The sequence below is a fragment of the Dromiciops gliroides genome, chromosome 3, assembly GCF_019393635.1.
Source record: "Dromiciops gliroides isolate mDroGli1 chromosome 3, mDroGli1.pri, whole genome shotgun sequence".
Taxonomy (NCBI): Eukaryota; Metazoa; Chordata; class Mammalia; order Microbiotheria; family Microbiotheriidae; genus Dromiciops; species Dromiciops gliroides.
Genome location: NC_057863.1, coordinates 333,721,873 through 333,954,816, shown reverse-complemented (window position 1 = coordinate 333,954,816; position 232,944 = coordinate 333,721,873). Strand labels below are relative to the sequence as shown.

The 232,944-nt window shown below is 38.1% G+C and overlaps 3 protein-coding genes across 4 annotated transcripts; 2 read left to right on the top strand and 1 right to left on the bottom strand.

Annotated features, from left to right (window-relative positions):
• The first annotated feature begins 29,023 nt into the window (after window positions 1-29,023).
• On the top strand, window positions 29,024-124,297 carry KPNA1 (karyopherin subunit alpha 1). The gene is made up of 14 exons (XM_043992833.1): window positions 29,024-29,227; window positions 68,706-68,839; window positions 78,003-78,110; window positions 89,377-89,476; window positions 91,186-91,280; window positions 99,016-99,147; window positions 102,398-102,486; window positions 103,019-103,118; window positions 103,767-103,930; window positions 107,303-107,381; window positions 110,238-110,363; window positions 112,674-112,801; window positions 114,781-114,959; window positions 117,012-124,297. Exons 2-14 carry the CDS (start codon window positions 68,711-68,713, stop codon window positions 117,197-117,199), a joined length of 1,617 nt encoding a protein of 538 aa, XP_043848768.1. The 5' UTR covers window positions 29,024-29,227; window positions 68,706-68,710; the 3' UTR covers window positions 117,200-124,297.
• A 20,016-nt stretch (window positions 124,298-144,313) lies between these two features.
• Window positions 144,314-185,920, bottom strand: FAM162A (family with sequence similarity 162 member A). Its single transcript, XM_043997192.1, has 5 exons — window positions 185,772-185,920; window positions 164,361-164,492; window positions 159,705-159,813; window positions 150,567-150,675; window positions 144,314-144,593 (listed from the first exon to the last, which is right to left on the bottom strand). Exons 1-5 carry the CDS (start codon window positions 185,821-185,823, stop codon window positions 144,495-144,497), a joined length of 501 nt encoding a protein of 166 aa, XP_043853127.1. The 5' UTR covers window positions 185,824-185,920; the 3' UTR covers window positions 144,314-144,494.
• Window positions 185,921-189,011: 3,091 nt separating this feature from the next.
• On the top strand, window positions 189,012-224,380 carry MIX23 (mitochondrial matrix import factor 23). Of its 2 annotated transcripts, none has more exons than XM_043996273.1 (5): window positions 189,012-189,151; window positions 204,621-204,746; window positions 209,550-209,696; window positions 218,604-218,663; window positions 224,087-224,380. In XM_043996273.1, exons 2-5 carry the CDS (start codon window positions 204,636-204,638, stop codon window positions 224,135-224,137), a joined length of 369 nt encoding a protein of 122 aa, XP_043852208.1. In that variant the 5' UTR covers window positions 189,012-189,151; window positions 204,621-204,635; the 3' UTR covers window positions 224,138-224,380. The 2 variants fall into 2 exon arrangements, with proteins under 2 accessions (XP_043852208.1, XP_043852207.1); XM_043996272.1 differs by lacking the exon at window positions 189,012-189,151 and adding an exon at window positions 189,158-189,308.
• Window positions 224,381-232,944: the final 8,564 nt, after the last annotated feature.

The following is a 232,944-nucleotide window of genomic DNA, read 5'->3' as shown; positions in this document are numbered from 1 at the left end:
TTGCGGGGCTCGCCCGAGGCCTTCTAATTTTTTTGTTTTTGTTTTTGGTGGCTTTTTGCAGGGCAATGAGGGTTAAGTGACTTGCCCAGGGTCACACAGCTAGTAAGTGTCAAGTGTCTGTGGCTGGCTTTGAACTCAGGTCCTCCTGAATCCAGGGCCAGTGTTTTATCCACTGTGCCACCTAGCTGCCCCGGCTTTCTAATTTTAGTCAAAGATGGGGTCCCAAATGGCAATTGATTCTTACAAGGGTTTTGAGATTTTAGAAAGAGAGGTTTGACAAAGGGTTTTTATCTCCTTCAGATAAGAAGAATATGAAAAACTTTATTTTGTCCCTTAAAGTATCTCATTCTTTCAAGGTTATATGGGGATAATATCCTCAAAAGGAGGAAATAAGAAAGATGTAAAAAGTTTTCTAATTAAATGTAGTAAATTTTGAGAAAGCAATGGGATAATACTGTTTTATTGAGGAATATTTTATATATATACACATACATATATATGTATGTATCCACACATGTCTCTCTCTCTGTGTGTATGATTAGTTTTCAAATGTTTCTAGTGGGATGTAAAGGCCTTGAGTATGCTCTAGGAACAAGTTCTCAAAATTGTATTAAGGATTTCACCTTGACAAATTGCATTGACAATAGTAAAGAGAGTGAAATTATTTTCCTATTTTGAAGTCCGTGATAATATTTCTTTTACATTTTATTATTTATTTTGATCTTTTTTCTCTTTAAATTTTGAGTTCCAAACTCTCTCCCTCCTTCCAACTCCTCCCCCCATCCACTGAGAAGGCAAGCAATATATTAACTATACATGTGAAATCATACAAAACATATTTCTACATTAGCCATATTTCCCCAAAAAAGCAAGAAAAATTAAAAAGTGAGAAAGTTGTACTTCAATTTGTACTCAGAATTTATCAGGTCTCTCTGGAAGTGAATAGCATTTCTTCATGAGTCCTTTAGAATTGGCTTGGATCATTGTGTTGATCTGAGTAGCCAAGTCTTTCACAGCTAATCATAATTACAACATTGCTATTACTATGCACAATCATCTCCCAGTTCTTCTTGTTTCACTTTGTATCAGTTCATAAAGGCTTTACCATGCTTTTCTGAAACTACTCCCTTGGTTGTTTCCTACAGCAGTAGTCATATGCCACAACCTGTTCAGCTGTTCCCCAATTGATGAACATTCCTTCTATTTCTAATTTTTTACCATCACAAAAAGAGCTACTATATTTTTGTACATACAGGTCCTTTCATTTTCCTTTGATCTCTTTGTGATATAGACAAAGTAGCTGTATTGCTGGGTCAAAGTTTATGTAATTTAATAGCCCTTTGGGTATAGTTCTAAATTATTCTCCAGGATAGTTGGACCAATTCACAACTGTACCAACAGTGCATTAGAGTACTTATTTCCCCCATCCTCTTCAGCATTTGTCATCTCTGATAGGTGGGAAGTGGCACTTCAGAGTTTTTAAATTTGCATTTCTCTAGCCAATAGCGATTTAGAGCATTTTTTAATATAACTACAGGAAGCTTTGATTTCTTCTCCTGAAAATTGCTTATTCATATCAATTTGGAAATGGCTCTTATTTTTATAAATTTGACTCAATTGTCTGTACATTTGTGAAATGTTACAAAATCTATGATAGAGATACTGAGTCACAATGTTCTGAGCACAATCAATTTATTAGCAAGACTAGCAATTGCCAATAAATGGGATCTAGGACTTCCAAGTCAAGGATGCATCTAAAAGTAAGGGCAGCCAGTTATACAGTTGGTTACATAAGGTACAGTCCTATGATGCGAACAAAACTAAGACTGACATTGGTTTAACATGAAGGGTGGGCTTACATTTGGTTTGACTAAGAAAGGGGATTTCCAGGGCCCATGGCAATGTGAAAATCATAGAGTTCACCTATGTCCTCTGGAAAGTGCCTCTGAAAGGCACTACCTAATATTAGAGGGGTCCAGTACTAGAAAAAACATGTTATGGCCAAATCAATTCATCTTCCATTTCCGCCCTCCTCCCTTCTGTGATGAGCAAAACATTTGCAGACTTTGAGCCTTTGTGTTCAGGCTGTACCCTTTGGAATAGTGAAGCTAAACTCTTACAAATGCTTCCACTTAGGCCTATACAGCAAGTTTAATTCTGATACATGAATATTGATTTTAGTGATTAACTATAACTATTAATCAATTAAATCAATTCTAGTCTATACTCTAAATTTCACAATTCCCTCCTTTGGTCCTTGAAAGGCATGTCTTTCATGTATCATAAATCAGTTGGAAATTTTTCCTTAACCAATACATTGACAGGATCCATTGGGGGCAGTTCTCACTAAAAAGCAGATTTCACAAATGTCATGGCACAGGGAAGAGAACAAGGAGGAAATGTGCACTATCTTCTAATATATATAATTTCATTATGATTTACTTATCACAGCTAAAAGAGAGTAATAATAAAGAGGGAAGAAGACAGCAATCCAGTAGGAATGTGGGCAAATCATCTTTCAGAAAGGACAGATTCTCTAGGTCACTGCTCATTTCATCAAATTCCTTCCAAGACCTGAATCAGTTTCCCAATTTCTAAAGAAAGATGATTAGCTGCTCACAATATAGCAGAGGATTCAGCTAGTGGCATATCACCTGGAGTACTTAGCAGTGGAAATCCAGAGTGTCTTTTAGCTTTTCTGTATCTCTTATCTCTAAGGGCCATACCTAAGAGATGTCATTTCTGTAATTGACATACTGAGCATCTTCTAGTGATTGTGTAACATTTTTACATTTACACAAAAGAAGAAGCTCAATTTCTGCAACCCTTTAAAAAAAAAAAACTTCACAAAGCTCTCCCAGGCAAGAACCTCATACTGATAACCTATAACCACATCCCTGAAGACTTGACGAGAATAGTCTACCAGTAGAAAAGAAGGGGTTGAAGGGGCAGGGACAGAAAATTTTTCTAGACACAAATGTCTCTGAGCATTTCTTGTAGCAGATGGGTTGGAAATAGGTACCAAAGATGAGAAGGTACAACTGCTTTTAGCATCACATTCACCCTTAGGGGAGAGGTATCAACTGGAAGGTAGGTGGTCTTAGGCAGAGGTCTAGATTCAAGGAATGGAAAATTCATGTCACTAAGGTGATTTAAAAGAATTTCATTAATACAACAATGATGAGGTCATAACTTTCATATAGGGAGGCTAACCACTAATGCAATACTTATGACACTTATCTAGATGAACTACCATTTTCTTGAAACCAAATTGAAACCTATATCAGAACATGTCAGAGCAATAATTAATAAAACAAGGGATATCAACCAAGAGAAATAAAATCAGATATCCCCATTTGATCAAAGTGGGAAAAATGCTTCCCCACTGAAAGCAAGTATAAATCCAAGAAAAGCAGCAAGAAGGGTCCCACAAGACACCATAATCTGGGATTATGTGGGTTTCATTAGCAATGAGTTGTGTATTTAATATGATATGCTAGATCTCAAGAATATCTATATTTCTACTGATTTGTTACTAAAGGAGCAGCAAATTTGATTGACACCAACACAAGCTCCTCCAGCAGCTGCAGTGAGAATATCTAAAATTAGTGCTGGACCCAAATTTAACATATGGAGCATTAATTGGGTGACTTGCCGAAATAATGGGGTCCTGGAAATAATGAGGGACCTCTAGGTTCAAAGCTCCCTCCCCTCCAAACTGCCCTTTTAGATATTTCTCCCAGGCCAATAAGAAAGGAGCCTTACAGCTTCTTTTCCACAAAATGATCAGATTTTATTACTTGGGAATTAATTAAACAACAAAGGTGAAATGAATAAAAATCAAAGATAAGGAAATAGGGAAAAATAATACAGATAAATTCTCCTAACTCTAAACTAAGTCTATACAATCCCCAGATATTTCCAATTAAGCTAATTCAAAGGAATGCAGGGTTTTTTAACTCACCACACCTGGGATATCTCCTAGTTTCTCCACATCACTAGGAAAACTGAGAGAGAGCCAGCTGGCGAGCTCGAGAGCATTTTGGAAGTGACTCTAGCCTCCCCTCAAGGAGCCTTCAATCTCCCTCCCCAAAAGGGGAGGTCCTTCAAAAACTGCCTATGTAGAGTTCTCCTTCTGACCTTAGTAGCATAGTAACTTCAGGGTGGGCCAGGTGTGGCCCCTCCCAAATGAATCACCTAAATTCCAATCATTTTTACCACACTAGACAGTTTTGTAATACAGCCAAGGAGTTAACCTCTACCTTCAAAGTATGGGGACCAATTCTTAATTGGGGAGTGCTAGCTAAGCAGCTCGCCACAATATTGGGGCAAGGAAGGAGACAGCCTCCCTCAAAACAAAGCAGGATTTATTTTAACAAGAATGAACTTTAAAAAAAAACAAACACAAACTGGATCAGTAGGATCAAGAGAAAGGAAATAAAATGGGGAAAGGGAAATTATAATACCTGAAAAAATACCACAGCCTAGGAATCAGCTGAAAATACATAGCAGAACACCTGTCACTTTCCAGCTTCCACCTAGAATGCCCAATTCTCCTCCCCCAAACTTAGAAACACCGCACACAACCCCAGCCAATGGGATGGCCGCTCTGACAGTCACATGACTGCTGTCACTAGGCTTCCAATCATTATAATTTTGCCAGGCCCATGTAGGCGTTGGCAAGTGGTGATGACGTGAGGTGCCAGAGCCCTGGCAACTGCTACAACCAGTGGATAGAGCACCGTGCAGTTTGCGGAGCCCCAGGCCAGTGCGCACCGAGGCATAAAAACCTCAAATAACAATTAATTATTTACAAAGAAAAAAAAGCATTAGACATTTGAGAGATAGCTTGAGCTATGTGTTGAGTTAATTTTCCAATTTCTGCAGAGAGATTTCTAATAATAGCTTTCATGTTGAAAGCAACCCCAATGAGTGAAAAGAGATTTAAAAAAAACACACTTCACCACATGAAAAGGATCTTTTATAGAATTTAGAAGTCTATTGTCATTTAACCTTTTGTTTCAGCCATGCCACCAGGCTCCCAAATAGCTATTGGGCTTTCTTTTTATAAATCCAGTGGAGTGATTATAAACAGAGAAAGTAGGTGTTAGGTTGGCAATACCATATATCCCATGCCATCTGGGAGGAAGAATAGAATAAGTAGATTAGTTACATATGAAAAACTTGCCTGGGGTGACCAGACCCCAAGGATATTCTGGGAACAGTCTTGAAGTATCATTAACATTCTCAAAAGAAAAGTTGTCAGTTGTATAATTAATTTTAGCACAAAGGAGAAAACGGAAAATGGAAGAATATGGTTATACTGTATATTATCACCCATATTAACTATTCTACTGATGGGGTCTTACTCTTGTTGACACACATATCAAAGGTTTGCAGAGATGCTATGAGTTGGAGTAGAAAAATCCTCTCATTAGAAGAGGCCTTGGGTAATGCCAACACCATCACCCAAGCATACTTGAGAAAATGGTACTTTATTTGAACTCTAACTGGAGGATTGGCTGAACCCCAAGTTAAATTCCAAGTACCCTATAGATGAAGCTGAAGAAGAAGATGATAGCTATCTTCCTGTCAAATGTCAGGTATGGGCAATGCTAACAATATGTCATCTACATACTACACCAAAGTGGAGCCCTTGAAGGTAATGGAAACTAAATTCTGTCATAACAATTGAAAAAACAAGATGGGGTTTTCTACACACCCTTGAGGCAGACAAGTCCAAGTCCATGGTGTATTACACCAGGTGAAGGCAAATAAATATTGGGAGTCTGGGTGAATTGGGATACTAAAGAAAGTGGAACACAAATCTATCACAGGAAAAAAGGTAAGGAAGAAAGTAATATCAGGGTTATGTACTACTATATGTCTAGGTATGAAATAAGCATTAATATAGCACATCAATATTGTACGAGATAAACAGGTCTGCCATCCAGGCCTGGCCTGGGTTTCTTAACAGGCAGAATAGGAGTATTACAAGGACATTTTCATGGCACATTAACACCTTGTTTCCTAAGAGAATCAATAATAGGCAAGATTTCCTTCAATAACTTCTTGAGACAAAGGGTACTGAGACATAGAAAGTAGAAGTTCCCTTTTGGTAGTAATTATAACTGGAACAGTGGATTTTGAAAGTTCCACACTGAAAGATGAATTAGCCACAAGGAGTATCATGAGGAAAAAGGTGGGGGTCCTTAGGTATTCCTCAATAAAGAATTACACTCTTGCACACAGTCCAATTTGAATCACAGTGATCTTTTATTTGGCACTAAAGAAAATGACCAAGTAGGAAGTCAAAGACTTCACCCCTGGGGAGAAGGTGGTTTAGAAATGTCATCCTCCCCGAACAGAAGGAAGGCAAAAGCTTTTGTAGAGGATAGATGGGGTGACCACCTGAAAAGGGAAAGTTCCTCTTGGGGGTGGAGTAGGGAAAGCTTGGATGCTTGTCATATCCCTGAAAGTCAGGGTTTTGGGGTGGTTTTTTTTTGGTTTGGTTTGGTTTGGTTTGGTTTGGGTTTTTTGCAATGATGATCCTGACCTCTGGGGTTGTCTCTGTCTCCTAGCTCCAGTCAGGTAGTAGCCACACCTAAGTGACTTTCCTGCTATGGAATTTCATCTCTCCTTACTTCTTGCCTGTGTCTGTCCTGATATCTAGTTGGTCAACCTAAACTTTAATAGTCCTTTGATTCTTCAATATGTTTGTCCTGTTATCCAATCATCTTTGGCTTTGCTTCTCACAGGAGAAAATTCTTCTGACTTATTCTAAGCCCCACATCAAGGAGTCAGGAATGTCTATGTCTATGGGGGAATTTCAGGATTCTTGTTTGTCTTTATCAGGGTAGTATAAGACAATACAGGAAATAATGGAACAATCTCGTCATCATCATCATTAGTGAGGTCTATCAATACAGATATCACAAAATGGGTATCATCTGGGAGATATAAAGACAAAAAAAATTACTAGGAAGACATGAGAAGGTAGCCCTTAGTTTGCACACAAGGTCTCTTTCCATCAGATTACTTGGTGCCTCCGGCATTCACAGGAAAGAATGTCAGGAAAATTTCTAAGTCTGACAGATGAACAGAAACAACAAAGTTTCCAAGCTGAAGCAAATAGGTTTATTGAGAGAATTTTAGTCCCACAATAAAGCCAATAGGTTTATTGAGAGAGGTTTGGTCCCACAATAAAGCCGGTCATCCAGGGGTTGGACCTGAAAGACCCAGAGTTACAAAATCCATGGGTTTATATACCCTTCCAAAAGTTACACTTATATTACATAGTATTAATCTTAATTAGTTGTACTTCTAAAATTAAAGCATATTCTTAGGAAATATGGGAAACTGCCTACTGACCATAATGTCAGCATTTTCCAATACTCTTATGAATCTTATGATGACAGCAGGGTGGGTCATAGTCATGCTGCATGAGCCCCTCCTATTATTCAAGCATGCCACTGGTGAGCTGTGTGAACTCCTTGAGTCAAGCATGTCACTCATGGTTTTTAAAATATAGTATTGCTGACTACTGTATTTTGTGATATTATTTAATGCTTGACATTGGAAAGTTAGTCAGAAGAGAGACTTAACCTATTGACCTTATATAATTGTAACAAAATAATATCTAAATATAATAAATCACAATTTTTAGTTAATATATTGATTATTATCTTAATTAAATCACTTATAACTATAGTAAATCTCTTATAACTAAAGGATGGGGAAAATCTCACTCACAAGAATGATGTACCAAAAAAGAGCCTGTAATAAGTTTGGGGTGACAAAATGAGCATGTCTTGGGGTTCTTCTACATTCTAACAATTGTTTGGAATATAGTGGAAATATGCTTAGGACTTGGTTTCTTTTAAATTAAAGGCACCAGTGCCTATCAAACAATTATAAGAAGCATCACCAATATTAACGATAAAATGAAGCTCACCAATCTAGGTCAAGGCAACAATGGGCATGACTGGAGCAAGGACATCTAGTTCAGGAACAATGAAATTTTCACCAGAGTCCATAATCCCTGTATCTCCCATGTATCTTCAAGCCAAAGGTTCTCTTAGAGGTTAAACAAATCCTTTGTTTTTTTGGAAACAGATCCTGGAAAGCCATCTCAATTCTTAAAATGTAGATCTCATTTGCCCTTCATACATTCCCTTCTTAAATTCCCCTTTTTATGACATTAAAAACATCCTGGTGGGCAGCTAGGTGGTGCAGTGGATAAAGCACTGGCCCTGGATTCAGGAGGACCAGAGTTCAAAGCCAGCCTCAGACACTTAATACTTACTAGCTGTGTGACCCTGGGCAAGTCACTTAATCCCCATTGCCTTTCAAAAGAAAACAAACAAACAAACAAAAAACCATCCTAGTGTCTCATAGCTTGAAGCCAGAACCACTTGGGTAGTGGCAAAATGGAAGGGGTTCCCTTCCTTCATTAACATACTGGACAATGCCTTTGAGTTCTCCTATAGTCTTCTCATGCCATCCTGGACAATGCTTTTGGAAGTATGAATTTCTGGCAATGACTGGTTGACAAAAGCAGAACTAAGAAATCTGGAATCTCTTGGGTCTAATGGGTCTAATTGGTCATAGTGCTTGATGCTATTACAAAACCTATTGTAAAAATGACAGGGGATTTCACCTTTTTCTTGCTGGGTCTCCTGAAATTTACTTCAGTTATTAGAGCATACTTCACACACTTCCATTCCCCTGTGTCATTTGAAATTAGATGGGGGTACCTATATTTGTCCCAAGTTTTGGGAATTTAGCTGGGGTTTCTAATATATTGTAACTTAGAAATTAGAGGCCATAGCACCAGTTTGGGGCATTAAGCATTTATTAAAGCATGTTAAATATTAGTAAAGAGAGAGCACATGGCTCCAAAAGTTCAGAAGTCCTACTTTACCTAGGATAGAGGGAAGAGAGAATGGGCTGCGTCCTTCCTCCTTCAGCGTGGCAAGCCAAGAGAGAGAATGAGAGATCATAAGCTCCCTACAGTTCGGAGGAGAGGCAACCCTTACACACTGCTCCAAGCTAATTGGCTAGCATCATTAAAATCCATTGGTTTACTGGACTTTAGGGTGGTCCATGAGCAGTACTTGCTGAGGTCAGAATCCAGAATAGAGACCCTCTGGGGGGAAAGGCTTTCAGGTAGGTGTGGTTTTAACCTCTATTGCTTCTATTCACAGTCCAAGGTCCAACTTGACTGCCTCTGTGCCAGTCTTAAAAGGTCAGGCAGTTAGGCCCTCTAGGGAGAGGATCTTTGAGATCCCCCAAACCCATTATTTTCTCATACCCCCAAGTAATGCTTATCTAGCTTGAAGTAGTCTAGTATAATCAAGTGGATTGCTAGGGTCTATTGAAGGTTTTGTAATAGTGACTTTGGGAGAGCCCCTTTACCAGGAAGGGCTACTGCCAGTCAAAGTCAGTTTGTTGCTTCTGTTATAGCAGTCTTTACTCCAAGGGAGAATAAGGTTTCCATTAAATCCATAACATCTCCCCAGATTAGATTATAACCTCTGAATATGGCCTTGTAAGGGGCTAATATTCTAGCTATACTATCTAAAATCTAATGAGTGGTCACCAATAAATTATAAGCTTTAGCAAGAGTTAGACTTTTAAGAATTTATTAAGGAGAATAAGAATTTGGTGAAGAGAAAGAGAAAAGCCTAGATTCATCTATCTATTAAAGGGAGAGCACATTTCTCCCTCCCTTCTCCACCGGAGTCCTGAGGAAAGAGACAGAGCATCAGCCTCAGCCCCTCTTCCTCCCACAAGCAAATGTCATTTCCTGAAGCCAAAGAAAAGCCTCATGGCCTTGCCCCCAGAGGTCTTCTCCTCATGGTGGAGCTTTCCTACAGTAAGTCTCCAGCAGATGGCATCATTCCAATTGTTACAGCCTGAAATTGGGTTATAATAGCAATTGGATTTTCATCAAATTTAAGGGTCTCCCTTTACTACACAGAAAGGTTGGAGGTACTAAAAGGCTGATAATACTTTACAGAAATTAATTTTTTTGTAGCATTATCATGGGTCAATTTTTTTCTTGAAAGGAAAAAGGCCAGTAGACCTTCCCCCAATTTCACAGGAGCCTGGATTCCCTGTAATAGAGAAAGAAGTCAGAGGAGCAGATAGAGGAGAAATAGAAGCAGAAGACATTATAGAATGAGTAGAGGATATACTAGGAGAGAGAGAGAGAGAGAGAGAGAGAGAGAGAGAGAGAGAGAGAGAGAGAGAGAGAAGGCTTTTTTGATGTCATAGACATGATTGATCACTGAGAGATGCCCAACGAAACCAGTAATTCAAATGATATAGGTGAAAATTTTCAATAGCCAATCTTAATTTGTCCCTAGTAATCAAAGGTACTAAACTTAGGCCAAAATAGTTCATCTGTTGAATTGCTAGCAGTCTTGGACTAACAGTCACTGTTTAATAGAGCATACTTCCTTTGTTTCTGGCTGATCTAGTAGTTTTCCTTGACTCCAAGATTTAATCAGTTTCCCCAAGAGTGTCCCCATAGGAATACTACTAGGTGTCCCCATTGTCATCCTTTAAAGGAATATTAAATGGAAAACCAGAAGCAGCAGAGTCAGTAACAACTACCTCAGGGAGGGTAATTAAATTAACACAAGTAGCCCTACAGTGGCACCCTCAAGGAAGAGAGCAGTAACTAGTGGGGCATTCCCTACTTATCCTAGTCAAAGTATGGAGTTCAGGGATTTCTCCTTTCATAGGTGGTTTATGCCAATTATATAGAACATGTCTTTAGGATTACCTTAGGAAGCAAAACTACCTGTTAAAGATTTATCCCTCAGAAGTCACCTTTGAGGGGTCATGTGATTCAGCTGAGTCCCTCAGCCCTTGCTCTCTATCAAGACGCATTTTACCTGGCCAAGTAGATGTGGCTTCCTCAGGAACTTAGTCATAGACCTGGTTCTTGGTTCATGGATCTAATAAATCTAATAAATTTCCCAGGAAATCTCACCAGGGGACTTCTCCCAGTGGCCCATGGTATTCCAAAAATTAGTAGCTCTTGCTTTCAAGACTGCTATCATAGCACCATGCTCAAGACAACCTTAGGGCAGCTACTTCTAACCATCGTTTTAGGGTGGGTAGCCAAGTGGTCAGTTATGAAAAATGGTTTTCAAAGGAGGTCCCAAAGACCTATTCTCAATTCTTAATTTGTCAGTTATAAAAGAGCCAAATAACCATTAAAAATTTAAGTGATGAAGATGGCAGAGTGAAACCAGGAAGCTGCTTGAGCACTCCCAAATTTCCCTCAGAAACAATGTTAAATTAAGCCTCTCAGATTCTAGAACTAAAAAACCTGCAAAAAAATGGAGCAAAACAATCTTCTGACTTAAGATAATCTAGAAGATCTTCAATAACAGTCTGTTTCATCTGGGTTAAAGGGGAGCACAGCTCAGAACATAGTGTGTCTGGGAAAGCCAACAAAAGTCTCTTAGCCACAGCACAGATCAGCAACTGAGGACCTAAGGTCCTACCTCAGCAAGCTAGTCACACAGTAGGCCAGTTGTGAGGCCTCCAGCCCCAGTGCAGAAGGTAATTTGCCAGCTGGGTATCTGCTACCCAACAGTCCCAACTAGGCTAGGCCACTCCAGTGCAGTGAGCAAGCTGAAAGCTACCAGCTCCTGAGGCCTCAGAGCAAAAAGCCACTGACTGGGCCCCTAGCTCCCAGCAAAAGAAGTCTGGAACAGTGCACACTGTATCTATCCCAGGAACAGAACTCAACTTTAAAAGGCACAGAAGGGGGCAGCTAGGTGGCACAGTGGATAAAGCACCAGCCGTGGATTCAGGAGTCCCTGAGTTCAAATCCGACTTAAGACACTTGACACTTATTAGCTGTGTGACCCTGGGCAAGTCACTTAACCCTCATTGCCATGCAAAAAAAAAAGCACAGAAGAGGATAAAATATGAATAAGAAACAGAAAAGAACCCTCACCATTGAAAATTACTGTGGTGACAGGGAGGATCAGAACATAAACTCAGAGGAGGACAACAATGATAAAACACCTCCATGTAAAGCCTTAAAGAAGAATTGGTCTCGAGACCAAAAAGTCCTCTTGGAAGAGCTCAAAAAGTATTTTATAATTAAAAAAAGAGAAGTAGAAGAAAAATTGGGAAGAGAAATGAGAGTTATACGTGAGAAAGTCAGTACCTTTGATGTGGGGGTGGGGGTGGATTTAATTGATCAAATTGATCATGAGGCATCCAAAAGAATTACAAGACTCAGTGACTCAGTTTCCCAAGTTTTGTTGAAATATGGTGCTGACCACACGGAGAATCATCCAGAGGTGTCTCGAATAGGGAGAAGAAAATGGTTATATTTATAATGAGAAAAAGTACGTTATCTCCTCATTATTTTTTTTTTTTTTTAGTGAGGCAATTGGGGTTAAGTGACTTGCCCAGGGTCACACAGCTAATAAGTATTGAGTGTCTGAGGCCGGATTTGAACTCAGGTACTCCTGACTCCAGGGCCAGTGCTCTATCTACTGCGCCACCTAGCTGCCCCTCCTCATTATCTTAATCTCCTCCTTAAGAAGGTACATGGGGAAAAACAAAGGTACATGGGAGGTCTTATCCTAATTTGAACTTCCTGAGGTCCTAAAACAACCCCCAAGGCAGGTACCTTTTTCCTTGGAGGCATGTTTTGGGGTCTACACGTCATAAGGTGAACCTAAGGACACATTTGGCCTTCTCTGGGCATGTTCCTAAAGACATGCTTAAACTCATCAGGACCAGAAGGTCTCTATGTTTTTAATATATCTTTACTTAAGATCTAGTTTCTAGGTATCCTGTCATCTAGGAACATTAATGGCTGTTAATGGTTAATGGTCCTGGGTTACTCTTTCTGTTGATGGTGAGGGTTGATAAGGACAAACCCTCTTGGTTACTATAAGAAGACAAACCTTAGTTTCTCTGTTAACCCTTTTAAGTACTATTAATAAGGACTCAAGCCAGTTTATCTTTTAACCACTTTTTGCCTCCTCCATCACCTTGGAAAAAGAAAATAAAGTCTTAAAAATATAATGGACCAATGGTAAAGGAGGTGTGAAAGCTGACTCGGGAAAATAATTCCTTAAGAATCAGAATTGGAAGCTAATGACTCGGGGCGGCTAGGTGGTGCAGTGGATAAAGCACTGACCCTGGATTCAGGAGTACTTGAGTTCAAATCTGGCCTCAGACACTTGACACTTACTAGCTGTGTGACCCTGGGCAAGTCACTTAACCCCCATTGCCCCGCAAAAAAAAAAAAAAAGGAAGGAAGGAAGGAAGCTAATGACTCAAAGAGAACAGGAAGAAGTAAAGCAGAAGCAAAAGAATATAAAAGTAGAATAAAATATAAACTACTTCAGAAAAACAACAGATCTGGAAAATAGATCCAGGAGGGGAAACCTAAGAATAATTGGACTAGCTGAGGACCATGATCCAAAAAAGAGCCTAACCAGCATATTTCATGAAATTATTAAGGGGAACTGCCCCAGTGTCTTAGAATCAGAGGAAAAAATAGCACTGAAAGAATCCACCAATCACCTCCTGAGAGACCCCAAAAGGAAAACTCCAAGGAATACCATAGCCAAATTCCAGAATTATCAAGTAAAGGAGAAAATACTGTAAGCAGCCAGAAAGAATTTAAATATCAAAGTACAACAATAAAAATTACACAGGACCTGGCAGCTTCCACATTAAAAGATCACAGGGCTTGGAATATGATGTTCTGGAGGGCAAAGGAACTGGGATTACAACCCAGAATGTACTACCCGCCAAAATTAATCATACTCTTTCACAGGGAAAATATGGGTATTCAATGAAATAAGGGACTTTAAAACCTTCCTAATGAAAAGACAAGAACTGAACAGAATATTCAATTTACAAATACAAGACTTGAGACAAAATGGGGAAAAAACAAAACATGTTACTCAATAAGATTAAAATATTTACATCCCTACATGAGAAGAAGATACTTGTAACTCTTGAGAACTGTATCTTTATTAAGGCAGATAGAAGTTCACACAGACAGAAGGTGTGGGTATAAGTTGATTCTGATGAGATAATATTTTTTAAAAAACCTTAAGGTATAACAAAAAGGATTATACTGGGAGAAAAGCAAAGGGAGGACAGAAGGGGATAAATCACATCATATGAAGAGGCACAAATGACTTATTGCAATAAAGGGAAAGAAGGAAGGGCTGAACATTGTTTTGACCTTACTCTAATATAATTTGGCTCAAAGAGAGAATAATATACACACTCGGTTATAGAATTTTATTTTACCTTATTGGGAAGTAAAAGAGGAAAGGGGAAAGAAAAGGGTGGGGTGCTGATAGAAGGGAGGGTAAAACTAGGAGGTGAAAGGGGAAAAGGACAAAAAGGAGGTGGGGCTGATAGAAGGGAGAATAGGCTGAGGGAGGGGAGGGCAGAAACAAAACATTAGTGGTTGGGGAAAAGGAAAAGGAAAGAGAAAAGTACAAAGGAGGGGGAAAATAGAATGCAGGGAAATAAACAGTTAGTAATCATAACTGTGAATGTGAATGGGATGAACTCTCCTTTAAAATGGAAGCAGATGGGGCAGCTAGATGGCGCAGTGGATAGAGCACCCACCCTGGATTCAGGAAGACCTAAGTTCAAATCTGGCCTTAGATGCTTAACAATTACTAGCTGTGTGATCCTGGGCAAGTGACTTAACCCCAATTGCCTTACCAAAAACAAAACAAAACAAAATGGAAGCAGATAGCAGAATGGATTTAAAACCAGAATATTATGTTGTTTACAAGAAACACATTTGAAGCAGAGAGATACACAGAGAGTAAAGATAAAAGGCTGGTATAGAATATACTATGCTTCAGCTGAAGTAAAAAAAAAAAAGCAGGGTTAGCAATTCTTATTTCAGATAAAGCAAAAGCAAAATTGACTTAATAAGGAAGGAAACTACATCTTGCTAAAAAGTACTACAGACATTGAAGTAATATAAATTCTAAACATGTATGCACCAAGTGGTACAGCATCTAGATACTTAGAGAAAAAGTTAAGTGAGTTACAGGAAGAAAAAGATAGCAAAACTATATTAGTGGGAGACCTCAACCTTCCCCACTCAAAACTAGATAAATATAATCACAAAATTAATAAGAGAAATTAAGGAGGTGAATAGAATTTTAGAAAAATTAAATATGATAAACCTCTGGAGAAAACTGAATGGGGATAGAAAAGAATATTCCTTTTTTCTCAATGGTACATGGCACATACACAAGAATTGACCATGTGTTATGGCATTAAAAACCTCACAGTCAAAAGCATAAAGGCAGAAATAGTAAATGCATCCTTTTCAGATCATGATGCAATAAAAATTATGAGTAATAAAGGGCCATGGAAAAATAGACCAAACATTAATTAAGAAACTAAATAATCTTATCCTAAAGAATTAGTGGGTCAAAAAACAAATCATAGAAACAATCAATAACTTCATCCAAGAGAATGACAATAATGAGACAACATATCAAAACTTATGGGATGCAACCAAAGCAATTCTTAGGGGAAATTTTACATTTCTAAATGCCTACATGAATAAAATAGAGAAGGAGGAGATCAATGAATTAGGCATACAACTGAAAAAGCTAGAAAATTAACAAATTAAAAATCCCCAATTAAATATCAAATTAGAAATTCTGGAAATTAAAGAAGAGATTAATAAAAGTAAAAGTAAGAAAACTATAGAATTAATAAACAAAATTAAGAGCTGGTTCTATGAAAAAAACAATAAAATAGATAAACCTCTGGTTAATTCAACTAAAAAAGGAAAGAATAAAAAACATATTACCAGCATCAAAAATGAAAAAGGTGGGGGCAGCTAGGTGGCGCAGTGGATAGAGCACCGGCCCTGGAGTCAGGAGTACCTGAGTTCAAATCCGGCATCAGACACTTAACACTTACTAGCTGTGTGACCCTGGGCAAGTCACTTAACCCCAATTGCCTCACTTAAAAAAAAATGAAAAAGGTGAACTCACCACCAACTAAGAGGAAATTAAAGGAGTAATTAGGAGCTATTTTTTAAATTATAAAAGTATTTTATTATTTTCCAGTTACATGTAGAAATAGTTTTCAACATTTGTTTTTACAAGATTTCTAGTTTCAATTTTTTCTCCCTCCCTCTCCTCCCTGCCCCCTCCTTAACACAGCAAGTAATCTGATATAGGTTATATATGTACAATCACAATAAACATATTTCTGCATTAGTCTTGCTGCGAAAGAAGAATCAGAGTAAAAAAGAAAAGCCTCAAAAAAGAAAAACAGCACCGAAACCAAAAGAAATAGTATGGTTCAATCTGCATCCATATTCCACAGTTCTTTTTTTTTCTGGATTTGGATAGCATTTTCCATCATGAGTCCTTTGGAACTATCTTAAACCATTGTATTGCTGAGAAGAATCAAGTCTATCACAGTTGATCAACACACAATGTTGATGATACTGTGTACAGTGTTTTTCTGGTTCTGCTCATCTCACTCATCATCAGTTCATGCAAGTCCTTCCAGGTTTCTCTGAAATCTGCCTGCTCATTGTTTTTTACAGCACAATAGTATTCTATTACATTCATGTAAAACAACTTGTTCAGCCATTCCCCAATTAATGGGCAACCCCTCAATTTCAAATTCTTTGCCACTACAAAAAAAAAGCAGCTATAAATATTTTTGTACATGTGGGTCCTTTTCCCTTTTTTATGATCTCTTTGGGAAAAAGACCTAATAGTAGTATTGCTGGGTCAAAGGGTATGCACAGCATTATAACCCTTTGGGCATAATTCCAAATTGCTCTTCAGAATGGTTGGATAAGTTCACAGCTCCACCAATAATGCATTAGTGTTCCAATTTTTCCACAGCTTCTCCAACATTTATTATTTTTGTTTTTTTTGTCATATTAGCCAATCTAATAGGTGTCAGGTGGTACCTCAGAGTTGTTTTAATTTGCATTTCTCTAATCAATAGTGATTTAGATCATTTTTTTCATATGGCAATAGATAGCTTTGATTTTTTTCATCAGAAAACTGCCTGTTCATATCCTTTGACCATTTCTCAATTGGGGAATGACTTGGATTCTTATAAATTTGATTTAGTTCCCAATATATTTTAGAAATGAGGCTTTTATCAGAAGTACTGGCTATAATAATTGCTTCCCAACTTTCTGCCTCCCTTCTAACTTTGGACGCATTGCTTCTGTTTGTACAAAACCTTTTTAATTTAAAGTAATCAAAATCATCCATTTTGCATTTCACAATATTCTCTATCTCTTGTTTGGTCATAAACTGTTCTCCTTTCCAAAGATCTGAGGGGTAAACTATTCCTTTCTCTTCTAATTTACCTATGGTATCACCTTTTATGTCTAAATAATGTACCCATTTTGACCTTATTTTAGTATAAGGCATAAGATGTTGGTCTATGCCTAGTTTCTGCCATACTATCTTCCAGTTTTCTCAGCAGCTTTTGTCAAATACTGAGTTCCTATCCCAGAAACTGGAGTCTTTGGGTTTATCAAACAGTACATTACTAAAGTCATTTACTACTGTGTCTCCTGTGCCTAACCTATTCCATTGATCCTCCTTTCTATTTCTTAGCCAGTACCAAATGTTTTTGATGACTGCTGCTTTATAGTAAAGCTTCTGATTTGGTATACCTAGCCCATCTTCCTGTGCATTTTTTTCATTAGTTCCCTTGATATTCTTGACCTTTTGTTTTTCCAGATGAATTTTGTTATTATCGTTTCTAGATCTATAAAATAATTTTTAGGTAGTCTGATTGGTATAGCACTGAATAAGTAAATTAATTTAGGTAGAATTATCATTTTTATTATATTAGCTTGGCCTATCCATGAGTTATATTGGATCATTGTCTTGCTGAAAATAACCATATGCTTCCCAAGCAGATCATCTTACACTAATGCTGTTATTTTGTATAAAGTACATTTCTCTCTGCTTCAGTTCATGTGAGTCTTTACAAGTTTTTCTGATAGCATTGTTCATCATTTTTATATAGTACCTTGAACTTGACAGAGAATTTTCTTCACAATAACCCAGCAGAGAAGGTACCATATGTTTTAACATTGTAGTCAATCATCATAACTATTTCTCTCCATCCCATTCCCTTCCAATGATATTTATTCTATTGTCTATCTTATTTTGACCTAATCCTCCCCATAAGTGTTTTGCTAGTGACTTCCCCCTCCCCCATTCTATCCTCCATTCACCCTTCCCTCCTTATCCTCTTCCCTTCCTCCTTTCCTGTACGATTAAATAGATTACTCTTTCCTATTGGATGTGTGGTTTATTCCCTCCTTGAGCCCACTCTGATGAGGTTATGGCCTTTGAGCTAATTCTGTTTTCTAAATTTTTCTTCCTCCCTCCCTCCTCAACTCTCCCTATGAAATCAAGCAATTCAATATATGTCATACATGTGGTGTTATGCCAAACATCTTCACCTTCCTCTAAAGTGTTTTGGTTTTTACAGCTCCCTCCCCCAAACTTCCCTTCCCTCCTTCCCCTCTTCTCCAGCCCCCTCCATATCTTATTCCTCCCACTTTTCCTCAGGGCAAAAATATATTACTATACCTGCTTAAGTATTTATGTTATCCCCTCTTTGAACCAATTCTGATGATAGCGAAGTTCACTGACTCCCCCTCTTCCCCTCCCCTCCATAGGCTTTTTTCTTGTTTCCTTCATGTAAGCTACCTCTCCCCATTCCACCTCTCTCCTCCCACCTCCCCCAGTCTATTCCTCCTACCCCTCACCCCTATTTTAAAGATGTCATCATGGATTAGCTAGGTTGCATAGTGGACAAAGCACCAGCCCTGGGCCCAGGAGGCCCAGAGCCTAAATCCAGCCCCAGACACTAGACAACCCACCTTGTTTGCTCCACAAAGAACAAGGATACACAAAAAATAAATACTTTACAAATACTATCCCTTCATATTCATTTCAGACCTGTGTCCTTTGTGTATATTCCTTGCTGAAAAAGTTCTTATGAATTGGAAGTATTATTTTCTCATGTATGACTGTAAACAGTTTAACTTTTTACTGTCCCTCGTGATTTTTTTTCCTATTTCCCTTTTTATGATTCTTTAGGGTCTTGTGTTTGAAAGTCAAATTTTCTATTCAGTTCAGGTCTTTTCATTACAAATGCCTGAAAGTCCTCTTTTTCATTAAAATCCCAATTTTTCCTCTGAAAGATTATAATCAGTTTTGCTGGGTACGTGATTTTGGGTGTAGTCCCAGTTCCTTTGCCCTCTGGAATATCATGTTCCATGCCCTACAGTCCTTTAATGTAGAAGCTGCTAGATCTTGCTTTATCCTTATTGGAGCTCCACAGTATTTGAATTCATTTTTTCTACCTGCATGCAATATTTTCTCCTTGACCTGGGAGTTCTGGAATTTGACTATAATATTCCTGGAGCTTTTCCTTTTGGGATCTCTTTAAGGAGGTGATCAGTGGATTCTTTCAATTTCTATTTTAGCTTCTGCTTCTAGAATATCAGGGCAATTTTCCCCAACAATCTCTTGGAGGATAGTGTCTAAGCTCTTGTTTTGGTCATGGTTTTCAGGTAGTCCAATGATTTTCAAAGTATCTCCCCTGGATTTATTTTCCAGGTCAGCTGTTTTTCCAAGGTGATATTTCATATTGCCCTCTATTTACTGTGTCTTGGTTTCTCATAAGGTCACTAGCTTCTATTTGTTCAACCCTAATTCTTAAGGCAATTATTTTAATCAGACAGTTTTTAAATCTCTTTTTCCATTTGGCTTTTTAAACTGTTGACTTTTTTCTCATGACTCTCCTGCATCACTCTCATTTTTCTTTCCATTCTTTCCTCCCTCTCTCTACATCTTCCTTCTATCTCTCCTACTTTCTCTTCAAAGTCCTTTTTGAGAGCTTCCATGGCCTGAGACCAGTTCATATTTTTCTTGGAAGTTTTGGATGTAGGGGCCCTGTGTTTTATTTCCTCATATGAGGCTGCACCTTGATCTTCCTTGTTGCTGAAAAAGCTTTCTATAATTCTGAACTTTCTTTGCTTGCTCATCTTTTACTTGATTTTAAATTCTCCACTGGGTGTGTATGTGGGGGGGGGGCTGCTTCTTGGCTCTACTCCTATTCCCAGCTTCAGAGGGTCCCAGGTATTTTGGTTTGAGGGAGGGCAGGTTTTGCTCTCACCTGGACTGTTCTCTGGTCCGGAGATAACCTCAAGCCTACTTACTAAACAACCAACCAGCAAAGCTTTCTGTGGTGTGGTTCTTAGCTTCGATGAGCCTGCGCCCCTCCCCGACCTGAGCCCCCCGCCATTCTGGATTTCTTCCTGGTTCCCTGCTGGGATGGGACAGCCGAATTCTTCCCTCGGTCCCATCTGGTACCCCTGCAGTCCCCCCCAACCCCCACGCCCCCGTCCAGCCAATCAACCCTCTCACCTGACTGCTTGCTCAGTTCTAGAAGATGCTGGTACTGTAGTTGATTCAGAGGCTCTGGGGTAAATTCCTCCAGCAGTGTGTCTGTCACTGTGATTGCAGGGTTAAACTTTACTTGTGGTCCAGCACAGCCCCCTGAAATCTATCTATAGCTGGAGAATAATCTCAGCCCATATTTTTGTGTGTTTTTCTGCTCCAGGGGTTCTTTTATTGCTGTTTTGGGGGTGATTGTATCAGGAGCTCTGTGTGTTTAATGTCTTTCCTCCGCCATCTCGGCTCTGTGCCATCTGCTTGTGTTTTATAGGTGAGCTTGTCCCATTCACATTCACAGTTATAATTTTCTAATGCATATTTCCCTCTATTCTATTCTTAAATACCTTTCCTTTTCTTTTAATTCTGTTCCCTCCTCAAGAGTGAATTTTGCTTCCAACCACTGATTCCTCTAATCTATCCTTCCTTTTATATGTCCTTCCTTTATCTTAACCCTTTCCTCTCCTATTTTCCTGTTGGATAACATTAATTTCTGTAACATTCTGTATATTCTTCCCTCTTTGAACCAATTCAGATGAGACTGAGGTTCAAGTGTTGCCTCCTCTTCACCTCTCTTCTCCAATCCATTGTACAAATTCCTCCTTGTGCACCTCAATTATGTGTGATAATTTTCCCTGTCCTTCCTCTCCTGTTCCCTCTTCCCAGTGTATCCCTCTTGATCATCCTCCCATTCTTTCTTGAAATTATTCCCACATAATAGAATCATATCCATGCCCTCTGTCTAAGTAGACTCCCTCTAAAAGCCCTACTGTTGAGACAATTCTGAGGGGTTACAGGTATCATCTTCCCATATGGGGATGTAGTTTAAACCTGTTTAGTCTCATGATTTTTCACTTACATCTACCTGTCAAATTTTCTATTTGGCTCTGGTCTTTTTTAAAAAATATCAGAAATACTTGAAAGTACTCTATTTCATTAAATATCCATTGTTTCACTATACTCAGTTTTGCTGTGTAGGTTATTCTTTGTTGTAATCCTAGTTCCTTTGCCTTCTAGGTCCTATGCCAGGCCTTATTTGGCCATTGTTTGGCTAATTTTTTTTCAATCTTTTGACTTTATTTTATTGTTTCTTGATGTCTTATGGAGTCATTAACTTCCACTTGGACAGTTATAATTTTTAAGGAATTATATTCTGCAGTGAGGTTCTGTATCTCATTTACCATTTGGCCAATTCTGCTTTTTAAGGAGGTTTTTTTTTTTTTCCCAAATTTTTTTGTATCTCATTTACCAAGCTGTTAATTCTCTTTTCAAAATTTTATTTCATAGCTCTCATTTCTTTTCCCAATTTATCCTCTACCACTCTTGTTTTATTTTTGAATAATTTTTTGCTCTTTTTTAAAAAAATCTCTTTACTCTTTCAGGAATTCTTACTGGTTTTGTTTCCATTGTGCATGTTTATTGAAGGCTTTGGCCATAGATATTTGAAGAAATTATCTTCTTCTGTGTTTATATTTTGAGATTCCCTGTTACCACAGTAGCTTTTTGTGATCAGGTTTTTTTGTTGTTTGTTCATGTTTCCAGACTACTTCTTGACTTTGGACTTTGTTAATGTTAGACTCTTCTTCTTCTAGGGGCATGCCTGGCCTGAACTTCTGTCTTTTATGTCTTGCCACATTCGTGGTTCAATCTGAGGGCTTGTTAGTTTTTAGTGCTACCAAAGTGTTGTACTCCAGAGAGAAGTCTGTTCATTGCCTTCCTAGTCTGCAAATTCCTGACCCAGTTTGGGTTTGTTTGGTTTGTGTATAGTTGAGTTTTCCTAGACTATTGCTAAACTCAGTCACATTTAGTGTGTTGTGTGGTTCTGCAGTTTTAGGGTGATTGAATTATTAGTTCCCCCTTGATTTGGGTCTCCTGATATGCTTTATTCTGCTTCAGGGTTAAGTGCAGGACTAAAGGATAGAAATGAATCCTCACTCTGACCTTAGACTCATAGACACACAGGTATGGTTTTGCAACTTGTTTCTTGCTTCTTACACAGGTAAGAGGATGCTTGCTTCCTCCTGACATAGACTATTCCTCTCTGGAACAGTCTTCTTCCTGTAACTGTGATCCAAAACCGAGTAATGGGCAACAGAGCTGCCAGATAGCCCCTGTTTCTGTTCCAAGTGCTAGCAAAGAGGTGTCCTAGGATCTCTTTTTGCCCATGTGTTTGATCCCCTTGCCATCTCTGGGTTCTGGATTTCTCCCCACCACTGCTGCCATTACCCCAGACCTCTGCTGTTTCAATCTGTTGCTTCACTGCTGTTGCTGCTGCTGCAGCTGTACTTCACTCCTGTCCATCCCTACCCCAGTGTCCAGAGTCCTTATTTTTTTCTTTTAAGATGCCCTGACCTAAAATGAATATGACATTTTCTTGGCTTTTCCTTTTTTTCCCCTTGGTTTTCCTAATGAGAATTCAGTCTGATGCTCTTTACTGGCCTTGTAGGCAAGGATGTACTGGAACTAAGTCAAAACTGTTGGCTCTTGGTCCACCATCTTGACTGACTCCTTGGTAAGACTTGTATGAACTGATGCAGAGTGAAGTAAGCAGAACCAGGAGAACAATGTATACAGTGACAACATTATTATAAAGACAAAACAACTTACAAAAACCTAGAACTCTGATTAACATAAGAACTAAACATAATTATAGAGTACTAATCATGAAATATGCAACCACTACTGATAGAGAAGTATGGACTCAAAGTACAGACTGAGACTTATCTTTTTGGGACGTGGCCAATGCAGAAATTTGTTTTGCTTGACTATACATATTTGGGTTTGTTTTGTTTTTTGGCATCTATACATATTTGTGACATGGGTTGTTTTTTTCTTCCTCATTTGAGGCAGGAGTAGGATGAAAGAAAGAAGGTAGATTTTTGCTGACTACAAAAAATAAAAATGTATTTCCTGGAAGATTTTTGTCTTAGAGGTAAGAGGAGGACCTCTAATAGCTAGTAGACTAGAAGGAATATGAAGACATGGGAACCAGTGTACAATCCCAAATTAATAGTGTTTTACTACCATTCTATTAGGTTATTGTCTCAATATTTAGAGAGCTATTCTGGAGGAAGAAGTGAAGTCTGAGCTCAAGGGATGACTGGCATATAATTAGTTCAGGAGTGAGCATGGTAAATCCAGTTGTTGGTTATGCTGTCGCAGCAAAGCAGAGTTGGGTATATAAGCAACTGCTACAAAATACACACATATACACACACACACACACACACACACACGCACAGAGACACTCCTAAGCTTTGGGGAGTTGAGTCAGATAAATGGTCAGTTTCCTCCATTATGTTCCATATGTCATGTCTCTTGATTCAGTATCCATTTTCAAGCTTCAATTTCCTCTTATCTCAGTCCTTTGGATTATAGAGACCTTGATATCAGCCCAGCTTCATTTTTTCCTTTTGTGGTTTCCATTTTGGCTCTTTCCCCTTTTCCAAAGATGATATTTCCCATTCCTTGCCCTAGGGTTTGCCTGTTCTCTGGTACCTTGAAAGTACTTCCCCAGGAAGGATGACAATGGTGTTAAGAATATAGCTGCTGGGGGCAGCTAGATGGCGCAGTGGATAGAGCACTGGCCCTGGATTCAGGAGTACCTGAGTTCAAATCCGGCCTCAGACACTTAACACTTACTAGCTGTGTGACCCTGGGCAAGTCACTTAACCCCAATTGCCTCACTAAAAAAAAACAAAAAACAAAAAACAAAACAAAAAAAAAGAATATAGCTGCTGGAAATATGTTTAATGTTATTGTGTGTGTGTGTGTGTGTGTGTGTGTGTGTGTGTGTGTATAAAACCTATATCAGATTACCTGCTGTCTAGGGGAGGGGGGAGGGAGGGAGAAAAATCTGAAATTGGAAAGCTTGTATAAACAAAAGTTGAGAACTATCTTTACATGTAACAGGAAAAAAATAAAATACTTTATTAATTTGAAAAAAAAGAACTGAGAAGACTAGGTGAGTAGGTGAATTCTAATATCCCTTCCAAGATCTAACATTCTATGATACCCCTAAGTTTGCTTGGATAGAAGGCTCTCCTCCTCTGTAAAGTCTTAACTGATCTTCCCAGCTAAAAATGACTTCTTTATTATTTTATCTCATAGAACTTTGTATTCTCGTGCATTTATCCAAGTCTGGCTTGTATTACAGGGTTTTGTATAATCCCACTCCCTTCCTCCAGTATATTGTCAGCTCTTTGAAGGCAGAGACCTGTTAACTTATCTTTGTACCTCACTCAGTGCCTAAGCCAGTGTCTATACAATAGAAGGCACTTAATAAATACTTGTGGAGTGAATTAAAAAAAAAAAAGAATATAGCTGCTGGGGGCAGCTAGGTAGCACAGTGGATAAAGCACCAGCCTTGGATTCAGGAGGACCTGAGTTCAAATCAGATCTCAGACACTTGATACTTATTAGCTGTGTGACCTTGGGCAAGTCACTTAACCCTCAGTGCCCCACAAAAACAAAAAACAAAAAAGCAAGCAAACAAAAAAAGAATAGAGCTGTTGTTGACCTTGTGACAAAGAGTTATTATCACCCAAACCTTCAAGTGTGCCTCTAACCTCAGGCAGATGGTAGCATGGTCCAATGCACAAAACTTCCTCAGAACACACACATTACACAGGAAACACAATCAGACACACAGGGAAAGAACTAGCCACCTCAGAGCCACCCTGCTTTGCTACAAAGAAGTCTCATCTACTTTCTTGTTTCAGCCTCAACACTAGCTCAATGGTCTAGCTTTTACATGCCTCTAATCAACTTACTACAGACAACCTTAGAATGGAAGGCTGGTGCTTCCATCATAGTCCCATAGCTGTTGGCAACAGCTGATACTCTCCTGTGAATAGCTGCTGCTATGATCCACTGCCCTGCCCTAATTGTGGTAGCACCACCTTGATACTACACCTCATCACCCTGTCCCTCTGACTTCAGGGTGGAATCATGAACTCCAGAACCTCCATTTAAGGATGGAGCTTAACTCAGAATCTCTCTCTCACTTGCTTGCTCTACTTGGGATTTTTGGTTTTCCCACCATGCTCCTAGCGTAGGTACCTTCCTCATCCCTCTCCCCACCCTCCTTTCCTCAACTTCCTTTTGTGTGTTGTCTTTCTCCATTACATTGTAAACCCTTTGAAGGTGAGGACTCTTTTTCTTATTCTTTTCTTCAGTGCTTAGCACAGTGCCAGGCATAAATGACTGACCCAGCATGCAGGTATTTTTCCCATTTTATAGATGAGGAAATTGAGACCTGGAGTAGTTAAGTATCTTGACCTCACCACATATGGCAAATAGTGAACTTCAGACTTTAAATACCAACTTACATTAGTTGTTTGGATATTAGGTGTGTCATTTTCTCTTTAGAGCAATTGTGTCAAACTCAAATAGAAACCTGGATGAAAGTCTTTTTTATGGAGTAAAGCATTTAAAATAGTATTTTATCCAATTCCATGTAAAGACAATATTTAACATTAATTTTTAAATAAAATTTTGCATTTCAAATTTTCTACTTTCTTCCCTCCTCCCTCCCTCCCTAAGATAGCAAGTAATTTGATAGAGGTTACATATGCGCAATCATGTAAAAACCTATTTCCATATTAGTCATGTTGTGAAGGAAGAAACAGTTTGCAAAAAAAAAAAATACAGTTTGCAAATGGAAAAACTACGAAAAAAAGTGAAGAAAGTAAAAATAGTATGCTTCGATCTGCATTCACATACCATCAGTTCTTTCTCTGGATTTGGAGAGCATTTTCCATCATGAGTCTTTTCAAATTGTCTTGGATCATTGTATTGCTGAGAAGAGCTAAGTCAATCATAGTTGATCATCACATAATGCTGCTGTTACTGTGTATAATGTTCTGGTTCTGATCATTTCACTTTTCATCAGTTCAAGTTTCTCCAGGTTGTTTTTTTTTTTAGTGAGGCAATTGGGGTTAAGTGACTTGCCCAGGGTCACACAGCCAGCAAGTGCCAAGTGTCTGAGGCCGGATTTGAACTCAGGTACTCCTGAATCCAGGGCCGGTGCTTTAACCACTGCGCCATCCAGCGCCCCTCTCCAGGTTTTATATGTCACTTTCCTTGGCAGTCCAGGGATCAATTTCCAACCTGACTGAACAAGGGAGAGAGATATGGACTGTGATATAACACAGTCCTTTTAATCTCCATCATCCCAGCCTTAGGACAAACCTCGTTCGACTCCTATTTGCCTTCTGAATATTTGTACTAGGTGATATTGTGGGAGAAAGAAGTATAGAACAAAGAATAGACATGACTTCCTCTGTTCTGCAGTCTTCTCTGGGCAGTGGGCTTGAGACTGCTTGAAAGTACCTGGCCTGGCATTCATCTCTGTATCCTAACTTACTATTTACTGTCCTGAACAGCAGGGGAAGGTAGTGCAGGTGGCAGAATCCATCTCTTTGACTGTGCAAGGCAAGCACAGCTTAAGAGGCCCCTTGTGATGCTGGATCTGGATTATGTGGGTTTGTACTCTGCCTTTAATACTTTAGAGATGGGACTGTAGCCAGATTACTTATTCTCTCTGAGCCACAATTTTCTTATCTGTAATGGGAATAATCATATTTATTATCACAGGGTTGTTGTGAGGAAAGTGCTTTACAAACCATCAAACACTACATTAAAGTAAAAGAGTATTTTAAATTAAAGCTTGTGATGAAATAATGAGATTTAGCAGATACTCAAAGACCCACCTGGAGATTAATCTAGACTGATTGAATCAAGTGAGAGTGATTAACTGTTCATTAGCCTACTTCAAGTTAACTGGATTGTAATCACACCTTGAGAACACCTTCAGAACCAATGGATTTGGATGATGCCAACCAATCAGCTTGAAGCAGTGTGTAAGGACCGCCTCTGTTCCAGACCTATAAAAAGCTTCCACAATCAGTTTGCTGGAGAGAGTTCCTGATTGAAGCAGGTTTGTGGCAGAGGACTTGAGGAAGAACCAGACCAGGCTGGAACTCTAGGCTAAATAGGCTTTTTTCTTAACTTTCTGAACTCCATGGGAATATCTGTATGCTTTAATAAATGTTTAATGCCCAAGGACTGGTGCTAAAGCTTCTAATTTAAGGTGACCACAATTTAGATTTTAAACATCACAAGCTTTAGTGTTGGCTTCCTCATTTTCTTATAGGAGATGCAGTCCTAACTTCTCACTTTAGCTACAGTAATTCTCAACAACTATATGCTAAGTCACAGAGGGGCTGAGAATCTGTGAGGTGGATGAAGTGGATTCCTGTTTAATATGAGTTGGACCAGAAGTTGCTCCACTGAAAGGTCTTTCTAACTTTCAGATTCTGTGATTCTAAGACTCCTTGAGAAACAGACAAAAGAGAAAAACCATGAGGTAGAAAGAGTTAAGTGTGTGACTGCTCAGAACAGGTCTCATAGGTTGGCTGTATTTTGGTGGAAATCAACATCTAGTCCCCAACTTTGAAAGGTTCACTCCAGGGTGCTCAGGCTCTGGGGGATTCATTCATCCTAATAAAACTCATAAGAAGCTAATTGATTAACCAGAATCGAAATTTGTTCGTTTACATAACTGCCAGAAATGTAACTGCCAAACTGCATTCGAATGATCTTGGCTGGTCAGCAGCACATTTGCAAAGTCAAATGTCTGGCAGCCTGCTATAGTGGCTTATAGAGCTGGCCTGAAGTCAGGAAGACTTGGATGCTAGGTCCATATCATTACTTAACTTCTCAGTGCCTCAGGCAACCATATAAGATTATAAACTAAATTACAGATCTGAATTGGAAGGAGTTTCCTCCCCGGGGAGCTTCTAGTACTAAAGGAAACAAAAGGGCAAAGTCTACTCAGGAAAACAAAAAAGGACTTTAGGTCTACAAATGTTTATCAAGCTCTTGCAGTATGCAGAACATTTGCTGTGGAAGAGAAGGGAGATCATGGTCCTCATGGACGCTTTAAGATAACACAGGTAGCAATAATGCAAAAGGCATTTTGATGGGTGTTGACAGAGCAAAGTGTGTCGCTTGATCTTAAAGGGATAGTCACCAAGCCATGCTCCAATGCACACTTTTCCACAGTAAGGAAAATTTGTTAAATGGACTAGAATGTCCAGGTAGCCGGTCGGAGCGGACCTTTCCTCTTCCCTGGAGTGACAGGGCCCAGGCTTCCGAACCTCTCTTTGCTTCTGGGAGGCCTGCTGCCTTCCCTTCCCTAGTACTTCGACACTAGTTGCTCCTCCCTCCCTATTATCACTCTCCTAGTCCCCAGGCTCTTCTTTCCCCCACATAAACCAACTACTGCAGACTTCATTCTCAACCCATCCCTGAGCTAGACCGAGCCCGGTTTTTCTTATTTTTAACATAAGCTGATGGAAGAGGGTCTCTTGGTCGGAGGCCGACTAGAGTGGGTGGTACTACAACTCCCAGCAACCTCTTCTAGGCCCTGGTCACGGAAAGCGAAGGCGCAGGCGTAAAAACCGAGGTTCGCCCTCCTCTTCCCTCCCCCCCACCGCCCCCTCCCAATCTCCGACGTCTGTAAGCTGCTATCACGCAGGCGCGCTCCGAACGCCGGCTTCTCTGGTCTCGCTGCTCCCTCGATACACGGCGGCGGCGGAAAGCGAGCGAGGCCTGGTGAGCGCCGCTCAAGCCGCAGGCCAGCTTGGAAGGGAAGCAGTGAAAGCTTGACGGCCTCACTTCACCCATCGTGCGCTCGAGATCGGCTGTCGCGGAACCAGGTGGGCGCGCGGGTGGCGGCGGTTGGGGAGGGGAAGGCACCCGCTGGGATCCTCCCTCTTTTTCTTCCTCCCTCCTCCTCCTCCCCGCTCCGGGCTGTCCTCCCGCGGGGAATGGGGAGAGGCCCCGGGGCGGAGGCGGAGGCGGGGGCGGGGAGGGCGCGAGCTCGGATCCCTGGGCCCTGTCAGCTCGCGCCTTCTCCCGTAGCCGCGCAGCTAACGGCAGCGCTGCGGAGGCCCGGCCGGCCTGGGGCTGGGCCCTGAGGTGCTGGGCACAGTCGGGAACGCCGGTTGCGGCGGATCCGCGGCGGCGGCGACGAGAGGAGGAGGAGGAAAAAGGAGGGGAGGTGTGTGGGGGGAGGGGAGTCAGAACTGGGCGCCCGCAGGGGCGTCGGCAGCGGGGAGGGCGAAGACCTACGCGGTGCCTGCGTGGTAGATTTGGGGAGGGGGGGCGCCTGAGGAGCCTGTCATGGGCAGGAGAGACCAGGGGCGGGGTGTGTATGTCTGTATGACCGTGTGTCATCGTGTTAATCCGGACAGGAAGGGACCCACCGTGTGGGAGTTCACAAGTTCAAGCGCCCCCCCCCCCCCCGAACCGGAGCGGATGGGTATTTTTTTGGGGGGGCGGGGGAGAAGGGAGGGACCTGCGCGGTGGGGGTGGGGCGCGGCTACGGCGACAGATGTCATAACAACACCGGCCTGAAAAGGCTGACGGGGGTGTGGTAATTATAGGCATGACAGAAGCACTTGTGACTAGAGCGCGGCTAAATGGCGATTCGTGCGCCGGCATGGCTGTGAACGTCAAGGTTGGGAGGTGTGACGTGCGAAGAGAACTGCAGGATGGATGCCCGGTGCCCCGGAGGTGGTAGAACGCGGCAGGAGGGGTTGGGGGGGGGGGGCCAGGGAAAGCCCCGAGTGCTGCTTCGGTGATAAAACTGGAGAGTTTAAAAAAAATATTAATCCTTTCAAAAATAATTTTAGGCTATTTAGGACAAACAATTGCAAAATACCTCCGTGCTGTCTTACAGTAAGACCGTCTAGGGACCCTTATACACAGCTCTTTCTTGTGTTTAATCTATACAGATGGGTAAATCTAGGGTTTTTGCTCTCCTCTCAACGGCCCTCCCCCCTTTATTTTTTTTTCTTGTTCTTGCTGATTTTTTTAATTTCGAAAATGATCAAGAGATTGTTTTCTAGATCCTTTGAGTAGTAGTTATTAATTACTTCATTTTCTCATTGGCAGACATCGTAAATTACCTCATATGTTTATTGAAATAAATTGTTATACCTGAAGCACATGGGTTTCATGATGTGCAGAGGAGGAGTGTTTGTGGGATAAGAGTGGGTGGAGGACTTGGAGAACTAGTAGGGCAATTGGGCAGACTGATCAGTGTTGGGGCTGAAGGAAGCCCTTAAAGACAGGCCAGAAGGATTTGGAACAGAAGCTTCTTAGATTAATTTCCACAAAGCTAGGTCACCCAGTCACACTTTCTGGAAGGGTTAGCGTGCTTGTGAAAATACTGATCTGGATGTATTACCTTTAAGGGTACACATCACAACCCTTCCATACCTGCCCAGTATATGTAACTCCTGCCCCATGGACTATGATAAATACACTACACAGAGCCTTTCCTTCATTTCCCTTGTTATCATGAAGATAGCAGTGGATAACATGGGCTATCACTTCATCTGCCCAGCCTATCTTTTAACCCATACATTGCTTTGGTAACATTCTTTAATCTATCTATGTTCATAATTCCATTATTTCTTTGTACTGTGGTCTGCTTGTGTTCATTCTGTGCCTGCTCCACTACCCTTTGACTTAGTCTAAATTTCAGTTATTTGGATACTGTGATGTTCCATGACACTATTCTCAATACAGCACTAGAAAAATATTGCTATTTTTAAAATGGTATTAAAAATATTGGTATTTTTTAAATCTTGGGGGTAATTAAAGACCTTTGCAACATCGAAAAAGCAGTCCAGATTTTTTCCCCATCCTATTCAGTTTTGGGCCCAACTCATTGTCCATTTGCTGTGTATGAACAAGATTTGTGTTAATAAACAAACTTATCTAGATTTTTCTATCCAATCATTGTGCAGACAATAGGCTTTTTTCCACTTGTTTTTTCTACTGTGAATGGTTAGTTCAGAATTTTGAGTGATTATATATGGCTCCAAAGTGAACTATTCTATATGAAACTTAATAAATCCAGTTTAGAGTAGGCAGCTCATCTGACTTGTCTTTTTCTGAAAAATTGCCTGTTTGGATGATCTTTTCTTCCCTTTTTATACTTGTTGCCACTACTGTTCCCTTTAAATAGTACAAGTGGCCAAGATAACCTAAATATTTGAACTGAAATAGTACTTTAGAATAATAAAATTTGTTTGTGGAAACAGTAATTGTTAACTGATCTAGTGCAGGACTTTTATCAGTTACATATTTGAGGACCAATTGTATAAGAATACCTGTACTAAGTACTCTGGGGAGTACTTAGGAAAGAATAAAAGATGAACCTTGAGTTTTATCATCTATAGAGGAAACAAGACAAACAAAATATACAAATCAAAGTGCAGAAATAAATATCATTTAAAACTCCATTATTTGTTCTGCTCTTGGAGTGGGCCACTGTACTGGTATTTAGCCTTAAGGTTACTGGGCCCTTGAGTTAAACTCTCTCCTGATCGCTGCCTGTTAAAATCAGGTGCCATTTTCTATAAGAACCTTTCTTGATCCCTATAGTTGTTAGTATTTATTGAAATAGTAAATTATCTTGTATTTATTTATCAGCTTAAGTGTTGTATCTCCTGTAGAATGTAATCTCGAGGACAGGGACATTTTCAGAAAAGTCTTTGTATTTCTAGTGCATAGTTCATTTACCTACATGTGTTTTGAGTGAGGAATTCAGCCAAGATAGTGGAGGTGAAAATTTTTAGGCATAATTGAAAAAACAATGTCCACTAATCCAATTGCAGTGGTTAATTGATAGGAAACAGGGAGATGGCCTTGATTCAGTTGGAGGCAGGTAGGACAGTTGTAAATAGGAAAAAGTTTTGCAGTTCTTTAATGGAGAATTGGAGCTGCTGGGTGAAAGGGGAAAGGCATCATTACAAATGCAACTGGTAGAAAAGGTAACTTCGCGGCAGCTAGGTGGTGCGATGGATAAAGCACCTGCCCTTGGATTCAGGAGGACCTGAGTTCAAATGCAGCATTGGACACTTGACGCTCACTAGCTGTGTGACCCTGGGCAAGTCACTTAACCCTCATTGCCCCACAAACAAACAAACAAAAACAAAACAAAACACAAACCCCCCCCCCCAAAAAACAAAACACAAAAGGTAACTGAAGTGAAGAATTTTATCTGAAGTAGCTGGATGAAGAATGGTTAGAGGATCTTCTTACAGCTTTAAACAATACAGAATGTGGATACTATACCTATGGATAATCTCTGTATTCCAAATAATATAATAATGATGTCCTTTGAATCTTAGAAATATGGAGTTACTGACTCTCTGTGAGTTGTTTTAAGAGAGATCAGAAAAAAGGGAACTTGAAGTTTCTTTGAGGTTGTTCATCCATAATTACCAAACTAGGAAAGGAGACTTGAAGTGAGAGCAGTTTGTGTCTTGGATTGTGCATTTGGTTAAGAGAGTCTGTGGGATCTCTGGAACCTAAGGCCTAGTAGATTGAGGTACAGGGGAAGGTGAGGAATACTAACAGTTGCACTGCAAGATTTAACTTAGTAGTAGCTAGAAAATTGTTGCAATTCACCATTCCATTTTTTAATTTTATATTTTCAATATATTTGAATATATGTACATTTCAATGTACAACCCCCCCCCCAAAAAAAGAGAATTGTGTCTGAAACTGTTAACTCTTGTTATGTACAATTTTTTTTAAAGGACCTTAAGTTTAATATGGTAATACAGTGGTGTATGAATTACTTGGCACTAGCAGCTATTTAGGTATGATTTCATTTTATGAGGCAGTATTTTGGAATTGATAAGAGAGCTGGCCTGGAAGCCAGAAAAACCTACATTCAAGTCACTTAACCTCTCATTACACTAGGCAGCTGTCTTAAGAGAAGGGGAGAATGGGTAGCTAGGTGGCGCAGTGGATAGAGCACTGGCCCTGAATTCAGGAGTACCTGAGTTCAAATCCAGCCTCAGACACTTGACACTTACTAGCTGTGTGACCCTGGGCAAGTCACTTAACCCCCATTGCCCCACAAAAACAAAAACAAACCAAAAAAAAAAAAAAAGAGAGAGAAGGGGAGAAGGTGGTAACCTAAATTGGTAGAGTGGTTATCTTCACTTTAGAGTTCCCTATACTAATAAAATCACAGGTTCAGTCCCTATCCCAGGCTTTTATTTTGTGACAGCAATGGTCTTTCATATGCGCTTTTGCTGACATTGTGATGACTCAGAATGTCTGATATTGACCAGATAAAACTAGATTGAGTTGGTTTTCTCTGACCAGCCTAACCTTTAGTGTTAGATTTTTGTGCCATACACAAATGTTGCATTGCTTTCTTTTTGTTGTGTTTTTAATTTTCTGGTTATTAAGAAGGAACATTATTCTAAGGAAATATGCAAAAGTTGTAGCTTTTAAAGAGCACACTTTGATAACTATTAGAGATATTGCAGTGGCTCTTTGACCTGGAGGTCTTAAGTGATTCAGCGGATCTGTCACACAGAAATGTGGTCCAAAATGAAAAACTGGTGCCAGGAATTGACAAATTTTTAGCTGCAAAAACAGTCCAATCTCAAAAAAGCACCTGGAAACCAAAGAAGTTGCTATTGATGCTTCCATTATGTGGCATAAGATTCTTGAAATTGAAAGAAGAGAGAAGACCTGTTTAAAAAATAAAAGTTTCTGATTTGCTATGAAGAAGAAAAAAATGCTTGACATAGGCAAGACAATACAGAGATTGAAGTGCTGGAGATTTGAAAAAGATAATTGTTACTGATGCTTTGCCAAAACTGTTAGTAGAAGTCTGAATACAACTGTAACAACTATAAAACAACTTCATCAGACTGCAAAATATTCACACACACACACACACACAAATTTGGAGATTTTTTTTTTAAACTTTCAGTGAGCCTCTAAGTCTTATTCCTTATTGAAGGCACAATGAACTCTGATAAATTTATTGATATCCTGAGAAGCAGAATTGTTCTAGAATTATAGAAATTCCAAGATGGAAATAGAAAACTGTAATATAAAATTAACAAATGTTAATCTTAAAGTGGTCTGGGAACTTGCTTGGTTTAAACCCCATTGAAAAAAACTTACAGGCTATGTACTTTTCTAAGGCTGAACTTTGAAAAACACTGTCAGATACACTTAATGTCCAATGTCATGATGAAGAATTAAAGAATGTGTCAAAATCTTCTGAACTCATACCAAATCATATAAAACAAGTGATTTTGACAAATGAAGAACTTATTATGTATGTGTATATGTGTGTGTGTGTGTGTGTATATATATATATACATACACACTTTTTTTTAATGTTTGTCAGTAAATTAGTTTACTTTGTTCCAGTTATTAGCATGCCGATTTAACAAAATTGACTCATTTGTGTCACCTTCTGAACTTTTAATTTTCTTCTGTTTATTTTAAAACTATTTTATTTTTGCTCTTTTTTGCATCTATCTTTTCCCTTTTTTGTGTATGTCTGTCACGATCAGTTCATCTTCTGTTCCCCATATCAAACCATCCTCCCTTCTAATAGGTATGGTTAAGAAAAACAAATTTGTACATTAACTCTTTTAGAAAATTTACATCTTGTTATGCCATTCAAATAGTGGTTTTCCAACAAACATCTTAAGTAAGTGCCTATTGTGTGTTTCAGCTCTTTCTTAGGTGCTGAAACAAAATAATGGGAAAATGTGATCCCTGCCATCACTCTTGTTACCTAATTGGGGAAGAAGACATGAAACATTGGAAACCTTGAGTAGTGAGTGGAAATAGCACTGGATTTTGAGCCAGAGTATGCCCAGCTCTGCTATTACCTGAGGCAATTGGTGGCTCAGTGGAAAGAGCACTGGCCTGGACCAGGAAGACACGTATTCCAGGATGACCTCAGACACATATTAACTATATGTGACCCTGGCAAGTTACTTACCCTATGTTTTCCTCGACTATAAAATGGGAAGAATAATAATAATGTTTATCTCACAGGGTTGTGAGGATCAGATTAGATATTTATTCAAAACAAAACAAAAAACATTTAGCATGGTGCCTGGCATGTAGAGTAGGCACTATATTAATGTTTATTCTCCTTCTTTCCCTTTCACTACCACCTGCATGACATTGGACAAATAGTTTAATTTCTCAGTTTCCTCATCAGCAAAATGAAGGACTTGGGCTAGATAATATCTAAGTTCCCACCCAACTGCAAATTTATGATTCTATGAATAATTCTAAGGGTGTTTCTAAGGTAAGGAAAAGTTCATTGTTGCATTTGTGAAGGAAGGTGGGCCTTTAACTAATGCTTCTAAGATACAGAAACTTCTATGGTAGTAACAATACTGCTTGGTTTATATAGTGCTTAATGGTTGTTGCTTTCATATTTATTATTTCATTTGATTTTCACAAAACAAGTTGGTAGTAAAATTACAAATGAGGAAACAGATTGTTATTTGCTTAAAATTATACAGCAGAGCATGGTAGATAACCAGTGTGTATTTGTTGAATGTTTCATTTGGCATTTTGTTGAATTAATTCAAAGCATTTGGAAGCCATTGATGTTTTCTTTACACTTCTCCTACTGATATCTTGGTGTTTTTCTCTGCATTCCTTTGGTTGTCATCTCCATTATTTTTCTCTGCTCCTCAGTAACTGCTGTCTTTCTGTTGCTATATTTCCTGCACCTTTTGGTCCACCTCTTAATTTCCCATCTTAGCCAATTCTTGGGCCATTTTCCCCTCCTATTTCCATACCTCTCCTAAGTACCTTGATGATTGGCTTAACCTATTTGACTGCTCCAGCATCCTTCCTATCTACCTTTTACTTTGACCAGGTCCTGCCACATTTCCTCCATTGTATGAAATAGTAGTGATGTACTGAGGCTTGAATTGAATATTCTGTTTTCATATCAGAATTCAATATTCTGATATGTCATTGGTGAGAAAAATTAAGAAAAGGGGGAGTATTTTTTTTTTTGAGAAATACTATTGGGTTTTTAAGTCTTTCTTTCATTTCACCCCCAGAATCTAGGTGGACATTCCACTTATGATAGTTTCTTAGTAAATGTTTAACAAGTAATTGCCAAGAACATAAATTATTTGCATAATGATTCCTGATGTGACCATACTATGAAAATAAGAAAGCGATTTGATAGAAATTAGGTTTAGCCCAACATCTTACATGATGTATTACATTAAGCTCCAAATAGATATGCAACCTTCATATAAAAGGTCACACTATAAAAATATTAGAAGAGAATCAGATCAGGTACCTTTTAAAGTTGTTTTAGGGGAGTTTTTTTTTAATTTAAGTTTTTATTTTTAATTTTTCTCAATTACATATAAAAATATTTTCAGTTCCAAATTTTTCTCCCACCCTCTCTCCTCCCAAGGCCAGCAAGCAATTTGATATAGGTTATACATTACTATCATGTTAAACATATTTCCATATTAATCAGAACAAAAGGGGAAAAAATGCAAGAAAGAATAAACAAGAACAATAAAAAAGCAACAACAAAAGTGAAAATAGTATGCTTCACTCTGCATTTAGACTCCATAGTTCTTTTTCTGAATGTGGAGAGCATTTTCCACCGTTGTATTGCTGAAAAGAGTTAAGTCTATCACAGTTGTAGGGGAGAAGTTCTTCTGAACTTTTTTTTTTTTTTGGAGAGAGGGTTTTGTTGTTGTTGTTGTTGTTGTTTTGTTTTTTGGTGAGGCGATTGGGGTTAAGTGACTTGTCCAGGGTCACACAGCTAGTAAGTGTCAAGTGTCTGAGGCTGGATTTGAACTCAGGTCCTCAGGAATCCGGGGCCAGTGCTCTATCCACTGCTCCACTTAACTGCCCCAGGGGAGAAGTTCTTAACCAAATAAGGGTTAGAGATAATCACAAAAGAGAAGTAATTTCAGCTACATAAAATTAAAAATCTTTTACAAGAACAAAATTAGTGCATATAGGATAAGAAGAACACGCATGGATTGGGGAAAAAAATCTTAACAGATACTGTCTGAAAAGGGATGAATAGTCAAGATATAGAGGTGCTTAATAAAGATAAATAAAACCAAGATTCCATTTAATCAACAAGCATTTGGGCAGGGAAGGGAACAAGCACCGAACCTCTACATATGCCAGGCACTGTCAAACACTAGACATAAAAAGACAAGTGAAACTATCCCTGTCTTTGAGCTAACAGCATATAGCAAGGGAAGACAAAATATATAAAAGGCAATTTGGGGGTAAAGCCCTAAAGTATGGAAAATTTTTCTTTAGAAGATGGCCCTAAGACTCACGAACTGATGTATAGTGAAGTGAGCAGAGCTGGAAGGACATTGTGCATAGTGACAGCAGAATTGTTCAATGAGCAATTGTGAATGACTTAACTACTCTCAGCAATGCAATGATCCAAGACAATCCCAAGGGACTAATGAGGAAGCTTACTATGCACCCCTATAGAAAGAACTGATAAAAAAGAGCACTTGTGGATTGTACATATATAACCTGGTTGTGATCTTGTGGAGGGGGGAGGAAAGGGAGGGAGGGAGGGAGAAAAATTTGGAACTCCAAAATAAAGTAGATGCTAAAGAAAAAAAAGAAAGAAAGAAAAAAAAAGAAGATGGTCCTAGATCTGAACCTAGAAGGTGACAGTGAGGAGTACATTTCAGGTGTGGTCTAAAGACCTCTCTGACACAAGAGATATAATTCTGTTATGTGAGGGTACAGTAAGAAGATCATTTTGGCTATACTCTAACAAGTATGAAGGGAAGTATTGCGTAAAAGCATGAAAAGTAAAATTTGTCCAAGTTGTGAACAGCCTTAAGTTCCGAACAGAAGAGTTCATGTGATTGTACAGGTAATAGGGAACCCCCTGGAGTTTAAGGGGTTGACGTGATCACAGTTGGGCTTTAGTAATAATCATTTTGGCAGGTATGTGGATGATGGATTGAAGTGGGGAAAACAATTTGGAAACTATTATGGTAGTCAAGGCAAGAGAGAATGAGGGTCTGAACTAGGCTAGTAGCCAGGTAAATATAAAGGGAGCAGAATTGACATGAGTGGAAGTAGAATCAACAAGACTATTTGGTGATTTGGGGCTTAGGTAAAGGGTTAAAAGCTGGGGGAGGGGGGCGTGACAGGGATAGAAAAATTCATGGGAAAATACCCCATTTCAGTTTTTTTGTGTGTCTACCAGAAAAAAAGAAAGAGAAATATTTATCATGTTACCAGAATTCTCCCTTTCTCTGTTTTTTGGTTTTTTTTTCCTTTGTCATTGTCTTTCATAGTGGAAGGAGTTGAAGAGAAAGGGAGAAATTCAAAAGAGCTGTGGCCTTCAGAAGCTAGTGTGATAGTGCTTGGGGCTTTCAAAGGAAGAAAATTAGAGAACTTCCCAGTTTAGTGTTATTTTTGTTGTTGTTCTTCTGCTGTCACTTTCAGGGTATCCAATTCTTCATGACCCCATTTGGGGTTTTCTTGACAAAGTTACTGGGGTAGTTTGCCATTTTCTTTAGCTCATTTTGTTTTGTTTTGTTTTTGCAGAGCAATGAGGGTTGTGACTTGACCAGATTCACATAGCTAGTAAGTGTTGAGTGTCTGAGGCTGGATTTGAACTCAGGTCTTCCTGAATCCAGGACCAGTGCTTTATCCACTGTACCACCTATCTGTCCCAGCTCATTTTGTAGAAAAGGAAACTGAGACAAACAGGGTTAAGTGACTTGCCATGGGCCAACACAGTTAGTGTCTGAGGCCATATTTGAATTGAGGTCTTCCTGATTCCAAGACCTGGTGCTCTAAACATTAGTTATTTTACCTTTTCTCTTTTCTCAGTTGATGACTGGCAAGGAAGACTGTGAGGCTGTGGGCTACTGGGACCATATGCACAATTGTAATGCACACTGCCTCTGCTTTTTCTAACAGTAATAGCCTTAGTTATATAGCTTTTTATGGTTACAGAGTTATGGTTAATTTTTGCATTACTTGATTTTCCCAACAATTCTGTGAAGTAGGCAGTAAAAGTATTACCCTACTCATTTTATAGCCAGGGCTACTAAGACTCAGAATTTAACTAACATGCAAGGTTTATATAGCTAGTTAAGTTGCAGATTGAGTCCTCAAACCTACTTCAGATTCTAAGTCCATTGCTTTTTTCCATAAACAATGTAGAAAAGCATAATGGTTTTGCTTCTCCTGCCAGTAAAAAAATTCTAGTGTCAACTTTTTGTTTCCATTTCTTAAAACAAAGGAAAGGAGATTGTAATACAGAGATAATTTACTTTAAAATCTTTAGTATGCATGGCTAAAAATTATTGTAGAATGGTGAGAGCTGATCAGAAACCTTCCTAATCAGTCTTTCCTCTGTGAGGGCCAAAATTGGATATACGGAGCATTAATCTCCCCCTTTGAACTTTCCCTTTTATATATACCTCCCAGGCCAGTAAGAAAAGGAGCCTCTGAGCTTTAGTTCATAAAGGATCAGGTTTTATTGCTTGGGAATTAATTAGACTACAAAGGTGAAACCAGTTAGGGAAATAAGGAAGTAGAAATACAGATGGATAGTCTTAGCTCTAAACTTAGTCTGTGCGATCCCAGAGATTAAGCTAGTTCAAAGGAATTTAGGCCCGCCAGGCCGAGAACCAGCACGCCCAAGACCAAGCACGAAACACGTGCTTCCGAACTGCCATCACGAGCCAATCGCCCCCAGAGACTGCTCTCTAGGCTGAAAGAGTGACTTTTTGAACGCCCCGCTTGCCGGAAGTTGCCTTATCTTCTGGTGGAGTTTTCCTCCCACAAAAGGGGAGGTCTGGCATTTATCCTCCCCAAAAGGGGAGGTCCTTCAAAAGCTGCTTAGTAGCATTCGGAGTCTCAGGGTGGGCCAGGTGTGGCCCCTCCCAAATGATTCAGCTAAAATTTTTTATATTAATCTTTACCACAAATATTTTTTACCACACCTCCCTAATCAATCTCCTTGTAGAACCTCCCTCCCCAAGAAGATGAGAAACTGGACAGTGAGGACACACTAAATTATCGCAATGTAACATGTAATCAGTAGTTCTTGATGGACTACACAGTAATTGTTGACATCTTGTTTCAGATCAGATTAGGGAACAGTCCACTCCTTTGAATTATACTTAGAGGGGGGTAGTTACTTACACCATTGGCTAATCAAATTTGCTTTATGTAGATTTTATTTCAGAGGATAAAGATTATGAGTGTTTATGTTTTCTTTGGAACGTAGAGACACCAATGTACTGGCGGAGCTGGGATTAAAACCCAGGTTTTTGGTCTTTCCTGTCTGTTACTGTTTCCATTATAACACCTCATACTAAGAAGTCAGAATTCATTTTTAAGCATGTTTAATTGGAAGTTGCTATGGGTCAAGTAAATAGATATTTTTAAACATAGTTGGAATTATGGAACTGTAAGTTTTTCAAGTTTCCCATAGTTCTCCCTCCCCCTCTCCCTATCTTACCTCTGAGAAGGCAACATCTCATCAGCCTTGGTACTCTACCTTACTAATAACTACCCTCTGCCCTGCTGATTGGAGTGGAGACATGAACTCTAAACTTCTGTTCTAGGAGAAAGTTCTACTTAGGCATCTCATTTCTCATCTGGCTGCACTACTTTGGGACTTCCAGACTTCTCCACCATGTCTCCTACTCCAATGTTGGGTACCTTCCCATCTCCTTTTTCAGTTTACTTTTGTGTGTTGTCTTCTCCCATTAGATTGTAAGCTCCTTGAAGGTAGAGATCATCTTTTCTTTTTTATATTTGTGTTTTCAGAGCTTACTATATTGCCTGGCATATAAGTGCTTAATAAATGTTTATCGATTATTAACTATTGAGAAAATTGAGGTAATTTCACTGTGAACTCACTTTTCTCTACATCTCAAAACCCCTTCACAAAATCCTCCACTCCTTCCTCCTTTTCTCCTCTCTTTGATAATAAGTATCTTTACTGAGGCTAAGTCCTTTCTCTAAGTGTGTTTTTAGTGCCATCCACTTTTGCCTTAGTCCTCCATCTCCACTCATCCTCAACTTCTCTCTACATTCTAGTGCCTTACTACCTTCAAATGTTCCCAGTTATCCTTCATCCTTAAAAAAAACCTTCACTTGACTCTTGGATCCCCACAAGTTATTGTCCTAAAGGTCTTCTTCCTTTCTTAGCTAAACTTCCCAAAAAATGCACTTTTGTCTTCTACTTACTTTCCTCTCAACCTTTTGTAGTCTAGCTTCTGACTTTTCCCCTCAACCTCTCTTTAAAGTTATCAGTGATCAAAGTTGCCAAAATCTTATGATCTTTTCTCAGGGCTCATCCTTCTTGACCTGCTTCATTTAACACTGATCGCACTCTCTTCATATTCCCTCAAGGTTTTCTTGTTGCTACTTTCTTCTTGATTCTCTTCCTACCTGTTGGACAAGTCCTTAGTTTCCTTTGCTCTGGCTTATTATTTATTTATTTTTTTTACATATAAGGTATTTTATTTTTTCCGTTACATGTAAAGATAGTTCTCAACTTTTGTTTATACAAGCTTTACAATTTCAGATTTTTCTCCCTCCCTCCCCTCTCCCCTAGACAGCAGGTAATCTGATATAGGTTATATCTATATACATATACATATATATATCTATACACACACATATATATCCATAATAACATTAATCCTATTTCTGCATTAATCCTGTTATAAGAGAAAAAAATCAGGGCAGTAATGCAAAACCTCAAAATAGAAAAAAAAAAACAACAGCACCCAAAACAAAAGAAATAGTATGGTTCAATCAGCATCTATACTCCACAGTTCTTTTTTTTTTTTTTCCCTTGGATTTGGAGATCCTCTTCTATCATGAGTTCCCTGGAACTCTTCTGTGCCATTGCATTGGTGAGAAGAATATAGTCCATCACAGTAGGTCAACACTCAATGTTGATGATACTGTGTACAATGTTCTTCTGGTTCTGCTCATCTCACTCATCATCAGCCCACACAAGACCCTCCAGGTTTCTCTGAACTCCTCCTGCTCATCGTTTCTTACAGCACAATAGTATTCCATTGTATTCATATACCACAACTTGTCCAGCCATTTCCCAATTGATGGGCACCCCCTCAACTTCCAATTCCTTGCCACCACGTAAAGAGCAGCTATAAATATTTTTGTACATGTGGGTCCCTTTCCCCTTTCCATGATTTCTTTGGGAAAAAGACCTAAAAGTGGAATTGCTGGGTCAAAGGGTATGCACAGCTTTATCGCCCTTTGGGCATAATTCCAAATTGCTCTCCAGAATGGTTGGATCAGTTCACAGCTCCACCAACAATGAATTAGTGTTCCAATTTTCCCACAGCTTCTCCAACATTTATTATCTTCTTTTTTTTGTCATTTTAGCCAATCTGATAGGTGTCAGGTGGTACCTCAGAGTTGTTTTAATTTGCATCTCTCTAATCATTAGAGATTTTGCTCTGGCTTATTATTCATAGCATATTCTTTCTGCATGTGCCCCAGGGTTCTAGCCTGGACTGCCTTCTTGCTATATATTCTCCCTTTTGGTTAGCTCTTCAGTGCTTGTGGATTTAATGATCACTGCTATGCAAATGACCAACAAATTAAAAAACCCAGCCCATGTCTCTCTTTGAGCTTTGGTCTCTCATCACCAGTTGCCTATTGGACGTTTCAAACTGAGTCCTGGAAACTTTTTAAACTCAACATGTCTAAAACAGAACTCATGGCCCTTCTAAATACATCTTTCTTCCAGACTTCTCTGTTTCTGTTAAAGGCACTACTAGTTTTTCCAATCTCCCAAGTTTATAACTTTGGCATTAATTATCCTCAACTCTACTTTCTCTCACCTCACATTTCCAGTCAGTTGCCAGATATGAAAATATATTTCTGCCTTTGAAAGTAGCAATCCATTTTTACCTCCATAACAACTCTTACAGCCTCTATTCCTAATTAAATTATATTTATTTTGGATTTGTTCTGTGCATGTATGTTTGTGTGCACTTGGCATGTGTGTGTATTATGGCTTATAAAGTCCTTCAAAGTAGGGATTGTCACATTCTCAATTTTTAAGTTCAGCAAAACAAAGTGTTTAGTACAGTGCCTGGCATATAGTAGTTGTTTAATAAATACTTGTTGCTTAATCTCCTGACTCAAATGTTGGTTGTTTGTATTTATATCAAAGACCAGTAAGCACAGTGGAATCTTGTTTTCCCTGAATTTTTAAATCACTTGTGTAATGACATATTCTGATAATGCAGGGTATCGTTTGCAAAAACCTGCCTATTTCTCTTTCCATATTTTTATCAAGCATTATCTGAATATGTATGTAAGTTATCCTCTTAAAAGTTTTGCAGTGATTGGAAAGGAGCCATGTGAGTTAGTGGTTGATAACTTCTAAATATCTTCTTTTCAGTAGTAATTAAAGTGTGTGATTTTTTTTCCCAACCACGTATTAATCTTCAAGAGGCAATATGGCTTAGTAGATAGAGAACCGGCCTTAGAGTCAAGAAATTATTAAGTTCAACATCTGACACAATAGATATGTTATCATGGACAAGTCACTTTATTTCTCAGTACTCCCAGTTAGTTCTCTTTTAAGTTACAGAGACTCTTAAGACTCTAAATTGTAGAGGACTTGCAAATCTGCAATAGTAAAAGGAACTGGTTTGGATATCTCTGTTCAGAATGCAGGTTGGTTTGTTGTTGTTGTTGCTGTGGGTTGTTTTGTTTTTTTTTTTGGTGAGAGTTCATGTTGGATCTCCTCCTCTCTCCACCTCTAATAGCTTCCAGCCTCAGCAGAGTTTGTGCTTATTTTCTCAGTTGAATTGTCTCTTGACCTCCATGGTTTCCATTTTTCCTGAGCTGATGTTGGCTATCCTAGTTTGTTCTTTTTACCAGCCCCCACCCTCTTCTGACTGTCTTTCTTCATCCTTTGCATAAAGTGTCTGAGTTGCATTTATCTTCTTGGTAGTCTTTTTTGCTGTGATAGACGGATCATAGATCTAAAACTGGAAGCCATCACAGAGACCAACCCCTCTCATTTTACAGATGAAGAAACCAAGGTGGTTTCGACTGACTTGTCCAAGATTACAGATGTAGTAATAATCAGAGGTAACTTTAATTCTTCTGACTCTTCAGCCTAGTGTTCTTTCCACTATACCATACTAAGAGTCTCATGTTTCTTTTTGCCTTAGGACCCATGCTAACACTGATTATACTGCTTTCTTTATCATCCCAAGAACAACCTGTGAGCCTCTTCTTAAAATACATTACTCCCCTTCATACACTTAATAATTAATGGTCTCTCCCAAACAATCTTCTCTTCCTCACATGTCACATTCCTTTATCTCCTGATTCTGTACATTTGCATTGACTGTCCCCCGTGCTAGGAATGCACTCCTTCTACCCTGTAACGATTGGAATGATGCCACCTGCTGGTGACTTACTGCAGGATGCTCCAACATGAGGAGAAGGCATCTGAGGGCAAGACATGCAGCTCTTTGGTGTCAGGAAGTGACGTTTGCTTGTGGGAGGAAGAGGGAGCTAGGCTGGCGCTCTCTTTCGTCAGGACTCTGGTTGAGAGTGGAGCTAGAAATGCTCTCTCCCTTTAACAGATAGATGAATCTAGGCCTTTCTCTCTGTCTTTACCAAATTCTTATTCCTCTTAATAAATGCTTAAAAGTCTAACTCTTGCTAAAGCTTATAATTTATTGGTGACCACTCATTAGATATTTTAGACAGACTAGCTAGAATTTTAGCCCCTTTCAACCCCTTAGAATGGCTAATTTCCTAGCTCAAGTCCCATCTTTTATATAACGTCTTTCCTGGATTCCCCCAACTACTCAAATTTTACTTTGTATTTATTTTTTATAAATTTTGTATATACTTATGAGTACCTATTGTTTCCCCTGATTAAATGTAAGCTTCTTGTCTTTGTATCTTCGACACCTAGCACAGTGTGAAACATAGTAATGTGCTTAACAAAAATTTATTAATTAATTGAACTTTTTAATTTATGCTTATCTCTATCTTCTGGTTTCATTTACAGTAAGAATGTAAATATTAAGGTAATTCAGTTCTTATACTAGTACATTGACTGGTTATTAGATGATCTTAAGCATATTCATATTTAGAGCACCAGTGATTAAGTTGGTGCTCATTGATAGTTTAAAAATTGGGGTTTTGGCATCTTCTTTTTTCTTCACTTTGCTGCTGCCACTTCAGAATAAGAGGAGGGTTATAACACGGCCAAAGTCAGTTTGCATTTTTCTTGCATAGTGTGTTTGGTATTGGCAATCAGGCACTGCCTTATTGTTGTTTTCAACATTATTTAAGTAATTTGTAATTGACTTTTCATCCTCTTTTGTCTTCTTTACTTCAATTAAGCTATTTCCAGGGTAGGGCCTGTTTTATACTTTTTTGTTTCATATAGCCATAGTGTTAATTTAAAAAGCATTTATTGTTATGTGCAAAGATATGCTAGAATTGGTGATATAGAGAGGCAAAAGAACAAACAGCTCCTGTCCTTAATGTTCTTAAATTCTTTTGGGGGGGGGAGGGGGGGAGAGGTCTGACAAATTGGAAGAAAACATGAACAACTTGGGAAATTAGGGGAAGACTTTAGGAAGTGGTACTTGTGCTTAATCCTAAGGAAACTAAGAATTCTGTCAGAGGAGATGAGACTATGAATTCTAGGAAGGAGGGAAAATGGTATGTGAAATACACAGAGGAAGTATTGGTAAAATATAGATTGGTAAAATATAGAATGCATGAAGGAGAGTAAAATGTTTGCAATGGTAGACTGGAGCCATATTATAAGGATTTTAAGCACTAGGCTGAGGAATTTGCATTTGCTAGAGGCAAGAGGGAGCTTGGGAGTGAGGAGGTTAGACAGCTACCTTTGTAAGATTATTTTGGCAACTGTGAGGGATGTATTGTAGAGAAGAGAGACCTGGAGACAGGCAAACGGATTAGGAAGCTATTAAAAAAATCTATGACAGGCGATGAGGGTTTGAACTAGGATTGTGACTCTGTAAGTGGAGAGAAAGGGATAGATCATGAAATCTTTTTCAACAGAAGAAGCAAAAGGACTTGGCAACTGATTAATTACGGGGAGAAGTGAGGGAGAGTGAAGAGTCAAGAATGACTCCAAAGTTAGAACATGAATGGAGGGGTGACGGTACCCTCAACAGAAATAGGGAAGTTTGGAGAAGCAGTGTTAGGTGAGGAATTCAGTTTTCAGTCATTGCCCAATTTGTGATTCCAGGAGAATGTCCAAGTAGAAGCCCAACAGCTAGTTGGTGATGGGGGATTGGAATTAGGAGAGAAATGAGTCCTGGATATATAGATTTAGGAATCATCTGCATAGACATGATAATCAAATTCATGGAAGCAAATAAAATCACCAAAAGAGAATAGAGAGAACAAGAGAATCAAAGACAACAATACTTAAGAGATGTGAACTGGATGATAATTCAGCAAAGGAGGAGCATTGGAACAGATAGAATCTCCAAGAGGAGAAAGTATCTAGGAGAAAGGAGGTGAAGAATAGTTGCAAAGTCTAGAGAAAATTTAAAGAAATTGAATCCAAGAAAAGGCCATTAGATTCAGCAGTTAAGTGAAACTTGGTAACATTTTAGAGACAAAGTTTCAGTTGAATGGTGGAGTGGGAAACCAAATTATTAGGGATTTGAGAAGTGATTCAGTGGTGAGGAAGTTGAATGGGAGTGGGGGAAGGGGAGAGGATAGAAAACTGTTCTTAGGAACTTGACAGAGAAGGAGGTGTGAGACATTGGATAATAGATTAAAGGAGTTTTTTGTTTTTTTTTAAAGGCTAGGGATATTTATAGGCAGAAAAGGAGCCAGTAGATAGGGAGAGATTGGGAAAAAAAGGAGGGGGGGAGGTGAGATCAACTACTAGGAGATAGAGTGGGGTGGCTTAGGGGTCTTGAGAAGAAAGAAGTCTGGGAGTATAGCTGTAGAGGTATTAATAGAAAATCAGGGAAGAATTGAAAAGGATTTCTCTTTAGCAGTGACTGACCAGTGGACTTTGCATATAAAGAGTTTGCTAAGGAACTGAGTTATAGTGGTTCTGTGACTTCCTTCAGGTACTAGGGGCAAAAAGGACACTTATAACAGGGTTGACTCAGAACTGAGGATTGGTAGAGCATGAATGATGAAAACACAAGGAAGCAAGAAATTCAAGGAAGGAGGACAGTGAGTATAGTTTATTTCTTAACTATAGAGTTAACACTGAAGGGAGGAAAGTGAAGCTAGAGCTGGGATGAATTGGAGAACAGGCCTCTATGTGCATAGCTACAGGACATACAGCAAGATGCCTGGGGTACATGCCTGATTGAGATATGAAGCATTGTCTGGAACTGATAGCTAAAGTGAATCAGATAACTTTGCTTTCAAATTACTTGACTCTGAGAACCAGGAACAACCCCTCAGGGTGGATTAACTAGGGGGAAGGGGAAGAGAGGGATTCTTGGAGAGTGGAGGATGAGGTAAGGTCCAAAGTGTGTTGTTCCAAGTGAAGTAGGTGTACCCTTAGCAAGCTGCCTAATGTAGATGTCTGGATGGGATATGAAGTATGTTCTGGGGCCAGCTTTAACTTCACAACTCATCTCCTATCTCTGTGCCTTTGGGGGACTGTCCCCCATGTCTGGAAATGCACTTCCTCCTCGTCTAGGAAGTGTGTTAGAACCAGATTGTAACATGCTAGAAAAGTTTGTATTTGATCTTAGAGGCAAGACGGAGTCACTGACTTTTTTGAGCCAAGGAATGACGTTGATCTGTTGCTGAGTAATATCAGTTTAGGAGCTATGTGGAAGATGTACTGGAAATAGGAGAGACTAGAGAAGCAGGGAGACCAGTTGGTCTCCTAATTAGAAAGCTATTGCAGTGGTCCAAGACAGAGATGATGAGGGTCTGAACTAAGGTAGTTATGCTATTCTTGTGTTGTGAATAGAGAGAAAGGGATGGATGCAAGAGGTGTTGGGGAAATAGAATTAAAAAGAGGTGACAACTGATTATATATTAGGAGTGAAAGGGAATAAAGAGTCAAGGATATTCTCATTAAGGTTGTGAAATCTGAGAGAAAAAAAGAAAGAAGGATAAATTCTGTTTTAAATGTTTGGTGTTTGAAATGCTTATGAGACATCTAGGTAGAGAAGTCCAGAAGGCAGTGGGAGATTTTGGCATGGAGCTTAGGAGAAGATGAGGGCTAAGTCTAGGTGTGTCATCTCTATGGAGCTGATAATAGAAATGGGAGCTGATGAGATCATTGAGAGAGTGTAGAGGTAGAAGAGGGGAGGACCCAGGACATGGAAGATGGTTTAGCAAAGTAGACTGAGAAGTAGAAGTCCGATAGGAAGAGAACCATGACATAACAGTGTCACAAAAATGCAACATCTCAGAAGAGGGAGAGGGGATAGTCAATAGTGTCAGATACTCTAGAGTGGTTAAGAAAAATGAGAAATGAGAGAAGATAATTGAATCCAGCAATTAAGAGATCATTGGTGACTTTGAAAAGGGAAGTGTCAGTTTAGTGGCTTGTTAAGAAGTTAGACTATTGGGGTTGCAAAGTGATTAGGAGGTGAAGACATAGTTACAATGAATGTAGACAACTTTTTCCTAGAAGTTGTGTTGTGTTCTGGAGGAACAATATAACATCATAGCTTGAGGGGGGTGGTAGGATCAAGTGAAGTTTTTTGGTTTTCTTTTTGTTTTTAAGATGAGGGAAAGATCATGTGTATAGGCAGCAGGGAAGTTACTTTTGGATAAGAAGTTGCAAATGATAGAGGGGAAGACAAAGGGAGATCAAAGGCAAAAATTAAAGGGGTTGGCACTGGCAAAGAGAAGGGCCACTTAATCCTCAGACTCTAGAGCAAAAGTGCAAAGAATGGGAATGATATTGTAGTGATTTGAAGTGTGGAATTATAGAAGAGAGGAAGCTCAGGATGGAGATCTTAATTTTTTCGTTGTTATATGATGTGGAATCTTTTGCTGAGGGAAAAGGATTGGTTACTTAACAAAAGAGAAGGCTCTCAGGGGAGTATAATCTTCAGGGAAGAATAAGCAGAACGATGTGCTGCAATGAAGACCCAGTTGAAATAAAGGGAAAAGAGGACAGAATCAAGATGGCACAGTGAAGGATCATTACTACCAAACTTCCCCAAAACCTCTCCTACAAAATGTCCACAGAAAACATCGAATAGAATTTGAAGCAGAATAGCCAACAAAAAGTCAAGAGCCGTTGCCCCAGCCCAGGACAGCTTAGATAGTCAAAGAGGTCTGCAGAGACTGGGGTGGGGGCTAGCCAAAGAGCTCAGCAGAAGCAGCACTGACTGTGGGTCTTGGAGGCAGCAACAGCAGGGAGAGCACTGGACACATCCAACACACAGGGATGGTAAGGTGACTGAACACACCTGATCAGAAAGAGATTCCAGGGTAAAACCACTGTGCTAGCATTGGGTACAGGTCCAGCTCCATTTGACATCTTTATAACCTATTACCCAATTCCATGTCACATTTCCAGGGTAGAGAGGAGTAATCACAGTCTCAAGAGACCAGGGGCCCTACCTGGGTAAGGATCAGAGTGCAGAACAGGAGAGAATGACCAGACCTTTTCTCAGATCACAGCACTTTGGAAGCACTGAAATCCTATAGGCCCCCAGATCAAGCCACAGAAGCTCAGACCAGCCATTCTCTTCCTATCCCCTAGCACCCCCACCAGAGGTGAGCAGAGCCTAATTCTAACATAAAGTCCAAAGTTAAAAAAAAAAAAGTTGGGAAAAACAATAACAAAGAACCTGAGCATAAAAAGTTCTCAGGTGATATAGAAGCTCAAGACACAAACTCAGAAGAAGACAAGAAATTGAAACTATCTACAAGTAGAGCCTCAGAGGAAAATGCAAATTAGACACAAGCCCAACAAGAATTCCCAGAAGAGTTAAAGGGAAAAAAATGTTAATAGCCAAAAAAGTTTTTTTTTAAAATAAAATAAGAGCAGTAAAGGAAAAATTGAGAAAAGAAATGCGAGTAATGCAAGAAAATTATGAAAAAGAATTGATAGCTTGGTAAAAGAAGCATAAAACTTCTTCACTGAAGAAAATAACCATAAAAGATAGAAGTGGCCAAGTGAAAGCCAATGACTTCATGAGACATCAAGAAATGATAATATAAGGTCAAAAGCTAAAATGAAAAAGGGGGGGGGAATCTCATTAGAAAAACAACAGACATGGAAAATAGATAAAGGAGAAATCATTTAAGAATTACTGAATTACTTGAAAACTATTCCCCAAAAAAGTCTACTCATTATATTTCAAGGAATTATAAAGGAAGACTACACACATAGTATAGAATCAGAGGGCAAAGTAAAAATTGAAGAATTCTATAGGTCACCTTCTGAAAGAGATCCCAAAATGAAAACTCCCAGTATATTATAGCCAAATTCTGGAGCACCCAGGTCATGGAGAAAATATTGCAAGCATCCAGAAAGAAATACTATGGAGCCACAAGATTTAGTACCTACCACTCCCAAGGAGGCTTGGAAATATGATTCCCTGAAGGCAAAAGGAAGTAAGAATAATCTACCCAGCAAAGCTGAGTATAATCCTAGAGAAGGAATAAAGGATATTTAATGAAATCTAGGACTTTCAAGTATTCCTGATGAAAGGACCAAAGCTGAATAGAAAAATTTGACATTTAAATACAAGACTCCAGAGAAGCATAAAAAGGTAAACATTAATGAGAGATCATAAAGGACTTAATAAAGTTAAACTGTTTCATTTTTATATGGAAAGATGATACAAACATGTAACTCTTTTTTTCCCTTCTCTTTTTTTTTTTTGGAGGCACACAGGGTTAAGTGATTTGCTCAGGGTCACACAGCTAGTCAGTGTTTGAGGCCGAATTTGAACTCAGGTCCTCCTGACTCCAGGGCTGGTGCTCAGTGTACTTCACCACCTAGCTGCCCCTGTGTAACTACTAAGAGCTTTATCATCAAGGCAGTTAGGAATTTGTCTACTTAGAGGGCATGAGTAAATATTATGTTAGGAGGATCTCAAAAAAAGAATGGAAGGGAGAGGAAGAATGGGGGAAATTGTCTCATATAAAAGCGTTAGACAAGGAAGAGTTTTTGCAGCGGAGGGAAAATGAGGGAGAGTGGGCAACACTTGAACCTCCCTCTCCTGCACTGGTTCAAAGAGGGAATAATATATACATACACAGAGTTAAATATAGAAATTCTTTTTATCCAACAAGGAAGTAGGAAGGAAAAGGACTAAGAGAAAAGGGGTACAGTGATATGAGGAAGGGTAGGTTAAAGGAGTCAATGATCAAAGACTAAAAAAGGACAGGGTAAAGAAAAAGAAAGATAAACAGAAGAGAATAGGATGGATGGAAATACATAGCAATCATAACTGAGTGTGAATGGGTCAAACTCATTAAATGGAAGAAGATAGCAGAATGGATTAGAAACCAGAATCCAACAATATATTGTTTACAAAATAAAGGGAGAGTTTTATCTTTTGGTACTTTTGGATATCCATTTGGGCAAATTTTCAGTGATTTTTAACCAATAGATTCAGGGTTTTTGGAGCCAAGATAAGTTTAGAGGTTGCTTTCTGTGGTGCAGAATATGACAGCATTTTCACAGGCAGGAAAAAAATCAGGTTTCTAGGATCCAGAGAAAATGATAGGATTCTGGCACAGACTTAGAGCTTTTCCATGACTTGCCAAGGACTCAGAAAACAAGCTAGGGCCTGGGCACAGAATCATTTAATCAGTCCATAAACATTCATTAAGCACCTACTCTGTGCTAAGTACTGGGTTAATCTCTGGGGATTCAAAAAAGGAGGCACAAGATAGACACTGACCTCAAGGAGTCTAAAATCAAATTGGGCTGGGTGGGGGAGGGAACAACATACAAACAAATATATAGTGAGTAAACTACAAGATAAGTAGGAAATAATTAAAGGGGAAGGCACTAGAAATTAAGAGGGATTGAAAAAGATAGGACTTTAGTTGGGATTTAAGGGAGGTCAGTAGTTGGAATAGAGGAGGGAGAACAATCCAGGCATGATGGACAGCCAAAGAAAATGTCTGGAACTGAGAAAATATCTTTTTTGTGAAATAGCCTGGAGTCTAAGTACATGGTCGGGGAGTAAGGTGGAAGAAGACTGGAAAAGTAGGAGACTAGGTTATGAAGGTCTTTGAAGACCAGATTGATTTGTATTTGCTCCTGGAAATGATAGGAAACCACTGAATTTGATGAAGACGGGAATGGGGGGAGGGGAGCACATGGCATGGTCTGACCTGTGCTTTAAGAAAGTCACTTTGATGGCAGAACTGAGGATGGATTGGAATGGGTAGAGGCTTGAGGCAAGTAGACCTTTCAGCTGGCTATTTTCAGTAGTCTAGGTGTGAAGTGATGAGTGCTTGTACCTGAATGGTAACAATGTCAAAGGATAAAAGGATACTAATTTAAAAGAAATTGCAAAGGTAAAATTGGAGAAGGGGAGAGGAGAGGTAGTGAGAAGTCCATGATGACTCCTGGGTTGTGAGCCTGAGGAACTGGGCATTGGGTTTTTGGAATCCCTTCATAAAAGGACTGGACAGCATGAATTGGAAGCTAAGATTGAATCTTCAGAATATCCTATATTCAAAGAAACTGCATAATTGAATACAAAGAAATATAGCAAAGAAGATCAGCATCTATAACCATTCAGAGACTGGGTATCTGGATAACAAGGGTCAGAAGCAAGACTCAGATCAGATAACTGATAGAGAGGGACACAGTGAACACCTTAGTTCAGGCCCTCGGTACTTCTTACCTGTATTATCGACATAGTCTTTTGTTCTCCCTGTGTCAAATCTCCTTTTACTCTAATCCATCACATCACTGTGGCTGCCAAAATGGTTTTCCATGCAATTCTTTTTTTGTTTGTTTTTTTTGGGGTTTTTTTGCGGGGCAATGGGGGTTAAGTGACTTGCCCAGGGTCACACAGCTAGTAACTGTCAAGTGTCTGAGGCCGGATTTGAACTCAGGTACTCCTGAATCCAGGGCCGGTGCTTAATCCACTGTGCCACCTAGCTGCCCCCTTTCCATGCAATTCTTAACCCTGTCACTCCCCTGTTGTCAACTCCACTGGGTCACTATTGCCTCTCAGATCAAATAAAACTTGTTTAACTTTTTAGAAAAATATATGGATAGCTTTTGTTTTTATATCATTTGGATTTCCTCCTGACATTTCTCCTCTTACTCCCAGAGTCATCCCTCTGACAAAGAATTTAAAAAAAAAAAAGGTCAGCAAACTTGATTGTTACATCAAAAAAGCTGATGTTATTTTCAATGTTCCACATGTGTGGGGGACACTTCTGCAAAGGTGTATGTTTGGGAGTGTCTTCTTACTTTTCTTTAGGGCCAAGTTTGTTCTTTGGAATTTTGCAAAATTCATTTTCAGTTGTTTTGTGGTTGTAACTTTTAAAGCCCTTTACAGCCTCACTCCAGCCTTTCTTTTCATCCTCACTGAATATTATTACTACTACAATCTGCCACCTAGCTAAACTAGCCTTTTCACTGTTCCTTATATAGGATAACATGATAAAATTATATTTCCTGTCTCAGTGCCCTTCTGTTGGCCACCCCATATGTAAAGTATGTACTCCTCACCTTATTAGTTGTTTAGTTATTTATTATTAATTATTATATTTATTATTATTATTATTAGTTAGTTATTAGTTGATTGATTGAAGGCTATCTTGATGCTAAGCCACAGTATATTTCCTCAGAATTAAAATTGAGGTCATTGTATGGCCCACAGAAAGGTAGAGTTAACTGAGTAAAGAGAATCTGGCACAACAGTAAAAAAAGACTTTTCTCAAATGAGATAATACTTGTAAAAAGTGCTTACTATAGTGGCTGGTACGTGTAAGGCCTTATATATATACTTATTTCCATTCTCTTTTCCTTTTTTACCTCAACAGACTTTTCATTTTTCTCTCTGGATTCAACTTGTTGCTGTTTCTTACTTTGGTATTCCCTGGACTCAAATCTTGAAATTTAATCTTGACCATTAGCTTCTGGGTTTTTGTTTGTTTGTTTTGTTTGTTTTTTGTTTTTTGGGTGAGGCAATTGGGGTTAAGTGACTTGCCCAGGGTCACACAGCCAGTAAGTGTTAAGTGTTGGAGGCTGGATTTGAACTCAGGTCCTCCTGAATCCAGGGACAGTACTCTATCCACTGCATCACCTAGCTGCCCCTAGCTTCTGGTTTTTATTCTAAGTCTAAGCCTACTCCCCTGTTTAACCCCCAACTTTTTCTTGGTTTTCCTTATCCTGACTTTTTGTCTTGCCTCTGAACTTCAAGGATCTCATGTTGATATTGTGTTATACTTTTGTCATGTACTTGAACTTAGCTTAAAATTTCAGAAAAAAAATATTCACAACATGACGTAATTTTACAGAACATGGGGCATGTAATGTCACCAGTGTGGGGAATTCTATCCACTAGATTACAATTATGACTTAGTAGCTGAGACTTAGGAAGTTGCCAGAGTCACATGGAAAATAATTGTGAAGGGCCAGTCATCAAATGTTATTTGCCTCAAACAGATTATCCTGTCTGTAAGCCAGTAGTCTTATCTACTCACTAGGCCATGTTTTTTAGAATATATTGAATTGAAAAGTAATTCCGTTACATCAAATTTTGGATTTATTGAAGTTCAGGATTTCAGAGATAGAAGGCCGCTGGCAATTGTCTGGTCATTTTACTTAGGGAAAGTTGTGTCCAAGGTTTAAAATATGAACAAAAATGGAATCTAAGGTCCCCTTTCCTAACTTTCAATATAAGGATGACATTCAGTTCTTCAGTTTCTGACCATAAAAATTATTTGGCATTTAAAATGAATATCTTGATCTAAGCTGAAAGTGGATGAGACAGGCATAGTAAAGGCATCAGTTATGCTCAGCATTTTAGTAGGAAATTTTTGACTTGACCGTTTTTCTCTTTTTTTTTCTTTTTGGTGAGGCAATTGGGATTAAGTGACTTGCCCAGGGTCACACAGCTAGTAAGTGTCAAGTGTCTGAGGTCATATTTGAACTCAGGTCCTCCTGAATCCAGGCCAGTGCTTTATCCACTGTGCCAGATAGCTGCCCCCGACTTGACTGTTTTTGCCTTTATTTCCACAATGCTTAGCCCATAGTAAGTGCTTAATTCTTGTTGATTTGACTTGATATGAACAAATAAGGAACCGTATTTCCCAAAACATAATGCTTAAGTGGATTTTATAATTGTCTTTATCATCAGATTTGTTCCCTCTTTGAGGAATTGCCCTGGTTGATTTTTAATATTTTTACTTATGAGAGATACATGTTTTTATTTTCCTGTACAAATGTTTAGCTAAATAAAAGTGTCTGGAGAAGAAATTGCTCCTAATTGTTTTGGGGGTTTTTTGTTTTGTTTATTTGGTGAGGCAATTGGGGTTAAGTGACTTGCCCAGGGTCACACAGTTTGTACATGTCAAGTGGCTGAGGCCGGATTTGAACTCAGGTCCTTCTGAATCCAGGACCAGTGCTCTATCCACTGTGCCACCTAGCTGCCCCACTGCCCCTCGTTCTTTTTTTTTTTTTAAGATTTTTTTTTTTTAGTGAGGCAATTGGGGTTAAGTGACTTGCCCAGGGTCACACAGCTAGTAAGTGTTAAGTGTCTGAGGCCTGATTTGAACTCGGAGTCCTGAATCCAGGACCAGTGCTCTATCCACTGCGCCACCTAGCTGCCCCTTTCTGCCCCTCATTCTTAATCATTTAATAAACATTTATTTAGTGACTGTAATGTGCCAAGCACTGTAAATGGGTGCTAGGGGTCCAAGTATTCCTGCCATCAAGGAATTTATATTCTCTTGTGGGAGACAAAACCACTTGTGGATGTATATAAAATAGTGATTTTGTTGTGGAGGGTGCTAGCAGTTGAGGGATTATGACTCAGTTCAATTCAGCAAACATTTATTAAGCTCCTGCTATGTGCCAGGTACTGTGCTAAGTGCTAGGAGTACTAAAAGAGGTAAAAGATAGCTCCTGCCTTCAAGGAACTTACAATCTAATAAGGAGGATAATACTCAAACACATATATACAAAGCAAGCTATATACACTATACATAGGAAATAATTAAAAGAGGGAAAGCACTGGAATTAAGAGGAGTTTGGGAAGACTTCATGGAGAAGGAAGAATTTTAGTTGGGACTTAAAAGAGATTAGGGAGGTTAGTAGTCAGAGTGGAGGAAGGAGATTGTTCCAAGCATTGTGGACAACCAAAGAAAATTCCTGGAGCCAAGAAATGGAATATCTTGCTCATGCAACAGCCAGGAGTCTAGAGTCACTAGATTGAACAGTATGTGTTAGGGAGTAAGGCAGGTTATGAAGAGCTTTGAATGCCCAAACAAAATATTTTGTATTTATTCCAGGAAGCAATAAGGAAGCTATTGGATTTTATTGAGAGAGGAATTTTTTAATATAGCCTTTTCAGATAATTGTGGCTATTCTTTGATCCTATACCAAAACTTGACAAGTGGTGGATTCTTAAAGGTTAATTGCAGTGTGAAATCCATAATATTTCCTACAGTATTCTCATGATCTCTAAGTCTAATAACTATCAACTAAGATGGTAAGCAATTTGATATGGGTTTTATATATACATATATATACACACACATATAGACACACATACACATACATGCTCACACATATATATCTATATATCCATATATCTACATATGCAATCATGTAAAACATATATGAAGAAAATGAAAATAATGTGCTTTGATCTACATTTAGATGCCATCAGTTCTTTCTTTGTATATGGATAGTATTTCCATCTTGAGCCCTTTGGAATTGTCTTGGATCATTGTATTGCTGAGAAGCTGAGTCATCATTGTTGATCATCGCACTACGTACAGTGTTTTCCTGCTACTGCTCATTTCACTTCATATCAGCTCATATAAGTCTTTCTAGGTTTTTCTGAAACCCACCTGCTCATCATTTCTTGCAGCACAATAGTATTCTATTACATTTATATACCACAACTTGTTCAGCCATTCCCCAATTGATGGGCGTCTCATCAATTTCCAATTTTTTGCCACAATAAAAAGCTGCTATAAATATTTTTGTACATGCGTGTCCTTTCCCCCTTGACATGTGTTCCTTGCGATAAAAACACACGGGCTTTATGGGGATAATAGGGTTAGGGGCACAATACTCAAAAACTTCATCATTGTGGGTAGAGCCAAGATGTTTGGAGGAAAGGCTGTGACTCCTCCAAGCTCCCTACAACCCATCCACACACTTCAAAAATAATGCAATAAGACAACTCCCAGAGCAGTCCAACCCACAAAAGAACAGAGTGAGACTATTTTTCAGCTAAAGACGGCTTAATTGTAATTGGACAACTGGGACTACCTGCTGTTAAGGCTGAGAGAAGAGCTTGGCATGTGGTGTGGATGCAGCCAAGAACAGACTGCACCTCCAGGATCTCAGAGTCTTCAGCGCCAGTGGCTTCTTCCGAGGCTCAGCTTGCAGACTGGTGAGGGGGTTTGGCGGTTAGTCGGGGTAAAGTAGTTGTGGTCTCTGCTGGAATTCAGACGAAGTACCCAGGTTCTAAAGCAGTGGGCTGACTTGAGTGGTGGGGGAGGGGCACAGGCATGCCAAGCTTCCGACCACAGAGAATCAGATTTCAATCAGACATCTGCTTCCTGGGCAAGATGAACAAGCAGAGAAAGCATCGGACGATAGAAATCTTCTTTGGGGGAAAAGTAGACCAGAATATACCCTCAGAAGAAGATAATAACAAAGTGAAAGCTCCAACATCCAAAGCTTCCAAGAGAAATATGAATTGGTCTAGGGGCACAGAATTGCTCAAAAGGGACTTTGAAGAGAAAGTAGGAAAGATAGTAGGAAGATTTAGAGAGGTGAAGGAAAGAATGGAAAGAGAAATGAGAGCGATGCAGGAAAAAATGGGAGAGGAGATACAAATACTCTCTGAAGAAAATAATTGTCTAAGAATTAGGATTGAACAAATGGAAGCTAGTGACTTTATGAGAAACCAAGACACAATAAAGCAAATTCAAATGAATAAAAAAATAGGGCAATATGAAATATCGCCTTGGAAAAACAGCTGACCTGGAAAATAGATCCAGGAGAAATGATTTGAAAATCATTGGACTACCTGAAAACCATGACCAAAATAAGAGCTCAGACATCATCTTCCAAGAAATTGTCAGGGAAAATTTCCCTCATATTCTAGAAGCAGAAGGTAAAATAGAAATTGAAAGAATCCACTGATCACTTCTTGAAAGAGATCCCAAAAGGAAAACCTCCAGGAATATTATAGCCAAATTCTAGAGCTCCCAGGTCAAGAAGAAAATATTGCAAGTAGCTAGAAAAAAGGAATTCAAATACTGTGGAGCTACAGTAAGAATAAAACGAGATCTAGCAGCATCTACATTAAAGGACCAGAGGGCATGGAATAGAAAATTTGACTTTCAAATATAAGACCCTAGAGAATCATAAAAAGGTAAACAGGAAAACGAAATCAGGAGGGATATTAAAAGGTTAAACTGTTTACATTCCTACATGGGAAGATAATACTTCTAAGTCTTAAGAATTTTCTCAATAATAGGGCAGCTGAAAGGAAGATACTTAGAGGGTGAATTGAATAGGAAGGGATGATATCTGTAAAGCATTTATTTTTTGTTTATCCTTTGTTTTTTTTGTAGGGCAGGCAGGGTGGGGCGTCTTATGTCTGGGGCCGGATTTGGGCTCGGGGCCTCCTGGGTCCAGGGCTGGTGCTTTGTCTGCTTTGTCTCCTAGCTGACTCATGATGACATCTTTAAAATAAAATTAAGGGGTAAGAGGAATACACTGGAAGAAAGGGAAAGGGAAAGGTGGACTGGGGAAAAGTAGCTCACATAAAAGAAACAAGAAAAAGTTTATGGAGTGAAGCGGAAGATGGTGAAGGAGCAGGGGAGTGAGTGAACCTTACTCTCATCAGAATTGGCTCAAAAAGGGAATAACAGGGGCAGCTAAGTGGCTCAGTGGATAAGCACTGGCCCTGGAGTCAGGAGTACCTGAGTTCAAATCCAGCCTCAGACACTTTACACTTACTAGCTGTGTGACCCTGGGCAAGTCACTTAACCCCAATTGCCTCACCAAAAAAAAAAAAGGGAATAACATACACACTCAAGTGGGTATATTAATATATTTTGCCCTGAGGGAAGGTGGGAGGGGAAGGGGATAAGGAGATGGGGAGAGGTGAAAGAAGGAAGGTCAGATTGGGGGAGGGGGCAGTAAAAAAACAAAAACAATTTTGAGGAGGGGTAGGGTGAAGGAAGATAGAAAATAGAGTAAATATCAAGGGGAGGGAATAGGATGGAGGGTAAACACAGTTAGCCATAGTAACTGTGAAAGAAATGTTGAGCAAGATGATATCGGAAGGACGTATGAAAAAAAGGTAAACCATCAGTGGAGGAAGAACTGATGGTATCTGAATACAGTCTGAAGTGTAATTTTATTTATTAACTCCTCTTTCTAAAGTTATTTTGTTTATTTTCTTTCATAACCTGACTAATATGAAGATGTTTTGCATAACTGTACATGTATGACTTATATTGAATTGCTTGATTTCACAGGGAGGGTCGAGATGGGAGGGTGGAGGAAATTTGCAACACAATGTTTTAAAAAATCAATGTGGGAAAAAAAACTTCATCATTGACACATAAAAAAGACGAACTTAATACAAAGAAATACATAAATATAAGAAACATGTAAATATCAAATATAAAGAAATACATAAATATAGTAAATTGTGGTAACCATGGCCACCAGCTACTGCTTGCCCAATGTTGTGATTTCCAGAGTCTTGGTTGACAAAGTAGAGTCTTTGTAGTGGAGAAAGATGTCCTTGCTGAAAGGGGTTGGGGGAGGCATTCGTTTATTGTGGAAAGTGGGAGTACTAGGCTAACCAGCCTTCCCCTCAGCCCCCTTCCCTCAGCCCATAGCTCTCACTGCATACTTTATCTTGAAAAAAGACATAAGTTTGCTTGTAAAAGTGGGTATAGGAAGAGTTGTGACTTGTGAGTTGTAAAATGGTGCTGTTTTCTGGATTCTCTCACCGTTTCTCCTGGATGTATGTATAAACACAAAATTTGAGTTATAATTTGAGATAAAATAATTTCCAAATATATCAAACTAATTGGAACAAATTCATGTTTGTTTGTTTTTGGTGAGGCAATTGGGGTTAAGTGACTTGCCCAGGGACACACAGCTAGTAAGTGTCAAGTGTCTGAAGCCAGATTTGAACTCAGGTACTCCTGACTCCAGGGCCGGTGCTCTATCCACTGCACCATCTAGCTGCCCCTGTTTGTTTTGTTTTTTTTTTTAAAGAACTGACTCTATTTGTAATTTCCTTGCTTGTCTCTTATTTTTTTTTCCCTTTGATGATTTCAACTTAGATTTCTTTGATACTTAGTAAATTTTGGTCCAGCTTCTCATTTTTATTTGGTATATGTCTATGATTTTTAACTGTATTCATTGTGAGCAGTAAATTGCAGGATTTTGTTTTCTTATCAAGTCTATCACTTTTTTATTGTTCATTTATTCATATTTAAAATTATAAGAATTGGATTTGTTTTTCTACATTTGTGTCTCTGGTATTTTTTTTTAATTTAGTATTTTTTGTTCTTTTTCAAGACTGTACTCTAAGGTAATCCTATTCTTATAGGCTCTCTTCCCCTCATTAGTATCACTCTTATATTTGTCAACCCTTATTCTAGTTTTGTAGCTTTACTTAATTTCTTTCTTCTTAGAATTAGTTGTTTTAATTTTTCTTCTTTTTTGAACCCTTCTCCCCTCAGTTAAGTGAGTTAAGTGATTAATTTAAAATCTTCCCTCCTTACCCACCTTCTTTGGTTTACTTTTTTTTTTTTTCATTTTCTGCACTTTTTCTAAAAAGAATTTCTTTAATTTGTTCTCGTCATTAAACCTTTCTATTGTCTATTCTCAGCTTTTATATATTGCTTCATGAACTTCATGTTTATTTATTCCTTCTTAGCCTCTTCTATTATCATCTCTTCTTTTGTTCCTCATGGAATTAAGACTTCTGAAAGACCAAGTTTGGGTTCCTTCTTTTGACCAGTTTCTGTAAAACTTGCTTCTTCACCGTGCTCCTACAGTCCCACCTTTTTCTGTTGTGTCTCACTCTTAGAAATATCAATTCATTAGTGGTGTAATAAGGATAGAAAGATTGTTCCAGAGTAGAAGTCTCCCTGTGTCCCAAGTCCTGTGGTCCAGTTCTGCCTCCTGCCCTTCCGATGATCATTTTCTTTCCCCTTTTTTCAGAGTCAGCTGGTGGTACAATGTATAGAATGCTGGTCTTGGATTCAGGAAGATCTGAGTTCAAATCCAGCCTTAGACACTTACTACCTATATGTACCTGGGCAAGTCATTTAATCTGTTTGCCTTGGTTTCCTCAACTATAAAATGGGAATATTACCACTATATAAATGTTTATTCCCTTCATTCCCTCCCATTTACCAAGCAATATTCTCTCCAGGTCCATGCCTTTCTACTTTTTGGGATGCCTATTGTTGTTTACTTCCCCCAACCCAACCCACCTCTCACTAGCAGTAGTGGCTCTAGTTTTACTTCTAAGATAGGATGTTGTCCATGGAGGTTAAAAACTTTTTCAGAGGAAGTGGCCTCCCTGTGCATCAACTCCCAGCAAATTAAACAATTATAAAGTTTCCCTCTTTTCCCCAATTTCCCCTTCCTCCATGGAAATGTTCTTCAGTAGGAACCCCTTTAACTGCATGAGTCAAAATATCTTCCATTCCTCCCTTTGTCATTCTTCTGTAGTTCCTTTCCTTGCCAAGAGACCACTTGGTAGATCACACATTCCCTCTGTCCTCCAACTTGTTTCTGCTTCTATGCACCTCAATATTTTTTCCTTTTAGTCCCATGAAATATTGATTTCCCTGTAGACAGTGGTTGTTGGAGTTTTATTCCATAGTGTTTTAGGCATGTGGTATCACTTCTCCTAGTTCCTTAAGCTATTCTTCCTTATCCTTGTGTTCTTTTTTCTTTTTCTTTTCTTTTTTTTTTTTTTTGATGAGGCATTTGGGGTTAAGTGACTTGCCCAGGGTCACACAGCTAGTAATTGTTAATTGTCTGAGGTTGGAGTTGAACTCAGGTCCTCCTGAATCCAGGGCTAGTGCACTATCCACTGAGCCACCTAGCTGCCCCCTTGTGTTCTTTTAGAAAGAAATCTCTTAAGGATCCCTGGGGCAGCTAGGTGACGCAGTGGATAGAGCACCGGCCCTGGAGTCAGGAGGACCTGAGTTCAAATCTGGCCTCAGACACTTAACACTTACTAGCTGTGTGACCCTGGGCAAGTCACTTAACCCCAATTGCCTCCCTAAAAAAAAAAAAATCAACAGGTGTCTTTATCTAGCTGTTTTATTTTTTTCCTTTTAATAGTCCCTAAAGATAGGGTAATTCTTTCTTTGGGCTTTTTTTTTTTGGTAGTTGCATTTGTTTATTTTTCTTGTGTGTCTTTTGTTTGTGATATTTGATCTGCTCCTGTCCCGGTCTTTTTTGTTTTTGTTTTGTTTTTACAGGAATGTTTCAAAGGCTATCTTTTTTTTTTTTTTAAGTGAGGCAATTGGGGCTAAGTGACTTGCCCAGGGTCACACAGCCTAGTAAGTGTTAAGTGTCTGAGGCCAGATTTGAACTCAGGTACTCTTGACTCCAGGGCCGGTGCTCTATCCACTGTGCCATCTAGCTGCCCCCAAATGCTATCTTTTTAAAGCAGATTTACATCAAGATTTACATCTTGAGTGCCTTTGCTTTAAATATATTATTCTATTCCTTTATGTGGTTTCTGGTCATTGGAAAATAGTTTTGTGTTATTTATACTTGAAGGTTGCGTATAGTCATTTGCAGAATGTGTTATTTTTTATTGGAATCATTAAATTTATGTGTCTTGGAATTGAAACAAGGGTTTTGTCTGTTCCCCATCCCCCTTGTTATCTCTAGATTCTTTTGTTTCGTGTTTTGTTTTCTTTATTCAGAGATTCTGGGAAGTTTTCTTATATTATTTCTTGCATTATGGAATTTGGGTTTTTTGGCTTGTCATGTTCTTCTAGCTGGCCTGTGATCCTAGGTATCCTGTCTTTGAGATTAATGTGTTTTACTTTGTGTTTACAAAGAGATCATGTGTTCTTTTAATGTTACTGAGTTTTTGAGAGACCTACTACAGTAGTTTCGAGTTTTTCTGTTATGCTAATTATTTCTGTTTCCCAGGCCATAAACCCTCCCATTTATTTGTGTCTAACTTTTTCTCTCAAGATTCTCATTTTCTCTCTTGAATCATTCTGGAACATCCTGCTGTGGTTCCACACTGTGTTGGAAATCCATAGGGTTCTGAGTTTCATCACGTGTTAGTTTATTTTCCTTTGTCTTATAGTACTTATTTAAAAGTCATTTGGAATCTTTTAAATGTCTTCTTTCTCATCTTTTTAATTTTTATATCTTCCCTGTTGATATATCTGTATTCTAGGTTTGCAGCAGAATTTTTTTCTCCTGAGATCTTTGATGTTTTAGTCTGTTTTTTCCCCTTTATATTCTTTATGGCTAACTTTCTGACTCCTGACTTGATGTTGGGTTTACACCCCCACACCCACTGGACCATAAAGCTTTTTTTGGCCTGTTTGAGTAACTTCCTTTTCACTGGCTTCAGTCCCTGACCCAACTTCTAGGTGAATGGGGCTGACCCAGCTGGATCCATTATAGCACTGCATGCTACTTTCCTCTCCCCCCAACCCAATTCTCTCCATATTTTATTCCATTGATGAACTGGTTCCATGTCTGCCCCTTTTTTCAGGCTTGGGGAAAAGTTGTGTGGTTGTAGACAAATAGATAGATCTTCTGCCACCTTATGATTCCCTAACCTGAGCACCACCCCAGGCAGACCAAGGACCCTCACCTCCTGTACCTTAAATATCTCCACATATGACTAGGAAGAATTGAGTTCTTTTGTTACAGCTGGATGCTCAAAGGAAGGGCAAGGGTGGAGTGTACCAGCAGAAACTTCAGCAGGAGGAAAACCAGAGCACAAATCTGTGGGTCATATTATATGCCCTGCCTACAACCTGAAGATTGGTGGGAAAGGGAGGGTGCTGAATTAGAGTTCTCCATTGTTAATTCATAAGGCCATAATCATTCTATCTCCAACATATAATTTATCTTTTGTGGGATTTTTAAGAGTAAGGACTGGAGAAAAATATCTAGTTCTCCATCTTGTTGGTTGTATTACCCTGTGTGTTTGATTATATTAATAAAACATAATTTGTTTCACCATTCCCCAGTTGATGGGCACTGCCTTAGTTTGCTATATTTTTGTACATATAGACCCAATCTGATAGGTGTAAGGTAGAACTTCAGGGTTGCTTTAATTTCTTTAATATTGATTTAGAACTTTTTTTTCATATGACTATTGATAGCTTAGGTTTTTTTCCTTTAAAAATTGTCTTTTTGGGGGCAGCTATGTGGCGCAGTGGATAGAGCACCGGCCCTGGAATCAGGAGGACCTAAGTTCGAACCTGACCTCAGACACTTTACACTTACTAGCTGTGTGACCCTGGGCAAGTCACTTAACCCCAATTGCCTCACTAAAACAAACAAACAAACAAAAATTGTCTTTTCATATCCTTTGACCATTTGTCCTGATGCTTTTTTTTTTTTTAAGTAGGCTGGCACTTTTTTTCTTTTGGTCAATGGATAATCTGTACAACCTCATTGTCCTTGTTAGAACTTTAAAAAAAAAAATCAGTGGGATAGTTTATATCATTACAATTTGGTTCTTAAGAGGTTCTATCCCTCCTCGGCTGAGTTCCCTAGTAGAATGGCTGTTATAGTTAGGTGACCTATCCTCTCTCTGAGCTTGTTGGAATCTTTTTTCCCCACATCCAGGGTGTATATCAGATTATGCCCTACCTTTTCTTAGTTATTTCAGTACTTTGAGACTGTTGCCAAACAGTTATCAGCCTGAAGCCAATCTAGTGGTAATCCTCTTTGAATTTAACAAAGTTATTCCTAACAATGTACATATAGTTTGTCATCGTTCATTTCTTTGAAGCCTTTATGGTTATTTTAACTTATTTTTTGGGGGGTGAGGCAATTGGGGTTAAGTGACTTGCCCAGGGTCACACAGCTAGTAAGTGTTAAGTGTCTAAGGCCAGATTTGAACTCAGGTACTCCTGACTCCAGAGCCGGTGCTCTATCCACTGTGCCACCTAGCTGCCCCTTGAAGCCTTTATGGATGGTATGGGACCTATCGGAACCTAAGCTCTGTTAACATTTTGACAGATCATTCATTTATATACCATGTTAAATTGTTCAGAGTGGTTCTAAGGTTCCTTTTTTTTTTTTTTTAACCTTTTGTTTGGGCTAGGATCTAAAGCCTTTTTCTTTTCTTAGTTGATATCACCTAATCTATTGATAATTAGTTCTAGTATTGTGTATATGCAGATAATTAGCTTAAGTATACTAAATAAATATTTTAATATCAGATAACCAAAGTTGAATTAAATCTAGAAGTTGGAGGTAACCATGGTTACCTGCTTCTACATTTATTAGAATGGGTTTAAAGAAAACTGCTTTAAGGTGTTTGGAAAAGAGAATAGGAAACCTGAGGAAACGTCATGCAACTAAACTTCTGCCAAGCTCTGTTTAGTAGAGATTCACCTTTTTATTTACCATAGGCTCTTAAAACTTTCAAGTTTCCCATGGTTTACATTTTGACCATCAGTTTCTTTTTTTTAAAGTTATGGAATAAAATAAACATTTCCATAATGTAATATAATAAAAAGATTATTGTACATGAAACTGCAAATCTGTTATGTATAACTTGCTATTCCTTTAAAATACATAATAAAGTTATGTAAACTTTTCCTTTTTTTCTTTTCCCCACCAAGAGATGGGCAATCATTAGTTTCTCATAATTAGTCAGAATCAGTTCCAGAATAGCATGTTCCTACTGTGACTTCTTTTTTCTTTTGAAGAATAAAATGATCATAGATACAGAGGTGAAAGTTACCTCAGGCCATCTAGTCAAACCCCTGATTTACAGTTTAGGAAACTTGAGCCTCACAGATAGGTTAAATAACTTGGCCAAAGTTATGTAGATGATAAGAGTCATTAAGACAAGTGAAGAATTTATCATTTGTTCTAAAAAGATCAAGCAAATGTTTGCCTGGTTTGAGTACCTTATCACTATACCTTTTTTTTAGGGGGGCAGGGATGCTGTTTGTAATCTGTGTCTTGAAAAGAAATATCCACTTTTTTCCTTTAACTGTGGGTTCTAGTATCCAACTGTAATGATTGGAATGACGCTACCTGCTGGAGACTTACTGTAGGAAAGCTCCGCCATGAGGAGAAGGCGTCTGAGGGCAAGCCATGTGGCTTTTCTTTGGCATCAGGAAGTGATGTTTGCTTGTGGGAGGAAGAAGGGGTGAGGCTGGCTCTCTCGCTCTTTTCGTGAGGACTCTTGTGGAGAGTGGAGCTAAAATGCACTCTCCCTTTGATAGATAGATGAATCTAGGCCTTTCTTTCTTCACCAAATTCCTATTCTCCTTAATAAATGCTTAAAAGTCTAAACTCTTGCTAAAGCTTATAATTTATTGGTGACCACTCATTAGATTTTAGATAATATAGATAGAATTTTAGCCCCTTACACAACCATGCGTTCTTATATTTTCCACCACGTTTGTCTTGTTTTGTGAATTTCCTCTCATAAATATATTTTCTTAATACTTCATACAACTCTGCTGCCTTCTAAATAATACCATTTGATCTGTAATTCTGATTTTCTAACTTTTATAACTATCGCTACTGATCTAGACTTGCTTTGGAGTGTCTCAGACTCTAAATGCTACTACCCACATCAGAAAATCCTAATAATTAAACATCTTTATTTATTTTGGATGTATGACTCCATCAGAGTTAATTCATAATTTTTATCAAACTTAGGTTTACTCATTGCAGTCATGAGGAAAGCTGTCTTTTTATTTCTTGCTAGATCCTTCCCAGACAGACACTTCACTAATTTAGTTAACCTATTAGAATGTAATTTGTATCTGAATACAATAATTCTGGAAAACAAACATTGAGTGACTAGAAGATAAATCTTGGAAAATTGACTAAGATTGAGGTCTAGGGTTTGGGGTTTTTTTTTCCCCTTAAATATTTGAGGGTATAACTGGAAGGTTCACTGTATTCATAGTTATTTTAAGAGGGCTGGTGTCTGTATTCTTCATAGTTTGTCAACAGCAAGGTGATTTTAGACATTTTTCTTTAATGAATCAAAATTGTTGGTGTAGGATTTATTAAGGCACATGTTACATACAAATAGCAAATTTACAGGTGTGAAGAAGTATATGAAGAAGTGCACTTATATTTGGAATAAGTGGCTAAGAGATGCAACCTGTACTTTGTTCTGGTCATTTTTTCCTTTTTGTCTTATTTTTTCCCTAGTTCTACAACACTGCTATCTTACTAAGTTCCCTAGTTGAAGGAGGATACTGGTTTCTTTTGGTCCCCAATTGTTGTCAGTTCAGAGTGTCTTTACTTTGGACTTCCTTCTCTTTTATTTTATGTTCCATTCATCTAACATTTAATGTCTTCTGCCTCATTCCCAAGGTTCTAGTTTCCTTCTTTTTTTTTTTTTTTAACCTTTTGTTTGGACTAAGATCTAAACAGACTTAAACATTTTTTCTTTCTTAGTGGTATCATTTAATATTACAGTTGATAATCAGTTCTCGTATTGAAAGTATATATGCAGGTATTAGAATAAATATACAAATAAATATATTTTGATATCAGAGAACCTATGATGAATAAAATCTAAAAGTTCAGGGTTACCTGCTTCTACCTTTACTGGAAAGGGTTTAAGAAAATTGCTTTAAGGGATTCAGAAAGAGTTTGGGCATCTAAGGAAATGTGATAGAATTACTTCTGCTAAGCTATACTCATTTTAGAAAGCTCAAAATGTCTTGAAACTGTTTCCAAGAAAGCTTGAAAACTTAGTTTGCCTGTCCTTTTGTTAGAAACAACCTTTAAGGATAAAATAAACCATAGTTTTAGACTCAGTTTTTTTTGCACAGAGCTATCACAGTACTATATAGAAGACAGATCACAAAGCAGTCTTTTCCATTCTTTGTCTTTGCTGGACTCACTCTCTCAATATAACATTGCAGAAATCATGACCACCTCAGGAAAAGAGAACTTCCGCCTAAAGAGTTACAAGAACAAGTCCCTGAATCCTGATGAGATGCGCCGGAGGAGGGAAGAAGAAGGACTTCAGTTACGCAAGCAAAAAAGAGAGGAACAGGTAAATCTTTTATCTTTGTTAATTTGTTACAGTTTGTTTCATATTCCAGGATAAACCTGAAAGAAAGTAAAATCAATTTGTAGCTTTTTTTCATGGTTTTAGATACTTGGTTTATGTGCTCTCAAGCCAAGCTTCCTAAACCACTGAATTACAGTTGTATCCAACTCCCTCCATGCCCCCAAAGTGCCCATTGGAACAATGCTTCTCAATAGTTTCTATCTTAAAACCTCTAGAAAAGTCTTTCTACTTGTTCCAAGCTTCTTTTTAGAACAGCTGGTATATACTTTGGGGAGAGAGAAGATCTGAAAGCTTAAAGGAGACAGATTGATGCTTTATTATGCCAGTTGTGGTCAGACCTAGAAGGATTCCAAGAAGGATAGTGGCATCTGAGGAATATGAAGAGTGGTCATGACTTACTTGTAATTAAAGTGGCATAGTTGTAAAAATATTTTTTATTTCATTATATATTTCCCAGTTACATGGAGGAAAAATTTCAACACTCATTTTTTAAAATTGTGAGTTTTGAAATCTGAATTCTTTCCCTCCCTCCCCACCCTGAAGAAGGTAAGCAATTTGAATAAAACAAGAAAAATTATTTTTAAAAAGTATGCTTTAGTCTTTCATTCAGTGTTCATCAATTCTCTCTCTGGAGGTGAATAGTATTTTTCATCATGGGCCTTTTGGAATTGTCTTGGAACCTGTAAGTGTCAACCATACTTATTAGATTCTTTGTAGAGAATAAACTTTTTTCAAGTTTATGTCCATTAATATTATATTGCAGCATCATAAGTAGAAGGAAAAGTTAAGTACTATAAGCCAAAAAAACAATTTTATGATCAAATACTTAGTTGTGTACTTGATTTTCCCCCATTCATTTGACTTTTTTTTCACAATGATGGATAATAAGCATATATACTTACCCTTTTTCTGTGAAGTAGAGCACTGTTCCCTTCATCAGTTTTTTTTTCTACCACCCACATCTTCATATAAATCACCTACAGATTGCTACACATGAATGTAACATAATGTGTACACATTTAGGCATAGTCTTATCGATTGTTTTGACATCTAGTCCTCAGTGCATAAATTCTTTTATAGATGTTGATTGGTGTTAACTGAACCTACTTGGTATCATACAGATTTAGGCCTGATTTCAAGTGAATGGGACACATCTCTAGGTTGGTTTAGAATGATTTAAAAAAGAAAATAAGCAAAGCACAGTATTGGAAGGTAATGGGCAAGTACAGTTAGGCATAGAGTTGTATGTGGCTTCTGTTGTCTCCCTACTGTCTTAGTCGCAGCATGTTGGGTGGTGGCTCAGACAAGGAGTAGATATGCTTTTTGTTTGAAGGCCCAGAGACACTGGGGTCCCAGGTTTACATAGAATATTCAGACAAAGGGCCTGCTGTAATGGCTTTCATGTTGCTAGTGAAATGATGGGACCAGGCAGCATGAACCGGTAGCAAAGGAGGTGTACAGCAAGGTCTACTTAGGATGAGGAAAGTAGAATCATAACTTTGGCACATCTGCCAGATTGCTAGAGTTTCAACAGTCAACTTGCTAGAACTGAGTGCAGTTTGAACCTTAAGTGTATCAGAGTTATGTAATATGAGACAGTCCTAGGAAAGTGGAGTCTTAGATTCCTCTGGCTGTTTGCTTGGTCACTTCTAGTTTCATTCAGTGCTGTTAGGCACACTGCATTATAGAATGCTGTATCATTGTGGATGCATTTTTGATGCTATAATTCCCTGAGAGTTATTTGTTAGAATCCTTGGGATGTATAATGAAGCAGCGTGTTTTATACTAGAAAGCTTCCTAAACATTTCTTTTTTGAATGACTACCACCATTGTTTTGTGACGCCTGACTTGATTATTAAACAGCTAATAGTATGGTGTCCCCTTCCTTATTGGTGCTAGAATTATATTTGAAATGTAGTTACTTTGTTTGTGTTATCTTTACAGACACAGCTTATTAAGTTGTTTAGGCTTCCTAATATGTCTGCAGTAGAGTAGCATATGGTGTTTGTTTTCCAGTCTCATAACAAAGTGGTAAGTATCATGGCACAATACATGTTTATTTTGGGACTTATCTTAATTCCATGATCCTTCCAGTCACTTCGTCATCTATCTGAAAATATCACTGGCTTCTGTTAAGTCATCCATTATTTTTTTTGTGTTGAGAGTATCATCATGAGAGATGATGTTTCAGAGTTAGCAGAGGTTGTTGTAACGATCGGCCATTTAGCAAAATGATACTGAAAAAGAAGGACTCTCAGAGCAATGTAAAATTTTGGTAAATGATTCTAACTATTGTGCATTGTTTTATTATTGAAAGCATGCAATATTAGTGTAATGCTAAAGATGGAATAATTAGGGCTTTTTGCCCTCAAAGCTTTGAAGAGTGAACATGGTCTCTTTTTGTAAACCAACTAGTGCATATGTCAGTCTTTGAAGACAATAGAGGATTGTTGAAAAGTAGATAATAAACTATAATACAAAAATATAGGCTTGCTTCATTCACAGCAATTCCTTCTTTCCCATATATCTCTTGCAGTGGGCAAATGTTTATAGATACCTCTGTAGTTTCCCTTTCCCATCAACTATTTTTATCAATTCAACTTTTGACATAAGTCCTAGTCTAGTGCTTTATCATGGTCACTTCTAGACCTTGGATTCTAAAAAGCTTTGCTAGTGAAACACAAACTATAGTGGGTTGTACTGAGCTGAAGCAGCTTTGAGGACAGTCCTTGTAACAACAGTCTGTCTGCTTATTCAAGAGCCAGCTTAGCTAAATATGGAGAATCAGCACTAGGTTAACTACTAGGTGATGATTTACTATTTCCTGGGTTGTCATGGCTTAGTAGAAATACAAAGTAGCCTTCAGTTCTTAATGTCTTCTTCCCCTCTGAATGTCTACAGTGATGGGACAGAGGATACTTAGAACCCCAGTTTTTAGATGTAGCCCAACCCACTCATTTTCAGTTGAGGAAACTAAAGCTCAGAGAGTGTGGGATTTGAACCTGGGTCCTTTTGACTTCAGAGTTAGTGGTTTGTTTCCACTGGGCCACACCACCTCTTAAAACATCAAAACAAAAAGATTATACATCAGTGTCTTGCCCAGGCTGAAGTACAGTGTCTGTTTACAGTCATGATCGCACTACTGATTGACTCAAGAGTATTGACCTATTTCATTTCCTACTAGGCTATTTGTCCCTCCATAGGCAACCTAATAGTCTCCTATTCCCAGGGCCTTACTATATTGATGCCAAATTTAGTGTTGTCATCTAATCAGCATAGCTTTTTGGAGCTCAGTACTCCTCCAGCCTCTTCCTCCTAAATAGCTAATTCTGTGTGTATAATATAAATATCACCATGCAGGTTCAAAGGTATTATATATGTCACTCAGTCATTCAGCCAGGCATTTATTAAGCTAGCTGTATATATTTTATCCCAGTATCTGCTACTCCTTCTTCCTCTTTCTGAGTATGGATGTTTGCTTTCATGTTTAAATTAGATGAGTCAATCACTAATCTCTGATCTCTAGTAGGACTTCCCCTAACCTGTTTCTCATGATGAAATGCTCCTAGAACTCTTATTTGGAAATAGTTTAGAAACAATCACAACAATGTTGATTTTCCCTTATATATCCACTCAATTGAATAGAAGGAAGACTGTCTTTTATATTTTTAAAAAAATGTTATACCCAGATAGCTTGTTGCAAGTAACTTTCAGGAAGTAAATGTATGGCACACCTATCCATATGTAAGTGCTTTGACATCCACCACTCAGTTATTGAAATATCCATTTCAAAACCCATCTTATGACAATCAGTCATCCCTTTTAACAGTACAGAGGGAAAATAAATATCTCAAGCTGTCCATTCAAGTACCCTCAGTTAGCACCAGGGATATAGAAAAATGCAAAAATACCTACCCTGAAGGAGTTCAAATTCTAATGGGGGAATTCCACAAGCACACTGTACATAAAAGATATGTAGAGTTTAAATGTGAGGTAATTTCCACTGGAAGGCACTAGTGTTAGATGGGAATGGAGTGGGAAGGAGGGCCTCTTGCAGGAGGTGGGATTTAAGGTGAATCTTGAAGGAAGCCAAAAGGCGGATATAAAGAGGGAAACATTCCAGACATAGGGCACAGCCAGTGCCAAGAAAGGGATTTGGGAGTGTTGTGTGTGAGGAACAGCAAGGCTGGTGTTCCTGAACCATAAAGTTTGCAAAGGGGAGTCAAGTATAAGAAGACTGGAAATCAAAGAAGGGACCAAGTTCTGAAGGACTTTAAAAGTCAGACAGGTTTTTGTAATTGATGATTAAGGTAATAGGAAATCCCTGGAGTTTTGGGGAGAGGAGGTAACATGGGCAGAACTGTGCTTTAGAAAGATTACTTTGGCATCTGAATGGAGAATGTAGGGACAGACTTAAGGCAGGGAGACCACCTAGAAATCTCTTGTCCACACCAGAGTGGTGCCTGTGTGAATAGAGAAAAGTGAATGTATATGAACAGTACTATGAAGGTAAAAATGACGAGACTCGGCAACACAAATGTGGAATAAGTGTGAGAAGAGGAGGCAAGGGTTACACTAAAGCTATCTAGTAGCTTGGTGTACTAGTAGGATAGTGGTACCCCTTCAACAACAGTAGGAAATTCAGGAGATGGGAAAGTTTCAGGGAGAAAGATAAGAAATTCCATTTTTGATGGGTTGAGTTTGATAGCTATGGATATCCATTTTGACATGGCAGGAAGGCAATTGGTGATACGGTCCTGGAGTTCAAGAGAGAGGTTCTGCTGTGTGAGTGTGTGTGTGTGTGTGTGTGTGTGTGTGTGTGTCTAGATTTGGGAATTATCTACAATGAGTTGATAATGGGAGTTGATGAGATCACCAAATGAGATAGTATAGAGTGAGAAGAAAAGTGGACTAGGGACAGAGCCTTGGGGAATACCCATTATTAATGGGCATGTCCACGATGAAGGACAAGCAAAGGAAACTAAGAAGGAACATTCAGACAGGTAGGAGGGAGAACTAGGAGAGAGTAGTGTCATAAAAACCTAGAGTGAAGAGAGTGTCCAGAAGAAAGGGTGATCAATAGTGTCTAAGACTTCAGAGAGGTTAAGGGCGATGAGCACTGAGAAAAAGGCCATTAGATTTTACAATTAAGAGATTATTTGTATCTGGAAACATCAGCTTCATTTGAATGATGAACTCAGAAGCCATACGATAGAGCGAAAGGAAAAGAAGTGGAGGCCCCAGTTGTCAGATAGCCTTCTTAAGTACTTTAGCCAAGAAAGGAAGGAGCAATAGCATAACTAGCAGGGATGAATGGATCAACTGAGGGTTTTTTGAAGATGGTGGATGCTTGTAGGCATTAGGAAAGAAGCCAGTAAAGAGGGAGAGATTAAAGGTTAATGAGAAAGTGGCTATTATGAAAGATGGGAGCCAAACTGCTGGAGAAGATGGGATGGAATAGGATGTCTTGTGCATGGAGAGTTTTCCTTGGCAAAGAAAAGAATTGCTTTAACATGCTTGGCTTACCACTCAATTATCACTACATGCTCATTGACTACACTGTCTTTGGAAATGAATCGTAGAGTTCTTAGATGACATGATTGTAGAGTGCTCTTAGTGTCATCTCATCAAATTTTGTTCTGAATTTTCTTGAAGTTTTAAATGATCATCATGCTGTGTTTCAGTGGAGCACCTTGTCTAGCTTTCTTGGGATCATAGGATATCTTCCTACTTATGTATTGTATGTGTTACTTAGAACTAATAGTACACATCCATTATTTAAAAATTAAATTTAAATTTAAAAATTAATTTCTTTATGCTTTTTGAAATCATGAATATGGGCTACCTCTTAAATTTTCTTCATCTCCGTCCCCTATGTTCCAACACTATTGCTAGAATTATCTTTTTTTAGGAAGAACTTTTGATGTTTCATAGTTGACATTTTTTAAATGTTAAAGTTGTCTTTTTACATCCACATTTTTAGCAGTTTGAAATGATTGCCATCTTGCTGTCATAAATGAGTAACAAGACCAAATCAGTGCTTTATCATAACCCATGGTAATTAAATATCACAAAGGCCATGCTACTGCTCCTCTGATACAATCAAGAATGTGCCAGTGTTTTAAGGGGTGACATGCTGATAAACATTGCTACTGATTATAAAGTCATGCTGTGCATATAATGGAAATTGTTTGCTATTTAATTTTTCATTATCCTGCACGAGATAAGAAGCCAAATAGTTTTAAAAAATAAATAAGAGTCACCCAAAATTATCACCTTCATGGTATGCCACTTCATTGAAGAATCTCATCTATAAGGACAATAGCCTTTCTGTCTTACATGGAATGCTTGTTCTTTGTTGAGATGCTTAAATTTTAGTTTTTGAAGTGCCAGTTTTGGGGAGATAGCTTTTGTTTTTCTGTTATCACCTTTATTCCCAAACATATCTCTATAGCTTACCCCCTAAAAATGAACAAGGAAAAATTATTGCATTGTTTTTAAAAAGGACATTAAATGAAAGAAAAGCTAAAAGAGGAAAACTAAGGCAACTCTAAGGTTCTATTTCTTACTCATCAGATTCACTGCCCTGCCCGCCGCCGCCCCCCCCCCCCAAAGGAAAATGACAGGACAGAGGAACTATAGGAAAGTAGATACATTACTTTACTGTTGTTGGAGCTCTGAATTGGTATAGCCATTCTGAAAAGCAATTTGGAATTATGACCAAAAAGTTAATAAATTATGTATATTCTTTGTCCTAGACACTACTGTAACTCAAAGAGACCAACAAAAGATAAAAAAGACCTATATGTTCAAAAATATTTGTGACAGCTCTTTTTAGAGCAGCAAAAAAGTGGAAACTAAGGGAGCGGGGAATGACTGAATAAATTATGGGATATAAATATGATGTAATATAATTGTAAAATGAGAAATAATTGGATGAAACCTTGAGAATATCAATATGATGTAGAGTGATGTGAGCAAAACGAGAACAGTTTATACAATTAACAGAAATATTAAGAAAAATAATTTTTCAAGACTTGAGAAACCTTATTAGTGATGCAGTGACAAACCACAATTCCAGGGGACTAATGATGAAGCATCTTACCTCTTGACAGAGAGGTGATAGACAACATGCAGTATGAGGCATGCATTCTTGGTCATTACCATTGTAGGAATATATTTTCTTAATTACACATATTTGTTACCAAAAAAAGAGAAAAAAAAACACAAACAAAAGCAAAAAGTAGCAAAAACAGTTCAGCACAATTAACCAACACATCAACTGAGTCTGACAGTATATGTTCTTTTCTCTTTTTTTGAAAACTTTTTAAATTTTAGTTTTCAGTTCCAAATTCTCTCCTTCCCTCTACTCTCCCCACTCTGTGAGAAGGCAAGAAATACAATACCCATTTATTTTGTTAATTTATATATTACACATACATGTACACATATGAAGTCATACAAAACACTTCTACACTACCCATGTTTGCAAAGGGAAAAAAGGCAAGAAGGAAAAAAACTTGCTTCTTTCTGCACTCTTTGTGTACTTTTCCACATCCTCAGTCTCCTCCTTTTCCATTTAAGGTGGCAAAGTGCATTTTTTTCATCTCTTCTTTGGGGCCAAGCTTGGTGTAATTAAAATTAGAGTTTTCAGTTTCATTTTTATTTCATTTACTTATTAATTGCATTTATATTGTAGTTATTGTTCATACATTTCCTGGTTCTATTAACTTTGCTTTGTATCATTTCATAAGGTTTCTCATGCTTCTATATTCTTGACATTCGCCATTTCTTTTAGTATAGTAATAATATTATCTTATGTTCACATATCACAGTTGTTAAATCATTCCCCGGTAATTGGGCATACACTTTTGTTTCCCATCTGTTTATTACTACAAATTGCAGTGCTCTAAATATTTTGGTGTATATACATTTCTCCTCCCTCCCCACCACCACCTTTTTATCATTTACCTCCTTGAGGTGTATCTTTAGTAGTGGAATCCCTAGGTCAAAAGAATATGGTCATTTTAGTACATTTTTCACGCCTAATCCCAAATTGCTTTCCATAAACAGCTGGACTAATTCAAAGCTCCACCAAGTCTATTAGAGTGCTAGTCTGTCTGTATCTCTAACATAGACTGAATATTCCCATCTTTTGTAGTCTTTATCTTTTGTGATTTGTTCTTTCCATTGTTTGGCTGAGAATTTCCATTTTAGGTCTACCTTATAAAAAGTACCTGATCTAGTTCTCTTCTAATTTTTTTTTTAATGGTATGGTTTTTAATCTGTTGATTACGTAGCTGTTTTGAGCATATATTGCTGTATGGGATAAGATGTTGGTCTAAGCCTAATTTTTGCCAAACCACTTTCTAGTTTTCTCAACAGCTCATGTCAAATAGGGAATTCCTCTGGAATATTATTTTTTTTAAAAGCTGATCTTATTTTTAAAAGTTTATTTTGCATTACTTTAGTGTCTAAATATATCCTTCCTACCCCTACACAAACATTCCTAATAACAAAAAATTAAAAACTAGAGAGGAAAAAAAGAAGTTTAAGAATACCAACTAATATTTATAATAACCCAGTATTGCATAATCATAAGTCCCATGCCTCTGCATTTTAGAGAATAAGGTAACTTTCTCAAATCTTTTCCTGGGTCAAGCTCAATTATTATAATTTCCCACTCCCCTTTTTTCCTTCCCTCCCTTTTCTCCTTCCTTCTGTTTTTTCTTCCTTTCTTTTTCCTTCTCTCCTTTACTTCTTTCCTGTCTTCCTTTCTCTTTACATTGTTATACTTGTGTATATTATTTCCCCAGTTTCCTTTTATTCTTTGTCTTCCTATCCTTCTCTAAAGTCTTCAGGTTTTTTTTTTGTTTGTTTTATATCTCCAGGCATTCAGTGTTTACTTTGTTTCCAGTTCTTTGTTACCACAGAAAGTGCTTCTTTGGATATTTTGGTGTGTATGAGAGCTTTCTTTCCACCTTTAACCTATATACCTGGCCTGTGGTAGGTGCTTGATAAGTGCTTGTTTAACTTCTTTAGGGCATATGTCTAGCTTTGGGATCTTTAGGTTAAAGCATGTCAACATTTTAGACATTTTTCTCAGCATGTGGAATGCTGTTCATAAAAGACTTTTCTTTTTCAGTTGTTCAAGCGAAGAAATGTTGCCACAGCAGAAGAAGAAGCAGAAGAAGAAGTAATGTCAGATGGAGGCTTCCATGAGGCCCAAATCAATAACATGGAGATGGCATCAGTAAGTGAGATGTGAAAGGCAAACATTTTTCATTCTTAAAAAGTCAGTGAGTGTTAGCTTTCTTTTAAATTAAGGAAACTTGTTGCGTGACTTAGAATAATATTTTGTATCTAGGTTGTGTATTAATATCCCTTCTTCCCAGCTTCCTACTCCACCCCAAGGAAGCATATTCAGTAATGTCAGACTTGAATTTGAAGATTTTCTTGGGTATTTAATAACTGTGTGACCCTGGGCAAGTCATTTAATTTCTCTCAGTTTCAATTTCTCGTGTCTAAACTGGATATAGAAATAGTTCTTCAAACTTGTTGTGAAATTTAATTAGCATAAGATATATAGTAAAGTGTTTTGCAAGCCTTCAGATGCTGACATTATTATTTCTTTAAACCAGAAGAAATTTTAGCATAAAGATAAAGCAAACACATGGAATTTTATAATGTATTTTGGAAATGTTATGTTTAATTTCATTTTAGGAAAAAACTACACACCTAAAAAATTAAATTTTCTCCAAATTGAATAATAGATTCTTTTTTTGTTTTTGTTTTTTTGGGGTTTTTTGTGGGGCAATGAGGATTAAGTGACTTGCTCAGGGTCACACAGCTAGTACCTGTCGTGTCTGAAGTTGGATTTGAACTCAGGTCCTGCTAAATCCAGAGCCAGTGCTTTATGCACTGAGCCACCTAGCTGCCCCCCTTGAATCATAGATTCTGAGTCCTTATGTTATTAATAAAATATGTTCCTGTGGTTAGAAGAAATTGCTCTAAAAGATACTAAAGGACGTTTAAGATAGAATAACGTATCATTCAAAATTAGTAAGAATAATCAATTCAGTAAGACACTGATTCTAAGAAAAAAATTTGCATTATAAAGTTTAATGTATGTTGTAAATGTATACATTTAGAACTTATTAGGAGACTGTACAAAGATCTAAACTTGATTATATAGTCCACATTCTTATCCAAATTTTTCTACATTGTATAGATAATGAGAGATGAGAAAAGGGAGAAATTTTGGATGTAAATATTGCATGATATATTCTTTGAAGTCTTTGGTAGTTTTCTCAAGCTTTTTCTTTTTGAATTAGTAATAAGAACCACATACCTGCAGAAATTCTTGTAATTTCCTGCTTGTAATTTCAGAGCCTGAAAAGAACTTGTGTCATCCTTTGTCATCAGGATGATACTAATAAAATGTTATTATAGATTTTTAGAGGTTATAATACATTATGAAAATGTATTGAAACGAAGGGTGCTATAATAATAAATCATTGTACATATTGAGTCTAGATAAAAGAGAGGTAGAAGAGTAGGACTTGGTCATTGTTTATCAGTGAACAAGAAAAAAGGTACTCTTGATTCTAGATGATAAATCTAGATAGCTGAGATTGAACTATCCTGCAAACTAGAGAAGAACAGTTCATTAAGCGCCCTGGTTTCATAAAATTATCATGTAAGAAGGTCAGCTCACTTTGTACTAAACATTTCTTTACCAAACAACCTTTTTGCTCTAATATTTAGTGTACTTAGTGCAGCTTAATAGAAAAAAAGGTGACATTACTAAATTGGTGAATTTTGTAGCAATTTATAAGTGACAAATTTATGTTTTATTAGTAAATTGGAATTCTGTTTTGCAAATTAGTAGAAAGTGTACTGGCCTGGGATTTGAACTGTGTTCTAGTCACTACTTTGTCACTAAAAAGCTGTATAACTGTGGCCAAATCACTTTGTCTCTATGGGCCTTGGTTTCTTTGATGTGGGGATAAGATGATATCTGGTGTCCTTTATATCCTATGAGCCTTATAAGTTATTGCCATTTCATATAAGCAGCATGGCATAGTAGATAGTCAGCTTTATAACCAGGAAGACATGGGTTTAAGTCCCACTTTTGACACATAATGGTTTTTTCATCTTGAGCAAGTTACTTAACCTTTCAGTGTTCTAGGCATATCACTAAGAGTATAAGTTACAGAGGAAGTGATGACCTGTATTGTCAAGGGTTTTTCCTCATGTGGAAATTCTCTGTACAAATTTAATCACAGATCTAGAATCTCCCCCTGTTCTATATTTATAATTTCCTTAGGGTCTTATCATATTGATAGTCCATTGTTAACTAAGAAAAAACAAGTTTCTGAATCCATGAATTTGTAAATCAAACCTTTAGCCATGACAACTACATGTATGTGGTAACATACCACCTATTGTACAACTGGAAGAATTTAAGCTCTAGTTATTTTTATATATTAATGATTGTGATAGCATTAATGTTTTTTGAATTCATGGAGTACAAGTATAGTATGTTGTGATTTTTATGAATGAATAGGTCTTTACTAGGTTATTCATAGACTGCTTTCATTGTTTTACAAGCATCAGAATTTCTGTTTTAAATCAGTGGAAAAGGTCAAAGCCATGTAAATCCTGATTTGCTATTATTTTATTATAAAGAAATGTTCCCAGACCATCTTCTTTCCATACATAATCAGAAAGATACTATGGGGCAGAAATATTTATCAGAGGAGTTATTACCTAAATGAAGCAGAATTAAATCCTTTTCACAAACTGAGGACTAGTTGAAGCTAACATCAAAAACATTTTAACAACTTAAAAAAAAAATTCCCTAGGGAATTGCAAGGAAGAATTAAAAATAACCCACTACATTTAAGCATGCTAGGACCTTATACTAGAAAGGAGAAAAAACTAGCTAAAAATCTTACCTAGTGGTTCTTTTGAAAAACTGCACCTAAACTGATCTGTTTTCTTTTATCTTGTGGAAGCCAACTTCTCTTAAAAATAACTAGCAGAATTTTCAGGTTTCCTGTCATTGAATAGATTTGGTATAATATAAGGCCCATCCTATAGAGGCTAGTATTTCTTCTTAGGCACTATGCTTGCAGTTTCAATAGCTTATATCAGTTAAACAATGGTAAGTTCTATCTACTTTGGAGGGGGGGGGGGGCGGCAGTGAGGGTTAAGTTACTTGCCCAGGGTCACACAGCTGGTAACTGTCAAGTGTCTGAGGTCGAATTTGAACTCACATCCTCCTGAGTCCAGAGCCGGTAATTTATCCACTGCGCCACCTGTCTGCCCCCCCCCCCCCCAGTTCTATCTATCTTCAAGGAGTTTATAGGTTCAGTGGATAGCCTTTCCTCAGTTATAGAAAGAAAGAGTATAGTATAGCATATAATTTCAGACATTTATTCTTTGAGCAGCTTGGGTAATTGTTAGTATGTTGGACTTGGAGTCAGGCAGGCTTGAGTTTGAATCTTGACTCAGACATTAACTGTGTGACACAGGCAAATAACTTAACTGTTCTTAGCCTCAGTTTACGCATCTATAAAATGGGGATACTACATGCAAATACATGCAAAATGATTGAAAATCATAAAGCATTACATAAACTCTAGTTAGCTTAAAGTAACAACATAAATTACTAAATGCTGGCTTCTAATATTTCTGAAGCAATATTTCTCATATGTTAAGGAAAGATGGCCATATAGAAAGATTTGGTAAAGATTAGAACTTCCCTGAGTGACTGAATTACGGCTTAACTATTGTTAACCTCGACATGGCCAAGTAGTTTATTTCTTTTCTACTTTTTAAGAATCATAAAATCTAAATGTTAGAAGGAACATCAGAGATCATGATCTGCCTCAATTTATGTTGTTACTTTAAGCTAACTAGAGTTTATGTAATGCCATTAAGAAATAGTAGGAGGGCAGCTAGGTGGCTCAGTGGATAAAGCACCAGCCCTGGATTCAGGAAGACCTGAGTTCAAATTTGGCCTCAGACACTTGATACTTACTAGCTGTGTGACCCTGGGCAAGTCACTTAGCCCTCATTGAGAGGAGAGGGAAGGGAGTGTGGGAGAAAAATTTGGAACTAAAAATCCTATGAAAACAAATGTTGAAAACTATCCTTACATGTAACTAGAAAATTAAAAAAATACATTTATTTTTTTTAAGTGAGCAATAGGGGAAAATAAATAATAAAAGAGTAGTTACCAAAGACCTCAGGAGGCAGTAAATTCAAAGATCTTGAACATAAGCAGATAAACCAACAGGGAAGATATTAATAGCAGAAGGAAATGTGACCTCTGGATCAAGTAAAATAGTTCAGCCATCTACAGATAAGTATGACAAAACCAATAAAAATTAATCAAAACCTGATAAAGCAGAGGAGCCTGTGGGTGCTGAAGAACTATAGCAGAATGTCTTTAAATGTTTTTAAAAAGAAATAAGAATTGTGAAAGCAGAATAGAAAATCCTGAGTCTACTGTGGCAACTGTTAACCAAAGAAACAAAAAAGAGGTTTATTAATTGGGAATGCAAATATAGGGAAGTGAGACAATCAGGAAGTAGAGAGGCAAAAATCAATATCATTAAAAGAAAACTTGATCTCCAAGCAAAATATATTGACCATGAAGTCAGAATTTTTAGAGACAACTTGAATATTGTAGGTCTTCCAGAAGAACATGACAGGTCAAAAAAATCTGAACAACATAATGCAATAATGCAACAAAACTACTCAACTTTTGAACATGGAAAATGAAAGTGGCAATAAAAAGAAAGATCACCTCAAAAAAATTAAAAAAAATAAAACCCTACACTCCAAACTACAAGTCACATAGGGGTTTAACTGAATGATCCTGTGGAGAAAATAAGAAATTCTGAAAGCAGCCAGGGAAAGGACCTTCAAATATAAAGTAAAGGGAATTTGATTAACACAGGACTATTCTGGTTCCACTAGAAAATGCAGTGGAAAATAAAGTTATTTGTTTCAAAGAGCAGTGATGCTGAAGATGCAGCCCAAGGTGACTTAACTAACAAATCTGAGCCTGACCATTAATGAAAAAAAGATGGACATTCTATCAAAAAGAGAATTTAAAACATTCCTAGAAAAAAAAAAAACAACCAGACCTGAAGAGACTATTTGCTCCTTAAGCAATCCAGATGCAAGAAATAACAGAAGGGCAAACAAAGTAACCAAGGACAACAACAAAATAGTAACAGACAATTAAGGGATTTCTTTCCAAACTTATGTAAGTAGACAAGAATGAAAGAAAAGGTCAGACAAAAGTGATGTTGGGGAAGCAGATCTGAAATATCATGGAATAATCTCATAATAACCTGCCTACAGGGGTTTTCTTGGCAAAGATACTAGAGTGGTTTGCCATTTCCTTCTCCAGCTCATTTTACAGATGAGGAAACTGAAACAAAGGTTAAATTACTTGCCCAGGGTCTTACAGCTGGTGTCTGAGGCTAAAGAAGGACTTAATAAGCCTAGAGATCAGGAAACAAAGAATAGTCAAGAATAGATAGGGAACACAGATAATGAAAAGAATGAGGGAAAGTTTTAGAAAAAGGTACAATGAAATTTTTTCAACTAATGAACAAAAACAAGGTAAAGGAGAGGAAAGGGATTCTTCTTGACTACTTAACTGAGAGGAAAATACTTAAAAGCAAGCAAGAAAAAGAAACTTGAAAAAGACTAACAAGTAGAGTTAGGGAGACTTGGGGGACTCCAAGATAAGAGGGAGAGAGCCAGTAGGAATAGGGCCATCTTAAACTGTGGATTAAGCTAAGATAACCAAAGAGATTGTGTTTCCAACAGACCACCGGGGTGGGGGTGGGGGCATGGGGATATTAGAGACATGGAGAAGAATATAAAGCCATCTTTCATGATTTTAAATGTAAATGGATTAGATGGCCTCATAGAATGAGTGACAGATTGGATAAGAATAAAACCCCACAAATATGTTGCTTACAACTACATTGGGTGCTGGGCAATGGGGGTTAAGTGACTTGCCCAAGGTCACACAGCTAGTGTGTGTCAAGTGTCTGAGTCAGGATTTGAACTCAGGTCCTTCCGAATCCAGGGCTGGTGCTCTATCCACTGCGCCACCTAGCTGCCCCCTACAACTATATTTTTTAGTAGTTGTTGTCTTTGTTTTTGTTTTTTGAGGGCCAATGTTTTTTGAGGGGGTTAAGTGACTTGCCCAGGGTCACACAGCTAGTAAGTGTCAAGTGTCTGAGGTCGGATTTGAACTCAGGTACTTCTGAATCCAGGGCTGATGCTTTATCCACTGCGCCACCTAGCTGCCCCCTTACAACTACATTTTAAAAACAAAGTTTAAAATAAAAAGAGCTGGGGGAAAAAATTATGTATCAAGTAAATCCCCAAAAAGCAGAAATTGCAGTCAGTGCTAATCTGACAAAGCAAAAACAAACATTCAGAACAAAAAAGGATAAACAAGAAAAGGAATAGACAGCAAACAAGTATCATTTTTTTTTTTTTTTAGTGAGGCAATTGGGGTTAAGTGACTTGCCCAGGGTCACACACCTAGGAAGTGTTAAGTGTCTGAGGCTGGATTTGAACTCAGGTACTCCTGACTCCAAGGCCAGTGCTCTATCCACTGCGCCACCTAGCTGCCCCTTAGTATCAATTTTAAACTTAGAAGCTCCAAATGCCTTTGCATATAAATTTATAAAGGAAACATGAAGTGAGCTACAAGGAGATATAAACAGTAACAGTTGTGACAGGACACTTCAGTTTTCCTCTCTGTTTTGGATAAGTCTAACAAAGATAAAAGGGAATTTTAAAAACTGAACAAATTGCTATAAAAACTATTTACATTTTGACTAAATAATATATATTATTATATAATATAAATGAGCAGCATCATTTCTTAAAAACAGTATGAAACAAAAATTAGAGGGAAAGCCAAGTTTATAAGAAACTTGATCAGGAATTCAGGAAAGCCAGATCATGTTGAGATCTTTCAAGGATGAAAACAAAAGACTTGCAAGTGGGAAAAGATCTCAGTATTATAACAAGTTACTTTCCTTTTCATTGACATTGGAACCACTACATTTGGATTCTTAACATATCCATACTTGTTTTGTTATTTGAGAAATCTAAAATAGTACCTAAAAAAAGATGAGAAGGGTAGTTGGACCATATGTACAAGGGAGATGCCTAGCCTTGTGGCCGTACAATTTAAAGGGTTATGAGGGATTGATTCTCATGATAATTTGAAGAGGGAGATACAGCACAAGACAATTGGAATAATCATAGATATTATTATTTCCCCACCCAAAACAATCAAGAACATCAATAACTAATGGCTCATATTTCAATTTCCCATCTCAACAAATTTTTTTTTTAGAATAATTGGAATGTGTAGGAAGAATGTTCTTGATCATGGTATGAGAAGGGATCAGATAGTTTTTTTTGTAAACTATTTTTTACAGTAGACACTGCAGCTTTATATATCATTGATTATAAATTCTTCAGGTGAGAAACCAACTCTCCTGGAATATAAATTCTTCAAGGATTCTCTCAGTACATAAAGGCCACCCAGTTGGAATCTAGACAAAATTTTCTAGGCTTCTCTTTTTATGCCAGAAACAGCAAAATTTCTGTAAGGGCCCTATTACCACCCCCTTAGAGATCTAGGCAAACTTCCTCTGGTCTTTTTTCCAGAGGACATCAGAAATATCCACTAATGGGCTGCTCTTTTTGTGGTGGCAAAGAATTGGAAATTGGAAATTGAGGGGATGCCCATCAGTTGGGGAATGGCTGAACAAGTTGTGGTATATGATGGTAATGGAATGGAATGCTATTGTGCTGTAAGAAGCGATGAGCAGGCAGATTTCAGAGAAACCTGGAAGGACTTACATGAACTGATGCTGGGTGAGATGAGCAGAACCAGGAGAACATTGTACACAGTATCAACAACGCTGTGTATTGATCAACTGTGAGAGACTTGACTCTTCTCAGCAATACAATGGTCCAAAGGACTCATGATGGAAAATGCTCTCCAAATCCAGAAAAAAAACTGTTGCATCTAGATGCAGATTGAACCATATTATTATTTTTTTCTTTTTTGAGGTTTTTCCTTTTTGCTCTGATTCTTCTTTCACAGCATGACTAATGCAGAAATATGTTTAATGTGATTGTACATATATAACCTATATCAGATTACTTGCTGTCTTGGGGAGGGGGGAGGGAGGGAGAAAAATTTTGTAGAAATCTTGTAAAAACAAATGTTGAAAACTATCTCTACATGTAACTGGAAAATAATAAAATACTTTTATGAAAAAAAATCCACTAATGGATCCCTTTCACTTCTATGCTACTCTTACTAGAATTAAGCTCAGTCAGTAACAGAACAAGTAGGCTCAGTTAAATCAAGTAAGCCCAAAACAAGAACCTTAGGAAGGCTCCTAAGAATGGGATTAAACACCAAAGATTGATTACTTATGTTTTCAGGAAGTCAGGCAAACTTTGTCCTAAAGCTTTGCAGTATATAAGATCTCACAATAAAATAAACAGTCTAAGTCTGAACACCAAAAGAAAATATAATTTTATTTTATTATTTCTTAACAAGGCACCAGAATTTTAGTGATGCAAGGCCATATTTTTAATATTGTTTACAAGTCTAATAGTTAGCAAAGTGCTTAAATATTTAAGGAAGCAACAAATACAAAGGTCTACAAAAATCATCTCAAAGTAGTCTGACTTATAAGCGCCAGAAAGGGGGAAAAACCTATACAATTACAGCCTGAAATGGGAAGGAGGGGGATAATTTTTTTTCAAGTGGATCCCAAAAACCAGAGCATGCAAAAATTTCAAGTCCTGGCTGAAGAATTTCTCCTGATGGGGTCTTTACAAATAAGTAAATATGAAGAGTAAAGTTTCATCCCAGATAAGACCCCACAAGTACCTATCACTCTCTGACCTCTTTCTTCCAGAGCAATGCTGACTATGTCTCCTAAGAGTTCTAGGATGCCTGGGGTTCTCCTGAGGGAATGGGGGTGTCTTTCCCTTATATTTTTGGTTCAGGCCTCCCTTTTTGATGTGTCCTCTCCACGTTAGCTGTTAGTGATTAATGCTTCATTTACATTTAATCAGTGAACACAGATTTGGTTTTACAAGGGAGCATTTAATTAATTTACAGATACTATCGCAAGATCGGGAGTACACACATTTTTACCCCTACCTGGAGGAGCACACTGTCCCCTATCGTACTACTTTGATTCTTAAGGAGATTTGTTTCCAATTTAATTTTTGCACAGCATTTGTCCCACTAGGTTCCAAATATGGTATAGCCTCCAGATGACTCCTTCATATCAGTTAATCACTGGATGTGGTCATTATCATTATTCCTTAGAGCCTCAATGATGGAGTGGTTTTCTGATAAAACCAATATGAACTCTACTTTTGGACCTCTTGGTGGCTTTAGCCCCTGACATTTTGAAGCTCATGCGGAAAATAGAAAGTGGCAAAAAGCAAGAGGCTCATATTCCCGGTCTATATGTTGGCCTCAAATGGAAAGCACCCAGAATCTCTCCCTTCATAGATAACATTATGTTTCACCAGAGTACTAGTCAGGAAGGAGGGGAACCAAAGATACAACTCTAGGTAACTTTTCGAATGCACCCAAATTATGCCTATGCAGCCAGTTGAAAAGGCTCCTCTTTATCACAAACCTAGCAGACCAGAACCAGTTACAGAACATCTGTGAATGCTGTAGGACTTTCTAAGGCATTTCATTGCCTTCATCATGTCTCTATGAAAGCAGGCTCTTCAGCCTCTACTGTGTGGGGGATAAAATTAGCCAAGATGTTGATACCTGCTCATTTACCTTCCATTTTCTGCTGTTTATTTTTTAAAATAATTATTTTTATCACCCCCAATTACATGTCAAAACAATTTTTAACATTGGTTTTAAAATTTTTTGACTTCCAAATTACTAATCTTTCCTCCCTATTTCTCCTCCTCCCCTATTGAGAAGGCAGACAATTTGATATAAGTTATACATGTACAGTTGTACAAAACATATGTCCATATTAGTGATGTTGTAAAAGAAGACACAAGACAAAAAACACCAAGAAAAATGTTTAAAAAAGTATGCTTTAATCTTCATATAGACTCCATCAGTTCTTTCTTTGGAGATGGATAGCATTTTTCATAAGTCCTTCAGAATTGTCTAGGTCATTGTATTGCTGACATTTGTCCACTGTTTAAAAAAATGTATTAATTGAATAGAACAAAATACAGTTTTGAGAGCCGTCCTACAACAAGGTGTCTCTCATGTTGTAGCTCTAAAACTATGATCTTCAGAACCTTTCTTAGCATTGATTTTCAGTAATTCTAAATAGGCTGCTTATTTGTTCCACCACACAGAGGAGATCACCATCTAGAGGTGACTTCATTGAACTACAGGCACATATATGGTAGCTAAATTGTAAGAAAAGTATTGCGGAGCCATATTATTGGCTCTTATTGTACATCGTTAATCACTGTGGATGTCAAAGTTCATTTGGAAGTTCTGAAACCTTCATGACCACCTTTGTAAGATGTTTTTCATAGACTTTATCCATGTCAGCATGATAAATACTCAAATGAAACTTTTGACAAATGTTTCCCATCAGTTCATCAAAAAATCTTTCAAATGACCATTCATCTAGCAAGCAATTATCAAGAGCATTCTACATTAATGGTATTGGGATTAGTGCTAATGAATGTAAACACGACTAAGATATATACTCACTGTCTTCAAGGATCTCACCATCTAACTGGGGAGATGTGACACAAATACCTGTGTTAAAATTTGGTAAGTTGGTTGTGTGGGTAGAGAAGTGTCCGGGACTTTTCTTTCATTTTCATAATAGAATGGAATTGAAAAATAGTGTCATGTTTATTGTACCTATTAAAGTAAAGGAAACCTACCTGAAGCCCTCTTATGTTCTGACTTGATTTCTTGTACTTAACCTCGTTTTCTTTCTATTATTTTTCAATGACTACAGTTTAGCTATAGTATTCTTGGTATAAGCCACTTCCTAAGGTGTATCTTTCACTTAGGTTCCTTGCGAGTCTAAATGAAAGACTAGTCATAAGGACAAGACCTATTATTTCATTCATGATGGAAACTCTCTAACAGAAGGCCAGCTACTATCCCTACAATTTATAGGGATACATAGAACATTGAGAGGCTATTCGATTTGCCCAGGGTCTTATTGCCAATCTACATCAGAGGCAGAACTTGAACTTGGATTGTATTTAAGTGTGTATATATATGTATGCATGCGTGTATGTTTTGATTCAAAACGCAAGAAGTTAAACCTAGTTCCTTGTATTTGCCCATTGTTGTATTATCTATGTTTTTATGTTTTTCTTGAAAAATTATTTTGTGAACCTATAGTAGTATGTTCATTTAGCTTTTCTCTGAAAACTATTTGATTATATTTGGATATTGTGTGTTATTGCAGGGTGGTGTCATTACCTCTGATATGATTGAAATGATATTCTCCAATAGCCCAGAGCAGCAACTTTCAGCAACCCAGAAGTTCAGAAAGCTACTTTCAAAAGGTAAGTTATGAATCTATTACAAGCATATATTTTGTAGATATTTCCATAGTATGACTTCCACAAAACACATTCCTTACTATAGATCAGTATATTTTGAACTATCTTATCAGAAGAAAAAAATACGTATAATTTATAATCAATGCTTATAGTCTTACTTTTCCCACTTTGATTAGAATGGATACAACTAAGATGTTTTTTTCTCATTCTAACCTACTGCATAAAAGACCACTGATTGATTGAAATAGCATTTAACAACTCATTTAAATTGAGACATCTGGGCTCTCCCTTTAGCCTCATTTACTTTTTTGATGAAAAATAAGAGATCCTGTGAAAGGAAAATAATTTCCAATTTTAATGTTCCCAATTTACCACTAAAGTAAAGTAGTACCACTAAATTTACTCAGTTTGTCAAAGGTTTTGATGATCTGAGTGTGTGTATGGTCATTTCCACATAATCAACTTGGGTTGAATCAGGTTATGTCCCTGACTCAAATAAGTCTTAGAATCTTAGAGTTGGAAGGAACATTAGAGGTCATTTAGTCTAAACTCTCACACAGAGGCAGCTAGGTGGCACAGTGGATAAAGCACTGACCCTGGATTCAGGAGGACCTGAGTTTGAATCTGACCTCAGACATTTGACACTTACTAGCTGTGTGACCCTGAGCAAGTCAGTTAAACCTTATTGTCCTGCAAAAATAAAAAAAAATAAACTCTCACACAGTGTAGAACAAAGCAGGGAGTAAATGCTTTATCAAGGAAACAACATCTGTTGTAGAAGAAAATCTTCATTAGTGGGTGACACTAAGAACTTTTATACCTTTTATAAGGCCATATCATCAGTCATAGAACAGGTGAAATCTGGGAGGAGCTCTGATATCTGCAGTGTGAAGGGAGTGGGGCAATCCCAGAGTCAAGGAGTAATAAATAAGTTAAGAGTTTCAGGGTTGGTATGATCTTGCAGGATGATGAGTTTCTAGAGACCATCAAGTACAGAGGAGTGCAACTGGTAAGAAATTATGAGATGGATCCCCTGGGTACCCTCCCTAAATAAAGGATCTGGGAGGAACTCTCCAGTGTCCACCCTCTCCAATCAAAGGGAGGGAGAAACCCAGGATCATAGGTCTTCAGACCTCAGTTTTCTCATATAATAACATCTCAGTATTGGCATTGGAAAACAGCCTGGTATAGCAGAATAACTACTGTTTTGGGGGGTCAGAGGATAGGACTTCAAGACCTGTTGGTGACTTACACTGCCTTGTGATCTTAGTCAGATCATTTAACCTTCCTGGTCTTCATCTTCTTCATCTGTTAAATGAAAGGATTAGATTGCCTCTAAAGTCCCTTCTAGATGTAGAACACTGAGCTATAAGCCTAATAAAAGTAATAAAGTAATAGCATCATTACTTTCAAAATCAGGGGGTTAGACTAGATGAGCTCTAAGTTCCTTTCTAGTGCTAAGATTTCATCTTTCTTCTATAATTATGATTCTGAGATTAGCTCTCTTCATTAATATGAACAGAACTCATTTGATAAAACATTACTAGTGTAAAATTTTATCTGTTTTGTTTAGTAGTGAACCTTTCTCATGAAGGGAAAAACAGGAATGAGGAAAACATTATGGAGTACTTTAGAGCTACTAAGTATATATATATATATATATTAAAATTAAAGGTTAAATTTTTTTCCCTTTTTGTGTGTGTGTGAAAAAGAACCTAATCCACCAATTGATGAAGTCATCAGCACACCAGGAGTTGTAGCCAGGTTTGTGGAATTCCTCAAACGAAAAGAGAATTGTACATTACAGGTATGGACTTTTCTTCTTCACTTTTTTGCGTATTACTTTGCAGTGAAAGAACACTACTGACATACCAAAAATTACTTTATAGTTTTGTTAATATGTACACTTCAGTTTCAGTCATTAGAGTTAACTTCTTTTTGATTTGCTAACAGTGTATCAGTTTGTACAATTACTTGCTAAAAAGACAACTCCTTAGGAAGTGCTTGTAGTAGAGGAAATCATTATCATATGGAACATATATTTATAGTGGCTTATCTTTGATTTATAGTTGTAACAGACGTAAAGGTAACTCTGTGATTTCCATATTGGATTATTTCACCATTGAAAGAGTAATTCATAGAAGTTATCTCTTGACATCCTGGTCCATACATGATACAAGAGCAATAACAAATTTTTATTGAGCATCTGCTATGTATTAGGTCCTAGGAAGAGTTAGAAAGTTTAAATATGTGAGTCCTGAGCCCAAGGAACACATAGCCTTGTAGGGAACTAAGACACTAACACAGATAGCTATAATGTACAATATTACATGATAAGAATTATCCAAAAAAAATTATTACTTGAGGTCTTAGGGAGGTGATTGTCACCATTTGGGAAAGGCTTTCTGGAAGAGCTGTTATTTGAGTGGGGTTATAAAAAATGGAACTACAGGAACAGCAAGGATGGAAAGATAGGGTGGTGGCAGATTGTGGAAACAGAAGAATTTGAACTCGATACAGTAGGGAGGCACTGAAAATTTTTCATTGTTGAACAGATCTTGGTATAAGAAAGATTATTCTGTCACTGATGTGGAAAAAGGATTAGAAGGAGGAAAATGTAAAAGTAGGAAGATCTGTAAATAAGATATTAAAGTAGATCAGGCAGATGGTAATACAAACCAAATATTTTGGCTATGAGATCAACAGAATCCTTGTTGCTGATAGGTCACATGTGAGAGAGGGAAAAGTCAAAGGTAATAACAGTGGTGCTGAAAAGAAAATTACAAGAACAGACTTAGGAAGAAAGAATACCAACTCATATATGTACATGCACACATATATATGTATGCATATGTGTATATGTATGTGTGTATCCAGGGAATTAACTATTAATATGACAGACTAGATAATCACCTAACGTTGAATCTCTTTTGAAGTAACAAATTTAACCAAATGTATTGCCAGTTGATTCAAAAACAGAAATGGGATCAAAATACCACAACTCCCAATAGCCTTTGGGGTTACTTTTCATCATTTTCAGAAATTTGGTCTAGGTCTTCAAACCAATCTTTGGAATTTTTGATGATCACCTTAAGAAATTAGGTACCAAATGGATCACCACATATCTTTGTATTGAATTATATGGATCTCAGTTTACTAAAAACATATTAAAGATGTTTTTAAAAGAGCAAAAAAGTGGCATTCACAATAGCTTTCATTTATTTTACTGTTTGTTTTGTATATTGGGCTATTTTTTTTAAACTAAGGATGATGATTGATAAGTTCTATTATTTGACTATTCAATCCATGGTCTCAGGATTCTGCACTGATCTAAGACTGGTGCCACATGGGGAATGGAACAAGCTGGTAAATGGCAGTCATTTATGTAAGTTTCACTTGCTGCTGGTCCCCATATTTCTCACTGTCCAAAACATTGTATATATACATGGAACTATGATTTTGAAATTTGTAGAACATGTTCAAGATATCTTTTCTTTTTAATATCTTCCTACCCCTGCTTTCTGTCTTCTCATCTACTCTGTTTCAGTGATGAATTACTTCAAGAAGGGAAAACAAGAAATCAAGAAAAGGTAGAGTACTTCAACCTTCTATCAAGTTTCCCAGTTCCAGCTTGAGATTCACCCAATCCCCATGCTCCATTTGGATTAGGACTGTTTTACTAGATGATTCCTGTGTTATATTTTGGTCCCTGGCAAAGACCAGGATATGCTCATCAGCCATCTGTATATCAGGATCATCTAGAGAACAAGGAAAAGGCTTATATCAGAAGAGTAAATCCAGACAACCAATACTGCAGAGAACAGAGCCTGAGCTTCAAACAATCTTCTGGGAAGGAAACCAAAGGAACCAAAAAAGGAACTTTACTGCAGTCTGTTGTATGATATTTTTAATTGGATGAGGGTAGTAGGGAAAGTGGAAAAACTAAGTTGATTTGTCCATGATTGTAATCTGAAAAAATTCATCTCTGCCTCACTGAGATTAGGAATTTAAAATGCCAGGGGAGAACTGCTGAATTCATTCTTAGTTCATTTCATTTTTATAAATAGGTTTAGGATTCAGTGCCATAATGTGGCATAAAGATTTTATATAGCACTAAATTGAAAAATGAATTGGGCAGTCCTAGAGTGAGACAGTTGAGACTCCATGTCTAGACTCTAGTAATGCCAACAGAGTATAGCATAATCCATTATCAGCCGTTTCTCCGAGCTAGATCACATAAACCTATAACCTTCTAAAATCATCTGCTTAGATTCTTCTGGATATTTGAGCCCTAGAAAAATTCCTCCAGAAATTTAATCCAGCCTATATGCTATTCATATAAGCAGGCACTCAGATTCCTTCATTAGCCTAGATATACTAGTCATTCATACATGAATGACTAAGGCATCCATCCCTAAGAAGGGGAAAATATTTATACTGAGGAGTATTCATAGGCAAGAGTTACAATGGCATTGTCACCTCCCACATCAACCTTTGGTCCATGAGGTGCTCCATTAGTTTGAAGAGCAAGAGAGAATCCTTTATCAGGTTGACTTTAACCTGTCAGGCAGCTCTGTTGCCCATAAGAGTGTCTCCAGTATGTTTTATCATTTTGGCTGCCAAAGACTGCTGATTATCTTTAGAGTGATGGAGGGCCAGAGAGGGCCCTTGTTTTTTTTTCCTTTTTGTGTCCAGAGCACAAAATTTTTCTCTCTGAGGTGTGACATGGGGACAAGCATCATTATCCTTAGAATGGCAAAAAGTTTATCAGGAGGAGGGGTGAGGATACCTTCAAGTTGAGAACCATCATGCTCTGCCATTTATTTATTCAAGTGAGGAAGAAGCTCTAAACTACTTGGAAGATGGAAATGGGGAGGAGAGGATAGGGTTGGTGGAGAGTAGAGTACTAGTGGCCTTGATATGTTCCTGGCTATTTGAAAAGGCCTTAGGTTTCAAGTTGTCTTTGACTCTTCTGTCTTTTGGCTAGAGTCACATTGAATTGTGACCAAATTCAGAAGGGAATTTGGTTACTGCTTTACCTTTAGCACCGTCAATAAAACCTATCCCCAATGGCAGGGAACAAGGCAGAGACAGGAGAGCAAGAGATAGGAACGCAATATTGTCCGAGAAGTATTCCTCACTGCCCATTTGACTCCAACTAAGAGGAATCACTCTTGCTTTTAAAGTCAGTGAAATGCTCTAGACCTGAAGGGGAAGCAGTTAGTTATAGGAGACAGACACATTTAATATGGACATTGTGGCCTGTATCCTTTTCTAGCCTTGTTACCTGAGAGAAACCAGTCTGTAAATCTTCCCTAATAGACCCCTGAAGTGGCATGAAATCTGGAGGTTTGGTGACATTGTTGTCTGTATGGGAGAATATTTATGAGTTCAGTGGCAGTAAAGACTCAGATATCTGAGGACATTGGTTTTTCAGAAGGAGGCTGAGTATGCTGGGTCAGAATACCATCATTTAACCTACCTCTTTGGGGAAATGCAGATAGTGCTGAGAATGTAAAACATTCTCTTGAGGGTGCCCTGGACTGTAGCCGTGGAATTTGGACTGTCTCATCCTAGGTTTCCGAAGTTCATCTCCCTAATGGCTCTGTCACTTTGGACTTATCATCTCTATGATCTCTCTTTGCTTTAGGGAGGTGTTTCAGTACCCTCATGCCTGCTTTTATAAGGGCAACTAAAAACAGAGGTGAATTAATTATCTTACAGCCCTAAACACTGGACAGAGGCACTGTATCTTAGAATTATGAATTTAATAAAACTGACTTGTTTTTCCCTTTGTCCCTCCCTCTTCCTGACTTATTGCAATAAACTGCAGCAGGCCCTTTCTTACCCTTCTCGTCGGTCCTTCTGCTTTGGTTGGAAGGTTGCTCAGAGCTCAGGCACTGTTCTCTGCAGGGTTTGATGTCTAGGTTTACTTTTCTGATATTAGCCTCTCTTTTCACTTGCTCTCTAGGTGAGCCTGATGTAAAATGGGCGACCAGTGATCCTAGCATTTGCTAGGAAACAGTGAGACCTGCAAAGTGGCCAGCAAGAGTCCTGATCCAAATGGAGAAGGGGGACCAGGCGTACTTCAGCATGGAGTGGGAAACTTGATGGGAGGTCAGAAGTACTCCACCTTCTTTGGATTTCTCATTTTCCCTCTCTTAAAAGAACCCATCACTAGAAGGTAGAGACTGAGAAGGGGAAAGAGAAAACATCAGTTCTTAAGAATGTCCCACCAATTCTCCAGTTGAAAGTGGTTTTAATAACCTCTTCATGATGAGAGATGAGCTAGGGCAAGTGAAACCTACAGAAAATGTCCACTGCTTGATGGCTTGTCTGGTTCTCCTCGACATGGTGCCAGCTTAAAAAACTGCAAAAACTTGAGACAGCCCCATGGAAATAAAGAGATAAAATAACCAAAAGAGAAAATAAGAATAATCAAAGTTACTTTTGGCTGCCACTTTTTTCTGCAGATGATTATTTCTTTGTTTAAAGTGGAAGTTTTTAAAGGAAATTGTTCATTTGGACAGTTATCATTCATCACACTTAAATGTTTTTAAACTTTAGAAGTGCTTGATTTGATTGCTTTGCCTATCACTGCTAAAAAGGTTGAATTTTGTAATTACTTTTAGATAATAATTGTGTTCCTATTTTAAAAATTAAGATGAATAATTTAAACAAATTTGTTTATACCTATGATGTGTAAGACACCAGCATTGTCCCTACCTTAAGGAATTTATGGCCTAGTAAGAAAATAAGATATGTCCACAAATATTATGTTATAAGTATATAAGAATTACAAGCAGAGTTCAGAGGACATAGAGATTAATTTTAGATAGAGGAATTGGAGTTCTGAAGGATGGAGGACCTGAACTGAGCTTTGAATTAACAGTAAGATTTCAACTGGTAGAGCAGAATATATTTTTCTTGAACATTTTGATCAGTTTAGGGAATGAGATGTGTTGGCTATAGGATAATATAGTATAATATAAATTTGCAAAAGTAGATTGGACTTAGATTATAAATGGCCTTGATTGCTAGGCTATGGAGTTTGTATTTTGTTGAGGAGGTAATGAAAAACTTTTAAGTCCTTTTGAGCTTCCAGTCAAAAAGTAACATGTTTGGATATGGACATAGGAAAAATTAATCAGCATGTATGGTAGACTGGAGGTAGAAAAACTGAGTTTTGCAGTAATCTACCAGGTAACATATAATAAGAACCTGAAAACTAGGGTAATGAAAATGGGAACAGAAAGAAGTAGACAGTTCCTTGTGATACTGAAGAAAACAAATTGACAAACCTTAGAGGCTGATTTGTATATACAGGATGGGAAGAAGAAACAAAGAAAACACCAAGGTCTACAATGACTAGAAGTGACTGGGTAATTGGGTGACTGAGATAATAGTATTGCCATATCAAGCTATGTGAACATGGACATTTCACCTTTCTGTGTCTCAGTTTCTGCCTCTATAAAATTGTTGTGTAAGGGAAGGTCTTTGTAAACTCTACAATGCTATTTTTTAAAAAGATAATATTTGTATTAACAGAAACAGGAAACTTGAAGGAAAAGCAGATTTGGGGAAAATGTGAGGAATTGGTTCTAAATGCACTGATTTTGAATGTCAGTAGAACATCCAGGAGCAGTGATCCAGTAGGTAGTCAGAAATGTTGGTTCTGAAGATTAGGAGAAATGTTAAGGTGAGAGGTAGAAATTAGGAATCATCTGTATTAAAGTCAATTTGTGGGGAGCAAGAAATGGGCCAAAGACAAGACCTTGGGGAATGCCAGTATAAAGGAGGTAGGACAACAAAGAGTCAACTAAGAAGCAGCAGGAACCATGAGAGTCCAGTATCTCTTAAGCTAAGGAACAAATGATATTAACAAGAGGAAATGGTTAGTTTTGCCAGCTGCTGAAGAGATTTCTAAAAGATTGAGTACTAAGAAAGCAAATCCAGTCAAGGTTGGGTATATAGGGTAGGAATGAAAGCTATGTGTTGTTCAAAGGTTAGAAGTGTTGAGTGTGTGATAAAGTGGAGGCAGCAAATGATTCAATACACATAAATATGCTTCCCAAACATGAACAAATGTGATAATGAAATAGTTGGGTAATGGCAGGAATAGCCAAGCTCAAATAATAGATACAGTAGATGACCTAATAATGACTGATTTCCTCCAGGGATAGAATGGACCATATCTTGTATTATAAGGGAATGACAGGGGCAGCTACGGGACGCAGTGGATAAAGCACTGGCCTTGAATTCAGGAGGACCTGAGTTCAAATCCGGCCTCTGACACTTAGTTAGGTACTTGTTACCAACATATTTTTAAAACTTAGCTTTATGTCTATACATTGCATAGTGCCTGCCACATAGTGGGCACTTAATATATACTCAATGACCAATTGACTTGTAGAGTTTTTACTACAAATATATATTGAACTTTGTGATAGGCCTTTTCTGCATATCTTGAGATAATTGTGTTTTGGGATGGTTTTGCTTTTAGTGTGATTATATTATTTTCCTAATGTTGAACCATCCTTGTATTCTTGGTATAAATCCAATTTGATCATGGTAGATGCTTGTTTGGATAAGAAGCTATAATCTTTTTGCCAAGATTTTATTTAAAGTTTTTGAATTACTATTCATTAATGATATGATCTTTAGTTCTCTTCTGTTGCTTTTCTTTCCTTGGTTTAGATATTAGGACTATATTTGTCTCGTGAAAAGGATTTTGGTAGAGCATTCTCAATTTTGGGGAATAATTTGTGTAGTATAGCTGTTGCAAGTTTGAAAGAATTCTTCTGCAAATCCACGTAGACCAGGAGTTTTTCTTATAATAATGTATCCAAAATGCTGTTGCCTTAACTTATTAATTCTTATATCTTATGTTTCAGAACTTTCTCAATACTGGAAGGCCATCCTTTTCTTCCTCTGCCATCTCTATTATTTTTATCTTTGTCCTACTTATCATTTTATATGGGTTATTTTTCTTGCTGCCTTTGCTTTAAACTTTTACCCTGATAGGCACAACCAAAAGTCCTTACTCATTTATTTGTTTTTTATTTATCTTCAACTTCTTGATCTAAAGTTAGTCATGTTCTGTACGTTACATGAATGAAAAGGCATTTATTAAGCACTTGTTATATGTCAAGGACTATGCTAAGTGTGGGGGAATATGAAAAAGCAGGACAGTCCTTTCTGTCATGGAACTAACATTCTAATTGGAGGAGACGACACATATAGGAAGGGTCAACATCAGGGTGAGTAGAAAATCCTGGTGGGCCAGATGGCATAGTGTCAGATCAGATGGCATGGCCCAGAAGTGTTATACTTGATGACTCATTGGAGTGGTATGAAAAGTCACTTACAATGTTACTTTAGTTTATGAGTACTTAGTTTCAGAATTTCATTTTATCTGCTTAACCTGCTGAAAACCACAGTTAATATTGTCTTATTCTCATTTCTCTGTAGAGAAACTTGAGTGTTCTTTTTTTGTATAAGTTACGAACTATAACAATGAAAAATTGTTTTTATTTTTATAGTTTGAATCAGCTTGGGTGCTGACAAATATTGCTTCAGGGAATTCCCTTCAGACTCGAATTGTGATTCAAGCAGGAGCTGTGCCAATCTTCATAGAGCTGCTCAGCTCAGAATTTGAAGATGTGCAGGAGCAGGTAAAGAAACAAACAAATATAAAACAAAAGAGAATTTAAATTGTCTAGTAAAAAAAAAATCAGGTTTTACTACTGTGATAAATTTTCTCTTCAGCCTTATTTAAATAGGAATTTAAAAATATAAAATCCACATCAATCCATGGTGTCTCAGAAGGGGATGTTTTATATTCCTAATATTAGCTGAAATGAAAACTAGAAAAACAACTTTAGAAAAGTACACTTGGAATTGACCAGTTTGATACAGCAAAACTACTTCCAGGTTTGGAATGTAGATACTGTGAATTCTTTTGAGTGAAAAATTTTATGAGCATAGCACTTGTTGTTTGGCAGTAATTTCAGCAAAAATGCTGTCATTTTCATTGTTTTTATGTATAGTAACTATATTATGTAGAATTAAGTACCTATAAAGAATTCTATACAGAAGTATATAGAGAGTACTTATACAGAATTATATAGACCTATATATTGAAGACCTTTATGGAAGTAACTGGTCTTACAAATAATTTGACCTTTAAAAAAAATTTAGAAGGACCAAGAGCATTAACTGATGCAAAAATACTATAATTTTATTTTGAAGTAAAAAATTTCATCCTACGGTTTTCTCCTTATGTGTATGCACTGTGTTAATTGACGTAGCTTGATCCTTTGAAATATTCTTAAATTCCAGTCCTTCTGGGTAAGAATATCTGGCATTGTTCAACATGGATACAAAGAAAAGCAGAACAAGCAGTCCCTGCTCTCAAGGAGCTCACAGTCTAATGGAGGAGACAACATGCAAACAACTAACTATATACAAGCAAGGGATAGGCAGGTTGAATTGTGGATAGTCTCAGAGGGAAAACATTATGATTAAAGGTGACTGGGAAGCAGATGGATATTTATCTGAGACTTGAAGAAAGCCAAGAAGGCAGTGTTAAGGAGGAAAATAGTTCCAGACACATAGGGGTCAGCCAATGAAAATTCTGTAACTCAGATGATGGTGCATGTTCTTCAAGTCCTTCAACTGAGGAGGTAGATTTTGCTCAATTAGAAGTCTTGAAGAGTTTTGAGCAGAGGAGCAAAGTAACCAAATCTATGTATTAGAATGCTGAATCTGGAAAAGGTATAATTTATTAGAGAATCAAGGAGGTAAGTAATTCAAATGAATAAAAACTCTCACTAGAATAGTAGCAATAAGAGGAGAGAGTAGATTCTAAAAAGATAACACAAGGTTTGGCTTGACAAATAATTGGATGCGAGAGGTGATGGACAGGAATGAATCAAAGATTTCAGACTTGGTTGTCTGGGTTATTAATGGTACCACTAATAAAAGTGGAAAATGATAATGACTCTGAGGGAAAAAAATAATACAGTCATAAGGAGTAGATTTAGTTTTTGACCTGTTGTTTTTGTCCTTGAGAAAAAGTAAATTAGTTGGAGGGATACCCTATAACAGTATCTTAGAGAACATTTAAAGAGTATAGAAGAGGCCAAGTTGCCAGAAAGGAGTAATTAAGAGATATGGTTAGAAAATGAGTGGAAGATGACCAAAGTAAGGGCATTGAAACATGAGAAAGATTGCTCCTAAAACTTAATGACAAGAGCAGTGCATCAAAGTGAACATGACATAAGATGCAAACAGTCACTATGGGATTCAGTGGATAGATTGGTTTTGTTGAACTTTTTTTTCTTTTAAACCATTGTTAAAAGATTTACTGGGTAGAAGAAGAGAAGAAATATGTTTGGAGATGAATCTGATCAGGAGACAAAAGAAATAAATAAATAAAAATAAATTTTAAATGGGGGGGAGCCCATTTGGATTTGATAATTAGTTTAATCATTTAGAGCAAATTTCAGTAGAATGAGGAAGAAGAAAGCTAGGGATTGAGTAAAGTTGAAAGATAAAGAAGTGAAGACATTTTAGATTTTTTTTTAAAGAAAAAATGTTTCTTTGATGCCTTTTCTTTTTAAAAAATCTCAATCATTCCCTGCTATACCACCATCACCTCCTTCCATTGAGTTCTTCTACCCTTTTAACAGAAAAATTAAACAAAAACTAGCCAACAATATTTATGCAATATTTTATACCTAAAGTGCCCTACCTCCCTTGATTTCATCATCTGTTCCACAGGACCATAATATTGGTCATTGTATTAGGCTTAGTTGCTTTTTAGATAATGTCAGTATTTCTCTTTTAGTTCTGGTTATGCTTTCTTTGTTCTTCGTCATTTCATAGAAGTGTAAACTTTTTTTCCCAAGAAGTTTGGCTTTGACAGGGAGAAAAGTATTGGGACATTACATGATATATAAAAAGTCACAAGGAAGAAATGAATGTTGAATCAAGTTTCTGAGGGGAGGTGGGGAAAGGATAGAATCAAGGATAAGAGAATATGGAATTAACCTTAAATGTTGGGATATTTTTTCCTCTGAAACAAAAGGGAAGGAAGAAAGACTAGGTAAGTGATATCCTGTTTTGAACTTGAGAAAAACACATTTTAAAGTGTACTTTCTTTTTTTAAAAAATTAAGATTGCTTCAGGTTTTAGGCCACATATGCTCGATTAATAAGAATGGTTAAATACTATCAATTTTAGCTATCTCCTAAATGCATATTTTAAAAGATATTTTTCAAAATTTAAATGATTTTGTTTTGATGGAACAGGCACTTAACAACCTCAATCTCATTGCAAAATACATTTTCTGAAAAAGTTTCTTGATGATTAACCAAAACAGGGAATGTATTCTTTAATGGTACCCATTGACAATATGGTACTAATATCAACGAATTCATACTGCACAATAATTAGAACTGCTCCCTCCATGCCCCATTCCTGCTTTTCATTTCCCTTTTGTGTTATCCTTCCATAATAGAATGTAAACTCCTTGAGGCAGGAACTGTCCTTTTGTTTGTATCTGTATCCCCAGTGCTTGGTACAACGCCTGGCACGTAGAAAGTGCTCAATCTATTCTTGTTTGTTTCCTTCCTTCTTCTTTCCCCCTAGAAATGTGAATCTTTGTCATCAGATCCACTTTGTTGTTGTTGTTGTTCAGTCGTGTCCGACTCTTCGTGATCCCATGGACCATAGCACGCCAGGCCCTTCTGTCCTCCACTTGCTAGTCATGAAATGAATGTCATCATGTATTTTTAGATATAATGTAATAGGTGGCTAACATAGGAGCAATACATTAATAGGTAATGGTAGCATCTACCTCTTATTAAGATGGAATTAATCTACTGTGAAACTCTTTACTAACCAATCCTTTTTTTACAGGCAGTCTGGGCTCTTGGTAATATCGCTGGAGACAGCACCATGTGTAGGGACTATGTGTTAGACTGCAACATTCTCCCCCCTCTATTGCAGTGAGTATCTGTTATTTGTGATTAAGTTCAAAGTTTTAGTGGAAGGAAAACATTTCTATGTGCCCATAAACCACTGTAGGTTTGGAAATAATTTCCTGCTTTCTAGTTGAGGCATAATGGGATCAGTGGAAAGAGTACTCTTTTTAGAGGCAGAAGAGGCCTAGATTCATGGCCAACTTTTGGTGCTAATTCTTTGACGAGGGGTAGGTCACTTCTTTAAGCTTCAGTTTCCTCGTCTGTATAAATGGGAATTGTGGTAACTACTTCACAGGGTTATGGATCAGATGAGAATGTATATAAAGTTTTATGTGATAGTAGTAGTAGTTGTAGTAACTGTTGTTAAAATAATGATGGTAATTATTACTCCACTCTGACCCTGAATCAGGGGTCAAAGTTCTGAATTCATATAGTCCAAATTAATGGGGTTTTACTTTTGTAGAGAAGCAAACCCTATTTATTAGTCAATAGCAGCAAAAGTTTCCCTGTTCCTACTTGACCAAGAATTACATTTTAATTTTTTGTGTTCCTGTAGGCTACTTTCAAAGCAGAACCGTTTGACCATGACTCGGAATGCAGTGTGGGCCTTGTCTAATCTCTGCAGAGGGAAAAATCCATCACCAGATTTTGCAAAGGTATATGTGAAAAATTGAGAAAAAGGTAAATGGATAAAGCACAGACCAATTTCAGATGTGAAAGAGGAAAGGAATAGTGATTTTTGCGTGTGACAAACATTTAAAACATTTTAGACTATTACCTATTTGTAAGGAGAATTGAAAGCTTCCACTTTGCCTTTGGCTAGGCTAGTGTTTTTGTTAAGTGAATTTAACTGCTACTTCAAGTTCCTAAATTAGAAACCTTAGAAACAAGGGAAAAAAAACCCTTAGAAACTATTAGGGTTTTTGTTTTCCCTTTTTATAATCAGGGTAACCAAAATGTGTCAGGTTTCTTGACTCTAGTCCTCACTGAATTGAAAGCATTTCAGAAATTTGATTCTATAAGTAGTCTGACTTTTCTAGAAATGTCACTAAAGTAATTGTACATGAGTTTCCACTATATGGTGTGTTTCTGCTTCCATAAAGTAAGTTAAACAATGCCAGGATACTAGGCAGCATGTTCAAAGGAGAAAAGGCCATACTTTCTCTTTCTTGTAAGTCTAAGACTACACAGGCACAGTTCGCCCAACAGATCATCATCATTTGCTTTGTTGAGGATGCTCCTACTTCTGGCTTCCACTTCAACTTGACTGAATTTTCACAACTCATGTCATCTTCTTTTTTCAGGTTTCCCCCTGTCTGAATGTACTTTCTTGGTTGCTGTTTGTTAATGACACTGATGTGCTAGCTGACGCATGCTGGGCACTATCGTATCTATCAGATGGACCCAATGATAAAATTCAAGCAGTAATTGATGCAGGAGTATGTAGGAGACTAGTGGAGCTACTCATGTAAGAGCTTAATATCTGTCATTTCATTTCTATTAGTCTTCTAATTAGTGCTCAGAATTTTTTATTTGGTTGCAAGTACTAATGTATTATTGCTTTGGGGGGAGGGTGTCTCTTGTTTGCTTTGTTTATATGCTCCATCCCTGGGTTGTTTATGGTTACAAGCTTTAAGCCCTTATCTTTTGCCTTTAGTAGGATGTAGGGTCAAAAAGAGGACTGCTACCTGCTTCTGTGCCCTAGGGCAATATTTTATGGACCCAGGCTAATTATTCAGTGAGGCAGGAGTATGCCATCCCCCAAAAGAACACGAGGGAGGAGTGTACTCTCTAGCCACCACCAGTGATCTTATAGCTCTGACATGCTGTTTCCCTTCCTGAAGATTTCAAAGATCAGTAGAAGGTAGGAGAGAATTATAAGCTGATATCAGAGGATTCCCTGTTCTTCCAACCACTGTCACCTTAAAATAACCAACACCACTAATGTAATTTTGTTAGGGAATATTTTTTGCTCATAATTACATGGTTGTTTGAAAGGTTTTGATTTTCAGGGAAACCAGGAAATTCAAGATGTTTACTATTTTATAACTTTCTCTTTACTCTCAAGATTCTTTCTTCTATAGCTGGCACTTAATTTTTGCCTCTTAAGACTGTTATAAGGCTAGATCCAGGTGCTGGTTGTTTTTCAAAAGCGATAGTTATGTCGAATCAAGCAAAAAGGAAAAAAAATACTTTCTCACTGTTTTCCCTGTGTAAGAATTCAAAGTGGAACATACTTTCAGAGATAATCTAATTTGTTCTGTAACTAATGATTTCATTATCAGACTATCATTTCAGGTATTCATTCTAAATTTTCATGGTCATATGTTAGTAGTCTGGGAGCCAGGTAAACCTGAGTCCCACTTCAGACCCATGTAGGGTGTCCCAAAAGTCTTACTCCAGTTTTAAACTTATTAAAACTGAAGTCTATATTAAGACTTTTGGATCACCCTGTACATGTGACTGTGTGTCTGGGCACATCACTTAATCTATCAGTGTTCCAGGTGACTCTCTAAGACTAATTGTTTCAAAGAGGGTGCTTTCTTATATTAGTAGAGAGCATTTTTTCATTCTTGATCCCATGTCAGTGGCATGCTCATGTTCCACCTAGTTATATATTCCTGATTGGTTGATGAAAAAACTGTGGTGGAATGGAAAGTTTTTTTTTTTTTTTGTTTTTTTTTTTTTTAGTGAGGCAATTGGGGTTAAGTGACTTGCCTAGGGTCACACAGCTAGTAAGTGTTAAGTGTCTGAGGCCGGATTTGAACTCAGGTACTCCTGACTCCAGGGCCGGTGCTCTATCCACTGTGCCATCTAGCTGCCCCAATGGAAAGTTTTTAATAAAAAGCAACCCTCTCAGCTGCTTTTATGGAAGGAGGACACACTATAAGTTTTATGTGTATATACTACCCATATAACTCAGCCACCTCAGTGGTATTTATTCCTTGTGTAGAACCAGTTATTGTTGCTTTGTCAGGACTTTAGGCTATTATAAGGTTAGAAAATAATGGCATCTGAATAGTTGTGTATCCTAGTAGGATAACCAAAAACAACTCACTAGACAAAATCTCCCTCTATAGTACACTGAAAAATGAACATTCACTTCTTTTATCTCACACTGGCTGTTACATTTGCTCAGGTGATGATTATGACTGATAACTAATATTGAATCCTATTTCTGTCTTAATCTGTGTTTTGTAATACTTTTAATTATGTGTAAAACATAAAGAATATATTGAAACTACTTTTATTTACTGTTTTTATTGATCATCTGAATTTGAAAATGAGTTTTGTTTTTTTTTTATTTATGTATGGTACTAGGTTAGGTAAGGCTGCTAATACTCTTTGTTTTGATTTTTGTGTTTTTGTTTTGTTTTTTGTGGGGCATTGAGGGTTAAGTGACTTGCCCAGGGTCACATAGCTAGTGTCAAGTGTCTGAGGCTGGATTTGAACTCAGGTCCTCCTGAATCCAAGGCCAGTGCTTTATCCACTGCGCCACCTAGCTGCCCCTTGCTAATACTCTTGACTTAAACAATTAAGGAAAGCCCCTACAAGGCAGTATGAAATTCAGCAGGAATAAGGGTAAGATGAGAACAAAGACAACAGTATAAGTAGAATGGAGGAAAGTACAGAAAAGAAAGATCTTTCAGTTATAGCTGACTACAAGTTGCATATGAGACAGTACAGTGCTATAGAGTGGACACATATAAATAGATTATAATGCTCAAAGGACGGGAACGATACCTTTGTTTATATTCTATAGTAGAAAATTCAAATACAGTATATTCCAGGGGGGGTTTCTGACATCCATTAAAAAGGTTATAGATATTAAATGAATAGGAAAATAAGTAGTGAAAAATCACAGAATCAGGGTTCTCTGAAGAAGAGAATTTTAAGAGGTGATTCAATCACTATCTTCAAACATAAAGAAGTTTTATGAGTGGAATGTTAATCAGGTCTCTGAAGGACTAAACAAGGGAAAATAGGTTTAAATTAAAGCATGATGGTTTTTAATTATAAAGAACTTCACTCATCGTTATTAAAACACTGGAATTAGGCTTTTGAGAGAAATTATAGGTTCTTCAAATATAAAGATATTCAAGAAACTAGAATGTAGAGCTAAAGCTGACCCGTAGAACATTATCTACTTCAGTTCCCTCACTTTATAGATGGAGAAATTGAAGCCCATGTGTAGCTCTAAGAGCTGCCTAGTGACCTAAGAGGCCCTTTCAGCTCTGATCCCTACAGTGTGGGTATTGCTTTAGGGATTTGAGCCCTAAGAAAAATAGCAAAGGAGTAGACTCCTGTCCCTTCAGAAAATGTGTAGTCTTGTTTGACAAACTCTTCGCCAACAATGATAACCCCTCCATACCTTAGTGTTTTCATAAGGAGATGGGGTCACCCCGTGGCCAGCCTTCTGGTGAGGAGCCTCTCAATTTAGCTAGCACTAAAACAACTATACTATAATTTCTCATATCTGTGCAAATGTATTTTAAATATAATTATAAGCAAATAAACATTTTTATCTTACCATCTGTTGTCTTTGCCGTGTGGATAAAAAAAATACACAGTATCAATTGATGCAGCTTGGTCCTTCAAGATATTCTTAAATTCTGGTCCTTTTAGTGCTAAACTGGTCCTCAGACAGACCCATCTTTTGGGTCTATAAATTTAAGCCTTTTCCAGGTTGATAGGGGCTGCCAGAGCATGTATAATGCTGACATAGTTTTCAAGAGCAATGGGTCACTTTAATTCCATGGTGAAATACCATAATATAAGACATTAATGGGAGGATCATATTAAATAAAGTTGTGAGAACTAAATCTTTTTACAATTGCAGGCATAATGACTACAAGGTGGTTTCTCCTGCTTTACGGGCTGTTGGAAACATTGTTACAGGCGATGATGTCCAGACACAGGTATGATCAAAAAATTACAATACATTTAGCCATATAAGCTTCCAATTTTAATGACAATTAGTACTATACCTGCTATTTATTTGAAGCACTGTGCTAAACAGTGGGGAAGCAAAGGCAAAAAATGCAACAGTCCCTTCCCTCAAGGATGTTATATTCTACTTGGGGAAAGGAGTAGTGGTTACCCTTTTTGGGCAAAACATTTACATAAATGTAGTGTGTAAATTCTGTACTGATCATAAGTCATGTCCAGCATTTTTCCATGACTGTTTATTACATTAACGTTTTAGTGCAGATAGTTGCTTTTCCATCGTAGTCAATAATTCTGTTTTGATGACCTATACTTTTTGCTGTTCTTGGTTCCTGTATAAGTCAATCTACGTGGAGCCAACCTCTCCTTTAAGCTAAGAGTACCCATTATGTCCCTCAGTTGGTTACAGCTACATAATTTACTTTTGTTCCATTATCTTCAATCTTTCCCTCTCCAGTGGCATCTTCCCTTCTGCCTTTAAACCTGTACCAGTGTCTATGTTGAAAAAACTTTAGTTTGATCTTATTGCCCCCTCTAGCTGTCATTTTTTTCCTTTCACTGACATCTTCTTTTTACCTCCTTTCTTCATAACTATCTGTAGTCTGATTATCACCCAACTCAAATTTTGCCCTTGAAGTAAAATCCATTGCCTTTTTCTTGATCTTAATTCTCCTTGATGTCAACAAAATTGCCACTATTGATCAGTCCTTTTGAAAAACTTTTCTCCTTACACCTCTGTGATGCTATAACATACTATCTACATTCTCTCTCACCTCTCCACTCACTCTTTATTGTTTTTTGTTTGTTTGTTTTGGTTTGTTTTGGTATTTTTTTCCCGGCAATGAGGGTTAAGTGACTTGCCCAAGGTCACACAGCTAGTAAGTATCAAGTGTCTGAGGTCAGATTTGAACTTAGGTCCTCCTGAATCCAGGGCCAGTGCTTAATCCACTTTGCCACCTAGCTGCCCCCTCCATTCACTCTTTGTTTCCTTATTGGGTCCTAGTCTTCCTTCTACTCTCTAAAAGTAAGTGTTCTCTTGAGGTTCATTCCCTAGTATTCTTATTGTGTTTCCCTTGAAGACTTTAGGTCTCACCTCCATTCTGATACCTTACTTATCTTTCTCTGTCCCTAACTTAGACCACCTCAGTTACAACACATTTTACTGCCTTCTTAAAAATAGCAGTTAGATATCCTTCCATCATTACCAGTTCAGCTCTCTTTGATCCTCATATTCAAGCAGTCACTAACTCTGCTTGATTATTCTTCTCAGCATCTGTTAAACTATTCCTTTTTATTTCATTTTCATTGCTATTATTCTAATTCAAGTCTTTATTTCACTTCTGTATTGGAGCATCTGTTTCCTATTTAGTCTTTCTTAATTTCTCTAGCCCTTTTTAGTTCACTAGTACTCTTAAAACACAGTCTACAGGGGCAGCTAGGTGGCGCAATGGATAAAGAACCAGCCCTGGATTCAGGAGTACCTGAGTTCAAATCCAGCCTGAGACACTTAACACTTACTGGCTGTGTGACCCTGGGCAAGTCACTTAACCCCAGTTGCCTCACCAAAAAAAAACAAACAAAAAAACCCACAGTCTACATCCTACCACTCCATATGCAAAAACCTTCAATAACTCCCTATTGCCAGTATTATAGAATTTACATTCCTTAAATTGGCTATCACAACATTCCATGATTTTGTGTCATTTTACCTTATCTTCCAGTATTCCCTTACATAAAACCCTCTTTTGTAGTCAAGCCAGTTTGATCAGTGTGTTCTGAAAACACTACACTGTCCTATCTCCCTGACTTTGTTCAGTCTTTCCCACCTTAGAGAGTACCTTCCCTCTTATTACTTATGAAATCTTATTCAGATTAAAAGCCTAAAGGAAGCAAAGTATATTAGGAGGCCTAGGTTTGAATCCTGAATCTACTAGATGTTTTATGACATTGAGAAAGTTACTCTTGGATTTTCATCTGTAAAATCAGAGGATTGGTCTAATCTCTGAGATATTTACTGGTTCTGAAATCCTCTGATACTATAAATAATGCCTCTTCTACTTTCTCTGACCACTCCTCGAGATGTTTATTGCTTTGTAATACCCTTTGTATTGCTGTTTAAGTTTTCATGCGCACATTGCAAATTCTTTGTGTAAATTCTTTGAGAGAAGATACTGTCTTTTATATAGCTTTATTCATTCCCTGCTTCCCTATATCCTCCCAACATTAATCTAGCATAATGTACTGCATGTGCTAGGTGCTCATTGAATAATGATTGGCTGATTTGTGGGTTAATTTTCCTTCATTGAATGATGACTGATTATCCATTTTAAAAGTCAAACCTTTATGAACATTCAAGTTAACCATCTACCTGTATTTTATTTTGATATGCCATATGCTGGTAGATAACTTGATTCTAAATTGTTGATTCATATATTAGTTATAAAAATGGTTTGCCTGCATACTCAAGGGCATTCCTATTTCACATATGTTAAATCCATGTTTGTGAATTTTGGGTAGAGCGAAGATTGATTCACAGTATATTTTATATTGCAAAAATCACATTGATTTAAAAGATAATTATTCCCTTTTCATTTATTTTCTCAAGTATAATTTTAACAATAGAGAGTGTGTTGCAATGAAATAACTAATATTCAAAGCTAATACTTTGTTGAAATAGTTTGAGGAAATATTTGGTTTTACGAGTGTTATCTGAAACTTTAAATGGAGAAAAGGGAATTTATCTAAATCACCCAGATTAATGCTAAAAATTAAGGAGTCACTTGTATTTTTATTACTATAATAAATTTTTTTCCAAACCTTTTTTTTAGGTAATTTTGAATTGCTCAGCCCTGCAGAGTTTATTGCATTTACTCAGTAGTCCAAAGGAATCTATCAAAAAAGAAGCCTGTTGGACAATATCTAATATCACAGCTGGAAACAGGGCTCAGATCCAGGTAATGCCAAGGCAGTCACAGTTAAACTTTACAGCTTCCACCCAGATTCATAGAATTGTTTTTCTTAAACATAACATGTCTTTGTTCATTTTACTGAAGACTTCATTTCTTTCAGTTGATTTGTGATACTTTAAAGGTTGCCTTTATTTTTGCCAAGTAAAATATCTATGTTTGGGATCAATTTAACCTGCTACTTTTGAGAGTCATTTTTCTATAAATTGATTTGCTTCTTACATTTGCCTCCTGTATCCAAGTTGTAGTTGAGCATTAGACTGAAAATAAGACAAATCAAATGTAATCCAGAGCAGCAAAGATGAAGGAAAGGAAAAATCCAGAAAGCAGGAGAGACCAACAGTTAAGAGCAGATATCTAGAGGAAAGGGGTTCTTTCTTACCAAGGATGACAGTACATAATTTTCAGTGGCATTCAGTTGGTTCTGATCACTTAAGTCCTAAGCAAGAATGTAAAATTAGCAAAGTTTATCTTTTACCTGTTCCCATCTCCTTTTCTTTGTCCCTTTCCCCATCTTCTGGAGCTATGCACGAGATTAGAGAAAGAGCTTGTTAATACAAAGTAATTTTTAATCAGTAGAGAAGTATGTGTTTTTATTGGGAGGGTATGAGTATTATCTTTGAATAGGGGACTTTTTCAAAGCCCCTTATTAAACCACCTTTCTTCTCACATACCAAAAGAAGAGTCCAGCAACTTTTGAATAGTACTAACCATTAGCCAAGAGGTTATATGCTGTCTAATCATTAGGTAAGATCAAATTTTTATAGTTCTGCTTTGAGACTAGATCTGCGTTCACTTGATAATGAAGCCTTCTAATGTTTAAAGTTCCAGCTTCTTGAAACTTTGGTCTTCCTTTAAGGATTACCTCACGGGGTACCTTGTCATCTCTGGAAATCAAGACCTTTCCAACTTTCCATTGGGACTTTCCTTGGGGACCAGTATTGTGTCCTTGGAATCCATGGTTTTCTGGTTGTACAAGGTCCATATTGGTAGGGTTGAGTGGTAAAATGGGACCTGTTGATGGAAAAACCTTAAATGTTAGGCTTAGATATGTAAACTTTGTGACGTTTTTTGTTCTTAAGTAGAGGAGTGACAATGAAAACATCATTTTAGGAATACTACTTTCATGATAGTATACAAGATGAATTGGAAGTAGGGAGACAGATTAGGTTATTGTAAATCTAGGTGCAAAGTGAGATCTTGGCTTGGAAGGTTATGGGAAGGAGAAGATAGTTTTGACATGGCTTTAGAGACATAAGGTGTTGAAAATAATGTAAGAGGCTGTGAATGTAGGTATAGGTTTGGGAATCCTCAGAATGAATAGAAATGATAATCAAATATGTGGCAGTGCAGTGAGAGTTCACTGGAGAAGGAAATGACAAACCATTCCAGTATCTTTGCTAAGAAAACCCCATGTATAGTATTGGTATGCTGTGGTCCACAGGGTCATAAAGAGTCAGACACAACTGAATGAGTGAACAGTGACAAGAAGAATGGGTGTAAAGGGTAAAGAATAAAGGATTGAACTTTGTAGCTCATTTGAATTAGAAAATGTTTGTAGGCATCTGGTGATATAGTGGTTAGAGCACTGGGCCTGAAGTCAGGAAGATGAGAGTTCAAATTCAGTCTGTCTCAGATTGTCACTAGCTGTATAGCCATGGCTAAGTCACTTAACTTCTGTCTCCTTTTCCTCATCTGTAAAATGGGGGATTTTAGCACCTACCTCACATAGTATTTCCTCACTTCTCTGCCCTAATTTAGAGATAGGAAGAATAAGGAATGAATAAATGAAAAGGAAGTATAAGAGAGATAGGAAGAGAACCAGAAGAGAAAAATGTCATGCCCTGTATAATTCAATAAATGTTGATTAGGTACCTACTGCATATGAGCCACTATGCAGGTATGCCCTGTGAATACTAAAAAAAAAAAATGACTATTTCAGAGTGTTATGCTATAGATTGGTTTGAAGAAAATGGAGACTGGAAAAAATAAAAGGCTGATCATGCATTTTGGCTATAGGGAATTAGTTGATAAAGTTGGCATTCAAAATTAAATCTATAGCTGGGGGCGGCTAGGTGGCACAGTGGATAAAGCACTGGCCCTGGATTCAGGAGTACCTGAGTTCAAATCCAGCCTCAGACGCTTGACACTTACTAGCTGTGTGACCCTGGGCAAGTCACTTAACCCCCATTGCCCCGCCAAAAACAAAAAACAAAACAAAAATTAAATCTATAGCTAAGGAGCAGTTTTCCTATAGACATCACTGATCCTTTATCATTGCAATTTTCCTTCTTGTAGACGGTGATAGATGCCAACATTTTTCCAGCTCTCATTAACATATTACAAACTGCTGAGTTTCGGACACGTAAAGAAGCTGCTTGGGCTATTACAAATGCCACTTCTGGGGGTTCAGCTGAACAAATAAAGTAAGTACTCATAGCAATATATTTTAAATTTTAAAAAAATTACCCCTTCCATCTATTGTTTCTCTCTTCTGTGCTTTTGGTAGTGAGTGAGTTGGCTCATTTAGCATCAGTTAAGGGAAAAGAAAATAGAAAAGAACAGCCCTAGCTTTCTGGGGGATTGTCACCTCAGTCCTGTACTTAAATATACATTTCAACTTTGTCCTTGCTACATTTAGGCAAATGCTACTGCCAGGACTGGTCCAGACTTAATACTAAGCTGTAGCTCCTGACATTTTATAGCCCTGACAGAAAGAAGAGATTACTAATCTTTAGTCGTGCATCATTTGGGATCAGTGCAGGAGATGTGCCCATAGAGATTGCTCAACTTTTTCTGAAGACTTGAGGGAGAAGCTTGGGAAAGGTTTGGGTCAGTCTGGAAGATGATGAAAAGATAAGAATCTTATCTTTGAAAAGACCCATCTCATTTATAGTGCCTTAAGTCTTAGTAATAAAGTTGTGATTTTAGTCTTGACCTGACATTGTCATCCCAAATTCCGTAGATTGAAAATAAGTCCACAATTTAAGATCTAGGTAGCCTAGAACAGAAGTCCAAAGGTAGTTGCTATTATGTGCTGTATTTGTAATATATTTAGTTCATCCCATGGATTCTGATCAGAACCCTACTAAAATAACAAATGTCTTCTTTGTCAGTGCAAAATTAAATTCAGTCAAAATATTTATTGAGAATCTTCTATGTGCAATACATTGTAAGCACTACAAAGTCTTTGCTCTAAATGAGCTTACATTATTGTGAGGAGAAAACACAGATGAACACATGAAATATGAAAAAAATATATATAAATAACAAAAATAAACAGAGTAACTTCAGGGGAGGGAGAGGTTACAATGCTAAGAGTGGTCCAAAAAAATTTTTTTGAGGGACATTAGTTATTAGTTGGAAAGGAAAAAAGGAAGCATCTTGGATGGATGTGGGTAAAGAAGGTTTTTTTTTCTTAATAGCATTTTTTCCCCCAATTATATGTAAAAACATTTTAATATTCATTTAAAATTTTTTTTCCTTCTCTTCCTCACTTCCCCCCTCCCTAAGAGAGTAAACAATTTGATATGTGTGCGTGAGTGAGAGAGAGAGACACACACACACACACACATGAACAAGCATAAGAGATGACTGCTCCCGGTGGGAAAGTTTTTAGTTCAGTAAATATTAAATATTACTACTAGATGTCTAGGTAGATAGTATCACCTTTTGATTATTACTTTTCATTTTTAAGCACTGAAAGAATCAAATTTCATGATTATCTAGATAACTTGTTATATATTAGAAATTCAGCTTAAGTACCACCTCTGCATGAAACCTTTCCTCATTCTCTTCAAGTGCTAGTATCCTTTCTCCCCAAACTACCTTGCATTATTTTTTATAAGTTCTACATATATTTATCTGTGTATGTGTTGTCTTCCTTGATAGACTATAAGGTCCTTAAAGACTTTTCAGTTTACTCATTCTTTTATTTAATTTTGACTGTTCCACAGCTATATTCCACCAGCCTCCCCAAGTTTGTTTCACCAACCTGTTCCACTCACCAGTTCATTCATTGAATTTACTTTACCCTCAAATTGTGACCTTTTCTTACTTACTTACCTTGTCTTGTCTTGCCCATGATACTTTTTCCTTCTTTGAGTCTTTCTCTTCATACCCCTCCAAATCACCTACACAATTTCCTTCTCCTTATTCAACTCTTCTGCAGAAGTACATCTTGGGAGTAAAGAAATGATGAAGTTTAAAGTGATGATAGGAAAACAAAAAAAAGTGTTTAGGTTTTTTTTTTTCCTGCTAAGAATCCAAGCAAATCATTCTTATGATAAGTAGCAACATGACCTTTGTTAAACTAACAAGACCAATTCAGTGCAGGTGTCACATGATCTAGAGTAACCAAGTTCTTTCTTCGTTTGAATAAAGTGCTTTTTGCTTTGGTTTTTAGGTACCTAGTGGAACTTGGTTGTATCAAACCACTATGTGATCTCCTCACAGTCATGGACTCTAAAATTGTACAAGTTGCCCTGAATGGCTTAGAAAACATCCTGAGGCTTGGTGAGCAAGAAGCCAAGAGGAATGGCAATGGCATTAACCCTTACTGTGCATTGATTGAGGAAGCTTATGGTAAGACATCATTTAATAGTAGATGACTTTGAAATTGCTTTTGTTGCTATTTCTCGTCTTTTCCTGAGTCTCCTTTCCACATCTGTGATCTGTACATTTGACAGGTTGTAAGTGTCTTTGCATAGTGGCTGATAACATTATTAAGAAGTTAATTTTTGCAGTAGGATAAGAACTAAATGTGAGCCAAGAAAGCCCTCACATTCGGCTCATTTATTTTTTCCTACCTGGCTAGCTTAACTCTAACCTGCCTTTTATTTCCTATCTTGCTTTCTAGCCAAATGTGGGTATTTAGATATCCTATACCTGCCTCCCAGTGTAGTCTTGCCATTTTCCTCTGGAAGGGAAGATATGGAAGTCAGGAGAATCTGCCAGCACTGAGTTCTGACAGTTTGAGCCCACTTCCATGATTAATCTATCCTGACCACCTTTTTAACTCTAGTTTCTTGCTCACACTTCAAAAAATGGTTCTAGGATCGATGAAATCATAGGTAAAGTCCCTATTCTTGAAATCTTTCTAGTTTATGGGTAGCTCATCCAGCTCTTTGCTTTCTACCTTACTTTCTAACTAATTGTGGTCCCTCTGATTGATAGTTAGCACTTGCCTGCCTGTCTCACAACTCCTTTAAACTCTGGTAACTGGGTCATTGAGAAGGTAGAGAGCCCCAGTCCACTTGGTAAATTCAAGCTGTCAGGCCTCTAACATCTTTAGAAATAGAAGACATAGAGCAGTAAAAATACTCATTTATGGATGTATGCATTCAGTTCTGGGTTTTTTTTCCCCTAATTTTTTTGTTTCTGAGGTTCTTTATCATCAGTATTGTCTTGTCTTACACTTTAAGCTTTTCAGGATCATAGCGTTATAGGCTGTCTTTGGACTTAGGTGATCTGGGGTCCCTTCCCACTTTAAATCACATGCCACCATAAGAAGACAATCAGGAAAGAATGCTCCTTCTCTAAGATTTCCTGATTCTCTTGTGACAGTTCTAACTAGATATGAAGAATATACTGTCGATTGTGAAATTACAGCTCAAAACCGGTTCTGAGCCATATTACTGAATAGTTTTTTAAAGCCAGAAATATTATGTCACATTTCTACCTGTAATAAATACAGATTATCTTTTCAGATGTTGGTTGTGTCTTTTCAAAGTATGTAGGCTTGATAAAATTCAATTTTTTTAAATGTTTGTGTTTAAGATGTTATCCCCCAAGTCATCATAGGATGGGTTTGTGTGTAGCACTCAGTAATATTGTGTGCCTGATTGGGGAGTGGGAATAGGGGCAATGGTTAAGCTTACTTTTGGTGTTGCTTCCTGATCTCTACAACAGCACTAAGTGTTATGATCAACAGAAATTCTGACACTGAACCTTTCCTTCTTTATCTGATCACCTACTGGCAGATACAGTTACAGACTATTGTGTAAGTGTATGTTATTCCTACATAATCTGGATTTTAAGGGTTTTTTTGTATGGCATCCTAGAGTGATTGCCATCAAGTGAACCATGTGCATAATACACTTGCTCTTCTATGATTTTCAGATGGATAATACAAGAGATCAAGAAAAACCCTGAAGTTATTAGGATCATAAGTATTGAATTGTACCAATGAATATCATATATCTAACTAATTACTAGATAAAGGTTGTAGAGAGTGCAGGTAGACATCTCTGGATTGGGAGTCAGAACACCTGGGTTCAAATTCTAGCTCTTCTTACTGGCTGTGTGACTTTCGGTTACCATTCCTGTATTTCAGTTTTCTCATCTTTAAAATGGGGATAATAATACTTCTCAAATGAGATAATATTTGTAAAACACTTAGCACAGTGCCTGGAAAATAGTAGGCACTTAATAAAAGCTTATTTCCTCCTTTGCTGCCTACCTCACAGGATTGTTGTAAGGGTAAGATATGGTAATGTATGAAAAGCCCTTTGATGTAAAGTGCTATAGAAACAGCATATATAAATATTACTATGTAAAGATGCTTCTTTGGGGGCCATAGAATCTCATAGAATCTATACTCATCACATTTACCTTTGCTGTACTTCATGCTTACAGGTCTGGATAAAATTGAATTCCTACAGAGTCATGAAAACCAGGAAATCTACCAGAAGGCCTTTGATCTCATTGAGCATTACTTTGGGACAGAGGATGAGGACAGCAGCATCGCTCCTTCAGTAGATCTTGACCAGCAGCAGTACATTTTCCAGCAGTGTGAGGCTCCCATGGAAGGTTTCCAGCTTTGAAGCAAAGTTCTTGTATGTTCCTGTGTCAGATCAGGCTACTCGATCAAGTCCTCTTGTGGAGCCCACAGCCCTCATGGAGCTAATTTCTCAATGTTTTCCATAATACTGTTTGCGCTCATTTGCTTGCCTTGCGCACCTGCTCTCTTACACACATCTGGAAAACCTCTGGCTCTTTGTGGTGGAATGCCCTCTTAACAAAGGGGTAACCAGAATGGCCCACCCTCTTATGGAAAACCCATAGGCTTTCGATATCAGCATTTACATTTTACAAGAGTTGTGTGGGAACATTTCTATTAATATGGATCCCTGCCTTTGTTTGAAAAAAAATTATTGCCCCTTTGTTCCCCTTTAAATGGAAAAAAAATTATACTGACAAAAGATAATACTAACATTTATCTTTTATTCCACACAACTTGCTTTCAAGTCAAAGGAGATGTAGACACATTGTGTGTACTTCAGAGTTCTTTTCTCATGCTCTTCCACAGTAACCCCTTGGATTAGTTGGTGAATTTCTCCAGCCAAATTGGCATTACTCCTCACTGAGATTGATGAATTCCCTACCACCCCCTATTCGTACAACTCTTCAGATATTAAAGTAAGCCATCAGCGCCCCCTTATCTTCAGTCTTTGGTGAATGTGCTTTTTGGTTGTCAAGAGTGATGAAGAATTAATTGACATTTTTATTCTAGAAAGTCTAAGTACCACGATCTGGGTTGCAGGTCCCCTTAGAGGAAAAGGGATAAAGGGGCATATATGGCTATTGCTCCCCTTTGGTCATGAACATTTTAGGATTTGGAAGTGGCTCAGTTTTAATGCTGTTATGAGGACTCCCAGAATTAAAATCTACATGACATCTCCCCAGACCTGAACACAGTGTGACTAGAAGCAGTGTCTCTGCATTAATGAAGAAATGTTTCAGGCTTTGTGGTCCTGACCGAGGTCCTTAAGGTATTGGAGTTCTCCCTTAGGTGCTCTCACTCTCTGTGGCTGTCAGAAAACATCCATTTAAAGATTGCTTGAGGATTTTTTTTTTTTTTTTGGTCTTAGGCAGCTTAATCTTAACACATTCATGCTGTAAACGTGACTCTTTTAGCCTAGACCATCTTTAATCTGTTTTAATATTAACAACAGGAATAATAATAATAATAAGGAAATAACCAGGAAAACTGGATAGTGTTATGGTTCTTCCAGCTGTGAAATATAGTTCTGACCACAGCTCCCTGTCATATGTCCTCCTTCCCTGCCTCCCTGCCCCCCCCCAAAAAAAACCACCCCACCTTCTCAACATAGCACTACTTTAATTTAAAGGGGGGCATGGATCTTGTAATTTCACTGATGATTTTATTCCATCCCCTTACTAGTAACTGCAATCTTTGAATTAGTGCTAATGTGCATCTGGCTGTGTTGGTGAGGTGCTGCTTCGTGCATGATGACCCCCATCTGTACCGACAAACAGTACCTCAGCTAGTCCACAGCATGTTTGGACTGGACCTTCGGATGAAAAGCTAAGGAGCTCAATGCCAACGTGAGTTGAATATGGTTTCTTCTCAGTGCTAGTTGGCCATCTGGATACAATATTGGGACACGATCAGCGAAGATTTGCTGTTGCCCTTCTGTGCCAATGGGTTCTGAAGGAAAGCTGCTCACTTCTGTTTCTGAACACACCCTTTGACACAACTTTGGATTTTTTTTCTTGTTTTCTAGGATTCATACTCACCCCCAAAGTAAACCATTTGAAAAGTTACCATTGGTGGGCTTCCCTGCATCCCTGGGGAGCCCTCCTGGGTGTGTGGGATGTACAGAGCTTTCATACCTCATCGTGATGCTATTCACCATTGGCAACCGGCAACAGCAGCCACTTGACATGACCTGACTTTAAAATTGTTTTTAAAAAGTCATCCAAACCAGAAAGATGCAGAGACAGCGGACATTATCAGCTCCAAGTATGACACATGCTTCCTTCATGACATCCAGTCTGTACTTGTGTCTGTGCTCTTGGATGGATAACGTCTGATGTATGTATGTTAATCTTGGAGCAGCCCCTGAAAAACTAGTCCACTCCATCCACAACTGTTACTTCTTTCTAGTGCTGCTTTGTGCTGAAAGAACATCTAGTTTACTGCACTTGACCTGTAAAGGGACTTTGATTCTTTGTAATTTTAGGGATAAATTAGGTGGTTAATTTAAAAAAAAAAATCTTCAATGTTGCCTTTACATCACATTAAAAATAACTTCTCTTTCAGAAGGGTGATAGAAGCACTGATTCGTAGCAAAATCTTGTTTTTAGCTTTGACATTTTTTTTTGTGGCTGGATTTTTTTAAATTGTAAATTACTGATAACATGTCATTTCTATAGGATCTGTTTTAAATCATGTACCTTTTATTGGACAGTACAAAAATACAGCATATTTTGTAAACTAATTTGAATGGAAAAAATATATAAAGCACAGCAGAAAGTTGTTTCCCCTCAGTTAGTAAGAATAGTGTATGTTGGGAATTTTTGCTAGTAATGGCAGGTGCCTAAATGAGTGAATTAAAACAAAGAGTCCATTTAAAATGTGTTCCGTCTTTCTGTCCAAAACAAGGGAATTTTTCTTCTCCCTGAAAGGAGCAGGTTTGTGAATTATGACATATGGGCTACCTCAGGTTCTGTACAACAAAATTACCATTGTATAAATTTTAAGAAATTATTTTACTGCAGAAATTCTCCCTCCCTTCTCCACATCCCCAAGGCTTGGAGGGGACTATTTAGATAGTAGGAGAAGATCTCTAATAGAAGTCCCTCTGTCTAAAAAGCTTGTACTTTGTCCTTTCTCACTGCTGTTGGCTTGCAGTTTAACTCTACAGAGTTAAGTGGTTTGGAGCAAAACAAGAGTAATGAGTGGGAAGGAGAGGAATAATTAATTATGAAGCAGTAGAATTTACAACAAGCTGTGGGACTACCCTGAAAGAGGGGGAAGGGAGTGTGGAGGAGGAATGAGCAACTGAGAATGATTTCTTTGTAGCAGCTGCTTTCTCTCAGCCATGGAAAGCCTAGCTTCCCATGTTTGCAATTCTCAATTTTCCCACTTTCCCTGAGTTTCTTCTTATTTGCTTTGTTGCTTTATGTTTCTATGTGGCAGAATCCTATTTTATTTACTTTTAAAATGATTTCTCCCAGAGAAATCATTTTTGACACAATAATTTTGTGTCATTTTTTTTATCAGTATATATCATTTTTTCCCTTTCAAAAAGATCTAATTTTATAAAGGTGGCCTGTATTGGGACCAATATATAATTAAATGTTGGTATGAATTGAAGTAACTATGAATTACTTTTGTTTTCTAAAGTTCCTAGTTTAATCATTTCATTAATTGACTTATTTTGAGCCAGCCACAAAGTGCCTGTCACAGGAAGTGTGTATGTTAATTTTGTTTCCTGATATATTAATTATTGAATGACGCAAGTATGTTTACTTCAATACTGTAAAGATTCTACAGTCTCATGTTATCCTTCTGGGCACAAGTTTTCTCTTTTCTTAGTTATTTTTCCAAAGCTTGCAGGTCTGAATAATTCCAGTTAGATTTTATTATGAGAACCAAGGTGGAGAGAAATCAGTGATAATCAGGAGAGACTGTAGCTAGATAAGATTGTAGTGAGTGGTAGGGAATAGGGAAGACATGGTACATGTAGACAGGAAAAGAAAGATAAGATTAGGAAACAGAATTCTCCCTGGATCTTTTGGATTTTCTCATCCTTGCTAATCAGTTGCTGTTTTCTCCTTCATTGTCCTTGTTCTCATTTACTCTTAGTTGCATGCCATGGAAAAGTCAACCTTTGGATGACAGTACTAAGTAAATTTCTTCACAAAGCCAGCTGAGCTGAACCTGAAACAACTGTAAATCTTTTTTATAGGCATAGTTTGAATCAGTAGTAAGCCTAACTCTCAGTGATGTTCATTTGCCTAAACAAAATCAAATTTCCTCAAAACATTATATTGCTTTAAACCCTTCTATTATCATTTCTCTCAGGCAAGTTTGTTTGCTTACCTAGAGCAAAATTATTACCAAAATTTAGACACAGCTTGAGGTAATGTTATAAAGGGGCTTCCTAAAGTCGGAAGTACGCCATGTTCTTTTTCTTCTTTGGATGCAGTGGAGAAGATAAATATTGTCCATCTTGAGCTGAGACTTGACTAGTATAAAATATTTTTTCTGCAGAGTGGTTTCAACATGAAAAATGTTTTTCATGTACATATGTAAGTAATAATTTTAATACATATGCATACACTCACGTGGATCTGACTTAACTGTGGAGTTTTTTAAGTAATTGTAACATTGTCAGAACAGCATGGTTCGGTAATGAACATTATCCAGACTTTATAAGGAGCCTTGTTATTATTCCATATTTATATCTGCAAAGTGACGGTTGAAATAGATGTCTCAAAAACTCCCACAGATTCACAGAATTGAGAGTTGGAAGGGACCTCAGTGCAACACTCTAGTCTGGCTAATCAAAGAAATCATCATAGCACAGCTGGCAAATGGCCATCTTCTGCTTAAAGGCTGCCAAGGAGGGGTGACCTTTCCCCTTTAGAGTTAGGTCTTTCCACCTTTGGACAGCTCTAATCATTAGGAATTTTTTCTTGACTCCAGCCTCTCTGCAGCTTCTATCCTTTGCTCCTGATTCTGCCCTCTGGGACCAAATCCCTATGACAGTCATTGTATCTCCCCCTCCCTCCCTCCTCCCAAGTTTTTGTGTCTTCCTCCAAGCTAAACCTGCCCAATCTTCAACTTATCCTTGTGTGGCATGTCCCTTCCAGCTCTAAAATTCTTTGATATGGTATTAGAACCATTTTGCTTTATTATGAGCTACACAAAATACCCAAATGGGAATTAATGCCTTTGAGTAATCAGAGCCAAGTGTGGACTCTTAATGTTTTACTAGGATAGTAAAACTTCTGTTAATGAAGAGAATCAGTTCTAGGGACAAAATCCTCGCTACGTGTAAAAGCAACAGGAGACACAGATAAGTTTCTAAGATGTTTGAAAAAGAATAAGTTATTGCAAATAAAACATGTTAAATAACATCAGATATGTTCACAGAATAGATGATGGGAAGTTTTTTTGTGCAAAAGTGTGGGCTAAGGTTACATGGGGGATGGAGAGAAGGGAGAAAACCCCAGAGGATAGGGAGATCTAGGAAAAAGCCAGTGCAGATGTGCCAGCAATCCCAGACAGTAAACCATGGTCAAACCCATCTGGATTGATATGCCTCAGAAGTAGAAGGCCAACTCACTCCAAAATGCTTATAAGGGGAATTATAGTGGGTTCCCGTATGAAACCAAAGGCAAGACTTTGAAAACTATTGCATACTAAGGTCTCAACTAGAAAGGCTTTTAATGTATTTGTGCAATATCTTATAAGACACATGCAGTATAGTAAAATTTATGTAATAGTGGCCTGTGTAATAGCTGTCATTTGTGTAGTGCTTTTAAGATTTACAGAATGTTATTTTCTTTGACTTAACAGTCCTGAGACATGAGTACTACAGCTATTATCCCAGATAAGGAAAACGAGGTTCAGGTTAGGTGATTTGCCCAAAGTCACACAGCTTATATCTACTGCTCCTTAGAATATTCTAGAGTTTGAATTCAAGCAAATGAATGTCAGTTATCAAATATGTATTGGATACTATTCAAAGAACATAAGCCTGTTTCAACAGTCAATAAAACCTGACATTTATATAGCTTTAAGGTTTGCAAAGTGCTTAATACGTGATTTCATTTGAACCCTACCACAACTCTGTAGGTAAGTACTACAGGCACTCTCCCCATCTCATAGGTGGAGTAACTGAGTCTCAGAGAGTTCAGTGATTTGCCCTGGTCATGTAACTTAGCAAGTCTTGGAGGCAAGCTTTGAACCCAGAGCGCTGTCGGTTACAGCACAGTACTACAATACAGTTCCACCTTTTAGCTCTCAGTCATGCCCTTAAGACACATGAATTTGAGGCCATGAAGCTATTGGAAAAATATATATATAAAAGTGAGTTTCCCCTTTTGCTATAGTTGAAAGAGCAGCCAAAATGGAAGGACTGTCTTCTCATTCTTATATTCTAATTTCTTGTTATATAGTTGCAATGGTTCTGTCTCTTTATTTCTTCCTAAAAGAGTTTTGCATAAACTATATGGCGCAAGGCTAGAAGCAATTGGTTACTGTCTAGGTTCAAGATCACTAGTAACTTCTGAAGGGTCAGTTGTGCTTGTCATAAGTTATGAAAACCAATGTAGGCTTTAGTTGCCTGGTAGGAGGGTAAAAGCATAGCAGGTGAAAGCCTGGGGAGATGGGGGGGGGAGGCAGGGATAGTAGTGGGACAAGGAAAGTGCTGTATATCAAGTTCTTGTGGAACCTATGCAGGATGGGAAACTAGCCATGGAAAGGGAAAGGTAGAGGGCAGGCAGAGGGAAAGGGATATGCATTTATCAAGCTTCTACTATATGTGTCAGGTTGTGTGCTGTGCTTAACAGGTCTCTCATTTGATGTAATAACCCTGGAAGTGGACGCTATTGTGATCCTTATTTTATAGTTGAGGAAAATGAGGCAGACAGGTTAAGTGACTTGAACTGGATCACACTATCAAAAAATCGGAGACTGGATTTGAACTCTGGCCTTCCTGACTCCAGACCTAATGCTTTATCCTCTACACCACTTAGCTCTCAGTGAAGGGACTGTTAGGGGAAGAGCAGGTAATATGTGGTTCCCAAGTAATTATGCTAATTCATCTGGTAAGTTTAGACAAAATTAGAGATAGGGAAAGAGTTTCTCAGGATCCTTGAGTTGCAGGCATTAACTGAGGGTTGGGGAGGCAAGTGAACTCATAGTAACTGGTCCCTTTGGAATTAGAAATTGCACTTTAGGAAACATCTAATGATAGCCAGGGATTAATGCATAAGCAGCTGCATCACCAAAGTGAAGAAATGTGTTTTAATAGGAAAGGCAGATAGTCCCTAACAAAGGAGATAGTACTAATAGCAGTGCACTTCCATGTAGCCTGGGTATTAGAAGTTAAATCGCTCCAAGAGTAGCTGGGTTTTTTGTTTGGTTTTTTCCCCCTAGGAGGCCATGAACATTGGTAGAGAGTCTTAAGAAATAGCCTGGGTACCCAACAGCAGTACCCACCTCTGACTGTCCTCCAGCCTGCAAGTTTCCAGAACCACTGGGAAATGGCAGACCTGGCTTACCTTTTTAGTTGGGTGCTGCACAGAGATTCCCTGGGATCATTAGCCTCCCAACAGCAAGAGCAAGCAAGCCTTGAACACATTCCCCAGTTTTATACAGTAAATGATGGAAATGGACCATATTGTGTTTTCTTCAAACATCCTCAGTCAGGTCATGTATCAATATGTCTTTCATGGTATTATCTAGATTACATTTCCTATCATTGGTTAGCTCAACTCACAATAGTTCTCAACATTAACTATATTTGAGTTGTTCCTAGGCCTGTGAAGTTTGGGTATGTGATGTGTTGTGCTTGATCTGAGGTCTGCATCCTGCTTTGCACATAAAAGGCTATGACAGTCAGGCATAAGGAGGGGATACATGAAATACTTATTCCTAAATTGTGTTAGGAGTGACATACCTAGGAAAAAGCAGGCCAGTGTAATGCTTTATTCCAGTCTGTACTGATCTATAATATTTACAATATTTAAACACTTTGGAGGAATGTCAGGAAAACCTTTTCAACTGGAAGCAGGGGAATAACCTCTTGAGAGCTTCATCAGTGCCAAGGGCCTATAGTTTTGCCTTTATAGTAAAGAATATATGGGGGAAAGATGGTTGCATTCTGATTATTTCCAGTCCAATATATTTTGTATCCAACCTAGTTGGACAGATCATTTCCTGCTGCTAGAACATGTTATGAGTATTTTCTAGATTCAGTTTTGAGACCTCTCCAGTTCAATCGAGTAAGCATTGTTGAATAAATATCTTCTCCTCTTTCCCCCCACATTTGAACATAACAGTAATGAGACTACAAGTACAGGTTTGTCAGAGAACTACGGGACCTCCAAAAACAGAATTGTCAGTGGTTCATTTATTAGAGGCAACTCAGTGGAAGGGATAGAAGAAGGCTGACTTTGGGTATCAGGAAAACCTCAAAGTCATGGCATTGATACATATTACTGTCTGACCATGGGTAAATTACTTAACCTGTTGGTGCCCTAAGAAATTCTTCCTAGACCATATGTTCCTGATATATATGAGGGAATTAATGTATACCATGGAATCACAGCTGCAGATCAAAACAAATAACAATCCCAATAAGTGATAACTAGATGCATTTCGACTCAATTACCCTTATTTTCTTGCAATGCTGAAAATTCATATGAATCCTGCCCATCAGGCCATTATTATTCTAAAAAGTTAGAAGTTTCTGTTAAGCTATCACTCCCATAACCTATAAGTGACTTACCCGCCAAAATTCTTGACAATATTTCTTCATGGTTTTCCAAAGGTTAACATTTAAGATGTAAAATGAGTTTGGGAATGATAAAATGGGGGTTGGTGGGGTGGGAAATAGGATTTTTTTCTCATGAAGAGGAACAGTAACTGACTAAGTTACTAAGTAGAGAAGTCAGTGATAGAACACTAGTGGCCACAGTGGCACACTCCCTGCGGTAGTGGAAGGTAGTTGGGGAATGGGGGCAGGGAGGACAAGTTCCGGGTACAACTTGCTGCTACTGACACATCAACATGGAGCACTGGATTTGAAAAATGAAGACCTACATTTAAATACTGGCTCAGCCCTTCTGGGCCTTAGTTTCTTTATCTGTAGAATGACAGTTGAGATCTATTCCAGGTCTTGGTCTGTGCTGCTGAACTATAATCACATGCTCTTCTATGTTTGATCAAGTTCAGTCCTAGTGTATTGACACATGAAATAACATTTAAGCAAAATAGGATGAACAAAGGTCCTCTAGCCAGGGCCCTTCCCTGCCATGCCATTTACTGCCATCACCTGAATAATGGACAAAGAATTTTTCATAGAATTCACCCTTTAACATCCCCCCAGAAGTTCCTCTCCCTTCTGTGTCTGCTGCAAGAGGTTCCAGGTGCATAAATGACGTATACTAATTGTGAGGCAGTCTCGGGCAATATATAGATGAAGCAAATAATACATAACATGTTATGTGGCACGGTGCAATTTAACTATCTCCTAGAGGCACCCTATTATTCTCCTTTTCTCCAGAAGGACCCCACTCTAGCTTCACCGTCTAATTCTACTCCCAGGTTTAGGGTGAGTTGTTTTCTTAGTAGTTCCATGGGTTCTTGGAGAAGTAGGAGCCTCAGCCTGCTTTCATTCAGATCTACCTCCTTCAGCACAAGTTTGAAACTTCCTACAACCACCTGATGCTCTTGGCCAGGGTCACCCGGGGTCTGTCCACAACAATTCTGTAAACAGCCTTCTTTTGGCTCTGGCCACTCGGCTTCCCACTGCCATTCGAATGTTCTTCTAGTGGGTCAGTTGCTCAGGTCCTCCATTTGTTTCATTTGATCCTGTGTTCCCTTCTCTCTCTAAACCTAATGCCTAGCTATGATTGTGTAATGAATTGGACAAGAGCCACTATTACTATTTTGTTTTCTTTTGCAAGGATGCCACGAGCACGTTATAAGGCAGACTCACCTGGAAGCTGGCTCCTGCTGTTCCTTGACAAACAGCAATGTCACTGTAAATGTGAGCAGAAAGTCGAGTCGTTGCCATGTGTAGCTGTGGAAGGGTCTCTGATTTCCTCCGCAATGAGGTTATTACCCTCATTCATAGCTGAGTACTGAAGTTCTAGGGAGCTGCCGGAGGCACTGTGTGTGAGGTGCAGTGATTCACCCACAGTGATACATTTAGTAATTCAGAGGCAGGATTTGAACCTTGAGTGAGTCTAAGTCCAGGGTTCTTCTTTGGACTGCTGCTATCTCTGGTTAAGGGTGCCAAGAAAATTACTTCAGTACCTCAAGGATCTGGTATTTAACCAGGGTAGGTATGCCATGGACACAGCAGCAAGCCTTGGGACTTGCTGGCAGACCACTATTTTTTGTGATAGTCTCAACAAACAGTCCTATAGTCAAAATGAAGAATGACATTCCAAATAAACCATAGAATCGGAACTTTTTACATCTTAATAAAATAAAATATATCTTTAAAAATTATTAGGAGTAATTTCTTGGCTATTTTCTCTTCAGTCAATCAACATCCATGTATTAATTGCCCGCTATGTACAAGGTTACAAAGACAAAAGCAAAAGTCCTGTTCTCAAGGAGCTTACAATCTACTAAAGGGAGACAATACATATGTTGGTACATACGTATTTAAATATGTAGATACAAATACAAGATAATTAAGAAGGAAAGCACCAGCAGCTTGGGAAATCAGAAGATTGTGCTTATGTTGAACCTTGCAGAAAGCCAAAATTCTTAAAGGTAGAGGTGAAGAGGAAGGATATTCGAAGCACGAAGGACAGCCAGTGCAAAGGCATAAAAGATGGGCGATGGGGTGGGTAATGGATAGCAAGGGCAACCTGGCAGTAGTATACACAAGTGGAATAATGTGTAATGAGGCTGGAAAAGTTGCATGCAAGCAGATGTCAAGGACTTTAAATCAGGTAATAGGGAACCATTGGCATTTATTGACTAGGGAAACAGCAGGGTCAATTATACCTGCACTCTAGAAAAATCAGCTTTGCAGTTAGCTGTGTGAAGGATGGATTAGAGTAGGGAGAAACGAGGCACGGGAACCAGTTAGGAGGCATTTGCAATGATCCAAGTGAGAGGTAATGAGGACCTGAAGTAGGGTTGTGGGCTATGCGAGAAAGATTACAGAAATGCTATAAAGAAAGAAGAGATTTTGCAACTGATTGCTTACTAGATGAGTAAGTGAAAAACAGTTGAGGATGACACCAAGGATGCAAACCTTGGTGGCTGAAAGTATAGCAACACCCTAGACAGAGAAGTAATAATGATGACAATAGCTAGCATTCATACAGTTACTTAAGGTTTACAAAGCACTTTACAAATATGTTATCTCATTTGTTCCTCACCACAACCCTGGCAAGTAGGTGCTATTATTATCCTCAATTTACACGTGAGGAAACTGAGCCAGACAAAAGTTAAGTGACTGTCCATGGTCACACAACTGGTAAGCCGCTGAAGTTGGATTTGAGCTCATCTTCCTGACTCCAGGTCCAGCACTCTAGTTACTTCACCACCTATCTGTGTCATGGTGTTGGATTTGAGATGCCTGTGGGGCATGCAGTTTGAAATGTTCAAAAGTCTATTAATACACAACTGGAACTCCAAAGAGAGAGACAGACTAGGATCGGAGTCATCAATATAGAGATGGTGATTCAGCCCACAGTTACTGATGAAGTCACCAAGAGAGGGTGAGGATCCAGGACCGAGCCTTGGGGCACACTCTCACTTATGGGGTGGAATATAGATGGTGGGCCAAGAAAAGAGCCTGAGAAGGAGCAATTAGGTAGAGGAACCAAGAGAGAACAGCGTCAACAAAATAGAGAGGTAGGAAAGTATATTGGAGGACAGGGTGGTTTAACTCAAATCCTGCAGAGAAATGAGGGATGAAGATCATTAAGAAACAAACATGAGAGATCACTGGTAACTTTGGATAAGCCAATTTCAGTTGAATGATAGAATCAGAAGCCAGATTACAAAGGATTAATTAGGTTACAGAAAAGGAAGGAGAATCAGCAAACATTTGGTAAGGTCCTATTAAGCGCCAGGCACTGTGCTAGGCACTAGAGATACCAGTTGTGGAAGCCACGAATATAGGCATTCCTTTTCCTAGGAATTTGAGAAATGAGATCTATAAAATGAAAATTCGAAGGGGAAGTCTTGAAGAGGATCTTCTTAGGATGGTGGAGACCTGGGCTTGTTTGTAGGCCATAGGGAAAGAACTAATATATAGGAAGAGATTAATGAAAAGGGAGAGATGGGGATGCTTGTGGTCCACCTGTGTATTCAGAAAATTTGTAGCTGTCTTTGTTTTCATTCTGTTACTTCACATGTCCTTACATATTTCCATATTTCATATTTTTTGTAGCTCAATAATGTTCCATTATATAGTTTTCCCTCTAACCTTTGGTTTTGTAGATTATTTTCAATTTTTCACTATTATAAATAAAGCAGCTAAAATATTTTAGACAGATTGATCCTTTGTAATAATATATTTATGCTGTAGGCCTAGAAAAGAGATGAGATAAGATGTATAATTAGTTTTGTAATCTTATATATTACCAGATTCACTCCAAATAGATTGCACCAATTTATAATTTTCCAGGAGGACATAAGAGAAAGCATTCAGAATTTGGAATCGGGAGGCCTGGATTCAAGCTGAATGATCAATTTAAACATTAAAAAACCCCTACGAGATGATTCATAAAATGGAATAATGTATTTATCTAAGTTATAGAAATGGAGATGACTTTCTTTTAAACAAATACAAGGAATAATTAAAAAGAAAAGAGAAATATTTGATCACAATAAAATAAGTTTATAATAAAGAGAAAAATAACAGATTGGAAAAATATAATAAATGTATGTAACAGATAAAAAATTTGACATCTAAAATATATACTGTTAAAATTAATAAAGGCAACCCTGAGCCTCAATGAATAAATATTCAAAGGATAAAAATAAGTAATTCTTAAAGGAAAAAAAAAAAGCATGTTAATAATCACGGGAGAAAAGTGCAAAAACAATAAACAGATGTAAATTAAAACAATTTTGGAGTATCACTTCATGTCCATCAGATTGGAAAACTAATGAACCTGTGCTTGTGAATTCCTTCATTACTGGTAAGATTACAAACTCCTAGAATTCTGGAAAACAATGTTTCAACAGAAGGAACAAAAATAATCATACACTTTGGACCAACAATTTCATAGTTGAGAATATGTTCTAAATGTATAATGGATATCAAAGAAGTTCCTATTCAATGATTTTCATGGCAACATTATTTATAATCACAAAAAAACTAGAAACAAGCTCAATGTCCAATAAGAGAAGAATTAAACAGTAGTTATCAATGTAATAAAATACTCTAACGCAATTGAGATAAACAAGAATGAGAAATATAAGGAAATCTGGAAAGATCTTTCTGAAATCATGCAAAATGAAAAAAGCTGAGCCAGAAGAGCAGGACTAATGTACTATCATGCTAATGACAACCAAAGGAGAGGAGAGTGAATGAGAATGAATAGATAAAGAATCCTGATAGACTTGGCAGGATGCGAGTTACCACACTTAATGGCTAGAAATTCATTTATCTAAATGTCAATAGTTACAAAGCAAATTTTATTTTGTTCTTTTTTGGACTAGACCTGTGATTTCATTAGTAGAGGTAAGACAGGCTATAGCTTATATTTTGGAACAAAATACATGTTTCCTACCAACCTATTTTATAGTCACAGAGATCAGAAAATTAAATCCTGAGGGGAAAACTTCCACACTAACTAGGTAAGTTTAAAAAATTCCACAATCTAGATTTTAGCAACTAATTTTTGGCATAGCCATGCTATTTATTATTATTGTTTTTTGTTTTGTTTTGTTTTGTTTTAGTGAGGCAGTTAGGGTTAAGTGACTTGCCCAAGGTCACACAGCTAGTAAGTTTCAAGTGTCTGAGGCTGGATTTGAACTCAGGTCCTCCTGAATCCAGGGCTGGTGCTCTATCCACTGTGCCACCTAGCTACCCCATAGCCATGCTATTTTAATCTACAAAACATTAGCCCTAAATATGCTGTTTTCCAATATTGTTTTTCCCCATACTTGTTCTCATGACCATAAAGGATCGAAAATTAATTTTGTTTTTTGACTTTGAGAGCATTGAATTTGCTGCAAGTTCATTTTCCCATACATTTATCAAAGTTAGAGATGTAGCATGTCATAATGGATAGAGTGCCAGCCTCCAAGCCAAGAACTTTGTAAAATCTCACCTCTCAAATATTCTGTTTTGGATGTCATTGGACTTCCCCATCATACTGTCATGCCCCAGAAACCTCATCATTGGGAAAGCTCATCATCCTGCAAGATCCAATTGGCCTTGGTACTCACATCTCTGATAGGACCCTTTGATTAGAGGGAGGAGCCATGAGCTCCAAACCTTCTTAAAGAGGGGGTGCCCAGGACAGTCATATCATTATCCACCAGTTTTACTGCTTTTGGATTTCTCTGTCATGCCCCTGAACCAATGTCCTTCATCCCTCACCTTTTTTTTTTTTTAAGTTTCTTTCTTGTGTGTTGTTAGATTGTGAACTCCTGGAGGACAGGGACTACTGATTAGCACAGCTGCCTGCCACATAATAAATATTTAGTGACTGGATAGCTGACTGACTCTTGATGAAAACATTCTCTCTAACAATGCTGAGAAAGTAAAAGGAACCCAACGTCTTCCTGATTCCTAGGTTGGTGCTGAATCTACCACCACCTCATGTCTCTTAATTAGTTATGTTTATGGTAACTATTGTTTGTAATTCATTTTTTAAAAAATTAATTTATTTTTATTTATTATCAGGCAATGGGGGTTAAGTGACTTGCCCAGGGTCACACAGCTAGTGTCAAGTGTCTAAGGCCGGATTTGAACTCAGGTCCTCCTGAATCCAGGGTCAGGGCTTTATCCACTGTGCCACCTAGCTGCCCCCTGTAATTCATTTATTAAGATACATAGACTTAAATTCTAGCTCTATTAGTTATTACATTACTGTGTGATTTTGGCCAAATCATTTAATCTCTTGAGAGGCCTGTTTCCTCATCTGTAAAACGAAGAGACACTAAATGAACTCTAAGGCTCTAAATCTTGTAGAATAAAACTCCTTTTCCATAGTCCCATTGACATTAAATTTTATAATTTTCAACATGTTTGTCAATCTTATATGTGAATTTTTCTGATTTAGGGAATTTGAATGATTTTACAAATATTGTTTCCTCTGAAAATTATTCATGTCTTTTGATCATGTGTCAATTAGGAAATGGATATTACTTTTACAAATGTATATCCATCTTTTTATGAATGTCAGATTTTTATCAGATGTATTTACCACAGATGTTTTTTTCTATCTATTCTGTTTCCTTTTGGAAACAAATATTTCTGTTTCTTTGGTGTCCAAATGCTTTTTTTTTTTACATTTTTATCTACTTACATTGTTACATTCTTAATTTTTTTCCCATTTGTTTCATATTTTTTCTTGATTTTTGGTAGTGATATAAAGAAATGTCAATCATTTAGGGGTTTGTCTTATATTCTGCTACCTTGCTAAAGTCAAATGCTCCTCAGTTAGAGCAGTAGTCTTGGAATCAGGATGATATGAATTCAACTCCCTCTGAAGCCACTTTCTAGCTGTGTGACCCCCTGGCTGAAGCATTTAACCTCTGTGTGCTTCAGTTTCCTCATCTGTAAAACGGAAATCATAACAGCACTTACTTCTTAGAGTTGTTGTGAGGATCAAATGAGATATTGTAAAGTGCTTTGCAAACTTTAAAGTGCTACGTAAATGCTAGCTTTTATCACCACCACCACCACCACCACCACCATCATCTTGTTCTTCTTTTTCTTGTTCTTCATCTTCATCTTCTTCTAAATAGACAATCATGTCAACTGAAAATAGATGTTTTAGATTCAGGGTTAGTTACTGTTTCTTAATCCTGTTCATTTTTCATATCTTATTAGTCTCAATGTCTAAAACTATATGTGAAATAGTAGTAATGACTGTGAACAAAACTGCTCTATGTCTCATACAGTGGAAATGAGTCTTTTCTCCATTGCATTTAATTTTAGCTCTTAATTTCAAATACTTTTGGAATTACATTATTATATAATGTAATAATTACATAAAGGAAAATCCTTTTATTCTTATACCACATTTTAATATATATATATTATTTCTTATCAAAGGCCTTTTTTGCATCCATTGATAAAATTGTAATGATTTTTGTTGAAATGCTTTATTACCTTTGCAACCATCCTTGCATTCCTGGTATAAATACTACATTGCCATAGTGAATTTATACATATATATATGCACATATATTGCTATATCCTATTTGTCAATATAATTTTAAATATTTTTGCATCAATTGTCATTCATGTGATTAGTCTGTACTTCTTTCTCAAGTTTACCTTTAATCGATTGGGGAATCAAATTATATTTTCCAAATGGCAAGAATTGTGTAGCATACCATATTCTTCTCTATTTAGAAATAATCTATGTAATATAGAGATTACATGTTCTATAAAGGTTTAGAATAGTTTGCTTATAAAGTCAATTGATTGTGGTGCTTTTTTACAGGGCAATTTATTAATGGCCTATCTAATTTCTTCCTTTGAAATTGATCTATTTAGCTTATTCATTTCCCATTTGATATTTTGAATATTTTGTTTCTGTAGATACTCAGTCTTAAAAATTTTCAAATGTATTACCATTATGTTCATAATAATCTGATACTTTTTCTAATTTCTTCTGTATTTTATTTAGTCTTTTTCATTTTTATTTTAAAATTGTTCTGTCCTTTTAAAATTAACTTTGCTAATTGTCATTTTTATTGTTCTTTTAAAATACTTAGCTGTGGTTTTACTTATTTCAAATGTCCTTTATTTTACCATTTTAATCATTTTTACCTTGTCATAATAATTTCCTTTTTGTTTTCATTTAATATATTTAGGTCCTTTTTCTAGTTTCCTTAAATGCAGTCTTGCTTATTATTTCTTCTTTTCTCTTGTAAAAGGCAGCTATAAATTTGCTTCAGTGGCTGCAGCCCATAAATTTTGCTAAATAGTCTTTCATTTGTGTTGTCATTAGTGATGAGGTAATTTATTACTGTTTTAAAATTTATTCTTTATGCATTGTTTAATAAATTATTTTATGATTCCTATGTAACCTTATAAATTTTGATGATGCTACTGTTTACTTCTGGTTTTACTGTGCTGTGGGTCTATAAATGTAGAATTTAAAACTTCAGTCTTCTAAATGTACTTAGGAGTGATCTAAGGGCATGATCAATTTTTGTGAACATTCCATGTGCACTTGGGAAAAATGCATATTCCTTGCATATTCCATTAAGTTATTTCCATATATACATATATATTAAATCCAGTTTGTCCAGCACCCTTTTCAAGTCTAAAAGGTTTTTTTTTTCCGATTTATCCTTTTGTTCAAAATTTATCATACTGATAGCAGGACTTGAAATAATATAATTTTCCATCAATTTCTTCTATTAACACTGAAACTATTCCTTCACATATGTAATTTCTATGCTATTTGGTATCTATGTATTCAAAGTCATTGTGATTTCATTTTCAAAGGTACCTTTAAGATAGTATAATTTCCTTGTTTCTATTAATACATTTTAACTTGAATATTTGAATTTTTAGATATTATTAAAGCAACTCCCAATCTTCTTTAACTAGTTACACATAGCCTGATAAATTTTAAGCTGCTTTTTCCACTTTAAATCTTTATATATTCTTTTGTATCAGACACTTCCTATAGACAACATATTGATTATATTTTTTTAATCCATCATGTGATCCTTTTTCTTTTCATGGGGTAGTAATCGTCTGCTAAGTGAATAGATCACTGGACCTGATGTCAGTGTTCAAATCCTGCCTTGGACACTTACTAGTTGTATGACTCTGAGCATGTCATTTAACCTCTTTCTACCTAAGTTTCCTCACCTATAAAATGGGGATAATGACAGTACCTATCTCCTAATGTTATAAGGATCAAATGAGAAGAAATATGTAATCTGCTTTACAAATCCTTAAAGGGCTAGGTTCCAATCTATTTTTGTTTTGATTGGTCATAAGGTAATAACACATTTATTTTATTTCTATTATTAAACAATTGAAAGATCATTAAATATAATTCCAAAATTTATGCTATTAGCACTATAAATATCCTTAAGATTCAACTCTCCACCCTCCCTAACAGTAAAAATAGTTTTGCCCTGGGATCACCAGCATTCCAACTTACTTGTCTTTTGTTTTTTGTCATGCTTGTTTAACAATCTATCCTAATTTGAATATTTGTTGTTGTTCAGTTGGTTTTAGTTGTGTCCAAATCTTTATGAGCCCATTTATAGTTTTCTTGGCAAAGATGCTGTCAAATACAAATAGAAATGATCTTTGCTGGCTACATATTAACTTAGAAAACCTCAAATTAACATTATCCATGTTGTGTTGTATTTTTATTTATTCTGGGCAGCATGAGACTCAAATTTGAAACCCCTTTGGCTGTAAGTCTACCTATCAAGATAGATTTGAACTTGAGAAGATGAGTCTTCCTGACTCCAGGCCTGGCACTTTACTGTGCCAAGTTGCTGCCCTATCAGTGATGAATATGAATGGATATATGTAATATAAAATATAATATAATGTAATATGATAAATATAATACTTTATATTTTTCAGCTTTTCCCCCAAGCCCATTTTTATCATTCAATAATTTAATAAATTGCTATTCATTAGACATATTTGAAATGCAACTATGATCCTAAATCACCAGATCTTTAGTTATTCATCTCACTGTCAGATTCTTCTGTTTTATTTTTATCCATGTATTATTTAAGGCATCAACCAATAAGTCTCAATAGTTTGACATAGAACTATTAGGCTTGTTTTTTTTTTTTGTTGTTGTTTGTTTCTTGCAGAGCAATGAGGGTTAAGTGACTTGCCCAGGGTCACACAGCTAGTAAGTGTCAAGTGTCTGAGGCCGGATTTGAACTCAGGTACTCCTGAATCCAGGGCCGGGGCTTTACCACTGCGCCATCTAGCTGCCCCCATTAGGCTTGTTAGAAAACTAATTCTAGGTCTTAGGGCCATGTTTTGAAATTTGATATCTAATGTTCCCTGCTCTAATTCTCTCATAATTAATGAGTCTTATAGAAAAATCTCATGAGACTTTTTTGACAAGTGGTGTCTTTCTTCTTGCTATCTGAAGGATATTTTTCCTCTTGTTAATGCAAATTCACCAAAAATTTATTAAGCACAAAGTATGTGCTTAATAATGTGCTTAAAGTATTCCAGGTTCCAGGGAAATACAAAAACCAAAAATGAATCAGTCCTTGCCTTCAGGAAACTTATATTCTATTGTGAGAATAAAAGGACCTCATGGCAGAAGAAAGACCTACCAGTAGGAGTGGAGTGGTATGAATAAGGGAGAGGGTTCATGGAGGACATGGCAAACCTGAAGGAAAATAAAAATATTGGAAAGAGGGGGAAATGAAAAGGGAATGTATCTCTAAATCAGAAACTGTGAGTGGAGAAAAGCAAGAGAAAGATGTGACATGTTATGTAGATAAAATCAAGACTTGGCAAAAGATCAGAATATGGAGATTGGAGCAGGGAGATGAGAGAAAGGAAAAACTCAAGAATAACTCCAAAGTTATAAATTTTGGCCACTGGGAGAGCAGTAGTGCCCTTGACAGAAGTAGGTAATTTTAGAGGAAGGTGAGGTTTGGAGGAAGTTAGGAATCCTGTGCTTCATATGCTGAATTTGAGATGCCTTTTTTTTTTTTTTTTTTTTTTTAGTGAGGCAGTTGGGGTTAAGTGACTTGCCTAGGGTCACATAGCTAGTAAGTTAAGTGCCTGAGGCAGGATTTGAACTCAGGTACTCCTGACTCCAGGGCCTGTGCTCTATCCACTGCGCCATCTAGCTGCCCCGTTGAATTTGAGATTCTAATGGAAGATTCTAGGAGTAAAATCCATCAGGTATTTGACAGTGCATGACAGGAGTTCAGGACAGTAGCTATTGCTGGATATAAAAATAAAAGTTTGGGAATCATCCATAAAAAGTTCGTACTTGAACACATGGTTACTAAAGAGATCGCCAAGAAAAAGTAGAGAGAGAACGGGGCCAAGGATAAAACTTTATAGAACACCCAACTCATGAGGCAGTAGAGGGGTGATGATCCAGCAAAGTAGATTGTAGACAGTGGTGTCAAATTCAAATAGAAATGGATCTCTGCTGGCTACATATTAACTTAGAAAACCACAAATTAACATTATCTATGTTGTGTTGTATTTTTATTTATTCTGGGCAGCATGGGACTCAAATTTGAAATACCTTTGCTGTAAAGTGTTCAGCCAGAGACTAGACAAACCAGAAGAGAACAGGGTCATGGAAGGAGTGACTGATAAGCATCAAAAGCTGCAAAGGAGTGAAGGAAAGTAAGGACAGAGAAAAGGCCATTAAATTTAGCAGGTAAGAAATTGTTGGTAACCTATAGCTTCAGTCCTGGGGTGTGGTAAATGACCAGACTGCAGCTAGGTGGCACAGTAGATAAAGCACCAGGCCTGGAGTCAGGAAGATTCATCTTGAGTTCAAATCCAGCCTCAGACACTCACTAGCTGTGTGACCCTGGGGAAGCCACTTAACCCTGTTTGCCTCAGTTTCCTTATGTGTAAAATGAGCTGGAGAAGGAAATGGCAAACCACTCCAGTATCTCTGCCAAGAAAACTGCAAATGGGGTCATGACTGAAATGACTGAATAACAAGCAAGGAATTCAGGAAGCAGTAGTCTGGCAGTGAGTGAGATAATTCTCCTTAGGGGTTAAGCAGTGAAAGAGGAAAGATATAACAGTTTGAGGAGATGACAAGGTGGAGATGACGGGACCAATTTTTTTAGCCATGGAGAATAAGCAATTCAACAGAAAGACTGGGAGAGGAAAAGAGAGAGGGGAAAGAAGAAAGGATAAGAAGGAAGGGGAGAAAAAGTAAAAGGGAGAAAGGAAAGATAGGGAAGACAAATCAAGCAAAAACCAGATTATAGAGCTAGGAAAAATTATAGTGAAATTCATCTGGAGGAACAAAAGGTCAAGAATCTCAAGGGAAATAATGGAAAGAAAAAAATAGGAAGGAAGACTAGCAGTATCAGATCTCAAACTATACTACAAAGCAGCTGTCCTCAAGGCAATTTGGTACTGGTTTAAAAAACAGGTCAATCAGTGGAAAAGATTAAGTGCACAGCATACAGAAGCAAATAACCCGAATAGCCTAGTGTTTGATAAACCCAAAGACTCTACCTAACTGGGGTCTTTGGGTTTATTTGACAAAAAGTGCTAGGAACACGGGAAATCAATGTGGCAGAAATTATATCATTTATCAAGGAAAGCACCAATATATGACTTAGTCATAAAGTCTGACAGAATAAAAAAATTAATGGGACGAGGTAGAAATTGTTTTTCAGATCTGTGGATAGGGAAAGAATTAATGACAAAACAAATGATAAAGAGGGTCACACAAGATGAAATGGACAATTTAGATTATATAAAGTTTATAATTTTTTGCACAATCAAAAACAATATGGCTAAGATTAGAAGGGAAACAGTTAACTGAAGAAAAAAATCTTTGCTGCAAATTTCTTTGATAAAGGCTTCATTTCCAAGATAAAGAAGGAACTGATCCAAATTTATACTAATAGGAGCCATTCTCCAATTGATAAATGATCAAAGGATATGAACAACCAGTTCTCAAGATAACATGCAACATATCAATAGCCAAATGAAAAAATTCTCCAACTCACTAATAATTACAGAAATGAAAATTAAAACAAATATGAGGTTATATCTCAGATCCATCAGATAAGCAAAATTAACAAAAAAGAAAAAGAACAAATGTTGGTGATGTCGAGGGAAAACAAAAACACTGTTGGTGGAGCTGTGTGGATTGGTACAACCATTGTGGAAAACAAACTACCTAAAAAGTTAACAAACTAAACATACTCTTTAACCCCATGATACTATTACTAATCCTATACCTCAAAGAAGTCAAAGAGAACAAAAGGACTCATTTGGATAAAAAAATATACATATTGGGGGCAGCTAGGTGGCACAGTGGATAAAGCACTGGCCTTAGATTCAGGAGGACCTGAGTTCAAATCTAGCCTTAGATACTTGACACATACTAGCTGTGTGACCCTGGGCAAGTCACTTAACCCTCATTGCCCCGCAAAAAAACCACACCAAAAACCAAACCAAACAACCAAACAACAAACAAAACACATTTATTTACTTATCTATTCATCTATTTGCTTGCTTATTCACTCACTCATTTATTTATTCATTCATCTATCTACTCATTCATTTATCCATCTATTTGTCCATCCATCCATCCATTTATTTATTCATTCATTTATTTATGTATTTATTTATTTATCTATTCATTCATTCATTTACACCAGCCCTTTTTTTTGTGATGGCCAAGTACTGAAACTAAGGGGATGGGCATCAATCAATTAGGAAATGGTTGAATAAATGAATGTAATGAATACAACTGTACTGCAAGAAATGAGGAAAGAGTTGGTTTTAGAGAAACCTGAGAAGACTTGTATAAACTGTTCAGAGTAAAGTGAACAGAACCAGAGAACTACTTATACAATAATAACAGCACTATGAAAAGGAGCAAAAGATCTCTGGTCAGTTCAGTGATCCACTATGATTCCAGACAAAAAATAATGAAGAATGTTACCTACCTCTTGACAGAGAGGTAATATACTCAATTTGTAGAATGAGGCATATATTTTTTGATATCGGCAATGTGTGAACGTTTTGCCTGATCATGCATATTTGTTACAAAAGAAGGGGGGCATTAGGAGGGATAGAAAGTACTTAATTGAAAACTTATTAGTTGTGTGACCCTGGGAACCTACCTGGCATGGTTGTTGTGAGAATCAAATGAGGTAGTATTTGTAAAGTTTTTAGCACAGTGTCTGGCATATAGTTTTTGCCACAGAAATGCTTATTCCTTTCTTGCCTCCCCTCTCCCCACAACCCGTCCAGTACATGAACAAAAAGAAAATATACATGTGGGGAGGGGTCTAAATAAATATCTATTAGATTCAGATTTTCCCACCACATCTGGATTTTCATCGTTCTGTCATAAAACATACTGAAACAAGGGTTTAAACTTGAAGGTGAAGTAAGGGTCATTTATATTCAGCTGGCTTTAATATCTGTCATTATCTTGGGTTGGAGAGGGTATAATCTGTGGAAAAGGAAGAGGGGGAGAGGACTGAGGTTTGTCTCACTTGCATCAAAGTCACAAGCAAGGCTCATTTTAGACTATTTAAACTAAATTGGCTTCTAAGCAAGTAAGAATAACTTTTCACCATGCAGCGGTGAAGGCCCAGCTGAGGTTAGATAACACAAGCTTGTAGTGACTTCAGCTGGAAGGTGGTTGGCTTCCTCTAGCAGTGTTCAGAACAAGTGGAGAAGGCAGGGGTTATTCACTGTAGAAGATTGGTAGGATGTAAACGGTTGTAGGACTCCCACCCCCGTAGGAAAAAATATTGAAAATATTTTAAAAATAAGAGAATGAAGGAAAAATATTAACATTGTACTCTGTTTCATGCAGAAGTCTGCCAGAAACAATTTTATTTAATTTAACATTATTCTATAAACAAGAATTTCTAGCCTGGAGAAATCTCCAGAATGGCATGTTTCCCTCTCCCCCATATCTTTCAACATGATTCTATTCCAAGAGTCTATTCCAATGCTATTCCAACTCTATGGGGTGTTGAAGGAGGACTAGCATCTCTGGTGTCAGGGCTGCCTATCCACCTTTGGTGTCTACCTGGCACTCATTTCTCATCTGTGGCTCCAAGAAGCTGTAGCATGTCCAGCAGTCACTCCCTCCTAAACCATCTCAGCAGAGTGGCTAAACCAGGTTGAAGGTAACTAACAGGTCTCAAAGGTGTTGGTGAGTTGGTGGGGAGGGGTTCCCCCAAGCACGTGAAGACTTTCCCAGGCAGAATGGATGGATGAGAAAATTTTGTTTTTGTTTTTTTCAGGGCAGTGAAGGTTAAGTGACTTGCCCAGGGTCACACAGCTAGTCAAGTGTCTGAGGTCAGATTTGAACTCAGGTCCTCTTGAATCCAGGGCTGGTGCTTAATCCACTACGCCACCTAGCTGCCCCTATGTTTAGAAATTCTGGGCAGTATTCTTGTATTATGATGTTCTGATTTTTGGCCTGTTGTGTTCTAGGACACATATAATGCTTATGTTGTTGCTAAGCAGTCTGCTTTTTGAAGTCAATGTCTTGCTTATCTAATAGTTCCCGTTTTAAACATTAACTCTTATTTTTCTTCCTGATTGTTCTGAATATTTACATTCCCAATCACTTATTCTTTTTTTTTTGGTGATGTTTGGTTTGCAGCTGTGGATTCAAGTTGAATTCTGTTGCAAACTCATGAATCAGCAGGTTCAGCTGTGGCAGTATTTTGGCAGGAGAGTGAAGGGTTGCTGAAGGATGGATCATGTTAGAGATTAGCCGTCTACTGTTGGTTCATAGAATTGTTACCTCATTAATTTTCTTTTTTTTAGTGTCTTAGACCAGAGACATCAAACACGTGGTCACAATGCTCTCAGAGTGCACTCAGACCAAATTAAAATGTAACTGAGAAATATTTAACGAAATAAAAAAAAACCACAATAGAACATCAACATTAATATGTAATTTCTAAGTCAATATGTGGCCTGCTGGGATCCTTATGAATGGTCTAGTGGGCCCCGATTTCTATTTGAGTTGAACACCACTGTCAGACTCTGGAGACAAGTGAGATTGTTTTCTCTCATGCATATAATTCCTACTTTGGAAGTTTAAGAGATGTCTAGTGCTTCATTTTGTTGATCACATAACCCAGAAGTCTTCTATTAGGAATTTAAAGTTCATTGCAAGCTGCTTCTTTCCAGTTTTCTTACATTTTACTCTCCTGCATACAATCTATGTTCCTGCTACATTGAGCTTCTTACAGTTCTTTAAGCAAAACATTTTATTTCCCATATTTCTGCCTTTGCATTGGCTACCCCCATGCCTCAAATGCTTTGACTCCTTACTTCCAACTGTTAGGTCTCCTTTAAGACTTGGCTCAGCTCTGATCTTCTGTAGGAGGCCTTTTCTGGTTCCAGCCCCCTCTGCCCAGCTACTACTAACTTCTCTGGGATTCTCTTTCATGTATTCTGTAATATATCTTGAACATAGCTTGTTGTTTTTTTAACCTCTCTCTCATTAGACTGTGACCTCTTTGAGAATAGGAGCAGCATTTCTTTGTATTTCTAGCACTTAGCATAGTGACTGGAATAGTAAGTATTTAATAAATGCTTAAAAGTGTAGAAAACAGTGAGATATATAAAGACAGAGAGGTGAACACAGTAAATAGATACGAGATGTACAGGAAGTAGTTTACAAAGAGAACAGCAGGAATGATGTATTTGGATTAGTGGGAGTGGAGGTGGGTGGAGCCAAATGATATGAATGCTAGGCCAAATTTAAATTTAATTGAACAGTTGGGCACTACAGGTTCTTGACCATGAGAATGATGTTGGTACTCAGAGGAATGTTATATCATGCAGAAGCAATTGGTCACAAGAGGAACTTTATAAAACATTTAGTGAATAGTCTACATCATTCTGGAACATAGATGACACTGGGTATGGAGATGGAGGGATAGATAAAAAGGGAGCTCTACCTCTAAGGAGAATGGGTAGGTTCCTGGGCCTATCAGGCAGTCTTCCTCAGGCCTGCTGCATCAGGCAGCAGAATACAGCTATCAGAATCTTAACATTCTTTAATTCTAAGTAATTCCACCTTATTATTAGAGAGGGAGTGATGTATAACAGACACAAAACCAAAAAATACCACCTTATGAACTTTAAAGAATAAATTTATTTCAAGAAATGGATGTATTGCCCAGGAAAAGATGTTATTCAAGAACTTTAAATGGTAGACTTCTATCAAGAAATATTTTCTTATCTTTTAAGAGAGCAACATTCTAATCTAAATATATATATATATATGTGTGTATATATATATACATATACATATATATATATATGTATATATATATATATATGTAGTACCAGTAAAATTTGAGTGCCAAAGGTAAAATAACTCATATTTAGTATAGCAAGAAATCAAAGTCAAATTACATTTAGATAAAAAATAAACAGGACTGAATGGAAAATAACATGCATCTGTGATGCTATTGGTATATCAGGTATAATCTTAACTAATATCTATCAGTTCTAAAACAGTAACACAAAATAATTTCTGGTGTCAGTTGTAATCTTTGTGAGGAAAAATATCAAATGTTCAAAATAGAAACTATACATACCCATGTTTAATAGATAATTGTACCTTACGTCAACTTCTACACGAAAAAGCTTCTGTTAAGCCATTTATTTAAACCATAAGGTAATTATGAAAACATTTCACAACTGATTTATTTTTTGCACAAAGAAACAAGATTCAGTTAGGCATGTAACTTAAACCCCCGAAGCGGTATGTACCTTGTATGCGAGCTGTTTGATGGTCCAGGAAGTTACGGAGTAGTGGGGAACAAGCTGCAGCTCACCAATAGAGAGAAGACTTCGTTTCAGCCATGCTTTCCTTGGAGCCTATCTACTAGCTATGTCCTTCTGGATCCAGAAATTGATAGGAGAAAGCTCCTATATTATGCTGATGTTAGGAAAATTTCTCTGTGGTGCTTGTATCTCTGTGGCAGACTCTCTGCAGGATGATGTTGAGTGGGAATTGGTCATTGACTACGAGGTCTCTGCAAATTCTGCTGTCACATCATCACAGGCCTAAGGCCCTGCCTTTCCTGCTGGCTTATTCCTCACTCTTCTATAACTTTTAGGATCCTTAAGCACCTTGGGTACAAGACAGATAGCACTTCCTGTGATTAGGTAGCATGCCCGACTCCTGTTTTGACTGTGCAAAAAGCTAAGTGAGTTGTGAAATATTTTTATCATTACTTTTGTGACAGGACCCTTAGGTGGTCCTCATCTAGCTCCCTCTGGGCTATGTTGCTGAGTACTTAGAAAAGTGGCATATAAACACAGTGAGCCACACAGATTTTCCATGAAAAATTGTAATATATTTTTACTGGATGTGAAAGAAAAACAATACCTGTGCCCTTGAACAAAACACTTTAACTGTGTGGAAATAAATGAGAACTCCTCCAGAACTCTGAACAGTGAGTATTTGAGCTAAATCACACCACTTTTATTGTCCTGGTTTTTCAAGTGGTCAGGGGCTGTGTTTAGGTCAAACTGATCAGTGGTGAAAAACCAGACAAACTCTTGTGCTACGATAGTTTATTGATGCTGCTACAGAACCCAGCAAAAGGGCATTGGTACAAGTCATACTTTTATGTGACTGTTTCCCCGCACCACAGCTTCTACCAGGGAAGCACATTCCTGCCACACTGCTGTTGCTGAGTGTTAAATACTCATCTAACCACTTCAATCAATGTCTGTAACTCTAATCAGTTTTGGGCTCCAAGGCTTCTTCCGCTTCCTTTCTCAAACGAGCTTTCTTTTCTAAGTTCAGGCTCGTCAGGGTCTCATGTCTTTTGGCAGCCTACAGGGAAACAAAACAGAAGGCCTCATAACTATTCACTCCATACTGGTGACCCCTCCCACCTAAAGACTTGACCCAAGTTATTCCCCTTCATATTGTTTCTACTTTCTCTAAAAGGTTCCTGAAGTCAGTGGCTAACCCACCCATGAAAACAGAGCATTCCCACCTTCCTTCTCCCTCTGCCTCTGAATCCTGAGCCATTCCTTCTCCCTTCTCCAATTATATTTCTTCTGCTTTGGTTTGACTCCCTCTCCTCAATTTCATTTTTATTACAGACACCAGTTTCTCAACTGACAAGTCAATGGCAATTCCCAGGTCCCCTCTCCCCCCCTTGCCATTTCCCTCTTGTTGATACCTAGGTCTCAGCTTGCATCCTGCCATCGAACTCATTCACCAAAATATTGGTGGTGTCTTCTAACATTACATATTCTCCAGGGGTCAGCAACAAAGAGATACAGAAAATGGAGCTCTCCCACTCACTGACCCTCACATTTCACTATGTGAGGCTTTAGTATGGCTAACAGCAGTCCTAGTCTATACCAGTCTGCTACTTTCTTCCACAGACCAGCATAGAGGGCATGGTTCCCTTTATCTGACACACTCTCTTCCTAGCCAACATGTGCAGTTGCTCTCATAGAAACCTGTACACAAATGCAGGAAATAGATGAAGCACTCAAAATAGTTTTCTTTGGAAGGAACTAATTAGACAACATCCTCACATTTTAATGAAGCCCTACCTCCCCAACAAGTTCCTACATAATCCTTCCCAAACTCATAGTGCTGTTGGCTGGATTTCTCCTAAAAGGGAAACAGACTGTATCTTCTGCATTTTCTGAGTGGTAAAATTAAGAGTCCCAGCCCACCAATCAACTTGTGGAATGCTCAAGTCACCAAAGCTCTATCAGAAGCCACCACCTAACCTCTTTCCCTCCCTCCCTCCCTCCCTCTCTCTCTCTCTCTCTTTTTGTGGGGCAATGAGGGTTAAGTGACTTGCCCAGGGTCACACACCTAGTAAGTATCAAGTGTCAGAGGTCAGATTTTAATTCAGGTCCTCCTGAATCCAAAGCTGGTGCTTTATCCACTGCGCCACCTAGCTGCCCCACCACCTAACCTCTTATCAAGCCACTAGTGGGTATTGGGGAAGTGTTAATCAGATACCTCAAATGCTTGAAGCCTTGTAAGCTTATCAAGTTGATTGGGTGAAGTTCACCCAATCATTTTTAAATCTCCTTTGAATGATATTATCCACTGTTTCTTGGAATATACTCCCTAAGTTCTTCAAAAGGAAACAATGCTATTTCTTGCTCTTTCCCTGCTCTACTCAAATACATTTCTGTTGTGTGTGTAATTCAGCTTTGGTGCATGCCCAGATAACTTAAGATGGAAGCATCCTTGTGGCAGATGCCAGGGACCAGCTTCTGGGAGAAAACATCCTAAGTTGTGGGTGGGTGGGTAGGAACAACCTCTTTCCATTGACCATGTAGCCTAGACATGCTGAATATTAAAAAACTATCAGACTGGGGCAGCCATTCACTCTCTAGTGGTGTTCACTGATGAAGGTCTTGTTCACCCACAAGTATAGGCACCATGCACAAGGCTGGGTGGAGGGAAGGGTCACCTCTTTACCCTACCCTCCAACCCCTTAGGCCTTGTGACCCCAAGAAAAAGGCCTGGAGTCTTGGTCTGTTTAGGTTGTCTTTTTCATATTCTCTTACTATCTTAGATCTTAGCAATCCAGGAAGTTGAGCTATGACAACCTTGGAGCAAGGGTTTCAGGCCAAATGTTGATGCTTGCCCAGGAGAGAAGCCCTGAGAAACCAGGGTGCTGGGGTGCAAGCCCAAGAGGGCTTTGCCCTTGGAACTTGGTTGGACAATAGTATGCAGGAACTAAGTTAAACCGTGAAACTAATTGTCCCCCCATCCAAGACCAAAGGAATTTAGGGAGGGATTATGCCCCCCTCCCACATTAGGGGGGAGATGCTTGTTTTTGCTATACCTCTGAAGAAAATTCTTTGTAAAAGCTAAACTGACTTAAATGCAACCAGGTTCCTTAGACCTTTATAATGGAGGAAAAAATTAGCGGTGGGGCTTGAGCCAGTGGCAGAATCTAGATACTCTCCAACATTCTTAAGGGTACCAGGGAGTCCCAGGGAAAGGGTAAATGTAACATACCTGGCCCTCAGACAATAGGGGCCAGAGAATCACTGATACATGTAGAAACACATCCAAGGTCTAGCTTACCTAAAGTTGGAGGAGTTTATCAATGAGCTATTTGCAGGATGATGATTTTTTTTTTTGCCATAATGACACTCAAAGACCACCTACTGAGTTACAGAAGTTATATTTGTTGGTGGAGGGAGAGAATACTCACACTGGTGAAATGACAGATTCCTAAATATTTAAGAATTATTATGACTGAAGACACAAAAGGCCTGGTTTCTAAAATTATTACTGAGGGAAAATTGCTTCAAAAGGCTCAAAGTACTGATGATAAAACTGTGGGGATAAAAGGAACACTTAAAGACTGTTTTGGTAGGATTATAAAATGTTTGGAGTTTTTTTGGAAAGCAATTTAGCAATTTTGTTTTAAGGACCAAAAAACTGAATGATTTTTTATTGTGTAATTTTGGGGAAATGCCACACAAAAATCAAAAATATGGGCAAGTGTTCCAAATCAAGATATTCACAGTAGTGCTATTTATAATAGTGAAAAACTGAAACTAGCCCAAACAGACCACATCTGGGGGAGGGCCATGTTAAATGAACACAACAGAACAAGTTAAGACTTCTAAAAAGGGCAAGTATGTGGGCTTTAGGGATCCATGGAAGTATGTACAAGAAATGTTCTTGGGGGACGGCTAGGTGGCGCGGTGGATAAAGCACCGGCCCTGGATTCAGGACTCCCTGAGTTCAAATCCGGCCTCAGACACTTGACACTTACTAGCTGTATGACCCTGGGCAAGTTACTTAACCCCCATTGCCCTGCAAAAAACAAAAAACAAAAAAAAAGAAGTGTTCTAGCAAAAAAAACCCCAAAACCCCAAAACCCCACCCCACCATTGATGACAACTCAGTAAAAGCCACTTCCTTCTCCAACTCATTTTACAGATGAGAAAACTAAGAAAAACCAAGTTAAGTGACTAGCCCAGGGTCACACACCTAGGAAGTATCTGAGGCCAAATTTGAACAGGGTAGATGATTCTTCCTGAATCCACACCCAGTACTCTATCTGCTGTGCCACCTAGCTGCCCAGTAAAAACCTACACGCACATAAATAATGATCAGGAAAGAACCTGGAGGTATTGAAATGGTTTAGAGTTTAAAGTTGACTGGATTATTTCTTTTCCCGCACGAAATTAAATTATTTGGAAGTCAAATTAAACAAGCTTAGAGTTTCTCAACTGAGGTTATGAAAGCTGAGTTAAATGATGCTTGCATTTACTGTTATTTTCCAACTCTTCTGTGTTATTTTTTTCAACAATTCTTGCAAATGATAGAAAACTGGATCTATAATGAACAACGTTATAGAGTAGGCTGCTTCTGGCTCCTACTTCTATCCCAAAGAGAAGAGAACAGGGCAAACAGGAGAGACCTAACTGGTAAAGAAACCTAACATGCCCTTTCATAATAGAATTTGCAATATTAGGATCTATCATATTTTTAAACAACTTCTAATACAATAAACATTTATTAAGCTCCTACTATGTTCCAGGCAGTGTGTAATGTATTGGGGATACAATTAAGAAAAAGAAAAAAAAAAACCCTCTTTAATCTTAAAGTAACACAAAACTTTACATGTGTTAAACTGAAAGCATCTCCTTAGGGATTTTGAGTACCTCCTCTAAGTGATGAAATGTTAATAATAGCTCTCCTTGAACATTGTACATAGTACCAACAACATTGTGTTTGATCAACTGTGATAGATTTGACTCTTCTCAGCAATACAATCATTCAAGATAGTTCCAAAGGACTCATGATGGAAAATGTTCTCCAAATCCAGAAAAAAGAACTGTGGAATCTAGATGCAGATTAAACCATACTATTTCTACATTTTTTGTTTTCCTTTTTTGAGGTTTTCCCCTTTTGTTCTGATTCTTCTTTCACAGCATGACTAATGCAGAAATATGTTTAATGTGATTGTACATATATAACCTATATCAGATTGCTTGCTGTCTTGGGGAAGGGGGAAAGAAAAATTTTGAACTAGAAATCTTATAAAAAATAAATGTTGAAAATTATCTCTACATGTAACTAGAAAATAAAAAAAATACTTTTATGATTTAAAGAAAAAAAGCTCTCCTTTAAAGTTTACAAAACACTTGTCTTCTAACTTAACTATATTAGGCCAAGTTGGGAAAATAAAATATCCAACCAAAGATGAAAATGAATTAGACTATATCAATGAATTTCCCAAAGTAATTTGGCCATGAAACACTCTGGGGATTGAAATATATTGAACAAAAGCATAAATGCTAATGTGGAGGACATAAGGGAATAAAATATTGATGATAAAGGAAATTTCAGATAGTTTTGTAGTGAAAAATCATTATAAATATGATGTAAATACATGATTTAAGTCAATGTTAGAACAGGAAGTCTCGAACTTTTTAGATTCAGGACCCATCCCTTTACACTTTAAAAATTACTGAGAGGGGCAGCTAGGTGGCGCAGTGGGTATAGCACTGGCCCCGGAGTCGGGAGTACCCGAGTTCAAATCCGGCCTCAGACACTTAACACTTACTAGCTGTGTGACCCTGGGCAAGTCACTTAACTGCAATTGCCTCACTTAAAAAAAAAATTTACTGAGGCTCCCAAACAGCTTTTGTTCATGTAAGTTGTATCTACTGATATTTATTGTTTTAGAAATTAAAACTGATAGGGGCAGCTAGATGGCACAGTGGATAAAGCACCAGCCCTGGATTCAGGAGTACCTGAGTTCAAATCTGGCCTCAGACACTTAACACTTACTAGCTGTGTGACCCTGGGCAAGTCACTTAACCCCAATTGCCTCACTAAAAAAAAAAAGAAAGAAATTAAAACTGATAAAATTTAAAGAATACTTATTAATTTATTTTAAAACATTAATAACCCCCTTATGTGTTAATGTAAATAATATATTTTTCTGAAAAATAATATTTTCCAAAACAAAAAAATGTCACTGTTTTACATATTTCTGCAAATCTTTTTAGTATCTGGCTTAATAGAAGACAGCTAGATTCTTTTATGTGCTTTGGCATTCAGTCTTTTGTGACATATTGTTTTGATTAAAGTATATGAAGAAATTCTAGCCTCATATAGACAGATGAATTGGGAAAGGAATATTTCACTAGGCAAATAACATATAAATATTATTATGAAAATAGTTTTGACGTCTTGGACCCCCTGAAAGGATCTCAAGGATCTTCAGGACCACATTTTGGGACCTGCTTTAGAAGAGAAAATACCACCAGCAATCCTGTTATAGAACCCCTGTGAATCAACAAGGTTACATGGGAACAGTTTGGGAAACTCTGAGATGATATCTAAGATACCTCTGGTATAAAATCCTAGGAGCAGACTGAACTCATGGCTCTAAATTGCCAAAAGAACAGTAGAGCAGTTCTCTCCCATGGTGAGTAGAAGTAAGTCATAAGAACAGCAAACTGAATCAGTTTTTCTTTTGCTAACTATAGCCCCACCTACTTCTCTGCATACTTATTCCTTCCTCATCTCCAAAGCTAAGAAAAGCTAGGTGAAAGGAGATGCATGTCTTGTTACTCTTGGAGACACCTGGACCACCAGATGTTTCTGAGTACATACAGGAATGAGGAGGGAACAAAAAGAGTATAAACTCTAGACCTTGAATCTCTCTCATGTCTAAATCCTGCAGGCAGGGTTAGAACTTTGGCTGTTGGCTATTACAAGATAGATCAATATTTGTTCCCCATGTTATCACAGAAAATAAGAAGGCACAGAGGGAAAATCTACACTTACCTGTTTTCCCTGAAAGATCATGACAATGCATCCCAATATAGTCAGGGCAATCATGATGTAGCTGACCTTGACCCGGACCCTGTTCTTGGCAGCATCAAGCATTTCAAACCTAAAAAACAAAACACCAAAAACCAGATAATTTGATTTGTGTAAGCACCAGGAAACATGTCAGTCCATTTTATGTCAGAGAATCATTGAAACAAATGAGGTACATGTCCAGAGGTGAACAGGTCAAAAGTCACACATGAAGTAAAAGAAGAGAAGAGTGAAGACAAGTCCTCTGAATCCAGACCCAACATCTTACCCATTACACCACACTGACTTTCCTTTGTGAAAAAATAATGTGGTTTTTGGACTCCCAGAGGCCTCTGCTTGAGGGCCAAACTCTGGAGCCTTGCCTGATCTGTTTCAGAGCCAGCCCAGAGTCAGTAAAGTTGGACCTAAGACTGTGAATAGAGACAATTAGAGATTAAAACCACACCTATTTGAAAGCCTTCCCCTCAGAGGGTCTGTCCTCTAGACTCTGACCTCAGCATGTACTGCTCAGTTTAATATGGACCACCAGTAAGTCCAGTAAACCAATAGATTTGAATGATGCTAGCCAATTATCTTGAAGCAGTGTTTAAGGGCTGCCTCTCCTCCAAACCTCAACAAGCTTACGCTCTCACTCTCATGCTCTTAGCCTGGGACTCTGAAGGGAGCACATAATTCAACCCTCTTCCTAAGAAACAAATCACCTATACTATATTTCTGGTAAGCAGTTTCTCAGTCTCTATTTGGATACCTCTGATGCCAAGGAGTTCACTACCTCACAAAGTAGCTCATTCCATTTTTGAACTGCTCTTGTAGCTAGAAAAGCTCTTCCCCTTATTAAACTGAAATCTCCCTTCCTATGATTTCCACTAATTGTGGAATGCTTTTTTGCAGAATAACTATTTCCTCATTCATATGATATCCCTTCAAGCATCTGAAGGCAGCTATCATGTTTCTCCTGGCTCTTCTCTTTTACAAAGTGAAATCGCTAACACTGTAGGGAACATAAAAAAGGTGAGATACATTTATAGTATGCTTTAAAAAAGAGTTCCAATGAGGAGAATAGGGTTAAGGGGCCTCCTTATTTTCCAGTTATATGAATAAGTAGGACAAACAATGTCTAGATAGAAACATCAATAGCAAGATAAACAAATCTCTTTAATCTGTAGGATCTTTTCCTATGGTAGCACGTGTTCATATTTTAGACTTGCCTAGATATGGATTTGTCACAGATCCCAGAATTATGCAGAAGGGCAAGTCTGTGACCATTTATCTGTCATCAAATACACAAGCAACCTCTACATAGCACCTCTACTGGGACCAATGGGTGTCCTTCAGTCAGCTTCACACTGTCATAGGAGAAGTGTCAAAATAAAATTATAGAAACAGGGGTGGACATATTCTCATTTTGCAGGTAGGGAAATTAAGATTACTAAAAGTAAAGAACTTACACATAATCTTGGGCAAGTCAGTGGTGAGTTTAAACAAGAATCTATGTTTGTCTTGTTCTATTCTGTCCAAGAGACTTGAGTGTCAATGTATCAACAATTTAGAGAACATTTAGAGAAAGTAGGACATTTCGATAAAAAGTCCACACACAATACAAAACACCAAAAAGGTATGATCCCAGTCCAAAAGGAAACATTTATATTTACAAAGTTCTTTTACATTATCTCATTTGATCCTACAACCTCCTTAAAAGGTAAGTGGGATAGGTATTATTATCCTCATTTTATAGAAGTGTAAGGTGAGTTTTAATGCAGCTAAATGACTATTGTTCCTTGGCTAGTTTAAGTGTCAGGGCTAAGACTGAAGCCCAGGTCTTTTGAAGTCCATCACTCTTTCCACTGAACCTTGACAGCTGGTTTAGACCAGTGAGACCAACCTATCATCTGAAATGATCTGCTCAACTAATCCATGAAGTCCTAAGAAGTATTCTCCCTCAGGGTAAAAAGAGATGGAGAATGATAAAACAAAAGAAACTAGGATGGAGGGAAATACCCAGTAATCATAACTGTGAATGTAAATGGGATGAACTCACCCATAAAATGGAAGCAGATAACAAAGTGTATTAGAAACCAGAATCTATTATGCTTCAGCTGGTGTAAAAAAGGCAAGGGTAACAATCACAATATCAGACAAAGCAAAAGGAAAAATAACCTAATTAAAAGAGATACTCTAAGAAACTACATTTTGCTAAGGTGTCATAGACAATGAAGTAATATCAAAAAATTTTACAGCAAGTTTCTCTGATAAAAGCCTCATTTATCAAATATGTAGGGAACTTGGCACAGTGGATAGAGCACCAGCCCTGGAGTCAGGAATATCTGAGTTCAAATCTGGCCTCAGCCACTTAACACACACTTACTAGCTGTGTGACTTAGCAAGTCACTTAATCCCAATTGCCTCACTAAAAAAAAAAAAATATGTAGGGAGCTGAATTAAATTTATAAAAATAAGAGTCATTCCCCAGTTGACAAATGGTCAAGGGATATAAAAACAGGAACTTTTCAGAAGAAATCAAAGCTATCTATAGCAATATGAAAAAAATGCTCTAAATTATTACCGATTAGAGAAATGCAAATTAAAGCAACTCTGCAATACCACCTTACACCTATCAGAAATTACAAATGCTAGAGAGGATGTGGGAAAATAGGTATAATAATGAACTGCTGGCAGAGGTGTGAACTGGTCCAACCATTCTGGAAAACAATTTGGAACTATGCCCAAAGGGCTATAAAACTGTTGTACATCCTTTGACCCAGCAATACTACTCTTAGGTCTCTATCCCAAAGAGCTCAAAGTAAAAGAACCTATATGTACAAAAATATTTTTAGCAGTTCTTTCTGTGGTGGCAAAGAATTGGAAACTGAGGAGATATTCAGCAATTAGGGAACAGCTGAACAAATTGTGGTATATCATTGTGATGGAACACTATTGTGCTATAAGAAATGACAAGGGGAATGGTTGCAGAAAAACCTACAAAAACCTATATGAGGGGTAGCAGTGGATAAAGCACCAGCCCTGGATTCAGGAAGACCTGAGTTCAAATCCAGCCTCAGACACTTAACACTTTACTAGCTGTGTGACCCTGGGCAAGTCACTTGACCCTGATTGCCCCACAAAGCAACAAAAACCAAAAAACCCTATATGAACAAATGCAAAGTGAAATGAACAGAACCAGGAGATCACTGGATAAACAATGTTATAATGATGATAGACTGTGAAAGACTTAGCAACTTCTGATCAATAACATGATTCAAGACAATTTGGAAGGACTCATAATGAAAACTGCTATCAACTTCCAAAGAGAGAACTGATGAACCCTGTATACAAATTGAAGTGTAATTTTCTCACTTTATTTTTCTTGCTTTTTTGGTAATATGGCTACTATGGAAATATATTTTGCATGATTCACGTGTATAATAGGTATCCTATTGCTTGCCTTCTCAGTGAGTGGGGGGAGGATCTAGAGGGACGAGAGAATTTAGAATGCAATTTTTAAAAAAACTTCTTAAAAAAATAAAAAGGAGGAAGAAGTATTGTCCGTGACAAGTTCTTATGTTGACTTTTCTCTTTTCCAAGCAAGCTAGGGGAACAGCCTGGAGCAAAAACAGATGATGTTCCCAAGTTTGGAGAGTGCCAGTTGCCTAAAAGTGAAATTTCAGACACTTGAGATATTTTTGGTAATGCTCAGTACTCTTTCTTCCAGAAACAAGAATCAGTAGCCACGAGAATGGATCAGTTTGCTAATGCCTTTATATTGTTCACAAAATGTGTTCCAATGGAGGAAAAACATTTTATTTTCTTCCATCACATTTGAGAAATAAACAACAAGATTCAAAGAGATTGGCAAAAACCAATCTGTTAGGGGCAGCTAGATGGCGCAGTGGATAGAGCACGGGCCCTGGAATCAGGAGGACCTGAGTTCAAATCCGGCCTCAGACACTTAATACTTACTAGCTGTGTGACCCTGGGTAAGTCACTTAACCCCAATTGCCTCACTAAAAAACAAAACAAAACAAAACAAAACAAAACCAATCTGTTATTTATCACACAAGGCACAAAGTTTGGCATCACTGACTCAGGTCAGTTAACTGCCCACAACAGAAAAAGGAGCTGAAAAAATTATTTCAGGAAATAGGTTCTGGCAGGTGAACCTGGCCACTTGAAAGAAGGATTAGGGCAATGTCAGAGATACTTAGAACTTTTGCTGGTCAAACAAGTCAGTTCTGGTATTTTATATGACTGCATTTTGTATCTATCCACATAAAGAGTATATTTAAAATATACAATCTCAGAGAATATTGCAATCTAAGCAAAAGACATTAGGACACCCTAAGGGCTGTGAATGAATCACAGGATTGTGGGATTTAGAATGGAAAGGGACTTTATAAACAATGGATATATGGATAGATTTCTAGAGGGTCTGTAAACTTGAATGGAAAAAAATGTGATATCTTTGTTTTCATAAACCTTAGTTTCTTTTGTAATCTTAGGTATTTTATGCATTTAAAAACATTATTCAGAGAAGGGGTCTATGGGTTTCACCAATAGGGTCAAGGATGAAAAATACTTTTTAAAAATCTGAATGCACTCACTTAATTTGAATTTTTTTCCTTTTGTTTTATTGATGGTTTTGTTTTTAAATAACATTCATTTCCAAATATATCTCTCTTCCCAGTGAGCCTTCCCTTGTGCAAAGGATTTTTTAAAAAGTAAAAAAAGTAGGGGGCAGCTAGATGGTACAGTGGATAAAGCACTGGCCCTGGATTCAGGAGGACCTGAGTTCAAAGTCAGCCTCAGACACTTGACACTTACTAGCTGTGTGACCCTGGGCAAGTCACTTAACCCTCATTGCCCTGCAAAAAATAAAATAAAATTAAAAATTAAAAAATTTTAAAAGTAGGGGCAGCTAGGTGGTGCAGTGGATAAAGCACTGGCCTTGAATTCAGGAGGTCCTGAGTTCAAATTCGATCTCAGACACTTGACGCTTACTAGCTGTGTGACCCTGGGCAAGTCACTTAACCCTCATTGCCCTGCCCCCCCAAAATTAAGATTAAAATTAAATTGGGAAAAAAAATTTTTTTAAATTAAAAAGTTTGGTAAAATCAATCTGACACATAGATCTGGTCTGACTGTATATAGCTCCATTATTTTATAAAAGGGAGACTGAAAATCAACAAATATTTAGTAAATACTTTCTATCTGCTCAGAACTATGGTGGGCTTCATGAAAGTTAAAAAGTTTAATGCTTCCCAGTCAAGATGGATGCCTGAATGGAAGCTGCCTGCCCAGCTCCCACATATCCAGGAAACAAAATATGTGCACCAAGACTGAATAATCATCAAGAATTGCATTAAAAACTACAGTGACTTTTTTCACCCTAGAACAGCACAAAAAGCTAGCCAAAAGCACAAAAGTAAAAGGAAAGGGTATGCCAGCAAAGCCAGCACCCACTGTAGGCAACTAAGACAGTGGTCTCCTAGAAATGGACCAGGGACATGTGTAGCCTTTAAGCTTCTGTGTCCTGAAGCAGCAACAAGAAAATGACCCAAGATGGTCAGAAAGCCCCAATGTGGAGGCCTTGGAAGCTGTAAGATATGGCAATGACCACAGTGGTAAACCCCAAGCCCAGAGGACTCTAAGGTTTCTAGCACTCTGTCCTCAGGAGACAAAGAGAATCTAAAGCTCCAACACTCTGAAGCTTAGTGGGAGCTAACTCCCAGGAAGTAGAGTTCAGCAAAGGAACTCAGGTGACCCAAGCGGAGATCCAAGTGGAGATGACCACCCTGCTCAAAAAGGTAGCAAGGGGTGGAGCTCTGGCATAAAGCCATAATTTAGGAACTAAAGGAGAGATGAATAAGTCAAAACATGCGTTAGTATACATTTTTGGGGGGGTTGATTTAGAGAAAACTCCAAAAGAAGAGTAGGTCTGTGTTTGCAAATAGACACTCAAAAGAAAAAAAAAATGGATTTTTCACAAAGACTATATGAATCCCTGGCAAGAGATTATACAAAAATAAAAATTCTGGAGAAAAGAAATGGAAATAAAATAAACTCCAAAGAGAGAGTAGTGAACTTTACTTAAGAAATGGAATCTCTGGACATTGTGCGTAGTGACAGTAGTATTGTTCAATGAGTAATTGTGAATGACTTAGCTACTCTCAGCAGTACAATGATCCAGGACAATCCCAAGGAACTAATGAGGAAGCATACTACGCATTGCTATATGTTAAGGGGCTAAAATTCTAGCTAAACTGTCTAAAATATCTAATGAGTGGTCGCCAATAAATTATAAGCTTTAGCAAGAGTTAGACTTTTAAGCATTTATTAAGGAGAATAAGAATTTGGTAAAGAGAGAGAAAAAGGCCTAGATTCCTATCTATTAAAGGGAGAGCACATTTCTAGCTCCGCTCTCCACCAGAGTCCAAAGGAAAGAGTGTCAGACCGAGCGCTACTCTCTTCCTTCTTCCTCCCACTACCTGAAGCCAAAGAAAAGACTCCTGGTCTTGCCCTCAAAGACCTTCACTTCATGGGTGGAACTCTTCTACAGTAAGTCTCCAGCAGGTGGCGTCATTCCAATCGTTACATATAGAAAGAACTGATAAAAAGAACACTTGTGGATTGTACATATATAACCTGATTGCAATCTTGTGGAGGGGGGAGGAAAGGGAGGGAGGGAAAAAATTTGGAATGCTAAATCTTATGAAAATGAATGTTGAAAACTACCCTTACATGTAACTGGAAAATAAAATAAAAATGTTTGTTAAAGAAAAAAAAGAAATGGAATCTCTGAAAATCAAAATAGACCAAACAGAAATCAGTGTCTCCATGAGACCCAACAAATATAACAAAAATAAAAGATTGAAAAAATTAGAAAATGTAAGCTATATGAAATAAAAAAACAACTGACATGGAAAACAGATCAAGGAGAGATCATTTAAGAATCAACAGATTCCCTTAAGACTATGATTTTTTTTTAAAGTTCTGGCCACTATATTTCAAGAAACTGTAAATGAAACTGCCAAGATCCATTATAACCAAAAGACAAAGGAAAGAAAGCCTGTGATCACCTCATAAAAGGAATTCCAAAAAGTCCCAGTAATGCCATGATCAAAATCTAGAGCTCTCACGTCAAAGAAAAGATAAAAGCATTAGAAAAAAGCAGTTCAAGTATGAAGAAATCATCATCACTTCTACTAAAACTGAGAGGACATCTTGGAAACGATATTGAAAAAAGCAAAAGCATAGGCTTACAGCCAAGAGCAATTTACCCTGTAAATGAAATATAATCCTACTGGGGGAAAAAAGACCTTTAATGTAATAGAGGATTTTTAAGCATTTCTGATGAAAAGATCAGGGCTGAGCAGGAACTTTGAAATAGAAACACAAGTATCCAGAAAAACCCAGAAAGGTAAATTTATTCAAGCAACTGGAAAGAAGTGAATGATGACAAAAAGCCCTAGAATCTTAATGTCTTCAAAGAGTACAGAAGGAGTTAAATAAGTAAGACCGGGGCAGGGGGTAGGGGGTCTTATTTCTGTTCTGAGGGTTTTGAGAGGCGAAAGAGAAGGAAGGATAAGAGGAATATACTAGCATAGAAAGGAGGAAGAAGGGTGTGGGACTTCCTACTTCTCATAATGGAGTGCATGAGAAGAAGTGTATAGAAACATGGAGGAAGGAATGGGGAAAGAGGCATTAAATGAACTTCACTCTTATCTGAAATGGCCAAAGGAGAGTTAAACACAAACACAATTTGGTATAGAAATTCACCAAATTCATACAGGAAAAAGTGGGAACAGGTTGGAGGTCAAGAGGGGAAATAAAGAACATCAGGGAAGAAGGCAGGAATGAAAAGAAAGGAAGGGAGAAGAGCAAAGAACTTGAATCTAAAGGAGATGCCTTAGATTGCCTTTTAGACAATTAGAGAATGGCTGAACAAATTATGATATGTGAATATAATAGAGTATTACTGCACCATAAGAAGCAACAAACAACTTAAAATAATTCTGAACAAAATGAAATGATGCAGTCAAGTAAGAAAACCAGGAAAACCATTTGTATGAGTACAAGTACGAGTACACTGTGGAAAACAAAACAAAACAACTTTGAAAGAATTAAGAAACCTGGACAATGTAAAAATCAACCATGTCTTCAGAGAAGTGGCTTCTTCATCTTTAAAACAAAACAAATTAGGTGACCTCAAAGTTCACTTCCATTTCTATGGTTCTGGTGAAAGGCAGAATTGCAGAAAAAGCCCTGAAACTCCAAGTCTAAAATCCCAGGTTCTAGTCTCAGCTCCACCAAAAAACTCCCCTCTGTCTAGAAAGTCAGTTAAGTTCTGTGAGCCTGTTTTATTGTCTATAAAGTGAAAATAACACCTCCTTTACTTACGTCAGAGTTGTGAGAGTCATATAAGATAATGTGAAAATATACTGAAAAAAAATCTGACATGCCATACACATGAAAGATCAATTAGCTTTAAAAACAAAGAAACCACCTCTCTAGGCCTGGAGGAGACTTACACAAAATTACACATCAAATGAGTGGCATAAGGAGGCTGGAACTCAGGGCTCCTCACTCCCAATTAATTCATCTATGTCTTCAATAACCAGAGTTAAGTAACTTTAGCAAATTAAAGAAATGGCCTGATGGTGTATCCTAATTGCCCTGAGACTCCATTTCCTCATATGTAAAATGGGGTAAATAATATTTGTACAATTTGCCTCACAAGGTTGTGAGCAATGTGCCTTGTAAACTGTAACAACCTAAGTAAATGACAATTGTTATTCTAAGGACTCACTAGGAAGGATTAGAAGAGACTGGAGAAGGACAGAGAAGGTTGACAGAAGAAAGGAAGACAAAAATACAGGAACTCCAATTCTACCATCAGACTGCCTTTAGGGGACTCATCAGGCACTTGGTTTTAGAAACCTTTGCCTCAGAACATGATCGTCCCCTTGTATGAACATAAGCAGGCATTCAAATGTTTGATGTGGAGGATACCATGTACACTACACTATATAGGAAGGAGCACTTGACAGAGAGCTGGGCTTGTGAGTTTTCTCCACCACCTTCTTACAATTTGGGTTCAGCACTCACGTGATCGTCTCTGGGATTTCATCTTCTTTTTTGAAACGGCCTGACCAGATCATTATCTTCTTTTCCCAGGGAGTGGGCTTATGTAATGGCACTCTAAATTTATAAAAGTCTGTGGAAAAACAAGTGAGAAACCTCACATTATTCAAGTTTAAGGCTCTCTAATTCAGTAAAGATAGTGACAGATAAATGCTCAAACAATAATATTAGCTGTACTTACATATTTTAAAACATATAAATCAAATGAAAGGACACTGAGCTACCCAGGGCTAACCCTTAGTTGAGAACTTCCTAAGAAATAATTCCTTTTTAAATTCCCACTGAAACAAAAAGCCTATTTACCAAACAAAACTTATCTATTATACATGGGGGAGACAGTATCAGAAATGGAGCAATAACAGAAACTCAAGAACATGGCAAATAAACCCAAGGTTAGAGTAGGGATCCCGATAATAGACAGCTATATAAACTAACATATTGCTATTTAACTTTTCGTGTGTTTCTGTGTTATCTTCCCAACTAGACTGTAAGCTCCTCAAGGACAGGATCAGTGTGTTTACCATTTCTCCATATCCACCTCAACACCTGACGTAATGCTTTACATCTGGCAAGCATTTGTTGATTTCTTTATCCATGGATTCTGTTCAAAAAGTGGAACAGAAAACTTTTCACTTCTTCAACAAACAAAATTAATTCAACAAACTTATTAAGCACCTACTGTGTTCAGAGCATAGTACTAGGTGCTAGAGGGGTACTAAGTTTAAATAAGACTCATCCTTATCATTAAGAATTTGTGTTCCAGTAGGGGGACCAAACATACACAGATAACATATATACTACTATATAATAATGCCTAAATACATTAAGTACTATCTTAATAGTACAAAGTACAATCTTTTTTGTTTTGTTTTGTTTGTTTTGTGGGGCACTGAGGGTTAAGCTAGTAAGTGTCAAGTACAGCTAGTGTCACGTGTCTGAGGTCACATTTGAACTCAAGTCCTCCTGAATCCATAGCCAGTGCTTTATTCACTGCACCACCTAGCTGCCCCCACAAAGTACTATCTTAATGAGGATGAACAAAGGCAGAACCTTAAGGGCAGGCCCTTAATCACAAATACATACAAAAAGGGTGTAACAAAGTCACAGTTTTCATTAAAGAGACAACACTGCAACTTCAGTAAGAAAAGCTATTAGATCAGATCCACCAATCCATCCAGCCCTAAATTTTCTCTCTGACAAGAGGCCCTCAAGAATATTTTGTGGAAGGGAATTGTCCTCTGAGGAATTAACCACAAAGAGCCAGAAACAGTCTCTTTAATGATTCATTGTGGTTTAGCATCCTTCTGGGTTGAAACCTTTCAATCCCTATTGTCAGCCTGAACTACTTCTGGTGATTAAAAAGCCTTTTTAAGTCTGTCACCTGTTGTGCTAAGAGTATTTCCTTTTATATATCCTAAAATTATTCTGTTCCTAACTCCATGGGTCATCCCTGAATCTTGATGTTCCAGAATTTAGAGAACAAATCTTCAATAAACTTTAATAAACCTTTCATGAGTTTTTACAGTGGTCATACTTTTTTTTTTAGTTCAGACCCCAGACTTAGTACTGTATACCTTTATTTGATATTTCTTTTTATTGTGCTCTATAGCTTCTCCCTCCCTCTGAACAATCTGACTGTTCAACTGTGGTTTTTCTCCAGCTCTGTTATGTCTTTTCTTCAGGTAGGGCTAAGAGCATTGTCTACGGTCATCCTGACATGAAGGTATGATGATTTGTACAGCATAGATAATATCTGTTTGCTATAGAACATGGCACATAACAGGCACTTAATAAATACTTGTTGACTATTTCTGATGTCCTTTCAGGTAATGCATGACTGGTGTGATATAGTGAGGTGAAAACTGGCCTGGTACAAATTTAGAAGAAGAGAAAGATCCCTGATAGGAGGGGACTCATTCGTTCAACAAATGTTTCAGTCTCCTGCTATATGCACAGCTACATAAGAGGCGCTATGCAAAGGAAATACAAGACATGGTCCTTGCTCTATGTAAGGAGCTCATAATCTAGTTGGAAAGGCAAGTTATATATACATATGTGAAAAGTTAAACAAACAACATGTGATTCAAAATCAAAGGAGCAAGCTGAATGATGAGTAATGGTAATGGAAGGCTCCATGAAAGTGGTAGGACCTGAGGTACAATTTCAAGTATGCATAAAAATTTGGACTGATAAAGAAGATGAGGGAGACATTCAAGATGAAATCAGTGGTGTAGGTTTGGGAGCAAATATGCTTCAGGCTGTGGCATAGCATTCCATTCAGCTCCACAGGCATTGACTAAGGGCTCTATTTGGGCCAGACCTATGATTTCATTGTGACAGTGAAAGTCTCTAGAAGGAATCTCTTTACCAGCAAAGATCAGGCATTACTTGGCAATTTTTAGTCTCAGTTGCCTTGGGGTTCTGAGAAATTACTTTAACTTGCCCAGGGGTTTCACAGACAGTAATGTGCCCAAAGCTGGAACTGAAGCCACCTGCAGCACTTTATTCCCATGATATGCTTCTCCTCCTCACCTCAGAGTGCTATGTGAGCTGTTAGTGTTATTACATGGTTCTTACTAAAAATGCTTTCTAGGTTTTCATGACACTGATCTTAGTTCTAACTGTCTGGCTGCTCCTTTCCAGGCTCCTTAAATGGATATTCTTATATGTCAAAAAATGGGAGATCATGTTTGTGTTCAGATGAATTCACTGAAATAAAGTATAAAAACGGAAGTTAAATAATATGTTGAGTCTTAAAATTTGAGCTCTGACAAGAAGTCAGGTTTTGGAGCAAAGCTTTAGAATTCGTTTGGGGGAATAACTAAAGTCATAAGAGAACATGAATTCTTCAAAGGATTTTTAAAAAAGAGAACTAAGGATTGAGTTTTAAGAAATATTCCAAATGAGAGGATGGGAAAAGAAAACAGCAAAGGAAAGAAGTGTAGCAATGGAGATGAAAGGCAGGCTAGATTAATGCTATAAAAAGTCAAGATAGAAAAAAGTTTCAAGAAAGAAGTAGTCAATTATATCAAACCCTACAGAGGTCAGAGTAAAAAATGAGAAAAGTTTGTTGGGAGTCCTCAGAGAATTGTTTAGGAAAACAATTTCTGTAAAGTAGCAAAGATAGATTTCAGGTTTCAGATTTCAGGGGGTTAGAGTGAATGGGTCTAATTGGGGGGAAAACAGGTATGGATGACAAGTTTAAATATTTAATCTGAGAAGGCTTCAGTTTAAATATTTAGTCTAAGGACTAAATTTCATTCAGAGGGTGAATCCTGATTTGGATTGTCAAGACTTAGATTGGTAAAGAGGTTGAAACAGTGACAGGAAGAGCATGAGCAGAAGTAATGAACAAAGAATGTTTCAGGGACAGCAAGAAGACTGGACTGGTTACAATGAAATTATGAATAGTTAAGATAGAGAGGACCCTGAATGCCAGTTTGGCTGAGGTCTAATTAACAGTCAGGAAGCCTTTGTATTGTAACGATTGGAATGACGCCACCTGCTGGAGACCTACTGTAGAAGAATTCCACCCATGAAGCGAAGGTTTTTGAGGGCAAGACCAGGAGTCTTTTCTTTGGCGTCAGGAAGTGACGCGGGCGAGTGGGAGGAGGAAGGAAGAGACTGGCTCTAGGTCTCAGGCTCTTCCCTTTGGACTCTGGTGGAGAGCGGAGCTAGAAATGTGCTCTCCCTTTAATAGATAGGAATCTAGGCCTTTTTCTCTCTCTTTACCAAATTCTTATTCTCCTTAATAAATGCTTAAAAGTCTAACTCTTGCTAAAGCTTATAATTTATTGGCGACCACTCATTAGATATTTTAGACAGTTTAGCTAGAATTTTAGACCTTAACAGTATGTTGGTGAGAGAGGGCTGATAGGAGTAAAATGGTCTTTTAGATTTAATCTAGTAGCAGTGCACAGGATGAGTTTGAGCAGAAAAAGATTCTAAACTGCTGAGTGAGATGAGCAGAACCAGGAGAACATCGTACATAGTATCAACAACACTGTGTGATGGTTAACTGGACTTAACTCTTCTAAACAATACAATGGTCCAAGATAATTCCAAAGGATTCATGATGGAAAATGCTCTCCACATCCAGAAAAAAGAACTGTGGAATCCTCTGATTCTTCTTTCACAACATGACCAATGCAGAAATATGTTTAATGTGATTGTACATATATAACCTATATCAGATTGCTTGCTGTCTTGAGGAGGGGGGAGAGAGGGAGAAAAATCTGGAACTAGACATCTTGAAAAAACAAATGTCAGAAACTATCTCTATATGTAACTAGAAAATAATAAAATACTTTTATATTTAAAAAAAGAGGGGGCAGCTAGGTAGTGCAGTGGATAAAGCACCAGCCCTGGATTCAGGAGTACCTAAGTTCAAATCAGGCCTCAGACACTTGACACTTTATAGCTGTGTGACCCTGGGCAAGTCACTTAACCCCCATTGCCCCACAAAAAAGAAAGAAAAGAAAAGAAAAGAAAAGAAAGAGATTTGAAACAAAGAAGTTAGCCAGGACTGCTGCAGGGCCTAGATTTGTTTTTGTAGTACTGAGTTAATAGTTCTCAATAGAGCAAGATTTACATTATTTATATGGCCTAATCCAACTTTACCTGTAGTCTGAGATGGTGCTTTTGGAGTTTGCTGTGGTTTTGTACAAAATCCCTTTGTCATCTTCAAATCTCCTTTTCTGGCTAGCTTGAGAGAAGGAAAAACTTCTCTTTCACATAATCTCAAACAGTTTCCTGGAAAAAGAAGAAGAAATGTTTCAGAGAATTGAGTTTGGAACTGTTTTCAGAGGAAAAATGCCTATAGCTGACATAACCCATTTACAATGATACATAAGTTTTGTTTAGTTTAAAAAAAACATACTGAGTACATAAAATGATGTTTTTTAATACCACATTAGCTTCCCAATTAATATTCTCACCACATTTTACAAGATATCTTCAGTTCTTTCCTATCCCTGCCAATGTCATATGCTAATAATGTATCTCTTCTGAATAAGAGAGTAGAAGAACTCATCTCTCCCCAACTTAGTTCACCCCTCTCAAATTTTACAACTGGGGAAACTGAGCATATAATCCAGTCAGACAATCCTCTTTCCAAAATGGCTTTTTCCATTGATAGGCTGCATCACTCTTGGGAATGTGGTCTTGGGTCCCTGCAGGAGACTTGAAGCAAGTGACCTAGTTTGATTACAAGTATCAAGCAGGGGGGCAGCTAGGTGGCACAGTGGATAGAGCACCAGCCCTGAAATCAGGAGTACCTGAGTTCAAATCTGGCTTCAGACACCTAACACTTACTAGCTGTGTGACCCTGGGCAAGTCACTTAACCCCAACTGTCTCACTTAAAAAAAAAAAAAAAGAGAGAGAGAGAGATTTTTGAGGGACCAACATATCAATTTCAGGACCTACTACAATGATATCCAATAAACAAGTATCAAGCAGGCAAGACTTCAAGATCCAGGTCTACTGAGGTCTTTCCTTTTTGACCTATTTCTTTTCTGGCTAGCAACAAGAGAGTGTCTCCAGACTATGCTATGAGCCTTTTTCTTTCTGGGTAGCCATGAGGGAGTAAGTAGTAAGACTATCTAGGCTCAACTTTAATCTGGAAAATAATCCTTGTTTATACTGGAGACTAAAAGCCTTGCTTGGTAGCACTTTCCCTCTCCTTTTCCTTCTCCTCTGTTGTAAATTCACAGTGTCTTGTATCGACATAATCACAACTAGGCCTAAAACAGGTACTAACTGTAATCTACTGGTTATTGCTAGATTCATTTGTTTGGTATTGAGTTAATAGTTCTAATAATGAATATGCTTGGCAGTTCAATTTCTACTATATGTTTATTGTTGTGCTATTTCTCCTCGTCTATATGCTGCTATTATTTCTCATTAAACTTAGTTCTTGTTCTTGAACAAAAATGTATAATTATTCCAAGATTCAGCTCTACACATGCTCTATGACAAAGACCTAAATATCTTAAGACTCCTGGCACCCAAAAGACACGGGGTTCAGAAGGCTCTCTAACAGTTGGTAGATGTTAGAAGCTTCTTGGTTAATCCAAGATAACTCTTCCTTTATATATGGGAGGCTAAGAAAAATCACAACACTATTGCCATAATAATTTACAAACTTGATGATAATTTAAAAATCTACAGATATTTGCATTATGGTACTGATGATGTTACTTTCACTTTACAGAATTGGGGTAGAGGTCCTATAACTTTTCCAAAGGAAAATCCTTCTCCTGATGCAATTCAAGAAAGGGTATATAGGCATAAAGGAAAGGAAAATCTGAAGGTGTTCTAGTTTTTAAATGTTGCCTTCTCAACAAGTCCCACTGGGGGGGTTAAAACAAGATCATATGCTCAATCTCTTACTAGAAATGATTTTGTTTGATTTGCTGTATAGCTGACAGTAGGTATATTTGAAGGAATCACCTAGTCTTCCAAATCACCCAGGTTTACAACTCCAGTTATCACTGCCTCTTCTTCACCTCTCTTATGTCATCATTTGTTAAGTCTTCTTGATGCTTCTAACACAATATCTGGCATTTATCCTCTACTTTTCACTCACATGACCTGAAGCCAGGCAGCCTTCTTTACCCCTTGCCTAGACTATAATATACTGCCTCACCACTGCCTACTCCAACATAGCTACCAAATAGATTTTCCTAAATCTATATCCTGTGGTTATTAGAATTTTCCCAGGTTGTTTTTGTTCAATAACTTCAAATAGCCACGCCCCCAAACTTAATATAAAGATAATAATGAGCAAAGTAACATCCCCTCCTCTCCTCTAAACCTTGTACAATTTGGCTTAAAACCATATCATTCAACTGACACTGCTCTCTCCAAAGTTACTAATGATCTTCATTTACAGCCCAATTTAATAGCCCTTTCTGTCTTCTCTTTCTTGACCTCTCTGTAGCATTTCACACTGCTGACTGCCCTCTCCTCCTGAATACTTTCTCCTTTCTAGGTTTTCATAACACTGTTCTTAGTTCTTCCTGTCTGACTGCTCCTTTCCAGGCTCTTTGCCTGGATATTCTCTTATGTCAATCCAACTAATTGTGGGTGTCCTCTAGGGCTCTATCCTGAACCCCTCTTCTCTTTTATCTCACTTGGCGATTTCATCAGCTTCCACAGGTTCAATTATCATCTCTATGCAGATGATTTCCAGAGCTATATTTCCAACTTTAGTCTTTCTCCTAAAATCCAGTCTCACATCACCAACAACATACTGAACATCCCATAGACATGTCTAACTTAATATGTCCAAAATACAGTTTATTATCTTTCCCCCAAAACCCACTCTTCTCTTCCAATTCATCTATTATTCTTTTTGAGAGCATCACATCTTCCCAGTCACCTATGTTCACAACCTCAAGGTGGCTGACTCAACACTTTTCAAACTGTATTACATTAGTTGGTTATCTTCAGCCTGACTAATTTCATATTTGCTGTAATTTACTTCAGTTCCTTACTTATATGACCCCAAGACAATTAATGACTCAGTATTACTATAAAGCAGAAGGAATTAAGATAAAAAGTCCTTTAGAACTTAGAGGTAGGGTAAACCAAAATGTTAAGAGGTGAGAACCACATCATAAAAAGCTCTTTCTTCCCACCCATTTCTGGAGGAAGCAAAAAGAACAGAAAATGGAAAGAACAAAGGATTCTAGTACTTACCTAAAGTAATATAAAGTACTAACAAAAGTATAAATGCTTTCTTAGTGTTTAAGTATTAAAAATTTAACATTTTATACTTTGAGTGGATTAAGAAATTAACATTGGAGCATTTTTAGAAAGTGCTGTACTTGGAATATTTTGGATAAATAAATGCAGATTGTTTTTAGCACCATTAAAAAATTTCCTTTTAACTCCTAGTCATAGAATATTGGGTTCTGTAGCTGGAAGGAATGTTAGGGACATCTATTCCACTCTCCTCATTTTACAGATGAAAAAAACTGAGGCCCCGAGAAATTGTGACTTGGGTAAATAGCTGGGCCAGGATGTGAATTCAGGTCCCCCCAACTTCTGTGTTCCTATGTGAACTTAGAAAAGGTCACAATGTACTCATTCAGTGTAACTGTAATGAACTGAGGTTAAGTTCTGTTCAATCTCTTCCTATTATTTGGTTCTGCAGTTTTAAAAAAAAAAATTAGTTTCTTTAATTTTTTCTCCAAAAAAAATGGTTTTTAAGAGGAATTCAATGACTGTAAACAAAACTCTTGAAGCCTCAGGAAAGGTCCTTCACTCTGTCACACCTGGTGTGTGCAGCAATAGCAGGGACCTGTAGGATCAGGAGTTATTTCAACTCCAGTGGTAAAGGTTCAGGAATTTAAAAAACCGATATTTCCTACTACTGAGTGTGAAAAGCCCTGAATCTGCAGGTGGTCAGTGGTTCTCGGACGTGTCCTACATTCTGGAAAAAGTGTGGGCAAAGGGACTAAGATTACAATGAAACATTTGTATTTTTTCAAAGGAAAAAGGAAAAAAAGGAACAAAGTATAAAGAAAAACTTACACAGTGACTTAAGGAGTAAGTATTGTCCCTGTTTTACTAAAGAGGAAAAACTGAAGCTCAAAGGTTACTGGATTTGCCCTTGTCCACAGCTGTTAGGAGTCAGAGCCAATAGTGGAAATCAAGTATCCTGATTCCAGATTCAGCACTCTTTCCAGTGTGTGGATTGGCTTAAACTTAATCTTGGATGAATGAAGTCCATGAGCAGGTTATAGTTAGTGGCAGAAAGAAGAGGTAGGGCTTAACAGAAATGTGAAAAGACAGCAAGAAAATATTTAACTGCCTCCTTTGTTCTGAAAATACAGCCTCTTTACTAGATTTGTTTTTCTTTTTTAATATGAAAATATCTATTTAGCAAAAAAAAAAAAAATACTGGATCTGAATCAAGAGGGCAGGGCATGAGTTCAAAGCTTGCCTCTTATTAAGAGCAAGTGAACTCTAAGGAGTTCCGTTCAGCTTTGAACTTTTTGTCTCACTTGTTTTCATATGACCCACCTCACAGGACTGTTGTAAAGAAAGCATTCTATAAACTTTACAAGGCTGTATGAATCTAGTGGCTACAGTAGCTGATTCCTAGTGAGAATATCTGTTAACTTACAGAAGTGTGATCTCTTGCCTCCTGTAAAGAATACATAAAGTATCTAGGGGATGCAGCATCCAGCCTTAGACACTTACAAGCTGTGTGAACCTGGGCATGTCACCCAACCCTGTTTGCCTCAGTTCCTCACCTGTAAAATAAGTTAGAGAAGGAAATGGCAAACCATTCTAGTTTCTTTGCCAACCCCCCCCAAAACAACCCCCCCCAAAAAAAACCTAAATGAGTCACGTAGAGGAGAACATGACTGAACAAATTATTGTTAAATACATAAATTACAAAGTAATATATAAAGCAATAATAGATCATTAATTATGACATGTTTACCTCACATAATGGAAGGCATAAATAAGGTCTAGCTACATTTTGGTCATAGTTTTTTAAATGGTAATGTTATTGATCAGTTTTGCTGAATTTTTTCTTCCTCATTTTCTTTTTCTAAAAAAGTTCTTTGTTTTAAAGGATGGATCTCAGAAAGGAAGGACACAAGAGAAAAGCTAGACTATGTAACGACTATCAATAAAATCAATTTTTAAAAAAAGAAATGGTAAACCAATCATGGCTCCCCTCCCACTTTAGCATTCAGGGGAATAAGCTAGGGAACAGTAATGTCTTCATTACTAATGTCTTCATGTCTGATTTCACAATTAAGGAAGATGTTTTTGGTGCAAGGGGTTTCCAGAATACACTTGAGGATACAGTGGTAAAGAAATTGGGTCTGGTGGGGGGGATTCCTATTCAAATGGTTTTTGACCTTGTCACCAGATAATGCAGGCCTACACTTCACTAGTATTATACTTTCCTATATCTATGTTAGATCTCCCTTGGTGGACTGTAAACTCCTTATGGTCAGGGACCATCATTCCCCACTCCTACTTACAGTTAAGCTAAAAATCTTACACCAGTGGCATCTTGTTTCCAAAATATCATCAGGCAAAAATTCTACCTAAAAGACTATGTCCATGTACTAGCAGACAACATGAGATAATAACTGGTGTTATTTCTAAGCAACAAAGGAAAGAGCAAGATCCCATCATCCCATCATCCCAGTTTTCATTTTGGCCTCTGCACCACTCCAAGTATGTAGCAGTTGGTAGAGACTTAGTGTGGTGTAGTAGACACAGCCCTGGTCTTGCAGTCAGAAGACCTACATTCCCACCCCAACTCTACCACTGACTGAGTGCGACTTTGGTTGAGTCGTCTCCCTTCTCTGAGGCTCAGCAGTTCCCTCACCTGTAAAGTGAGACTGATGTTACTTGCCCGTCTCACCTCACGGTACTGGTAAGCAGTGGTAGAATGAAAGGATTAAATGACAAAATCCAGGTCTCAGAAGAAAGCAAAAGCCTATGTGAATGAAAGCTGTGATCATTGGGAGATTGGAACATCAGTGAACCAAGAGCTAGGACATTTCCCCCTTGGAGGCTGTTTCCTTAGTTTTCTATCACAGGGGCAGCTAGGTGGCGCAGTGGATAAGGCACCAGCCATGGATTCAGGAGGACCTGAGTTCAAATCTAGCTTCAGATACTTGGCACTTACTAGCTGGGCAACCCTGGGCAAGTCACTTAACCCTTATGGCCCTGTGCCTCCCCCCCCCCAAAAAAAAGGAAATTTAAAAGCTATCTCTTGCAAAGGGCTAGCCAATTCAGTTCTGTTTTGTAAACCTACCAGGGGGACAGCAACAATAACCTGTTTTTCTGTAATAAGCAAATGAGATAGAGATTCCAGCAAAATTATCTGTGATTATTTACTTTTTTGCCTTTGTATCTTCAATGCCTAGGACAGAGCCTAGTGCATTAAAGGCACTTATTGTTGGATGAACTGAAAAGAAGAAATTTGACTGACCAAGGCCGTCTTTAAAACTGTACATTGATACTCTGATTACTTCATTGAGTACTTTGTGAAATTTTAAATTAAACATTCCTGGAACATTGACCTGCTCCTTTTCTGAAGCACTGGCAAAACACTCTAAACTTGCTTCCTCTCCAACCAAGCACATGATAGTCTCTCCCTTCATCCAGAAGGCCACCGAGAACGGACAGAGCAGTCCCAGGGGAAGGGGCCCTTTCTTCCTTATCACATCTGACTAAAATTCATATTTTCCAACTTGTCTGTTGGCCCTCATTAAATGACTCACAGAAGTGGAACAGCTACAGAAGCAGAAAAGTCTGAGAGCCACAACCTCTTCCTTCTTGACAGCCACCCAGGCTAAAGGAGGAAACACTTTCCTTTAAGGAGAAGGGATGGGTAAAAGAAGGGATTCGAATTTCAAAGCTGTTGGCCTTGGGACCCACTCACCTGAACAGAGCAATCAGTAAGGAAGCTTCCTGAGAGGTAGCCTGAATTACTATGTTTGAACTCCCTATCATAATGACTTGGGCTAAAATAATATATTTATCACAGCACTTTAGTTTATACGGTGCTGACCCAGGCTCCCCTTTCTTTTCTCCTGTATACTCTGAGACATGAAAACTTAGCCTTATCAGGTCTTAGTTTACCAATTTGTAAAATGAGGTGTTTGCACTCTATATTTATTATCCCCTACTTGGAAGTCTCATAATTGAAGCAAGGATTTTCTGTGTATCCACATTCTTTTCAATGGGTACTTTTGTGCAACTACAATACTATGAAGATCTACAAAATTTTTGAACAATAAAGGGGGTCCCCATCCTCAAATAGGAGGGGAATTACTAGATTAGATGAAGTCTCTTCCACTTCTACATCTATGATTCTATGACCTATAAATAAAGCAGAGAAAGGACTATGTATAATTATACAAATCACCACTGTTTGTGAAAGTCCTATCAATCAGATCTACCAATCCACTTTCCCCTGAGATCATTAAAAAAAAAAAAAAATAACCTGGCAGGGGCAGCTAGGTGGCGCAGTGGATAGAGCACCTGCCCTGGAGTCAGGAGGACGTGAGTTCAAATCCGACCTCAGACACCTGACACTTACTAGCTGTGTGACCCTGGGCAAGTCACTTAACCCTCATTGCCCTGCAAAAAAAAAGAAAAGAAAAGAAAGAAAGAAAAAGAAAAAGAAAAAAAGAACCTGTTTAGATTTCTTTTGAAGGATGCTGGAAGTTTTCATTTCTAAGCCTTTCTGTGTTAATAACATGAATCAAGGGCAAGTAGGTGGCATAGTGGATAAAGCACTGGCCTGAATTCAGGAAGACCTGAGTTCAAATCAGGCCTCAGACACTTGACACTTACTAGCTGTATGACCCTGGGCAAGTCACTGCTGTGCAAAAAAAAACCCAAAACAGAAAAAAACAACAACCCCAAAACAACATTAATCAAATCATAACTTACACAAAAGAAATATAGACATATTTAATCACCTTAGATATGTAATGAAACGATTGGAATGATACCACCTGCTGGAGAGTTACTGTGCGAAAGCTCCGCCATGAAAAGAAGGCATCTAGGGCAAGCCATGCAGGCTTTCCTTGGCATCAGGAAGTGGGTACTGTCAATCAAGGCTACTAGTTAATTAGCTTGAAGATATGTGTGCATGTGAATGGGATGTTGCCCATTTCACAGGAGGCTTGTGGGATGAAGGAAGTGTGGCTCACTCTCTTTCACCAGGACTCTCGTGGAGAGTGGAGCAGGATAATTGTAGCTCCCCAAGATAGACAGCTGAATCTAGGTCTTTTCTCTCTCTCTTCACCAAATTCTTATTCTCTTTAATAAATGCTTAAAAGTCTAAACTTCTTGCTAAAGCTTATAATTTATTGGCAACCACTCATTAGATATTTTAGACAGACTAGCTAGAATTTTAGCGCCTTACAGTAATTCATTCATCTTTTAGTGCTGCTAGGAGAAGTTGGCAAGGATAATGCAGAGGAAGCATATCCAAAAAAGAGAGTAGAAATAAAAGAAAAGATTAAAATGTGATTTGGGGGGGGGGGGGGCGAGGAGTAGAACTTGTGAATATATGAAAAAAAAGAATATGACCCATACAGTTCATTTTGACAATAAAAGCAAACATTTGTATGAGTAACTCACATAAATGTGAACTACTGGATCATAATGCCATATATTAAGAAGTGGAAAAGGCACCATAGAGATCTAGTCCCTAGCTTCTTAAACTATGGGTCGTGAAAAATTTGGCAACAGTAAAACATTATGTATACCTATTTTACATACCTATATACCCAGGGTCATGTAAAAATCTCTCAGGCAAAAAGGGGTCTCAAATGGAAAAAGTTTAAGAAGCCCTGATCTAGTCCAACCATCTCATTGTTGAGATAAGAAAACTGAGACCCATAGAGGTAAAACAACTTGCCTAAGGACACAGAGATAACTGGCAGAAATGCAATTCAAACTCAGCTTCTGTCACCCCAAATCCATCAATTCATTGTGCAACATGGCCTCCTTCTCACAGGTATGCCTATTCCTCAAGTTTTTCTTATTGAGACCCTCAATTAGACACCAGAGGCTTTCTGAATCTAATTTTTTAATTGCATTCAAATATGTTATGTGCTAATTACAAAACAATTATATTGAAAAATAAAGTGAAATCAACACTAAAGGTCTGCATTAGAGAAGTAATTTTAAGTTCTATGTAATCATATCAAAAAGAAAACCATTCAACAAGACAAAGAAGAGTGAAAAGAAAAACTAAAGATCCGCACTTCTGAATTTGATTTTTTTTTTTACTTGTCAGAAGGACAAAGTTCTTGAGACATTTCAGATTAAGAACTGTACTCTTGTGAATTACAATAAAAATAGAACCCTTCAACCTTGAGGCTAAATGAAGGTGCATCTCCAGTTTGTGCTCATTCCTCAGGCCACTCTGCTCTGAGCCCTGCTGCCTCTTTCTTCCTAATATATTTTAAAGTTCAGAAGCAGCACTGCCAAGCATGTCTCTTATGCTGTGATTGGGGAAAAGGAGTTAGTCATGTAATGTAGTCAGACTTAACTCTGACCCTTCTCCACCAAAAATCCTGTCTCCAGTCCTACACTACATTTGATTAAGTTGGAAAATCCCTTGAAATCCTTCACAATTCCAACCTTAATCACAATCCAAGTTTGGGATGAACAATCTACACTCTAGAAAATACAGAAATGCACACACAGAAAGACTGAGTTATAAGTGTCCTCAAAGAGTCATTTTAATTCAATAAGCTTGGGTAAGATTTTGGTGGGGCAAGGTGGAGAAATAGGGAAAAAAAGAGGGTTTGGACCTGTAATTTCATTGGTATAAGGGTACATACAATGAGGATGCCCATGGTTATGTAATTTATAATATCTTAGAAAGATGCTTGGAGCACCCATGGAGACACACACACACATTTATACTTTAGCTATCTCCTACAGAGCCTAGCAATGCTAAGCACTCAGTAGGCAATCAAGTATTTTTTTTAAAATACTAAACATTTTTATTTAAAGTTCTGAGTTTCAAATTTTATCCTTCCTTCCTTCCCTCCCGAGACGTAAGCAATCAGATATAGGTTATACATGTGCAATTTTGTAAAACATTACCACATTAGTCATTTTGTACAAGAAGACGAATAAAAAAATGAAAGTGAAAAATTGTATGCTTCAGTCTGTGTTCTATCAATATCAGTTCTTTCTTTGGAAGTGGATAGTATGCTTCATCATTAGTCCTTTGGGAGTGTCTTGGATCATGGTATTGCTGAGAATCACTGTTCTTCATCAAATAATATTGCTGTCACTGTGCACAACATTCTCCTTGCTCTGCTCACTTCACTATACATCGGCTCATACAAGTGTTTGCAGGCCTTTCTGAAATCATCCTGCTTGTCATTTCTTATAGCACAGTAATATTCCATCACCATCATATACGACAGCTTGTTTAGCCATTCCTCAATTGATGGACATTCCTTTGATCTCCAATTCTGAGCCACCACAAAAAGAGCTGCTATAAATATTTTTGTACAAATAGGCCTTTTTCTTTTTGGGGGAATATTTTTGTGATATAAACCTAGCAGTGGTATTGCTGGATCAAAGGATATGCACAGTTTTATAGCCCTTTGGGCATAGTTCCAAATTGCTCTCCAGAATGGTTGGATCCATTCACACCTCCACCAACAGTGGATTAGTGTCCCAGTTTTCCCACATTCCCTCCAACATCCAATTTTCCGGTTTTGTTATATTTGCCACTTTAATAGGTGTGAGGTGATACCTCATAGCTGTTTTAATTTGCATTTCTCTGATCAATAGTGCCATCAAGAATTTTATTGATGTTAAGTAGGTATATGGTTTCCTTGGAGGGGAAAGAGGGAGAATAGAAAATGGGGGAAGGTAAATGGCTAAGTAGGAAAAAGTAAAAGTAGAAATTCATTAGGTGACAGAATATGAGCTGGAAGATGGTAAAGCATGGCAGGATATCAGCTACAATAGTACTTAAAAAAAATCCTATTAAATTCAATGTTTCTGTGTAGCAGCTTATTTCTTGTGACATATAATCTTCATGCTGGGTTATAACAATCTGGGACTGACATTTCACTGGTTCATATTTTGTTTGCAAATTAATGAGTGCTCCATGGCTGGAGAGAAGCCAGCATAAACTGTTTGAGTCTGGAGAAAAAGTGAATCAGGAGCGTGGGAATCACTGCTCCCAAAAGGAAAAAAAAAAGGTGAAAAACTACTGGAAAACAACTTCCAGGCAATTTTAATGGAGAACCTATTAGTGGTCCTAGGAGAGAACGGTTCATTACACTCCCATGCATCTATACAGAATTCTCTTCTAATCCACAGATAGATGTATACACTCACCAACACACATACTATACTTGAAAGATTAAAAAAAACGTAAGAGGACATTTCACTTAAGTGGATTAGATTACATGCAAAATACAAATGTGTAGTATAAACTTGTGAGCAAATGATGCTAGGTAGTTATTTTATACCTATTTACTACAATGGTCTACCACATTGATTCTGATACCTTTGCAGAGTGGGTCCAGAGAGGGAATAAGGGTTACTACAGATAGATTTCCACTTTAATAAAGAGGTTTTTCAATTTCCCGTAAGATAACAGCATAGCGATGCTTTGTTTTTTTGGGTTGTAAAAAATTCAACCAAATGAAATCCTTTGGAGATATATTTATTTACTAGTCTCCATCCAATCGAGGTTCAGGGGAAAACTTTTATATTTAGGATGACGTATGAGTAGACTTAATAAAAAAGCCATCTTAGCCTCAACCTCCTTGACCTTTTTGTTGATGTTCTCCTTCCTTTCACTAATGCTGGAACATCCTGCATCTCTCTTTTGCTCCACTCTTCCCACTTCCTCCTCTTTACCCATCCAAATTTTATTAGTCTTCAAAGCCAAAATCAAATCCCCACCTCTCTTATGAGACCTTCCCCCATGACACAAACTAATCTACCCATGTTCCTTAAAGAGATAAAGTCTTTGAACATACTAATTTTACAAATGCCAATGTGCTATCTTGTCCCAAACTAGCATTTGCCCAATTTACAGAAATGGTCAGTCTGAGCCATGAGGATCAAGACATTGTTTTTATCCTGGCAATGGTCATATGACTAAACTGAGCAGGGAGTCAAGGAGAGAGCTATTTCTAGTGCTGCTTCATTCTGTTCTTCTCTCATGCTGGAGAGTAAAGGTGTCAATCACAGGGCCTGTAAACACTCCTGTGCACAGCCTGAACTAGATTAAAATATCACAGGGAAATGTTTAACAATATAGATAAAAACACAGATAATGTTAATATGTGGTTTTCTAAATTACTATGTGGCCACAGGATGTTTTTGTTTTTGTTAAGTGATATTTAAGCTCCCAATCCAGCCCACAAACCACTGGTAACCCCTCAGATAAGGAAAACCCCACAGCAGGTCAGTACCTCTTCTGCAATTTATAGTTTTAGAGAGTTGCTTAGCACCCTGAGAGGGTGATGTTATTACTCAGCCAACATGCAAGAAGCCAAACTTGAACTCATGTCTTCCTAACACCTAGACCAGCTAGTTATTATACCAGTGTTCCCCTCTGTGAGCTGAAATGGTATCATTTATATAAAAGTCAAAGTCATGTGGCATGATGAGGATCCTGATACTGAAATATTGTTTAACCAATTCTTAGAGACTTTGTGTCTTTGTTCTTTACCTGGATTTTAAATATCACAAAGACTAAAATCAAAACAGCCCTTCAAGGAACTTACACCTACAAAGTAGATCTAGAGAGAGAGAGAGAGGGTGGGGAGGGTTGAGGGGAAGATCAAGAAAGTCCTAATGTATAAAAAAGAAAGAAAGAAAAGAAAAAAAAAAGAAAGTCCTAAAATAGGAGATGACATCTGGGCTCAACTTTTGAGGAAGAATTCTATAAGAAATAAGAACTTTAGATGGGAACAGATGAAATGTCACATGTAAGGAACATCTAATAGTTGTTTTATTACAAAATCTTCTACAAAACAAGGCAGCTACCAGTAACAGTTAATGGTACTGGACTTGGGAGCTGAGTTCAACTCTTACCTTAGGCAAGTCACTTAGGCTGTCTCAGTTCAAGTGTAAAAAGGGGGAGGGGGCGTTCATTAAGGATCAAATGGAATACTTGTAAAGCACTATATAAATGCTAGCTGTTATTATTCAAAATGAACCTCCAGGGTTTTAACCTCATCTGATTATTTCTAGCCATTGTGTCTCTTCTTCAGAAGGAAAATATTATGATTATCACCTGCATCACTTTCTTATCAGTGGCAGCCCCATTAACAAGAAGATTATTCTACCTAGTAACTTTTGTAACACCAGAATGATAGACAGAAAATTGGAATTTTAAAATTCCAAGTCCAATTTCTGCAAATTCAGTCATTTTATTGATTGCTTTTTTTCTTCCAGGGTCCTGAAAAAAGTAAGGGGTCAAGGGAATTTGAATTTTGAACTCTCAGGCTTCAGTTTCAATCAATGTCCTTTTTTTTCCCTATTGAACCAAGACTCACTATTTTTCCCATCATTCTAATTCAGTGGGGAGATGCATTGTTTATCTTCCCCAGATGTGGATAGCAGACTTTTTAAAATGTCCAAACTCATTTGGAGAGTTGTCATTTCTAACTGGACTTTAAACTACAAGCTAGGAGATTTCAGGAGAAAAACATTTTACATATTACAAGCTGTTCAACCTGCCACAGAACTATAAAATATTATTTCTAACAGGACCTGTCTTGGACTAGAGGTGGGAGAATTGAGGGCAGTAGCAAGCAAAAGAGAACAGAGATATGGGGATTATTATAGACAGAATAGTGGGGATGAGGAATGGGATAAGACAGGATGAGAAAGGCCTGGGTAATGAGTGTTTTCAACAGTTCCCCCCTTCCCCCAGCTACTCTTTCACATCAAGGAATTATTAAATCAACCTCTCTTGCCTCCTATAGGTATGCAATGAAAACTCTTCCAAAAAGTTGACTGTAAGACCTTTGTGGGCTTGGATTGCTTTGGAAAAATAGGCATAATTGGGTAAAATGGGGTTGTTTTCAAGTTTTGCTCACATTCTGGGTATGTGTGTGTGAAAAAGGAAATCAGTGAGATCTGAGCAAGAGGTTCATTGCTGGTCTCCAGCTATTTCTTCTAGGTAAGGAGACTTTAAATCATAAATGTATCATATTTATTCAAATTAATTTTAGAAAGCATAAAAGCATTTCATTCGTGAAAAGCATAAATCATCTTTCCCAGTCACCTTTTTAAGTAATCATGAGCATTCTTCGATCATTTTCATTCACTCTCCTTTTCTGTGAATTTGTAGGCAGACTTTTCAAGAGGTTAAGAAGCATAAGAATTACCAGATACATAATGGGAATAAAACTGCCCTAGGAGTCAGGAGATCAGTGTCCAATTCCCAGTTCTGCCATAAACCATGACCATGGACAAGTCCTTTAGTCTCTCTGGGTTCTCGTCTATAAAATGAGGGGTTGGATTTATTGATCTCTAAGGATCCCACTAATACTAATGTTTTATGACTATGACAAACGTTGTCCAGGCAAAGGGAAGTCATCAGTATTTTTACGTGAGATCTCTGCTCTTCCTCTGGATCCCAGAAGTTGAAACACTCTTCTTAGAAAGATCAAGCTCTCAGGCATCAACTTCGAGGTCTGACCCTACAGAGCTCCTGAGGCTTCTCCCTTCTCACTCTCAACAGAGTTGGTTAACATTTTCTACCAGACACAGATATCCCAAGTTTCCTGGGTTGATGAAGAGTACACATAATGAAGTCCCTGGAGATCTTGTATTGTCCTAACTAATCAAGGTCCTTTATGGCCATAAAGGACAAGGGTTTAAGGGTCAAGAGCAACTTATGTTAAGTTAATCATGAAAAAAAAAAGTATTATTTAGCAGTCTCATTTATTTAGCAACTTCTCCTTGATGCTCACAACATAACCTGATTAAGTCTTCCTTGCAGGCTTGAAACCTTAGTATTGTATCACCTTGTATTTTACATATTCCTGTTCTATTGCATGGCCCATACTGATGAGACTCCCATTATGATAAGCTTCCTTGTCTAACACTAAGCCCTAGCACCTAGCTTTACCCTCTTATTGTGATCTGACTAGACTTACTGCCCACAACATGACCACTATTGTCTGAATGACTGTGTCTTGCCTAGCACATTCTTATTATCAGGATATGAACTCTCTTGTGTTCTCCTAACTGTGCTGAGTTTTAGCCTGGGCTGACTCAAGATTTTGCCTACTTGTGTCATTACCATGACTTATGCTGATATCCTCCCATTTTGCCTTTAACTATAAATCTGAATCACCACAAAGAGGAATGACTTAATTACAACAGATATCATAAGATTACCCTAGTAATAGCATATAGGAATGAAGGGAGAGGGTATTCCATCTCAGGTAGGAGATAAGGGTCTAAACCAGGTAGTAGTTGTGGGAATAAAAACAGACAGAAGTTAGTAAAATTGCAAAGAAAAAATGGACAGAAGAGCTAGACTATGGGTTACTTTTGTGGGATAGCCTGGGAATCTAATTACTATTCATAATCTTTTCATGGGAAAATTATTCCAGAATTCTAAAATTACTTATGAGAAACATTGGAACATAGCCCACTTCTAAAAGCTGGGGACTCCTTGTACTGGAGAAAGTCTGTTAATTAAACAGATTTGATCCAGAGTCAAAATACAAGTCCAGGCAATTCTTTTTGGCTTCCTCACTAATGCCCAAGTTTAATTTCCACAGTGGCTGTTCCAAAAAAATTTTCTTTTCAGCACTTGCTCTCATTACTAATAAGATGATTATTATAACTCTTTACCAAGATATCAAGAAATCTGAAACCATGACATTCCCATTCATATTTTTCACCTAAGCACAGCCTTATCTTTGCATCTGTCCTCTCATCTTTCCCTCCATAAGCTTAGAAGAGGAAACAACTCTCCTTTGCTCTAAAAGATCCTTTCTATCTTTCTTTGGACTCACATCCCTTTTAACTACTATACTATAAGTCAATTCCACTTAGAGGTTGCCCCTTACTACAAACTCTTTCCTTTTCCAACCTCCCCATTTCTTCCTAAATGCTCAGGCTGGAAAATTTGAATCATCTTTTCTCCTTTCCATGAAATAGCCAATACATTTTTAAAAATCTGCTAAGATTCTTTTAAAGTATTTCAATGGACCTACTGTGCTGGTCTGGGCCCTTGTCACCTCATGTTTGAATTATTCTAATATCCTAGCTGTCTTTCTCTAGTCTCTTCCCATTCCAATTCATCTTGTACAAAGCTACCAGGTTAATAATTCAAATACATTTCTGTTATCATTTGTTTAAAACAAAACAAACCCATACTGCCAAACAGATTAAGTCAAAATTCCATCTGGCATTTAGGGACCTCTGTCAACTGGCCTCACATTAATTTTCCAACCCCGCTGCCTACTTAAAAACCTAGGATTTCTGCTTTAGCTCCTCATTCTCCTTTACCATTCCCCTCACACCTTGTATTCAGAACTGCATTTGTTCATCCCCTTCATCATTCTGCCTAGAACTGCTCTCCAATCTGACATTTTCTTCAAGGACCTGTCATTTCATTGGTGTGGGTATTGGTAGTTTTGCTAAGAGTTAGCCAGTCATTTATTAAGGCATTTAATAAGAACCTATGTATCAATCCTCACTGCCCTGCAAAAAAAAAAAAAAAAAAAAGACTAAGTCAAAATGCAGCCAGTGGGGAAGGGTCCTTATGTTTAGTGACCCCATTTCTATTTGAGAAGATGGGGCTCATTGGGAAAGATCCTAATGTTGGGAAAGACTGAAGACGAAAGGAAAAGAGGATGGCAGAGGATGAGATGGATAAATAGTATCATGGAATCAATAGAACATGATGAACTGTGACAGACTTCAAGAGGTAGTGGAGGATAGTAAGGCCTGGCCTGCTGTGGTCCATGGGGTCACAAACAGCCAGACATGACTGAACAACAGATCAGATTCAATAGATCTGTAAAGCTCTTACTACAGTGCTTGGTACAAAGTATGGGCTATATAAATGCTAGCTATTATTATTATTATTAAAATAATAAAATAGAATTATTTTCCTTGCAAGGGCTCTAGTAGCCAGTTAACTGATGGAGGAAGAGGAATCATGAAAGTTCTTAAGTCAATGACACTTGAGCCGAGTTTTGAAGGAAGTTATGGATTCTAGGAGTTGAAGGTAAGGACAGAATATTCCAGGTGGTAGGGGATGGGTTGCCAGTGTATGAGGAAGTGCTGGTATGCTGATTAGGAGGCAAGGAGAAAGTTTCTCTTCCAAAACATAGTCCCTTGAGGAAAACTCAGGTGCCTCTCTGCCTCTCCAGTAAGGTATTTCTTTGGCATGAATTCTGAAATAAGCTAACATGGTACTATAAGGTTTGCAAAGCACTTCACAAATATCTCATTTGATAATCACAACAACTCTATGCTCTTATTACACCTATTTTACAGATGAGAAGACCTAGGCTGAGAGGTGAAGTGCACTGACTATGGTCATACAGGTAATGAAGTAAGTGGTCACAGGCAGAATTTGAACTCAGGTCTTCCCAAGTCTCTCCAGCATTTTATCCACTAAGCTACCTAGGTACCTCTGGAAGCCCTCAAGCCTTCCTCAAGTGATGCTTGGTCAAGAGAAGTCAGGTCCTGTTTCAGGTACCCAGAATGAGGCTGTGAAATAGACAACAGCCGTGCTTGTGGCTAAACCACAGATATTTCCTGAAACTCACAAGAGACCAATCCCTCAGGGTCCTGGAAAACCTGGTGCTTATTATTAATAGGTAATTCTTCCTTGAATAGCTGACATAAATGCAGGAAAGATCTGTGACAGTCAAGATAGGAACTGCAGGCATGGAAGTTTCCTCCAGCAGTTATGTCCTAGGACTTTGGAGTTTTGTGAGGTAGGTACAAAGAGGTGAAGTGACTCACAAAGCATTAAGTTATTAGTGACAGAATTGGAAGCCAGATGTTCCTGGGTTTATTTTGCTCCTATACCTTTCATTGATTAAGGTTATTAGCACATTAAAATTAATTTCACAGGTGTGTTAGCATTACAGGATCAGAGAGTCAGGCTCACCTAAAACAAACAGGGATAGGGAATTGTGTGTGGTAAAGGTTGGTGCACTACTATAGTAGGAGAAAGGTGTAAAGGTGTGGTAGACAGTGGCTGGACTTAATCAAAAATGCCTGTTGGACACTAATTGGCTACAAGTCTAAGTTTTCTTATTTTTTAAAATAGGGATAATACCAGGCTAAATGTGTACCTCATGGTTAGGTACACATGGTTAGGTAAGAATGTATGCAAATCACTTAGCAAACCCAGTATGCCATAAAACATAAGGCATAATTGTTTAGGACTTCCACTGAACAAAAGGAAGTGATGCTAAATTGCTTAGTAAGTTTGGTAATACTCTCACTTTAATGGTTATTGCTAAACAGTTTTAAGGGAGACTCTAGAATCCCTTCCAGCACTCAGTAGTTTCTTCTGGCAAGAGAATGACCCATTTAACAGTTTTAGTTTCTACATTTTTATGTCTATTCTAAGAAATCAAAGTCTGTTTTCATTACATGATCTTAATTAGTTTTAACACAATGATCCATATGCAGCAACACCACCGCTCTTCCCACCAAGAGAGCAGTGACCAAATTATGTCATTACCAGGGTTTTTATTTCTAAATGCATCACTTTTTTCCTAGCTAGCAACTTATAGTATATTTCCTATTCTCTGTTCATACAGACACACCCAAAAGGCAAATTACCCAAGGGACAAAGGCATTAGGGCAAGAAGTCATATTTCTAAAACCACTTACCAAATCTGTCACTTAAAAAATAGACACCACTTTGGGGGACAGTGCATACAAGCACCGGCCCTGGATTCAGGAGAACCTGAGTTCAAATTTGGCCTCAGACCCTTGACACTTACTAGCTGTCTGACCCTGGGCAAGTCACTTAACCCTCATTGCCCTGCAAAAAAAAAAAAAATAGAGACCACTGACTTTGCTTTTCAGTTCTTTTTCATGGGCAGCTAGGTGGCCCAGTGGATAGAGTGCCAGGCCTGGAGTGAAGAAGATTCTTCTTCCTGGAGTTCAAATGTGAACTCAGACACTTACTAGCTGTGTGACCCTGGGCAATTCAATTAACCTTGTTTGCCTCAGTTTCCTCATCTGCAAAATGAGCTGGAGAAGGAAATGGCAAGCCACTCTAGCATCTTTGCCACGAAAACTGTCAATCACTGATCCAACCATTCTGGAGAGCAATTTGGAACTAGGTCCAAAGGGCTATAAAGCTGACCCAGCAATACCACTATTAGGTCTTTTTCCCAAAGAGATCATAAAAATGGGAAAAGGACCCACATGTATAAAAATATTTATAACTGTTCTTTTTGTGGTGGCAAAGAATTGGAATGCCCATCAATTGGGGAATGGCTAAACAAGTTGTGATATATGAATGTAATGGAATACTATTGTGCTGTAAGAAACGATGAGCAGATGGATTTCAGAGAAACCTGGAAGAATTTACATGAACTTATGAGCAGAACCAGGAGAATATTGTACATAGTAACAGTAACATTGTGTGATGATCAACTGTGACAGACTTGGCTCTTCTCACCAGTGCAATGATCCAAGACAATTCCAAAAGACTCATGATGGAAAACGTTCTCCATACCCAGAAAAAAGAACTGTGGGTTCTGAATGCAGATTGAACCATACTGTTTCTACATTTTTGTTTTTTGAGGTTTTTCCCTTTTGTTCTGATTCTTCTTTTACAACATGACTAATGCAGAAATAAGTTTAATGTGATTATACATATATATAACCTATATCAGATTGCTTTCTCTCTTGGGGAGGTGGGAGGGAAGGAGAAAAATTTGAAACTAACAATCTTATGAAAACAAATGTTGAAAACTATTTTTACACGTAACTGGAAAATAAGGAAATACTTTTATGATAAAAAAAGAAAGAAAAAAGGAAACTCAAATTGTTAATGACTGCTCATTAACTCAAAAAACCAACCACTAGTAGACAGTTCTAGCAGTTAGAGACTTAAATTTTAAATGAGTTAAAAACTAGAGACTTAAATTTTAAAATGAATGGAAACCCGACTAACCATGACTTCTCATTAGTCTGAGGTCTACATTCTGGAATTACACATGATAAGAACAATAATAGCATTTAAATAGCATGTTAAGCACACTTTACAAATATAATCTCATTTGAAACTCACAATACTCCTGGAAGTAGGTGCTATGACTATCTCCATTTTGCAGATGTGAAAACTGGGGAAAATGGAGGTTAAGTGACCTGTCCAGGATCCCACCACAGCTAGTTAAGTATATATCTGATGATGAATCTGAACTCAAGTTTTACTGACTCCCGGCCCAGGCCTGACCTAGCTTCTCCAATAGTTTCCCCTCCGTGCTTCTATATGACAAGCCCTACTTATTCTTGATGATAATGATGTTCTCCTTAGTGTATTCTCCCCCTGGGTCAACAAGCAATTGTCTTATGAAATGGTTTATTCCCCCTAACCATTTTCCTGTTTGTCTTCCTCTATACTGGCTAGCTTGCTAAAGCCTCTCTTAAAATGTGACACTGAGGACAAAACGTTTACAAGACTTCTGACGTGGTCTGATCAGTGTTCAGCTCGACCAGATCATCTTCTTGCTGATCAAAAAACCTCTGCTGCTTAAAAAGGAACAGTACATACTCACTTGCATATATGCAGCTCTTTATCTCAAGGATATCAAAACACTGATTCCTTGAATTTATTTCTAACGATGCTAAAAAGAACAATTCACGTTTACAAGAAGCTTCAAGGTTTACAATGACCTTTTCTTACTTTCAACTGCATAAGGTGGATATAATTCAAGCACAGGGGTCCCCATTTCACCAATGCCATCAACGCAAGGGCACAGATGAGGTGACCAACTTAGGGTCACACAGCCAGCAACTGGCAGAACTAGACTCAAAGCCTGGATTCCTGAATTCAAGTACTGCAGTCAGAAGAAAGAGAAAAGCGGGGAGGAGAGGGAGAGAGGGAAAGAGGCGGAGAGGGAGAGAGAGAGAGAGGTTCATTGAGACTTTATTGTCACCATCATTTCTGGATAGGCCGCCCCTCCCCCAACGCCCCCCCCCTTTAAAATAACTTCTTCAGGTAACACGGAAAAAACAGTCAACCAAAAATAAAGGATTCGGCCACCAGATCAAACGGTATGCGCTACTCTGCCCCCGCAGCCGGTAAACCACCTGTCCAACGCGACAGCAGCACTTGTGTGGGGGCCCCCGGAGCGGAGCCAGGCGCCAGGCTGAGGGGACGGCCGATAAGGTGGGTGGTTTCGGGTCCCTGCGCCCCAGAGCTCCTTTCCCCTTCCCTGAGTCGGCGCGACGAAGGACCGGCTCCGAGGTGGGGGTAGGGGGGTTACATGTCCGCCCTCCTTCCCTGCCATCGCCCCGGATCTCACCCGCCGCAAGGCACAGGCCACGGAAGCTCCCCATAGCCGAAAGTGAGTGCATCTTCTCCAACAGAGGTCGAGCTAGCTCTGAGATGTCCAGCCCCTTCGGGGGTCAAAGTCATTGAGGACCCAGTGACGTAGCGCGTGAGCTGCCCTCGCCACCGCCTGCACCACCCCACTCCAGCCACGTGATCCCCTGGAGGGGCGCGGGGAGGAGGAGCGCAGTTGGAGGCTTCGATTCGGCTGCTCCACAGCGGCACGTAGCTTATGTCGTTGGTTCTGACTGGTACTTAGTGCCAGAGGCTCATTTAAACAAGATGTGCTTTTTTTCATATGAAAGATTCGCCACAATTTCAGCATGACACAGTCCTGAGGGTCAGAGTATCTTGGTTCTGATCTCATATCTCCAGTCTCTTCTGTCTATGTCTTCTTTATTTGTTTTGTTTGGCTTTTTTGCAAGGCAATGAAGGTTAAGTGACTTGCCCAGGGTCACACAGCTAGTAAGTGCCAAGTGTCCGAGGTTGGATTTGAACTCAGGTCCTCCTGAATTCAGGGCCGGTGCTTTATCTACTGTGCCACCTAGCTGCCTCCTCTATATCTTGTTAGTACGTAGTTTCTGCACATTTTTTTCCTTTTTACACTACAAGCTCCTTGAGAGCAAGGACTGTCTTTTACCTTTCTTTGTGCCCTTAGCACAGTGCCTGGCACAGAGCAGGCACACAGTAGGATTTCACTGCTCTAGCACTGGTTTGTATGGGCAATCAACAAATGTTCTACGTGCACTCAGGAATTTCGAGGCAGTCAAATCACTCATTCCTTGAATTTATTTGTATCAACGCAGCTAAAGAGTTCACATTTACCTGAAGTTTCAAAAAATACCCGCACGGAGCAGCTAGGTGGCGCAGTGGATAGAGCATTGGCCCTGGAGTCAGGAGTACCTGGGTTCAAATATGACCTCAGACACTTAACACTTACTAGCTGTGTGACTCTGGGCAAGTCACTTAACCCCAATTACCTCACCCAAAAAAAAAAAAGATTTATATCTGCACCACCTTTTCTCACGTTTATTTTAATTTTATTTTTTTGCGGGGCAATGAGGGTTGAGTGACTTGCCCAGCGTCACACAGCTAGTAAGTGTCTAGTGTCTAAGGGCAGATTTGAACTCAGGTCCTCCTGAATCCAAGGCTAGTGCTCTATCCACTGCGCCACCTAGCTGCCCCTTTTCTCATATTTATTAAAGAGCTTACTATGTGCCCGGCACTGCACTATTAGCTGATACAAAGAAAGGCAAAAGATAGATAGTTTCTGTTCTTAGAGAGCTCACAATCTAGCACCGGATATCTTTTAGAAATACGAAGACATAACAGCCAAATCCTCATGCTTCTCTGAGTGTCCTCAATTTCCTCACCTCTAAAATGAGGGGAATCTGAGTAGATGATTGGCATAAGGATTGAAGGACCGTATTTGGAATCAGGAAGATTGACGCGTAGCAGTTGTTAATCACGGGCAAGTCGCAACCTCTCTGATCCTCAGTAAAGTCCCTCCCAGGCAGAATGGGTTGTTTCGAAGCTCAAGTGAGGTAATCGCATTCACCTTCTGAAAAGCACTAATTTCTTAATTTCCTTCTAGCTCTAGCAATCTCTAAATTGACTTAAAAACCTTTGTGGACCTTATTTCTATATCCTTAAAATCGAGGGTATTTGGATTAGATGCTGCCTATTTGAAATCTTGAACAGGATGTCCCTTGGACATCTTGACTCAGTATGTCCAAAAGGGAATTCGTTATTTTTCTCTCTAAACCTGTACCTTTTACTAACTTCAGCGTTGAGGGCACCACTATTTTCATGTCATCTAGGCTTACAACCTAGTTATTATCCTCACCTCCTCACTCTCTCACCACCTCCCCTATATCTTATCTGTTGCCAAGGCCTGTTGATTTTACATTTTGGGAATAAGCCCCTTTCTTTCCTCTGACACTACCAAGATCTGTTCAGGCTCTCATCACTGATACCTGGACTATTGGAATAGTTTGCAGGTTGGTCTCTCTGCCACAAAAAATCTCTCCCCATTCCAATCAATTCTCTCTTCAGCTACAGAAGCACAAGTCTGACTGTCACTACCTTGCCTGAATAAACTCCAGTGTCTTCCTATCCCCCATCTCTGAAACCAAATATAAAATCCTCAGTTTGTTGTGCAAAGCCCTTCATAACCTGCCCCTCCCCCATCTTGCCAGTATTCTTTCACCTTAAGTCCCACCATGTACCCTGTGATCCAGTGACAGTGGCCTCTTTTTGATTCCTCAGACAAGACACTTTATCTCCTAACTCTAGGCATTTTCACTGGTTCTCATCCATGCCTGGAATATTCTCCCCTCATCTCATTCTCCCCTCACTCATCTCTGCCTCCTTGCTTCCTTCAAATATTAGTTAAAATCTAACCTTCAACAGAAAGCCTTTCCTGATGTCCCCTAACTAATGCTTTCCTTTTGTGGATTATTTCTAATTTATCTGATTAGATAACTTGTTTATATGTTGTCTCTCCCGATTAGACCACGAGCCCCTTTAAAAAGAGGGACAGGACTGGCTTTTACCCTCCTCCAGTGCTTTACACAATACCTAGCACATAGTCGTCTTTTAATAAGTATTTAAATATTGACTTTTCACAAGGTCCCTTTCAGCTCCAAAATTATGGTGAACAAAGCTCCTATTTTCAAGTTTTCAATAACATAATTTGTATATAGTTTAAAAGATTGTAAAATGATTTCTTCTCAATAGTGTGAGGGCAGTATGTTATCTTCATTTTACAGATAAGAAATTAAGAATCTGAGAAGTTGGAGGAGCCAAAACTTTTTAAATGACCAATATAATTGGGGGGGTGGAGACAGCAATGAGGGTTAAGTGACTTGCCCAGGATCACAGAGCTAGTAAGTGTCAAGTGTTTGAGGCTGTATTTGAACTCAGGTCCTCCTGAATCCAGGGCCAATGCTTTATCCACTGCGCCACCTCGCTTCTCCTCCCTTCTCTTATTCAGGGAATAAATAACAAATGCAATAATAAGTCCTATAGTGGTTTCCCCCCAGCATTGTTATATGTGGGAGTAGAGAAGATCCAAGAGCATACTTTTCACATCACTTATTTATTCCCAGGTTGTTGGGTTTTTTTAAAGAGATTCAACTAACTTTTTGTTTCTGTCACTTTTAGAACTTCTCTCAGCAGTCCAGTATCCACATCATTCCTCAGTCCCTCAAACTGCCAGCGGCCTTTGAACCAAAGTCAAGGCCATCAGGAGGTGAACTGTTAAGTGGGACAAGGGTGAGGACGCACAGGATTGGGAGGAGTGTGAAGCAAAGAGAGAATGGAAGATGAGACCACGGTAGAAGAGGGTCAGAGGTGAGGACCGCTGCCTTTACCCCAGGTTATTTCTGTTCAGGCTTTGCCTCGGACAGCCTCACTCCTCAGTGATTGGCCTCCGCCGGGGTCCTCGCGCCTGTCCAATATGTCGGCGCCCACTGGAGGTGTGAATTGTGAGGAGTTCGCTGAGTTCCAGGTGAGGGGCCCCTTTGCTCTAGGCGCACCCCAACTCCCCGGTCCCGCGGGGCCTGTGTCCCGGCTTGGACCAGACGAACGAGCCGGGTTCTGCTCGAGTGGAGGAGAGGAGCGAGAGCTCCCTTCCCTGGAGCCCTTGGAGGTCACGGAGGGGCGAGGACGCCGCCCGCTGGAACCTCGGAGAGCCGACCCTGGGGTGAAGGAGGGGTGGGGACCCCGTTTGCGCGGCCTCGGTCCCCGCCGCCTTCGAGCTTCTCTCGGCTTGGGACCGGGGATAAGGGGAGTCTGGGGCGGCCGCTAGCTCTGGGCTCCTAAGTGGCGGGAACCAAGCATCATAAAGTCCCATCCCCGAGGCGTGGTAGTCTCGGACCCGGGGTGGAATGAATGAGGGTGATCCTGAGAGCCCAACCAGGTCCTGGCTCCCTATCCCTCCCCTCCCCCTCCCCCTCCCGCCCTAATCCCGACCCGGCTAGTGAGAGAGGAGCAGTTCAGGAGACACACACCCCCGCACCCCCACCCCGAAAGGGTGAGAGTGTATGCGAGGGAAGACACGTGTTTGCGGGGCAGGGGTTGTCTGTGTCTTTGTGTCTCCCTCCCTGAACCCTCACTCTGTCAATTTGGAGGGTGGGGCGGTCAATGTATCAGAGAGGGGGAAGGGAGGAGAGAGTGAGTGTGTGAGTGAGTGAGTGTGTGTTTGTGTGTGTGTGTGTGTGTGTGTGTGTGTGTGTACGAGCGCGTGTGCTTGGAGCTGGGGTGTCTGAGTTTGGTAGCCGTTTCCTGGCTCTCCCTACCCCCCATTTCTCCGATTCGGGAGTGGTACCAGTGAGGGATAGGTGTGTATGTCTTCTGTTATTCACTAGCCACAAACTTAAAATTTGCAGTTCGGGTGGAGCGGAAATTTGAATTTGGGATCCTCTCTAGCTAAAATGCTGAATGTTGGGAGGGAAAACCGGTTTCAGAAACCTTCGCTGGAACCCCACCAATGCCTTTTGTCCCACTAGAGGAAAAAGTTAAAATGGACTGAAAAGCAAAGGAAAAAAATGCCACTTGTAAAATTAAATCCCAGACTGTGATCCACATAACTCAAATCATTGTGAAGGAATTTTGGAATACACTGCGTAGGGTATCCAGTTATGGAAGGAAAACATAGGGTTTGGGGTGTTGTTTCTTTAAACAAAGCATATGTTGTAACCATGGGACAGTTCATAGTTTTCATAATTATGTAGATTTTGGAGTGGTGATGTTTTAAAATATTTTACTCCCCCCCACACACACACAATGAAATTAACCACATTTTCCCATGTGTATGTAAACCCGTTCTTCTTTTTTTTTTTTTGGTGAGACAATGAGGGTTGAGTGACTTGCCCAGGGTCACACAGCCAGTAAATGTTAAGTGTCTTGAGGCCAGATTTGAACTCAGGTCCTGACTCCAGGGCCATCCACTGCGCCATCTAGCTGCCCCAACCCATCTAAACATAAATGTTTATTCACCGTTTGAGATTTAACAACAATCCGGTTTTGCTAAAGAAAAATCCATATTGGGCCTAAGTTTAGCTACTCAGTACACTAAATATAACTGTCATATATCTTGTACAATAGTACAAGAGGACTTATCCTTGGAGGCCATTTGAGCCACCCCTGTATTTTGCAGATTAGATTCCTAAGGACTTTCACTAGAGGGAGAGGCAGCTGGGTGAAACAGTAGATAGAACCCAGCCTTGAGTCAGGAAGGACCTGAGTTCAAATTTGTCTTCAGACACTAGTTTCCTCAACTGTTAAAACAGGGATAATAATAGCACTTACCTCCCAGGGTTGTTGAAATAATTTTTGTAGGGGCAGGTAGGTGGCGCAGTGGATAAAGCACTGGCCCTGGATTCAGGAGTACCTGAGTTCAAATTCGGCCTCAGACACTTGACACTTACTATCTGTGTGACCCTAGGCAAGTCACTTAACCCTCATTGACCCGCAAAAAGAAAAAGGAAAAAAGAAATAATTTTTGTAAAGTGCCAGACATATAGTAACTGAATTAATAAATGCTTATTCCATCCATATGTATATCTTAAAATATGACTGATCCAATTTCAGTAGGACATGTAGATGCATTGATTATTCTACCAATAATGAAAATTTGGTATTTTATGTTCTGCAGTTCGTAGCCTTAGAGAGTTGTCCTTGGACACTTGATAAGCCTAAGTGATTGGCAGTCATACAGCTATTTGTGTTGGAGGCAGAACTTGAAACCCAGGTTTTCCTAATTGAGCAAACTATCCATGGTGTATTCATTTGGTAACAAATAGAAATGATATTTTCTGATCATTTTTACAGATTATATACACTATTTGTTTTCCTAAGTCATCCATAATTTACATGTGTTTTGCCCTCCATTACCAGTGTCTTCTCTTAATTGATTTCTTAGCCATGCTTATTTTCTTAAAACTGTTTCTCATGTAAAGTATGTCATGTGAGCATAGTCTGGCAGAGTTAGAAGATATTTTCATCTGATTCCTCATGTTACAGGTGAAGAAATTAGGGCCCTGAGAGGTGAAATGTTTTGATCAAGGTCACATTGCTTTGGTGGCAGAACTAATACTAGACACAGGTCTCTTGAGCACCAGGCCCCTGACATTTCTACTGTTATCAGAACAACCTTCTGACAATAGCAATGTCTCAGTTTGCACTCTGACAACACTGGACAGCATATTTCATCATGAGTCCTTTAGAATCATACTTAATCAGAGTTCCCAAGTCTTTCAAAGCTTTTTTCTTTACAATAGTGTTATAAACTGTTTTCTTGATTATGCTCACCTCAACTCTGCATCAGGTTGTACATTTCCCCAGAGTTTGTGTGAAACTTTTCTTTTCATCATTTCTTAAAGCACAAGTCTTTATCACAATCAAGGCCATAACTTGTTCAGTTACTCTCTAATTGATGGACCCCTCAATTTCCAATTCTTTGCCAACATAAAAATTATAACTATTTTGTACATATGGTCCTTTTCTTCTTTTTTTATCTCTTTGTGAGTATTGACCTAGTAGCAGTATCACTCAGTCAAATGATAGCAGTTTAATAGTTTTTTGGGCATAGTCCAAATTGCTTTCCAGAATGGCTGAATCAGTTCAGTGGGCTGCTCTTTGTATAAGAAGATATTACTGACTTCTCTCCTCATGAGTAATAAAGTTTATTTACTCTTTCAGGTGATCTCTTGTTATATGCATTTAAGCTCATTGGGGGGGGGGAGGCAGTGAGGGTTAGGGTCACACAGCTAGTAAGTATTAAGTGTCTGAGGCTGAATTTGAACTCAGGTCCTCCTGAATCCAGGACCAGTGCTTTATCCACTGTGCCACCTAGCTGCCCCTTTATATACATTTAGATTTGAGTTGTCAACAAGCTAGGAGTACTTCTGTTCTTTTTAAAAAATTGTTTTTCTGTGTAAAGTTGACCGACACATTCCAGTCAAACTTGTAGCTTCTCGAATACATACCCAAACCAACCAGGTTTCTCTAGTCCAGACATTTGATCAATCTGAAGCCAGAAGTTCTGTCTTGCTTTTCCAAAATTCCAGGTTCTTTAAACGTGTTCTTTTCTGTAGGAACCCAGAATCTGAGATCTGGTAGGGACTCAAGTAACATTTAGTCCAATTTACATCATTAGAGCATTCCTGGGGCTTTTACAGGAAAAGCCCCTGTGATAGGGAACTCAGTAGTCAAGGTCTAAAACTATCTACTGTGCTTTGTGTTAAAGCTTTGTGTTAAGTACTATGGATGCAGCAATTTAAAATGATTTGTTCCTGTAGTCCATTCCTACTAGAATGACTTCTTTACTGTCTGGGAAACTTATCATTTGGGACTGTTCTTTTAGAACAGATTTTTAAAAAAATAGGTAATGTTTTTTAAAAGTTTATGAAATTATGTTCCATTTTAGAAGTAACAAGTGTGTCACAACACTGTATTGCATGAAGATTTCTTATTCTTTGCTTTCAAGACATGAAAAAAACATGGCTGTTATGAACTTGAGCGATTTAACTTCACCTCCCTCAGCCTTGGTGGTTTCCTCACCCATTAAAGGGAATTGGTTTAGACAATCTAAGTTCCATCAGTGCTAAAACTTTGGAACTTTGATTTGTAAGGGCCAAATTTAGTATTGGAAGAGATAATTGGGCGGCTCGCCTTAACATTGGGGTAAGAAAAGAAACAACCTCTTTCAAAGACAAAACACAGGTTTATTAATGGGAACAAATTCAAAACACAAGTGAGATTAATAGAACTAGAAACAATGTATAAATCTCTGGGGGTAAAAAGGCCCCAGGCATCCAAACCTGCCTCCAGCCCAGCTAGCTCCAAAGAGCTAGCTTTGCCTACAAAACAAACTTACCAGCACCTGAAATCTGTAGCTCTAAGGAGAATTAGCTGTGTAGTCTCTTCTGTTTATATCCAAAGGTCAAACACCAGCAGCTCCTCTGTCTGCCTTCCTTCCCTGTTTCAGAACCCTCTCAAAACTGCCTTTTCTTCTTCTCTAACCCCTCTACTGAAACTCAACTGTGATCTCTGACTTTCCATAGGAAGGGGAGGGGCCATTCTTAGTTATGCTGATGTCTCTGATTGGCTCAGCACACCCACATAGGCTGTCTCCAATTATAATCTAGCCAGACCCACCTGGACTTGGGGAAGGCTAAAAAAGGAGGCATAGTTACTTAGTTTCAATAAATATTCCCTGTGGTCAGAGTTCCTCTGGTTTGTTCAGTTTATCTCCCAAAGTACACACCCATCCTCTCTTAGGCTTTTCAAGCTTACATTTTTTCAGTCTGCCATAATAAAGCAAAGATAGGGTTATGAAACCCCAAATCACAATTAATTCCTTACAGTTTAAAACAATTCTTTAGGGTTACTACAATATGCTCTTTCTCCTGTGTTCTAGTATGTGGCAGAGTGGAAATAACAGAATTTGGAATCAGAAGACATTGATTCGAATCCTGGTTCCTAGAATGACTTTGAACGAGTCACTTTCATCTTTTAGGGCCTCAGTTTTCTCATCTGTAAAGCAATGGTTCTAGACTAGATGATCTCTAAAGTTCAGATCCCTCCAATATTTTTCTCTGTTATCTCCTTTGATCCAGTCTCAGAGAAAATTGTGGCCCTTCTGGATAAGGATAACTCCTCTGCTTGTGCCCTTGATTTTGTATCCTGTTGGGGAGGAGCTTGTCTCACTTGATCTAAAGTCTTTTTTTTATCCATTGAGTTTAGGTCCTGTTTCCTAAGCATTACTTCCCCATTCCCATAATGTGTTTCTCTCCTCACCTCTTACTCCTCGCTCCATTCAAGACTCATTTCAGTTGCCATCTCCAGCAAAAGGCCTTTCTTGATTATCACCAGTTGTTAGTAATTGCCCCACAATTACTTTGTGTTTACTTTGTTTACTTCTCTATATCTGTTGCTTCTCTGTAGAGAATGTAAGCTCTTTGAGAACAAGAACTTGTTTTAATTTTTGCCTTTGTATTCCCAACCCTTAGCACTGTACCTGGTATGGAGTAGTCACCGATAAACAATTGCTGAACTCGATCTTTTCTATAATAATATAACAAATTTCCATTATGAATAAAATAATTAGGACATACTGTGTTTTTGGACACAGCATTCACTTTGCCTTTCTTTGTCTAGGCAGTGACTTACTCATCGCCGTAGTAATGCTTGCTAATAATCTTTTTTAAAAAATTTTTCTCCAATGTTTTGGTTATCTATAAAATATTTAAATTTGTAAAATATTATTAATATGAAGGATCATTTACCAAGATTTGGGTGTTTTTTTGAATAAGAAAAATCAAGGTTAAAAAAAGGCAAGGACTAAACTAGTTAGGACCTGCTTTATATAGAAACTGAGTGGGAAGTGAGGGAAAGATTTAAGATACTCCAAGGTTTAGTTTGAATTCCAACTGTGCATAGTAATAATAACAAAAGCCTCATCTACTCTTTTTTTTTTTTTAATTTTAATTGAGGCAATTGGGGTTAAGTGACTTGCCCAGGGTCACAACAGCTAGTATAGTGTTAAGTGTCTGAGGCCAGATTTGAATTCAGGTCCTCCTGACTCCTGGGCCTGTGCTCTATCTGTACCACACCTCATCTACTCTCAAACAAAAACATTCACAGATATACAGATACCTTAATTTTAATCACAGAATTTTTTTTTCTGGGTGGGGAAATGAGGGTTAAGTGACTTGCCCAGGATCACACAGCTAGTTAAGTGTCAAGTGTCTGAAGCCAGATTTGAACTCAGGTCCTCCTGAATCCAGGACTGGTGCTTTATCCACTTCGCCATCTAGCTGCACACCCCCTCCCCCCCCCCAATACCTTAATTTTAACAAGAATTTTGGGGTTTTAGAGTCGAAGATGGTGAAGCTGTCTTGCCTAAGCTCATAAAGCTAGTATGTGAGAATGCTTTACTCTGATTTCCCTTTCCACTTATCTTTCCATTACACTCTTCACACGCGTATCATTAAGATACAACACAATAATTAGCTATACTACAAATCCGTAAGGAAGCACTTCTATATACTAATTTATGTTGCTTACTTTGTTATATACTGCTGCTGGAAAGGAGGTAAAAATATTCAAACACATGTAATTGTACAAAGAGAGTTGAAAGTATCAAGGGTGAACCTAGGTAAATCTGGAAGGTAGGGGAATTGTGATTCTCAGCTTTCCCTTATTAGGACCCCTCAACTCCTGCCTTAACCTTAACTTTGATCCCTTTGCTATCAAACCAGAAATGGAGAGAATATCAGTTGTTTATGCTTTGATGTAAATCCTTTAGACCCAAATCAAATGCTACCTTCTACTTAGTTGTAGGAAGGTTTTTAAATCTCCTGTCAGTAATGACCTTACTTCCCTCAGATCTTGTAGAACAGTATCTTGCATTTTCCTTAATGTGCTTATGCTTATTGTTCTATTTCTGAGGAAAAGGACCATGTTAATCTAAATATTACCTCCCTTCCAGGTCATAACCTTTATTTACTGCATTTATACTTAATAAACGCCCTTTTCAATAAAAAGTTCAGGAGAATTGCAAATAAATTATGCATGATAAGAAAAGTATCATTACTGGCTGGGGAGAAGGTTTCATGGAAGAGGGTAGGTCTTTGCATTGGTCTTTTTTTTTTAGCAACAAACATTAATTTATTTTTCCATTTACATGTAAGGGTAGTTTTCAACATTCATTTCATAAGATTTAGAGTCCCAAATTTTTCTCCCTCCCTCCTTTCCCTCCCCCCTCCACAAGATCACAATCAGGTTATATATGTACAATCCACAAGTTGTTCTTTTTATCAGTTCTTTCTATAGGGGTGCATAGTAAGCTTCATGCATTAGTTCCTTGGGATTGTCTTGGATCATTGTGTTGCTGAGAGTAGTTAAGTTCATTCACAATTGCTCATTGAACAATACTGCTGTCACTATGCACGATGTCCTCACAGTCTGCTCACTTCACTATAGATCGATGTTCATTAGTCTTTCCATGTTTTCAGGGATCATCCTGTTTGTCATTTCTTTAGCACAGACCATTCCACTAGTAATCATATATCACAGCTTTTCCATCATTCCTCAATTGATAGACATTCCCTTGATTCTCAATTCATTAGCCTCCACCAAGAGTTGCTATAAATATTTTTTGTACAATTTCCCCCCTTTTCTCTTTTTCATGATTACTATTGTTAACTGTTTTCCCTTCCATTCTATTCCCTTCCCCATGATATTTATTCTATTATCCATCTTTCTTTCATCCTATCACTCTTCAAAAGGGATTTGCTTCTGTCTGTACCCTCCCCCCACTCTGCCCTTCCTTCTTTTGCCCCTCTCTCTTTATCCCCTTCCCCTCCTATTTTCCTGCAGGGTTAGAGACATTACTCCACCCAATTGAGTGTGTACATTATTCCCTCCTTGAGCCAATTCTAATGAGATTGAGGTCTTTGAGCCAATTCTGATGAGTGTTAGGCTCATTTACTGCCCAGATTAAATAGATTACTCCACCCAGTTGGGTGTGTCCGTTAGTTCCTCCTTGAGGCTGCTCTGATGAGTTTAAGGTTTTTGAGCCTTTTCTGATGAGTGTAAAATTCATTTACTGCCCTGCTCCTCTCCCAGCTCTTCCCCAAACTTCATAAGCCTTTCCTGTTACTTTTATGTAGGATTTCACTTCTGCCCTTCCCCCTCCCCCAGTTCATTCCCTTCACCCCTCAATTTAACCTTAAAGATATCATCACCTAGCTAAGTGACACAGTGGACAAAGCATCACCCCTGGACCCAGGGGGATCCCAGCCAAAACCTGGCCTCAGACACAAGACAGTCGCCCACTGTACAACCCCAGGTATGTCCCCTATCTCCAATTTTTTATGGTTCTCTAGGGTCTTGTATTTGAAAGTCAAATTTGCCATTCAGTTCAGGTCTTTTCATCACAAATACCTGAAAGTCTTCTTTTTCATTAAAGTCCCATTTTTTCCGCTGAAAGATAATGCTGAATTTTGCTGGTTAGGTGATTCTTGGTTGTAATCCCATTTCCTTTGCCCTTTGGAATATCATATTCCATGCCCTCCAGTCCTTTAATGTAGAAGCTGCTAGATCTTGTGTTATCCTGACTGGGTCTCCACAGTACTTGAATTCTTTCTTTTTGGCAGCTTGCAATATTTTCTCCTTGACCTGAGAGGTCTGGAATTTGGCTATAATATTCCTAGGAATTTTCCTTTTGGGATCTCTTTCTGGAGGTGATAGGGTGGATTCATTCAATTTCTATTTTAGCTTCTTCTAGAATTTCAGGGCAATTTTCCCTGAGAATATCTTGGAAGATGGTGTCTAAGCTCTTTTTTTGATCATGGTTTTCAGGTAGACCAATAATTTTCAAGTTATCTCTCCTAGAACTATTTTCCAGGTCAGCAGTTTTTCCCAGAAGATATTTCACGTTGCCCTCTATTTTTTTTATTCATTTGGTTTTGCTTTATTGTGTCTTGGTTTCTTCATAAAGTCACTGGCTTCCATTTGTTCAATCCTAATTCTTAGGCAATTATTTTCATCAGAGAGCTTTTGTACCTCCTTTTCTATTTGACTTTTCAAGCTGTTGACTTTTTTCTCATGTCTTTCCTGCATCACCCTCATTTCTCTTTCCATTGTTTTCCCTCGACCTCTCTAACTTTATCTTCAAAGTCCTTTTTGAGCACCTCTATGGCCTGAGACCCATTTGTATTTTTCTTGGGAAGCTTTAGATATAGGGGCAATGATGTTGACATCTTCCTCTGAGGGTACCCCTTGGTGTTCCTTGTTACTGAAGAGAACTTTTCTATGTGTCCTCACCTTTCTCTGTCCGCTTATCTTGCCTTTCTTTTACTAGACTTTTAGCTCCTTAAAGTGGGGCACTGTTTCCAGGCTGCAGTATCCCAAGCTTAAGAAGTCCCAGGTGGTATGATTTAAGGAGAATCAGGTTCTTCACTCCCTGGCCTTTTCCCTGGTCCTTAGATGACCCCAGGCCAACTTGCTAATCAACCAGCTTTGTGTGTTGTGGTTGTTAGCTCTGAGCCTGTGCCCCTCCCCAACCTGGACCACTGCTACTTGAGCCTACCTCCTGGTTCTCAGTAGGGGTGTAAAATTCAAGTTCTGCCTCAGCACCAGCATAAACCCCTCTAGTCTCCCTCCTGCCCAGGGCTCAGCCCATTCACCAGATTGTGAGCTTAGTTCCAGATGACACTGGTGCTTCAGATGTGTCAGGGTGACTGTGTGGTTGGGCTCAACTCCTGTATCAGCACAGCAACTCCCTCCTTCTGACCTTCCAAGCCGTTCTTGGTTAGAAGATGATTTCAGCACATTCTTCTGTGAGTTTTGCTGCTCTGGGCATTTTCCTATGGTGTTATTTGGATGTTTTTTGGAGCGATCATGTCATGAGGTCGGGAGCTCACTGCCTTTCCTCCTTTGCATTGGTCTTTAAAAGAGGGATGAAAATATTGGGCAGAGGGAGGAAGGGAAAACATTCTGAACAGCAAAAACAAAGGCGGTTGTTAGTCCTTTGTCCTCAAAGAGGATTAATGACTTCACAAGGTTGATGTCTTGGCTTGAGGTGAATTGGATTTAAGTGAGGCAGAGCTGCACTTTGCTCTAGAGTCATCAAAGTACAGTGACAAAGACAAAAGTCAAGGGGATTGTGATGTCCCATAATGCAGTGGGTGACCTAGGGCCTTTCCAAAATTAAGTCCTTTCTCAGGTCTCATTTTGTTTGAGAGGCTACACCATTCAGTGACTAAGGGGTATGTAAGAATTTAGACAGAAGGTTGCCCAATTTACCTTTCCCTCCGTGATTGATTTTTGTGATAAGCAAAGGTACTGAGGTAGGTAAGCATGTACAGCAGGTATACCTGGGTGATCTGCTATGTTTGTAGTTTACATGGAAGGTTTGTAAGTTGTAAAAGTAGGGTAGTTCGCAGATTATGGAGGGTTCTGGAGTGTCAGGCAAGAAATTTGAAGATTGCTTAGTTTAGACAATAGGAAACTAGAGGATTTTGAGAAGAGTAACATGACTATATGTTTATACACACACATATATACATATATATATACACATATGGATGATAAATATATCTTCAGATATGCTTCCTACATATAGAAGAAAGATAAGCATAAAGAGTTTGAGGAAGAAGATGGAAGCAGGAAGTCCTGTTAGGAAACTATTGCTATAGTTCAGGATGGTGGTAATAAAAGCCTATACTAGGGTGGTGGCCATAAAGCTGAGGGGGCAGAGAAGAAAGCTACCTCAGAGCATAGCTTTGGAACTTTTAGGATAAGCAAAGGTAGAGGAGAAGGGTAGGTTAGAAATAACACCAGAGGGGGCAGCTAGGTGTTGAAGTGGATAGAGCACCAGCCCTGGAGTCAGGAGGACCTGAGTTCAAATCTGGCGTCATACACTTGACACTTACTAGCTGTGTGACCTGGGCAAATCACTTAACCCCAATTGCCTCACCAAAAATAAAAAAGAAGAAGAAGAAATAACACCAGAGTTTCAGGTGGTACTGTGGTAATAGGAAAGTCAGAAAGAATGACTTTAGGGGGAATGTAATAAGCTAAGTTTGAGGTAGTAATAAGATACGGAGTGGAGGTGGAAAGGGTAGGATGCAGGCAACTGGAGCTACATATCTGGGGTGGCTCTAACCTTTGGGTCTAGGGCTATGGGAGAAAGAAGCAAACTACGGGGGCAGCTAGATGGCGCAGTGGATAGAGCACCGGCCCTGGAGTCAGGAGTACCTGAGTTCAAATCCGGCCTCAGACACTTAACACTTACTAGCTGTGTGACCCTGGGCAAGTCACTTAACCCCAATTGCCTCACCAAAAGCATTAAAAAAAAAAAAAAAGAAGCAAATCACGCATATGTATGTATTAAAATTCTATCTGTCCTGTTTTTAGACTATTTCTCTAGGCTTTTAAAAGTTTCTTTTTAAACTTTTAGTAATTTCTTTTTAAAAACCCCAATTAGGGGCAGCTAGATGGCACAGTGAATAAAGCACCCTGGATTCAGGAGTACCTGAGTTCAAATCTGGCCTCAGACACTTAACATTTACTAGCTGTGTGACCCTGGGCAAGTCACTTAACCCTCATTCCACTGCTCCAAAAAACAAAAACAAAACAAAACAATTAAAGCTTTTAGTAGCTATTGATATATTTGTGTCATTTCAATTCTTTCTAGTCTTATAGTAGAGATGCTGGTTTTTAAAGCATAATTTCCATATGTAATTTTTATAAATTAAGATTTTCTCATAATGGTTTCTCTTAAAATAGGAGCACATTAGCACTTTCAATTTATTAAAAGCTTCTTATTTCAGAGATGTAGAAGCTATGGTGAGGATAAGGTGAGTGGCATTCCCAAGGTGGCACAACTAACACTTGTCAGTCAAACCAATATTGTGTGACTGCTTCAGTCCATCCTGTGGGCACTGTGCAGAACGCCAGTTAGAGAAAAACCACTGCCTTCCTTGGCAGCTCATTCCACTTAGGAATTCTTTCTTTAGATTAAGCCTAAATTTTCCTTTTTGCAACTTCTAAGCTTGGCTTCTGCCTCCTGAGGACCTTGCAGAGCAATCCCTCTTCCATATGATAGCCCTTCAGATAGATACTTGAAGATAGCAATCCTAACTCCCTTCTCCAGGCTCAATACCCTAATCCTCACATTGCATGAACTAGAGGCTCTTCATCATTCTGATTGTCCTCTGGATGCTTTCCAGGTTATCGGTGTCCTTCAAAAATGCTCCCAGAACTGAATGCAACACTCCAGATGTCTGAGAGCTTATGCCTCTTAATACAGCCTAGGGAGGCATTAGTTTTCTTGCCTGCCATACATATCATCTGCTTTACTTGAATTGAACTTGGCATACACTTTTACTCAGATTTTTCTCAAAAGAACTGCTATCTAGCCATGTCTTCCCCTATTGTACTTGTGAAGTTGCTCTTTTCAACAGTGTAAGAATTCTCATTTATCTCTGTTAAATACACACATATCCATGTGTGTGTGTGTGTGTGTGTGTGTGTATCTTACTCAGTATAGTGTTTAATTTAATATTCTAAATGTGGGTTCTAATCTGTCCCCCCAGTTTTGGGGGGAAACTGACTAAAATCACTGATAAACGAGTTTAGGTTTTTTAAGGGTTTATTGAAAGATAGTAAAAGAAAGAGAAAGATTGAGAACAGATTTCTTATAGCCTGAAATCCTCGCCTTCCTAAATTCCCTTGTGAAGTCCTGCCACCACGCTGATCTCTCCAGCCAAAAGAGGAAGAAGACTCTCCCCAATGTCTGCTTCTTGCTTCATGTTTCCCTCCCAGAAATGGGAGGTTCTTCAAGCTGTTTGGCTAGTGTCATTCAAATTCATTGGTTCACTGGACCCGAAGGTGGTCTGGATATAAAGTTCAAAGTTTTTAGCTTCTTAAGTACCAGCCTGGTGTGTTTACAATCTAGTAGTCTCCAGGTGGGCCCATGAGTATCTGCTAAATCTCATCTATCACATTCCATTATCTTGACACAATAGCCCAGCATTCTAACCTGTCAAGATTTTTTTTTGTTTTGTTTTGTTTTGTTTGCAGGGCAATGAGGGTTAAGTGACTTGCCCAGGGTCACACAGCTAGTAAGTGTCAAGTGTTTGAGGCTGGCTTTGAACTCAGGTCCTCCTGAATCCAGGGCCAGCGCTTTATCCACTGCGCCACCTAGCTGCCCCCCAGTCAAGATATTTTTGTATCTTGATTCTTTAATTCAGTAATTTAGCTATCTTTCCCAGCTTTGGACATTCTTCAGTTTTATGCAATGTACCATATACTTCTTTAACTAAATAAATTATTAAACTATTAAACAAGACTGGATCATGCACAAGTGCCTGGGAAATTCTGCTGGAGAGCTGCCAGGTTAAAATGGATGTGTTAATTGACTATTTTGGGGGTCTAGCTGCACAACCAGCTCCAAACCTGCCTGATTGTCCTGTCTTCTGGTACAGATATCTAGTTTTTATAAGAGTAGGATGAGATTTTCAAACAAATGCCTTTCTAAAATCTTGGTAAATTATAGTTACAGCATTCCCCCAAACTACCAGTTTTGTAACCCAATTAAAAAAGAAATGTTAATCTGGCACTGTTTGTTCTTGATGAAGCCAACACTGGATTTTGTAGTTTTGTTTTTCTAATAACTAGGCTGGTGATTTCTTCAGTATAGGGAGCTCCTGGCGAGGGATTTGGTCTACCAATGCAGATCAGATCATTTTTTGCAAGTTGTCTTATAGAGTTGCTTGGGACACTTAGAAGTTAAGCGATTTGCCCATGGTCACACAGCCTAATGTGGATCTAAGGTAGAACTTGACCTTAGGTCTTCTGGCTCCAAATCCAACTCTAATTTTTTTGTGATTGCTATTACCATTTTTTAGTTGCTTAATAGCGATCCCTTTAGATTCTAGGACTGGAACCATGAGGACCTGAGTTCAAATCTGGCCTCAGACACTTAACATTAGCTGTGTGACCCAGGGCAAGTCACTTAACCTCCACGTGTCTCAGCTTCTTCATCTTTAACGTGAGGTTAATAATGACATCTACCTCTCAGGGTAGTTGTGAGGATCAAGTAAAAGAATATTTGTAAAGTGCTTCTCAAGCTTTCACGTGCTTTATAAATGTTAGCTATTACTGTTAGCTAGCTACTATTGTCTTCTCCAAGCCCGTATATTTGATATTTGTTTCAGTTGGGTGTTTGGGGATTTTAGTTTATTTTCTTTATGGGTGTTTCAGAAGTTGGAGAGAGAGAATTGAGGGAAATTTGACCAATTGTTGCCTTAGAGAAAAACAATAGAACTTTTAAAAACAGTCCTCTTCCCCTTCCACTCAGACAGAAGGTCATAGAGGGACAGTTATTTGAAGAGGTGCCAAAAATACTATCTCTGATATATTTTGAACTTCTAAATAAACCTTTTTTTAACTGATATTTTACTTGTATTTGGATCAAACTTACCTTTTTATTGCTTTAAGATTTAAGGCAGGTAGGGAAGGTTTTTCCTCTACAAACAAAAATGGACTTATTGCCTATTCATTTTAAAAAGCAGACATGATACAATGTGTGGTTGCTGAAGAATGAATGAAAAGTTGAGAACAGGGGACATAGTGCTTTATCAAATAAATAACCAATAATATGGTACAGATGCCTTTAAAAAAAAAAGAAAAAGAAAACCTATTTAAGAGAGAAGAGTTTAGTATGGAAATACTTTGAAGTAATCATATTCTAATATTAATTATACTTAAGTACTTCAGCCATCTCTAATTTTGTTGATGTGGTTTTACTCCTCTGCTGACAAAACTTGAAGTACCTCTGTAACTCAGTAAGTAAGTGGTCTTCAAGAGTTTCTGTGGCCCAACATTATCATTACCCTGGGGAAGCCAACCTGGTGAGGAGCCTCTCCAAAAATCAGTCAGTTGGATCTGGTCCTTCCACAATAGACCCATAATTCATCAGTGGTCCTGGACTTGAAGCCTTTCCAGGTTGGTCTAGGACCCATCAAAGCTTATACTCTACTGCCATAGCCTTTGCAAACCCAAGGTTGCCTCCTTGCCACAATCAGCAGAATTTTAGTGGGAGATCATCAAGTATAACTCTTAACTAACTTTAAACAGCACCCCTGACCCCCAATAACAAAGATTTCCTTTGCTTGCCATAATTTCCCCAGCCCTGATATAAAGGGATTCAAAATGTCCCCTTGCATTATTGTTGCTTTATTGCTCACTTGCTCTCTAACTTTTCATTCAGACTATTATTCTTTTATTTTTTAAACACATATAGGAATTACTCAAGGTGATGAGGACGATTGATGACAGAATAGTACATGAATTAAATACTACGGTTCCAACAGCTTCCTTTGCAGGAAAAATTGATGCCAGCAAAACCTGTAAACAACTTTATGAGTCTGTAAGTGTATCTTTTGGATCTCCCTTTAAAGTTTCTCTTAACTTTCCACTTCTAGGCAAAATAAGAAACAAATGAATTATTATTTAATTCAGCTGGGTGGGGGGAGGTGCTACTTAACTGCCCCCAAACTTCCTTGTCCATACTTGAGAGTAGGTTCAGGTCTACCCTTTATGAATCAAAAAAGACTTCAGGTATGTGAAGAAGAATTATATTCCTACATCGACAACCAGTTGGTGGTGATTTGGAGGAAATAGAGATGCCGGAACAGTATTTGTTCTCTGTCTTATGCATCTAGCCTTCATCTTAGTTATTCAGGGTAGACTAAAAGTTGGAAAGGGTTTCAGTATTTAATAACACCTTTATTTTTTTGTCTTTATTTTACAATAGCATAGCATCATGCAGTGTGTGTACATATATATGTGAATTTACATCATGTGTGAAAAATCAAATCTTGTAAATGGTGAAAAATAAAGAAAAAATACTTTTGAAAAAGGTATTAAAATATCGTGACTTTTGACCCACCCTGTACTTGTTTGATATTCTTTGGCAGTGGGAAAGGAATTTTCCATGATTTTCCTCTAAGATCTTAACATCCTTGTTGGACAGATAATGACAATAGTAAGTAGTTCATATTAAGTATAGTAATACCAGGCATGGCAAGGCATTTGAAAGAATAATGAGAGAGGTCAGAGAGGTAGAAAAGTAAACTGAAGTTCCTCACCTTTTCCTGTATTTTCTTCCTCCACCTGTCACAAAAGGAAATTACAGAAACCAGTGGAGAAAGCAGACAATTATGTGAGACCTCTTCACAAGACAGTAAAAAGGGAAAGTAACCTGCTTTGGGGGCATCTGAATGTTCATGTTAAAGGGTCCCAACCAAATTTAAAATGAGATAAATTTTAGAGAAAATTCAAAGAGAAAATTCAAGAGAAAAAAATGATACTTAAAATATTACTTTCTAGCTTATTAGTCTTTTTTGCTGAATTTGATTTCATCAAAATCAGTTGTTTTTTTTGTTTTAATTTTAGGCTCTATTTAGAGCCTTTTCTTTGGCTTTGAAGTAATTAATTTAGTGGAGGTATCATTTCCTTACAAACCAGTTTGGATGATTTCATTAAGGACAACCCAAATTTTGAATTTAGTTTTCATTTACTGCAATAATTTTAGTTCTTTTTTTTAACATTGAAATTATTGCCTATTGCTGCTTCATAGCTTAATAAAGTGGCCAGCCTGGCTCTGTGACCCTGGACAAATCACATAACCTCCCAGTACTCTAAACAGCTCTCTAGGATTATTAAGTTGTAAAGCAATTGTTGATCTATGTCAATAGAGGAAATTCGTCATTAGGGAGCGCCTTACATGTACGAAATCACAGGTATTACCAAAAAAAGGAAAAAAAGTTATTGCATATTATCTTGCCATCTAAATCCATAAGAATCATTTATCTACAAGATTAGTTTCTTTCCATCTAACCATCTTGGTTCAGTCTGGAACTTCTTAGTTGCCTACCCATCTTTTCTCTTAACTGTGTCTTTCAGTGTGACATATCTTTGTCATGTGAAAATTCCTGGAATGCCTACTACCTTTATGATAATAGGTATTACTGATTGTATCATAGAATGAAGAGCTAGAGCAGTTCCTTGGAATGCCCTTGTTTTCCAGAAGTATTAAGTTTTGGGTTAGATGAAGTTCCTTGTCCGAGGTCACTTAGTGGCAGTGGCACACCCAGCACTAACACGTGTGTCTTCTGACCCCTTATGAGGTGTTCTTTCCATCACACTATCCATCTGTATACTTGAAAGCTTTGGTTAGAGAAGAGTTAGTTCCTAGTCAGAGTGCCTATGCCAATATTTCCATACGAGTATTCACCTTGACTCGGGGAAGAAACAGAACTCTGTAGCAGCTGCAGCTTCCCCAGTGTCTTTTTGGCACCTTAACCTCAGAATTGCCCTTGATGCTTCTTCAATAGTCCTGGGATCTGAGAATCCTGCCATTTTTAGAGCAGGAAACAATGAGCAGGTTTGGGTGAGGAGCCCTGAAGGGTAGGGCCACCACTGACATTGGCATGGGGTCTAGGATAAGGAAGCTTAGGAAACCTGTTAGTGCAGCTCTCCCTATTTGTTCAAGCAGGCATCTGTGGGAAGGTTTCAGGTTGACCAGGACCTTGGATGGGGAAAAAAATTCCATCTTTATTTCAGTATAACTGGTTCACCTTTTAATCCAATTTATTTTATGCATTTAAAAACATTATTTTGAGAAGTCTATAGATTTTTACTAGATTGCCAAAGAGGTCTATGATACCCCCCAAAAAGTTAAAAAAACAACAAAACAACCTCCCTGTATTAGAGGGAGCATTCATAGCTCTCTTTATATGTGACATTTACTGGCTAGTCAATCCATGCGTGTCTGGCTACATGGAGGGATATAACTTAAGGTAAGCCAGCTATGTGCACGTGAATGTGTATGATTATTCAAATTTGGGCAAGGTTTTTATAAAATGCATATATATTTTCTTGTATATTTGTGGACTCCTCCATACCTGTGCATCTGTGCATAAATCTGTGATAAATATCTGTCGTTACGAATTTGAGAATGCCTTGCAATCCCATGTCCTTAAATAAATGACACAATACCACTAGTATGGGTGAGAGCAAGAGAGAGCATCTGTGGGACTGAATGTGTGTGGGGGGTTGAGTTTTTGTGTATTTCTGTCAGATACGTATTCTGTTATTGGTTCTTGAACTGATTTATTCCTTTAACTTTTCCTTTCTGCTTAGAAGTTCTCGACCTTGTTCTTTGAGGACATATCTCTTTGAGAAGGTAGTTTAGTTTTTCACTGTACCAATTATGGGAGACCATTAGTGAATGTGTTGTGAGGCTCTGATTTTGGAGATCTATACTGCAGAAATATGTTCTTTATATTATTTTAATGAGAATGAATATGATTTTAATGAGATATTGATGGCTTGGATGTATTTTTCCTACCCTAAACATATCTTCATATATTTTATACTTTTTCCCCCTAGAATATCTGTGAATGTTAAACCAGCCCATGAACTTTTAGAAACACCTTATCAATGCAAAATAATTACTATTGATATCAGCATCCTTGTCATTCAAGATTGAAGTACTCCTGAATATATCTTTTCTTTAATACAGTGCATACTCCAGAATAAATATTCCTAATCTTGCTTTTGAAATATACATTGCTTCAATGTGCACAACATCCCTTGTTGTTGCTTATTGTGAAAAATTATTTCAAAAGGATTTTAAATTCCAAAAGATATTATTGCAGAAGCATGTTAACTATTTTTGTTGGTTTTTTTTTTAAAGATTGATTGAACAAAGGTTCCAAGATGGTAAATGTTTGAGAGGTAGAAGATCCTATATATCCCAAAATATAAAATGCTATAATTCAGTGTTCTCTTTCTCTCCCACCTAAGGGTAGAGAAGCACTGTGATAAAACAATGACTAAAAAACAGTAGGTGAAAAATTGAGCCCCAAAATGATATGTGGGAGGGAGAGAAGAACCCAATTCAAACACCTTTTGTCTGGTGTTGAACACTATTGCTATGTTTTTGTGAAAAATATCTTCATTATGACTTCAAAACTATTCACACAAAACTCTGGATGCAGAGCTACATTCTGCCAATCATTAAGATCTTTTAATCCTTGTTAGTTTTCCGTTTAAACCTCATATGTAGTTGTTCAGACCTTTTATAATTACCTTTTGCTTCTATAATAGCGATTTCAATTTGACAGAATTCTGGAGGGGTTGAATTGTTTGTTGTGTTGACCTTAAATATTTTGATTTGGGGACATTTCCTCTTGTCTCTTGTGTGTCAGTCATCTGATTGTCCTCACCTGCTTGGAGCCTCTCCCCCCCCCCCCCCCCAGGTACTCCCACAGATGTTTCACACAAATACAGTGCTCCTGGGTTTTGAAAGATGTGAGACATAATGGCATTCATGTTTTGATTTTATATAAATGTGGACACGCTTGCGAAGCATTGCCGTGTAGTTGATAGAGATCTGTGTTGACACATAGTATATATGTGATTCTGTGCAAGTCACTAACCTCTCAGTGCCCCCCAGCAGCACTTCAAGAGTGTAAATTGCAGAACAGTTGCAGATCTGTATTGATAGTTTCCTTACCAGGAATTCCCTACACTAATTAAATTATGTGTCTGGATTAAGCAATGGTAATAATAATAGCTTTAGACACTGTACCCAAAGGTCTGATCATCACAACACATCTTGATTATTCAGTCCTACCACTAGGTGCCACCAAGAGAAGAAAAAATGAGAGGAGGGGAGGGAAAAGATAACATGGGGAAGTTTGCCCAGAAACACCCTTCAAATGTCTCCCATTTTCTCCTTCCCCCACTGAAAATAAGAGAAAATTATGTAGGAAAAATTGGATAGAAAGAAGGGAAAGAAATGAATGCAGGGTGGTCAAGAGGAAGAACCAAAAAAATATAAGGGCAGAGTGAGGAAGGAGGAAAGGAAGAGAGAGGAGGGAAAGAGAAATGATAAAGGCAAATTCTATCAGACAGAATTGATTTTTCCCCCCATCCTTTGATTATTGCAGATTAATCAAAACTTCCCACATTTTTAATGGCTTGACTTTCTTGCCTTTTTTCTTCGATAGATAAATATAATAGGCTCAGCAATAATAACTCATTCTGTGTTATAAAGTTAAGTTTATTTAAGAATTTTGGTTTCTTAGAGTCTTGAAATTTAAAAATATTTTTTAAAACTTTTTTTTGTGTGTGTTTCTTTTTCTCTGGTTTCTTCTTTTAGTTGATGGAAGCTCATGCCAGCCGGGAGAAAGTAATAAAAAAATGCATAGCTCAGACATCAGCAGTAGTAAAGAGCCTTCGAGAACAGAGAGAGAAGGATTTGAATGATTTAACATTATTAAAGCAAATTAGAAAAGAACAGACGAAGGTAAGTAGAAATACTCATATTTTTTCTAGTCAATACATTTTAATTTCCATTAGCAAGTATCAGCATTCAAGTAAATGAAAAAAATTTCAAGGCATTAAACCCATGAACCTTGAAAACAACTAAACAGTATAAAAAAAGTGAATATCAATGATGGTGTATATAAAGTTATACTTTTGATATTCATATATCATCTAAAGCAGTGGTTCTCAAAATGTGATTTGGTGATCTCTTGGGGTACCCAGCACCCTTTTAGGGAGTATGTGAAGTCAAAACTATTTTCATAATAATCCTGAGACATTCTAATTTCTAAAACTGTAAATATTGATAGCTATAAACAAAAGCTTTTTGCAAGATCTTCAGTAACTTTTATGAACATAAAGGGGTCCTGAGACTCAAAGTTTCAGAAATGCTGATCTTGAGATAGAAGCTGTGTATATTAACTCTAACAAGGTGTTAACAAAGTAGCCATGTGCATTTAATGTGAATGTTGTTGTTATTTACTATTGCCTACAGAGTTGACTGTCACTAGGTATTTTGTTCTTTTGGTTCGTTGCTTTGAGTAGCTTCACATAAGTCTAACAATATATTTCTTTTAAATTCTTGATATTCATTGCTTTATATACTATAATTTGTTCAACTCTTTCCCTAGTTACAGGTGCATAATTTGTTTTCATTTTTTTTGCCTTTACAAATAGTGCTGTTGAGAACATCTTTATACAGATAGATCTTTTTTCCCCTGTCTATTATGTCCTTAATATATAAACTTATTAATGGAATTGGTCAGCCAAAAAACAGGAACATTTTTGTAACTTGTGGTATAATTCTATATTACTACCTGAAAAATTTGAAATAGTTCATAGCATCACCTACAATATATTAGCATGTAGATTTTTTCAGACATCAGCATAGAATTTTGTCATTTTTTTTTACTGTCTTTGTCAATATAGGGAGTATAAGGCAATATTGCAAGAGTTTTATATTTACATTTTCCCAATTATTAGTGCACTTATATAATACTTTTTAAAAATTTTTTTTCAAACTGAAAATTTGTTAACATTTCATAGAATCCTAAAGTTGGAAGGTACCATGTCTCTTACACAGATGTTTTGCCTAGTTTTTGATTCCTGGTCACAACCCTTCATCTAGGATTCCTATTCTCTTCTTTGGTTGAGCTCAGGCCTATCTAAGCAGGGATACTAGTTTTGGTCCTTGGCAGAAGTATATAGGGAAGTCCTACCTTATAAGTCCTTTCATTTACTCTTGGGCTCTGTTCTTGGGTTTTGTGTCCCATTCCTGTTTTTGTTTTTGTGGGGTAATGAGGGTTAACTGACTTGCCCAGGGTCACAAAGCTAGTAAGTGTCAAGTGTCTGAACTCAGATTTGAACTCAGGTCCTCCTGAATCCAGGGCTGGTCATTTATCCACTGTGCCACCTAGCTGTCCCCCCAATACCTGTTAAGTAGACTTGTGTTACCTAGATCTTGAGTTCTGGTTGCCCACATTCTCTGGCCTAAGTTTCTACTTTTGATCTTAGCTAGTGCTACCACTGCAAGCCATCTTCCTCCTTCCTCCTTCCTAGAAAAATTTTTTGTCCCCTCAGCCGGCTTATCCTATTGCCAACCAAGTCTCTATATGTCCCTGAGTCTTCAAAATAGTCTTTTATCAGTTGTTTGCTCATTTGTATGTGAACAAGGAACTGGTGAAACTTTCAGATGCATAAGTAATTCCTGGGTGATGCATCTAGCTCCTTGTAGAGTTATTTATTTGAAGAGTTTCCCAGATGTTTGAAAATATATTAAGATACTGATATGTAGGTTCCCCATTGCATCCTTGGGGATGACCACATTTAAAAAAAAATACTGGCTTGCTTCACTTCCTTGGTGATGGAGAATAAGTCAGAAAACCTATTCATGCTGAAACAACTAAGCATACTATTATTTAATTTGTCAATTGTGAGTGGCTAGTTTTATTTCAAAGATTTCTTGAGTCTATATCTCTCAGTAGCATAAAGTGCTTTTGCATTGTCTTAATGCTATATGTAATTTTGCTTTGCTTTCTTTTAAGGAACTAAAATTTCATTAGTATAGGGAATTCTTGATGAGAAAACCCATTCAACTGTTATAGATCAATAACTACTCTGCAGCTAAAACTTAGAGTTGATTGGGGCACTGAGATTAAATCACCTGCCCGGGATCACAGAGCCAATATGTGTCAGAACCCAGTGTTTCTCACTTCAGGGCTGGCCCTCTTTCCACTATGCCATCCTGCCTCTTCTGGAATTCTCCACAGTTTTCTAGTTTTTAATGTATAACTGTCTGCTGTTCCATTCTTTTCCAAAGGCAGAGTCATTATAGGGATGACATCTGTTCTGATGAATACATTCAGTAGCTGGTACATGAGAGTGTTGGCCAGGGTTTTTAGTGGGTGGGTATAGTACAGAGAGGCTTTCTAGGAGTTACCCCACTTGGATTTCTTCTTAATGGTTGAAAGGATATTGGAAATTTCAAAATCTTCAGTCATTTTCCCCCTGAATTATGTTGAAATTGTATAATCATTAAGTGATATTACAAGTTCTGGATGTTTACTGCTCTTCATGGCTATTACAGCAGTGGGATGACCTTCTCCCCACCCCCACCCCCACCCCCATTTTTTTTTTTTTTTAGTGAGGCAATTGGGGTTAAGTGACTTGCCCAGGGTCACACAGCTAGTAAGTGTTAAGTGTCTGAGGCCGGATTTGAACTCAGGTACTCCTGAATCCAGGGCCAGTGCTCTATCCACTGTGCCACCTAGCTGCCCCCCCACCCCCATTTTTTAACATTAAGTTTTGAGTTCCAAATTCTATCCCTCTCTTCTCCCCCCCCTCGCCCCATTGGTAAGCAATCAAATATAGATTATACATGTGCAGTTGTGTAAAACTTTTCCATATTAGTAATTTTGTATAAGAAGATTCGAATAAAAGGGAAAAAATGGAAGAAAGTAAAAAAAAATAAGCATGTTTCAGTCTTATTCAGTTAATATCAGTTCTTTTTCTCTGGAGGCAGATAGTCTGCTTCATCATTAATCCTTTGGGATTGTCTTAGATCATTGTATTGCTGAGAATAGCTAAGTCATTCTCAGTTCTTCATTGAATATTGCTATTACTGTTTACTGTGCTCTCCTGCTTCTGTTCACTTTATTATGCATCATTTAATGTAAGTATTTCCAGGTTTTTCTGAAATCTTCCTGCTCGTCATTTCTTAGAGCACAGTAATATTCCATTACAATCGTACAGCATAGCTCATTTAGCCATTCCCCAATTGATGGGCATCTCTTTGATTTCCAATTCTTAGCCATGGGGTGACTTTTTCAAAGAGAGGAATGATGACCAAGTTGTTACACTTGGCAGGTCCTGTACATTGTGTAAGGTTTCATCTGTATGGTTGAAGATCTTTGCTATGACTTTGCCTTATGGAGACAGGCCTGTCATGGCCTTCCTCTAGATCTGGTTCCTCTAGTAGTAAATCAGTCAGTTTACTGGTTGTTGGCCAAGAATCTCACACTTGGAGTAGAATTTTGGAGGTTGTCTAAAACTGTCATTTCTACCATTCGGCTACCTCCTGCAGAGATAGAAATGAACCAGTACAAGACTGAGCACCATTTTCTATTTTTACCTGTGTTTGTGTTTGATCATGACCAAATAGTTCATTACCTATTAGTCAGCCTTCTGGCAATGAGCCTCTCTGTACTTATCTAGGATGTTCCTCTGGCAGCAAGCACAACCTATGGCCAGAACTGACTTTTCATTCAGTCTTGTAGACCATATCAGAAACCAGTATCATTTTTATGTTGTGATAAGATACTGGAGTAAGGTTGTTGTAGTGGAGCCATTATAGAATTTTGGTTTCTTAGAGGTGAAAGGGCTTTGGGAGATTACTGAGGCCTGAAGAGGTAAAGTAATAACACAGTTTCAGACAAACTTGAGAAGATTTGTATGAATTGATATAGAGTGAAGTGAACAGAACAAAGAATAATTTATACAATAACAAATAAGAAAAAAATTAAGAACTCTGTTCAGTGCAGTGAACCACCACATTTCCAAAGAACTAGTAATGAACTCACAGTACAAAATAATACATAATTTTTGGACATATCAACTTTGGCTTTGTTTTACTTGATATATATTTAATATATATCAATATATATTTAATAAGTTTTAGTTTAACTTTGATAATATATACTTTTCTTAAACACAACCATGAAATAACCCGTAAAATTCAGTACACAAAATAAAATTGGTAGCATACAAAACATTTTTTCTCATGAGTCATTCCCTAGAATTTTGTGACCTTTTGTGCTAACATTTCAATAAAAAACCTATCAATTTCAAAAAAAAAAAATTCACTTTTCATAATGCATGAAATCTCTATTACCATAGGTACAGTACAGCTATTAAAATTCTTAAAAGTAAAACATTTTTTAACCTAAATCTTACTTTCCACTGTGTCAGATAGCAGTATAAGACTGTTACACTATATACTATACTGCTGTAAACCTCTCTACCTTGGCTGCCCTCTGAAAACCAAGGAGAGACTTTAGTCAGTGCTATCAGAAGATGCTCAGACTGGCAAGGTCTTGGTATTATCTCCAACACTGTGTGCTTCATGGCTGGTGGATGGCATTGGACATCATGAAGGATGAACCATCTTGATATAATCTATCAGCAATGTCTGCTTCATGCACCATTTGAGATCCTTAAGGGTCTCAGAGTATGGGAGCATAGCTGTGAAACACCTAGTGGGATATCAGCCATTCCACAAACATATACATTGTGTCTCTCAGGTTTTTTTTTTTCTCTACTGAATCATGTTGCAAAAGAAAACACCAAAAAAAAAATCACCCCCAACCCCCAAGAAAAACAGAGTTTAAAAAGTATACTTTGATCTCGTTTCAGATTTCATCAGCTCTTTCTCTGAGGTAGATGGGATTTTTCATCATAAGTCCTTTGAAACTGTCTTGGATCGTTGTATTGTTCAGAATAGCTAAGTCATTCACAGTTGTTTATCATATAGTATTGCTTTTACTATGCACACAGTTCTCCTGGTTCTGCTTACTTCCCTTTGCATCAGTTCATGTTAGTCTTCCCAGGCTTTTCTGAAATCATCCTGTTTGTCATTTCTTATAGTACAATAATATTCCATCATAATCATATACCACAGCTTTTTCAGTCATTCCCCACTTGTTGGGCATCCCCTCAATTTCAAATTCTTTGTCAATACAAAAAGAGCTGCCATAAGTATTTTTGTACATATAGGTCATTTTCCTTTCTCTTTGCTCTCTTTGGGATATAGACCTAGTAGTGGTATTGCCAGGTCAAAGGGTATGCACAATTTTATAGCCCTTTGGGCATAGTTCCAAAATGCTTTTCAGAATGGTTGGATCAGTTCACAACCCCACTAACATTGCATCAGCGTCCTAATTTTTCTACCTCCAACATTTGTTATTTTCCTTTTCTGTCATATTAGTCAATCTGATAGGTCTGAGATGGTACCTCAGAGTTGTTTTAATTTTCGTTTCTTTAATCAATAGTGATTCAGCATTTTTTATATGACTACAGATAGCTATGATTTCTAATTCCAAAAACTGCATGTTTATATCCTTTGACCACACATCTGCTGTTCTGCCTGATTTCAGCTCCACAAGCAAGATTCCAGTCCCCTGGTTTGCCACTACCTGGTTTCCCCCACCCCACTTTCCTCCTCCCTTTTATGTGTTGTCTCCTTTACATTGTAAGTTCCTTAAGGAGGGAAGCTGTCTTTTCATTAATTGTATCCCTAGTGCTTAGCACAGTGCCTGGAACAAAGTAGACACTTTAATAAATGTTGATTGGATTGGATTGGAGAGTTGTGATTGGTTGGAGATAAGAATGAGGAACGTTTCCAGGATAGGAGAGGGATAGAAGTCAATGGAATCAGGAATGATATACACACAGGGTTACCGAATTTCATATACCAGTTATGGGCACTCCTTCATAAAGATCCATGCCCAAGGATAGATATGCAAACACAGTAACACCTCCCAGCAATAATATCTGAAGACGTGGTACCTTCAAACCCTAATAGTTTCTGGGACTTGCTAGTAGAAAGAAATAAGGATGAGAAACTTATAATTGTAACATGGGATCTCTCCTCTGCCCAAACTAGTTTTCAAGGAGGCTTTTAGAAGATACTATTTGATCAGCATCAACCTTGCTGGAAATTCAATTTTCTTATAGTGGATTTTCCTGTGGGGTATTTCCTGGTTCTCACCTGACTCATTATTGTTACAGAATGTGGCCTGCCCCCCTGGGACCATCTAGTCTTAGAGGTACCTGTGTGTAAACATATTTACATGCACATGTTTAAGGGATATGGTGATAAGGAAGAGCATCAGACTTGGAGGCAGAAGGTCTGGATTTGAGTTAGCAGGAAACCATAGACAAGTCAGTTTATTTCTGAACCTGCTTCCTCTTCTGTTAAATGAGGAAATTTATACAACCTACCTTCTAGGATTGCTGTAAAGATAATATTTTGTCAACTTTAAAGTGTCACATGCATGTCACATTATGAAGATTTTCAAGTGAGAGGCAGCATACCATATTAGTGGGAAAAACTACTACTCTGGAAGTCAAGAAACCTGCTTTTTATTCCTTCCACCAAATATCTCTGTGTGTGGGCAAATCATTTCACTTCTGGACCTCTGTTTCCTCATTACTAAAATGATAGGGTCACACTAGATGATTTCTAAAGTCCTGTCCAACCCTGGCTCTGTGAGTCTTTGAAAAAAGTAAGTGAATAGACAAGAAGGAACATGGATTGTAAGCAAAAGATATGATTGTGATTGCAGAAAAGTGCCTAAGATGTTATTTTAAAACTATTTTTTAGGTTGTTTTTTTTAATCAATTCAGTTTAATGCCTCTAGGTTTAGTCTAAGCAGCACTTAAGAGTTTCTTTGTGTTCAGGATTACTACCCCTATGAGCCACTGTACAAACTCCTTTTGACCTAGGCTGCTGTTTGCTAGGGAATACTTTTCATTGTATGTGGTAAGTTGGTGGCACATTACGAGTTACACATTACACGCATTTACACATTCACCTTCTGGTCAATCATTACTTAAGCAAAGTTCCTTTAAAATGTTATTGAACTTAGTCAACCCTTATCCACGTCTCAAACCAATTAAAGGACTAAACAAAGGATCCTATTTGCATATCCCCCCCCTCCCCTTCCCCAGTAATTTTCTACCTCTAATTTTGATGAAGAAATGTGTTTGTTTTTAAAATTTTTATCTCCTGGCTTCCTCTTTTCCCCAACACCTCCCCCACCACTACCTCAGAAGCAACAGCTCTGAGTTTCACAAAAGCCATTGAAGGGGGGTGTGGCAGCTAGGTGGCACAGTGGATAAAACACTGGCCCTGGATTCAGGAGGGCCTTAGTTCAAATCCAGCTTCAGACACTTGACACTTACTAGCTGTGTGACGCTGGGCGAGTCACTTAACCCTCATTGCCCTGTGCAAAAAAAAAAAAAAAAAGCCATTGAAGGGAAGAAAAAGGGGGAGGGGCAAAAGGAGCTTTTTTTTGTTGACAGTTAAAGGGAGGGCTGCTAGGTGGCGCAGTGGATAAAGCTCTGGCCCTGGATTCAGGAGTACCTGAGTTCAAATCCAGCCTCAGACACTTGACACTTACTAGCTTTGTGACCCTGGGCAAGTCACTTAACCCCCATTGCCCGGAAAAAAACAAAACAAAAAGAACAAACAAAAAAGAAAGTTAAAGGGAAAGGGCATAAGGTACCACTAACAAATCTTCAGTTACAGTTCCCTAAATCAGGGGCTCCTTTCAATAATGGGTCAATGTTGATCCAACAATTCTGGGAGACAGTTTTGTATTATAGATTGAAAAGTTACTAAATTATTCATACCTTTTGACCCATTGATCTCACTACTTGGTTTTTGCTATATGAAGATTATTGGCAACAAAAAAGGGCTCATATATACAAAAAATATTCATAGCAATGTCAAACTTCAGTATAAGAGCCTATGATCTAATTAATTTTAGTACTCCCTCTAGTGGTGCAGAGAGTATCCCACTCATACTCTGTAATATCAAAAACAAACAAAATAACATACCTCTAAATTGGAAAATGGCTGAAGTTGTGGTATCTGGATGTAGTACAATATTACACTATAAGACATGACAAATATGAATTATTCGGAGAACTATGGGAAGACAACATTAATGGCAACAAAACCCAGAACAAATGCAATCAACAGCATTGGTACCAAATTGTGAAAGCCTCTCTGTTAAATAGTAAACTACCAAAAATGGGGCTTGACCTACTATCACTTGTTTGGGAGGGGTGTACTTGGTATGTTTGGATAACTATCTTTTAAAATTAAAATGTATCAGTAATGTTTAAACCATATAATCAGAAATTTGTGAATAGCCTCATCAATTTAATTAAATGATTACATTCAGTAATATATAGTAATTCATAATTGATCCAGGCTTGCTAACATGACACCTGGTCATGTTACACAGTGGTATTGGCAACAAAGCTACCTGATTGGTTTTTTAAATTGCTACACTTCTCAGGTGAGGTGCATTTGGCCCCAGAACCTAGACCTTGTGTTCGCTGCAGTAATCTTACAGTTTACCAAGTTCGTCCTAGCTACAGCAGCAGTTTACTTATATGATTTCTCCTGTGCATTTCAGTGGTAAAAAGGAGGAAATTGTACTAGTAAATATGGTAGAGTTAGCCAGTTAACATGAACATTTAAGAAACAAATGTTTGATGTTTTATAAATTGAGTTTAGTCCCATGTAAATGTTCCTTGATTTAGGTGTTTTAATTTAGCTTTTATGACTTCATATACCCTTCCCTGGTTTTCTTTCCTACAGTTGAAATGGATGCAGTCGGAACTGAATGTTGAAGAAGTAGTAAATGACCGAAGCTGGAAGGTACCACACAACAGCCTTTTCTCTGCTTGTCCGTTTGATTTATTTTTATTTGTTGGCAGCTCTCTATTTAGTCTGGCTTGATCACAAAACAGAGGGACTGATCTGACTGCTCTGAAACAGCAAAGCCAAAGAGAGAGACTTTGGTGGAAAAGAGCCTTGTTACTCTGAGGTTAAGAATAAAAACCTGTCATTTGGAGGGAAATTAGTTTCTTTGCTAATTTCTCATCTCTGCCAACATCTTAATGGAGTCAGTGTTGTCTAGGGTTTGAGTGTGAACAAGTCCAAAAAATAATTTTACAGGAGCAATTATGTGTCAAAGATATAAAGTTATATTCTGATTAATTATCTCTCTTGGGCTGGGAAGGTGTTGCTTGTGCAGTATTTCTTTTTGGAGGGGCAAGAGGTGATGTGAGACTGGTTCTCCCTATTTCACCTAGGCTGGAAGGATAGCATCCACTCTGGAGCCCAACTCTACAGCTGATGAATATGGAAGTTTTGGCCTATGCCTGGGTTCTTTCCTCTTAGGCAGCTTCTGGGTTTTCCCCATATTAGTTCTAGACTGAGTGTGGACATCTCATGGACTTTTGCCCCATTGCAGCTCAGAACTCTCGAGCTCAAGTGATCTATCAGGCCCAGCCTCTGAGAACAGGGTGTACCACCACACTTAGCAGCGGTGCAGTATTTCTAACATTCTTGACACTAATTTTCATTTTAGTTACTAAGGATATTTATTTTTACCATAGATGTGAACTCCCTGAAGCCATAGGAAAGTTTTTATTATTAGCCCTTGTCATCAGAGATGTGTGACCTTCCTAAAATTTACCTACATAGTCACCCATTTCCAGCTCCTTATACTGCAATAAAGCTGATTACAAAACTGTTTTTGTCAGAAGTTTTCTTGGTTCAGAGTAATACCAGCGCAAACCTATCTTTACTAAAGCTCTGAAGGTAATTTTTGTTTGTTTTAATTGGAAATATCATTTGTCATGTATTCAAAGTTGGCCTTGAAGTGAATTTTTGAGATTTTGTGATTTGGCATATAGATGCTAACATTCTCCTTTAGCCAGGTTAGCATTATTTAACTTCTCAGCCAAAACTTTCTCCAATATCATAGCAACTACTTTTTCAGAAACATAAGCTTTTTATTATTTTTATTATTATATTATTATATTGCATCAACACAGACAATAAAGGTGTGGTGATCAAAGCGAGAACCTAAAAGTTAACAAGCAAATAATATTCTTTAGAAAACATTCTTAAAGAAAAATACTTCATGAACACTCCCATTCCCCAGTGCAGAGAATTAGACAACCATGCATAATAATAATAAAATGAAAAGACCAGTCTAATTGGAAAGGCATTTGTTATAGATGATGGCATATTGGTCTCAAAATAGTGTTCCAGACAATCACAAATATTAACTTTAAAAAGCAGAAGCTATTTCACTCAAAATGATCTTTGGATGGGAAGCGGTGGGAAGAAATCACACTTAACCATTACAGCATTTATTAATCCAGGCCATGGATAAAAGAATTGCAAGGTTGTGCCAATTGAGGTAACTTTTGTAATAAAATCAAGAAATTGCTGAAATGGTGACTTGGTAAAGCAAATGCCCTAAATCCAAAGGTAAAAGTTAAAAGATTTTTAAATAGTGAACTACAGAATATTAGAATGACTGACTCTTACTACAGTAAAAGAAAGTTACTTGTCTTCAAACTGATACCAGACCCCAGAAAACATTTATTTGAAGGGAAAAAAAATGCTAGGCATGAATATTGAATTTCCCCGAAAGAATCCTTTGAAACCACAGATTTACAGCCAAAAAAGGGAATTAAAATCTCAGACGCAATATATAAATACTGAAGCAGTATTATAGTTCTATGCTACTATAAAAATATAACAAATATGACCAGGCTAGGGAAACAGGTCTTTGAACAGTAACAAGATGGGATTGACAAAAATTACATGGTTTAATTAATGGCCGTTTATAATAGGTTGATTTTGGTTTACATTTCTTTTTACAAATATTTACAAATTCATTACAGAAAAAGGAACCATCCTGATAAAACTGTCTTTAACTAAATTCTTACAAGAAAACTCTCCATTTGAAAGTTTCATCAAAGATGTGGTGACAAAAGGAAATCAAAATAACAAGAAGTAAAGAGTAGGAAAATTAAAATTTTTTTAGTGATTCACAATAAAATAGTTTGGCTCATGATTCTAGATAAAACCACAAATTTAGGCTGAAGTTAATTGTATTCTTTGTTCTGTTTGAGACTGTTACTGTTATCAACATATTATAAAATAGGTTAAATAAAGATGAAATAAAATATAAGCTTAGGAAGTTAGTAAAGTTTCCTTACTATTTCCTTTTGGATGGGGTGGGTGGCAGGACCAGAGCAGGGATAGAGAGAGGACAAAAAAAAAATTTTAGAATAATGGTTGGGGTCACTGAAGGAAAGATTATTTGCTTTCAATTTTCCTAAGTTTCTATACTCTATATTTTATTACTCAAAGAATAGCAAGCAATATTGTGGGTCCAGGATCAATAGCAAGAAATGATTTGTAAAATACAAATGTATAGCTATAATTCGGTTAGATTGATTGCCTTATAACCACCCTTATAACCGCCTTAGGAATTTCAACTTTTGTCCATACCAAGGCCCTTTGTGTAAATTTGAGAATTAATATCCATCAAAATTCATAGCAACTACTTTTTAATGTTTGTTTGGTTTTTTGCGAAGGGCAATGAGGGTTAAGTGACTTGCTCAGGGTCACACAGCTAGTAAGGGTCAAGTGTCTGAGGCCAGATTTGAACTCAGGTCCTCCTGAATCCAGGGCAGGTGCTTTATCCACTGCTCCACCTAGCTGCCCCCCCACCAATAGCAACTATTTTTAACTACTATTACCAGAAAGGTGCTACAGCACTTGACTTGAAGTGAGAAGACGTTGCTCTAGTCCTGTCTCATTTTTCTTATTAGCTGTGTGAACTTTGGACAAATTTCTTAACCTCTTTTTGCCTCAGTTTCATGGACCTTTCTCAGAGTAATGTTTTTAAATACATAAAATAAATAGGATTACCAAGGAAACTGATTATATTATGTACATTGAAATAGCTGTCATTATAATATTTAAAAAATAAGTTGAAAGACCCTCAGTAAGAAAACCCTAGCATTCTAACATTCTATGATTAAAGAGCTAAAGATTGGGGGCAAAAATAACTTTTTTTTTTAATGAACTGTACTATCACATTATAATTCCTGTACATTGAAGAAGGAAATGCAAGAGCAGTATAATTCCTCCCACCTGCTTATGTTTCCATTCTTGTTCTCCCCAGCAGAGTATATACCCTATGCTCTAGTCAGCCAGTGCATAAACGTTTATTAAGTGCCTGCTCGACTAAGTACTGGGATACAATGAAAGACAAAAACCAGTCCCTTCTCAAGGTGCTCACAGTCTGATGGGAGCAATAATGTACAAACAACTATGTACAAATAAACTATAAACAGGACAAATTAGAGATAATCAACTGAGGAAGGGCCCTGGAATGGGGAAGGGGGGGATCAGGAAAAGCTTCTTATAGAAGGTAGGATTTTTAGCTTGGATTTGAAGGGACATCAAGGAGGCCAGGAGGTGGAGATGAGAGAGCGTCCCAGGCATAGGTACAGTCAGTAAAAATGCCCAGTCAGGAGATGGAAGGTCTTTTCTGAGGAACAGAAGGAAACCAGTGCTGCTATATGTCCGGGTAAGGAGACTAGAAAGGCAAGAGGGGGGGCCAGGTTATTTTGGGCTTTGCACAGCAAACTTTATATATGATCCTGGAAGTGGTAGGGAGACATTGGAATTTTTGATGTAGGGAGATGACATGGTCATTTGTACTTTAGGAACAGCAGTTTAATAGCTGAGTCCAGGAAGCTAACTCCTTCTCTTGGGCTTTCCTGTCCCTCTGCTTTGACTATTGAATCCTTTTCTTTGCACCTAATGGGTGCCTCTTTTCTTGCCTCATTCAAGGCTTAGCTAATCTTGCATTCCTGACACTAGCATCCCTGCATTATTTTTGTTATCAGAGATGACCTCCCCAAATTTTCATTGAAAAATAATCACCTATAACCCATTTGTATATTAGTTATGTTGTCTTTAGTTAGGAAATTAAAACAAAAATTTAACTTATAAAAATGTTTTATTGTTAACATTCTTAAAAAGTCCATTTTTCTTAAATATTTGTCATTTTACAAGTATTCATGCAGTTACAATATATAAATAACATCTTTTCTAAATTGACTGCGATGGTCTGAACAAATATATTTTAAAGATTTTTTGTTCATGAGAATTCATTGTAGCTTTATCAGCCAAGTACTACAAATATAGGGTATTAATCAGTATCTGGAAGTAGACTTGTATGAAATTGGACTGTGTAATGTCATTTATTCCATTTGTATTCTTTCTGAAAATAAAACACTGGCTTTTCACCTAATCTGAGATTATCAGAATTATGATAACCAAATTAGTGCCTATCAACAGGTACTATCAAAGAAAATAATTACATGAGAAAATAAAGCTTCCTAGTCTCAAAAAATTCTATATTTTAACACTGATGTTCCACTGAATTATATAAAATCTCTAAGATATACTTTTTATTATGTTACTGGGTAAAATTTCTATCTAGTTTTATTTTTATTGGGATATTTGACATTCATTACCATATTTCAAATGCATATAATTGACTTCTGTTTGTCTTCTCTTCCCCTCAACCTCAATACATTTTTTTAAAAAAACCATTTATTTTGTTAACAGTTGAAATTAGTTTTTTTTTTAAGTTATTTTTTTTTTAGTGAGGCAATTGGGGTTAAGTGACTTGTTAAGTCACACAGCTAGTAAGTGTTAAGTGTCTGGGGCCGGATTTGAACTCTGGTCCTCCTGACTCCAGGGCAGGTGCTCTATCCACTGTGCCACCTAGCTGCCCCTGAAATTAATTAGTAAAGGAACTTTTTAAGTAAGGAAATGTTTTCCAAGTCTGTGAAATGGGAACAAGACCATTTTGGTAAGATTTTGAGTTCCAAAATGTTTTCCCCTACTCCCTTCCCTCACCCTCCCCAAGACAGCAAACAGTATGGTATAGATTATATATGTACAACCACATTAAACATATTTGCACATTAGTCATGTTGTGAAAGAAGAATCAGAACAAAAGGGGAAAATCTCAATAAAAAAAGAAAAAGTTAAAATATTATGATTCAATCTGCATTCAGATTACACAGTTCTTTTTCTGGATATTGAGAGCGTTTTCCATCATGAGTCCTTTGGAAATGTCTTGGATCATTGTCAGAATATTTTTCTTGTACAACCTAATATTTCTTTTGGTTTGAGTCCCTAGTTTTCCAGAAGACAGTTCAATGACTTTTGTTTTTGTTTCAAATAACTAGGTATTTAATGAACGCTGCAGAGTTCACTTCAAGCCTCCAAAGAAGGAATAAAAAGGATATTTCTAAAGGAGATAGTCATATCCTAAGAGCTGAGGAAGACACACACAGGAAGGGCAGGACGCTTAGAAGGATGATTTCTGAGCCAACAGACCAAGACCATTTGTTGATTTCAGGCCCACTTCTCCAAGACCTCAAGTATAAATAATTCTAATAATTATGGAGAAATCAACTGCTATTTTATACTGAATCTGTGAAAAAAATGTTTTGTAACTATTAAAATAATTTTCAGATTGAGTGTACGTATTTTTTATTCCTTTCCCATATTGAAGTAGTGAATTCCCTTTAAAGAAGCATGAACACAATTTCAGTTGCCAAAATTCTGTTACTTTTGTGTTATACCTGTTTTGGTGGGGAAATGATTAGTAGGATGGAATGTTGAATATCTTTGGGATCTTAAGAGTTTGGTTTTATCTGGTATATGAATTTATCCTCTTATTTTTACAAGGGTTTGCCGGTCATTAATAGAAAGAACAATAATTTAAAGTAGTTCTTCAAGGTCATCAGATCTAGTTGAGTGCCCCGGAGACTCTACTGTGATCTTTGGGCAGGGTATTTAAATTCTCTGTCCCTTTTTTTGTTTGTTTTGTTTTGTTTTTTGGATGGGGCAATGAGGGTTAAGTGTCTTGCCCAGGGTAAGTGTCAAATGTCTGAGGCCGGATTTGAACTCAGGTCCTCCTGAATCCAGCTGCGCCCCTCCCATCACCCCTCCCCCCCTTTTTTTTAAACTTCATCCAGCTGTATAAAAGTCAGCTATTATTATTACTTATTTTATAGGGACCAGCGCCATTTTACAGGTGAGAAAACAGGCTTTGGAAGGCTATAAGCGACTTCCGTAGGACATCGCTAGTGAATAGCAAAGCTGTATTTAAAACCTGGGATTTCTGACTTCACATCCAGGTTCTTTCTGCTCTACAGAAGGCATATCAAACTCAAATAGGAATGTATCCCTCCTGGCTGCATTATTGCCTTGAAAACCACAAATTAACATCTGCATTGAATTTTAAACATTACCCAGTTACATTTTAATCTGGTTCTGGGTGAATGTGCCACTTTTGCTCTACAGTACTGCTTTTTTGCTTTGCTGACAACTGAAATTTCTAATGTGATCTTTCCTTTTTAAATAGATTTGGGATCTGATTTGTTTTGGTGATTATTGCTGTGGTTCATTCATAGTAACATGCCGGCGGTGGGGAGAGTTTATGTGGCTAAACATAAACAGTGCTTGCAAGAGGGCATTAAAGGCATCTAAGTGACTCTGCGGGCAAAACTTTTGGCTTGAGGTCAGGAAGACCTCAATTCAAATGCTGCCTCTACTGGGCAAATAGCCTCTCTGCCTGTTTCCTCATCTGTGAAGTGAGTGGGTGGTTCTCAGTAGTCTCTGAGGCCCATTCAGCTATAAAACTGATCCTGTGAATCCCTGGTATTAGATATCAAAAGCCAAGAACAGATGTGTAGTGGCAAGAACTTTGGCTCTACAATCAGGGCTAGAGTTCAGATTCCACTTTTGTCTGACCCTTACTATCTCTGATTTTAGGCATGTCACTTAACTTCCCTGGGCTTCAGTTTTGTCATTTCTTAAATGAAAGATTGGAGTGGATGGTGCCTTATATCCCAACTCTATGATTCTGTGACTCAAATAGGTATTAATAAGTCTGTTCAACAAATTTTAAGTACCTTCTATCTGAGATACAAAGACAAAAGCAAATAGATAATTAAGGGGCTTATGCTGCAAGAATAACACAGCCACAAAAAATAATCTGAAGAGGGAGAACCATTAACCACTAAGGGATTACAGAAGACCTTGTGGAGGAATTGGCAACCCAGAAGACAAAGACTTTCGGGAAAGAAGATAAACAGAGCCCATGATAGGCATGGTAGCAGCCTGTGTAAATTTGGAACATGGAATGCCAGAACTGGACAATAGCTAATAATCCTTTAGGTAAAAGGGAGTAGTAGGAATCACAGTGCCCAGAAAGATAGGTTGAATCTGCCTGGATAGCCTTAACTGTTAGGCTAAGGAGTTTGTACTCTGCCCTAGAGGAATACGGAGCCACTGAAGGTTTTCAAGCAAGGGAGTAACCTGTGCTTTGGAAGATTATTTTTGCAGATGAGTGGGAAATTGATTATTTTTTTGTTTGTTTATTTGTTTGAGGTTTTTTGCAGAGCAATGGGGGTTAAGTGACTTGCCCAGGGTCACACAGCTAGTAAGTGTCAAGTGTCTGAGGCTCGGATTTGAACTCAGATCCTGAATCCAGGGCTGGTGCTTTATCCACTGCGCCACCTAGCCGCCCCATGGGAAATTGATTATTGAGGGGGAAACCTGGAAGTAGGAAGATCAGACTTATTAAATAGCGCTGGTGGGAAGCAATGAGGACTTGAACTAGAGTGACTTGAACTATATGGAAAGCATAATTAAAATCTGACAACATTAGATATAAGGGAATGTATTAGAACTGTGACATGACCCGGAGCTTGAGATGCACAGGAGGATAGGCCCCAATTTACTCTAGCTAAGTCTATCAGTATTGATTTATCAAGTGTTCTGATTGTCAATTACATTACACCACATCTGCACATCTGAGCAAGTTCTTTCGATCAATAGGCCTTCCTGGGGTGCCTTCGGGATGACCTTGGGGAATCTGAGGCAATTGCCAATTAAGTGGCTTACTACACTGCCTCTGAAACTGGCCTTTTTCTTAAAAGTGATTGCATATAAGGTGTGTGTGTGTAAAGAAAAACCAAAAATATATTTTTTTTCCAGCAAGAAAGCTTCTTTAATTGGAACCAGCAAATGAAAACCCCTCAGAAGTTAAAATCCTCAGTATCCCATCATAGCAATTAGTTTGCCCAGTTCTGACCATCGGAAACAAATAAGTATAGAGTATAAGAAAGAAATGCTGCTGTAATAACACTGCTTCATTATATTTCCCGGCAGACCTACTGTATCAAGGACGATAGAGGGCCAAAGACAACTGATGAATGCCCATAATGAGTGGGAGGAGAAAGAGGAACCAGGAAAAGAATGTGGGAACAATTCTAGAGATCAAAATAGATGCGTGATTGTGTAGTATAACTGAGAGGTTGGTGGAGGGATTCAGTGTAGAGGAGACCATCATTCACAATTTAAAATCAAGAGAAGAAAAGAAGGGAAAACGAACAAGAAGTGTAGACAAGACTGTAAACTCACAGGACCATGCCCAAATATGTGTGTCTGCACCTTGAGTTAAGATGTCAGTCAGCACCTGGGGAGGCAAGAACAGCCCTGTCCTCAAGGAGTTCATGTTCTAATACAGGAGACATACCAACAACAATGCGTTTGCAGGCTTTATACAAAATAAATCTGAGGTAATCTCAAAGGGAAGGCACTAGCATTGAGAGGGCCCTAGACAGGCTTCTTGCAGAAGGAAAAATTTTAGCTGAGACTCAAAGGAATCCAGGAAAGTTAGAAGGTGAGAAAGGAGAACATTTTAGGTATGAGAGACAGCCAGTCATAGCAGAGTTAGGAAATGGGAGATAGTGTTGTGTTCGAGGAACCCCAAGAAGACCAGTGTTACTGGATTGTGGAGTATATGTTTGGGGGTGGGAGGGGGGGTAGGGAGTGACAGACAACTGAAGGAAGACAAGAAAGCTAGAGAAGGGGCAGATTGTGAAAAGCCAAACAGGGTTTTATATTTGATCTAGGAGGTGATGAGTAAGGGGTGACATGGTCAGATCTGCTCTTTAGGAAGTTCTCTTTCTTGAGGATGGCCTGGAGTGAAGAGAGATTTAAAGTAGAAGGCTATTACAATAGTCCAGGCATGAATTGTTAGGGTCCTGCACCAGAGTGATGCTGTCAGAGGAGAGATGTAGGCATTTATGAATGAATGATATTGTGAAGGTAAAATCAGCTGGACTTGGCCACAGATTGGATATAGGGGTGTTGTGAGAAAGAAAAGTAAAGGAAGATGCATTGCAAGCCTGGGAGACTGGAAGTATGGTGTCTCCCTTGACAGGAAGTTTGGAAGTGGGGAGGCCTTGAGAAGGGAAGATGAGTTCACTTTGGGATATTTGAATTTAATATGTCTACAGAGCATCCAGTTTGTGATGTCCAATAGGCAGCTAGAGATGTAAGACTGGAGGTTAGATAAGAGGTTACCTCTCCTGAGAGTCCGTGATCTCTTTGTCAGGAGCTGGGTAATGTGCTTCATCCTAGGTCCCCTGGAGACACAGTTGTTAATTGCATTGACTAAAAGTTCTTAAGTTTTTCAAAGGGTTTTTTTGTTTGGTTTTGGTTTTTTTATTTTATTTTTTTTACAGTGATGCTATCCTTGCATACATTATTCTCTTGATCATGTTCACTTTATGGTGGATCAAATGATTCAGCATTCTTTGAATTTTTTTTTTCAAAATTTGTTTAGTTATTCCTCAATTATCTAAGGGGAAATCTTAGAGGCCTTAGATTCTAGTTCTCCTTATCCTTCCCCTTTTTTTAATACTTTCTTCAGGATTAGGAAGTTTGTCTTTCTTGCAGCTATTTCCTCTCTAATATTCTTTCTCTATCCCCACTGGTTTTCCTGTTGACTTTTATGCATTTCTATACTGAATTTTGCATGTATTTTGTACTTTGTTCATTTCAGACAAAGATAGGATCTGAGATAAAGATAGGATCAACCCTCTTTTTTTTTTTTAAAGGAAAAGGTAACTCCAGTTGTCCATTTCAGTTAAAAACATGAGTCAGGTTCTCAATGATGACCCCCTTCTTCCATATTTACATATTCTTTTGCTTCCTCCAATTACAGAAATAATGTTATATCCTCTTCTTCCTTCCCTTACACGAATTCCTCCATTAGTATATATTCTCCCTTTCCTTTCCTTTCCCTAAACTATGAGAACAGAACCCCTGATATGGGATGGTTTTAGAATCAAATTGATCGTGAGTCGATCCAAAAGAATTACAAGACTCAGTTGACTCAGTTTGTCAAGTTTTATTGCAATACTGTGAGTGATCACAGGGAGGGCACCATGGAGGTGTCTTTCTCAAATAGAAAAAGGAAAGAAAACTATATTTACAGTATGGATAAATTGATTATCAGTCTTATTATAATAATCTCCTCCTTAGGGAGGTACAGGGGAGGGCTTATCCTAATTTGGAGTTCCTAAGGGCTTGAGCCAACCCCCGAGGCAGGTACCTTTTCCTGTGGAGGTGTGTTTTTGAGATTTATGTATCATAAGGTGAATCTGGGAACAAATTTGGCCTTTTCTGTGCGTCGCCTTTTCATTCCCATGCCTAGTTTCAAAATGTTTTCATTTATCAGTTAGAATTTCTATACCCTGTCTGTGTATCATTGTTATAATTAAGGTCTCTATGACCTGCCTCTTTATGTTCTTGTTATGAATGAGGATTAATGTGGGTAACAAGAACCTAGGCCCTGACTTGTGTTAATGAAGACTCAAGTCTTAAGTTATCCATTAACTAGGGTCTGAAATCCTCTTAAAGCTCAGATCTAAATTAGAGCTCGGGTCTTAGGTTTTTCTGCCTCCTACATCACCCCCACCCAGTATTAGGCTCTCTTGGAACATTGAAGTTCAGAGCCCTGGATTCTCAGGGACCAACCAAAGAGCCCTATACCTCTACACTTGTTTAGTACCATCTCATGATGGTTTTTGATTGATCTGAACTGTCCACTGCTGCTTCCTGTGGTTTCCTGGCTTCCCACCCTGGGGATTTCTCACAAGAGACCTTTGCTCTTGCTGTATCAGGACAGACTCTTGCAGTATCTGATCTCACTGTTGTTTACTTTTCTAGAGTGGTCCCCAGCCCATGAGTTACTGGCTAACATTGTGTGCAGTTCCAAAATGAAAGAAGTCATGTTTTGATGGCTGAGCAGTCTGCATCCTGTTCAGGCAGCCGTCTTGGCAGGCTAGAGAGTAGTTCTTAAAGACAACACATTTACTAAATACCCACACTCTCATGGTTAATTGGCCAGCACTGTGAGAAACACAGGGGCCACTTGGTACTCACTGTCCTCTGCATTGCCCTTCCCAACTTCATTGAGGCCATTCTAATCTGGTCCTGCCAACAACATGAAGTGCCCAATGCTGCAACCAGTTTGATGCTTCAGGTTCAGGAATGAAACAAAAGGAGAACTGATAGTGCTTCTAGCAGTTAATGAAAACAGGTTTAGTTAGCTGTTGTAGGGAAAAGCTATTCAACAAGGGCACAACAATGAGTTAATTGGGTGCAGCTTCCTTGCCTATGCTGGTCATGTTAATCCACTGACCGGAAGCCTGAGGGAGGAGCCTCGTGCACTGAATTTTTGTATTTAGGCCATCAGGATGATACCTAAGGCTTAGGACAATGAAATATTAAGCATAGTTTCAATGCCTTTTAAAGGAATTTAGCCTAACCTCAGCTTCTACCATATGGGAGGGAGTCAGGAGGTGAGTGGATTGGGAAAATATCCACCCACACCTCTCTTGCTGTCATTTGGGGGAGGAAACAGGAAGAAAATGATAGGATAGGCAAACAGAATGGGTAGTGGAATGTCCCAGGTTAAGCTCTCAGAATGGAGTGGGGCAAGTGCCAGGAGGACTGTGGGCTGAAACTGACATCCTGCAAACACATCTCCCACCTCTACCTGGTCTGCTTTCTGTTCTTTTGACTCAGGTCTGGCCGCTCTGCTCGGTCAGCATCTCAGGGCCAGTTCAGGTCTCCTGCTTACTCCCCTCTTCTGATCCTCTCTGCTTGCACATCCCAGTCAGTATGGGTTTTCTGATCCATATGGGTTTCTATATCAATGCTCCTCGTCCCTTTTTCTGTGCAGCTGCCTATGTGTTTCTCTGAGGAAAAAGTTTCTTTAAAAATTGATAGGAATGAAAAGGGCCTACGAGTTCCAGAATGACTTGTCTCCGCTAACTTTAAATCCTCCCACATATTTTTTTTAAATTAAATTTAACATTTTCAATGAACAAAAATCTTTTATCTCTCTCATATTCTACCCCACTATAAAAAGAAAAACAAAACCCTATAACAAATAAATATAGTCAGGCAAAACAAATTTCTGTTTAGACCATATCTAAAAATATGTCTCATTTTGCTCTCTAAGTCCATCACCCCTCTTTCAGGAGGTGGATAGCATACTTCACCATCAGTCCTCTGGAATCATAGTTGGTCATTGTGTTGATGAGAGTTCTTACTTCTTTCAAAAGATGTTTTTGTCTTTACACTTAGTTCTTTTTCCCAAATCTCACATCCAGAGGGTAGAGAAAAGAGCTACCATAGTAGGCAAAATGTTAGGTTGCCTGTGTTCTAGTCCCAGCTAATATTGCAAAGGTGTCTCTGAAAATATAAGTGCAAGTCAATTTTTGTAGAATAAATGTAGCAGGACTACTTCCCCTTTTCCTATTGCACTTCTACTCCCCATTATTTTATTTACCAGACTGCTTTTGGGATTTCTCTATCATGCCCCCAAAACATCTTCATCCTAGAAGATGGCCCTGGAATTCACACCTTGGAAGTACCCTTTGCCACTGTGGCCCCACCCTCTGAGAGGAGGGAGCCCTCCTATCAGAACCTACATTTTAGAGTGCCCAGGCCATCCATGTCCTCATTTCTCACCAGGCTGTATGTGGGACTTCTCTACCATGACCCAAAGCTTGTTGCCTTCATCCCAACTGTAACGATTGGAATGACGCCACCTGCTGGAGACTTACTGTAGAAGAGTTCCGCCCATGAAGCAAAGGTCTTTGAGGGCAAGACCAGGAGTCTTTTCTTTGGCATCAGGAAGTGACGTTGGCTAGTGAGAGGAAGAAGGAAGGGACTAGCTCTCTGACTCATGCTTTTTCCTGGGGACACTGGTGGAGAAGGCAGCTAGAAATGCGCTCTCCCTTTAATAGATAGAGGAATCTAGGCCTTACTTCTCTCTTTACCAAATTCTTATTCTCCTTAATAAATGCTTAAAAGTCTAACTCTTGCTAAAGCTTATAATTTATTGGAGACTAATCATTAGATATTTTAGACAGACTAGCTAGAATTTTAGCCCTTAACACTACCTAACTTCTTTAACTTTTTTTTTTTTTTTGCGGGGCAATGGGGGTTAAGTGATTTGCCCAGGGTCACACAGCTAGTTAAGTGTCAAGTGTCTGAGGCTGGCTTTGAACTCAGGTCCTCCTGAATCCGGGGCCGGTGCTTTATCCACTGCGCCACCTAGCCGACCCCACTTCTTTAACTTTTTAAAATGTGTTGTCCTTTTGTGTGTGTTTTGGGGGGGTGGTATTTGTTTCCTCGGTGCCTAGCACATGCCTATCACTATCACTATGCTCGCTACTTACTATGATAAGAGATTAATAAATACTTGCTAAGGTTTGTAGAGGGGAAAGGGCTTGGATTCATCCTCCTGACCCCTTATACATGCTGGCTAGTCTGAATAAATCTTACTCTGGGATTTGAGTAACAACTGGAAAGGAATTGGAATGCTTTGTTAAATTTTGGAACTGGTGGAGGGAAGTTGTTTGAGTGGGACACATTCTGGCATGGGTGCCTGAAGGCAAAAAGACCTTTGACTTTGAAATCACAATCCTGTAATCAGGTAGGTGTGGTTTAGACCTTGGTGATAAGCTATGAGTTGCAGGGTATTCCCACCTGAGGCAGTTAGGTGGTGCAGTGGATAGAGCACTGGCTCTGAAGTTGGGAGGACCTGAATTCAAATCTCACCTCAGACACTTACTAGCTGTGTGACCCTGGGTAAGTCGCTTAACCCTAATTGCCTCAAACATTTGGGTCATATCGAGTCATCCTAATGCATATCTTGCCATTAGAC

Bases quoted from the DNA above. Each gene is read 5' to 3' on its own strand.
- KPNA1 (XM_043992833.1), top strand. From the start codon at position 68,711: ATGACCACCTCAGGAAAAGAGAACTTCCGCCTAAAGAGTTACAAGAAC. The intron at 89,477-91,185 runs GTAAGTTATGAA...TGTGTGAAAAAG, and splicing joins CAGAAAGCTACTTTCAAAAG to AACCTAATCCACCAATTGAT. The intron at 107,382-110,237 runs GTATGATCAAAA...CCTTTTTTTTAG, and splicing joins GCGATGATGTCCAGACACAG to GTAATTTTGAATTGCTCAGC.
- FAM162A (XM_043997192.1), bottom strand. From the start codon at position 185,823: ATGCACTCACTTTCGGCTATGGGGAGCTTCCGTGGCCTGTGCCTTGCG. The intron at 164,493-185,771 runs GTGAGATCCGGG...TTCTTTTTCCAG, and splicing joins TGGCCTGTGCCTTGCGGCGG to GAAACTGTTTGAGATTATGT. The intron at 144,594-150,566 runs GTAAGTGTAGAT...GTTTCCCTGTAG, and splicing joins TGATCTTTCAGGGAAAACAG to GCTGCCAAAAGACATGAGAC.
- MIX23 (XM_043996272.1), top strand. From the start codon at position 189,258: ATGTCGGCGCCCACTGGAGGTGTGAATTGTGAGGAGTTCGCTGAGTTC. The intron at 189,309-204,620 runs GTGAGGGGCCCC...AAACACATATAG, and splicing joins AGGAGTTCGCTGAGTTCCAG to GAATTACTCAAGGTGATGAG. The intron at 218,664-224,086 runs GTACCACACAAC...TCAAATAACTAG, and splicing joins TAAATGACCGAAGCTGGAAG to GTATTTAATGAACGCTGCAG.